General features: G+C 42.9%; 5 protein-coding genes across 9 annotated transcripts; 3 read left to right on the top strand and 2 right to left on the bottom strand.

The window, feature by feature from the left end:
- The first annotated feature begins 30674 nt into the window (after positions 1–30674).
- Positions 30675–141421, top strand: GRM2 (glutamate metabotropic receptor 2). Of its 2 annotated transcripts, none has more exons than XM_048490814.1 (7): positions 30675–30811; positions 87604–88316; positions 117188–118025; positions 119342–120408; positions 129432–129600; positions 130834–130927; positions 136038–141421. In XM_048490814.1, exons 2-6 carry the CDS (start codon positions 87822–87824, stop codon positions 130905–130907), a joined length of 2643 nt encoding a protein of 880 aa, XP_048346771.1. In that variant the 5' UTR covers positions 30675–30811; positions 87604–87821; the 3' UTR covers positions 130908–130927; positions 136038–141421. The 2 variants fall into 2 exon arrangements, with proteins under 2 accessions (XP_048346771.1, XP_048346772.1); XM_048490815.1 differs by lacking the exon at positions 30675–30811 and adding an exon at positions 112960–113002 and having other exon boundaries at positions 88121–88316.
- Positions 141422–142006: 585 nt separating this feature from the next.
- RRP9 (ribosomal RNA processing 9, U3 small nucleolar RNA binding protein) lies at positions 142007–160071 on the bottom strand. The gene is made up of 15 exons (XM_048490819.1): positions 159903–160071; positions 159128–159210; positions 158507–158613; positions 157706–157773; positions 155525–155566; positions 153636–153762; positions 151605–151726; positions 151263–151355; positions 150183–150283; positions 149284–149418; positions 147553–147615; positions 147308–147453; positions 146328–146407; positions 145330–145403; positions 142007–144496 (listed from the first exon to the last, which is right to left on the bottom strand). The coding sequence occupies exons 1-15, from the start codon at positions 159990–159992 to the stop codon at positions 144391–144393; spliced, it is 1437 nt and encodes a 478-aa protein (XP_048346776.1). The 5' UTR covers positions 159993–160071; the 3' UTR covers positions 142007–144390.
- A 774-nt stretch (positions 160072–160845) lies between these two features.
- PARP3 (poly(ADP-ribose) polymerase family member 3) lies at positions 160846–187894 on the top strand. 2 transcript variants are annotated; one of them, XM_048490817.1, is made up of 12 exons: positions 160846–161031; positions 167220–167255; positions 168316–168527; positions 169706–169831; positions 178749–178940; positions 179534–179660; positions 180137–180363; positions 183574–183741; positions 184470–184556; positions 185361–185538; positions 186510–186656; positions 187139–187894. In XM_048490817.1, the coding sequence occupies exons 3-12, from the start codon at positions 168339–168341 to the stop codon at positions 187306–187308; spliced, it is 1611 nt and encodes a 536-aa protein (XP_048346774.1). In that variant the 5' UTR covers positions 160846–161031; positions 167220–167255; positions 168316–168338; the 3' UTR covers positions 187309–187894. The 2 variants fall into 2 exon arrangements, with proteins under 2 accessions (XP_048346774.1, XP_048346773.1); XM_048490816.1 differs by lacking the exon at positions 167220–167255 and having other exon boundaries at positions 160847–161031.
- Positions 187895–197270: 9376 nt separating this feature from the next.
- Positions 197271–209441, top strand: GPR62 (G protein-coupled receptor 62). 2 transcript variants are annotated; one of them, XM_048491767.1, is made up of 2 exons: positions 197271–198088; positions 205830–209441. In XM_048491767.1, the coding sequence occupies exon 2, from the start codon at positions 205941–205943 to the stop codon at positions 207165–207167; it is 1227 nt and encodes a 408-aa protein (XP_048347724.1). In that variant the 5' UTR covers positions 197271–198088; positions 205830–205940; the 3' UTR covers positions 207168–209441. The 2 variants fall into 2 exon arrangements, with proteins under 2 accessions (XP_048347724.1, XP_048347725.1); XM_048491768.1 differs by lacking the exon at positions 197271–198088 and adding an exon at positions 202381–202413.
- Positions 209442–216001: 6560 nt separating this feature from the next.
- On the bottom strand, positions 216002–257440 carry PCBP4 (poly(rC) binding protein 4). Of its 2 annotated transcripts, XM_048488243.1 has the most exons (14): positions 257290–257426; positions 256259–256352; positions 233370–233541; positions 232785–232808; positions 232660–232692; positions 231792–231908; positions 231270–231401; positions 230609–230737; positions 229630–229704; positions 228661–228705; positions 227639–227714; positions 223196–223248; positions 221066–221235; positions 216002–218758 (listed from the first exon to the last, which is right to left on the bottom strand). In XM_048488243.1, exons 3-14 carry the CDS (start codon positions 233478–233480, stop codon positions 218455–218457), a joined length of 1269 nt encoding a protein of 422 aa, XP_048344200.1. In that variant the 5' UTR covers positions 233481–233541; positions 256259–256352; positions 257290–257426; the 3' UTR covers positions 216002–218454. The 2 variants fall into 2 exon arrangements, with proteins under 2 accessions (XP_048344200.1, XP_048344199.1); XM_048488242.1 differs by lacking the exon at positions 256259–256352 and having other exon boundaries at positions 257290–257440.
- Between the last annotated feature and the right edge of the window lie 6493 nt (positions 257441–263933).

Genomic DNA, 263933 nt, shown 5'->3' with positions numbered 1-263933 from the left:
TTTAGACCTGAAATTGCTGCAGTTTGTGATGTTTCACTGAGGCATAATCCACATTGTAAGTAGTTCAAAACAGACTTCAGCTTTGGGTGAAGTGTTGGGCTTTTCCTCAACTTCCTGATATGAATAAGATAGCAGTCCAGGATTTCAGGATATCCTGACACATTCATAGAAGCAAGAGCAAAAGCAAAGGCAACACATGGTAACCTGTGATTGGAATCTCTTACTGATATTGGGATCTATACTGGAATTTAGGGGGAAATAGAACTTCAAAGAACAATCCTGAGCAGAGTTACACCCCTCTAAGAGCACTGAAATCAGTGGCCATAGAATGGCGTAAATCTGCTTAAGGTGCACTGTTAGAGAGCAAGTAACTTACCTACTCACAAACAGCAGTTGTGGACTATAAACAAGACTGATGGGTTTAGGTACAGGACAACCAGGATCTGAGCTACCACAGGACTTTTAAGCCAGTCACCACCACTCAGTCTGATGTACAGGATTTTGTGCTGGGAATAGAAATCATGTATACTACCGTAGAGTTCCTAGAAAGAACATATATAAGGAGAAAGAATATATATAAAAATATATATGTCTAATTGCATGCATCAGGACCACATCAATGATTAACAGATTTTTCTGCAAACTTGGGACACCCAAAGTTTGCAGAAAAATCTGAAATATTAAAATACATTGGTAAGTTAAATTCCTCGCCAAAATTTTAAAAGACTGTGTATGTGCAAACAACATGCTTACCAGAAGAGCTGGTTGCAGCCACCACAGGGAGCTACTCTAGGCCCTGCCATAGAAGATGCCATTGCATGTCTGGCTGCCATAGCAGCAAATGCCAGAAGCCACTCTGGGCCTGGCTGCTATGGCAGCAGATGCTGGAAGACACTCCGGGCCCAGCCACCTCAGCAGAGGACTCCAGGAGCTGCTCTAGGCCTGGCTGTGATGGCAGGGGAGACTCCAGAACCCACTTCAGAGTTGGAGCAGCTGGCAGATACCACCTGAGCTACCACCACACTCTAAGGTGGGTGGTGGCATCTGGAGCTGTGGCAGGCTTTGTGATGAGGAAGTAAGATGAGACACCCCCCCCCCCCCCATGAATCTCATGAGTACCCCACTTGTAAATATAATAATTCCCCAGCTACTTGGAGAAGGGGACATTTGGGGCCCTTTCTCACTTTAGATTCTACGCTATAGGATGCATTGCCCGTTGCAAAAATACATATATACCTCATGAAGTCTGAAGGGTATGTGTACATATTTTTTTGTTCTGATCCAAATAAAAGATTTAGGATGGGGTGTGAATCTGCTTGCCATTCATGTACATTTTAAAAAGGACTGCATATATCCACGTCAGAGGCGTAGCTAGGGGAAATGGAGCCCGGTAGTAAAATTGGAGTTTTGCTGTCGCCCCCCCCCCTCCCCCCCGGTTCGTTTGTGTTTTATGTATTTTTAGTGTTTCTTCAGTTTTCGGCCTGCAGGGGGGACATTTTAGGCTAGCAGCATCAAAATTTCAGGGTATCTTTAGGAGACTCTCCTGATGATACCTCCCAGATTTGGTGAAGTTTGGTTCAGGGGGTCCAAAGTTATGCACCCTCAAAAGAGTAGCCCCATCTACTATAAGCTCCCATTGGAAACAATGGGAGATGGGGACACCCCCTTTGGGGATCCATAACTTTGGACCCCCAGAACCAAACTTCACCAAACCTGGCTGGTATCATCAAGTGTGTTGCCTGACAATATCCTGAAATTTGGGTGCCGCTATCCTAAAAACTGCACCCCCTGCCAACTGACAAAGTAAAAACACTAAAAATTTCAAAAATACATTTTTGCTGCCCCCCCAGGTGCACGCCCGGTGCAATGTGCACCCCCCTGCCCCGTGGTAGCTATGCCACTGATCCACATATACCTTTCATGTCAGACAAGAGTGCCTGTGTGTGTCATCAGTGAATTTGTGTACCTTAGAACCAAATGAGTGATGGTTCTCTCAGTCCCCTGTTCAAAATGACTGCTTATTCTACCTTTGAACTTTTAAAAAAAATCAGTTTGAAAAGACCCATGTATTGATGGTAATCACAGAACTATTTAATCAAGCTGAAATATTCATCTATGTACAGTTTCAATTCTCTGGGCTGCCTCATAAGTAATCTGGCATGATGTGGATGCCTCCTCCCCCACGGTTGTTCCCATGGCAGTCCAGAGCATATAAAGCTTCTGCCCATGTGGTTTACATAACAGGCCAACAACAACCGTGGGCAATACCAGAATGTTATGTTACAAGTATAGCTGAACCATATGGGTGAAAACATTGCACATTTCCATAGCAGAGTGGGAGCAGCCAGCGGAGGAGATGGCAATCCTGCTGCTCCAGGTAACACGTCAAGTAAAGGTAGCAACCTGTGAACCATCGTTGTACTATTTATTCTGTGAATGATCTTAAAGAAAGGTATCTAATCCTGCATATTAGAAGGAACAACCTGCGAAAGTCTCAGGAGAATGGAAATGACTTTCACTTTTGTTTCCTTGAATATGAATCAACGAGTCAGAAATAACTTTGGGAGAAAGAAGCTTCAGCCTACATATTTGCAGCCAGCAGCTTGTCACAAACGTTCTGAAATTGACGGTACCAGGATTCATCCGGGACTGAAAATAGAATAACAAAACGATGTCACAAGCCTAAACCCATTTGCTTAGGAGTCAGTCCCCTTGAATTTAAATGGAAATTGCTTCTAAGCGTGTTATTGCCGGGGTACCAGCTCTTTTGCCTGTACAGGTCACTGATGGATTTATGCTGTTCTTCGTACCTGTACTGTGTGTGGCTGAGAGATGGAAATGGCTTTACAGGATTTGGCACTAGTGTGGGAGAGACATCCATTCCCAAAGCATGCACACATTTTGCTGGTGTGTAGCCTCTAATCAAACAGGCTTTTCAGGTTTTTGAAACACTATAATGGTCTGTAGAAACCTGCTTACAAGAGATGACAGTGGGATATGTCTACACACTGTGAGTCCAGTTTCATACAATACTAACTTCACTTCTTTCCATAAATCTATTGGTTACCTCTAGTCTTTGAAACTTTCAACCTGCTTTAAAATTTCTGGAGGAATAGTTGAAAAGCTGTGCACACTGCACAGGGAAACACAATAGCATGTACAAAAGAGGCAGAAATGAAATAAATATCCTGATATTTTTAAGAGAATGAAGAAGAAAGTAATTTTACGTAGATGGGAAAGAAATTGCCCAACCCCTGAAAAATACTGTCCTCCAAAAGAAAACTAGCAATACCACACGAATGCAAACATAAAAGAGCTACAAAACATCAGAATAAATTTTAGTTACCTAAGGAACTCAACTTATTTGGACTTTCTGTCTAAAAAGTAGAGGTGTTCCTCACAATCAGCAAGTTTGGTTTTGCAAGAGAGGCCCTGTGCAGATAAAACGCTTAACCCCAAAATCAACTATGCTGGAAGAAAGTGCCATTAGTCCACAGTCGACTTATGGTGACCCTGTAGGGTTTTCAAGATGAGATGTTCTGAGGTGTGTTGCATTGCCTGCTTCTGCATAGTGACCCTGGGCTCCCTTGGTGTCTGCCATCCAAATCAGGGTCAGCACTGCTTAGCTTACGAAATCTGATGAGATAAGGCTAGCCTGGGATATCAGGTCAGGGCTCCTTAGCTGTAGTTAAGTATTATCACCTATTAAGCCATGATTAAAAAGAATTAGTCACAAAACCAGGGTATGGAAAAATGGTTTGAAACCAATTTGCCAACTGTGATTTGTGTCAGTAAATGAACCCTACATCTCCACTGGATGTATCACAGTTAATAGTTTCCCTCAGCATCTCTGCTTGCAAGATCTTCCTGTGCTTTGTCCACAGACAATGCATCACTCAGCAAGGGGAGTCATGGATCCAATGTCCAGTAGAGATTTCAAATGGAATTTAAAGCACCAAACCATAGTGATGTATTACATCTGCACCACCCTGCTTGGTGAAGCTGATGGCTCTAATTTCTGATCAAAGCATATGGATTGGCTCATCGACCATAATCTGATGTGTTTATGGAGAATGTTGTACAAACCAGTTTCTAGTCTGCATTGACTATTCACTTACTTGTAATAGAAAAAAACAGGTTACTGGTATATTTTACTTTGTCTGAAGAAAATTCCTTAGATTTTACTTTCCTTGCTCAAAAATGTTGACAAGCAGCTGTATCTCTAAATATCAACTGATGGAATCAAACAACTGAATCCGACCTCTTCCTGACCTAAAGTAGTCCCATCATATATGCCTTATGGAAATCCACATGTTTCTTGAGACGCACATAGATTTTCCCTGCAAGGCCAAGGACTGTTTTCAGCTGGGGAAATGGCTGGCTGGGGAGAGGCTGAAGCTCCTTTGCCATGTGACCCTGTTCCTGATTCTAATTGGACACTACACACTCAGGAACTACAGTGATTCCACAAGTCATGTGTGATTCTGTTATGCCTGACACAGGGTGGGGACCCAAACCCTATCGGTATATACCATAATTTGTAAAGAGTCTGTCATGAGTCAGTTGGATGATGGCTTCTGGGTAAAGAATGCTGGATCTAAGGGACTTGTCTGATGTGACAAAACAAACCACTTGTTGTTACGCGATGGGCTAGATCACAACTAAGTTACACCACCAAAGTTAAGGGTTTGCAAAGAGTTTCTGAGACTTCTCCTTTGTTCCTGATGATATACAAGATACTGACCTGGTTGGTGGTCACTGTGGTTAACAAAATACCTCAAAATGGGAATGTTTGCCACAAAATTCTTTTTGCCAGAATAAAGAGTTCATGACTTTCTTAATGGGGAGAATCAAACATCTTCCATTTGGACTTTCCGAATTGCTAAATGGAACAAAATGAGCCATTGGGCGGGGGTGGGGGTGAAGTTACACAAAAGTTATAGCCTGCAAAAAATACGAAGCGCGAAAGAGGTGAAACAGGCAGGGACATCAAAGGGCAGCTCCAGCATTCAGATGAGAGGGTGTGGGAAGAGCCAGTGAACTACACAGCATGGCAGAATTAATGGGGACAGGAAACTAGCAAAAAAGAATGATTGCTAACTGGAAAATATGCAGTTAGGGATATATTTGGCAGAAGCCCGTTTTCAGAAAGGTTTGATCGCAGGCTCTTTTCATGTGTAAATAGACAGATTCATTAGTCTGTTTGGGATGTGGTGGCTTCTGCCCTAAGCATATATTGCAGCTGGACCAAATGAGCTCTGTAATCCTTTTCAAAATGACATTCTGGCAGCACAGTGATCAGCAGCACACTGCAGTCACAAGGATACACCTTACAGCTGGCTTCCTTGGCCTCACACCCCTGCAGTTTTAGCAGGATATCAACCCTATAAAAAGACAGCTTCAATGGAGAATTCTGGGTGCTTGATAGAGGATCCATTTCATTAAAAAGTTAGTAGACTTCATAATGAGGTGTATGGAGGTGAATGGTTTTGAGTGTAGAAAGGGAAAGGGGGTAGATGAGAAGATCACCTAAGGGCAGCCAATAAAAAAGAATGGAGAATGGATGTCCAGTCATTAACCAGTCAGGGGATGACAAACCAGCTCCAAGAGGGCTTTGCTTGCTATCTCATCCATTGTCTTAAATGTCTGGGAGACCCAGGTTTCAAACCCCACTCTGTTGTAGTAGCTTGCAGGCAGTGGCATTCCTGCCTAGGGACATGGGGTACCCTATGTCCCCGGGTGCCCCGCATTTGGTCACGTGGGGGGCGCCAATATTTCAGGGTCGTTTGTGCATTTTTAAATTTTTAAGTGTTTTTTCACGTTCTGGCCTGCAGGGGGCGCATTTTTAAGGCTAGTGGCACCAGAATTTCAGGGTACCATCCAGAGATTGTCCTGATGATACCACCCAAATTTGGTGATGTTTGGTTCAGGGGAAGCAAAGTTATGGACCCCCAAAGGGGGTGCCCCCATCCCCATTGTTTTCAATAGGAGCTAACCTGAGATGGGGGCTACCCATTTGAGGGACCATAACTTTGGTCCCCCTTTGAACATTTTCTTCTACCCCAAAACTTGGATGGCATCATAAGCTTAATAGTTAACAGGATGGGATACTCCTGAAAATTTTCAATCACTTAGCTTTAAAAAAATACACTCCCTTCCAGGCACCCCAAGACATTTGCCCAAGATTCTTTGTTTTGCGGTGACTTTGCTCCATTGTAGCCAATGGGGAATTTCTGAGTGTATAGGCAGGCTGCACATTTTTGAAGATAGAGGCACCAGACTTTCAGAGTGGCTCCAGGAGGGCCTCCTGGTAATAGCATCCAGGTTTGGAGACCTTTGCTTCTGGGGATTCAATTTTATGGGCCCCAAAAGGCTTATTTTGTTTCCCCACTCCTGCACATGAAAGCCTGTGGGCTGAGTTCTCTCAGTACTCTCTCAACCCCCCCCCCCCCACCTCCAGAAGCAAAGCTCACCAAGCTTGGATGCTATTACTCAAGGCCTCTTGGTGCTACCTTGAAAGTCTGGCGCCTCTATCTTCAAAAATGTGCAGCCTGCCTCAGAAATTCCTCATTAGCTACAATGGAGCAAAGTCACTGCAAAACAAAGAATCTTGGGCAAATGTCTTGGGGTGCCTGGAAGGGATGTATTTTTAAAGCTAGTGACACCAAAATTTCAGGGTATCATCTGTTAACTATTCTTATGATGCCACCCAAGTTTGGTGAAGTTATGTTCAGGGGGGCCAAAGTTATGGTCCCTCAAATGGGTAGCCCCCATCTCAGGTTAGCTCCCATTGAAAACAATGGGGATGGGGGCATTCCATTTGGGGGTCCATAACTTTGCAGCCCCTGAACCAAACATCGCCAAATTTAGGTGGTATCATCAGGGCAGTCTCTGGATGATGCCCTGAAATCATGGTGCCACTAGCTTTAAAAATGCACTTCCTGCAGGCTGAAAAAACACCAAAAATACCCCCAAAAAACCCAAATACCTTGCATTCACATTTGTTCATATTTGGGCAGGACATAATCGGACAATTTTTTGTCGAGATCGTGCCTAAATTTGCCCAAGATTCCATCTGAATCTGCTATTTGTTTTCCATTTGAATCTCCAATCCTCAAAGAGTGATGCTGTTTCAGGGTGGGGAGAATCCACCCCCCAATACAGCATCACTTTCAATTTTAGTTTTAACCGGGGACCCCAGATTCTCCCTTTTAAAAGGTGGATTTAAAGAAGAATCTGAGGCTCCCTCAGTTTAAAACACCATTGAAAGTGATGCTGTTTGAAGGTGGATTCCACTAGAGGTGTTTTGTGAGAGATGATGCTGACATTTGTTTGGTAAATGTTTTGCTGGGGGGGTGATTTGTGAGAGATTTACATGCTTAATACCCACTTGCACTGGCTTGGAGTTGTTTCTCAGGCTAACAACCTACCTCATAGGGTTGTTGAGATTAGGAAATTAGGAAAAGAGTTGGTGGGGAGAGAGCCATGTATGTTTTGCTGGGAGTGGGAGGTGTTTTGTGAGCTGGTACAAAAAATCATTGTTTGGTCATGGTGGGGGAGGGTGGCTGCCCATACGCTGGGCGGAGGGGGGGGCGCCAAACTCAGGTTTTGTCCCTGGGCACCAGTTTGCCTAGGTACGCCCCTGCTTGCAGGACAATCTTGGGCCAATCTTTCTTAGCCTAAACTACCTCACAGGATAGTTGTGGGAATAAAACGGAGAATGGGGATGCAGACAGAGAAGGAGGTTTTTTTAAATCAACCACATACAAGTGAGGAACATAGCAATGTGATAAGTGATAGTGTCTACAAAAGGCTAGAGGGCAAAACACATAAATCCCAGGTTAGGGACAGAGACAGAGACAGAGTATACAAGTGTCTCTATGCTAATAGTAGAAGCATTCGACCTAAAATGGGGGAGCTGGAGTACAGAGTTTTGAAGGAGGACATTGATATAGTGAGGCATCACAGAGACATGGTGGAATGAGGAGAACCAGTGGGATGCTGTTATCCCAGGTTACAGGCTCTATAGGAAGGATAGGACAGGGCGTATTGGGGGTGGGGTGGCCCTCTACATCAAAGAGAGCATAGTGTCACATGAAATAGACAATGCAGGGGGAGCTGATTCCTCTACAGAAGCACTGTGGATATCAATACCAGGGGTGAAGCATAGTTTAACATTAGGAATATATTATCGTTCCCCTGACCAAAGCGCACAAGAGGATTCTGAGATGGAAAAAGAAATTAGAGAGGCCAACAAAAAGCAAAAGTAATAATGTGGAGTGGTAATGAAGCGATTTTAACTATCCCCATATAAACTGGAAAAATGCATGTTCAGGTCATAGTAAGGAGAGAGCATTCCTGGATATGCTAATTGACACTGTGGTAACTAGAGCAGATGGTTGTAGAACCAACCAGGGGAGATGTGATCCTAGATCTAATTCTATGTGGGACCCAGGACTCTGAGATGCGGAAGTCAGTGTTGTTGTTGAGCCGATAGGGAACAGCGACCACAATGCTGTCAGATTCAGTAGCTCTGCATGCGAACAAGTGACAACTACTAATGTAGTTACATTCGCCTTCAGAAAGGGAAATTTCTCAAAGATGAGGGGATAGTGCGCAGGAAGCTGAAAGGGAAAATCAAGAGAGTCAAAAATGTCCAAGATGCTTGGAGGTTATTTAAAACACAGTCTTAAAAGCTCAACTGGAATGTGTTCCACAGGTTAGGAAAGGCAGCCCAGTCAAAAAAAGAAAGCCACCATGGTTAACAAGGGACGTTGAGAAATTATTAGGGAAAAAAAGATGTCTTTAGAAAATGGAAGTCCCAACAACTGATAAAGAATGCCAGAAGGAGAACACAAATGGTGGCAAAAGAGAAGCAAGATTAGCTGTAAGGGGAGGCAAAAAAGGATTATGAGGAACGACATGGCTGTGAACATCAAAACCAGCAACAAACAGTTCTTCAAAGTACATCAAAAGCAGGGAAGCCAGCAAGGGAAGCCGGTAGGCCCGTTAGATGACAAAGGAACAAAGGGTGTGCTAAAAGATGGCAGGGAGATTGCAGAGAAAAGCTGAATGAATTCTTTGGCATCTGTCTTCACCCAAGAGAAGGCAGGTGAGAAAATTCCTGCACCTGAACCAAAGCTTCTTAGGAAGGCCCGAATCCGAGGAACTAACGAAGATAGTGGTAGACAAGGAAGAAGTTCTGGCAGCCATTGATAAACTAAATGCTACCAAATCCCCTGGCCTAGGATTGCATTCACCCAAGAGTTCTTAAAGAGCTCAAGCATGGAATTGCTGATGTTCTCACTTTAATATGCAACTTATCCTTGAAATCAAGGCTCCATCCCTGAAGACTGGAAGATGGCCAATGTCACACCAATCTTTAAAGAAAAGGATCTAGGGGACCGAAATTACAGGCCAGTCAGTTTGACATCTGTTCCTGGTAAATTAGTAGAATCTGTCATTAAAGATAAAATTATAAAACATGTACAAATGCAAAACCTGCTGAGAAAGAGTCAGCATGGCTTTTTTGCAGAGGCAAATCCTGTCTTACAAACTTACTAAGGAGTTCTTTGAGGGATGTAAAATAGGCATGTGGATAAGGGGGAACCAGTGGACGTGTCTACTTGGATTTCCAAAAGGAAGACTTTGACAAAAGTTCCTCACCAGAGACTATTGAGAAACTTTCAGCTTAATGAAGGAATAAGAGGGAGGAAGTCCTCCTATATGGATTAAAAGCTGGTTGAGAAAACAGGAAGCAAAAGAGTGGGTGTAAATGGGAAATTCCTCACAATGGAGAGATGTGGGGGAGTGGTGGTCCCCCAAGGATCCGTCAGTGGGACCAGTGCTCTTTAACCTATTCATAAATGACCTGGAAGTAGGGGTGGAGTAAGCACGTGGTGGCCAAGTTTGCAAGATGATACAGGAGAATTATGTAAGGAGATTGGTGAGAACCACAAAAGGATTCTTGAGGCTCCAAGCGGACCTTGATAGAATTAGGTGAGTGGGCTAAGAGAAATGGCAAATGCAAGTTCAATGTAGCAAAATGCAAAGTGATGCACATAGGGGCAAAAAAATCCAAACTTCACATACTGCGCTACAGGGGTCAGTGCTATCAGTCACAGACCAGGAAAGGGATTTGAAGCGTCTTAGTTGATAGTTCCATGGGAATGTCCAACTCAATGTGTGGCAGCTGTTGAAAGAGGCCAAACTCTATGCTGGGGATAATCAGGAAAGAATTGATAATAAAACTGCAAAGATTGTCATGCCCACTTATATAAAGCAGCCGTGAGATGCGACCACACTTGAGTACTGTGTTGTTCAGTTCTGGTCACCACATCTCAAAAAAAGGATATTGAAGAGATAGAAAAAAAGTGCAGAGAAGGGCAAGCGAGGATGATTGGCGGGGACTGGAGCACCTTCCTTATGAGGAAAGGCTGCAGCGTTTGAGGACTCTTCAGTTTGGAGAGGAGGCGTCTGAGGGATATGATTGAAGTCTATAAAATTATGCATGGGGTAGAAAATGTTGACAGAGAGAAATTTTTCTCTCTTTCTCACAATACTAGAACCAGGGGGCATTCATTGAAAATGCTGGGGGGAAGAATTAGAACTAATAAAAGGAAACACTTCTTCACGCAGCGTGTGATTGGTGTTTGGAATATGCTGCCACAGGAGGTGGTGATGGCCACTAACCTGGATAGCTTTAAAAGGGGCTTGGACAGATTTATGGAGGAGAAGTCAATTTATGGCTACCAATCTTGATCCTCTTTGATCTGAGATTGCAAATGCCTTAACAGTCCAGGTGCTCGGGAGCAACAGCCGCAGAAGGCCATTGCTTTCACATCCTACATGTGAACTCCCAAAGGCACCTGGTGGGCCACTGCGAGTAGCAGAGAGCTGGACTAGATGGACTCTGGTCTGATCCAGCTGGCTTTTTCTTATGTTCTTATGTTCTTAATGATGATAGACTGATGATGAAACCCACTTTAGGTCTTCATTGGGGGAAAGCGTGGGGTATTAATATGTAAGGAAACTTGTCAGTAATGGGTAAGACCACCCAAGTCTTTCCTCAGTGTCTCTGATCAAGGTGCTTGCCACCAGTGGGGCATAATCGTGGAGGATGGGTACATGTATATAACAGCACAGTCATATTCCTTTGTCTGCTGCACGGATGATTTTCTGTTGGATGGACATTAATCACTAAAGAAGGAATGAAATGAATTTTCTGACCTCCAAATCACAGCAATCCAGTTCAGTTATAAAACTACTGAGGCCCTGTTTTCATGTGATTGCTTTGGGCCCACTCTTCAGTTGAATATATCTTTGTGAAAGGACAGTTAGAATACTATGCCTTTTGAGGCACCAATGCTGTTACATGCCAATGAAAGGAACCCCTTGAGGGACAGTAGACATGCTTCCAAATGATACTGAAACTATTTGAAGCAACCAGTAAACAGAACTGAGGTCTAGTATCACAAGGTGACAGCCATTATCGTCTTTGTTCCCCTGTCATAAACAAGGATTTGGTGTCTGTGGGGCTGTGAATACCAGTTTTCCCTAGAGAAATGTGAACATTCCAGGCACATTCCTGTGGGGATGTGATGGACAGTCAGTTTTGAAAAGGTCAGGATTAATCCTCAAACAACAATTGACATGTGATCATTCAGAAATATGTTGTGCTTTGACTAATAAAAATATTAAAATCCTCACAGCCTGGATGGGAAAATATTACTCTCCTTAAGTATTTATCTTTTGTCCTGGGTATTACTAAACAAAAACAGCAGCAAAACACCTGAAGTGTTTATTCCAGACTGTGTCTGTCATGAGGGCTGCTACCTGACCGTTTCTGAAAGGCACCTTGTCTTCTTCCCTTGTCCAGTGCCACCAAAGAGCAGCACAGAAAACAACTAGAAAGGAGATGCAGAATGGAAGCCTGTTCCAGGTTTGGGTCCCTCTTCTCTGGCAGATTTTTGCCTTGCTTAACGATACCTTGAAATGACTTTCCCCTACCATTTTCAAGTAATGAGCTTGCCTTCCAAATGTACCTTTGTATGGTGAGATCTGATGTACCAGACTTCTAGTTTTCAAGAGCCTCTTTGATATTTCTTTATTTAAGTCATTTTAGTCAACACTTCCATCCTGCATAGGATCCCCCAGGGTGACACACAGTAGATATTAAAGCTACATTTTACTACAAAAAGCAAGGGAAAAATAAAATTAGCAGATTCAAACAGCCAAAACAGCAGTATGAAAATTCAGTTTTCAAAAGCTGCATTAAAATCAGTCACTGATCAATAGTCAGTCAATAGTCAACATTAAAATGCAGCTTTATCTCCAATACTAGCGGGGCCCGGCCACGCGTTGCTGTGGTTTATTATGGTGCAATGGGAAAGGAACAGTAGCAGCAAATCAATTGCAGAGGCCAGCAGTATGTGCTCATGGAAACGCTCAGGCTGATACTGTGCGATGTCATTGATGTGTGTGACCGCATTCCTTGGGGGGGGAATGGAAAGGCACCCCTCCCACACATCTAGGTTGGCTGGTCACTTCCGTCTCCCTCTGCTAGGGTGGGTGGGTCATATCTAGATGATGGGCCCGCTCCCTCCCCTCCCTCGCATGCCACCCCCACTCTCTGTCCCCTCCCTCACTTCTCTTCCCTTGCATGCCTCCCCCTCCATCCCTTCCCTCTCCCTCCGCTGAATGTGTATGAGAGGAGGTGTGTTGTGTTGTGTGGTAGTAGTGGGTGAGGCACAGAGAGTGAAAGGTACCTGTGTGTGAGGGGGGAACCCCACCTGACGTCTCACACGGCAACTTGTGTATGTGCTTCACATCCATGAGAGTTATTGCCTATGTACTGTTTCCACTGCTCATATTTGGCCATCTGAGCGAACATTCTAAGAGCATGAACATTCTAAGGGTGACAGTTACACACAGGCAGCTTCATGGCCTGGTGCACCAGGAAAAAGATGTTTTACCTGGCTCAGGTGTGTTGTCTGACAGCGGGAGGTACGTAAGAACGCAGTCGGGGGAATGAGTAAGTGTCTGTGAAATTTTCAGAGCATTTGGGCCAGCAGGTGCAGGGTTATTCTTGAAGCAACAAACGCATGGTTCCATTTATATATATATAGTTTCTAAAGTCCATCAGCAAAGAACAGTTTTCTCCAGCAAGCAAAACACTGTCAAGGATGGGGTAAGATGGATTTCCATTGGGAGGATGTTATGTAGCCCTAGTAGTGACAGAAGGGACTATTTCTCTTGTGGACACTCACTGTAACTGTGAAAGTGAAGAGACACTCCGAGAAGTATCTACAATTATTACTTTAGTGTCTAGTTAAAGGCATAATGTAGCCCTTGAGGTTATGGTCCTAGACATTCTAGAACAGGGGTCTTCAAACGATGGCCCTCCAGATGTTCATGGACTACAATTCCCATCAGCCCCTGCCAGCATAGCCAAGTGGCAGGGTTGATGGGAATTGTAGTTCATGAACATCTGGGGGGGGCATCGTTTGAAGACCCCTGGTCTAGAGCTTTAAAGGCTGAGAATATCACCCTGAATTGGACCCAAAGCTAACTGGTAACCAGTGCCACTGGGATAAAATTGGAGATACAAACAACTGCCAACAGTCTGGCAGCCACATTCTGGACCAGTTACCATTTTTCAGAACTTGCATAGACAGCCCCATGCAGATCATCTTACAGTAAACTAATCTGTATGTCACTAAGGCATGAGTAACTGTGGCCAGTGCCACTACCTGGCCATCTAGAAGAAGGAATGGATGGAAAAGATAGACAATGACACACCACCTTTCCCCAGATCAGTCTCATTACTCACCAAAAGTGCCTGGGCTAAAATTGTTCACACCCCTCCAGTTTCACTGATCTCAGACATTTGTTCAGAACCTACTCAAAGATTTGATGGAAATGAGATTCAGTTGGTTGACATCTGCATTCTGCCCAACAGTCATTAGTCTCATTTTACCATGCTGTGGTAAGAATTTCTGTATTGGCGGACATGTCCTGTTTGTCACACAGTGTGGTGCTCTTTAGTATTTTTATTTGTTATTATTGGCATATTGTCTTCAAAGACAAAATTGTCAGAGGATTTCTCCCAGCTGTTTAATGTAGGTGTTAAATAGTGTAGGAGATAAGATAGGACCCTCCAGAATTATTTAAGTCAAACAATATGAATGCATCAGAAGTCACCTAACACTACTCTCTGAAACTGATCATCGAGGAAGCAGAGTACCCACTGCAAAATGGTCCAGAAAGATCCTACAGCCAATGATGCTGAAGGCCAATAGGATAAATAAAGTGTTCATCCTATAACATCTCCCAATGTAGGTTCATCCAACCACAGTTTCTGTATGAAAACCAGGTTGCAACCCAGGCTGGAAGAAGTCTAATCAGAGTCCTCCAGGAATTTCCAGAGGTGATTTGTCACCAGCTATTGGAGCACCATGGCTCAGCATGGAATACTAGAGATTATTGCCCAAATTGTCAAAGGTGGAAGGGTCAAGTAAGAGTTTCTTTAGCAGTGCTCTCACCACGTTCTCTTTTCACATGCTGGGGACCTTAAAGAGGCATTTATACATTTTTCCAACCAGCCAGACCCCCACCAGAAAGCACTAATGACCTAAGAAGGGTAGAGGCTGAATAAATGGATGATAGGTCTCACTCCTTCAAGGAACCTGTTCATATCCTTACACCAAAAAGTATCCAACAGAATGGACACACAAAAGCCAAACCAGATTACCCTCTGTAATTAATGCTTCGGAGCCCTTCGGGGATCGGGCGGTATACAAATTAAATAAATAATAAATAATAAATAATAATGTGGAATTATATGTCAAATGTCAAATCTCCTCATGAGAATACTGGTGAAGCCTGATGAAGGCATGGCATCATATCTATCGTGGTGGGTGTGCTTGGGGGCTCTTCCTCCACCATGCATATGGCCCTTTGCTTTAGATAGCAAATAGTCACCAGAGGATTTATTTGTACAGTGCAGCAATTCTGTGTTAAGCAACATATGATGTAAAGTGCAATGCCCTGTATCATATTTTATTAAAGTGGAGTTCAGAAGCTCGAGCATCACAAAGCGCAGGAGTCTGCTGTGCTCAGCAATGTGTATATACCCCACAATGAATATCTAGTCCATTGCCCTGGGCTCGCTAACTCTTACCACACAGAATGCCTTATTGACCCCAGAGAGTCTGTGTTTGAGACACAGGTGCTGTTGTCTCTGGAAAAAAAGCCATATGTGGCTACAGCAGGAAGAAGACCAGAAGAATGCTGAAACGGTACTAGACAACTGTGTGACAGGCAAAGGTCTCCACCCACCAGCTGCCTAACCTCTTTCAAGCTCTAGTCTCCTCCATACTCATAGAAGCTGACTTGGAAAGGAAATCAAGAGAACAGGGGCTGAGCTGGAAATCCCAAGAAGGGTCATTTTTGGTACAACGTCATTTGGAGGAAGCAGCTCTAAGCTGAGCTTGCATGTTTGAGGAGCAGGGGACCAGCAGAGTCTCAGCTCTCTGTTTACATAAACTTTTCATCTGCCCAGAGTCCTCATCTCTCCTCTCACAAGCATCAAATAAAAGCTGACAGAGTCTAAAATGGCAGATTTTGAATTCCCCACAACTATCAGAAATACAGTTGAAAATTACTCTAAGTGGACTTCTCTGCCAGAAAAATGCTACTTCTTTGAAAAATAAATCCTGAAAGTGACTTAAAGGGGGAGCCTGTGACCAACTCTCCTATTGATGATCAACCGATATCTTCCTTAGCCACCTTCCTACCCTTCCCATTCAGATTTTTTTCTCACCACTTTCACACCTAAGCTATTTCTCCTTTCTTTACCATATCTTTACCTCTCGTGAATTTAGCATCCATCATAATACGAACACTTCATGTTACCCCTACAAGTTGCTCAGTTATTACCTTTGTTACTTCCTCTTAGCCCAGCATTTTTTTCAATTACCATTCCCACTTCCCATTCTCCATCTATCACATAAATCCTTACTAGTTCTCCTATCTAATATTCCTCTCGTTTTGATCTTCTATGAACTCCCATCTAGTGATGCTGCCTATTGAAACTGGGCTGCAACAAGTCCTTTCTTTTTGCATTATTCTTAGGTCTGGTCCACATTTCTGTGCATTTTAGTTCCCCCTTTCCTGCAAATCATATGCCTAGTATAAGGCATAAACCAAGAACTCATGGATTTCAGCGGCCATAATTGGCTTATTCATTTGTTCATTCACTCATAGCATTTATATGCCACTTTTCGCCCCAAAGAGATCTCAAGTGACTTTCAGAAATATACCAAATTTGCTAAATAACAACTACAAACATGGGAAATGGGTCTTGGTCGGGTACTCGTTGATTAGTACAGGCCTTAGGCCGCTTTGACCTCTGGCCTTGCCTACAAGGACAGGGAGACAAGCTTAGCCATGCAGAACTCAGCTGCTGCTAGCTTGCTGCCAGCAATTCTTTCCTCCCTCCCCCCGCCAGCAGGAAAGGTCAACATTTATTTTATGTGTGTAAAGCTCACCCCATTTCCAAGACCTCAGGAAGCTTACTGAAGTCCTAAGCAGAGTTAAATCCTCCCAAGTCCATTGAAGCCACTAGGCTTAGAAGGTCATAACAATACAGTACATGAGCAGTGCAGTCAACCAGTTATTTTACTCTACCTTTTTCTATCTTTGGATGTCCAAATCCAGTCTGAATGAAAACATCTGTCCTTACTTCCAAAAGATACACAGCCTTGGGGCTTTGAAGATTCTCCATTGGAAGAGGATCCCAAAGTTAAGGAGCATTCAAGAAGTGCGCCTCATTGTCTGACACTAGTCCTGACTATGCTCATCATTTTCACTTATTCATTACATTTCTGTCCCACTTTTCCCATGGTGGTGATATCACAACTTCAGGTTCCTCAGGGATCTCGCATACAGGCTCTAGCCAGGCCTTGCCCTGCTTAGCTTCAGCATGGTTGCTGCATCATGTCTTCAGACTGTGCCCTGGCAAGAATATTTGTTGCTGGATTTAGCAGTTGTCCTGCTGGAACAGATGAATCAAGGTCATCTTTTATATGCTAGGCCCAAGACTGCATAAGTCAATGCAATATAAACTTGGTCCCTAGTTACTAAAATTCATGTCACTGGAGCCTTTTTTTAAAAAATTGTTCTGTCAAATGCTGGGTAAATTCTTCTTTCTCCCAGTGATAATTTCCTGCTGCACAATGCAATCAGTTTAGCCATGTGTGACCCAGGGTCCAGGGCAACTGCTCTGAGGCTCATACTGAGCTGGCCACAGCCACCAGGGATGGGTCTTCAGGAACCAGCAGTGATGTCAGCGTGGGGGGGTGGGGAGTACTGACATGCCACAGTTAACACAAGAAGAAACCATCCTGGCTGGGCCCACCATAACACAGGACCAAGCAGTTTGCATTTGCAGAGCCAGGGGCAGCAGGTCCAAACCATAAAAGACTGCTTAGGACTCAGAGGACAATCGACTTGCCAGAAGTCCTCACTCGGCACACCTAGTATTGAATATGCTCTTCTTGCACAGACATTGCATAATGTGAGACCACATGAGGAATTACACTGTGTAAGAATGAAAGTAATCTAGACTTCATTTGATATATTGCCGGTGATGATTTAATAACCTTAGCGGGGAGGAGCTTGGGTTCCCATCAAGCTGTTTGAGGCTAACAAGGAGCAGAGACCTTTGGAGTTCTTGCCTTGTGTAAATCCAGGCTCTTTGGATTACTATCGTCATTGTTTCAGTAAGGGAAATTGAGGAATAGATAGATTTCATGATTTAATCTGCAAAAATGGGATCAGGGAAACTTAGTTCAGATGCCTTTCTTTTGGCTTTCAAACATTCTTTATTCTTCAGTAGTTGTACCCTCTAGAATAAGACATGTCTGGGCATGCCTTACCCAGTGCTGTAAATAGAATAGGTTCTAGCACTGAGATTAATATCTCACTCACAGAACCATTTCTCACTTGTGGGAGGGCAAGGTTTAATTCTGCATCCCCAAGTGGAGATGCATATGGATATGAGCATCGCTTGCAGGTCTGTGTTTAATGAATTCCGAAGGGAGCTTGATGTAAGAAGCGCTTTCATACTGGGCTGAGTGGGTGGGTACAGAAGCAGGAATCCCTAGCAGGGAATGCTGACAGGCAGTCTGCATTGTGATCAAGCAGCCGCACGTACTAGGTTTCCTTTTAATTTAATTTTACACTGGATTAGTCATCACCAGAGTAAAAGGGGTAGTGATGTTGCAGGCTGGTGGTTCACATGTCCCTAGCAAACTGCCAGGGATATATACAGTGCTCAGCTGTTGCAGAGATTAGGGTAAAAACAGTCATAGCAGAATGAAACCAGTGCAATTAGTACCTTATGATTAGGCAGTCAAACTTTTCTGGCCTGTTGATGAACAAAGAAATGAGAAAACAGTGAAGCCAATTTAAGATGGAAGGTAGAGGACTCTCAAGATGGATATGCTCATTTCAGAAACAAAGCAAACGTTTTCTTCCAATCATCCAGAACGTCACTGAGCCCGTATTTCCTCCTCCTGCCCATCCCCCCCCCCACCTCTGGTGAACTGGAGAATAGCAATATGCTCATGGCAGGGGAAGTTGAGTCCCCTTTGCAATGGACCTGTTTGCCCTCAAGGATGGCTGCATTCCTTAGCCCAGATTCCTTCAGTACAAACAGTTGCCATCAGCAGGACCCTATTTTTGTTTCCCAGAAGGGGGCCAGCACACCTCTGGATAAAAAAGAGTAAGCGGGTGCCTTCTGGCAGAAAACGCCCCTCTCCCCAAGTAAATGAGGAAAAACTCCACTCTCCTTTTTATATACACATGGCCAAGATTGTGGATGGCTTGGGAAAGTGAAATGACTACTCACCTCACAATTTTTTTTTAATGTAACCAAAGTAGGCAAGTTTTACTGAGGCAGACATTCAATTTAGAAACTTTGTAACATATTCCCCCCTCAGGCAGAACCCATATAAATGTAATCAAAACACAAGAGAAACAAGCAATACAGAGCCATGGTCAGCAACTGCCAATGGTCAGAACTAACTGATGCCAGCCTCCCCATGGGTGTAAATCTGTCAGCTGTAAATCCATCACGCACACCCCTGACAACAGCCAGAGCTTTCCCTCTCAGAGAGCATGGAGTCTAAAGAGCAGCCATCTGACTTGAAGGTTCACATTGTGGCACCAGGTAATCACTGCAGACCTGCTTTCTGTCTCCACTAGGGATCCCTCGGAGAATGAATCACCTTTGAGGATGTGGGCTCAAATCAGACTTTGTTGCAGTCTGATATATTACTACCGCCCTCTGTCCTAATTCGAATGCATGAGGAACAGCATGAGGACAGAGCCCTTCAGGGGTGGGTGGTATAACAACTTGAATGAATGAATGAATGAATGAATGAATGAATGAATGAATGAATGAATGAATGAATGAATGAATGAATGAATGAATGAATGAATATAAAAAGGGAATAAGAAACATTGGTGAGCAGGGTTGGTGGGACTGGGGTCCAGCTGGACAGGTAAGAGCTGTAAAGGGTGCAAAGGTTTTCCAGGACCTACATTAATACACTCTACACAACATAAATGCAGGAACATCTATTATAATTGAGGGTCTAATTTTCCCCTCTCCCACTATTCTCTTTTCCCCTTCCCTGAAAGCTTCTGTAGCCTCATCTATTTCCTGCCTCTCTCTCTCCTTCCCACTCACTAGCCAACCTACCTTTATCAGCCCCCAGCCCCACATTCCTTTCCCTCCTTATATTCTCACGTCTCTCCTTCCCACCTACCAACCAACATATTTGACTTTCATTTACTTCATTTATACCCCACCTTCCCCCACAATTTGGACCCAAAGTAGCTAACATCTTTCTTCTTGCCTTGGTTTTATCCCTACAATGACCCTGTGAATTAAGTTAGGCTGAAAATGTGTAACTGCCCACAAGTCTCCCAGTGAGCTAAGTGATAATGTGAACCTGGATCTCTAAGATCATAGCCTGAAACTCTAACCACTATATCTGGCTTGGAGGGTGGGAGACTGCTCTTAATAGAAAGCTGTCAGTCCTAGGTGAGTTATGCAAGTTATGGGAAATCAAATAACCTAAAGGTTGCCGCCAGGCCTGGCTCCCTCCTCTTACATTTAACTCACAGAAACCAAGATTTGAAGACTGGAAATTCTGCTGCGCTTGCCTGCCAACAGTCACTGACAGCATGTGTTTCTTAGGGCTCAATCTGAGGCAGGGGAAATGTCCGAAGGTGGTGAGGGGCTGCACCAGTGGATTTGCCCTCTCTGGGACATTTACCCAATGGAGGGGGAAATCCGCTGATGGCCAGCTGCTGCAGCCCTCTGAGATGCTTTGACATGGTGCTCTGCACCATGTCAGTATTCCCGTGCCACTAGAGGCCCTGTCAGTGTAGTGGAGGCATTCTGGAGGTGTGACCAGGGGGTAGAGCTGACATTAGTCTGCTTCTACCCTGGCTTTCCCTCCAGATACACCATGGCCTGGACTTGTGACTTACGCTACCCATTTGTATGGCATAAGTCCATTGTGCCCAATGGGGGACTTGTTTTTTGCCTCCCTGCACCACTGAAAAGCCCTCTGGAGGTGGCAGGGTGGCACTGCAGTAGCACTGCTCCTGTCTGCTCCAAGACTCCAGGTTGGCTTGGCCAAGGAACTGGTTTTAAAACCCACTCACCCTCATGTTTTGGTGTGTTTTTTTAAGATTTCATTTTTTTCTGCAAACCTGGGGCTTTTCCCAGTTTTAGGAAGATCTGTCTGTTCATGACCCAAGCCTCTGGATTTAAGTATCCTCAGATTTGGCCATGTTGCAAATTAGATATACCGACAGCATTACTGAGCAACAGGCTGCATTCCATGACCATTTTGCACATTATGCAGTGGCAAAATCAAATTAGCTACAGAGCCTCCTCTCACAGCTCATCCTATTCCTCTTTCTTGGTTTCATAACAATCCACCTGGCCAAAGGAACAGACTAGCAAGATCCAATCCTTCATATTTAGATGAGAGTCTAACAGGAATTCCTAGATAAATATATGGGGGGGGGGGTTAACTGTCATGTGAGTGGCTGAAAGAGGATGGAAATGCCTCCTTCACAGCTATCATCTTTGCACTTCATAGTAGTTGCTATCTCTTTACTTGGTAAAGAAATGTTTTCTTGCTCTGTATATTGGGGATCTGCTCAGGCAGCTAGGCCATTGACTCTTGAATGAGTACAAGATATGACTTATAGAACTGACTGAGAAAAGGTGGAGAGCTCACACCTTTAATACCATCTAGCTGCAGCCAGGGTGAGCCAGGTGAGCAGATATCTATTCAGCAAAGATCCTCCCCATCCTTTAAATGCAACACTGATTGGCACTGGCCTACCGGAGCCCTTAATAGCATTCAAAGACCTAGTGGTAAAGAGAGCGAACAGCGAGGAAGAAGGTCTGGCTGTCCACCAAAACCAGCAACTCTGCCATTTGGACTGAGTGCTCCTAAATGTTTATTTGGGCATTGGGAGAAAAGTGGTAAAACTTCTTATATCTATCTTCTTTCCCTTTCCTGGAGAGAGTGTGCCTGCTAGTCATTCTTCTTTCTGTTTCTCATCCTGAGTTCTATTAGGGCTATAATCTTTTGATCCATCGTGATTTGTAAACACAGAGCTAACTGTCAGAAAGGGCTTGGTCCTGTTGAATGAATAATCATCCAAATCACTACAGTTCTGGCTTCCAAATGTCTATCCTGCTGCTCTCTGTGCTTCAGAATCCTCCAGTTATTTGATGGATACTATAGCAAATTGGCCACAATTGTCAGCTAGTGCTGAATAGTTCTGGTTTACAAGTAAACATTAGCGCTAATGTTAACTCTGCTGGGTCTATTAGCTCAATTAAAGTGCAGAAAATAATTTGGATCCAGAGGTTCTTAATCCTTTAATTGCCAATAATCCATTTTATGTGCTTTAAGATATAAAATGAGCCTAAATACTCAGGATTTCACTGCTTTAAAGATGCAATTTATATTGTCCAGCAGTTGCATAAGACAATTCTTGCCAGGAAATATTTCTATCTAGTAAACACAGATCACAAGGATGTATTAATTAAGATTCAGAGTTTACATTCTCCCTGTAGCAAGCTTGGTTTTTCTGTCAACTAAGTAGAAAGGATTGAACATGGCCGTCAAGTTGTTCAAAACTGCATGTTTCCATCATTCTGCATGCAGGGATAACCCTCACAAGCTGTAAAGAGGAAGGTCTGCTTTAGAAAAGCTTTGAAAGAACTTTCTGAGCAACCAAAAGTACAGTCTGTCAGAGCACTGTCTGATCAGCAAAATCTAAATGACAGTTGCCACATGACACAGCCTCTTTCTGGGACTAATTGGAAAGGAACTATGATTGGTTAGTGAACTATATATAAGGCAGCACTGTGCTTTGCATTGTGAGACACTTGTCTTCACACTGCCTGGCAAAGCACTTTGTCTGAGAGAGCAACATTTCTGTGAACTGAATAAAGTAGGACCGCTTCTGTGAATCTGAATTGCTGTATGCGTCTCAGTTCCTGCTACGTTCCAGTGTGTGTGTTGCACAACTCTGCTTTCCAGGGATTGAACCCCACTTCAGTACCACACCCCCTCAACAGGTTATGGGCTCAGACAGCCAGTATGCTTACTCATGAGTAAGGACTCTGTGGTACTGTGTGACCGTCCTGACAGCATGTTGGTGTTCCAGATGGCTTCATCCTCAGCCTACATGCCTGTGACAAGGCTGAATGAGAGGAATTATGCTACCTGGACTGTGCAAATGCAAGCTTATCTCTTGAAGGAAGATTTGTGGACACCTGTAAATGACCCTCCTGTGAATCCCACTCCTGAGGAGGTTCGGGCAGAGGAGAAGGCTTGTGGGTCCATTCTTCTGGCTGTGGAGGCATCTCAACTCCTGCATCTAAAGGATTTGCCATCTGCTCAAAGTTGCTGACAAGCTCTGAAGGCTCTATATCAGCGAGAGACCGTTGGGGTAAAAATAATGTTGACAAGGAAACTCTACAGAACTCTTCTGAAGCCAGGTGAGTCCTTATCAGCACATATTCAGTCTCTGCGTGTCATTTTTGCTGAGCTGGCAGATCGTGGTTTGACTTTTGAGGATACCCATAGGCATTTATCCTTCTTTCTTCTTTGGATGAGTCATATGAGAATGTTGTGACCAGTCTTCAGATGTTACCAGATACAACTCTCACTCTGGATTTTGTAATCTCTAAAGTGCTGGATGCTGACAAACAGAGGGAGTTTCTGGCAATTTTGTCTAAGCAGAAAACTTCTACAATGGTTGCTGCAGAACCGGTTTTTCCTGTTATCTGCTCAACAAGGAAATGCTTCAAGTGTGGAATGTCTGGGCATGTTGCCTAAAGCTGTAGGAGTAAACCTCAACTCCAAAAACCAGCAGCAGCACGGAGGAAGCAAAAGGCTAATGATCCTGAAGCACCTGCTTTTTTGGTTTCTTGTGGAGATAATAATTCAGCACCCATTTGGCTTATTGACTCAGAGTGTGCTGTGCATATACTGAATACTGAAAGTCTTATTACTGAGGATCATCGTACCCCAGCACTGTATGATGTCACTATGGGTAATGGAACTCTAGCCACAGTAAAGTCTCAAGGTACTGTGTTTGTTCCAACCTTGAATGGGACACTCAGCAGTGTGTTGTGTGTTCCTGCATTCAAATTCTGCTTAATGAGCATTCCAAAGCTCACAGAAGATGGATATAAAGTCTTATTTGATGGACAGGACTGTATAATAAAGAAAAATATTTCTGTATGTGCTAGAGGTAAAATGTTTAATAGCCTGTATTACCTTAAAAATGCTGTTTGTAATGCTGTGCATAGTGAGAAAAGCATAATGAAGCAAAGTGAGAAGGGGGAGAGATCGCAGAAATGTGTGGCTACTGTTACTAACAAGCCATTACACAAAAACTGCATTCATTTTCAACACAGTGTATTTTCTCATGCTAATTTCCGTGTTCTTGCTAAAATGAGGAACATGTGTAATTTAGATGTGAACAGTTGTGGATGTTATTTGGACTGTGCTGAGTGTGCTAAAGCAAAAGTAAAAGCTTGTCCCTCTACAACTAAAAGTGACAGAGTGTCAGAAAAACCTTTCAAAATTGTGTATATGGATATTGCTGGGCCTTTCCCTCAGAGTCAATCAGGAGCAAAGTATACGTTAGTTCTGTGTGATTATTTCCGTTATACATATACATTTCTGTTAAAGACCAAAGGGGAAACATTCTCCCAAATTAAAGCATGGGTTGAACAAATTGAAAGAGAATTTGAATATAAAGTGGTATGCTTTCAATCTGATAGAGGTGGAGAATGGTCCAATAATCAGTTCAGACTGTGGCTTCAGAACAAAGGTATTCAGCACAGGTTTACCTCCCCATTTTCTCCCTGGGAGAATGGCATCGCAGAACAAAGAATAGGATTGATAAAACAGTTAAAAACAAACATGCTTACTGATGCTGAGATGTCAGAGTATTTCTGGGGGGAAGCTGTACAAACTGCCACCTATGTGTTAAACAGGTCGTGGTCAGAAAGTTTAAAGCAAACCCCATATTTCCTGTTGTATGGAAAAAATCCCAAACTGCCTCGTATGGGAATCATTGGATCATATGCAAATGTATTGATCCCTCCTGCTCAAAGAAAGGCTGGAGAGCAGAAATGGAGAAGGTTAAAGTTTGTTGGCTATGATTCTTCTTCTAAAGCTTATTGCTTTGCTCTAACATTTGGTAAAGTATTGATATCCCATTCAGCAAACTTTGAAAACAATCTGCATTGGGAAAAGATACATGCCAATTCAGATGTGTTTCTGCCCCTAACCAAGCAACAAGGAGTTAAAGTGCAGCCTGCACTACCTAGCTCTGGTCAGGGACAGAGCAAGCTGCTTGAAGCAGATAAACAGCTGAAAGTTGAGTCATTCTCAGATGAAAACTGAGAAGGGGAGGAACAGGAGCAGACAGAAACTAAACGTGTTTCTCAGAGAGCAACAAAAGGCATACCTCCTACAAGATATGGATTAGATGTTCATGTGTATGCTTGTAATGTAATAACACAAGAACCTGCATCACATAAACAAATGTTACAATTGCTTGAGTCAGAGGTTATGAAATGGAAAGACGCTATGAAAAAAGAACATGATGTACTTGTGAAGCAAAATGTATTTGAGAAAGTATCATTACCAAAAGACCAATCTGTTATTGGGTCAAAATGGGTTTATAGACAGAAAATAATGCCTGATGGATCTGTTTTATACAGGGCAAGGATAGTGGCACAAGGCTATAATCAGAAAGATCTGTCTAATGATCAAACATATTCGTCAACTGCCCATTCTGAATCCTTAAGAACTGTCTTAACCATTGCAAGTAAGAGAGATATGATAGTGCATCACTGTGATTTTGAATGTGTTTCTCTTAATGCCCCATTGAAACAACAGATGTACATGACAGTACCACCAGGTTTTGAAGATGACAATGCACCTAATCAAGTGTATCGTTTAAAACGCTCTTTGTATGGTCTGAGACAGTCAGGAAAGAATTGGTACACATGTTTAGACACAAAACTTAAGGCTATAAACTTTAAGAGAACAATTGCTGATGCGTGTGTCTATATTAGGGGCCACAGCAATAATCTAGAAATCATTTATGTGGATGATGAGTGTATATGTGCAAACACAGAGAAACAAATCAAGATTATGAAGGAACAACTGGGTACTACGTTTGTAATAAAGGATTTAGGTAACCTCACCAATTATTTGGGTATTGAAGGACAGAGTATAGCTAAGAAAGGTTACATCCCGACCCAGAAAAAGAGAATTGCAAATCTAGTAAAAAGTGCTAGAATGGAAAATGCAAAATCCACACAAACACCAATGGTACCAGATTACCTAAAAATACAAGACCCAGAACTGTGTGACAAAACTGAGCTGTATAGGAGTCTTGTTGGATCTGTTCTCTATATTGCAAACTGCTCTGGCCTTTGCTGCCAGTGCTCTCAGTCATCATGTCCATAATCCAACTGTTTCTGATTGGAATGCATTAATGAGAGTGATGGATCTGTTTTATACAGGGCCATCATCATTTTATAGTTCTTTTGCAGACAGTGAAGACAGAAAGTCTTGCACTGGGTACATTGGAAAGTATGCTAACGTGCCAATAACTTGGTGTTCAAGAAAACAAACCAATGTTTGTCTATCAACAACTGAGGCAGAAATAGCTGCTATGTCAGAAACTGCTAATGAATTAGTATGGCTGAGGTCATTACTTACTGAACTGGGTGAAACAGTACAAGTTCCCATAAATGTATTTACTGATTCTCAAACTGCCATACAGCTGGTAGAAACTGAAAACTTAAAGGTGAGAAGTAAGTACATAGGAGTCAAATAAGACAATGTAAGGCAACAGGTACAAACTGGTGAGATCAATTTATTGTATGTTCCAACTGAAAGTAATGTTGCAGATATGCTTACAAAACCTTTAGTGAAACAAAAGTTTCTGAAATTACTGCAAATGTTGAATGTATGCAAAGGTGATGTAAATAACTGTAAAGAATATTGAATGTAAATAGTTGTGAAGATTGTCAACTGTAATAGATTTTGGAAGGGGTGTCAGAGCACTGTCTGATCAGCAAAATCTAAATGACAGTTGCCACATGACACAGCCTCATTCTGGGACTAATTGGAAAGGAACTATGATTGGTTAGTGAACTGTATATAAGACAGCACTGTGCTTTGCATTGTGAGACACTTGTCTTCACACTGCCTGGCGAAGCACTTTGTCTAAGAGAGCAACATTCCTGTGAACTGAATAAAGTAGGACCGCTTCTGTGAAGCTGAATTGCTATGTGCGTCTCAATTCCTTCTGCGTTCCAGTGTATGTGTTGCACAACTCTGCTATCCGGGGATTGAACCCCACTTCAGTACCACACCCCCCTCAACATAATGTGAATGCCTTGGATTTATTTGAGCCCAGAAAGGTGAACTGCCGCTCCCAAACCATATTCCTTAATAACAAAGCACCTTTACTATGAGGCTGTGTTCTTGTCATTATGTGTGTAATGGACATCCTCTTTTAGCAATCTCTCAGCTCCACCTGAGTTCCAATCCATTGCTCAGGATTGCCCAATGCAGTGTAAAATGCCCCCATCTAGTTTGAATCTACTGGTTGTAGGAAGGAGATATTCAATAGTTGAGCAGTGAGCTCCCTGAGGAAAACGTCTTTCATTCTCAAGCATACTTGGGGGATTTGGTTTAATATTTGCTGTTTCTGTGCAGTCACTAGGGGAGTGGTAGAAAGTGAACTGTAAAGGGGAAGTAGAAAAAGGGGAAGGTCCTTGGTAGTCTCTAGAGTCTTGCAATGGAAAGGCAGCCTCATGTTTGTTTGGGTACAAACAGTACTGGCTTATTTCATTAGGGATAACATGTACTTGGGAAATGGCACCACATTTGTGTTTCTGTGTTGTATATGTATCTAGAGAGGTGAAGTCTTGGTTTGTCCATATCTATGTCTTTCTTAGTAAAGAACGAGCAAAGACAGAGCACATTGGGTATGTGTACGTATGGAAGAAGAATGAAAATAGGTCATTATAAGCTTCAAAAGCTGTTCCTTGGAACTCTTCCTAAACATAAAAGCTTGATTGGAATGCTTTGTATTCTATGGACAGAGTCCCATTTAGAACTGTAATCCAGTCCAGAGAAATCCCAAGACTTCTGCATACCAGGAGTCCCAAAGCTCTAAGGCATTGGATGATGTGTGAGGACCCTCTTCCTAGTGTCTGTCTGTCATTCTTTTTTCTATGTGAGTAGATACATAATGGGTGCTTTGAGTAGAGCAAGAGGCTCTGTCATGCACTTGGCCACAAGCATGCTGTCCTTCATAATACTTGAAACCACCTTATGGAAAGAACAGCAGTTTTATGTCTCAAATATTCTTCAATAACAAGCAGCTTTGGACAGAAATTTTTTTGGAAGAATCGCTGAAAGAAGCTGATGTTCAGTGCTCTCCATTGTTATGGTAAATGAACCTTGTTCTCAACCTTAGATGAGATAAGGTAGTTTAAGAATAGATACCTGAATTAAGCATCCCATTGAATTCAGATCCACGTAGAATCAAGGGTGTTTTGGAAGAGCTTCTGACATTTGGGGCTCTTTTTAAAAACCATCATTCATTTTTCTGGCAGATCTTGTCATGTTCAGAAGAGCTCAACAGGCTTTGATTTATGCATATCCTGGTGCTAGGTGCAGTTGCAGATGGCATTAGTTCATTCAGAGGCAGTCTGTGTTGGCAGCACCACCTTCTGTTTATCGAAGAGTCTGTGTGAGAAAATACAGCAATGGTGGTAGTGGCAATAATGCAATAGAAGTTGGTGGCACATTGCATGAGACAAAAAAAAATACAATGTAGTGTACCATCCAGCATGCATTTAATAGAGAATGATGAAGATATGCAGCTGTTAATCAGAAAAAAGTTACAGCCAAAATGAGGACTTATTCAGCCAATTCTGAATTATTTAATTCTTCTAAAAATCTCTAGTCACCTTGTTTGCCACTAAACATTCCATGTACCCCTGCTTGTGGCATCTAACTACAGTACTGCAAATATCCTAAATCTCTATACAGTGGGCAAACAGAGAACATGCAAGGAGATTAATCCTGTCTTCGACATATCATTGATCTTGCTTTGTTTAATTACTATCCAACACTACACCCTATTCATTAGAGGATTTTTTCCGTATAAAGCACAATCTAGAGATAAAGGGTTGAAACTATGGCACTTTAGTGAATTGAAGATGCATGGTATAAGACACGGATCATGGCAAAAAAGCTCTTTCATCTAATATAGGCCTGTGGGCTCTGGTGGATCCAGGAACCCAAGACTATCAAATTCCAGCTGGTTGCTTTGAAGGGGAATTGTGTGAATTGTGTAACTCTACGCAAGAGCCTGGTTCTCATAATATTTCCCAAAGAGACTCTTTTGTGGGCTGGGAAATGTAGCTGGATCTTATGGTTTATGAGAAACCCATGCTCCTTTTCTGAGAGCACATCATAAATTATATTAAGAAGTGGAAGAATTTGGTCCATGTCCTGCAATAAGGATAAATCTAAAGGTATTTAAGCAAAACAAATTTGGATAAGAAAAGATGCTCTGTTGACTGAATTGCTTCCCCATAGCACATAATTAGTGGCTGATTAAAGAGGCTGTTAACATAAGGAAAGGAGAAAACATGTCAGCCCTGAACACAAACTATCCCTACATTGGGAGCAACTCAAGAGAATAATTTGCCTTTCCACACCATCAAGCTGATATGCCCATTTAGTGAATTAAATTCACTCCAAACCATAGTCTTATCCACAAGTGGGATGTGATTAAACCTTCAGCAATATATATATTTGCTCATGAATAAATCTGGGACAATTCACAACCTTTCAGCTTGGGATAGAGAGTGACTGCTATCGGTATATGATCCCTGCTGTGCATTATACTTTTAATGAAACCTTCTCTACCTGAAATCTGAACCCCAGTGCAGATCATTTAGGCACCAAGCAAGGGAGATCACAAATGCAGAAGGCTGCAAGCACAAATTCAGATGAATTTAGCTGGAGGCAATAAATACTTAAAATATGGAACCATTACATTTGCACACACCATTCAGGCAATTTTTTAAAGCTGGAGTTGTCACTTGAGGAGCCAGTAGAACCCAACATTTCTCTGACTCCTTATAGCTGCATGTGAAGATTAAAAGAAGATCCTGCTTTATGTTTTATCTTCTTGTATACTGCCATTTCCTCTTGTGTCTCTTGTAACCCCCTCTTATCTGTTTTATCACCCACAAAGCTTCAAAGATATTTAACAAGCTGTAGTTACAAATTTGCAATTCATGGCTTCAGGTTAATAGCTGTTAGTTGGAGGAATGTGAACAGGAATCCTGAACAGACCCCGAGACACTTCCATTTCCTGAGTCAGTCTGAGAAAACGAACCTTTAGACTGATCACTGCAGAGAGATCCACCTTCCGAATCAAAACAGAGAGACTTGTTCTTTCCCCCCATTGCTTCTAAGGTTCAATACAGATCCTGAGGACCTGAATGAAGGATTCCTACCACAGGAAGTGACAACCACTCTCTGTAGTCTTTATACGACTCAGTTCTTCCTCCTATCAGTTTAGTATCCTGGGGACAAAGTATTTGAACAGAGGGTGCTCCCGTGTAGCTCCCTGTGGGAAGTGTTTGATGTCGAACTCCCCCTGCCCTGGAGGCTTCAATTTGGTACCACATTGTGGGACAGCTCCCGCTCGGTGCATACTTTGTGCTGCCGTCCCCCGCGCGGGGAGTTTGATTTCAGCACCCAGCATCCGGACAGCTCCCCGCTGAGAAAATAAATGCTCGGGCAGCTGCTTGACATCCACGTCTTTGGAGGAGTTTCAAATGTGAATCAAATATGTGAGCATCGCGGCGAGCCAGAGACTCGTTTGTACGCTAAGCAAATCAAGAGCTTTCAACACCAGAGCTGTGGGCAGTTACTTATGCAAGAGAGGAGGCTTCGGAGGCGCAGCACCTCCACCACTTGACAGAGGCGGCATCTTGACAGCAAGGAGCAGGCATCCAGTCCTCCAGGAACAAGAAAGTCACAGGATCTTTGGCTGGCTCGCCTGGGAAACCTCAAAAGAAGCCAGGATTGGAGAGAGGCGGTTTCCTATCGCCTAACAGGTGCCTCAGCTTTGCAAGGTAAGATCTGTTATTCAGATAACGTGGACGACTAGTGAAATAACATCATTGCCTTCTATTATGTCATGTTCTTACTGTATGTTTTTACTGTGTACAGCCCATTTTTGGGGAGTGTGCTGAATGATCTACAATGTTATTCCTTGATCTTATTTCATATGATCAAACTGATATTGTTTTCAGTCTCTCCTTTCCTCCCCCCTCCCGTTTTTTTTGGCTGTGGTGGGATGAATTAGTCCAACGTGTTGCTTGATTAGAGCTTTTTAATCCTATAGATATCCCTGGCATCTAATCCTATTCTTCTCAACAGATTTAGAAGCTAATAGAAGATTGCCTCAGAGCTCGGTTGAGCCTCTGCCAGACACCCACTACCATTTCTGGTAATTAATTGTATTTTAAAGTTTAATTTGGAAGACATCAATCTATTTCAGAGCTCACTGTAGGAGGTTGAGCTAAAATCTGAGAACCACTCAGTGAGATCCCACAGGTAGGAAGAATATTAAGTTTTGCAGCTGATTATCAAACTAATAATTAAAAAAATACTATCAGCAGCAAAGCAGTGGGTGATCCGTTTGATAAGGTTTGTTAGCATTCAAATTATTTGTTATTTTAGAAGCAAGCCATTTAAAAAGCATAAGTTATGGAAAACACATTACAAGGCTACCTTGTGTATGTTATGTGTGTGTTTCAAATAAATTAATACCTAAATAAATGAATAAGCTGAATACAGAAATTAAGAGATACAAATTGGTGACAGGCATGGGATGTGCTTCTAGTATCCCAGAACCTAATGGCTGTCTAGGGATGCTTTGCTTCTTCACACGTCTAACCTATCACTTTTACTGTTCCCAGTTTATGCCTTGTCCAGTATGTAGAGTCTGCACAGGGAAAAGTCAATAGATCATGCTAATTTATTTTACTTTCTTCCCATTTTTCCACCCTTTCTGATCAGTCAGTCAAAAAAAGACATGGAAAACTAATAACCCTGCAAAAATCAGCACTGGGATCAAGAATAATAAGAATGTCTTTCTTTCTTTCATCCCAACAGTGATATATTTCCCAATCTAGAGCCAAAGCTAGAACATTCAACCAACTCCCAGGGGAGAAGATGTGTGGTGGATTGCCTTGGTTCAAAAGAATTAGCCAGATGAAGCCCACATTTTAATAAGTTCAACAAAGAGCATTATTTATCATACAAAGAGAAAAAGTCCAAGTGCCTTTCCAAAAAGTTAGTTTTATAAATGAGCAATGGTATAACTTATTCTTCTACTCCAAAGCCTTTAAAATATGTAAACCCTAAACTGGAAGGAAGGATTAGAAAGTCAGATCAGTGTGTCCATATTCCCACTGGTGTCTTTCAAATGTTCTGTTTGACCAGTTACTCTGGAAAGCAGTCTGAATTAATTTGTGTGCATTTAAAATCACCCTGGACTGCTATCCATCAGGCAACCACTGACAGGTCATCTTCCACTAAGAAAGCTGCCCCTACAGAACATCTCATTTGAGGTGATGCACTGGAGTGACTGATGGTGTCAATTAAACAAGAAGCCAAAGGAGCATGGCCCTTTTGCCTGCAGAATCACCTTGTATATTTTAGAGTGCAGATGACAGTTGAATTCAGAGCCTGGAGCTGTGGATGTTTAGTTCTTGAAAGATAACAAAGCGGAGCAACAGGAGATTCAAATATTGTGGCAGCTTGCATATTGCTTTGGTTTCCACATGTAAATCACACTGTCTGCTGCCCTCAAATTGGTTTGCAGCTGATGCCTGGTGTAGACACTTGTAGACCTCGGAAGGCATTTTTCAAAATGTCTTTGCAGAACTTTCTGGCCACAAGTGAAAAGAAACAATTGCCTGCTTGCCCTTTGGGAACAGTATTGCCAATGGTTGCATTTTCTTCCAGTATTTTCTTGGTCCAGTGTGTTATTTTAACCTTAAATTTAAGTAAAGCAAATACGTAAACAATTTTCGGAAAGCCAGTGTCATGGGGTAGGTAAAATTGGGTGTGAATTCCCACTAAGACATGAATGACATTTATGAGTGACACTGGGCCAGCCAACATCTCTCAGCCTGACCTTTCCAAATTGTGATAACATGGGATAATCCCATTTTTGCTGCTCTGAACACGTCAGAGAAAAAGTTAGATATAAAGAAATTTTAAAAATTGGTGTGTATTCCTACTAACATTTCTTTTCATGTGCATCAGGGCAGATGTACTGATGACTATACCAATTTGTATCACTGAGGATGACAAAGTTTTGGCAATTTATACCAAGCCCACTCGGAACTGATAAATAATAAAATTATTGATGCGAGGTAATTCAATTTTGAAACACTTATAACTAATGATAGACAGACCTTTAGAAGCTTTGGAGGGGGACGATCTAATGTAAAAATATAACTATACAAAACTATTGTTAAGAAGAATACATTCTAGAAGCTGGCATGTGTGGGATCAGAGGTATCTCATCAGCCTATTATATATCCAGTTAATTAAGACCATGGCACTAATTGAACTGTTCCCTAGTAGGCTGCCTCAGCAGTAGGACCTTAGACAGCCTCTCATGTGAATTCCACTGCTGTTATGTGCACATTTATTTATTTGGTTTACATCCCACTCTGTCCCATGGACTCAAAACAGTTTATACCACTTGTTCCAGATGCAAATATTTCTATCCCCAAAAGGCTCACAAAAATAATATCTAGATAAAAGAGGCTAACTGAAACACAAATATGACATTTTAGAGATGTAAAATCTATTTAGAGTTAAGGGGGAGATTCAAAACACCCTTTAAAAGGACATTATCTTCTGCAGGCAGCCACCTGTTAAATGACTGCTAGCAGAGGAAGAGGAATGGAATCAATTGGATGAGGACCAGAGCTCATTCCTAGATGGGAGGGCAATGATATTTCTGAAACTCTCCCCAGGAAATGGAAAGATCTTCACTCCCAGATCCTACAATTCTCCTCCTCTCCAGCAATAGCACCTATGAAAAGATACTGCAGAGGGTACTAGTAATATGGCACTCCGTTAATTCTTCAAAACTAGTTGGCTGCTCTAATGACCGCACCACAATGGCTCTCTGAATTCCGAATGGCCTGCACAAAAAGGAACTGTATGTTTCCCATCCACGACATTCAAGATACAGAGGGCACCGGTGATATCAACAGGATAAAAATAAAATAAATCAAAATAAAATAAATAAAATATTTTCCACCCCATGTTGATTTTTAGAATTCAATAGGATGGAATGTGGTAATGGCCCAGAATGTAAGTTTATCAGTGAGGGGAATAGTGACAGTATCTATTAGTAAGATAGTTAAGACATACACATTTGCTAAAGGAGCCGGCTTGGTGTAGTGGTTAAGAGCAGGTGCACTCTAATCTGGAGAACCGGGTATGATTCCCCCCTCTGCCACTTGAGCTGCGAAGGTTTATCTGGAGAACGAGATTAGCTTGTGCACTCCAACACATGCCAGCTGGGTGACCTTGGGCTAGTCACAGATCTTCAGAGCTCTCTCAGCCCCACCCACCTCACAGGGTGATTATTGGGGAGGGGGGAAGGGAAAGGAGATTGTAAGCCTCTTTGGGTCTCCTTACAGGAGAGAAAGGGGGGATATAAATCCAACCCCCCCCCCCTTCTTCTTCTAAATACAGGAATGCTGGAAGCTGCAAGTGATTGATAGTAAATGAAAGTCTCTGATAGTCTTTGCCCTTCCGTTAGACATTTCATTTAAATCATGCCAAACTGGCCTTTATTAAGAACGGACTTAATACACCATTGATCTTATCCAATTACAACTTTTATATTCTGGAAAATTGCTTCAATAATCCTTCCTTGCCTTACAGAGGTCTGTATAGTGGAGTGTTGGTAATTTATTCAGAACCTCTAGGGCTACCCGTGAATGAAGTCATCATTATGACCGTTGTCCTTGCAGAAATTGATATTATAACTGGAAATTAAATTAAATGCATGTTTGACAAAGGCAAAAGGTTGAATTTTTATCACTGGGTTATGAAGAAAAGAAAACAGCCTTCAAAAAAGAATAGCCTTTTCAAGCTCTAGCTCAGGGGTAGGGAACCTGCGGCTCTCCAGATGTTCAGGAACTACAATTCCCATCAGCCTCTGTCAGCATGGCCAATTGGCCATGCTGGTAGGGGCTGATGGGAATTGTAGTTCCTGAACATCTGGAGAGCCGCAGGTTCCCTACCCCTGCTCTAGCTCTTTCATTCCTACCAAGAGAGCATACAGCCACATGTCTTCCATAAGGCAAAGGAGAATCTTCCCAGGCTGAAGAGCATGTCAAAAGGTTTTGGATCCAAGTTTATTGCTTAGAGGAACTAAAAAGATTATCTCAATTTGTCAACAGTCTCATTTATGTTGACTGTTGACTATCTTAGACCTTAATGAAAAAGGAGGCTATCTTAACAAAATCCTGTTGCTATCAACACTTATTTGCAGAAGTGACCCTTTCTTGTGACCCTATTTTGTTTTGTGTGCAAAACACTTGTGGAACTCTCCTGCAAGACCCTGGTTACAACCTAATTCATCTTGCCTCTGAGGGCCCATCTATACATTACATTCAAATGTGTGCAATAAAAATAGGGTAGCTGCTGCTAGTTGACCAAGTGGATACAAGAAGAAGGCACAGAAATGGTATGGGGAGATGGGCTTAGTCTGCCCTCCTTTTGATACGTTGCTGCTTTAGTACTCTTCAGCCTGGTAGTGTCCAAATGTATATTTATATTTCAAACCTTGCAGACATGTTTTGAGGGTGCTGGGGACAGGGGAAACATAATTTAATGGGGGAAAGGAATTGTAGTGGACCAGTATAGGTTGGGGGAGGATTAATTTCCCTCTTCATTTTCCCCTGAAAATCTCACTCTTCCAGACTACTTCACCTAGAAGAAGCAGTGATGGGATCTATATTATGCTTGGCTAAAACTGTAATCAATAGTTGCCTTTAACTTTGGAATATGTTAACTCTGGCATGAATATCCATAATGACATCAAGGTTCGCTTTGGTTTATGTTTCCAGTGATGGTCTTCATTTACATACCTAACTTTTCAGTAAAATCCAAACTAGAGTTCCTCTACTTTGAACCCATTGAAATAAACGGGTTTAGACTGGCGTAATTCTGTTGAGGATTGCACTGTTTCATAATGAATGTATTAGCATGTTTTGTTTGTTGTCCCCATGCAATAAAGAGCTTTCCCTTCTGTTATATCCTGATCATGGGTTCCCCCACTCCCCTGTCGGACACTTGATTGGTTGGTAGGCTGTGTTGTTTGTAGTTTAGAAGCTGAGAGCTTCTTCCCTGCTGGAGAAAGGCAGGGAACAGAAGTGTTATCTGGGGAAAGGGGGTGAAATTGCTAAGTGGCAGAAGGCACATTCTTCATTCAGAATATCCCAAGTTTGAACCCCAGCATCTGCAGTTCAGCAATAACAGGGGTCAGGGCTAAGAAAGAGACAGTGCTATCCTGAACAGAGTTGCACTCTTCCAAGCCTCAGATGTATGCCTTTAGGAAGGTGTAACTCTACACAGGATTACACTGAGACCCTATGCCATTTAAAATTGGGCCAGAAAGACCAGCTGTGAACCAATCGTCCAGTGCAAGATATGTATGTTCATAGTTATTGTATGCTTTCCTCTTATTTTACCTGATGGTTCTTTTTTTATTTTCCAGGTAGATCTGGTGTTTTGTATTATACCAAATTCACACAAATGTGTGCAAATATTGCCAACCTGTTGCAGACCAAGTGATACAAATATAAAATGCAGAACATGATGTGAGCCATCTGCTAGGTATAACAAGGCACAGAGAACTATATGCCACCTGCCCAGGAAGAGCCAGGTGCTGTGATGGGGACCTGAATTCTTTCTGTGCACATGCTAGAGAACAGAGATTAAAATCCAGTCTGATTCAAAGCATTTAATAAACATGTGAATATCAGGGTTATCCATCAGACTATGGTTTCAAAACTGAATTGCTAAATATAATTAATAACCTAATAAAATTCATATCTGATGTTGGATTGCAACATAAAATTAAGATGATCTTTGAAATTGTATAAGATAAACCATTTTTAATGACGTCAATATCCCCAATATCAGGATTTGTGGCCAGGTAGATAAACTACTGTTTTATAGAGTAGTGTGTTATCTTGGATTGGGGGAACCAGAGTTCAGATCCATGCTCCGACATGAAGCTCATTGGAGCTCATCGGATGACCAGTGTCCAACTGCTGAATCTTTGCCCAGACTACTCAAAAATACCTCACAAGCATAAAATGCTTTGATTTGGACCTCCCTCAGTCACTTGGAGGAAAGGCAGGACACAAATGAAACAATGACAGTCCACATGTCCTTGAAATATGCTGACCTGATTTGACATGTATTTGCCTTTCTCAACTGTTATGCCCCACATGGACATCCAATTACATCCCAAGTAGGGGAGGCGTACTGGATAGCTGGGAAGGAAAGTGCATTTTTGCTTGCCCCCCACCCCACCCATGTATAGTCTGTCAAACTGTATTTTACATGGATGACAGCTTGGATTGCTTTGATTTTACAGCATGAATTTCATTACTAACTTGAGCATCTCTGGAAAAAGAGATGAGAAGGAATGTGGATCAGATCTTGGGTTGTGTAAGGGCAGGGCATGGAGAAGTGGGCCCTGCCAGTATGAAAGGGGCGGGGGGAGCAGCTCTTGTAGAAAATTGTGTGATTGATTCATTGTGGATCAGGGGTGTAACGAGGCAGCCCTGGGCAAACTGTAGCCCTGGGCAACACCTGAGTTGGATGCCCCCCCCCCCCCGCCATGGGCGGCCACTCCACCATGACCAAATTTTTTTTTGCACCAGGACATTGGTGCCTGCAGGGGGTGCATTTTTAGACATATCAGCACCACAATTTCAACATATCATCAGGAGACTGTCCTTATGCTACTCCCCAAGTTTGGTGAGGTTTGGTTCAAGGAGTCCAAAGTTATGGACTCCCAAAGGGGGTGCCCCATCCCCCATTGTTTCCAATGGGAGCTAATAAGAGATGGGGGCTACAGTTTTGAGGGTCCATAACTTTGGCCCCCCTGAACCAAACTGCACCAAACTTGGGGGGTGCCATCATCTCCAGATGATACCCTGAAATTTTGGTGCCGATACATCCAAAAATGCACACCCCGCAGGAACATCCTAGAAATTTGCTCAAGAATCTTTGTTCTGCATTGAGTTTTCTGCATTGCTGTCATTGGGGGTTGCAGGCTTTGGGGGGCACATTTATGAAGGCACAGTCTCAAAACTTTCAGGGTCTCATCAGGAGACTGCCCTAATGATACCCACCAAGTTTGGTGCAGTTTGGTTCAGGGGGGCCAAAGTTATGGACCCTCAAAACTGTAGCCCCCATCTCCTATTAGCTCCCATTGGAAACAATGGGGGATAGGGGCACCCCCTTTGGGAGTCCATAACTTTGGACCCCCTGAACTAAACCTCACCAAACTTGGGGGGTAGCATAAGGACAGTCTCCTGATGATACGCTGAAATTTTGGTGCCGCTAGCCTAAAAACTGCGCCCCCCTGCAGGCCAAAATTGGAAAACCACTAAAATATCCAAAAACGAACCCAGCATTTTGATGCCCCCCACAAGGTGATGCCCTGGGCAGCTGCCCACCTTGCCCAATGGGCATTACGCCAGTGTTGTGGATGGTCCTGTCAAAACTTCTATTGGCAGTGGGGAGAGGGTTCTATAGACTCAATGGAGCCAAGATCCATTCCCCTTGTTCTCACCCTGTATTTTGACTGTCAGGCATAATACCTGGATACCCCCCAGGAATCATTCACTGTGCAATGGCGTTGGCATTTCCTCCATTTGACAATGAGCATATGCAGAGGACTGGGTCAAGTTGGGGTTTTTATTTGAAGAGTAGACTGGGGTTCTTAATATGCACATCATCTTTCATTTCAGCATCTGTGTATTGCATTATGTTGGATTTCACGTATTTCCTGACACCCTTGAAAGCAAATCTGAGACTTAAATGGTGGGGGGGGGGGTGTCATCCATGAAACACAGAGTATGAATATCAATGCTCATTCTAATGTCTTACCATTCTAATGGAAGATATTGTTTCACATTTTCCTCCAACTATTTGAAACAAGATCCCATATCTGCCCTCACCCATTCTTGCTCTGATACATAGTGGTAATATTATGACCTGTTAAGTGTAGCCTCAAGGCACAATTCTTCAAGAAAGGATATGGATGTAAAATGACAGGGCAAAGAGAGAGAGATTAGTGTTGTAGACTGTGGGACAGTTTGTACTTTGGTTTGGGAGAGGTACAGTTTCCCATTTTAATGGTGAAAATTCTGTGTGGTTTCAAATCACAGGAAATGGATCTCCTCATAGTTCAGCTTTGTACTTTTGAACAGTATGTTCGTTCTGCCAATCTAACACCCCCTTACCTTGATAAGTATCTATCAATTGCCACATGGTTATGAAGCAATCTGGTCATGCAGTAGTTTGAGTTGACACAAAGCACAGTCATGAGAGCTATCCAGTGGGACGTCATCTACTACTACTTGGAGGATAAATTCTCAAGTAACACAGCAAGGTGGTAGTACTTCGCCTGTGTTCCAGAGACTATGGAATCTTTCCTTACTGGATATTTTCTGTCCCTTGAGAGCTGCATGGCATCTTAGCTCTCCATCCTTGGAATGGCCATATTGCCGACTGATGCTTTCTGGGACTCAGCTGCACATCCCTAGCCTTCATGCACATCCCTAGCCTTCTCAGGACACACTTCTTCTGGCTTGAAAACTGACCAGACTATGTTTCATTTGCAATAAAATGAGCATAGGGTGAATCTTTCCCACTGTGCTTGTGCAGGTGGTAGAGCAGCTCAAAAGAAGGGATATTGCTTTCTCAATGCCATTAAGAAATTAGTGCATAGCAAACCTGCTGTAGTTAGAAGACAAACAACCGGGGTTGCAAGCTTTATTTGACTTAATAGGTACATTACTCAACGAAAGCTTCCATTGATTACTGAGAGGAGGGGATAACCACTGGGGGCAAACTTTAATTGGAGACTCTGAGGCTCAAGGACACCCTTGTTTATTTTTGAAGGCTTTCATTTTTTTAAAAAAAAGATATATTATAATAATAAGAATAAAAATATTAAATGTTGGCTCTTCCTTCAAGCACAGTGGCAGCTTTCCTTTAAAAAAAAAAAACCCAATTGCAAGTTATTTCCTATGTTCTTCAATATCCTTCAAAAGGCACCTATCCCGAGACCTTTGTGATGTGAAAATTTATTAAAGTTTCATAAGGCAGATGTTTACAAGACAGATGGTTAATCAATTCACTAAACTATTGAATTAATAGAAAGCCTAGTAAATAACAAGAAAAAAAGTTTCACCAATGAAAATGAATGCAACTGTCTTCCTCCATCTGCACAATCTACTGATTGTGGGAATGAGCTGGTCCCTCGCTTCATCCTCCCCACTTCTTTCCACGTATATTTTATACAAGTATTTATTTTGCTCAGAGCATTTTTATGCCATTTCTCCCGCTGACATCCCCCTACAGCCCATTTCACTCTTTTCGATCCTCATCTGTACATTTCCACAGCCTTCATTCAGGTGTCATGAAAAACTTCAGTTATAGAAACAGCTAGTTGCTGTGCTTGGGCACCTGCCCCTTTATGCACAGAACTTGATGTGAACCTTCCCAATTCATCATATTGTCCAAATGCAGGTACCCCAGCAAAGTGGCTTTTGTTTCCTCCCTCTTCCCAAGCCAGGATTGTAAACCTCAATCCAATTATATAATCCTAATTCATGTGGACTAAACAAGTTCCGCTCACCAAGATGCCTGAACAAGGACATCAAAGAGAACTGGAGTTTGGCCCAACCTGGGAAGTGTTCGATCAAACAGTCATGGTAGGTCGAGGGAGGGAGGGCTGCAGGCAAGCATGGCAATAGCTTGACTTAGTGCCTGACTGGAGGTCAGCTGCAGCCTGGTGACGTTTGAACCCAGCCTAAACATTTTGTTCAATAAGGAAATTCACATAATCTTCATCTACAGATAATGACCCAATAAAATCTAACCTTTCACTGAATGTGCAGCTCTTCAGGGCAAAGGATTTGGAAGGGGGGGGGGGCTGCAGGAAAAGAATACTCAATGCTAATATTTCTGCTCTGCCTGCCTACTGTTGGGAATGGATACATCACAATATTTAAAGACATAGGGGCACATTTATTGTAAGTCTCTATTAAACACCTACTCAAAATATAAAGGTTAAACCACATAATTTCTGGGAATTCATCTAGTTCTTCCCATCCTCTGTTCTCTGTTACTTCGCATTTCCCTCTGAAGTCTGTTACAACTGGGCCTCAGGTTTAGCACCCAATATACTGAGCAACATACACAAACTGGTCCTCAGACTGCACACGGCCTCACTCTCTTTACCTCACTATCAGTTGCTGCAAGCAAGTGGGATCTCCATTTGGCTCCAGTCAGGGAGCTATTTGGACCCTCTGCATGGACCACTTCCTGGCACCGGTCCTATCTGGCTCCTTCTCTGCAGTGTCACTGGGTGGAATCCAGCATTTCTGCACATTGGTCTATATATACTCAAGGAAACACACATTGATTTATTCCAGCACTTCGCTTTTTGAGAATGTAAGTATATTTATAAGTCTCTGAGACATAGAGGTAAGTATCATACTGTGATAAAAGAATGTCATAAAATTTCTGTATATAAAATGAAACTAAGGAGAACAATTTCTTTCTCAAAACTCATACTTCTGAACATCTTGAGATTTTTAGAAGCAGCCACACCAGTGCTAACTATGCACATAGCTCTCACAACTGGCTAGATTGCATGGCTGGCAAAAAAGACTCCCCCTTTTTTGGAGGGGGGTTGCTTTCCAGAGATTCTTTCCTGAACCTGATGTGCTGCCCAATGTATAGAATCCATAATATTTGGTTTCTTTTCCAACACGTACGAAATGCCACAAAATATTCAGCCAAAACTTGGCATCCGCATTCCATGCTGGTTAAATTAATTATGTGTAAATTAAACATGCAAATTGTCTGGCAGCCTGAAATTCAGGGTATGTTTCCAAGAGTCTCCTTAGAGCTAGACAGCATCCATTTTTAGAATTTGGCTGAAAGCATCTTCACAGGGATCCTGGTAAGCCTTCTGCTGGCCAACCTGGCCTCAGAGATCAAAACACTGATGTCCAGTTTCTCTTGCTGCCTTGAGGAGTTTGAGACATCCCTCCAGCTCCCACTTTACCAACTCCAACAGGTCTCCAACTGGCATAATAATCATCACTCAGCTACCTTGCAGCACTATATGAGACCTGCTTTGATTCTGAAAAGTATAAACAAAGATGTATTCTTGGCAGACTGGCTGACTAAATTCTCTGAGATGTCAAAAGGAGATGTAGCTCTCTAAATACAGGCAACATGCAGTCCCTGTCACCTGCTATTTAAGTCTATTTCCAGTGTGGCAACTGATGGTGGCTGTAGGGACAGAAGCTACTGCTGTGAGCCTAATCAGGGGCTGGTAGAAGCCAGGACTCCCTGCAATGAGCACAGCAATAATCTCCACACTCAATTATTATGTCTCTCGGCCCCAAAGAACCCTGCACAGGCCTGAATTGAAATTTTGAACCACTTTGCATGCATCTCTCCCCAACCCTCCCCGTTTGCTGTTGTCTTGGCTATTAGAGCTCATCAGATTCTGCCTCCTGTTCCTTAAGCAGCTCTGCTCAGCCGTCTTTATAAAATGCAATAGTTTAACAATTCTGGATGGATAGCTAGGACATGCCTGATTGCACTATCGTCCCACTAACAAGGGAAAGGTCAGGGGGTGTTCAGCAAATATTTAGTTCAAGGAAGCTGCCGCTGTCCTATTTATATCTCATTCAGCCTTCTCATCCATGACAGCTGTGGGATAGCTTGCTATAGATGCCAATTCTTCATGGGAAAAGCAGGTATTGATCACTATAACACGAGGAATGATCAGAACCGGGCCTAAAAACCCTTGGCTAAGAAAGGGCCACTCAATAAATAACACGTCTTAAAGCCAGCACCATAGTTGGCCAAATTAAAGATTGGAGACTGAACTGGCTTTTGGATAAGTGGCGAACAGAGCAGAGCAGTGTACAGAGTAAGTTTGACTTTACAAGCTGCAGCCTCCTCAAGCTGCAAATTGCAGACTTGTTTTTCCATGGCTGACACCACCACCACTACCACACGCACCCTCATGGCTGGGATCCTCAACGAGAACTGCTGGTTTAAAGTCAACAGAGTCAATAGAGTCAAATATTAATGCGAACGCATACCATAGAGAGAGGTTAGTGTGAAGAGGTTGGTGAAGTGGTCAGTTGAGTGGCTCTGGATGGCTCCCACGTTGGATTGGATTGGGACCTAGGCTGATGTCTGGGCCACCAACTGTTGCACTGGACTGGTGGCTCTTGTCAGCTCTAGCTGGGTTTGATATCCATTGGATCTGAGCAGCCTCAGATAAAGCCCAACAGATTTTGATGAACCTCAGAGGTCCTTGGATGCCATTGGGCAGTTTCAGGGACTCCAAGTTCATTATGTACAAACATTGACTGTCATCAGCCTTGCTTAGAGATTGCAGCTAGTGGGAAGCTACTGCAGTTCTGGAGGGCAGTCTGGGGGTGGCTCAAAGAACAGGCAGTCTACCTTGAGGACCATGAGGTCAGTACTCCAGCAGTGCGAGCCTGATTTCTGAGGGTCCAAAAGAGCTTATGGTCCAGATGTCAATAGAAGACCTGGGTGTGGATTCCTTAGGACACTTAGGACATCCCTGAATAATATAATAGTGTTGTGGAATATTCATGAGAATTTTGTCTGCTCCATTATTAATTTTAACCTTTACTCATGTGCTGGAATAGAAATCTAATAAAAAGTATATTAATCTTTACTTCCCCTTTATATTTTAGAACAGTCTAGCTTGACTAGTTTGATGAAAGGTGCTTACTTTTTTTAGATTCTCCAAGACATCTCGGTGATTATAGTGTGGTACAGCAACGTTGTGCAGCTGGGGAAGTGAAGGGTGATATAGAGTCTTTGGTAGTCATGGTTTCTCAGTCCTCCATCAATCTGTGTGAAGGGTCAGAAGGTAGCTCAGAGCTCATTTGAAAGTTTTTCTCCTTCAGAGTACTCCTCATCCCAAAGATTCCAGTTGTTGACTATGTTCATCTTGTGTGGGATACTGAAGGGAGTTTGGCTATCTGGCTGGTATATCAACTGCCTAAAGCATCTGCCAATACCCTGCTGAGCCTGTTAGAGGTGGTGTTGGGTTGGACCTTGGAATTCTTCAGACTGATAGTTCTAGGGCACTTCAATGTTCATGCTGATCCAGCCACATACATACAGGCTGTGGACCTGGTATCTTTCATGCAGCACTCAGACTCTCTCAATTTGTATCAGATCCCACACACAGGCAGGCCACGCACTGGATCTGATCTTAGGCATAAGGGTGGATATGGGTCTGATCTCTATTGACAGAGTTCTGTGGTCAGGTCCATTTGCACATCCTATCCTCAATATAGGTAGCAAGCTGATTTATGCCTGTCTGTGGAGAATTATGGATCCAAGTAGTTTTCAGAATGCTGTGTGGGATCCAGTGTTTCCTGGAGACTCATTAAGTGTGCTGGTAGAAGACTAACAGAAATGTCTTTCTGAAGCCACTGACAAAATTGCTTCCAACAGCCTCTTTAGATCACTAGAACAGGTTTGGCAAAGTACTCATGACAAAAGGGCAAGAATAACCTAAAGGACTTTCATGACATCCACTAGAAAAGAATACTTATGCAACCTTCATCACATCTGCCTCCTCTCACCCAGCACAATTGTTTAGGGTGATTAGGTTTTCAACTGCCCTCACTGTTAGGAATTTGACAATAATCTGTGAGGCATTTGCAAGCTGCTTTTTGAATAAAATCTTTTACCGTTGCCAGAACTTCCTTTGCAGTGTTGATACAATGAGCAAGCTGGAGGCCCCTTGGCAGTCTTCAGGTCCTATGTTGGACCAGTTTAGCCCTCTCACCTGGTCTGATAGCAACAGGCTCTTGGAAGCTGTGAAGTCTACCACTTGCCCTTTAGTCCGATGTCTATCATCACTGGTGAAAGCCAGTGGTGAGAGTGTGTGGGCCCCCTGATGGATATTATCAGTCTGCCTTTAATTCTGGGTTTTTTCTCAAGAGGTTGAAAGAGGCAGTGGTAAGACAACTCCTGAAGAAGCCATCTGATCCATCCAACTACTGCCCAGTGACATATCTTCCATTCCTGGGTAAGGTAGTTGAGAAAGCGGCCGTGGAACAGCTCCAGGCATTCCTGGAGGATACATCGGCTCCATATCTGTTTCAGTCCAACTTCTCACCTGGTTGTGGGGCACAGATGGCTCTGGTTGCCCTTACTGATGACCTCCAGAGGCAGCTGGACCAGGGTGGATCAGCACTGCTGTTATTACCCAATCTGACAGCAGAATTTGACACAGTTGACTATGATCTTTTGACTCACCACCTAGCTGACACTGGTACATGTAGGACAGCCTTACAGTGACTGATTCCCTGGGGTAGTGTAGTCAAAGGGTAGCACAAGGGGAAAGGACATCACTATTGGACTCACTGGTGTGTAGAGTCCCTCAGGGGGAGATCTTCTCCCCAATGTTATTTAATATCTACATGCACCTTCTTGCTCAGTTGGTTTGGAGATTCAGGCTGGGTTCTCATTAGTATGCTGCTGACACCCAGCTGTATCTGTTTATGGGCAGACAATTGTATGCCAATGGATGCCACCCTGGGTCTACTGTCCTGTTGTTCAGAGGCCGTGGTGAAATGGCTGAAATAGAGTTGACTTAAATTAAACCCATTGAAGATGGAGGTCCTGTGGATGGGTCGGGAAGACTTAGGAATGAGATGCCAGCTGCCAGCTCCAGACAGTGTACAATTAACACCTATATCCACCATCAGGGTTTTGGGTGGGGTGCTGGATGCCTCCCTTTTCATGGAGACAGAGGTCACAAATGTAGCCAAACTGGAGTTTTTCCATCTTCTCCAAGTAAAAATTAATTCTCACAAAATTAATTAATTCTCACAATAACTTCCTCATTGACATCCCCATAGCTCTGTGCTTGCAGAAATGAGGTGGGTAGTGACCAGTGGTAGTATCTCATATGTAGAATGCCCACCTGGCACCCCACCCTACACTCTTCATGGCACCAGGTGGAATTATTTCTTTTTACCCAGGCTTTTAATTAAAGTTACTTTTAGAGTCTGCATCTTGCCGGAATATTGTTTTATGACACTCAGCATAGGCTACTAAATGATTTATGCTGTTTTTATGCTCTGATTGGGTTTTTAGTAGCTTGCTATTTTTAACAGTTGTATGCTGTTTTATGGTTTTATTGTGTTTTGTGATAAGCCGCCTTGAGCAGTTCTGTGGAGAGGCAACATATCAGTTTTTATGCATGAATGAAGCAGATTTATATGAAAGAAAGAGAAAGCAAGGTCATCCAGTGAGCTTTGGTGGGGATTAGAACTCAGGCATTCCAGATCCTAATTATTCTTGACACTACACTACCGTGGGTTCTCCTTGAGCAGAAAAGGAACAATCCACCTTTGTCTGTTAATATTTTGCTTTATATTTCTATTTCTCTTCTACACCATCTGAGTTAATTAATTTTTTTATCCAGCCTTTGCTCTCCCCTTCTCCTCTGTTTCACCCTCTCAATATCACTGTGAGGTAGGCTAGGCTGAGAGAGAGAGAGAGAGAGAGAGAGAGAGAGAGAGAGAGAGAGAGAGAAGCACTGGCGTAATGCCCATTGGGCAAGGTGGGCAGCTGCCCAGGGCATCACCTTGTGGGGGGCATCAAAATGCTGGGTTCGTTTTTGGGTATTTTAGTGGTTTTCCATTTTCGGCCTGCAGGGGGCTCAGTTTTTGGGCTAGCGGCACCAAATGTTCAGCGTATCATCAGGAGACTGTCCTTATGCTACCCCCCAGTTTTGGTGAGGTTTGGTTCAGGGAGTCCAAAGTTATGGACTCCCAAAGGGGGTGCCCCTATCCCCCATTGTTTCCAAAGGGAGCTAATAGGAGATGGGGGCTACAGTTTTGAGGGTCCATAACTTTGGCCCCCCTGAACCAAACTGCACGAAACCTGGGGGGTATCATCAGGGCAATCTCCTGATGAGACCCTGAAGGTTTTGAGACTGTGCCTTCAGAAATGCCCCCCCCCCCCTCAGCCTGCAAACCCCATTGACAGCAATACAGAAAGCTCAATGCAGAACAAAGATTCTTGGGCAAATTTCTGGGATGTTCCTGCAGGGGGCGCATTTTTGGATGTATCGGCACCAAAATTTCAGGGTATCATCTGGAAACTGTCCTGATGAGACCCCCCCCCAGTTTGGTGCAGTTTGGTTTAGGGGGTCCAAAGTTATGGACCCTCAAAGGGAGTACCCCATCCCACATTCTTTGCTAAGGAGATGGGGGCTACCCTTTTGAGGGTCCATAACTTTGGACCCCCTGAACCAAACTGCACCAAACCTTGGGGGTGCCATCATGACAGTCTCCAGATGATACCCTAAATTTTGGTGATGATAATCGCTCCAAGAATGCTCCTCCCCTAGCAAGAACATCCCGAAATTCTGCCCAAGAATCTTTTGTTCTCCTGCATTGAGTTTTCTGGAATTGCTGTCAATGGGGATTGCAGGCTGTGGGGGGCACATTTCTGAAGGCACAGTCTCAAAACTTTCAGGGTCTCATCAGGAGACTGCTCCTGATGGATACTCTTCAAGCTTATGGTGCATTTTGTTCAGGGGGGCCAAAGTTATGGACCCTCAAAACTGTAGCCCCCATCTCCTATTAGCTCCCATTGGAAACAATGGGGGATAGGGGCACCCCCTTTGGGAGTCCATAACCTTGGACCCCCTGAACCAAACTGCACCAAACTTGGGGGGTAGCATAAGGACAGTCTCCTGATGATATGCTGAAATTGTGGTGCTGATATGTCTAAAAATGCACTCCCTGCAGGCATTAATGTCCTGGTGCAAAAAAAATTTGGTCGTGGTGGAGTGGCCGCCTATGGGGGGAGGCATCCAACTCACGTTTTGCCCAGGGCTACAGTTTGCCCAGGGCTGCCTCATTACACCCCTGGAGCCAAGCTCACCACACAGGGTGGGTTTGAGTCTGATCTTTCTGATGCTCCACCAGCCACAACACCAAGCTAGCTTAAAGAGCTCTCATTTTCCATCAGAGAGAAAGCAGAAATTTACCAAAAGTGTTTTCTTCCTTTCTTCCCCTTCTGGAAGGGATGGAGAGTGAGAGATTGGCCTAGAGAGAAAGCTTTTCTTGAAGTGGGCTCCTGCAGGGATCCAGGCTGCTTGGCTGACTCTAGGCTTAATCTGGCTCTAGCTTGATCTGTTGAAACCCCTGAGTCACAGAAAGCAGGAGAGAGCCCTATGACTTCTGTTGTGTCCAGGGTTGTTTAACTCTTCAGAGACAGGCAGGGCAAATGACACATTGGAAAAACTCTGTCTGATCCCAACTCTCTGGTTGGTTACATCCTGCAGGGTGGGTTCTGGCTCATTAAAAGGTACATGCAATAAAGTTATTAGCCCTTACAGTGTCACAAGATTCTTTCTTGCTTAAGTGATAAAATGAAGAATGCTAGAAGATGTATTTGAAAGCTTGGAAATTTAATCTCAATGAGACCTCAGTGTTCAACTTTATGTGAGGTGACAGACTGCGATCCTGGGTGTCGCACTTGACAAGGCAGAATAATCAGCAAAATCAGAGAGACAAACAGGTTTACTGACTGGGAGCACTTGTTTATGAAACTCTCAGAGTAAATGTACTGACACAGTACCTGGCTTTTGCGGTCATCAGCGCATGTCAGAGGTGATCTACTGATTCGTTCTTTGCTGACATTGTAATCTCTACACATGAGGAACATGGTCATATTAGGATGGATAGTTGAGATAAACATTCCCTAAAAATCAAAGGTTTATGGAAGCAAACGGCTCTAGATGGGCATCTCGAAAACTCAAATGTATTTTCTGTTTGCTATCTTCATTTCACAGTTGAACACCACAGGCTCTGAGAAGCATACAGGCTAGTTATGTCAAAGTAATTAGATTTTAGGCTGCTCAGGTTGCAATATTAAGCAGATTTGGCATCCCATTGAACTCAGCACAGCTTACTTCTGAGTAAACATGTTTAAGATTAAGCAGGTCTTGCTAGATATTCTCCTAGGCTTTTAGTGGTTTGTTTTTATGTGTAATTGGTTCCCACATTTTAATATTGATCTTACTGCTGCTGAATAGATTTCATGATTTTTTGTGCAGTGACGTTACTTGATTGTGTTACTGTTCCTACACTGTTGGTTTTATTGCTACTAAATGAATTTTACTCTGTGCTGAGCAGAATTGTTTGAAAAGTTTTCAGACTGCTGCCATTTGTTATTTATTATGATCTTCCTGTGGGCTTTATGGGTCTTTTTATTTGTGTTTTAAATAGTTTTCAGTTTTATTTTTGTTTATCACCTCAAGAATATTACAAGGCAACATGAACAAATTAAATAAATATTGCTCCTCTCTTTAATCTGAAATGAGTTGTATAATTTTTGAACATTTTGTTCTTGCAACACTCTTGCAAAGTAGTCACTGCTATGTGTTTGTAGTTAGTGGAACTGAAACAGAGAAACAGTGGCTTGCTCAGGACTCTCCAACAAATGAAAACACAACTTGGATCTAACCCTGCTCTGTTCATGAAATATCATAGTTGAAGCCAATGGAGAGAAATCAAATTAGGAACATGTTTATTTCCCAGAAGTACTTGGTTTGGATTCTCTAGGGTCTAGATTAAAAGATACTGAGTTGGATCCAGGCAGTTTTGGTTTCCTCAATTACTACAGCCCCATCCAACATGTCTTTTATCCATTCAGTTCCCATGATTTCCAGCATAGCCATTTTGGGTGGTCCAGAGAGTTCCCCTTCCCTTTTTCACCAATGGGAAAGCTTGTTTGATCAAACCCATTTTGATTACATATTAATTTTCTTCCATTTATTACAGTGGAAAACATTTCTAGTTGTAACTATTTTGGCTTTTTATCCAACTGCGATGGCATCCTCAGAGATTAGGGGAGGGATAGGGTGGGATATGCATTTGAATAAATCAATAATTAAACCATCACCCAAGGGGCCTTCCCTGACAAACAAGAGAAAGCACATCCATTTTATAGGCAATTACACTTTTTGCTGGAAGGCATCTATCCTCCACTGTGTGTGTGTATGTGTGTGGGGAGCAGAATTGTTTTAAAGCTGGAGCACACAGTTGAAGGGTACAAAATCCTCCCCCCCTCCACCTAACTTTGATGAGCTTGATTGGTTTCACTGTTTGTCTCCTGGTCCAGCATACTTCCATGATCAAAGTGGCACTAGAAGAAATAGACAGTTCAAATACCAGCGTAAGATGTGAGAGGGAAGATGATTTACTTCCTTCACTCACACCTGGATGTTCCACTTTCATGTATTTCCCCCACCCTCACTTTATTTACTCCATCCCAATGTTTATGGACATGGCACCTTTTCTCCCCTTAGCAGAGCTAATAGTGGAGGGCGTGGAGACCAAGTTGCATCAGAAAAGTGGTGCAGCTGTTCATGGTGCAAGTAAAATATTTACCCCATCCCCTGCAGGCATGCTGTCTATTATAGGTAAGAGGGGCTGTAGCTTCTCCCTCTGCTTCCATCCCTTTCTGTCTATAACTACTGACTTCAGAGAGTACTTGCAAAATATGGGTGCCATGCAGTGGCATAGGTGCAGCAACTAAGTGGAGAAGACAATGGAATGGCAAGGAAATGGGATCCCATTCAGAGATTATGCAGTGACTGGCAAAAACACTGTGCACAGAAATGCCTGAGAGGACAATCACCCCCAGCGGGACCATCTGCTAACTTTTCTGGCTGGAAAACGCTGTTAGATGGGTAATTCTCTGCCCTTGCTGTCCCTTCTACATCCACCTCAAGTAACTGTGAAAATCAGCAAGCCTAGGCACCAGGAATCATAACAAGTTTCCACTGATTTCAAGAGGCTACCAGTATTTGTGATCAGATAAATATATTAAGAAAATGGGGATTTGGTTTGGATTTTTCTTAATTCCCAAGCTCCCATCCAAGTCCCACAATTTATCAACTGAGCGGTGGATTAGGCGGAGAATGATTTGCTCATTACTTGTGAGTTAGTACTAAAACCCCAAATCAAAATAATCCCTGTAAATATTAATCAAAGTGAGGCCTTCCAACTCCATAAAATTAGAAGAATTGAACCAAAACAGATTCCTCACCCTTTCATGCTATAGCAGAAAGATGTTTTCCTAATGCGTTCTCAGTCAAAAGCTTTCTCTTCAAAAGCTGGGGTTACTATTCACAGTTTATATATTCATTTGCAAGGAAACCCCACAAGCATAGATCTCAGCAGAAGATTCTATAGCTGGAATAGAAGGAGATACACACACAACAATCCTCCTTCAGACAGGAGGGAATTTAGCCTATGCTTTCTTTTTATCATAGTCATCACTTAGTATTGGTAAATGTCAGTATTTTTGTATGCCTCCCACCCAGCCAATACTTTCAAACAAAGTATTGTACTGTGAACCGCACCAGGCAGAAATTAAGGCAATTTTCCTCTTATGTTGCAAGTCACAAGGGGTGATCTAACAGCTGTTGGGCTCACTTTGGCTACGTAACCTGCTGAAGTATGGGATAATCACTGGGATTTTAATATGCTTAAACTGCTGCTCCAGTACTCTTGCCATCATAAATCACAACATAACTAAACAGTGCAACTGTAGGACTTCAGTGAAGCCCTATTTTCTGATCCTCCACGACCTCTGTGGGTATTAGGAGGCTGCTGTTGACTTCACTGTCCCACAGTGCTGTATTCACTAGACATTTGCGCAAACGTCTAAAATGGTTGCTTTGAATGCCTAGGTCACACAATCTGTCTAGTCATCACTCAATTTAAAGAGCAGTTGACAACTCAGTTGTAAAAGCCAATCACAGCAGAGGTAATCTCTGCGTCCTGTTTGGAAATAGCAAGCTGGTTACTGCTGGAAACAGGCTGCTGGAACTAGACAGCTCCTTAGTTTGATCCAATTTGCATTTTAAGTTCACAGTGATGTTACCCAGGATGGAGACACAGTCTCTCAATAATGTGGGGGAAATTAGCTCAGAGTAGATTGCGTATTAATATTGCAAGAGTCTGGGTAGGGAATCTTTAATACCAATGTATACGAAGATCAGCACTTGGAAGAAAATCCACAGAGAGGAATACAATGCAGATTTGACAGTCTTTATTGTAGGGATAAGAGGTTCACAAGCACATGATTCAATGTAATAAACACACATACGCAGAGTTCCAGTGGTGGGATCCAAACATTTTAGTAACAGGTTCCCATGGTGGTGGGATTCAAACTGTGGCGTAGCGCCAATGGGGCTGGGTGGGGCATGACGGGGGCCATACACGCACGGTGCACCTCCTGCTAGACTGCTTCAAGTTCTGCGCGCTACTGCTGAGAGGAGGGGGCGTAACTAAGGCAAAAATCACGTGGCAAAATCACCAATTAGTAACCCCCTGTCATTCTTCCTTGGTTGTGGAGCTGAAAATGTGCTGCTATGGCCAGCAAGCTGAGAGCATGAGAACAGAGAGGGAAAAAAATCCTGGAATTTCCTTGTAAGCAGACCTGGCTATTGCCAGAGAATGGGCTCCCTGTCTCTGCAACACCAGCATCACCCTTTAGGTTGGCACGCGGGCCGGGATACCTGTGAATTAGCACTTCCCCCGCTATGCCAGGGTGGTATGGTAACAGTGAGCTGCTGCAAGTGTGATTTCACTTCTGCTGAACAAATAACAGAGCTTAAGAAGGGACTGAGAAGGAAGTGGAATTAAAATGAACTTTCTGATAAAGGCAATGTAATATTATTTTACAGCATTCTGCACAAGGGTGTGAATTGATGCCTTCAGCTTAATCTCATTCTTTCCATTACCTTTTATTTCTGTCAGGATTCTGCCTGCCCAGGCTTTTGTCTAAAAGTTAAAGTCCAGCTATTGTAATGTAATGTTGGGAGTGAACTGTAAAACGTGAAGAACTGTTTTCTTGGCTGGGCATTAGATAAGATTCAGACTGTTTCATATGTGATGGGCAGCTCCATTTACAAAGTTGTCCAGGTCATAGTGTTGGTTGGTTAATTTAGCAGAATTTGCCCAGTCGTGGAAATGTGATATTGAGTATGGTAAAATCAGTCCTCCCAAGAAGTAAATTGCAAAAGGTAAGACTTACATTTATTCAAGTCAATTCTGTTCATATTCTTGTTACAGTTGAAAGAAAGATAGAAATCCTACTCTAAATAATAAATTTCCATATGCAAGTGGCCAGCTAAACTGGTGTCATGTGAGTGCAAGTATGGAATATGTGCATCTACAGGAGAGGCCTGCACGACTCCATGCAGGTCCATGTGGAAAGTGATACAAAGAGCAATAGCTACTGAGAGAGAAGGTGAAAGAGAGGGCAGCTCCCAGGTACAGACAAAGAGAGGAATATCCCACCAAGAGATAGCACTTATACACTTAGAGAGATTTAGCACCCCCACCCTCAGTGTTCAGGCATGCTGAGTCACTCTCACTCCAACAGGTACAACCTCTTGATTGATAGGGAATTCAAATAGAATTCTGAGGCAGTTGGAGAGTTGACTGAGAGAGAAATTAACAGACAGAGCTTGAAGACCACCTATCTGGTGGAGGATTCTCCTCTGAAGTGAAAAGAAACACATTTGGATTTGGGATCAGAAATTATCCATAACCAGTGGTCTATGGACATAGCTCTGAGGTTGATAGAGTGATCCCTAAATGTTTAACAGGAGATAGCTCTGGTGAAATGAATGGTCCCAGGCCAGTTGAAAGGAGAAACTGGGGTAATATGTTAATGCTTCTAGCTCTTTCAACTAAATAATCACTTTGTAAAAGACACTTAAATTTAAGAAACAAACTAGTGCATGCCAAAACTAGTGACTATCAGTAGAAAAATAAACATCAGTAGAAAATAAATATTTAAACACCTGTATATGAACCATGTTGATACATTTGGAATTATATCAATTGAACATACCCATCTCAAGTTCCCCTATTCTGGTACAAACCACATTATTGTTATGAAGCTTTGCTAATCTGACTTTTAAATACCTCTAAAAGAGATCAAATAAAACCATTTTAAAGTTGTGCTTCAAAAGGCCCCTCAAGTATATTTCTGACCTTTTATAGGAAATGAGGGATCCATCCTAATTAACGGTAATGGTGCCATAACAAATTATAAGTCTCAACGGAAGTAGTTAGGGTTGGTGTATGCGAAAAAAACATTTAAAACTATTAAAGCAAGAAGAGTTCTGTGACAATGACCGAGTGAGTGATTGACCAAAAGGCAGACCAAAAGGTTCAGACAAGTAGAACTGAGCATTCTCCTGAAGTTCAACAAGACAACAGGTTAAGTCCTTTGTGCCCTCCTTCCACTATACCAAGGTGGTTCCAGTCAGAGTTAGGACCCCGTGGAGCAGTTTAAAGAACCTCCCAGTTGGGAATGCACTGCTTCAAAATTGCAAGTATCCCTCGTGTATCCACAGAGTGCCTCTAGCATCTCATTTTGCCCTGAATGGTTTGAGGCAGGGGAGAAGAAACACCTCAGCTCCCCTCACCTATACATCATTTTTCATGAACAAATAAACCCCTACAATCAACTGCAGGGCAGACACATGGGCAAATACATACAGCTGCCCCATTTTGTATAGTTTTGCACATAGACTAGCCAAGAAATAGCCAGCCAGGCCAAAGTTATATAATTTTAGCATACAAAGGAAGAAGCACAAGAAGAGTTAGTTTTTATGCTCTGCTTTTCTCTACTTTAAGGAGTCTCAAAGCAGCTTACAATCACCTTTTCCACTTCACCCACCACCAGGACCTTGTGGGGTAAATGAGGCTGAGAGAGTTCTGAGAGAACTGTGACTAGACCAAGATCACCCATACCATCTTTAGAGAAAAGATCATCCATCTACCCATATCAAGGTTTTGAAACAATGGCAAAAATGTTGAGGCCTATCTTCTCAGGACCAATATGATGGATGCCATCAAGTACATTCCGTTAGTAACACACTGACCTGGTTATTGCTTACTGCCATGCAAGTATTGGTCTAACATTCTTCTAGATCAAAAGCTGTTATTTCAGGAAATTGCTGTGATATTTTGTTCAGTTTTTAGCTACAAAATGTCAGTTGCATTTAGAAAAGTTCTATTTATTTTCTATTTTACAGTTACAGAAAATATCTGGTAACAAAAATATATGGCCATTGCTTATTTTTCAGCTTGAAAGCAACTGTGAACTGTAAAATGTGAATCAGAATTTTGAAAAACAATGGCCTTTTGTGCATGTTGAGTCTCCTCAGGTCAAGTGTACATTACATTTAGGTCAGATTCTCAAGTGTTCACGTTTTCCCCTCTTCAGAACTCACAGCACTGCAGATGAGAGAAGCCCGGTGGTTTCAGAGAGCAGGCAAAGTGCTATTTCCCCCCCCCCCCCCGCCGCCTGTGCAGAGATGGATACGTTCTGCTTTATTTGGTTTTTCCAGTCCTCCCCTCCTTCCCCCACCCATGCAAAGCAGTTCTGCTGACATTTCTGGGGGATCAATGGGGCTCCTTTAAAAAAAATACACTTCTGATCTATCCCAGGACCGACAGATTATAGAAACAACCTTTTTTAAAAGCCAGAAACAGATGGCAAACCTCCACCCAAACCTGGAAGTAGGGGAGCAGGCAAAGTGGCACCTAGGCTTGAGGGAAGCAGTGAGGCACCTCCTTGCGTGTAAATGAGAAAATATGAGATCCCACTGAGAAGCACACAGCCATGTCGAGAACTGTAAGTGCACAAAGGGCAAATGTTTATTCTGATTGGAAGCAAAATTTACCTTAGAAAAGGCTAGCATAATCTGATTATACCCTGCTAGCCACTCTTCACACATTACAGGGGGTAAGGGATGGCATTTTTTCATTTTTAAAGAACTTGCATGTTCATATTTTGACATTTTTTGGAGTTTTGTTCAGGTTCTTTTAAAATATATGTTTAAGAACTTCTAAGCTTATACTTGCAAATGTAAATCTCCTGGAGGTTTTCCACAGGTGGAGGGATTCGTGCTGCTGAAACACAATTGTCTAGCTTTCCCCATCCCACAGCAGCCTGAAATGATGCTCTCCAATCTCACTCCTGAGGGTCAGGGGACTTCCAGGAACAAGATTGGGAGGGGGCATTTGAGGCTGCTGCTGGTGAGGGAAGGGGGCCAATTCTTCACGCTGCTTATAAAATGCCTCCAAGTAGGGTTGCCAACCTCCAGCTGTGACCTGGAGATCACCCAAAATTACAACTGACCTCCAGATAACCGAGATCAGTTTCCCTGGAGGAAATTACTCCTTTGGAGGATGAACTCTATGGCATTATACTACACTGAGGTTTCACCTTCCCCAAACTCAGCCCTCCCTGGCTCCATCCCCATCTCTGTAGAAATCTCTCCACCCAGAGCTGGCAAGTCTACCTCCAAGGGATCTAAGACATTATATCAGCAAGCGACGCCTCCTTCAGAAGAATAGAAATGTACACAGAATTTATTGGTGAGTGAATATTCAGAACCAAATCCAGGTTTGCTACTGAATAATGTGTAAGATGGTCCTGATATCCACGTACACATCAGCAAAGCTTGGTAAACAGCATTCCAAAAATATCTAATACATTCACTTTAATATTAAAAAATGCGACATTGTGTGCATGTGTTAGACCTTGCATTTTTATTCATAAAAATGCTGAAAATAGAAATCAACAGTTCTGTGCCCAGCTCCTCATAATTTGGGGGGGAATTTGCTAAGAAACTTAAGTAATCCCCCAACCCATAAGATACCAGTTTCCCTGGAATGGTTTGCAACGGATGGTTCAGGGCACTGATATTAGGGGATGTTATTAGTGTTCCTTAACCCACTTCATTTTGCAGGCTGGCTGAGCTGTGAAGTGTTTGTCAACAGCCAGAGAGCTGCCTGTTTGCAAGTTGTATGCATTTATAATTCATAAAAGGAGCATAAGAAAATGTGTAAACTGTGAGCCGTGTGAGGAAGGGTTGTGAAACAGGGCAGGTGTTTGCCATGGAGAGGGCACATAAACAAGCAGCACAACAAATGTGAAAGTGTGAATCTCCAAGAAGGCAGATGCTCCAGTCCCATCTGAATAGGGCCCTTTCTAGGAATATTCACATACGGAGAATATTATGGTATGTGCGTACGTGCATCCATACACATGGATGCACTTATGAAAGGAACGTTTTTGCTGTGGTTTTTTTTTCAACAGCTGTGTTGATCTGCATGTATTTAAGACAAGACAAAACAGACAAGGGGCAGGAAGAAACAAGAGACTTTGTGAAATAGTAAAACTAGGGTTGTCAACTCTGGGCAGAGATTTGGGAGCCCCGCCTGGGGATGGTGGGGTTTGGGGAAAGGAGGGACATCAGCAGGGTGTCATGTCATCGATTCTACCCACAGCGTGGGCATTTTTCTCCAGCAGGACTGGTCTCTGTCACTTGGAGATCAGTAGCAATTCTGGGAGATCTCCAGGCCCCACCTAGAAGTTGGCAAGCCTAAACTAGGGCAGCTCTACATATTTGCATGCCAATGTATAAGTAGCTTCTTTGGAAGGTTGAAAAGTTCCCAGGACTTTATGCATACATACAAACAACCCCTCTCTCCCTTTCACTGCTGTCTGAAACCAGTTCAGTGCTTGATCTGTAGCTACTTTGGAACTATTTTCAGAGGGGAAGGGGAGAGTCATTCCTCCCAGCTATGTGAACTCTACCAATCAGAAGCCACATAATTCTCATGGCAACAAAGCCAGTTTAGAGTGAGGTCGATACTATTGCTCCTTTTGCTGCAGCACCTACAAAAACAACCCCATGGTTTTCAGAGCTGATAGATGCAAATGCAGCTTGCCTAGAGAATCCCACTCCTAGACAAAAGTAGACAGCAACAATGTGAACGTTTACCTACAGCAGGAAGAGAGGCAGAGACAGAGGACAGAGTCACATGCTGCAAAAGATGAATAATGCATGGGATGAATTTAGCCTCTTTTTCCACTCCAGGAATCCCCGTGAGCAAATCAGCATTTCATTGCATTTATTCATTATTGAGAATTATTCAGTGACTCCCCCACCAAGCTTTCTCTGACTCTGGAAGCTTTTATGACATCTCTTGTGTGTCCTTAGACTGATATTCTTGGGTCTAATTTCCTGTTTCTTCTTGGAAGTTCTCCCCTCCCTATCCTTAGCCCGTTGGACAGCCAGAGTTCTTAGCTTTCCTATCTATAATGCAGTTCCCTAATAAACATTTACTTTTCTCTTTTATCAGTGTACCTGCCACGTCTGCATATTCACACTTTGCCAACAGGATCAGCTCACTGAAGGTTATCTTTCCCAGTGCCTCCTTCACCTTCACCTGCCTCTGACCTTTGCCCCTTCTTAAGATCCTATGCATAATGATATGAGCAACTATTGGACCTCCTGTGATGACACACTGAGTATTGCTTTTCAGGCTTTGTTATTTCATATTTTTCATGAATGCTCAAGTAACCTTTGTAAAAAAGTGGTAAAGATGACGTGCAAGGCTTCTCTCCTCTCTAAGAATGTTTTGTTTCTTTTCCCCCTTTTGAAGGATAGGCAGTCCTCTCTCCAGCAATGGAACATATATTTTCTCTACCCATTTTTGTAAACAGAAAACAATTAACAGACTTTTCTCCCCCAGGAAAGTTAGCTTCCTCATATAGCAAGTTTCCCTCCCTTCCATTTGTGCCACTGATTAGGGCCTGAGGGTGCATCACTTCATAAGTGCAGTTGCTCCCATTGCTTTTAAAAAAAGTCATTTGTACAAGCCCTAATGAAGCACAGATGAAAGATCTTTCTGTTTATTGCCACCCAAATTATGCCTTCTTCAAGGTAGTTCCATCTGCAAAGGCTTGAGGTATTGGGATTAGATAATTGTCACCAATTTCCGCTGGCAGCCTTCCAGACAGCATTTAACTGTATCAATTGCTGGATGTATGGTATGGGCTTCAGGCCCCTTGAGGAGAAACAATTAAAAACCCACTAATTGATGAGGCCCATCACTTTTCATCCCTCCCTCCTTCCTTCTCATCTGTGTTTGCTCCTGATATCAGATGTCTGGCTGTTATTATGGGAGAAGGTTAGGCAATTTTACCAAAAAATAAAACAAAGCAACCCCCCCCCCCCCCCGAGCCTTCTTTACTCACATGAAGGCAGCCACCGTTGGCACTTGAGTTGCAGGGAAGCTCTTCCTAGAACAGCTTCAAAGTCTAGATTTGTAGACTCTTAAAAATCAAGGTAAAAAAGAGAGTGCACAGATACATGGTTAGTAAAAGGAACATTCACTATGAGTGGTTGCGTTATGGGCTCTGAATGAATGATGTATACAGTCATAAAGTTAGAAGGGGTGAAAAATTTATAATATATTTATGCCTCTCTAGTGCTTTAGAATATTCACTGTTGTCCACAATCTTTACATTGCCCCTGTTATGTAGGCCACTTTTATCATTCCTGTATTAAAGACTGAGGGAAGGGAAGCTGAAAGAGACCTGCTTGCTTAAGGCTACCTACTGTTAGTGGAATCTTAAAGTTATACCTTTCTGTGTATACTGAAATCAATGGGCTCATAGAGTATAATTGTGCTTACGATTCCACTGTCAGGCTGTGATATAAATCTACGAATCTAAATCTACGAATCTCACTTCCAGTTGGGCTATGGAGATTAGGGCCCCTTCCGGACACGCAAAATAATGTGTTTTCAAACCACTTTCACAACTAGTAGATTGGAATTCCTCTGAAGATGCCAGCCACAGATGCAGGCGAAACGTCAGGAGAGAATGCTGCTAGAACACGGCCATACAGCCCGGAAACCACACAGCACCCACTTTCACAACTGTTTGCAAGTGGATTTTGCTATTCCACACAGCTTCAAAGAGCACTGAAAGCAGTTTGAAAGTGCATTATTCTGCATGTGCGGAATGAGCCTAGGAGAACTCTCCCCATCTTCACAGGAACCCTGCTGGCTCCCTCCCACCCTTGCTGAAGCTTGGATCCAGCTTTGCAAAGGGTGGGAGGTGCCTATGGAAGATAGCGGGATAGAGAGTAACAGGCAGAGAGAAGGGAAAGAACAGACAAAAAAGGTGGTCAAGGGGGAGGAAAGGCAAGAGGGGTTGATGCCCTTGGTGGGCGCTGTTAACCCACCAACAGCTGTCTAGAGCCTATTGTATAATTCAGCACAATGAGCATTACTGCTAGTTAAAGTATAAATATAGATGCCCAGACTGTTTCTGTACATAGGTTTTAAGGTTTTGATTTCTACCTTTGAAGTTTTGGCTTGTGTATAATTTAGGTATAGGGTTGCTAATGGCCTGGAGAAAAAAAATCTCCAGTTCCTTTAATAAGAGGCTTAATGGTATGTTATTTACCAGGTGATATTATTTATTTACCTCAATGCCATGAAAAGCGTCAGTAGCCCATTTTCACACATTAAGCCTCAATTAATGGGACAGACAATTTCTTCCTCTAGGTTGTTGGCAACCCTATGTAGGGATTATCCCCATGCCTATGAATATATCATTTTCTTCAGACAGCTGGAGCAGATATATTCAAAATGATACCAAAAACAGAAGCAGCAGTAGAATAGACAGAATCTTTCCTATGGAACACCCTCCCCATTTAGCTCTGTCAGCTATGTAAATATTTCAGGCAGAACTACAATGACTAGGCAAATGCAGGTTTCTGTCTTTATAACTCTTCTGTAGTGGTTCTTGCTTCCTTCTTTTTTTTCCCACCCTCTGTCTTCCACTCCCCTTGGCAGCCTCTCCATTGAAAAGACTGCATGATTTTGTCACCAGGCTGGGCCAGGTCTGGATGCACAATAGGTAACCCACAAGGACTTATGAGGGTCTCCTCACTTTCTCCTCTCCATGCTATTTCTTAATTTTCTTCTCTGGGCAGTTCCCATATCCCTATTTTCTTTTCTTCTTCCCACCTACCAGCCAATATTTTATCTCCCACCCTGCCCCACAGTCAGCCATATTAATTTGCTTTATTTGCACCCTGCCTGTCTCCACAACAGGGATTCAAAGCAGTTTACATCTCCTCTCCTCCATTTTATCCTCACAACAACCCTGTGAAGTAGGTTAGTCTGAATATGTGTGATTGGCCACAAGTCACCCAGAAAGCACCATGGGAGAGTAGGGATTCAAACCTGGATCTTCCAGTTCCTACTCTGAAACTGGCTTTTGTGTAGTAATTGCTGTTGAGTACTGGTAGTAGTGGTTGCTGCCCCAATTATTTTTTCTTCATGGGCCAGAATAGCCCTGGAAAAGGCCCAGCCTTCTCCCTGCACTTTTTACTGAAGAAACTAAGGCCTGAAGGCTGCCAATATTATTGTGTTTGCCTAGCAACCCCACCATGGCCATTGCAGAGGGCAATCAGGTCTTAAAGGTACAGGTGTTATTTCTATTTGGTGTTTTTTAAACTCTCAAATATGTGTGTGCATTTCAGATTTTTCTGGAAATCTATGGCTTTTTCAGGTTCATAGAAAGATCTGCCTGTCTATTCATAGTTCCAGTCCTTGGATTTAAGCATCCACAGATGAGTTCATGTGAAGAATTACATAGATTAATATTTGCCAATGTTATATATAATTAGACAACTGTAATTTTTTAAAATTTACACTGGTCTTTCAAATTATGTTTCAGTTTGAAGGATGACTTTTTTAAAAAAATTAAATGTTTATTTACTTTAGCACACTATTAGATTTATATTTAACCTTGTGAGGCTGACTGGACATAGTCAAGCTTTTCCTTCATTGTGGGTCTTTTTGACAATGCTAGCTACCATTATGGTGAAGCTCCTTTATTAAAATCATAGATTGAAACCCTTACAGGTTGTGTTATTGAATTATATAGAAGGGGATACTGGTTGCAAGTGCTTAATTTGAATTTTGAGCCAAGTTATTTCTCTGAAACAAAGACTACAGAGAAGAACTATATGAATAGGATGGACTCTGAAGTCTCATCGTATATTTTGTCCCAATAGGTACTTGTATAAGGGCAGAAAATGAATGGACAAAACAAACACACAAACAAAAATCTCAGTAAAACCAAGGACAGAGAGTTTTTAATGTGATTGCTCTAATAAGATGGAAAGTTGTTGCCACATTAAAAGCCAATGGAGAGAGATGCACCCTTCATTTTACAAATATTCCAGTTAGGACCACTTGTCTAGAATGATTTTGACACAGCTTTTTTCCCATAGTCTAATTAGACACAAACATATAAGCATTGTTAACAGAAATGTCCAAAGCTGTTACTCTCAATGACACCTTGGGCATCTAGAGGTCAGGAACTTACCAAAATGACTTACATTTTAGCCTAATGTAAGTGGCCAAAGCAAGAAGATTCTTTCCTGCAATCTGATCCATTATGGCAAAGACTAATTTTCGGATTATGGAAATTAGCGGAACAAGCACTAGGTCAGCGAGAGTCAATTAATGAAGGGAATGGTTCTCATATGACCAGGGACCTGGCAATCATTGAATATATAAGTTGCAGGAAGTTTTTACAAAATATATTGCTATAGCAATGATCAGTGGAAGAAGCCTCTGAGCTAAGAAGGTTAATCAGTAAGGGGCTGAGGTGCTCATTTATAAACAAAAGATGGAGCATGTAAGCAATGGGAGCTAAACCCTGACTGCCCTAGCCTGCCCTGCTCCTGACGCTCCATGAACAGGATCTCAGATCAGTGATTAAGTACATAGCTGGGATTCCTTCTCTGATCTCCCAAAAGGGTTATGTGTACTTGTTATTTTATTTCTCAATTTGGCCTCTACCAACATTTGGAATAGTAGATTGGAATGCATTTCTCTAATCATGCAGCAGAAAAGAAACACTGCACAGCAAATTACACCCCTTCAAAGAGAGGCGGTAATGCTATTACCACCATGCTTCTGAAAAGGTAAATGGGAGTGAGCTCACTGCCCCACCCCCAAATCAAAGGTATTAACAATGTCTCAATTAATTACATTCAGCATTCCACAGACACTAACAAGATCTGTCCATCAGGTAGGAATGACACATCACATGAACTCCTCATCAGTCTCTGATTTTGATATATTTATTTCCTTCACTATATTTCTCCAGCAATTCAGTCCAAACAAATGGTGACAATGTGATCAAAGCTTATGGCCCATTTGGGCCATAAACTTAATCAGTCATCAGTATCCTCAGTTTCCCTCTCCTTGTTATCTTACTGATTCCCAATGCAATTTGAAACTTTTGCTCCAGTCCAATCAGTTTTGAGCAGCACCTTATTTTCCACTGTATCTTCACACTTTTGGGGCATATAATTAGCCCCAAGAATCTGAGCTATTCCATTGGTGCCAGTCACATTACTGGGTTCCAATCACTGGCTCCAAATACCCCATGTGGGGAATGTGCACAGGAGTTTGCATGGGCCCTGCTGTTCCAGTGCAGGCATCCTCCACCTCCCTCACTTAGCTCCTCATTCCACTTCCTTCTTCATCTGACCTCTGCTGTATCAATCTCCCCTCTGCCCCCCCCCCCCCAAAATTTCTCTTTGGACTCTTTTAAAATACATATTATTTATTTAGGTCAGGATTTAGAATTTAGGATTTGAAGAGCATTTCTTTATTGTGTTTTTGTCTCTGTGTGTTTGTTTCAGACTTTATATTCAGTTTGATAATTTCCTTTTCCTTAATAAATCATTAACTTTAAACCAAAGCCTGTGGGGTTTTTTTTAAGAATCTCCCCACCTTTTTGAGGCATTACCTCAAATCCTGGATTGCATTAAGTATCAGGCAAGAAGGTCTCAGTAATATTTGCCCTAAGCACAGCTGTGTATAGGAAGTGTATGGAAGATGGGTCAGAGTTTTGTTCCCTGACCTGTTTGTTCTTCTTTTATCTAACAATAGCCTCAGCCACAGTTTCTCCTCCCTGAATGGGAGGTGTTATTTGATTTTCCCCCTTGCCACAATGGGCTAATGGGGGATGGGGGGAGGAAAGAATTGTTACTGGGGAAAAGGTACAGTTGCTTGATCCTATTACATTAAAGTACAGATGTTGAGAGATCTTGTTTCCTGAATCAGATGCTCTTTGACAAGGATGTTGGATTGTTCTTCATGACTGTTCTGCCACATCTCATGAGATCTGGCATGTGTGTTTGTGTGTTACTATCTAAGGACAGAGCTTTAGCCTTGGCCACTGCCCCATATTTGCCAACATAGTGGGCAAACTGCCTATCACTGGTGGCAGTAGCCTGAGCCTCTGCCTCTATCCCTCCTTGGTAATTGGAATCCTGCCTGCCTGCCAGATAGGTCAAGCAAAACATTTTCATGCATCTCTTGCAGAATGTGAGGCCTGGGTGACACTGCCTACTATGTGTGGGAGAAAGTCATGGTTTCTGCTTCATTCCCCTGCCCAGCCAAAAAAGCAAACTAGCCACCTATCATGAGGGTGGTGAGGCAATCCATAGCCATCTTTTCTGCCTGCCTGCCTCGCTTCCAGTAGAAATGAACAGAGACTTTTGGCTTGTCTGCTTAGCATGAACAGCTACAGATAATGCAGTAGCTGACACAAATGAAGCATGCTTACATGTGTGTAAAGGGCAGTCAAGTCACAGCCAACTTATGGCTACCCCATAGAGTTTTCAAGGCAAGTTAGAAGTAGAGACCGTCTGCCTGAGCTGCCTCTGCAAAGTCTTCCTTAGTGGTCTCCCATCTAAGTACTGAACCAGCTGAGTTTCCAAAATCTGACAAGATCAGGCTATATCATAACATTTTTCATGCACTAACATTATGTTGAACCTGGAAGCCCTCTCAAAACCAATGAAATAATTGGAGAAAACTGGAATTTGACAAAAATACCAATTAGGACAGTTCTCTTAGGTGGGAAGTCTTCTGGTGGGACACAACCCCTGTCAGTCATATCTCTCCAGATGCTGAATTACTAATTTTTTAGCCTCCCTTAGCCACTCCCACCATCTACTTCTCAGGAAAATGAAGCCAATGAGGTGTCAGAAAAAAGGTTTGTTTGGAAGGTTTCTGTCCCCTTCCAAATGTCAGAAATAATTTTATTCACATTTGGAGCATATTTCTGAACTCTAAGTCAAATCACAATTAGTAAATATTTTGTCAGACTTCCTTTTTTCCATCCAGTCTTTTCTTTAAATCACTAGAATAGCATTTATATTGTGCTGAACAGTCGAAATTCATTATCTCCATTTCTGCGTTGTGGGCCAGTATTATTATTCATATTAGTATATGTCTTGAGAAGGGCTGAAGCTGAGTTCACATCTAAGAAGAGCCTTGAACTGGGGATATCCCAGCCGACATTGTTCACACTGAGTAGCCAGGTCAACATGCTGGCTCCAGTTATGCACATGCCTGATGGAGACATGCTTCAGCATAGAACAGAGGCACAGCTACTCTGTCAAGGTCAGTTTTATGCAATCCTTGGCTCCATTTTGGTTTAAGAAAGAAATGGGAAGAGGTGGGTGGTCTTCTCACATGGTCCACACACCTGGGCAGAAAGGCTGTTTAATATACAGGGCTGTTAGACGTTGTTTACTTTGAAGGGCTCTCTCGTTTCTTGTCTGCCAAGAACAAACACCACTCATCCTCAAAATGTCCCTTTTTCTTTGGAAAATATTGATATGGAAACCCCATGTGGCACACTGCAGCAAGACAAGAGAAACTAGTATATCCGCACGCATACAGCAAAATAGGGCAAACTAGGCCACGAGCAGCAAGTTAACAATAGCTTTTCACTATAAGATTGTGACAGTCAGAGCGACACACCAGGGAGCTGTAATTAGGCAGCTTTGCTAGAGAGAAGAAAGGTCAGAGTTCCTCCCTATATGAGGTTTTATCATCCTGTCTCCTCTCTACATCTTTGTACATTCATGTGTTTTATAAGGAAATAATAGGAGTCATAGAAATTCAATAAAATTGAGAGGCTGACGTCAGCTATTCTCATGATCCAAAAAAAAGAGATTAAATCATAACTGTATCTTTTTAAATGCCTACAAAGCTGAACTTTCTGAGGGTCAAACTCCATGTGATGCTGGAGATCCATCACTGGGTTGGCTAATGTGTAATTTAGGTGCAAAAAGCAGCCATAGGGGCATGATCGGGGTCAGGGCTGCACCGCTGCAGCACTGGCAAAAGAGGGGATAACTCTTCTCCTTCAGGCTGTTTGCCTACTTGAAATGTCCCCTGGATGCATTTAGCCTTGCTGGGAAAAAGACAGGCAATCATATCAAGTATGCATTTTTCCCTTTCAGGGCTTTAAGTAGTCTGGAGGGCTCATTTTCCACCAGGGAAATGGCAGGAAGGAAAGAATTAAATTTGGCAATACTGCAGCCCCTTACAGGCCTGTCTGCAGCTACTTTTGTAGTTACATTACATATTAGCAGATCCATTCTAAATCTCCAACATCATGGGCAGGTTGGCTTTGACTGCCTTGCAGCCTGTCTTTGTAACTCATGATCTGCTGCACTGTTGGCTTTTATCAAACTTTAGCTTGAAAATTTCCCATCAAGCACACTTTGTTTCATTCCCATCAGCAACATCTTGTTATACACTAAGATCAGCAAAACCATGTTCCTTTGTTCAAACCTTTATGTGTATTCTACTTTCTGTGTCCCCAGTAAACAGGTGCCCTCCCTGTCTACACTAGGTCTCCATACAGGCATGTACATCAATTTGTCACTCAAGATTTGATGAATGCAAAAATGCATTCTTTTGAAAAGCATTGTATCTTCCGGCCACACAGCCCGGAAAACCCTCCAGAACCAACCATTGTGTCTTTGATCACAGAAAGTGATATGAAAGCCCTGAATGCCATATTCCAGTTCAGGCCTTACTAGTGCTAAGGAGAACAGCACTAAGGAGAACAGCACTATTCATTCCTGTGACATATATACATACATATGCAGAAGATCTCTACCAATGTCCATCTAGAACAGTCTTAGAAGTCCCTTCCCGGACTTCTGATTGGATGCTGAGCAGGCTAAGAAATTTTTTTGGGTTTTGGGCTCCTAAGAGCCTACTGAGGGACACAGTGCAAATATCTATCCTCCCTTTGGTGTCTGCATTGTTAACAGGAGTCCAGTTCTCAATCAGTTCTTCCTCATTAATCAATGTAGTCAGTGCCAAAGCCTCAGAAACAAGTATTGCAATGTTGTCGGAGAGCCTGTCTGGTTGGGGCCAGTCAAATTTTCCTACTGAATTACATGTTGTTTACTTAATGAAAAATCACTTTGAATATTTTATTACTCAGTAAGTTGTATCAGTTAAAAGATACCTAACATCACCACTGAGATCTATGACTGTAGAAAGGTATAACTGCTTAAGATGGGCTTGTAAATGATAAAAAAGTAGTTTTCAGAAAATAATTTGTGAAACCCACAATTTAAATGAATATGAGTCATTTACAGTATTGGTTTGTAAGAACTTCTGGAACAGAAATTGTAAACAATCTGCAAGGAAGTTCTTCTGTGTAGGTCCCATTGAATGAATGGGAGCCATGCAAGAACAGTCCAAACTGGACTTGTGTCAGAAGATTTCCCTACATTGTCTGCAAACAATAGAGGAATATTATCACCTGCATGAGCTCCAGAAACATTTGGGTGTTATTCTGCTCTAAACTGCTTTAGCAATTCACTTTCTATGTCAATTACCTTCAGACATCTAGACCCAGTCACCTCTGAGAAAGTCAAATTCAGCTGAGATTTCTGTGCAGTGTTATTTGAAAGGACAGGGTATAATCTCATAATTTCGTTTCTCCTTCACTCCATCTGTCCATCTTTTCTGTTTATGCTAATGAGGACTAGAACCCCCCCCCCCCCCATGCATTAGAAAATATCTATTGCATTTATTCTAAAGGGAGAAAGAAAAAAAATAGTACAGTTGTTTTGAGAGGAAATTTTTATTTCAAAGGCAGCTTTAAATGAACAACAAAACATTTCTTTTGTTTGGGAAAAGGACAACCAATCTCTAAGGAAAATTTATTGCCACTTAAAAAAAAGATCTAGTGTGTTGCAAAAGATGTTGATTCCCCTAGCCCCTGCACTCATTTGTAAAGAAGTAGTGTGTTTGTTGTGTGTTCAATCTGATATAATTTAATTTGGAAGAAATTGGTGTTTAAAAATTTAAAAAGGAATCAAAGCATAATCTGGGCAACCCATGGGATCGATGAAAGGGAAAGAAATGATAAGCAACAAAATCTACCATGAAAATCAGAATTTGAAAAAAACCTTCCCACTTTTGTTATTCTGAAATAATTATGTTTTAAACAAAGAATTAATTAACTGACTTGAATGCCTAACTTGTCTCATCATGCAAAAAGCTTACAATATTTTGCTTTGTGTTGTCATCCTGGCTTTTCCTTTTTGCCCAGAAAGTGCATAGCTCTAGGGTAGCTTCTGACATTACTTTAAAAAAAAACACGTGCTACTAAAAATGTAAAATACACATGTGACAAACAGGTGTTTAAGAAATGGGTGAAATACCAAAAAAATCATCCATCAATCAGCATGAGTTATGGTTCCATGGAATATATGTTTGTGAGCAAACCTCACTTGGATAGTGTGCAACATAAGAAATGGTCACAAAAACCGATACTATCCATGCTGTTTTGTAACAATAAAATAACATACAAATAAAAATAACAACCTGGTGGGCTACAGTGGCCACAGGCTTAGGTTGGGGGTGATTTCACTTTTTTCTTATTTACAAGCCTTTCATATTGCAAGATCCTAAGACAGGGTACACAAACATGGTGCCTGTGGGTGCCATGGCACCAGGGAAGACTTCCTGACACCACCAAGCGATTTCAGAAATAGAACTGGTCCTGGTGGGGCTTTTGCCCAGAAAAGACTTCTATTGGTTTGATTGGCTATGCAGACTTTTAAGACGTTGCTTTAGGTCAGGACTTGGAGTAACTGATATCATAACACAAAGTTCTTCAGTTTATCCTGAAGATAAAGTTGTGTATTTGCAAAACAGTTTTTTAAAGCAATATGTTAATTTTAAAAGGCATCCCTGTTAAGCAATGCTTCTGACTGAAATGTTGAAGAGATACTATTAGACCACATTCACTGACATTTTGTGGTTGGCTCCGCCTCTTGTGGCAGTCATTTTGTGCTTACACCCATCCAGTTATCATTTCATTACTTGAGGTGATGCTGTATATTAAATGAAAGATCTAAATTCTGGCTTTAACTGAGTCTGTTTTACAGATATATTGCTGCATAGAGTGATTTTTGTGGGTGATAGAGTACAAGTTGCATGCCATTAGAAGAATATGAGCATACATCCGTTTTTTATCACTCCCTCCCTGTAGAAATGTCATTTAGAGCTAGCCACTAAGATATTTCATGCATGTTGGATTGCGCTATTTGCTTTGAGGTAACCAACTCAAGGAAGGTATACATGAGCGTTCCTGACACCTGACCATATTCTGTTCCCATCACACCTTTGCCACACATTGTAGCTGCATAAAGCTATTGGAAACACTTTTTGCACAGCCAGTATACACACACCTGCACAATATACAGCGTTACATGTCCACCGTTTGCCCCATAACTCAATAACAGAGTAAATTGATTTTCTTGCAAAAAAAATCCCAGTTTGTGTTATCTCCATTTTGAAGCACCCCAGGAAATCAGAGCTGGGAAGCTTCGGACTCAGACCTTGGGGAGCTGCAGCCAGTTAGGGGAATCAGTACTAGATGAACCAATGGTTGGACTCATTACAAGATTCCTAAGGTGATGTGTAGTAACCCTTGTTTCCTGATCATCAGGAAACAAACTGCCAAAGAAACCACAGAATCACCTTGAGCTAAGAGGAAAAAGTGTAGTTTAAATATTGTAATAATAATAACAACAATAAAAGAAAGGGTCCTTTTGGGGTGGGGCAACTTGGCAGACTTGGCCTTGTGATTTTGCCATTCAACTTGCTTTTCGACATCTGCTTCAAGCAGAAGCCTGTTGAGGCTGGATTTCATTTGATTTCACTTTACAAGTTAAGAGTTATACTTTATGCATTGAATGTGTCAGCCGAGCCCCGTATTTCACAATGCCTTGGTGTGAAATTGACTGGGAGCAGCAAGCAAAGTTGTTCCTGCTTGAAGAGCCTCTTCCCTTTCAGCTTGTTTTACATTTCTCCCTGCAGGCCTGGTGGCTTCTTTGTTCTCCTTCGAGACAGAGGGTCAGGCAAATTGAGGCTGATCGTTATTGTATTCACTCCACCGCCAAAAACAGAAGTGCTTTCTTCTTAATAGAGATTTAATTATAGAATTAAACAATTATTATATCATTTTCTTGTACTGATCTCATTAGCAGCGAGGAGACAAAACAGTTCAATCTTACCGGCAGTAAGAAATGCACTAGCCTACGCATCTGATTCAGGCGAAGCCACAGGAATACATTCGCCCCCTCACCACAAAGGCACAGAAGTCTGAATGCAGAAACAGCCTTACTATGAACAGACCTATTGTGTAGGTGACTATGCATATGTACCCAAACTCATGCATGCAGCATCATGAAAACTAGTAATAGTTTGCTGTAAATGCACTCAGTGTGCATGAATCCCCTTTGGAAAAAAATCTGTGCTATGATGAGAAACACACATATACATTCCTTTAGATACATTTTGTTTGTTTATTTGGGCTATTACCCCAACTACCTCAGAATGGGCCACATATTGCAATGAATGCAACTCACATAGCATCACATAAACCACTACAATTTTTGGCTAAGGAAAGATGTTGTTTTTTTAATGACCACCTCTAGAATCATTTTTTCCCTTGATCATAATACCAGCCCTTCAAAGGAAAACCTCACATCGCTTCTCTCTTCTGGGCACATTTCAAGCATTAAAGTGGAGGGGAGCTTCTCAAAGGCAGAGTGCTGCTTCATGCATTATCCCTCTACTGCCTTGAAGGTGCTTTCTCGTGAGTAAATGGTCCAGATCCAGCCACACATATCAAAGATCCTATTGCTATGTAAGGTTTCTTAAGAGAGACAGAAATTTCCACAGGACTTCCCCTCCCCCTGCAGACGGCCAGGTTGCTTCTTGTGCTGTTGCTGTGGGTCTGCTGATCCCCAGCAACAACATTTTGGGATGCTCTGTGGGCCGCAGTGAGAGAGGTGAGTCATTAGAAATTTCTGTCTTCTCTCAGGAAAACTTACCCACATGTCTTAGAAACTGTGTGTTTGGGTACAGACCAGCACACATCCTAAGATGGTGCTTAATGCATGCACATGACTACCCAATGGTACGTACCTACAGAAAAATAAGCATAAGTGTGATTATCATATGCAACTGTCTACCTACTGATTTCACGCTGTTTCATGCACAGAAGTGCTTTCTGCTTAGGAAATGCAGAATGTCTGAGACAGTCCTTAGAATGCCTTTGTCTGTGTCCTCGCCAGTCACAGGTGGGATAAAGAGGCAAGGCACTGCAAGGAGATCACTCTCTGCAGAGCTCACTAGGGCGGAAGGGTGCAACCTTTTCATCTGAACAGGTGCTCTGAACTGTCATCGCCATGTGACACTGCAAGTGATTTCCAGTCTAGGAGGGCTTAAAACCAGAACTCCCAAGGCAGGCTGACATCTCTCTCAGAAGAGAGAACCAAACCAGTGCTCATTTTGCATAATGTCTTAGTACATTAAAAATGCAAGTGTTTGGCTTTTCCCCCTCCTAAATGAATTTGTGGAGAGAAATAGCTAGGATAGGAATCTCAAATTGCCCCAGACAGCAGAGGGACACTAAACTCCAGTGCTTGCTTGAAGGCACACTGCAGGGCAGCGTCTCCATTGGGAAAGTGTAATAGTGATATTGCAACAATTTATGAGACATTAATCTTAAATCTGATTTTTTGATGGTCAGGGTCTGCCGCAGTGAAACAGGAAAAGAGGGGGAATGTAAGGATAATGTGCAGATGTTTAAGGTTATCTGGGAATTCCTCAATCAGCCTGTCACATTGAAACTGGCAGTGCTTCCCCCTGCTTTGTGTCCCCGGCTGGCTGAAAGCTGAGGAAATCCAAGGATGTTTCCCTTAATAGTCAAGCAGATTTGTTTCATCTCTTCCCACCACCCCACATGACAGGATTTGTCAAGCTATGAAAGACACCCTGGCAGCAGGTGGGTGAGAGCAGGTAAGCCATCCACGATAGCTTGGACATGACGTGAGAACTCTCACAATGCCATGAGACAGGATTGGATAGGCTTGTCATGATAATTCAGAATTTTTTAAAAAAAACAACCCCTTGCACTCAGCAACAAAAGGAGAAGAAAGGCGAGCAATCTTTCTTATCCCCACAAGATAAAAAAGGAGCAATCTTCCCTCCTTGAGCACTTACAGTTTGCAAAGTGCTTTATTCTCCTCTGCTTGTTTTCTCAAGCTACACTCACTCTGAAAATGGAAATGTAAAAAGGCTTTAGACCTGTGCCCAGTGTTTGCTAACCAGAGCTCAAGGCTTGCCTGGAGAACAGACCTGATATCTCAAACTACATGGAGGGATTTTTAGGGGAATCCACGGTAGTATTTATTTATTGAGAACATTTCTATGCCATCTTTCAACCCAAATAGGGTCCCCAAGTCAGCAAGCATTAAAATATTTCAGCGTTAAAACCTCAGTATATTGAAACATCCTTTACAATAGAATATATATAACATATTTAAACAATTCAATAAAAACACATAAACACAGAGCACAGATACCACAACCAAAGAGGAGGACCGATAACAATTACTAGAGATGGTCCAATCAAAACAAAACAAATCTTCACCCACTGGTGGAAAACTATGTTAGAGAGAAACAGATAAATCTCCCTGGAGGGAGTTCCAAAGTTTTAGCACCACAACCAAGAAGGCCCTTTTGTGAGATGCCACCTATCTAGCCTCATCAGTGGGAGCACAAAAAGCAGGACATCCAAAGAGCCTCTTTAGAGTAGATGTGTAAGTTTAGATGGGAGAAAGTGAACAATCCTCAAAAGTATGTTGGTCCCAAACCATGGAGGGCTTTACCAGCCATTGATTTGGGCCCAGATACAAATTGGAAGCCTGCATAGATTAAATAAGACTGGAGACTCTGCAACCTACTCCATTCCACAGTCTGGCTGCAGCAGTCTGTATCAACTGCAGCCTCTGGACAATCTTCAAGGGCAACCCCTCACAGATCACACTGCAGTCATTTAATCTAGATGTATCCAGGGCATGCACCACAGTGGCGAGATGGGTTAAAGCTGGCTCACCAGCCAAAGGTGACAAAAAGCACCCCTAACCACTGCTGATCCAACAGGAGGCCCAGGAGCACCCCCAAGTGATATACCTACCAACAGAAGCCTTTTCTTCTCTTTTCCATCTCTGGAAAACCACTGCCCTGTTTTGGCAATCTGGAAAGGTTTTAGTCACACCTTTGTAAAATGCTGCTAGAGTATACACTTTCTCCTTTCAGCCTCCCCTTCCCAGGACTCCAGATGTTAACATGAATTTTGTGCACATCCCTGCATGTGCATACGGGTACGCTCACATATACAAAATACTAGTGTGTTGCTTCTGTCTTGTTCCCAGTAAGACACCATATAGTCTGGCCCAGCCAGTCACCATAACTGGCAGATGAGGTTTGACAGCTAGAGCCTGGATCAACATAAGAGCTGTCCAAGAGAAAAACAAATTGGGTTTCACCACATAATGTAGTCGACCCACGCGGTCAGCGTAAGAACGAGATGAGACGCGGAGATAACATCTGGTGGAGATCGCCAGCAGCGGGAGACCGGAGGTCCGTGTTCCTAGCGTAACTCTCCGCCTGTCGGGTTCCTGGCACCTTTATTGTTACTCTATCGGGGCTGTAGGAGGGAGGACTGGGGAGTTCCGAGAGCCGGGGAGGTCGGAGATCATCCAGGTGATGCATGATCTCAATCTGGCTACCGTCGGCGGAGGAAGAGCGCATTGCCTGACGTCTACCAGCCTAATCTCACCTGGGGGCAAGATCATTGTCCCTGCGCCCGGTGATTGAACTTCGTAGACAGTTCGACCACTCCAGACTCATGGGGGATGAGGTGAGTAGGGGTGCTGGCGTAACCGCAGCACGCGAGGTCCGCTGGCGTACAACGTTCTACTTTGCGTATTCGCTGCTAATACGCACTGCCGGTCGGCAGTGCACTACTACATCTCCTCCTTACATTTTAGAAAACGGGGGGGGCTGAAATGCTATATGAGGCGTTAAAGGGACGGCCTTTGTCTCCTCCGGTCGTAGATGGTCAAAGCTTCGACCTCAAGCTGCTTTTCTGGTGCAACATTAGAACTTGGTTCGGCGGGTAAGCGAAATGCGAGGGGTTTCCCACACGTTGCGCAGGCAATATTAGAACCACGACGAACGTAAACAAGATCCCGATAACAACAAGGCATACAACTAAACCAATGCAGAGCTGTACAATAAGCACTCAACCATCCTCCCGCAGCCAGCTCCAGAGGGCTGACCACCAATGGGGCAACAAAACATCATACTTCAGATTAGATACAACTTCTTGCAGCTCCGCTCACGACTACTTCATGTGGATCAACTGGGAATTATCAGGAAAGATTAAAACAACACAATATTATGTACACATTCTCACAACCTTGGTGATGCAACAACAACAACAAATAATCAATAGCTGACATCGCATTGTCTAGGGTCGCTTGACGAAGTTCCTGCTGCTCGGGAGGCCAGGGCATCCAGAAGCTGTGGAGGTAGAGCTGATGGATCTCGAAGGGGCACAGGCCAGCCCGCCAATAGTCTTAGCATTGTAGGAAGCTTTGAAGTCCGGGACCCCACTAGGAAGCGCTACAGGAGTACTTTAACTCCGGGCTGGAGAGGGCGCACCCAGCGTCGCTCCGACTTAGGAGGGTCGGCGGGCGATGGGCGGGCGATGGGCGGGCGTCACGGGCTCCCGGCAGGAGCCTGGGGAGTAGGACAATGTAGTGAGGCTGTAATTGAGGCGAGCAAAAGAGTTCCTGCAGGGGAGGTCGAAGAGGGATGCTGTTAAACGCCCCCTCTCCCCGCAGGCTTCAGAACCAGCCGCCCCCTGGGGGGAGCAGGATGTTTCCCAACACGGGGAATGTCCTCCATGCGTGCGTAGTTCCAACTGGCCGAAGCCGCACTTAAGCGGCCCTCGGTACGGTTCCCGTTCTGCTCGGCTACCGTGATGTGGCGCAGAGGTGTTGGACTCCGGGTGGGTTAGCCAATCGGACCTCGATGACAAGTGAAAAAAAGAGCGCCAGCCGGAGGGTTTTGGACGACCGGTCCCCAGTCGGGCGCCTTCATAGAGTACCTGATAAGGATGAGGGCATTCCGCTGAAAAGGGTTGCTCCAGCCTCCAGGAACTCCGCCAGGGAAGTCTCCGGCGCTTACAGACAGGGAAGCAGGCAGGAGCTTTAGCAGGCTCTCCGACTCCGGTAGGTACCGGCTCCAGGCAGAAAAGATGAGACGTTGGCAGCGGCAGCAAAACTGCTCCCAGATGCTGGTCTGGTGAAAGCTTCGTCTGGGTGGCCCGATTTCGCCATCGGCAGGGAGGCAGCAGGAGCAGGCAAAAGGATGGTGGGTGCCGAGTTGGGGGTGAGGTTCGGAAAGAGAGCTGCACAGAGGTTCTCGGCAGTCTCCGGGTGGTCTTGCTGAGCGCAGCAGCAGCTGGGAGGCCTGGCTGGTGAGTCGCTGACGCCTCCCCAGGTCAATAACCGGTCTTTGGGCGCTTTGGCGACGCTATGCGTTCCTGTCGGCGAAGATCGCTAAGCGGGATCCTCTAGAGAGATCGCGTGCCCATCTCTGGGATGGGGTTGGTTTCCTCCTGGCGTCATTCCATGGAGTGCGAGCCTGTCGTAACGGCTTAATCGGAGTCCACGGGAACCTGTAGGAAGAGGGACACTGAAACATACTCCCCCCTTTCCCAGGTTACTGGGGGGGCGAGTCCCGCCAGGCTCAGCTTCTAGAGCCGATGGCGTGGAGATTGGGATCGAAGTTAGATGTTTATATTTAGTACATGGGAAGGAAGAAGGCTTGTTTTGGCAGCCTGTGAAGGTTGCTTTTTAATGCAATCCCTCCTGGGGGAGCCGCCTACAATTCTCTTTCTTCTTTAGCGTTGTTTGCTTGACAGGGAGGAGGGCAGGAGGTAGGCGTCCTGTGGGAATTCGGGCTTCAGAAGCGTCGCCAATATCAGAGCGCTGCTGCTGCAGGGTCCGAGGTGCCCTCGGTAGGGGAGGGAATTAACAGGCGTAGTCCTGGGGGGGATTGTGGGTATGCATGCTTTAATCAGCAACACAAGCGGGGCTTTGGAAGCACCTTTCGGGATGGGTGCATCCGGGAGATGGTAGCTGGGCAATCAGGCCGATTAGGAGGCAAAATTTCTTGCAGTACACACACAAAGGAGAAAGGAAGGGGGGGGTTTCTTGCAAGGGAGTTGCACTTTACCGCGTGGACCTTGGTGGCATAATGCAGGAGGCTGGATGGTGCTAAATCTTTGTGATCGTGAATTATCTCAGGAAGGCGTGTCGTCACGAGACCGCCCTTCCTATACATGGCTCGGCCAAGGGGCCGGAATAAGCCGTCAGAAACCGGAGAGCAACCTGTTGGGGTGCCTTCCAAACCGTTTATGGGTGAATTTAAAAGCGACAGCACTCCTAACAGCTTAGGGTCCTGTCCTGACAGTGCTCCATGGGACGGTATCAGGATGGGCCCAGATTTTAATCCAGGGAGGGCCAGTCAGCCACCTGGCCTCCCCGCCTCTTTTACTGGCTCTAAAAAAACAGAAGGAAAAGAGGGGGAGTGGGGAGGGGGGAACAGATTTCCTGTGGAAATTAGGAGGCAATTTCGAAGGCACACGATTGCCAATCAATGATCCGCGGACGTTTTACCCATCCCAGACCAGAGTCGCTTAACCTGACTCAAGGAGGTCTCTTCCCAGAGATTGACATGGGATGTCTGTAGAACGATGGGGCGGACTCGTGAGCTGCCGCCGAAGTCCTCAAGGTGCTGATCAGAGCGCGGATGCTCCGCTCACGGGGTTTGTCTCCCCCCCACCACCCCCCCAGATGCGCGGCAGCCTCGTCGCCACTGGTCGGGCCACTGCTCTGATGACGGTAATATCAGCCGTGTCCACCAGGCCCCTTGGAACTTACATCCTTCTATGGCGAGCCCAGATATGGATGCAGCTCCCGAGTAGCGCCTCCCACCGCCGCGACGTGCATGATGGCTGGCGCCATGTTGGCTGCCAGCTCGTAGCCTTTATTGGGTCGCAGCGGCAGCGATGGGCAAGAGAATCAGCTGAGCGCAGCTGGCTCCTCAGCGGCAGCTCCTGTGGGATGTTTGTCCAGACCTGGAGGTGGATGGGTCCTTAAAGCGTGGAGTCGCATCAACCCGGGACTATGAACAGCGTCCTCCTGCTCAGCTGCAGAGGCTTCCTTGGCAAGCATCTAGCCCAATTCGTCCCGGTAGGGATGGCCTCGCCATACTGGCCAGCGACAAGAACCCTCGCGGGGGAATCTTAAAGGAGACGGGGCTGAGCCGCGATGTGAGCCGGTAGATGCCACGCCGAGAGGGGGGTGGCCTTTGGCAGGGCCTCCTGGCATTTGAGCTCTGGCTCCCTAGTACTCTCCTCCTTGGTCTCCTGGCTGGGAGACGCCTGGCGTGGAGTTTCCCGATCGGCAGTCGCCTCTCCAGTGGGAAGCCCTTCTGGCAACGTGTTCCATCGGTTTTGGTGGCCTTCTCTCTCCTGGGGAGTGACCTCCTCCATCGGGCCAGGCCCCCCCGCCGGCTGCCTACACTCCCTCTCGAAGTGCTGTCCCGGTCTGGGTCCGCGAAAGTTAAAGCAGTCATCCTGAGACCGCCTCCGGCTCAATGCGGGTGAGAGTGCTGCGAGGAGGCTGGGGCTTGGTGGGCGGAGGACCTTCAATGTGTCCTGGCAAGCTTTTAAGCATGCCGTGCCAGTTCAGGATTTTGCCCAGGCCCGTGATTGCCCTGGCGGCACTCTTACATGGAAGCGTTCTCCTTATGCGAGGGCTATGCGATGAGGAGCTCGCTTTGGGCCTTCCTCGCCATCTTACACTCTGCCCTCTGAGCGCTTCCTGGAGCCTGTTCACAAATTCAGCATAGGGCTCTGGGGTTTCTGCCGGATGGAGGAGAAACTCTGAGTTGGCTGGCCGGGCATTGGGGACTTCTGGATAAATGCCTTATAGAAGCACTCAGAGGCGCATCGTAGCGGGTACTCCCCAGGCAGGACACAATCTGATCGCTGGGGTTGGCAAGGCAAAAGCATCAAAACGGGCTTCAGAAAGCTGAGCTGAGCGGCGGGTGTAGGTCAGCCAGAGGGTGGCGGCTCTGTTGAAGACATTGCTGGCGAACTCACTCTTCCCAGACCACACAAATTCGCGCAGGGCTCAGGAGCATGCTTAAAGGTGGTTTTCCAGGTCATCTGGAAACCATTAGGTGGTTCCCTTGCTACGGCTTCCCAGCATGCCTCTCACGAAGCTTAGTGATCTCCTAACGCCGCCCCGCATTGCTTTGGCGGAGCTCAGGTAAGGATATTATAGCTCAGGGCTGTGTACTCGGACAACCTCGCCGCCGTAACTATGCCATCCTCTTCGGTATCTGTGAAGCGGATGGGGCACAATGCAAGAATATCGGGTATCGCTCTCTCCGCCATTGTGGTTTCCTTCTTCTGCAGATCGCGGGCTAATTGACGCTCAAGGCGAGTATGAAGAAACCCGCCGGCCATTACGCTGGCGCTGACGGAGGTGTGCAGTGGCTTCGGAAAAATGAAGTGGGCGGAGCAGAGGGGGGGCGCTGAGCCGGAGAGTTTGAATTCAGTGAAGCGAGCCAGGGGCAGAAGGAGTGACAGTCTGGCAATTTAGCGGATAGAGAAAAATTCGGGTTGAAATTGAAGGTGAAAGTGATCGAAGAGGGATGCAGCTCTACAGCAAGGGAGTCAGAGGGTTCGCGTAGGTCTACAAGGCTGATGGCGGGCAAAACATTGTTCTCCATCGGCCAGTAAGGCGGAGCGCACATCGGGCGCTTTCGCTGAGGCTCTGAAGCGGGAGTGCGCCTCGACGTTTTTCCTCTAAAGGCCCTTAAGATTCAATGTCCCCTCTGGGCACCATTAGCGGACACTCGAGCCTCAATCTCCTCAACCAATTTTGGCGCGAGTCTCCTTCTCTTTATCGGGGACTCTTGCCGTCGATTTCGCTAACGCCTTCAGCGCTCGCTTTCAACTTGCTTTGTCAGTAAGCCCTGCTTTTGCAAAGCTCCCATACTCACCAGGTGTTCATCGCTTCCGGATCGCAGAGAGTGCGTCCTAGGACGCGTCTTCTGGATGCGCCGCATCCAGAGGACAGGGCGACACCGGTCAAACGGGGGTCCCTGGATGCGCCGACATCCAGAAGCGCCGGACTTCGCTGGGTATCACCGCTGCCCTTCCCCATATTAAGGCTTTACGGTGAGCAGGGGTGGAGGTTCGAGGATCTCCCGGTTTCGCGTAACCAGCTATTTGTGGAAGGTCTTCCATTCCACGCCGCCGTCAGCGAAGAACTTAGTGACGGTGACGCCGTGAGATAACATCTGGTGGAGTATCGCCAGCAGCGTGGAGACCGGGAGGTCCGCGGTTCCTAGCGGTACTTCCGGCCTGGCCGGGTTCCTGGCACCTTCCTTTTATTGTTACTTCCATCGGGGCAGGAGGGAGGACTGGGGAGTCTCTGAGAGCCGGATGGTGATCGGGAGATCATCAGGTGATGCATGATCTCATCTGGCTACGTAAGCGGAGTAGAAGAGCGTGACGCATTCGCCTGAGCTCTAATTCCTCACCTTGGGGCAAGATCATTGTCCTCCTAAGCGCCCGTGATTGGTATTTCAGACAGTTCACTCTACCTGGTGACTCCGGCGGGGGATGAGGGAGTGGGGTGCGATGTGCAACCGGGTAAGGTCGTTAGGTCCGCTATGCGTTAATGCCGTTCTACTACGGCACTGCCGGGTCGGCAGTGCACTACTACACATAATCAGGACCTGAGCACTAGACAGCACAGGAGCAGTCTGGACAGGTCTTCTAAAATCAAAGTCTACTCTGAAAACATGTTGCCTCCGTCTTGTGCCAGTAAAGGCACAATTGAAACTCTTCATAGTTTGCCCGGCTGTTGCACCCTTCCTGCTGTACTGACTAGGATCCTGATTCTGCCAAGACCTGGTGGTTAGCCTTTCCCTCCTGTGCAAGGCTGCCAGGTGGGGTTAAAAAGGCAGTGAATCACAAAAGGTCTATTTATTCAGACTATGGCATTTCAATGCAAAGCTCAGCTGTTCACAAGGTAAGCACAATAGCAATAATAGGTAGGGAGTCACAAAATCAAACTAGACTTTTCTCTCCTCCACCCATTTGAGTTTGATACCCCTGGCTTAAGGAGTGTTCCTTTCAAGGAACAAACATATACACAAATCAGGCCAGTAGATGCAGAAGTAGATGGTTACTTCCAGAGTAGGTTGGACGATGTTATTTTTACACTGTGCAATTTTACTTTTCAAAAGCAGGAAACTGCAATTGTGGGAACATTAACACTGATTTGGCTCAAGCTGGGAATTGTTCGTTAATGTCTGTACCATAAATCAACATTTTTAATTGCAGGCTATCAGCTGGTATGTTAAGAAGAGTATGACAGCAGTTATTTAAACTTCCCAGCACACACCTGGTATCGAACAGGTGTTTGGGCGCCTTTTAATGGGGGTATATGTTAATTTTTTAAAAAAAGAATTCTCCTTGCATTTAAAATTCAGTTCAAAGATATATCTAATTATATTGTCCTTATTTCATTTTTGGTAAGAAAACGCACCCCATTGCATTTTGCTTTTGTTGTGCTCACGGGACTTTACTTGATTCAATGCTCAGTCATAAATCTTATTTTCAGTACTCCTAAACGTGATGCAATAATGGAGAACAGCACATCTGAGTGTGGACATAGTACATTTTACCCTTGGCAGTGACTGAACTTACTAGTCTTCTTTTCACACATGTATTGTGAGACCAGTATTGATAACACCCTAAAGAACGTTTCTTGGAACCTAGTGTCATGGTCTTTTAAATATAAAGTTGTAGGTACCAAACCTGACATTTGTCTTCTTCGCTGCAGGGATCTCTTGCATTTATTATTGAGCATGCAGAATTTGATGTACTTGATGTGTGCTACCCTGAGTCTTTGATGGTTAGCAGGAAAGCTGCAAATTTTGCCACAAATATGTTTGAACTTACTGTGTTCAAATATGTCAGTCAGGTGGGAACTGATCACCCAGCTTACTCTATTCACGCTAAACAGCTACAAATGCCTGCCAAACAGGCTTTTATGGATTATTGCAAAACTGGGCAAGCACAAAGATGCTGCCATTACAGTTGCTGTGAACTACTTAAGCAAACGTCAAAGGGCAGAATTTTATTTATGACTGATTGGTATGAGTTTTGACATCAAATTGTTTACAAATTGTGTACTGCGTGGAATAGTTACAAAGCAAGAAAGAGGCATGGTGGAACTCAATTGGGTTGTGAGAGAACACGTGTGTGCAAAAATCCAGTTGCCCTGTAATGCATTGTCAGGAAGGGATACACTGAAGCAACCTGCTGAACATATACAAGGGAGTTAATACCAGCGTAAACAGTAGAATTCACCAGCAAACATCAGTTCCTTGTTCATGACTAGAGAACAAAATGTAAGTGGAACCAACAGGTCTTTAAGTATCCTTAATGGTTAGAAGTAACTGTAAGGGGTGCTGGGCAAACTAGTATCAATCTCCACATATGTGGTTGCAAGCTCCCATGTAGTAGATACACACAGCTGAATTAGGCCTGTATAATTCATTACTATTCTATGTAAGCCCAACTAGGGGATTAAGAAGGTGCTCAGCATAATTGTTAATCCAGTTCAATTGTAAAGGACTGGTCATACTTTGAGGATCATGCTTTAAAACAGTGCCTATTTTTGATTGAAAATGCTCAACCCACGCTTTTCCACACATTTTGAACATGTCATTATCCATTTAAAAATAATTGTGGTGGCAGCATTTTAAAACTAATTGTAAGCTGACTTTGCTTTCCAACATCTGCAAGTTTGATTGACTGATTAAAGCAAGAATGAAAACACACAGAAACATTCTCTGCTATTTACCACTCATGCCATGCGCCTTAAGGCAGAAGTCTTTAGCAATGTCCTTAGGAGGGAGCTGTATTGTTTAGTTTTGCATGGAGATGGGTTCTTACTCTGACGAGCAGAAGTTATGAATGTTTAATCAAAACATTTATGAAAAACACTTTTATGCAGCATGAGAAAAAAAACTGAAGACTAATTTTGAAGACTAATTGTGCTGTGCTTGGGTTCACATCAGTTCTGCATGTAACTGATTTCAGTGGAAGGTTATGGATTTCCAAGCATGCAGAGCTGTGGCTAATGACATAAGCTAAGTACCACAATCAGATATATTGCAGACATAAATACAGGGATTATATAAATGTGTACATCTGGTCATCCGCAGAGGCCCCATTCCAGATTACAGTAAGGGACAGGCTGCAGACAAAGAAATCCCAGTCTCTGTGGTATATGTGAGGCACGTAGTGAGAGGATTCACAACAAAGTTCAAAATCCGCCTCTTGCATATATATATTGTTGTCGTCCCCAAGTGCATTTTAAGAACAAGCTTATTTTTAACATTTACTCAATTCAGATTAAGTGACCAAAAAAAACCCAACTGTTAAAGAGGTGCCCCTGATGAATCAGGCAACAGATTTGTAAAAATTGATTTATTGGACACGTACTTGTACTCACAAAAGTATCTTAGAAGAGACAGTCCTCCTAATATGATGACTGCAATACATCTGAAACTATGTTTTTTCTACAAAAACAGTCTCATTCATATGTAAATTTAAATCAGTCAAATAAAACCATCAATGATGATCTTTATTTGGGTGACAGCTCTAGTTACTTTTTTCCTGTGGTGGGCACTATCCAGCAGCTGCTGAGGCCTGGGGACCAAAGCTGATGGCCCAATACTGACCAGGCTCCATCCACTGTCAACCCATGACTCCTCCTTCACCCACTGCTTCCTTTCTCACTTTACTCAGGACAAGAGTCATGGCAACACTAATGGTTGGAAGCAAGCAATCGTTCTCTAATGGAGGCACATTCCCAAACAGGAAAAGCATGCACCTGCAATTCACCACCTCTGTAGTCAGTGACACACAGGCATGCACACTGGACAGTGGCCATCACCACCAATGGCAGCTGCATGTATTTCCCTGTATTTTGCTCCTGTTGAGGCCAAGCATTGACTCTGACTAGTCCCCTATCTTAAAGACAGGGAGTGGGTGAATAGTGGCAACCATTGTTGCTGTCCACTGAGTCACTGATGAACTAGCATAGGCTCACTCACCCACATTCAGGGCAGCATGATTTTGTGCCTGCTTTCAAGTGGGTTGGGGAAGCTGGTTGGCCTACCAAGGATCCCCAATACCATAGGCCTGGCCTGGCTCTGCCGTTGTTCCCAGTTTTCCCAAAATGGCGTCCTTGATTGCTTGTTCTGTCTTTCTCCTCACACCTCTCTGAACACTGAGGTAATAAACCAAAAGCAAGCTTGTTATTTCATTCTGATCAGGTTATTATTCCAGGAGTGCTCTTCTGGGTACTTGCTGTGTCCTTGTAGCTTTAGCTAATTTCCTTGTTATATGTTTAGAGTGTGTCCCTCTAGAGCTTCAGTGGTTTGGTCCTCAGGACTTGATTTCACACTGTGCTTGGGGAGACAGGAGAAGTGAAACAAAAGAGAAAAGACAGAGGAAGGGGAAGGGGAAGGGCAGAAAAAGACAACATAATATATGAAGTTTTTTTTCTGCTTAATCAAGAATAAATAATCAAGAATAAACCTCATAAACCTTCAGGGATGTTTGCTTACAAACGGTGGAGGCGTAGAATGTGGTATGAATTTGACAGGCACCCGTCTTCCCCACCACCACACACACAATACCCAGCCACCCTTATTTTTTCTTTATCAGGAGGATCACTCAAAAGCAAACAGCAGGTACATTAATAGCGGACAAGTGAGTGAAATTCTGTCCAGACTGCCTTAGAGTTAAAGCCCCATGGGATATCATGAGGCATTAAGCTTGGCAACTTTGATACAACTCATAGTTCAAAACACAAGGAAAGGGGATGGGCAGACTAACAGGCTGGTAGACTTTCCTAGGGGAAATTCTCAAGATTTTGATATATTATATATATATTTGGAGCCCTGGGTGGAAAGTTAAAATTGAAATTCCCATACTGTACAGATATTTGAAGTAGAAATTTGTAAATAATACAGAACAATTCAACAATAGTAGAGAAATTCTGTGTCACCCTTCATACCTCCTGCAAAGTACCTCTTGCAAATCTTGCAAAGAAAGTATTACCCACTGAAATGTGTTGCCCTAGGAAGCCACCTACAGTTGCCTAATGAAAGAGCTGGGCCTGCACTCGTATACCTACACAAGTATTTCCCTCCCTATCTGTCTCACAGTTTCTATGGTGACAAGGAATTCTAGAAAGCTGCAACCCAGAAATATCTTCATTTGAAGCAAGGGTGACAAGATCAACATCCTTAAAAATACGGAGTAATGTAAAGATGGGGACTTGGGAAATTCTGAAATAGGCCATCCATTATGGGTGAGAGGAGGTAGAGCTGCTTGCCTAAAACCCCTGGTTAAGTTTGTTAGCGAGATGATATTGGAACTTGTGACTTCTAAATCTGAACTCGTTTTCTGTCACCCCAGTTCTTGTCAGAATATCATGTACTGCATTAAGTTAGTCCTACTTAATTCTTCAAGATGACTTGTGCAAGATGTGCACATTTTCAGCACTTTTTTTTCATGACAGAATAAATTTCTTATCACAGTATCACAGAATCTGGCCATGGGTCATAGGCCAGGAGCCTGCAATCTTGTTTTCTGGTATACCTTCAATTGGATTTATAGGTACCAGAGGACTAGAAAAGAAGGATGTAATTTAAAAGACAGATGGGGAGAAGGGAGAAATTATTTTGCCAGCAAGAGAGAAAGGGGAGGCATAGGCTTTTGGGAGGGGGGGTGCTGAGTTGGTGCCAAATATCCTGAAAAGTGGGTGCTCATTTTAAAATCTTCTGCAGTTGGGGTTATTAGTTTCCACTCCTCCCTGTTTCTTCCATAGTTATGCCTGAAAAGAAAGCAGGGACGTAGGTATAGATTTTTTATGGGGGGGTTCAGGGGTTGGCCCACACCCCCACCTGTCCCTAGGGCATGGCCACACCTCTCCAAGCCCTGCCCCAGCCTAGCACTTATAAAAGCAGCTCTCCGAGGCCAGGACAGCAGACTCTCCTGGCCTGCCCTCCCCCGCCCCCCGCCACCTGGGCTCCCAGCTGGCAGTTCCTTCTGCCCTCCCCTCTGGGCAGAGGCTTAGAGGGGGAAATGGAGCCCGGTGCAAAATCTAAGTTTTGTGCCCCCCCCCATGGGCGGCCACAGTGATGCTGGAATCCACCCCCAAACAGCATCACTTTCAATGGTATTTAAACTAGAGAACCCAAATTCTCCTTTTAAATCCATCTTAAAGGGAGAATCTGAGGTCCCCAGTTAAAACAACATTGGAAGTGATGCTGTTTTGGGGTGGATTATCCCCCCACCCTGAAACAGCATCACTTTCAATGTGGCATAGTGGTTAAGAGCAGGTGCATTCTAATCTGGAGGAACTGGGTTTGATTCCCCGCTCTGCCGCTTGAGCTGCAGAGGCTTCTGGGGAATTCAGATTAGCCTGTGCACTCCCACACAGGGCAGCTGAGTGACCTTGGGCTAGTTTTCAGAGCTTTCTCAGCCCCACCCACTACACAGGGTGTTTATTGTGAGGGGGGAAGGGCAAGGAGATTGTAAGCCCCTTTGAGTCTCCTACAGGAGAGAAAGGGGGGCTATAAATCCAAAGTTGTTGTTGTCGTCTTCGTCTTCTTCTTCGTCTTGTTGTTGTTGTTGTTGTTGTTATTAAACTGGGGACCTCAGATTTAAATCCATGCCGAAGCGGGTGGATTTAAAAGGAGAATCTGGGGAAATTTGGGGGGTGCCTGCTGTCAGGGGTGCAATTTTTAAGGTAGTAGCACCAAACGTTCAGGGTACCTTTAGGAGACTCTTCTAATGATACTACCCAGTTTTGGTGAAGTTTGGTTCAGGGGGTCCAAGGTTATGGACCCTCAAAGGTGTAGCCCCCATCTCCTATTAGCTCCCATTGGAAACAATGGGGGATGGGGCACCCCTTTGGGGAGTCCATAGCTTTGAAGCCCCTGGACCAAACTTCGCAAAACCTGGGTGGTATCAGTAAGAGACTCTCTTGATGATACCTCCCAGGTTTGGTGAAGTTTGGTTCTGGGGGTCCAAACTTATGGACCCTCAAAAGTGTAGACCCCATCTTCTATTAGCTCCCATTGGAAACAATGGGGGATGGGGCACCTCCTTTAGGAGTCCATAGCTTTGGACCTCCTGGACCAAACTTCACAAAGCCTGGGTGGTATCAGTAAGAGACTCTCCTGATGATACCTCCCAGGTTTGGTGAAGTTTGGTTCAGGGGGTCCAAAGTTATGGACCCTCAAAAATGTAGACCCCAAACCTCACCAAACCTGGGTGATATCATTAGGAGTCTCCCAAACAATCCCTGAAAGTTTGGTGCTGCTAGTCTAAACAATACGCCCCCTGCAGGCTGAAAACCGAAAAAACACTAAATATGTTTTTAAAACCCACAAACGGGGGGGGGGGGGGGGGCTTCAGACATGAATGGGGGGTTGAACCCGAGAACCCCCCCTTACCTACATCCTTGAAAGAAAGGCAGGGGGTTGATTCCAGGTGTGCAGATAAGAGAAGGTACAAATGACAAAGCTGGGGAGAGGCAGGGACTGGAGAAACAACAACTAGAATGTCTCATGCTGAGGTATGTGTTTGGACTTCTGGCTGTCAAGCCTATTTTAATACTCCTTTGGGTTTCTTTTTCTTTCACACAATGGTAACTTTCCAGCAGCTTTGGGGTATTAGATCAAAATCTGAAAACTAAGGGAAAACTTGAACTAACTGTGACATCTTTTGAGCTCTGTGAAACCGCAGGCTTCTGAAGTATGCCCATTAAATTCCATGCCACAATACACTCTGAAACAAATGACAATACTTTGGAAAAAAACCATGAAAATAAGGGACATCTGGTATCCTCCTCTACCAGCCCAAAGGAATGGAATGCAAATGACTCAGATACTCACTGCCTGCATTCTAGTTGTACCTGTGAGGCATATTCCCTGAGGCTATCCTATGCATATCAGAAAGCCTATCCTAAACGAATACCATTTTCTGTTTTGTAGACAGTGATTTTAACATCTAAGTGTTAGAGTGTGACTGATTAGGGATTACCCAGTAGGAGTGATATCTGGAGAATCAGTGTTCATCACTGATTCAGAGCATAAAGACATCTTTTGTTTATACTGTACCAAACTAACAAACTGTCTCTCTCTTTCTCCCCCTCCCCCACTTATTCTCACAGGTGCTGTAAATTTAAGTGCAGCCACCATTCATATCAATGACTGCTTTCACTTGGATACATCAGAGAATGAACATTCCTCAGGCATCCACGAAGCCAAAGCTGTTATTTCCACAAGGTGCCAACTAGAACTGTCTCTCTGGCTCAAGAGCCCACAGCAAATGGTAGGCCAACAGAGACCTTTGCTCTGACAAGGGTGAGCCGGTGGTTCAGAGAATCTTATGTTGCCCCCTTTAGGCAACACCATGGCATTCTCTGCCACCATATGGATTCTGCTGTTTTACCCTGTAGCCTGCCTCACAAACAGCCAGAATCCCAACTACAATGTGGCAGCCAAGAAGGAGATCAGCTTGGAAGGTGACCTGGTTATTGGGGGCCTCTTTCCAGTTCATGAGAAAGGTAACCCCACAGAGGAGTGCGGCAAGATCAATGAACATCGTGGCATCCAACGTCTCGAGGCTATGCTGTTTGCCCTAGATGAGATCAACAAAGACCAACGCCTTCTTCCAGGCATCACACTGGGGGCCCACATCCTAGACACCTGTTCCAAGGACACCTATGCCCTAGAACAGTCGCTAGATTTCGTCCGTGCCTCCCTCACCAGAGTGGATGGCTCTGAACACATCTGTCCCGACGGATCCTACGCCATCCATGATGATGTACCCACGGCTATCACAGGGGTTATTGGGGGCTCCTACAGTGATGTCTCCATTCAGGTATTGTAAACAAGAGCTAGCAGAGAGTTATGTTTAAAACCAGAAGGCACTATGGTCAATGTCTTATGATATTTATGATCTCACCCTTCTTCCATCATTAATGTTAAGGCAGAACACATAACATTTCCTGGAGGTCTCCAGTCCAGGCCCTCATCAGACCCAGAGCTATTAGCTTCACTGAGTCTGCCACATCACGTGCCTTCCAACCACATCCTGGGGCCATCCATTTTGGGGATCTCAAAGAACTGTACTCAGCCTATGGACCTGGCAGGGGGATATGAGAATGCAACATGAGACCAAAGAGAAAGCATTACATTATTTCTGTTCAATGGACTGTAAACAAATTCAAATCTGTGTTCATCTGTGAAATTACTAGGTGGCATTAGGCAAGCTATTATCTCTCTCTTAGCCACCCAGTCAATATAACGGCGATAAAACTCTGGCATGCTTACAGGGATGTTCTGAGGTTTTCTTAGGTGGTAGATGGAAAAATTGTTGCAAATTTCAATGCATGACAGCTTCTGTAAAATGTAATAGAGTCCCCTCTTTCAGACTTTACATCTCTAGCATATTGCTAATCTTGGAATGACCAAAGGTCATCTTGACACTGTGTAGTCTTCCCATGAGAATTTGGATCCTGCCGATTTCAAAGGATTTCAAGCTTTCTCGCTCTATTAAGCAGAGGAGATTTATAGCAAGATGAGAGATTAAGTCAAAGAAATGGGGGTTATACCTGAAACATATTCATGAGAAGGGGCTGTGGGCAGGTGAACACCTTTGACAGTTATAACTTGAGGTGAAGGTGTATTTGTGGAAATAAAGTAGACAGTTATTGAGGATGGTAGCATTAGACTTAGAATATACTGGGAACAAGTGCCTTTTTTGTGCCTACAGTCTGTGGGTATTTCTTAATGACCTGATTTAGCTTTGCTAACATTTCTTGAGATGTGGTGAAAATGATAATGATAGCCTGAGTCACGTACCTGTGGAACAGCTGAGAGCCCTTTTTATAGCCTTCTCTGACCGCCACCTCTGCCTTCTAGTCCGTCCTTCCCAACAAAAGCTTGGTGGAATTTGAGGCAGGCTAACACAGGGACCATGTCCCAGAACATCCATATGACAGAGTAATTAGCTGCTGCTCTGGAGAAGCCCCAAGGATGTATTAATGCTATAATTAATGCAAATTAAGATATCATTATCATGTACAAAGCGCATTGCTGAGAGAAAGGATGGAAAGTCGCTGTCTCATTTGCAAAACAAGACAGTGCCGGTTTCCAGGACTTTGCTGTTAGATCTCTAGTCCACTTCACCAAAGCACAGCATGATAGCACAGCTATTTTTTTTCACATACGACCTTTAACCTTTCAGGGAAACTAATTTGTTCAAGAGAGAGGCTGTGTGAGGGAGGCCTGCCTCAGCAATGACAATCTTTAAAAAAAGATGTCACCTTGTGCTGTTCAGGCCATTTAGTTCTGTCTCCGTGAGTTATGTTTGCTTCACTCTCAGATTTGATCTGGATTCCTTGGCATGAAGGTCACAGGATCCCTTTGAGGGCACCTGAGTCCAGAGCCATCTGCCACTTCATTTTTGACAGATTCGCTAGGTCAAACTTCTCCTTTTCCCTTCCCCTGCTTCCATTACTGTGCTCAAAATACAGGCTGCTGGAGCCAGCCTTTTGTGACTGGAACAGACAAGTCAGGAACAGACGAGAAGAAAGAAAGCTTCCATTTTGAGGATGATGCTGTCTCTCAAAGCAAGTCCTCACAAGTCTTTGTCAGGTAGTTTGTGTAGTGGCTTTATACACCATGTGCTTTTGAGGAGAGGCTCCAGCTGGTGGAAGAGCGTGAATGAAGCTACACTAGGCTGGGCTCTGCAAGGCAAGAGGGCCAGGGTCTGCAACTGCACAGCTGGGCCATGATATGAAAGCAGCATCAGCAGACCCAGTTCTCCTTCTCCCCCTCCCTCTCAAACGCAAAGTTGTGCATGACTCTTCTCACTGCTAGCTACTTAGAGCCAAACTGCATGTGATGAAGTCTCTGCACATTAGGTCCCCTTTTCTGGTGGGTTATTTAACTGGAAAGCAGCTGAGGAAAGGGAGTGGGTAATTAAACATCCCTGACTGAAAATGCTCCCTCCAGGCTGCTTTAAGTCTCAGGTGTGAAAAGGGCTTGTAGCTGTCTGTGGCATCATTGCCCTCTGTCACAGTGCCACAACCCCAGTCAGTTGGGCAGCGAAATTACAGACTGGAGAATCTAATGATGGATCTCCAGCATCAAATGCCTCCAGAAGTGGTAAGAGAGACATGAGTAGGTTCAGGGCTGACATACTTCCTTGGCCCTCCTATGGAACTCCACCCAGTAACTTTTCCCTTCAAATGTTTATCCTCAGGGCCTATTTGTCCCATTCTGAATTCCATAATCAGAGAACTGGGGCAGGGTTCCCCCCTCCCTTTAAAAACTGTGTCCCACTGACCTATGAAGAGAAACCCAGGAAAACGCACCTCTCTTTAAAGAGGTTACAGGTTAGGCAAGAGAATGTTTATGGGAAATGAACAAAGCAAAGAAGAGGGATGATTTCGAACACCAGAGGGAAAAGAATATAGAGGCAAAATGTGGACGAATGCTTAAAACAAGGGTGAGTTAACTAGGAACAAGAGCAAGAAATGGAAGGGTAAAGGAGAGACAGGAGAGGAAATGTGAAGAGAAGGACTGGAACTGATTATCAGCAGTAAAATCTGTTTGAAATATCCATGGTGAAAACAAAAAGGTCACCTTGTTTTTCCACTTGGATGGTGCTTGTGGGCAGATGAAGTGAAGCAAACAAGGCGCCAACCCAGAGGGGTAGAAAGCCCAACAGAGAGCTGTTTAAATCAAGGAATTATAAGCTAAATTAACAGCCCAAAAGGTGGGTAAATACAAAGCAGTGCCTGGAGTCATACAAAGTGAAAGGGGGGTTAGACTGGCAAGATAATTAGGCAGCTTATTAAAAAGATAAGCAGATAAATTGGCTGCAGTGGCAGTCCCTCTCCACAGTCCTCTGCAGAGGTGGCAATAACACAAAGACATTTATTAATAAATCTGGGCTCCTCTCCCTCACTGCTGTCCCCTGTGCTGTGCACCCCCTCCAGGCTGGAAGAAACCAGAGTGCTCTCTCTGTCTCTGGTTCTCTCCTGCAGTCCCCCTGGGGCTGGCAGAGACAGCTACAGATTTGATCCAGCTGAGACATTACATTTCTAAACAGTGCAGTGGATTAACACCTTCCTGTTTCCCTCTCAGTTCCCCCAAGAACGGTTCAGCAGAGGATGTCTGAGAAGGTGAGGCTGCATAAATGTATAAGCCCACACGTTTGTGGCATCCTCTCTTCCCTTTGCCCGGTGGAGCTAATTAAACTAACGAGGTGACTCCAAACCTTCCTTTCAAGCAAGCTGCAATTCTTCAGGGTTGCAAAAGGAGCAGAGTTCAGGGTCGCAGGAGGACACAGATCATGATTTGTCATGCTCTGTCTGGCTTTTTTTTTTATTCCCATCAATGTTTGTATGTTTAAAAGTTTTGGGAGAATCATTTATCCACACAGTGAAAATCAGAGTTATCCAATCTCAACTCCAGAGATTTCCTGTATATATATACAGTATGTGCATGACCCATTTAAACAATTTCACACATCTTGGCTCAGGGAAGCATTCCAAGAGCTGCTCAAGGGGAGCAAAGTAGCATCATAGTTACATAATGAGATACCTTGCTCTTGTAAGCAGTCACTTGCTCGTTCAGCTGCAGTGAGTGAGAATCAGCCTCCAGGCTACTAAGCGGGGGAAACCTTTAAGATGCTGTTGGTTCTTTTGTTTTTAGCCACAAATTGTTAACATAGCCAGGCAAACGAGTACAAATTGTTGTGGGGTTGATAACTTATATGGATACTTTCAAGGTTGAACTATTTTAGGTAGGATAATTTTGAGGTGGTGAGATGCAGTTTGATCTTTTATTCTCAGGGGAACATAGTGGAATATCGTTGTTCTGTATGTTTCATACTATGGCTCTTCAGTGTTTTAGTTCCAGCCGCTACTAGTAAATGATATATTTGCTAATCAATTAATATCCCTGTGCTGCCTTCATCATTCACCAATGAAGCTAGAAGTCAGGTGATTACTTCGGTTCGAGCCTAGATCCTAATTTTTATCCTTCTGCTGGAAGCCCTTTGCTAGCCCCAGCTAGCAACACACTCTACTCCCTGACAGAGACAGAGGCCCAGCAGGGGGAAGTGTATAGGGGCTCAGTTGATAGCTGGTGTTAGCCTAGGCCCGTGGTGGCGAACCTTTGGCGCTCCAGATGTTATGGACTGCAATTCCCATCAGCCCCTTCCAGCATGGCCAATTGGCCATGCTGGAAGGGGCTGATGGGAATTGTAGTCCATAACATCTGGAGTGCCAAAGGTTCGCCACCACGGGCCTAGGCACACCCCACTCACGCACACACAAGCTTTTAGGCAAAAATCCTGTCAGAATACATAAGTTGCCACCCATTCTGAGGGAAAAATGGTACTCTGAGAGGCTTTTTAACAGCAAAACAAAACTAGAATTTATTTTCATGCTTTACTTCTCAGTTTGATGTTACAGCGAGGTTTTTAAGCATTTCTTGTTCTTTAGGCAGATTTTACTTAGATGTTAACAACACAATGCAGTTTCAGTTAAATGGCCTTTTCAGTTTCAAGTTATAGCTTGAAACAGGTATCTCTTTTAAGGGTAAATCTTTCCAACATGGTCCTGAACACTCTCCTAAAACACCCACCCTTAACTCCAAAGGGTTTCACACTGGCTTGGAACAGAGCAAGCTCTGGGGTTTCCCAAAACCCTCACTTAACTCTGCCAGTTATGCTAACACACCCTCATGAACTCTCCGGTCCCAGTATCTAGGTGTGGACTCCTAATGAGACAATAGCCAAGTCCTCTGTGTGGTCTTAGAAGTGTTCCTGTGAAATAAGTTTCCCTCTTATCTTCCATCAACAACTGGCCATCTAGCCTCTGGTGAAAACAAGGATCTTTCCTCTCAGTTCTGAGATTTCTTAGAGAACACTGGCCACCTAGCCGTTCTTCTTCTGTCTCTGGGCTCTCTCTGCCTCTAAACCAGTGGTTCTCAACCTTCCTAATGCCGAGACCCTTTAATACAGTTCCTCATGTTGTGGTGACCCCCAACCATAAAATTGGTATATATAAAATATAAAAAGACCATTTTCCGATGGTCTTAGGCGACCCCTGGGGAAGGATCGTTCGACCCCCAAAGGGGTCACGACCCACAGGTTGAGAACCGCTGCTCTAGACTGGATCTGAGGACTGACATGATCTGTGTCTCACACTCTTTGTGTTAGGCTCGACCTCTGTGTCACCCAATCCCCCAATCTGTAAAGCTGTTATCTAACAGGCTCTCTCTGCTTTTTATATAAGTCGAGCACACCCTCTCTGTGGCTCCTGGCTACTGCTTCTCCGCCAATCAGGTGGAGCCCTGATTAACTCTTGGTGCTCCTGCTCTGACTGAACTGCACCTTTTTAAATTAACCATTTTAAACACTAATCCGTCACATGGGGATACTGTTTAACCCAGATCCAGAGCAGAAAAATGTTTAGCTGTATTTGGTCAACTCACAAGTTTAAGTGTGAATCGCTCCTTTGTGATGCACAAGTATCAAGGACTGACTCAGAGCAATCTCAGTTGACTCTTATTTCACCTATTGCTTTGAGCTGTTGCCTGACCCCCATGTGTTAACTGGAAGCCACATTTGAGAAAGAGGAATGAAATTATAAAATGTGTTTATTTTATTGACTGGGGCAGCCTTTTTTACCTTTAGCATGAAGTCTCTTTTACCCAACAATAATTTCAATGTTCAAGTTCACACCCTCACAGGCTGGGTTTTTGCTCGAAAAGTTTCTGGCTTCTCTCAGGTAGGCGTAGTACCGCCATTTGTTTTGGATGATTAGGGCTGCCTTCTGATACTTCTTGTACTGGGTTTGTCTGAGCCACATCTTAAATACTGACTGCAGGAGGACAGCAGACTTCTGAGGCCAAATGTACATCACCAATGCCCTTATCCTTCGCTTTTCCTGAAGCTGGCGGAAAACACGGGCCCACCACTTCTGGATGCACCACACACAGATGACAGCATGCCTCAAAGTCCGCCGGACTAGCTGACCACGCCACCAGGCTTGGATAGTGACAGCAGCCTAGAAGAGAAGTTAAGGGGGGGGGGGGGATGTCACTTTTAGCTATAAAATGGGAAACAATAAACTGCTTATCACTATCACATAAGCCAAAGAGCAAACAGTGTTTTCCTGATAGATCAAAGAACCAGTGATGTATCAATAAAGGTCAAGGTAATGAATGCACACCAGTGGGGCATTAAAAATAGGAGTGATCTAGTCTTGCCATATGAGATGAACAATTAGGTTACAGCCTTACATTTTAATTAATAAATAATATTTCTTTGCCTTCGTTGCAACCACACAGTGTAGACCTGCAGAACTCTTTGAGATGGTCAGGGGCCTATTGGATTCTGGCCTGGGGGAGGAGGTAGACTGCTTGGTGGTTTGCTGTGCTGACTTTGCTCCACACTTTGCAGATAAAATCTTCCACATCTGTTCCACCCTGGACTCTACTCTAGCAGTAAAAGGATTGGATGGTCCCAGGGTGCTGACTTGTATAGTTGTATGGGATACCTTTCATCTTATTCAGTCTGAGGATGTGAACAGGATTCTTGGAGGTCTGAGGCATACCTCCTGCTTGGATGACCTCCCCGGCCCCAGCTAGGGAGAGGCTGGTAGACTGGGTCCAGGAGAAAAGAAGACGAGTTGGTTTTGTACCCTACTTTTCTCTACCTTTCAGAAGTTTCAAAGTGGCCTTCCCTTCCCCTCACCACAACAGACACCTTGTGAGGTAGGTGGAGCTAAGAGAGTTCTGAGAAAACTGTGACTAGCCTAAGGTCACCTAGCAGGTTTCATGTGTAGGAGAGGGGAAAGAAACTTGGTGCACCAGATTAGAGTCCACTGCTTATGTGGAGGAGTTGGGAAACAAACCTGGTTCACTATATTAAGGTTCACTATGTGGAGGAATGTAGAATCAACTAGTTTTCCAGATTAGAGTCCACTGCTCTTAACTGGTACATCACACTGTAAATCCCTCCTTGAGAGAGGGGGTAGTTACCCCTGTCTTGAAGTGAGCAATCCAGGAGAGCTGGATAAGCCCTGTGCAGTCTCAAATGCACCATTCTCAAGCAAGGTGATTGAACAAGGGGGAGCGTCACTCAGAGATCCCAGAATGAAGCAGATTGTTTGGATCCTGGGGCTTCAGTCTGGCTTCAGACCTGGTTTGGGGACTGAAACAGCACTGGTCATCCTGGCAGTTGAACTACTCCAGCAAATGGACAAGGGAAGTGCAATCCTATTAATTCTTCTCGACCTCTCAGGAGCTTTTGATATGATTGATCATAGTATCCTTTGGGACTGCCTTATGGGATTGGGACCACTTTAAGGTGGCTTTGGCCTACCCCAAAGATAAGTTCCTGAGTGAATTGCTGGAGAAGTGCTGCTTGGCTCCCTGGCCTCTGGTGTTGCTACAAGTATGTAGATAGCCCTCATCTCTACCTTGTATTTCCACCAGATCCCAGGGGGACTGTGGAAACTGTAAACAGGTGCTTGAAGAAATGAGGTTTAACAAGGTTGCCCTGTACAAAATGGTTCACAAATTTACATGAATCTTAACATGATAGTGATGTCGTCATCATTCCTTTATTGGCATAACCAGCAAATAAAACAGAACATCAAGAGAAGGAATCAAATCAGACAAAACAAGCAAAATTTACATAGATAAATTATTAGGGCTGTGGTCATTACTATTCCACATAGCTTATTTTAACTAGGATCCTATAGTGATTTTGGCCTGTTTTATGTGTTAAGGTAATAGTTATGCTATGTTTCTCCTCTTTCTGATATTTCCAGACTTCTGAAATCCTAATGCATTGGTTATTGAATGTCCCATTCTGTTGAATGTGAACTTTGTGTCGTCCACCTTGAGTACCTGTGAGAAAGGTGGGCTGTAAATAACTTAAAATAAACAAATATATTAAAACTAATCCAGCCAAACCAAGGATAAACAAGTGGAATGAGTGGCCAGGAGCACCTTTCAACAGGTTTTGTTGGTGAGCCAGCTATGGCCCTTTCCTATGGTCTGGTAGTTTTTGCTCCTCATGTTTTGATGTTATGATGTTTCATGTTATGAAACAGAACATCCTGCATGGAGGTAGATTCCTGCTTTTGCCTTGTTTGCTATTTCGATGTCTTCAACAACCGTAACATGTAGTGACTGATTTATTGGCATTTTGATTGCTGACCTATTTCAGCTATTAAAGCCAGTCAAACATGAATAACCCTACACTTTCCTGATTAGAGGGTTTCAGTAGAATCCCTGTCTGGATGCTCATATCCTGACTCTCATTCGTCATGTTCCTGAGGTGGAAACATAGTGACCAGAGCTTGCTTGTCTTTTTTTTAAAGTGAACCATGAGATATAGTATGGATCTACTCTACGTTTGATTAAATGAATGCATCATCAATAATCACCCATGATAGCTGAGGGAATGTATTCCTAAATACCTTGTGTGTCTGGGGGTACTGAGTGTATTTGTCACTACTGTTGACACAATTGAGAAGGAGAAACATGATCACCTCTCATTCTGCACAGGTTAATTCATTTGTGTGTGAAACAGTTTAAAGTCATTGCCTGACAAAGAGATGAATGTTACAGAATGTTCAAAGGACAGTGAGAACGACGTATAACTGAGTTCGATCACCTTACTGCTGGCTGCATACAAGCCTGGTATGTACCTTAATTGCTTCGTACAGAGGTGGTACAGGTTCAGGGTAAGCAAATGGCTCATCAGAATAACTTCTTCGATACTTGACACCCATTGCAAAGGAAAAGAGGAAAAAATGGTAAGTACAGAGCTTAGGGTTAAAATGTCCCAAATGGTACCTGAGCCTATGCTACAAGAACTCTCAAGCCGTTAACAAATAACAAGACTTTCCCTGTGATTCTGTCATATACATAATTAGGCTAGTAAGAGTTGGAAGAGCAATTGACCACCCTATACGACGCTATTAGGTATACTCCGTTCTTGCAGTCTAAAAAATGCTCCAGCATTTCAGACTGGCTTAGGCCCTTTCCGCATGGGCCAAAAACGACGGCCTGGGGGCGGTAAAAACGCCGCCCCCAGGCCGCCGTTCGCAGCAGCGCCAACCTGACTGCGCTTCCCCCCCCCCAGGGCGGCGTCAGGCCGCCCTAAACAACAACCCTTTAAAGGGTTGTTGTTGGGGGGAAAGCGTCTTCAACTGACAGGTTCGCGAGCCAGCGCCGCCGGGAACACGCTGTCTCCCTGGCCCGTCCCACTCACCTTGTCCCAGTAAATTACGCCTGCTGGCCGTCGAAGCCCCGCCCACACTGTCCTCCGACCCCTGGAGGTCGGAGGGCAGCGTGGGCGGGGCTTCGACGGCCAGCAGGCGACGACGGGGACAAGGTGAGTGGGACGGGCCAGGGAGAAGAGCCATTTGCCGGCCTCTGCTGCGGCCGCTCGCATGCGTGCATGCGAACGACCTTCGCCTCCACGCCGGCGGAATTCTCGCCGGCGTGGAGGCGACAGGGAGGCCGTGCGGAAACGGCCTTAGAAAGCACAGCCTTAATTCAAACCTCCCAATTCCAGATATATGTGAGAAGGCTTTGGCTACTCAGTGAAGGCTGAAATGTATTCTGTATAGGCTAAGACATTTCCCATGATTAATTCATGTGTTCTGGTTGGAGCTGAGCTCCGGCATTCCAACATTCTTTAACTAGACTTCTGTGAGCTCCAACTCTAATTACACTGTGGCTATACCCAGATTAGCCAAAAGAATCACTCAAAAGAAGGATGCAGAGGTAGTGACAGCAATTGACAAAGAGCATCTCATATACATTTAGGTAGATGCAAGATAATAGCTGATGTTCCCAGAAGTGCACAAAAACCAAACTGGGCTTTCCAATGTACTTTACATCTGATTGCCACAAAACAGTTATGCATTAAAAGTGGATGTAGCATAATATGGATGGTAACATACCTCAATATATATATATGACAAACCCAATGCAATGTATATATTGTTAGATTTTGTTTAGAATTATGGATCTGCCCAGTAGTGTGTGTGAGTGCAGTTTATAGAAACTTCTCAAGAGATAAAATGTAAAAGGTAAAACTTACATTTATTCAAGCATCTCCAGTTCACAGCTTTGTTCCAGGAAAAAGGTAGATAGATAGAAAGAACCCCTAGTCTAAGGAATACTTTTCCTATGAACAAGTGGGCACTCTACCATGCCATCACGTGGGTGCAAGTGAGAGATTGCTTCAATGGGAAAGCCCCACTATGGCAGGCAGCCATTGACCATGCACTCAGGTTGAAGGCTAGGACAGAAGTGAAACCAGCATGGGGAAGAAAGGAAGTTAGTGGGCGGTCTCCTGGCCCAGACAAGGAGGGCAAACAAGAGAGGCAACAACACAGAGTGAGATACACAGCACCCTCCAGTGTCCAGGCATGCAGAAGTCGCTTATTCCAACATATATGACAAACTTTACCCCAGAATGCCCTCTGCAATCCTAACAGTAAACTATTTGGTAAGATCTAATGTGTAAATTCATCACCTATGTCCAGTGCACTGATTCTGATTTTTATGAAGCCATTATTCCATTTATATTAGGTATAAAGTTGATTACAGTTCATGTTGACATACTTAGAAATTCTGCAGTTAGAATACAAGAATACTTGACCATATAAGAAGCCCATCAGCTTATAATTTTCATTTCTGTCTGTCTCTGGTGGGAAACATTCAGGGATTTGTCAGAAGCAAGACACACTGAATAATAATTAATAACTAGCACAAGTGATTATTATTTTTGTTGCCTGAAAAGGCACACGTGTTTCTAGAACAATTGAAGTTGGGGGAAGAACACAGTAGAGAACAGCCATTGTTGTCTTTTCAACCTCTCAGTAAGTTCTATAAGAGATATTTCCTAGTGGAAATAAATTCAAAGCAAAACCTGCCAGCAATTCAGTGCTTGACTTTTCCCTTAGCCATGTTCAGGGCAATGCTGTTCCATCTCTGGTCTGATTTTTTTTTCTTGAAAAAAATGTGCCATGGGTTCTTTGTGCTTGTTACTGTAGTTCCTTCAAAATTCCCATGATTTTTTCCTAAGTAGTTCTAGCTCTTTTCAGACAATATGAAGATGTGGAACTGAACATGCTGGGAGGCGTGTTTGTATTCACCACCCCCAAATCCAAGCTTTTATATCTTGACCAAATCTGTATGCACAGAGCCTACATATGGACAAATTCTATGCTGGGCTTATACCCCACATTTTACAGGACACCAAATCACGTGGATAGAGTGTACCTGCCTATATATGTACATAAGTTCTGGGGACAAAGAGCCAACCAAAGTATGGGGATCAGGGTGGGGTTTGCTGCCACAATCCTGACCCTCTTTCCATCTGTTCTTTCTTCAGAAAAATCTTCTGCCTGCCCTCTTTTGACAACTAAGCAGAATAGGGTCTATTTTTAAGTATGTAATTTCCACAATGAACTGCTATCATACTACTATACAATCTGCAAATAAGTTTGATATGCTGCATTAATCAGTGGGTTTAGATTGGGGTAACTCTTCTTAAAAGTGTAAATTTTACTTACACAACATGAGCATAACCCCATAGTGGACTTTCATTCAGGAAAGGCACATATTTTAAGGAAAGGTGATGTTTGACTTCCTGCTGCTGAAGTGCTCTTAGGACAGAAGCGCTGACTGTGGTTGTATGCTCTGATGTCATAATGAATTTGCTGACACCTCCATTCAGATGCTGACCACCATTAACACTGGTCTAGTTAAGGATGTGTCTGTTCTTTGTTGTTGCTAATTGGCTGGACTGGAGAGGAGTCACTGCTGTGTGTGCATGTGCCATGGAAATGGACTGAGGTTTATTCCTTCTGGAGTAGGCTTCCTAATCAATGGTGAGGCAGCAGAGGCAGAGTAGGGAGGCAAGATGCAAGCAAAACCTTAATAGCTTTGGACAGATGTTCATCCAAACAAGTGATTGCATCTGCCAGTAGCATGTAAGCCATTCCTTTCTTCTTCATGCCTTAATGGCACACATGGCTGAATATTGTTCTCTAACAAATTCATGGCAAACTTCTCCTGTGATTTACAGTATACAAAGACACTACATGTGTTTCTTAAGGAGCAGCAGTGGCATAGTGGTTAAGAGCAGGTGCATTCTAATCTGGGGGAAACAGGTTTGATTCCCTGCTCTGCCGCTTGAGCTGTGGAGGCTTATCTGAGGAATTCAGATTAGCCTGTGCACTCCCACGCATGCCAGCTGGGTGACCTTGGGCTAGTCACAGCTTTTCGGAGCTCTCTCAGCCCCACCCACCTCACAGGGTGTTTGTTGTGAGTGGGGAAGGGCAAGGAGGTTGTAAGCCCCTTTGAGTCTCCTACAGGAGAGAAAGGGGGGGATATAAATCCAAACTCTTCTTCTTCTTAAATAGCAACACTATGGCACATAAAACTGCAGGAGCAGGACCATTATTGACCTATGGGGTGACATCACATCAGAATGTTTACTAGGCAGACTTCTTCCCCAATCATCTATACCAGTGGTGGCGAACCTTTGGCACTCCAGATGGTATGGACTACAATCCCCATGGACTACAAAACCCTTTGGAGTGCCAAAGGTTCGCCACCACGGATCTATACTTTCCCCTCAGCAAGCTGGGTACTCATTTTACCAATCTCGGAAGGATGGAATACTGAGTCAACCTTCAGCTGGCTACCTGAAACCAACTTCTGTTAGGTTTGAACTGAGGCCATGGTAGAGCTTTGACTGCAGTAGTGCAGCTTAGCACTCTGTGCCATGGGGCTGAAGAGTGGGCTGGTGGGTAGGAATGGACAGGACAAAGGAAGCCAACAGAAATATTACTCATGAAGGAAAAGATGGTTCAAATCAGCTTCCAGAAAACATTGGGGTAAAAGTGGTCTCACAAAATCAGGGATGGGGATAGGATGGGATGGATAAAAAAACTCAAAGTGAAAACTAAAGACACAAAAATGCATGAGGAAATCAGGGGATAAACTGGAGCATTGTGGGGGCAGAACCAACAAGAAAACCCTATGCAGAAAAGTCCTAAGTAGAGAAGATTTGGGATGAAATGCAATCATCTGGAGCCAAAAAGATCATTTGTGGGAATTACAGCCCACTTGAGCCTATCATATAAAATTATATCTCAAAACTGCACTATCCAGTTCTGCCACTGGCCACAGGAATTTCTAGTGACTAGAACACTTTGGCTGATTATGCATAAGGTATCTGTTGCGCTGCTGGGGCAAATATTCATCACGGCAAGATTTCTTGTACAGATGAATTTCCTTGAGTCCCACTTTCACTTTCTGTTCTCTCCGTAGCAAGCAACACCATTTCTAGCATAACTTTAATTTGCTTCATCATAAGAGTGAGGCAGACTTGCCAGTGAGCACAGCTTTGCCCTGGACATCTTCCCTCCACTCACAGCCAGTCTACCTAGCTTCACTCTTCCCACACACTTCCACTACTGTCCACACCTTCCCCCTCACCCTCTCTTCCATGTTGCCAACTTCTTCCTGCTTCCTACTCTTCTTGCTGGTATCTTTGGGTAGCCTGCAAATGGAAGTCAAAGAAAAGAAACTCAGCTACATGCCATGTAGTCAAAATACACCTCTAAATTCTCATATCGATATATTGAATCAATACCTTGATGTAATGATAACAGATAGTGCTTGGTCTCTCCATGCATCCAATGTTCCTGTGTACTCAGCCCCCTCTCTTTTCCAGGGATGGTGTGAATCCCCTTGCCCATCCACTACAGGGATATCAGGGTGCAGATGTGAGAATAGATCAAATATAGGAATATAAAAATAATGAGGAATATTGAGATGACAAGCCTCTCTCTCCTCCCATGGCAGCAGAAGCAGGAAATATGTTTGTGTGGTAGGGGGGAGTGGGAGAGAGAGAGAGATAATAACAGTTATAGGACAGTTTCCCCTTCTTCAGTAGGGCACTGGCGTAATGCCCATTGGGCAAGGTGGGCAGCTGCCCAGGGCATCACCTTGTGGGGGGCATCAAAATGCTGGGTTCGTTTTTGGGTATTTTAGTGGTTTTCCATTTTTGGCCTGCAGGAGGCGCAGTTTTTAGGCTAGCGGCACCAAAATTTCAGCGTATCATCAGGAGACTGTCCTTATGCTACCCCCCATGTTTGGTGAGGTTTGGTTCAGGGAGTCCAAAGTTATGGACTCCCAAAGGGGGTTCCCCTATCTCCCATTGTTTCCAATGGGAGCTAATAGGAGATGGGGGCTACAGTTTGAGGGTCCATAACTTTGGCCCCCCTGAACCAAACTGCACCAAACTTGGGGGGTATCATTAGGGAAGTCTCCTGATGAGACCCTGAAAGTTTTGAGATTGTGACTTCAGAAATGTGCCCCCCACAACCTGCAACCCCCATTGACAGCAATGCAGAAAACTCAAAGCAGAACAAAGATTCTTGGGCAAATTTCTAGGATGTTCCTGCAGGGGGTGCATTTTTGGATGTACTGGCACCAAAATTTCAGGACATCATCTGGAGATTATGGCACCCCCAAGGTTTGGTGCAGTTTGGTTCAGGGGGGCCAAAGTTATGGACCCTCAAAACTGTAGCCCCCATCTCCTATTAGCTCCCATTGGAAACAATGGGGGATGGGGCACCCCCTTTGGGAGTCCATAACTTTGGACTCCTTGAACCAAACCTCACCAAACCTGGGGAGTAGCATAAGGACAGTCTCTTGATGATATGCTGAAATTGTGGTGCTGATATGTCTAAAAATGCACCCCCTGCAGGCACCAATGTCCTGGAGCAAAAAAAATTTTTGGTCATGGTGGAGTGACCGCCCATGGGGGGGCATCCAACTCAGGTTTTGCCCAGGGCTACAGTTTGCCCAGGGCTGCCTCGTTACACCCCTGCAGTAGGGTGTGAGCCAGGGAATTGCTTTGCCTCTTTCATTGGGGGAGGGGGAGTTATTTTTGGAAAGGGGCTACAATATCAATATAACAGCAATTTGAAGGGCTTTAACAAATCCAGAGTGAGTTGATAGGCCAAGTTAAGAGAACCAGGAAAAGCTGCAGAGGCCATGGAGACTTCAGCAAGCAAGCTGCGCATTAGCAGTGGAGTGCTTCCTCAGGTGTAAACAAAGAAACACAAGGAGATCCCACAACAACTCCACTGCACAGCAAAGACCCAGAGGCAGGTATTCCATGCAGAACAGGCCTTTGAGGACAAATGCACAGAAAATGGCTTTTCCGACTAACAAAATTCCTATGCTGCAGTTACTTTGCATTATGAGAATATGTCACAGTCAAATCCCATGATGCATTTACTTCAAGTTCTGATGTTCTGTAGGTGAGCAGTGTGATATGGAGACATTACAGCAGAGATAACTGTCTGGTTTTTAATACATATCAGAAATGGAACACTTAGCCTTTAGGTCTCATAAACACACCAAAATTGCTGTCAGTAAAGAAAGTTATCTCTGAGGAGCCTGGTTAGATTTGAAAGCTATTTTTTTGAATAGGAAGCATGTCTGAACTTCAAAGTGGTAGATTAAAACAATGACTTTGGAAGATCCATGAACAGATTTCCACAGTGGGTTTTAAATGGAAATAGGAGACATATTGTCAATGTATATACAGAACATATCATAAGGAAAACTGAATTAGTTTTAGATGAAGGTGGAGTAAAAATTGGTGAAAGGAACATTGACAGTTTGAGATATGCTGATGACACCTTATTATGACTGAAAACAATGAAGACTTGAAGCAACCACTGCTGAAGGTTAAAGCAGAAAGTGCCAAAGCAGGGTTATTATAACTGAACATCAAGAAGACAAAGATTACTGGAGAATTACTCAACTTTAAGGCTGACAATCAGGAAATTGAAATTGGTGAAGATTTCTATTCTTTGGCTTGATCATCAACCAAAAGGGAGACTACAACCATAAAATCAGAAGAATACTGAGAAAGGCAGCCATGAAGAACCTGGAAAAGATCATTAAGTATAGGGATATGTCACTGGAGACCAAGACCAAGATAATTCATGCAACAGTATTTCTTATTACTATGTATGGATGTGAAACTTCGACAGGAAGAAAGTTGATTTGTTTGAACTGTAGGCCCTTCAGCACACGCAAAATAATGTGTTTTCAAACCACTTTCACAACTGTTTGCAAGTGGATTTTGCTATTCCGCACAGCTCCAAAGAGCACTGAAAGCAGGTTGAAAGTGCATTATTCTGCATGTGCGGAATGAGCCGTAGTGTTGGAGGAGAATTTTATGGATACCATCAACCAGTAGCGAAGCTTAAAAAGACAAATCAGTAGGTTCTAGATCAAATCAAGCATTAACTTTCTCTAGAAACTAAAATGAGTAATCTGAGGCTGCCATGGTTTGGTCACATCATGAAAGGACAACAATTATTGGAAAAGATAATAATGCTTGGAAAAGTTGAAGGCAGCAGGAAAAGGAGAAGACCCAACACAAGATGGCTTGATTTTGTCAAGGAAGCCCCAGCCTTCAGTCTGCAAAACCTCAGTAAGGCAGTTAATGATAGGATATTTGGAGGTTATTCATTCACATGGTTTCTGTAAGTCAGAACTGACTTGGTGGCACTTACCACACATACACACACACAAAACCATATTGGGCTCTAATTCAGATTAGAGCTGCAGTAGGCGGGAAAGAATTGAACTTCCTCCTCATGCAATTTAACCATTAAATTGATCTCCATTGTGCTGTTATTAGACTTGGAAGGGGGAAAAGATGAACAAAGAGTGAGATCCTATCATTTTTCCTTCTTGGTCTACTACCAGCCAAAGACAGAAGGATTGGTATTGATCCACAAAACCATGCCGGGGAAGCGAAGCCATTTCTCCCTGTGATGTCACAGCCCCAAATTACTACTGCCCTTTAAAGAACACTGGGGAGATCCATTAATAGATCTTCCAGAATCTTAGTGCCCACAAGACTGAAACAAGAATTAGTTTAATTATCATAAATAATCTCAAAGTACAGGCCTCTGTTTTCCAAAAAGTGCCCCCTGGTGTGATGTGACTGGTGGCCTCTGCCTCCTGCCAAGGTACTCAGTCATCTGATTAGAGCTTTGCCCAAAATAATAGCTGCTAATGATGAAAAGAGAGAAAATTCTTCTTGCTAAACAAATCCTATTTCATAACTTGCTTTACCTGAACAGATCATTTTACATTTGAACAAAAGAGTTCACTTTGTTCTACCAGCTGTTACTGAAACTATCTACCTCAATTGTAATTACGGTGGTTAAACAAACAATGGTCCTTTAACAATATAAGCATAGTTGCATTATTACCATGGAATTAAAATGGCGTTGAGTTTTATTTGGATTTTTTAAAAACTGCCCTGTGTGGGCTTTTTAACTGACAACATCGCACTAATAATTCAGAGATAAGGCCTGACAGGTGCGAAAGATTGTTCCCATTTCCCACTACACGTGTGGTTAAACATGAGACTTAAGGTCAAATGCCCTTGACATGGCCTGTGGGGAGCCATTGAAAAGTAATTTGCAGTCCCTGGTGCCTTATTGCTGTTATGGAATGTAATTTTCTGCTTAAAATGTTTTTGTGCATGTTAATTATGCAGCAAGGTTTTGACACATCCTGAGCTGTGAAGTGTGTTCTGGCTCTCTACTTGGAAGAGCCTATTGGATTGCAGGGCCTTTCTCTAGCCTGCCTCTTTTGTAGTCTTTATTTTTAACAAGCTCATTAGTGAGGATTTTTCTCCTTTGAAGATAATGAGCATTACTGCAGAGCATCTGGAATGAGTGGACAATCGGAGCTGTGGATTGCAGTGGTACCATCCGTTTCTCTTCACATTTTAACTGCTGGCCATTCTTTTAACGTCTGTGCTAATCAGTTCTTCCTTTCTGGCAGGACTTCTGTGCCCTTAACAGCTGTCCAGCAGACAGAAAGGCAACAGGTGAAGCTTCCCCCCTCATGGCATCTGTATTTGGGGAAACTTGTGAGGATCTGTGAAAAGCACAAAGGTTGTTGTCGAGAAAATGGCAACAATCCCCTTCATGCTGCTTCTGATATGAATGTGGCTCTGTTTCTAAATGCAACAAACTGCTGCCTTGTTTATAAACAAACAAGCATAGTTTGCCCTACTCTCAATCAAATAGATTTACGTACTGTGATTTTACATATTAATGCGATATGCTAAACCAGGGCATGCTGGCAGGGGCTGATGGGAATTGTAGTCCATGAACATCTGGAGAGCCGCAGATTGCAGACCCCTGTGCTAAACTTTTTTTAAAATGCCCACTGGCAATTAGTTTGCAGAGGGAAGGACTTGCTTTTGCCAGTACCTTCTGGCAGCATTTCACAAATTCACATTATTTCTATCATGCTTTATATCGTTGAACAGAATAATTTGTGGAGTGATATGTAGCTGGTAACATGTTGATACAAAGAGGTGGCTGACAGTCTAAATCTTATCAGTATTTTGTTTAAAAAAACTTTACTATGGACACATGATTGCTGGACTGCAGAGTGAGCTAAAGATGCAGACAAAACACAGCGGCAAACCAAAGAGCCAAAGCCAAACAGAGAAACATCAGAGTTTTCTAAAACACTTGGGGTGATATGTGACATACATTAGGCTGTGGCTGGATCTGTTCTATGCAGATAATGAAATTTTCCCTAGAACACTTTTGTAAGCTAATGCATGACTCCTTCCACTGACACAACAGTGGTTGGTTGCATTAGGATCATGTAGGTTACATTACAGGGAGTGGCTGGGAAGTCAAAATGATAAACTGAGCTCCAGTGGCAGTAGGAGCAGCCAGGGGGCTGATTCACTCATGCCCATCCAACAGCAATGTCGGAGGAGCAAATGCCCAGTGCCACACCCACTGGGGTTCTAGAGAGGCTTGGCTCAGCTTGCTTTTTGTCAACAGTGACCAGAGATGTAGGGGTGTAAAATGGGGGCCGAGGCAAAATGGCACATGGCCTGGCCCCCATGGCAACCCCCATGGCCCCACCCCCCACCCCTTCCCACTTACCTTAGTTCCTCTCTCCTGCAGCCTGGTGAGAACTACGCTTCCCAGGAGCAAGGTCTCCTGGGAAGCGTAGTTCGTACCAGGCTGCAGGAGAAAGGAATTTCCTGGTGGGAAGAGAGAAAAACAAAGGGGCAGGAGAGAGGAACTAAAAGGGGGTGGGGCCGGGGGCAATTTTCCACCCCCACCAGCGCGCGCCCAGTGCACTGCATCCCCCCCGCCCCCTTATACCTCTGCCACTGTCAGTGACCCTCCAATAAATTTTATAGTAGGCTGATCCACTAGGATTGCCAACCTCCTGATGAGGCCTGGAACTCTCCCACCATTACAACTGATCTCCAGACTACAAAGTTCAGTTTCCCTGAAGAAAATAGCTGCTTTGGAGGCTGGACTGCATGGCATTATACCCTGCTGAGGTCATACTCCCAAGACTCCATCCCGAAAATCTCCGGGTATTTCCCAACCCACAGCTGGCAGACCTACAATATTGCATTTAGGATTCACAACAAACCCAGCTAAGTTGGGACACTGCAATGAACGCAAGGTGTTACTGTGCCTGTGCCGACTCCTCCATCCTTCACTCTCCCTTCAATCAAGAATTCCTGCTTTGAAACAAACTCTGGTTCCCCATGATGTACAAATGCCGGTGCCTGGGTGAACCGGAGTTTGTTTAGTACTCACGAGATGGAACTCTAATCCGCAGCTCAGTCTCAGTGCTTTTACTCAGCAAATGCCTTCTGTAAACAAGATATAGCCCCCCCTTTCTACCAGGATTATTGGAAGGAGCTCAAACAGAGCAAAGAACATACAGAGGTTCAGTCATGTAAATCCACTCAGCAAGAGAGAGTTTGTAGTTTTAAAGCTTCTCCATCACCAGAAGCCTAGCAGGATCTGGCCTTTAAATGCCTCAAAGACTGGTCAGGGAATTCTTCATACTGGCCATGCTTCAGCACAGCCAAGCATTCCTTCTCACATCATTCGCTGCAGTGGAAGGACATGTGTTGTTACACTGCACCCCTGTGAGGCAAGGGTTTATTTCCACATAGTTTCTAAAGAATAAAAGCACACCATTAATCTATAAAATATAGCTTCATAACAACCAGGAGAATGATTTTAGACCACAAGGGAAATAATGACACGGAAAAATTATGACCAAGATCAACCTATTTCAGGCATTGGTCATTAATGCTCTAGAGAGAGAACCCCGGCCTTGTCATTACAGCTTGTTTTGAACAATCTTTACTGTACTAGAGCTGATGGCTTTGCGTTTCTTTGCACCAAGTTTTTTTTAACCAGTAATTTTATTGATTTGTTAAAAACATATAATGAAAATGACAATCTGCAGAAAAATAGACACCTAAAAGTTTGAATAGAAAAGCAAAGTATAATAAGTGGTTCACATGTTCACTGGATTGTGCGGGGGGGGGGGTCGGGGTAAAAATGGCAGGTAACTGAAAGTGTATTTATTATGTGCTTTCGTGCTTTTTCTACATCAAGGACATTAATTACAAGGCAGGGTTGAAAATAACCCTAGTGCCCTTCTATATTATTAGAAGAGCTACCATAAAAATTGTGTGGAAAGGATTCCTCTGTTCCCTGAAAGTTTGAAAACACTGAGATGGTTGTGGGAGAATGCCAGTGAGAAAATAACTTTGAGTAACATTAAACTGTGTTTTGACCTTCATGTTTCTGGTTTTACGAAGAGACTAATTAGATCTAATTTACAAGAGTAGAAATAATCCGCCACTTAATTTTGGCAAGATTAATGACTAACCTGAATTAAGTCTGAAGACGAGAAATCTCAAAATATTGTGGAGACATATTCAGGCAGGTTGCTAACACTGGACATCTCTTTTGTTTTACGTTTTTCAATTAGAGATGATATTTTCAAGGATACAAACAGTGTTTTTTTTTAAAAAAAAGAAGTTATATCTTTACTGGGATTACAAAATATTTTATTTCATGATTTAAGATTTGAGATGTTTTAAAGAAGAATAAGCAAATAAATATTGACAGACTTTTCTCTATTCATCTCAATAGTTTGTTTAAAACTAAACATATTTTTGGGCTTTATAAACATCTTTGGAACTTGTATAAATATCATTGATAACTTAATGAAGAAGAAAGAAGTTAGAAGAGTGGTTTATTTACTTTCAAAAATTGGATGTTTTTCAAAAAGGGTTCCATTTTTTTAAAAAATTGCTTTTTAAAGTCCAACAGTGCAATCGGGGGTGGGGCAAAAATCTGTGGAAGTGGTTTTACTCCAGTGCTGATGTTAATGCCACTTGCACCAGCATAAGGACATTTATGCCAGCACCAGGGTACTTGCGCCAGAACTGGAGAACAGCACAGGAATACAGTGGAGGGCCACTGGCACAGCCATGCTGTGGTACATCCCCAGTGCAGATCTTTGGCCCGGGCAAAGGCCTCTGAGCTGGCACCAAAGGGGGCTTGGCCAGAGTCAGGGGTGATATTAGTCAGCTCCTTGAGTCCTTTCAACTGCACAGAAAAGTTGTCAGTCTGCGGAGGGCAGGTCCACCCAGTGCTTCTCAATGGGAGGTAGACAAGTCTTCAGAGCAGCTAAGATTCTCATATTTGTGTCTGTGTAGCTATGGAGATAGTTCATGGAATTTTATTTTTGAAAATAGGAATAGTGTATATGGTTGGAATTGGCAGGACCAGCTGAGTGAAACTATGTACTTTTGGGGTTGAAAAGGCACCCAGGATCAGAGCCTGCAGAACAAATGTCCTGGGACAACCTTCAGCAAATGGCAGCAGGGAGAATCCTTTTCAGCTGCACACAAAATGTCAGGCGCAAATTGAGGGAGAAACTGGCCAGAGAGCAAAACGGTCAGTCAGGAAACAGCCTTTTCCCCCCTCTGATGCCTTTGCTGTTGGGAAGGCACATTAGAGACTGCCTCTTTCTAAAACATTCCCTGGATGTCTTATTTTGGATGTGCGGAGTGAAAAGAGGCAGTCACCTCTTTTTAAGATGTCTCACAGATGTCCTTTTTGTCCTGTGCAAAATGGACCAATATGTCAACTTCTCAGTAAGGTTGGGTAGCTGCTAGGAGAGTGGAAGGGTAGCACTGGAAATCCAGTGCCAACACTCAGGGAGGAGCCCTTACCATTGGGGTAGCCACCCTCCATCCCTAGTGATGGTCACAACAGTCACTGGCTGGCCGCTGTGGGCCTGGCTCCACTTTTGGAGTTGCAGGGGCAGAGTCAGGGACCTGGGTGGACTAGTACATGGGGAAGGAGGAAACCCCCAGGAAGAGAATGGTGATGCTCTGATGTCCCGCCCCTGAACCCACCCCATAAAAAATCTATACCTGTGTCCCTGGTCAGCTCTGCCCCCCCCCCCCGAACCAGATAGCAAAGCTGGTCCCCACCCAGCCTATCCCACTGATGGTATCATTCATGTGAGCAGCCAATGAGTGGGAGTGCCTGGAGAGGCAGCTTTCGTGATAGCGCAACTACCTGCTTAGGAAGTGGCTCAGCTGTGCCATTGCAGTACTGTCCCTAATGGTATGTTTGTTTATGTTTGTTTTGTATACTGAAATAAAACTTTAAAAACTTTTTAATAATGTACACTGGATAGGTGGGAGTTCTTCAAATCAAGTAAGTTATATAAGACCAGTTTTGTGGGGGGAGGAATAGATGGGAGAGTCAATAGATCATCTGCTTAGTAGACTGAATATTAGATACCTGAACTGAAACATCAAGCCTCAATTTTCAGGGGGATACAGATTTTTTTCCAATTATATTTACATTAAAGATTGTCACTACTGCACTGAAAACTTTCACAACAGGCACCAGATTGCAAGGGAAACATGAAAAGCCCAACATCCTGAACGTTAAAGTGTTCCCATCTTCTTTTCCCCCGGGAAAGACTCCTGTACCTGCCTTCATATTCTGCATTTTCATGCAATGAAAAACTTTATGGCAGATTCCTGCAGATCAAGCTGTTGTTAAATCATGAGGATTATACATCGCCATTTCCTCTGATCTCCGGCAACTCTAATCATCCCTGCCTTTCCAGATTTGCTTTGACATGTTTATGGCTTTCTGTTTGCTCTTTCTTTCTGGGAAGCCTTCCTTTCCCCTCCCTGTTCTACAGGGACCCCCAATCCTCATTATGCTACACTTCTTTCTTCTTCATCTCTCTCAGTTCATGTTGTGTTAAGTTGCAGTTCCTTTATACTTATGGTCTGAACTTTTTAAAAAACTTTGGGATTAAGTTATTCCTTACAAAGCAGTTCAATTGGGAAGTGTTCTTGCTCAAATTAGCAAACTGTAAACTGAATAGACATCTGAGGGCCTTATCTTAAAAAAAAATAGAGGGGTAAACAGCCTTGCTCTTTGCTTGTCTGGGAACTTACCTCAAAGTTAAACAAAAACAAAACCCAAAATAAAACGCTGTTTCCTGCCCAGTTGACAACAATGGGTAGGGGTCTGACTCTTTGCAGGTTAATGGAAGTTCAGAACTTGACTCTAATGAAACCTTTCCCCATTTAAGATCAAATACCTACTTACACCTACTTTTCTAGAAAATGAAAGTGTTCTGAATGTAAACAACAATCAGGCAGAACCTTTGCAGCAGGAATCTGTAACGTGTCATTCAGTATCTTAAAGGTACAGCAAACTATGGTCTGCTCATATCCAACAGTGATAACAGCAATGAACTCACTGTATGGGTAGATAGTCCATTTGCTGAGGAAGCAGATAGAAAATCTGTTAGTGGTTATCTGATCAAATACAGTGACAACCCCATCTGTTGGCACTCCAGAAAGCAAAACACAATTGCTACCTCCACAGCAGAGGCCGAATACGGAGCTTTATCACTTTGCCACTTTGGGGTCAGGAAGTCATTTTCCTCCAGGCCAGAATGGCCAGGGATCCTTGAGGGTTTTTGCCTTCCTCTGGGCACAGAACAGGGGTCATTTGGGGAGAGGGGGGAGGGGAGGTACTTGTGAATTTCATGCATTGTGCAGGGGGTTGGTTGGACTAGACGCAGTGGTGGCGAACCTTTGGCACTCCAGATGTTATGGACTACAATTCCCATCAGCCCCTGCCAGCATGGCCAATTGGCCATGCTGGAAGGGGCTGATGGGAATTGTAGTCCATAACATCTGGAGTGCCAAAGGTTCGCCACAACGGGACTAGAGGATCCTTCAGGTCCCTTCCTGCTTTGTGTTTCTATTCTGTGTCTCTACATGCTATGTATTCTGGTTGGAAGACATTCCTGTCAATTAAATGATCTGCTGAGACACAATTGACTAAAGATAAGAGCAGATTCAGTTCAGATTTTCATTTGTTAATTTCTGAATCACATATCCAATCTGGAATGAGATGAGAATGTACCATCAGTCAAAATTATTCATAAATACTGTAGCTTTAGCTGGTGCTCATACATGGTATTCATGCCTGATCACTTATATATTACAGGACCATCCGACTTAATTCCTTCATCAGTGCAACCCAGCTTGAGGTACGGAGCCGAGCTGGACACAGCCCACTAAATGGTGCCCACTAAATGGTGGATAACCCCTTGCCAGTTTTGCGTCCCATCTCTGCCATCAAAATGGGGAGGGTATTAAGTACCTAGAAACCTGCAGTTCACATTGTTGATATGCTGCATGTAGCCTGGAATTGGAGTGGTGGGTGTGAATTTGCTAGGCATTTTTATAGAATTCCTTAGATCATGGGCTATATTTCAGGTATCATTAAAGGATATGAGAAGATTTTTCTGGATGAGAATGAGTCACAGCAAAGTTTGAAAGCCTGTTCTTAGCTGAATTCATGATTAAATGTGAAAGAAGATTTCACAATAAATATGCATATTTGTGCTTCTGAGGAATAACTGAAAAACAATTGGGGATGGGAGAGGGAAAAGCCTCCCTTTGTGTCCTTGCCATAATGAAAATTCAAACTGACTACTTAACTGGCATTCTAATTGGGTTGTCAGATTTCTATCAATATTTGGTTTGTTTTAGACAACATGCTTTCTTTGGACAATTCCTGCAAATGTTAAGGACATTTGTGCCAATTATGTGTGCAAATAGCCAGGAAGATAGCCCACGGGATGCCTCATGCATACATTTACATTTATGCATGTGCAGTTGGGATTAGAAATGTGACTGTTTATGCCAATCAGTCTTGAGGCTCGTCTATTTACCAAGCAAGAGGATTTTACAAACCTAGACAGAAAAACCGAGAATTGCTTCCACTGGCAAAGAGTCTGTAACTTGAAACAAGTGCCCAATGTGGCCCAGAGAGTTCAACACAAAATAAATCTTGGTTTGTTTGTCCATGACAGAAGTTTAGTATAATTTAGTCTAGCTAAATACTTGAGGATCCTTTGCAGTTATAAAATCAGATATAGGTCAAAAGATACATTGGCATAATGTCAGAATTTTTATGAGGTAACTAGCTTTTGTCTGCCATTTTGAAAGTGCAATCTCCCTCCAACAGAGGTCAGCAGCAAAGGGCCTGTTCGTTTGACTTGGGTTAAACCCCAGGATTTAAGGTGTTAGAAAAGCAGCAAAAATGTCCCAAAATGCCATCCAAGTGCCTGAGTTCATAGCTGTTTGAATGAGACTGCAAGAAGCCTGTAATAATAGCCTCCATTAAATACCTTGTTCATCTCTGTGTGGGGTTAATTTGGTTGGCCTGTGAAGATAATGTAGGTCATTCACACCTCAGGCAATAGCCTGTTGTATCTTGCTTAGATTTATGGTGTCTAAATCAGCTGCTTTGTAGACGCCTACATATCAAGGGCATTTTCTTTACTGCCCGTGTGTCATATGTTAAAGGAAAGGATTGTTCATAATTCCAAGATGGTACCTTAATTGCCTTTCACACAATCAGCCTTTCATATTTTTAATGCATACCAAGAGTTGAATTACTGTTCAACTATATAATGTCAAGCACTGCAGCTTTGCATCAATCCACCCCATCCTTCAATTTTTTTTAAAAAACACATTTTTTTAAATGAGCCAATTTAAGGACACAAAACTGACTCCACTGAATGTTAATACCACAAAGGATTTTTATCTGCACTTTTAGTGCATAGCAAGTTGAAATAGGAAAGCATGCTCCTCTTCAAAACAAAATTCATTTTTGCACAGTGACAACCCACCCAAAATGTCCAGATATTTTCTTTCAGACAATACGATGTATATCACTGGAACTTCAGCGTTGCATTAATGTGCTGTGTAAACCATTCACTCAGGCAAGGCCAATTGATGCCAGCCGTGCTATTTGTTAACCTAATTTCCTTTATGAGAAAGTGAAATGGATTACACATCCAATTAAGAATTCACTTTCAACAGCAAAGGACCTCAATCATATGTTTTTAATATTAGATTGCCAGAATGCCACTCAATGTGTGCTTTTAAAACTTGACAACTGCATCTCAGAGCACTGGGTATTCTTCTAAACTGGACAGCTTAAATTTTTTCTCTAGTTCTTAAATCACAATATCTTTTTGAAAAGTGTCTGCTGACGGTTCAGTTGACAGTTTACTCAAAGCCAGTAGGGAGTAAAGCTCCGTCCTATGTCTTTCTCAGTTTTTCTCCAATTTCTCATTAAGCAAGATATGTTTAAAGACTTGTGGTCGGTGAGTTTTTGTTTAGAATTTAGGCTCAATTCTGACCATGATTTGTGCTAACTGTAGTTCAGAGTCCAAGCCATTGTCTAAGTTTCTAGGTGCACAACAGGAAAACCATAAGTTTATTCTTTCATTTACTTTATTTATAACCCACCTTCCCGACTGAGACTGAAGGTGGATTACACAGTGTAAGACAATGCAATGTAAGACAGGATATGTCATTAATAGGGCAGAAATGGAATTACAAAAAGTAGAAAAATACTGTAAGGAAAATACATACAATAAACAGTGAAATAGATTCCAGTCTTTGTCTGTGTTCATTTCCCAGCCTCTCAGCCCTTAGCTTTGTAAATTCATGGTGCAGTTCCATGGTGCAGCTGCCTCTAAAGACAGAGCAATAGCCCTAATACTGGCACGTCCATTAAGATATTTATAAATGAAGATTTCCCCGACTGCTTAAACCATGATTTCTAATTCCAATTAATCACTGCAAACTAAGGATTGTCAAAGCAAAACTATAGTGAAGTTTCCTAACCATGGTTTAATCTGAATCAAACCTTAAAACAGAATTGTGTCAGTTAGGATTTAGAGAAGGGCAGTTTCATTACTGGCACTCTTCATTCTTAATGTGAGATGAACAAGAGGAGGAGGAAGGCAACCAAAATGGTAAAAGGTCTGGAATTCATGCCCTACAAAGAGAGACTTAGGGAGCTGGGGATGTTTAGCCTGGGGAAGCAAAGGTTAATGAGGAATATGATAGCCATGGCCCCTTCCGCACACGCAAAATAATGTGTTTTCAAACCACTTTCACAACTGTTTGCAAGTGGATTTTGCTATTACGCACAGCTTCAAAGAGCACTGAAAGCAGTTTGAAAGTGCATTACTCTGCATGTGCGGAATGAGCCCATGTTTAAATATCTGAAGGGCCATAATGTTGAAGAGGGAGCAAGCTTGTTTTCTGCTGCCTCAAAGACGAGGACACGGAATAATGGATTCAAGGTGCAAGTGTACTGGAGCCAAATGGTGTCCCAGAAACAAAAAAACCCCTCTGGGTGCCCCCCCCTGCAGGGCCCCACTTACTCGCGAGTTGTGCCCCAGCCCCTCTTCATTGCCTAGAAGCCAGGCATGAGGGAAACTCACGTCCCGCTTGTAGGCAGGAGAGAGGGGCTGCCCAGTTTCCCTCCTTTCTGAGCTGCTCGGAGGGAAGAGCAACTCAGAACGGAGGGAAACGGCTGCTGCTGGAGCTCCAGCAGCCCCCTTGCCATCTCCCTCTGCTCCGAGCAGCTCGGAAAGGAGCGAAATGACAGCTGCTGGAGGCGCCGTGGTGGCGGCGGCAGTGGCATGAGCGGAGGGCACGGTTGGAAGCACCGGGGAAATACTCACTGGTCACAGGGGGGCAAATTTTGTGCCCCCCACGTGACCAGATGGCATGCGCCTAGGGACATTGGGTACCCCATGTCATGTCACCGGGTCAATACGTCACTGGGTAAAGAAATTCCCCCTAAATATTTGGGAGAGCTTTCTGAGTGTCAGGGCTGTTCGACAGTGGAATTCACTGCCCCGGAGTGTGGTGGGTTCTCCTTCTTTGGAGGTTTTTAAACAGAGGCTGGATGATCATATGTCAGGAGTGCTTTGATTGTGTGTTCCTGCATTGCAGGGGGCTGAACTTGATAGTCCTTACGATCTCTTCCAATGCTATGATTCTAAGAAGTTTTCCTAGGATATTGCATTTAAATGATAACATTCCCAACTTCATGGTAGTCAGAACAGAGAGCCAGTGTAGTTCAGTGCATGGAACAGGGGAGCGATGGATTACAATATCCACACTCATGAAACCCATTGAGTGAATTTAGCTTGTCACTCACACTTGGATTAATCTACCTCACAGATTTGATGTGAGGATAAAATGGAGGGGAGGAGAACAACAGTGTTGCCCTGAGGCACTTGGAAGAAAAGTTGGGGTGGGGGAATAATACACAAGACAGAACAGTCTCCCTTACCTCTTCTTCTCTGTACCATGTTGCTGCTGCTCTGTTGCTGATCCAGTGTCTTTTCTTTCCTCAGGTGGCTAACCTCTTGCGGCTATTCCAGATCCCCCAGATCAGCTATGCCTCCACCAGTGCCAAACTCAGTGACAAATCTCGCTACGATTACTTCGCTCGCACGGTACCCCCAGACTTCTTCCAGGCCAAGGCTATGTCTGAGATCCTACGCTTCTTCAACTGGACCTATGTTTCCACAGTAGCCTCAGAAGGTGACTACGGTGAAACAGGCATTGAAGCTTTTGAGCAACAAGCTCGAGCCCGCAACATTTGCATTGCCACCTCAGAGAAAGTGGGACGCTCCATGCACAAGAACACTTTTGATGGAGTGATCAAGGCGCTGCTGCAGAAGCCCAGTGCTAGGGTGGTGGTATTGTTCACCCGAAGTGAAGATGCGCGGGAGCTGTTGGCAGCTGCCCATAGGATCAATGTGTCCTTTACATGGGTGGCTAGTGATGGCTGGGGTGCCCTGGAGAGTGTGGTGGCTGGGAGCGAGTCCATAGCTGAAGGAGCAATCACTATTGAACTGGCATCCTACCCAGTACAGGAATTTGCTGTGTACTTTCGGAACCTTGACCCTTACAACAACAGTAGGAATCCCTGGTTCCGGGAGTTCTGGGAACATAAATTCCAATGCAGCTTTCACAACCAAAACTGCAGTCACCATTCCCTGAAGACCAGCAAATTTGAGCAGGAATCCAAGATCATGTTTGTAGTCAATGCAGTCTATGCTATGGCCCATGCTCTTCATAACATGTACCAGGCACTATGTCCTAATGCCACCAAGCTCTGTGATTCCATGAAGCCAGTGAATGGCAAAAAGTTCTACAAGGAATTCATGCTCAATGTTACATTTGATGGTAAGCCAATTTTTGCTGTGGAAAACAAGGACTTGGTATATAGGAAAGTAACAGCAGGGGAAAGCAAAATTGAGCCTAATTCCATAGCAGGCAGTGAGGTCATAATTTGCTTTCCACTTGTAAAGATTATGCAGTTGTAAGAAGGACCCATTTGAAGCAGGAAAGGGGTTTTATGGCCTCTAACCTGAACACATCTAAATCTCATCCCAGCTATATACTATGGATGAGGATTTTCAGGCACATTTACTCTGGAGCCCAAGGTGATATTCAGGTCCCAGTTTCAGAGGTGATTTCATATCTTTTTACCTCCAACCTGTTATTTATCAGCCCAATATTTTAAATGATTAAGTTTTATTCATCAGCCCACTACTTAAAATAATTAAGAGTGCAATTCTGAACCCAGTTTCATCCTTTTAAGTCTACTGAAGTCAATGAGCATTAGTAGGGTCTGAGGATTGTCTAGGATTATGCTGCAAATGTTATAGTGTTTCACTGGGAAGGTTAAATTGTCCTCTGGGTAAGCCAAATGTGAATGTGTGCCTGTGCAGGACAGAATCTAGGTTCTGGATGTCACCATTAGTGCTATCATGACTTTTCATGGATTGACCCCAGCCTTTAAGACCAGAAGGACCAGTTCCTGGAGAAATACAACAATCTTGGGTGCTGTGTGGTTTCCGGGCTGTATGGCCGTGTTCTAGCAGCATTCTCTCCTGACGTTTCGCCTGCATCTGTGGCTGGCATCTTCAGAGGATCAACAATAGTTTTCCCATCTCATATATTTCTTATATAATCGTTTTCCCATCTCATATAATTTCGCCTGCATATGTGGCTGGCATCTTCAGAGGATCAACAATAGTTTTCCCATCTCATATAATTCCTTTGCACGTTAGACATTGCTACATCCAACATGTAGCTGGGCCAGACATGAAATTTTCATCTTTTCCTGTAGTTAATTTCAAAAAGGAGAGAAAGAATTAGGCACTTTCATGTCTGTCTCATTTGCCTTTCATTCATTTTTACAAATGTTGACCTAATATTTATTTTGAATTTTTAAAAAATCAAATATTGGTTTTTTAAAAATGCATTCTACCGAAACCACATTTTCGGCTGGAATATTTGTGTTAGTGAAACATTTTGGTCAGTGCTAACAAAAGCAGATAAATTTTAAAGTCTCTGTGTAGTTAATTCTTTGCAGACATTCCCTAAGAAGAAGAGTGACAGGTGCATGCAGAGTAGGATTCAATTAAATGTGGAAAGCCAGTTTTGTAACAATTTAGTTTGTTCTATAATTTGCATTAGATTTTCCTATTCCACAGCTCCATTCCGACCACCATTAGACACCAAAAGCACTGTTCGATTTGACCACTGCGGGGACGGGATTGGCCGTTACAACATCTTCAACTACCACAAAGTTAATGGGAGGTATCGCTATCAGAAAGTGGGTTACTGGGCAGAAGGGCTCACCCTAAACACCTCCCTCATCCCATGGGTAAAGACCTCAATTCCTGTTTCCCAGTGCAGTGACCCCTGCAAGAAGAATGAAATGAAGAGCATGCAACCAGGGGACATGTGCTGCTGGATATGCATTCCTTGCCAGCCTTATGAATATCTTCTGGATGAATTATCTTGCAGGGACTGTGGTCTTGGGTACTGGCCTAATGAGACATTAAATGGATGTTATGAGCTACCCCAAGAATACATCCGCTGGAAAGATGTCTGGGCTATTGGACCAGTCACCATTTCTTGCCTAGGTTTCATCTCCACACTGTTTGTTTTTGGGGTCTTTGTTAAAAATAATGACACTCCCATTGTGAAAGCCTCTGGTCGTGAACTTTGCTACATCCTTCTCTCGGGAGTGTTAATGTGCTACAGCATGACGTTCATCTTCATTGCCAAGCCCTCCACTGTGGTCTGCACCTTGCGGCGGTTGGGCCTCGGTACCTCTTTTGCTGTCTGCTACTCTGCTCTGTTGACCAAGACAAACCGCATTGCTCGGATCTTCAGTGGGGTGAAGGAGGGTGTGCAGCGCCCACGGTTTATAAGTCCCACATCACAAGTGGTTATCTGCCTGGCTCTTATTTCCTGCCAGTTAATCATTGTCATCATTTGGCTAATGGTGGAAACTCCAGGAACACGGAAGGAGACAGAATCTGACAAAAGGTACATTGTCATCCTCAGGTGCAACAACCGAGACTCAAGTATGCTAATTTCACTCACCTACAATGTCCTCTTGATCGTCTTGTGTACAGTCTATGCCTTCAAAACCAGGAAATGTCCTGAAAATTTTAATGAGGCTAAGTTCATTGGGTTCACCATGTATACCACATGTATCATCTGGTTGGCATTCTTGCCCATCTTCTACGTCACTTCCAGTGATTACCGGGTAAGTTATCCTACTGTGTGAATGAATGGAACCAAAACTTAGTGGTCTGCTAGAAGACCAAAATCTTACAGTTTTCATAGGATGATTAAAGTGCAGGCATCAGGAACCTATAAAGTTTAATATGTTTAAGTGTTGTTTTGGAAATAGCTATTGTGGCTTGCAGTGAGTAAAGAATATAAAAGTCACAGAATGATAGCACAAATATGTCCTCAATTTCTGCTGTTGTAGCATCACTTAGCTACGTTAATTATTCTTTCATCCTGATTAGAAGTCCCACCTCCTTATTTGGTATGTGAAGGAGGAAATCCTATGCACATTCACCTGTGAAAAAGCTTCATTGAATACTGTATGACTTTACTTTTAGGCAAATACGCACAAAATGTTCTCTGTCACTGGCAGGGACATATGAATCTGACAAGTGGCTATTCTATACTGGTCAGTTTTCAGATGTGAGTCACCTTTCCGCAGGTCTAATATTAGGGTTGGCACAGATGGCACAGGCAGGGAAACAGAACTGCATTATCCTTCATAAGTGACCAGATGGACATTATTCATTGCACAGAAAACAACAACAATTAGGGTTGCCATCCTCCAGGTGGTGATGGTGGAGATCACCTGGAATTACAACTGATCTCCAGATGATCAGTCACCTGGAGATCAGTTACCTGGATCAGTTACCTGGAGAAAATGGTCACACTGGATTCTATATCCCATTTAAGTCCCTCCATTGCCAAAACCCCACCCTCCACAGGCACCATCCCCAACATCTCTGGGTATTTCCCAGCCCAGAGCTGGTAACCCTAATAATAGTTATCATGCTGTTAGATTAACAAATCAGTAGTGTTGAGATCCAAAAAGTCTAGAACAAAGGTTCATTTTTGGAAGCACATTATCATTGCAATGAAGGTGCAATAAATCAGTTTTTGGTGTCCATGGGCCCATATTTTTTTTCTTCTTGGCTATATAGCTTTTTATGTAAGATAGCATAGATTGGGTCAAAAATAGGGGGGAAAAAGCTAATTGTTTTCTAGCATCAGGGGGGAATGTATTTTGCTGGCAGCAGCACAAAAGACAATCTGCAACTGAGTAATTAGGAACTAGGAAATAATTACTTCCTGGACCTTCAGGCAATCTCAAAAATAAGCATGCATATAGTTCCCCCCTTCTACTACCTCAGCCACAGTAGGCCTGACCGCAGCCATCCTGCCCGTGTATTCTTTCTCAAGGTAAACAGTGTCACCTGGTGGCCATTACCAAGCTGTTAAACTCTTACAGGTATTTCATTCTGAAGCACAAAATACAAATAATGCAAGAATGTTAAGTTATTAATGATATATGAGAAAGAATGTGATGCTAGGATTTGATCCCAGATTCATTCTAGTGAATATCCATTAGTGGACTATTTTTGATGATTTCCCCCCTCCAGTTACAACCCCCTGTTTTACGTCTAAGCTGCTGAATTTCCCCTGCATTCCCAGGAACAGAACAAGAAGGGGGTTTGGCTGCAGCTTGGAGCATGAGGAGGCAGAAAAGTCCTGTTCTATGAGCTTCATTCTACTCACAGGACTTTGAATCTAACCTCTAGAATTTACAACCTGATGGTGAGGCCAAAAGAATCTGGTTGTCTCAGTAAATGCCTCTGGGGTATACACTAATGCATGTAACAGGACATGTTTTTTCATCTACTGGGTAAGCATAGAGGCAGCTTATATGGCTCTATTGCAACTTTCCACCCCTATCCCCACCCTGTTTGATGCTGCAACACTATAGTTGGAAACTACAAAATATGGTACTGAAAATATTGTGGGGGTATGCTGTGACTGTAGCTGATCCCACTGCACTGATCCCACTAGTCCCGTGGTAGTGAACCTATGGCCATGCTGGCAGGGGCTGATGGGAATTGTAGTCCATGAACATCTGGAAGGTTCACTACCACTGCACTAGTCCATTCGGCTTGTGGGTAATGGATATATTGAATTAATGTGACTGACAAACCTATATCTGAGCACCACAAAGTTTCTGGTAGTTTAACAGACCCTGTACGCTTGGAGGATTTCTCCCCTTCTATAGATAAGGGCCCTGGTCTCTGGATAGATACTTTGACTAGGGCTGAGGCAACACTTTCATGCAGGCCACCAATGAGTGGTCACTGTCAATTTAGGGAGGATTGGAATGGCTTTGATGGGCTCTGAGGAGCTTGTTCATAGGGTTCTGTGAGAGACTTTGGAAATACAACTATGAGAAACTTTGCACAAGGGAAGCTTTGTTAGTGCTTTTTTTGTTTCTGTAAGAAAGCTGAGTGTGTGGTATTTAGGGAATATGCTGCAAAGCTCCCATTAAAGTCACCTGGAAGCACCAAATTCCTCCACGAGATGTAGGAGCCAGAGCAGTAATTTGATTTAGCTAATGGAAAAATCCTGCTAGGCTGTTTCCTCTGAAGTGCTGAGTGACAGGGTCCTCTGTGCACTCAGCTCCCAGGATGCCAGAGCTAAATACACTACAAAGCTGTTTAAACATGGTTGGTTTTTCCCCCCTCCTTAATTTCTGGTGAGAGCCCAGCTCAGCCTCCAAGCATAAGATCAGCAGTCTGTATAAGTACCATGGGACTACTACAAAGCTGGCATGCTGTAGGCTTTTCCATTTTGAAAACCTCAATCTGTATCACTGCACAAATATCACATGAAAAATTGCCATGATTTTTGCTGACCTCCAGCTGTCCCCTTAGTATTTTCTGGGGGTCCCCTGTGGTCCCTGGAGTAGCATTTCAAGCACAGTTGGGGCTACAGCAGGAGGAAGGAGGTTTAAAAAGTCCTGTACCACTTACAGGAATCTCTTCTGTCAGCAGAGGTTTATCACACATCCAAGACTTTTGATGCAAATATTATTTTGATCACTCCTGATGATGAAGAATCTTTTAAAAAATCTATATTGTGTACAAAATTATGACACTCTATATATTGTGCCAATTTCCATCCAAAATTTTAAAACTAGAATAATGCAAAGAGCACAAAAAAGGAGTTCCTAAATATTTATGGCCAAAGGCATTTTATGTGGTAAGGGGAATGTCACAGGCTGACAGGCAATTGTTGGCTGCAATCCAGTTTTGTTGGTGGGAAATGTGAGGTATAAATATTTTAAGAACTAAAGGGGAGAATCAGTAATAAAAATAATAGTACTACACTATGCACAAATAACATTTCTTCCCTGCTTCTGGATAAGTAAAATGTCTATAAAATGCAGATTTGATAGTAGGGAATTTGGGGGTGGGGTGGGGTGTCATACTGAAGAAAGAACCCCATTTCAAAAGCTTCAGCCAGTTTTAAATGGGATCTCAGCCTGACTGAAATTGTGGTATATATCTGCTGCCTCCACTCCACTGCAATCCAGCCTTCTCTATCACTCTTCCCTCCCTCCACAGCTTTTAAAGTAACCCAACCTTACCTTTTTGAGAGGGGTGGGAGATGGTGAGGAGGGCTCTCTTTATTGCAGTTACAAACCCTATCTTTCTTTAATCTTGAAAGTCTATCATATTTTAAAGCATTAAGAATTCTGCGATCAACTGAAATCTTAACCATCAGCCAAACACCGTCTGTGCTGAACTTTGGAAACCATTCCTGTATATAAAACTGCTTCTTTCCTTATTGCCAATATTGCCTCCTATCCAATCCCCCCGAAGTGTTGACTAAAATTCTACTATTTACTTGTTAACTGTGAAAAAGATTTTTGCATGGTTATCTGAGGTAAAACAGAGGGGGTGGGGTGGGGGGGGATCACCTCAGTTCCCTAAGCTGCCCGTTCAGTTAAACATTTATTTAAACATGTATTTTTAAAGGACAATAAAGGTGGGACAATAGAAGAAAACTCCCAGAAAGTTATATACATATAGAGTAAATCAAAGATCAGAAGAAAAGAAGATCTTAGAAGAATTAGGGAACATTCCTTGTCTTTAGTATTAGAGAAGTAGAAGTTTTACCTCTTGTGATCTCCTGCCTTCACAGAAGCTCAAGTAAATTCACAGTTAACCCATCCACCAGTAGTAACTGTTTTAAGGTAGAAACCACCTGTCAATCACAAACTGTACCAGGCAAGAACTATGCACACTTTCCTGATATATGGGGTAGGTGCCACACTGGGGAACAGCCACAAATAGCATATCAAAGAACTACATGTGGCTCCAAGTTCCTGAGTGGGTATCAGTATTCTATGGTATATACTGCAGAGTCCAGGAAAAACTAACGTTCTTGAGTGGCTGCAAAGAGTGGATATACTGAAATCGCTGCTTTTTCCTATAATGCACCATGATAAATGTTGCAGTTTTGCAAAATTAAAATGAGTCCAGGATAAAGATCCTTTCAAGAAGTAAAACTTTACTAAATTTCCAAACACACAGGAAGGATAACAAAATAGGTACAGCACAGAGATTGTTCTGAGTTTGTAGTTGATCCAGCAAAGATAAAAGGAATGAAAGGGCAAAATAGAAACTAGAAGAAGTTCTAGGCTCCAACTAGTTACTATACCCTGTTCCACATAAAGACCTAAGTAAACTTGTAACTACATCTGCTATTTCCTCCTGCCCTCCCACTCCATGTTCTCCATCCCACCTACCCCGTTGCAGGCTGGTCCAGACTAAATGACAAGTGGAGAAGGGGGGGGGGGCGTAGCGGAGGAAATGGTGGATGAAGTTACAATTTTTACTTAGGTCTTCATGTGGAATAGGGTATAGGCAACATCACACCACCTTTCTGTTGAATAACTTGCAATTGAAACCTTTAATTACCTCTCCACTTCCATAGTGTGTGATCCACTATTATCACTATCATAATACACAATACAGCAGGGGTTCCCAACAAGGCATCTGTGGGTATTATAGCACCCACACACCACCACTTTTCCTGTCACCTTAAATGTTTTTTAAAAGTGGTGGGGCTCTCACCCAGCAGGCTTCTGACATATGATTAGCTGTGCAAATGAAAATAGAACTATTTCATCAGCAGCTGCCACCTCTGCATTTCTTATATTCATTGTTTATTTTGTTTCACAAAATTTATATCCTGATTTTCTGCTCTCACAGGGGACATCTAGGTAACTAATAATTTAAAACAAAGATGATAAAATCACATTTTAAAGTCATTAAAATTAATCTTCCAAAAACACATGCATCATTAAAACAATAAAACACAGTATTAAAATCCAGACATAAAAACGACTAAAACTTTTGTTAGGACAGAGGGAGTATTGACGAAATGCCCAACAAAACAAAACAAAAAAGTCTTCACCCACTGGCAGACGACTGGCAACAGAATAATCTTCCTGGAGAAAGAGTTCCCAAGCATTCGTACCGTGACAAGCAAGGCCCTTTCCCAGGTTGCCACCTGACTAATCTGAGAACATGGGACACCTGAAGCAGGATCACCAAAAATAACCACAGTTGTTGGGCAGGTTAACAATGCAGTAGGTGGTCCTTCAAGTATATTAGTCCCAAACTAGATAGGTCTTTTATTCTTTTTCTCATTCCCAGCATATATATTTTAATGTACTCCTTTTCCTCTGCACTTGAGCGTCTTTGTGTATGTGTGTGTGTGCAAGCATCACTCTGCTTCCTGTGACAGCCATTTTGTGGTTGTGCCCACCACCCTACGTCAGAATTCCAAAGGTGCCCACAGGCTCAAAAACGATGGGGGGTCCCTGCCACAGAAAATAGTAGAAACCGATTGATTATTGCCTGTACAGGACAGTGGCTGTTTGGAAACACAGAGAGTGGTAAGTCTGCTATTGGCTGGCATACTCCTGTGGGTTTTCAGAGTAGTATTTTTGCCTTGGCACTGAGAAAAACCAGCAGATGATTTTGAGAGGATTCTTAGGTTAAGTTAAAAATGTTAAATGGAAGAAAAAGGCAGGGAATTGTATGAAGGCAGGGAGTTGTATGAAGCAGAAAACTTGAACCATTTCCTGCCTGGCTGATGAGCAGTTGATCCTCAATCTTTGCTTTGCAGCATTGTGTGTAGGCTTCCTTAAGTCAGAGGTAAGTTGTAGAAGGGGGTGAAAGGGAGATGAGAGAATTAGGTGATTGGTGATTAATACTTGAGAGTGGGAGGGAAAAGTTTTTATTTAGAGAGGAAAAGTCAGCCTGTCATAAACTGAGAATGAGAGGGGGTTGAAGTAAATACTATTATGTTAATATCTATGCCTTTAAACACTTGTTTTGATTACCCAGCTGTTATTTTTAAGTATTTATTAATTAGTTGGTCTCTAACACCATTACTTTTAGGGGCGAGTACAAAAACATTTTTCCATTCAGTTTTGGTCCATGGCAATTTTATTTTTTTAATATTTAATATTTATATTTTTAATATTTTTAATATTTTTAATATTTTTAATATTTTTAATATTTTTAATATTTTTAATATTTAATATTTATATTTTTAATATTTATTATAGCTATTATAATCAATTGTCGTTATATTATTTCCTTATTTCCACTGTTTCCCCTTTCAAAGTTGAAATCCTGTGCACTTCACACAAGCAATCCTCACGGTCAAAATCTAAGCAGATACGAGAAAGTTCCCCATTTTATAGGCAATTAACATTAGCAGGGATTGTAACATAAATAAAAATGGAGTGCTTGGATAATAACACCCCCCTGCCCCCATCTTATTTGGTTTGCTTGTTGCAGATGAGAGAAAATTTCCAAAAACTGCAGCCACTCTGAAGATTGGGGGGTGGGGCACTGGGTCAGGTTTCTATGTCTCCTCCCCATCATGTTTAGCTGTTGCTTACAAATAAATGCCCTATCCCAGCCTGAGAATCTCATGCAAGAAAACTAACATGATTGGATGGGGAGCAGCATGGGTAAGGTTCTTTATCTGTCGCTTTGTTTTCCCACTCCTGCTTGAAGCTCCTGGAAAACAAGACAAACTCACTCACGCACGTGCCATTATTAGCAAATCTCCCTAATTGCCTATTAACTAAGATTTGGTGACTAATGTACATACTATGCCAAGTGTGATGCACGATGGATCAAGTACCACACATTACTCTTGGTCCTAATCTCTGGAGCAGCAGAAAACAAGCTTGCTCCCTCACTAACATGACAACTTTTTCATATAATGCTACTCCTTCTTTCTTATTTGATCTGTTTCTCTGAAATAGGTTATACCCTTCAATTCTTATGTTCCAATCATGAGACTTATCCCACCAGGTTTCAGTGATACCTATTATATCATATTTGTTTTTCTGTGTTAAGAGTTTGAGTTCATCTTGTTTATTTCCCATGCTCTGTGCATTGGTATAGTGCATTGGTGTATTGAAGGCCATGGTGCATTTCCTCTGGCTGCTTTTTTAAGGTTTTTTCCCTCCTGCTGTTGGCTTCTTGACCTATTCGCTCAGTTCTCTCTATTACCTTTGGACTATCATCATTATCACTTGATGAACTCTTGTCTGCTTGAATACTGACTCCCTCCCCCGCATAACTCAGTTTAAAGCCCTTCTGATCAAGTTTGTGAGCCTACTGGCAAAAATGTTTCTACCTACAGGCATGAGGTGCATGCAACCCATCCTTTGCCAGCAGGAAAGGGGTTGAAAACAAATTAGCCAGTATTGTAATAGTCTTGTAGAGAATGGGTGACACCTAGCTTGACAACACTACATGCAAAAGGGATCTGGGAGTTTTAATAGACCACAAACTGAACATGAGTCAGCGGTGTGATGTGGCGACCAAGAAAGCTATTGTGATTCTGGGCTGTATCAATAGGAGGATAGTGTCTAGAACAGGGGTAGGGAACCTGCGGCTCTCCAGATGTTCAGGAACTACAATTCCCATCAGCCCCTACCAGCATGGCCAATTGGCCATGCTGACAGAGGCTGATGGGAATTGTAGTTCCTGAACATCTGGAGAGCCGCAGGTTCCCTACCCCTGGTCTAGAACAAGGGATGTAATTGTACCTCTCTATTCTGCATTGGTTAGACCTCACCAGGAATATTGTGTACAGTTCTGGGCATCACTATTCAAGAAGGATATTGACAAGCTGGAACGTGTCCAGAGGAGGGCAATCAAAATGGTAAAAGGTCTGGAATCCATGCCCTATGAGGAGAGGGAGCTGGGTATGTTTAGTTTGGTGAAGAGAAGGTTAAGAGGTGACATGACAGCCATGTTTAGATATTTGAAGGAATATCAAGTTGGTGAGGGAGCAAGCTTGTTTTCTGTTGCTCCAGAGACTAGGACCAGGAGTAATGGGTTCAAGGTGAAGGAAAAGAGATTCCACCTAAATATCAGAAAAAACTTCCTGAAAGTAAGGGGTGTTCAACAGTGGAATGCACTACCTCAGAGAGTGGTGGAGTCTCCTTCTGTGGCAGTTTTTAAAGAGAGGCTGGATGGCCATCTGTCAGGAGTGCTTTGATTATGTGTTCCTGCATTGCAAGATGTTGTACTTGATGGCCCTTGGGGTCTCTTCCAACTCTATGATTCTATGATCACTAGTGCAGAATTTATAATTTTTGCTAGGCTGAACACTGAGCTGACATTTTCATTGAACTTTCCACAACAGCCCCATGATCTTTTTAATGGTTAGTCACCATCAGTTCAGGCTGCTGCACCTCTGTATAGTGCAGTGCACATTAAAATGTGGTGCAACTAAGGTTGTTACATTAAATAAGAAAACAGCTAAAGTTCTCAACAATAATTTAGTAATATATGACTTTTACCTCCAAGTCAGAAAACTCTTTTTCAGATGTACATATATACATGTAAAACCAAGGAAACAGAAAATTTTGTGGCAATTGCAGGGAGGAAGCGAAAGGTGCTAGGAATTCTTAATTTTTTAAGTTCCTGGGATGCATAACTTGTAAGCCTACATTGTTCTGAAGAATGTACTCATACAAGAAGCTTATCCTTCTTTTTGTCCTAGACTGACATGCTCATGCCTTTTCCTAGCAATGTAGCCTGTGCCAGCATCGTTGTTAGTATGTGTGTGGACATATATACATTTCCATTCCTGCAGCATTGACCTTCTTATCCCTGACCTCAGGTCCAGACTACCACTATGTGCATCTCAGTGAGTCTGAGCGGCACTGTGGTCCTTGGCTGCCTCTTTACTCCCAAGCTTCATATCATCCTCTTCCAGCCCCAGAAGAACGTAGTCAGTCATCGGGTCTCCACCAATCGTTTCAGTGTGACTGCTGCAAGCTCATCACATGGTGAGTTAATTGAGGGGCCTCTTACTGCACTGTGTTCATTCTCCTTGTGATTGACGGGAACTGAAATGTCCAGTTGTTGCACTTCTAGCAATCTAACCACGCATTAGAAGAAATAACACATGCACAATCCTCTTGATGCACGTGACCACCACTCTGTGTGAATGGGGCAGCACACATATTTCTAGCTTTGATACACATGGCTGGAAACCCAGATTTTTGAGGATACATATTTGTACGTATCAAAGTTGGAAAATACATGTGTAAACTATTAACACAAATGGCAACTGTGTACATTGAGAATATTGCTCATAGCACAATCTCCCACATGTGTGCAGTTGGGCAGCCTAAATCATATCCACTGAACATGACTTAAGTTTCTTAATCATCTGACTACCATAGCAAGGCCATGTTCATTTCTTCTAGTGCCATTCCCTCTGCTGCCTTGACCATTTTGCAAAAGGCACAAAACATTATCCGACTTTTAAACATAAGACCCTCACTGGCTCCAGACCAAGTCCAGTAGTGGTTCACCAAATGCCATGATAAAAGTACAGTGCCATCCTAAGCCAGGTTGTACCCTTCTAAGCCCATTGAGTTCAATGGTTTTAGAAGGATGTTAGAAGCATGACATCTGGCCACCTTAAGTAAAGGCAGAGCTATGTCCATTTTGTGATTATAAAAGGTGGTGTGGAAGATGTAGAAGTTAAGACAAATATAGAATGTGTGGTAGAATGGTTTGCAACATTTCAGATTGCAGGGGAGGAATCACATTTTTCATTGGTTTCTGATGTCAAACTCCTTGCAAATAGAAAACAAGTGCAACAGAGAAGTGACTTGAGTAGAACCTTCGGCCCTGATGTGCTAGTTCTCTATTTGGAAGGAATATTTTGAATACCTATAAATGCATTCATAGTAGTAACCCTCGGTCTGCAGTCTGAAGTACGACTGTCCACTTAGTGTTCTATTACCTCATCCTGCTGCCCTTTGTCAGTATACAGTAGGTACAATTTTGAAAACTATGGCATTGTTAACCATAAATGGTGACTCATGGTGTAATCCTAAATGGAGCTGCTCCCTTCTAGGTCCATTGAAGCCAACAGACTTAGATATTGATGGCACTATTCATCTCACCAAGTGTGTTAGGATTGTAGATAGTGATGTTTGTGGCATGTAAGCATGGGATTCTCAACAGCTACTGTTCTTTTAAACCTCCCCTATTTCTCTGTCCCACAGGATCTTCTTCTCAGTATGTCCCAACAGTGTGCAATGGCCGTGAAGTGGTGGACTCCACAACATCCTCCCTGTGAATGTCCTGTGTTTTCTGCCAGTGAGTGTATGCTGCCTTTGTGCAGACTTCCTATGAACACATGCCTTTTTCTTTCCTAATAGGCCTTTCAAATTCCTTCCACTTTAAACAAAACAAAACTGCATCTGATCATTGGACAATCTTCTCCTGAGAAAAGCGATACAGACATATGAGAACTGAATAATCCTATACTCCCAAAGTCCACAATCACCTCAGAGATGCAGGAAAATTTTAGGATGCTTGAATGTGTGCCTGTAAAAAGTTTCCTTTCTAAAACAGAGATACTGCTGAACAAGATGGATTCATGGGAGACATGACAGCTTTCTATGAAGAATGGATATTCGTATTCATCTTCCTCTCTCACACAGAGGCTATTGTACTACTGTACTGTCCCACCCTTAAAACTTTCCTTTAGAAAAAGTACAATACTTCTGCTATTAGTAGAAGAGAAAAGGAAAACAACTGCCAAACTTGGCATGAGTACTAGGTGCTACCAGTTGAAGAGATGGGATACAATCTCATTACACACCATGTACAAAGAACTAGGGAGACACACAGGCTTTGGGGTAAATAGCCCCAAGTTTGACTAGTTGTGATCTTATGTCTCCATGTTGATTTACAAAAGGTAATTTCTTAGCAAAGAGAGAAGCTTTCTGAAAGCAATGAATAAGATGCTCCTAGTGTCTGAGAAGGAAATTTAGGGATTAGAGGAAGAAGAGCCCTTGTTGATCAACATAAACATCCATCTAATCCATCAGGCTGTTTCCCGCAGATGTCCATAGATGGCCCACAGCCAGAAAGGAAGGCAGTCATTTCTCCTGCTGTGCTCTCCAGCAAATAATATTCAGTGGCACTCAGCCTCAAAAATGTGAAGGTTCCATTTCACCACCATGGAACAGAACCAGCCCAAATTGACCATAGGCTGATATATACTCCTCTAAACAAAACTAGTGGGGCCAGTAAGAAAAAGTAATCAGAAGACCTGAGTGTTAAGTCTAGTAATGCCAGCAGGAAGTGATAGAGAATCGTTGGCAATGATAGCAAACTGAAAAAAAGAGCCCATAATTTGGCCAACAAGATGTCCGCGTTCCTCCATGAGTAAGAACATAAGAACATAAGAACAAGCCAGCTGGATCAGACCAGAGACCATCTAGTCCAGCTCTCTGCTACTCGCAGTGGCCCACCAGGTGCCTTTGGGAGCTCACATGCAGGAGGTGAACGTAATGGCCTTCTGCGGCTGTTGCTCCCGAGCACCTGGTCTGTTAAGGCATTTGCAATCTCAGATCAAAGAGGATCAAGATTGGTAGCCATAAATCGACTTCTCTTCCATAAATCTGTCCAAGCCCCTTTTAAAGCTATCCAGGTTAGTGGCCATCACCACCTCCTGTGGCAGCATATTTCAAACACCAATTACACGTTGCGTGAAGAAGTGTTTCCTTTTATTAGTCCTAATTCTTCCCCCCAGCATTTTCAATGTATGCCCCCTGGTTCTAGTATTGTGAGAAAGAGAGAAAAAATTCTCTCTGTCAACATTTTCTACCCCATGCATAATTTTATAGACTTCAATCATATCCCCCCTCAGACGTCTCCTCTCCAAACTAAAGAGTCCCAAACGCTGCAGCCTCTCCTCATAGGGAAGGTGCTCCAGTCCCTCAATCATCCTTGTTGCCCTTCTCTGCACTTTTTCCATCTCCTCAATATCCTTTTTGAGATGCGGCGACCAGAACTGGACACAGTACTCCAAGTGCGGTCGCACCACTGCTTTATATAAGGGCATGACAATCTTTGCAGTTTTATTCTCAATTCCTTTCCTAATTATCCCCAGCATAGAGTTTGCCTTTTTCACAGCTGCCATGCATTGAGTTGACATTCCCATGGAACTATCAACTAAGACGCCTAAATCCCTTTCCTGGTCTGTGACTGATAGCACTGACCCCTGTAGCGTGTATGTGAAGTTTGGATTTTTTGCCCCTATGTGCATCACTTTACATTTTGCTACATTGAACTGCATTTGCCATTTCTTAGCCCACGCACCTAATTTATCAAGGTCCACTTGGAGCTCTTCGCAATCCTTTGTGGTTCTCACCACCCTACATAATTTGGTATCATCTGCAAACTTGGCCACCACGCTACCCACCCCTACTTCCAGGTCATTTATGAATAGGTTAAAGAGCACTGGTCCCAAAACGGATCCTTGGGGGACACCCAAGTGTGCCGCATTTGGACCAAAGACCCACAAAGTCTTCGTATATCACCAAACTGTCTACGGTTTAGAAAGGGGAGGGAGAGCTCCAGTAAAACAGAAGGCAGTTTGGAATGAGAGCTCCTGAAGAAACCGACAAATGGAAATGGAGAGAGATGACTTAAGTTCAAGATAAGGCTAATAAATGTGAGAAGAAATATAGGCAATTTACACCCACCAGGTTAAGTACCTCTGCTTCTCTTCATTTCAGCAGGGCTCATTTTAAATCTGTGCAGGAGATTAGATCCTTGTTCTAGAGCCTGCATATGGGCTGCAGACAGAAAGAAAGGAGGACCATGTCTCTGTGCAGGTTGAGCGAGGGGGCTGCAGCTTGCTGCCTACACTGAAATTTTGTAAGGTTGCTGATGCTGACTGTCACTGTTCTCAGACCTGCACACTACATCAGAGCCCTGCCATTTCTAAACACTGAGGAAAGGGCCCTGCTTCTTTGCCCTTGAAAATGGCAGGTAAGTGTTTTGTGTCTGTGTGTGTCTCAATTCCCTAAGCAGGAAATATATCCTAAACTCCAAAGGTTGTTGGGTATATAAAGAAATTCCACCATAATGAGCAAAAGTGGTGGTAAACAACCACAAGGTAGTAAAGGACAAAATTGTACCACAAGGCTGCAGCTTAATGCTGACAAAATAAAGCCTCCAACTGGAGTGCAACAGACTTTTTACTTATATGTTTCATTGCAAACTTAAATGGAAATGTACACAAGTTTACCAGTATGTAACAAACCAGCCATCTGTACAACAACAAGGTAGCCAGAAATCTAGACTCAATGCCGACTTCATCATGAAACTTTAAGACTCATTCTGTAAAAATGATTTCAAAAATGCAAATAAATAGAAAAGTCCACAAGGAAACCCTCAGCCCCAAATATGAAAATTTTTATACTTACAAACTGAATGGAACTAAGAAACACAACCTGTTACAATGAAATGGGATAATCTACAAAAAAACAAACAATATATACGAATACCATCAATTTATAACCAAACCCAAACTGTAAACAAAAAATAATAAATTTTAAAAATATATAGAGAATACCAAATGGGACTGCACTCTGCTAGCTCGATTCCCGCATTTAAATTTGTAATGAATTATATAAGTAAAAAGTCTGTTGTTCTTGCACTCCAGTTGGAGGCTTTATTTTGTCAGCATTAAGTTGTAGCCTTGTGGTACAATTTTATCCTTTACTACCTTGGATATATAAAGAAAAACAGAACTGTTATAGAACCAATTAGCTTGGTGGTCTTGCAGGGAGACCCACCCCTTTCTCTGAAGACTCTGAGCTTTTGTTTATGTGTAATTTGGCCCTAAGCTGCTCTAGTCTGGCAGGGTTTTAAAACTTCCCATCTTCCTGCACAGACACACTGCTATTGTTAGAATTCACCTCACAGGAAACACCTGACCTGCCTCCCTGTTCCTCCTCCACCCCATCCCACTGCAGAAGCAGGGCTATCTTTTGAGGATTGGCGCTTAATCCAAGCGTGTGTAGAAGAGGTATTTGTTTTTTCTTGAACAGGGACTAATTCGTTAATTAAGATACACAAAGGTTGATTCCACATGGTCCAAATATCCCAGGTTGAGCAAGGAAAATACCCTGGTTTGGCCAAGAGGTTGACACGGTTTCCAATCTTAAAGTTGGTTTGTTTTCCTTCATCCCAGGTTTATTTCCCTCATCCCAGGTTTTTGAAAAACTGCTAAAATGTTGATCTTTTTCCAAAATCCCGCATTGAATCACTTCCGTGCAAGGGCCACGGGAGCAAAACCAGTTTATTTTTCCTATCCCGCCACCTGATCTCTCTGCCTTATATCATGTCAGTTTCATTTTTGCTGAATTGCAACCCACCCTTTCCAGAACATTCCCCAAGCAAGCTTTCTGCCCTTTAACTGCTCTTCCAGGAGCCAGGCAAGTGAGCCCATGCAAGAAAGCATGAGCACTTGCCCTGTTCCTGCTCGCTCTCACCAAGCGCTGCTCACTAGCCGAGCTGCAGCCAGCCCAGTCCTGCAGCTCCCAGCTCACATTCCCAAAATGATCCTGGAAGGAGAGGGGTAGGAAAGCACCTGCCTGGCAGGATGCTATCACCCCATGACAGCCGCTGAGATCAGTAAAATGTTATTTGGTATATCGGGGGGGGGGGGGGGGGGGTGTCTCATGCAGTGGTTTCTTGCACACCTTTAAATGTGAATTGGACATAGTGCTCTGCCCAGTATTGGTCAAAAGTTTCCACTTTGTATAGCACAACGTGCTTGCTGTGTGACTCACTGCACCAGCCTTTTTCCAAAGCTAGAGAAAAGAAGTGTGTGTGTCCCAGGGGCAAAGCGAGGGGGAACTGCGCCCAGGGCATGCGTGCACCCTGCACCTCTGCCATTTCCCCACCATGCCCCAGAACTCCTCCAGAACGCCCTCGCCACACCCTCGCAGGGGCGTGCGCCTTGTGTGTCACACACCCCGCCTCACCCTTGGCGCTACACCACTGGTGTGTCCTGCTTGGTTTTCCTATGGTTGCTGTGGATCCGTCAATCAGAAGCATTGTCTTTGGGATGGGGGAAGAGCCAACCAGAATGCAGCACACCAGAAATGTTCGAGCATGCGTGCTGCATCTATGTTGTAAAAACATAGAGTATTTCCTCCCGGTCTTAGAGTATTAGATTATTTCCTCCCGGTCTTAACAAAAACAGGCACCCATGCGAAGGGAGAAACCGGGATAAAATAGATCCAGATTTTTAAATACCAAGTGTAACCCGGTATAATTATGCTGTGCAGAATTGACCAAAAGCTTTTTTTAAAAGGCACTCTTCCACAGTACCACAAACATTTGTTGCAAGGGGAAGATTTTTGTCACTGAATGATTATATTTGTCAATCCCATTCATACAGCACCTGTATTAAAGCTGCTGATTTATTATGGATGTGTTGCTCCATGAAGGCCCATCAGGATTTCTGAGAACGAGGACAAGGTATCATAGATGCTGCTGGACTTCAGTGGAAATCTCCGTGCTTAAAAGCTGAAAATGGTGCTGAACATTTTGGTACAAACTCACGTTGTCCATTGCTGTTAATAATGCTGCCGCCAGTTATTGTCTGGTATAAGCAACTATACTAAGCTGTGTAGCCTACATGCCAACTGCACTATAATTTCCAATTTGGGGGCCTAAACTCAGTGTCATTTTTGAAATGTTACTCAGCCTCATTGTGTTGTCAATCAAATTCACTTCTATCCTTTTGAAACAAGGAGGGCAAGATTTCCAATTAACAGTCCCCAGAAGATTGTCATAAGGGAAACAGTAGGAAGTGATAAATAGGACTTTGGCTGGAGTAAGACAAACAAGATGAGCACAGCTTACGAGAGGCAGAGACCAGCTGTGGGGCAGAAGTGAGGAATGAATGCTAACCCACAAAACCAGAGGTGGGATCTCACTACTTCTCTAGAAGTGGTTACTAATTTTGTCTGAGTGCCGAGAAGGGGTTACTAAAGCAACCTCCCTGCCCAATAGGGACTGGAGGTGCACTTGTGCGGCGGCGCCACTGTTTGAATCCCATCACCATCGGAACCTGTTATTAAAATTTTTGGATCCCACCACTGCACAAAACCCCTGCAATAAAATATTTTTTCCACTATATTAACAGCACAGGAAAGGGTCCTGTGTGTGCCCATTCTTAGATCATGAAAGTTAAGAATGAGGGAGAAGTTCTTTTCAAGGCCATGTCTAGATTTTTGAGGATCTTTGGGGATCTTTGGACTTCTTGGCATAGGAGAGCCCTATAAACCCATGAAAGTTGGAAAGTAGCTATCTGGCCAGTGAGCATTGTCCCTGAGCTCCCTGCACCATCACAGGGAAAGTCTGTGCACCATTCTTTTCCAAGAACTTGGTAAAGTTTAGAGGCAATACTTAGGATTACTGACCTGGTTTGGCCTTGTGGTGTCACAGCCTCAGGGTGTGTGTGTGGGGGAGGGGGGAGTGGAGTTCTCCCAGTATTACAACTGATCTCCAGATGATAAAAACCTTTCTAATTGGGAAAAAATGGCAGTTTTGGAAGGTGGACTATAGGACATCACATCCCTCATGAGTTGCTTCTCCTCCTGAAATTTTGCTCTCAAATCTCTAGAACTCCCCCAATTGAGAGCTGGTAGCTCTAACTGTGCAAGATCCAAAAAGCTAGTTGGGTGGACCCCATTGACAGTTGGCAGATCTTGAGCTGTTCAATCTCAACAACCCCTGGAACCACCATGGGTGCCCTTATTTTACTTCTTTCCAAGGTTTAAAGAAGCCCAGTGTCTTGAATATCACAAATATTCCGTTACAGGTGGAAATAGTGGTGCATGCCCTTGTTTGCTGGAGGGTTGCAAAGCTTGGGTAATAATTCGGATGAAACTGTTTTTAATAGAGCTCTTTCATACATGGATGTTCTTGTTAAACACCTTTCTTTGATTCTGATGCCTGATAATCACTCTGAAGGAATCTTCTCTTTGTGAATGGTTTAACACCTGTGTCTTAGCAGATGAGAATAATCAACCTCCCATATACATCTCATGGAAATAGGCACACCATGATTGCTATTGCGGTAACTCTAACTGCCTGATCCAGAGAGGGGGAGCACCATGGCATCTGGGGATGGTGCAACGGAAGCAGTGTTGTACTGTCTCCAAAGAGGCTTCAGCAGTGCAAGAGACATACACCAACACACACACGCCTCCCCCCCCCCCAAAAAAAACTCGGTCACTCTAAAAAATCTCATTGGGAAAAATGACTTCTACCACAATTTCCTGTGGCATAAGTCTGCAGCCAGCGAGGAGACATTGCTGATGGGCTGAGACTCCAGCTGACTTAAGTGGGCACCACCCCCAGGAACACCACCCTCAGGCCTGTCCCCGGCTGCAGCTGTATGCTCAGCCATGCTGGTGTAGTTCCCGGGCAGCAGACACTTCCATGTTTGGGTGCCAGTGCCTGCACCCCAGCATGTTTGTTTTCTCCACTGGCGAAGGGTGGGCAAGCACACTGGTGCAGGCCTGCACTACCTCTGGATTGGGCAGTAAACCATCAAATATGTTCAGAAAAAAGCACAGCAGATACGGTTATGAAGGAGAATACTTCAAGGCCTTAGTTATTCATGATAAAAGAAAGCTAAAACCAGTGTTAGAAGCACAATTTTACTGCTATAAAGCAGTTCAGTAATAAAACAATTCTGTATAGTTTTGCTATGTGGCTTCTAAAACCAGTACCAAGCATGACGCTTAGGGAACAATACTTTTTCCCAGCATGCAGACAGCCACCTCTTGCCTCTGAATGAATAATTCTCCTCCCCGCTTTTGGAGAGGGAAGGTGGAGCTACCTCACAATCCCTAGAAGACCATTGTTTCCAGAGGCAGGATTTTTTGAGGGAGGGGTCCCAGTTGATGCTCATGAACCCAAGATGCATTGCAAAACTTACTCAGAGGCTGATCCATCATGCCCACCTCTCCAAGATGGTTGCCAGCCTGAACTTCCTTCTGAGAGCTGTCAACAAAATGGCAACCACAGTATTAAATGGTGACTTGGGTGTGTCTAAAAAGTGTTTACAAATTGCAGTATTTTCTATGTAATCATATAAGTGTTTGAAACTGACAATGTATTATAATGTGTTGTGGAAGGTTTTTTGTTTGTTTAAAGGCAAGACTTAATGAATACCATTAAAATATTGTGTCAGTGCCACTTTTTTTTTGCAGTAGACCTGTGGGCTGTATTAGATTTTTATCACAAGTTAGAGGTTATTTGAGGCATCTACCATATAATATGCATCTGCCTCACATGCATCATCCATATTGAATACATATGTGAAACGGTGCAGGTGCCTCCTTGCCTGGGCACAGCATGTAGCAGCATGTTGAAGACAGCCAATCCTTCCCTACCCTGAAACAAGTATCTGCATTGTTTCAGAGGGCAGCCTGCTGGTCTGAGTCCAGTTGTGCCTTAAAGACCAACATTTTGGGGGAATGAGTCTTCCAGAGTCAAAGCATCTGATGAAGGGAGCGTTGACTTGCAAAAGCTCCTACTCCAAAAATCTTGGTGGTTCAAAGGTGTTACTGGACTTGAATTTAGGTATACCCCATTACTATAGCATCCATGCTTTTTTAAAAAAAAAATCCCAGTGGTGGTATTCAAATAATTTAACAACTGATTGTTTACAAGCACCATTTTAACAACTGGTTCTGCCGAAGTGGTACGAACCTGCTGAATCCCACCGCTGCCCCCGCCTTTAAGATGAGGATTTTGCACACAAATTCAGCACTATAAGCTTGATATGACAAGACATTTAAGGACACAGAAACAGACAGAATTAAATTTTAGGACATAAAACTTTTCCTAATGGAAAATGCAGCCCAACACTCAGGAGAAAGGAAACAGAATGAACAGCTAGGCATCCCCAATGTCCCCTAGTCCCAGGATAAATTTCAGTTTTGAAACATTCAGATTAATATCTGAGTAGCATTTAGGCTACTGTGGACTAAATACTGTTTGAATATCAGTAAGGTAACTGGGTGTATTACTGTGTCTTGGGGCAACAGCTTGCAAATCAAGGTGCCTCTGCCAATTTCTTAACTGCTGATCTGGTACTTAGCATTAGTACCCTCTTCTAATATGGCCCCTTCTTGTTATCTTGAAGCACAGAAATTCATTTCTACTTAATACACTCATTATCACTTCCTGCATTCTCATAATGTACATAATAATGCTGAAGGGGCCTGTAACAAACTACTGATGTCAGGGGAGTCTTTTAAGTGACTGAGGAAGACTCTCAGCAAGCATGCACTATTAGTTACCTTGACAAAAAAAATTACTGTAAATGTTCAGTAATATTTATGACAGGCAGTGTGGTGCAGTGGCTAAGGTGTTGGACTAGAACCAGAATCTTCTCTCGTGCTATGGAAACTTACTGGGTGACTTTGGGTCAGTCACACACACTCAGCCCCGACTTTGGCTAGTATTTGGAAGGGAGACCTCCCAGGAGGCAGGCAACGGCAATCCACCTCCAGCTTGTCTGGGTTATTCGGGCTGTTTGGTAATATTTATATTATCTAAATTAGTAATATTTACAGTTCAATAGAATGTAGAATTGTTGGGCCACACACAAAATCTAACTCCAGAGCCTTTAACAGCAGGCTGCCAGGTACAACTTTAATCCATTAAGCTTTTTCCACACTTCTGGTTGTGCCAAGAAAAGTTTAATCTTTTACTTTTACAACATTGTTGTTACAAAGACTTCAAGGGGGGCCAGTAAACCCAAGTTCTAAATCCAGACCTGAACAGAGCCAATCCAGCTCTTGTCACTATTCGCTATAAGACAGATATGAATGCCTTACACCAGGTACAAGAAAGGATTACAACTTATGTCCCCTGATGGAAGTGTGATCCACCTTAGCTCGGTTGCAGTTAAAAGGAGGAGACTATTATTTAGCCTGCAACTTTTTTTTAAGAGCAGCACATGTTAAAATCAGAACTTCTGTTTACAATTACAGCTGTTCTACCTCCAAACCACCCAATCCAGAGGCTAGCCCTGGACTTTTTCTTCTAAATGTCACAATTTCCAGTCCTCCGAGAAACCCTGAAAAAAGATTTGTCAAGATATTTCTAGTCTGTTCTCTGAGATATGAGACAGCAGGGTGAATTGCAGGGGTGGGTGGGTTGTGTATGTGTGTTAGTGTATTAGTAGGAATGTACTTCAAAACATGAATTGTAGATCAACCATATTAGAAAATCAGAAAAGTATTTAGAGCTTTGTTGCACAACTGAAATATGACTGTTGTAGTTCCTCATAGGAAAGGACATATGGGGTACAGAAAAGTTCTTCCTAATTCATTTTTTGTGAGCACATTTTTGCCAGACTAAGCTCTTAGACTGCCTATCACACTTTGTGTAAAAATGACTACTTAACCATTCAGGGTTTCTTTGGCTCCTACAATGGCAACATTGCCAGCAACCGTGTAAAAACATGAAAGATTTTTTTGGGACCAAATGAAAGAGAGGTCTAACTATTGTATCTTTTGGTATTTTAAAATTTTATGAAGTACTTACAGAGCAAGGGAATTGGGTGGGAATGGGTGGGGCAAGGGGTGGGGGGGAAAGACTGCTGCTACAAAAAATAATGGCTCCAAAACAGAATGTGAATTTTGTTTGAACTAAAAAGTGTTATTGTGATACATGTTATTTTAAAAGAGTGATTTTTTTCTGTGAACAAGTTTGTGATTTTTTTGTAATTCATATAAATAAAGTGCTTTTTTATTATTTGAGTCTTTATAGCATCTGAAAAGCATCTCATCTGACTTAGAGGCCAGTTGGACCCCTGTGAAATGAAGGAGGCTGAGCAGGCCTGTCACCCCAAGAAGACAGGACATTCATTCTCTCCTCAGATCCTAGCTAGGTACACAGAGTATGCAGTGGTGGGATTCAAATAATTTAACAACTGGTTGCCTACAAGCATCATTTTAAGAACCGGTTCTGCGAACCTGCTGAATCCTACCACTGAGAGTATGCCATTAACAAGGCCCCTGCCACTTAAACTTAGTGGCACAAAAAGAAGCTCTTACATGGAAAGGAATACTAACAAGCATATTCCAGCTTTACTGCCTCCAGTAGGAGGCAGCTCTGAACATCCACATGCAGAGTACTACCTTTTGAATACCTGTGCAGATGCTGCCATTGTAAGCATTCTGTTTCAAACAGAAACCAATACAGCCTATTTGGCTGCACAGGAGCAAAGGTATTTGTAAAGCAAACAATGTTGACACAAAACTTGTTAGTGATATCTCTTCCTAGGTTAGCTAGTCACCTGCCTTTCAATCCAGCTTAAAGGAGCACTCTAAGGCCTGCTTCATAATGCAACTGTTATTTAATAGAAGGTCTTAGCCAAACAACTGCCAGCACAAGGCCCCGACATAGCATTTCTCCCTTGTTCAGCTGGCCCATTTGAATCCCAGAGAGATACCTGAGAATCATAGAATTCACCCAAATGGACACATTTTTTCTGACAAAGAGCTAGTGCCTCCAGGCATCATTACTGTAGAAGAAAGGGAAGGAAGAAATTTGCACATTTTTCCGAGCAAGTGGATACAACCCACTATTATTAAAACCTTAAATAAGCAATTCAAATTACAAATGAGAAGTCTGCAAAAAGCACGCCAAAGTGACCTTGAGACTGGACTCTCTGAAGACCATAGTCAGAAGTCAATAGAAGTAGAATAAATGAGGGGAAGAGATACAATAAAAAAAACACACACATACTCCCAGGATTTGATCTCTGTTAAAAGATCGTGGGTAGTGGGTCCTCTTATCCAAGAACTTGTAAAAGATAGAATTTGAGTATTCACTTTGACTTCTTAAAATTAGAACTGAATAAAAGTGAAAATAGTCTTGGAGATGGGGGTAGCTTCCCCGTTGCTGTTACAGGGGCCAATACAGCACAGCAGCAGGGATGATTTCACATGGCAGGCTTCTTTGCCGTTTTCCTGTTCCAGTCTTGCAGCAGCCAAGCCATACAGAGCTTTTTCAGCTTAAAAAAATAACAGCAATCCAATGCCATGTCAGTATCATGTTATAACAAAGTGTGTATCAGGTTCTCAGAATTCTGTGTAAAAAAAAAAGTCTGTAGCACTACAGACTTGTTTTAAAAACATGAAAGCTGGGGATTCAAATACACACATCGTTAGAGTGGCATTTACTTGCCAATGTCTAGAAGAGATGCTGCCCAGTAGGGAGAAAATGGCTATTGCCGGGCTAGGGAAAATGGATGCCACAAGGACAGGGAAAATCCAAGCTTTTACCACCCACATGGCAGCCATCCAGGTTTTGCTATGATCTTCCCCAAATTTTGCAGCGCAGCAGGTTTGAGAAAGTTCAAAGAAGAGCTGGGGGAAACATGAATGTGTTTGAATGCACCACAGGACTGTTGGGTAGCTGGGGGGAAAAAACTGCTTCCCAACAGCACTAAACACAAGGCACATAACCTATTTGTAAACAGCTATTAATATAGGATTGTCTCGCACATCTTTGATATCTGAATTAATAAACAAGACACCAGTAGCTGCTAGTTCATCAGAACAGCCTCCTATATGCCTAACGGATAAGTGAAATTTTCACCACCCACTGTAGCAGGGGTTTCATACTGATGTGAAAAAGACACCATTTTATTACTACCTCCACATGGGAGCCTCCTTCCTGAGGGGAGCAATATTGACCTGCTCCAACAAGAACAAGCAGTCCTGTGTCTTCGGAGAAACCAGTGGTTTTACTGTGACTTAAGAGCAAGATACATGAGTAACATAACAGAAGCCATTGGGAGAGCATGCTCACCACCTCATCATGCAGCTGACCTTAAAGTCACTTTTCTCCAACAAAAAGACTTCCAAGGCGTGGATGATCTGGCATAAAGTCTCTCAGCAAATGTAATGGTAGTCATTGCAGGCTTGGTGATTGGAGGGATCTTTCTTGTTATAGAAAGAATTATCTCATTATAGAAATAATTCTTTACATCTTAAATTAATGTAGCAAAAAACAAACAAAAAAGAAGTAACATTTGTAGTGATTGCTCCAAGCCATGCTCCCATGAGTACAGAGTTTTTACCACCATTATTATTTTAGACCATGAAGGAAAGATTATGGCTGGTTGGCACCAATGACTAAAATCCTATAAGCAGGAATATGGCTGGTTGGCACCAATGACTAAAATCCTATAAGCAAGTGTCTGACTTGCACTCCTCACAATGGGTATGACAAAAGGATAGGGAGAGGAAGTGTGAAAGATGAACTTATTTTTTATATACAATTACACACTGGCCCCAAAAGAGAACAAGAAGACCAGGCTGATTGATGGCTCTTGTTTGGCTCAGGTAATATACCTGAAGTACCAGCTATTCAATTTCTGAAACTAACAAGATCTGAGTCCAGTTTCTACTAGACTTAAGCATCACCTCACTTTGACATTTTGTGGTTGGCTATGCCTCCTGTGGCAGCATTTTCCTGGCTGCACTCACCACCCTATGGCAGAATTCCAACGGTGCTCACAGGCTCAAAAATGCTAGGGCTCTCTGCCATAGAACATAATGGTTTTTTTTTTAATTTCAGGAAGCACAGCTCCCCTGTTGATATTCTAATCAATATCTGAGAGGATAACAAATTTCCAAGGCTATTTTACAAAAAAAGAAAGTTTTAATATACAGGTTAATTTACGAGGGTCCTTCAAAGGAAAAAGAAGAACATTAGGAGCCTTCCACAGGCATCTCTGTGTTGCCCGCTGCTGTCTTCTTCAGTGGAATAATGCAGATGCTATTCTTAGCCTCTTTGATCCTCCACCAACGACCCAATCTGTAAGACAAATGCAAAGCAGAGATGCTACTCACCGTTGGAGCTAAATCATTAAGTGTGATCTACTGAACCTTTCTGGCCCTTTCTATGGTTTGACAAATAATTCACAACTCCCACACACAGCAAGAATGTTGTCAGCAATGCAGATTAATAAAACCAAGAGAACAATGGACTTGCAACAGACCATAATGCTTGGCAACAGTAAAGCAAGCGTTAGACTGAGAAGACTTTGATACTAACGTGCTTTGTTCAGCCAACCAAGAAAGAAAACCATTAGCTTCAAAACTTAAGGCTGTCCAAGTGTCTTGGCTCTTCATACCTCATCCGCATGCTATTCCTTGTTCCTCAGCATGTTCCCCCCATCCCATTCCCCAATAGCCTAAAAACATTAACAGAACAATTCTAAGAGCAGTTAGGCGCTTTTATGTCCACTGAAATCATGGGCTTTGAAGGATGTAACTCTGTTTAGAATTACAGTCACACAGGATTTAATGGCAATTTGTTTCTGCTGTTGCACAGCGAGGTCTCCAGTGATATAAATGAACACTGCCCATAATCACTTTAGTGTGCTAAACATGGAATGATCTTCATGTAGCTGGGGATGGGAGACAGAAGTGATCGCTTAATCATATCTATGGGCACATGAATGCTAAAGACTTTTGATAGGAATCACTATCTGGAGTTCTACTAAGATGATACGAATTTTGTGACAGAATCCAAATGTTTTCATCAAACCCAAGACCGTTTCAATCATTTAAGGTTGGTAGCTCATATACACCATAAGCTGCCACCTCAGAAACCAGGTACATGGCATAATAAAATGGAAAAGATACCTATGTTCTTGTCCAATTCCAGCAACTAGAAAATGTCCAGTGTTTGAGAATTTCAAACTATTAACAAAGCCAACCTGGGGAGAGGAAAAAACCAGACAAAGTCAGTCACTAGAAACTGTTCAGCAATTTAGCCACCAACACATGACACCACTGGAGTCCTTAGTCATCTGCATTTCCTTTGTCACTCTTAAGTTGCAAAAGCCGCACAACAGCATGGTGCCAGCTGAACCAGACCCTGAATGCCATCCAATTCAAAGTGTAAAAGTAATCCAACTGCTGATTGGATTTAAGGTGCATCTGAGATGCATGGAAATTCTTAACATATTCTAGGCTCCTTCATTTTTTTTTGTCCGAATGAGGTAATTACCTTTACTGCAGCTTTACATACATTCAAACTTCATCCTACCCTAGATTCCCCACAGACATTGTAAGCCATCATTTCTTTCCTCAAGATGGCCAAGCTACTGGTTTTCTACATTTTTCTACCGATGCAACCATTGCTACTGTCTGAAAACTGGTCTCACATTTGAAATTCTGATCAGTTTGATCTACTCCTGATGCATCTAGATAAGGACAGTTAGGGAACCAGTATTCAACAAACATAAAGAGGTGACATTTTTATTGCAGATTAGAAGTCCTGAGATTTTGGAAATTTTACCAGGAGACTGGTATAGTACAGAGTAGAATGACCATATTTTGGGTATCTGTAAAAACTAATCAGGAGAGGTGTGACTTACTTAACACAACAGCTAACATAGTTTTAATGCACTGCTTTGAGGAAAATGCACCTGCACAAAAATAAGCATTTATATTGTATGTTACAGCAGTGAAAGGGTCAGGGTAGAGTCTGGAACATGCAGGTTGAAATCCCCATTCTGCCATGGGTGCTGGGTGAGTGATGTTGGGTCAAGTCACTCACTCTCAGCCTAATCTATCTATGTCCATGAAAAAGACATATTTCCATAAGGTGCCAATCTCCACCCATGTGCTTTTCTTACCAAGGGAATATCAAACAGTGGTTCCAGCTTCCGGAATCCCTCTCTACATTTCCACAACTTCACACTGGCACTGTGAGAACCTGGTTAAGAAAAAGTATATGAATGCTTGGTTTCCTATTTTGGACCCAAGCAGATTAAAGAAAAGAAACTTTCCTCTTAGGTGAGATGTAAGTTCTAGGTTGCAAATTAAACTTGTAATATGTCAGCCTGCTCACTTGAGGCAATGAAAAATGTGTTCCTAGATACAGCCTCACCCTGGTTTGGCATGTCTCATTTATTCCTGTGATCTGCTAGGTCACCTAGATATAATATGGTCAAGTCTGTCAGCTGTAGACTATAACGGGAAGTCTGAATCAGAATCTAATCCTAATTAAAATGCTATAATTTGGTCATCTCACACACAAAAAAAACCCTTGCCATAGATACAGCAACATTTGCTATTTACTTTAGCAAGACTTGCCCACAGACATCAGGATTTAAAGCCTACGGTTTTTCCAAAGCAACCAATTGCATCCACAGCCATTGCAAGCTGCAATATCAAACCATCTGCTGAGTGGCAGCCAAAAAGGTGAGAGACTTGCTGATTCATTAAAAAGTGTAACAAAGTCCCCCCCCACCCCGCCCCGCATCAGAACACCAATACAGCTAATTGGTGTGGTAACAGTAAAAGCATGAGGTAGATATTGCAGAACTTTTGGAGAATGTTTGCTGCTTAACAAGAATAAATAAATAAAATAAATAAATTCTGAAAACTTGTGAATATATCTCCAAATCAGCATCTGTTAGGTCAGCATTACCTCACAGACAAATCAGTGCAGAAGACAGTTTTACACAAATCTTATTTGCACAACCATGTGTTCCACAAGGATAGAATCATCCATGCCTAATTCCCATGACATGCCTAAAATAAAGGCCCATCCACCTCCCCTCCAGACTTCAACAGTAAAAGGACAAGACAAGAGTTTCACAGCATGAGGCACCTGTGGCTACAATGTCACTGTTGAGCAAGGCAGCAACAGAAGTGATCCAATATGGCTGATCCAGGCCTTGTGAACCGTGGAAACCGTGGGCCTTCTTCACTGTGCTTAATGGTTTCTTTTTTGAGAGCCCCCAGAGGGCTATTGACCTACAATAAAAGAAGAAAACAGGCGATTATAGCATACAAAAGAGCCAGTAAGCAAAAATATGGTGACAGAACCGGTTCAACTTTCCAGGCGCTACTCACCCATCATCTGCCCCAGACACCATATGCTCCTCATTGATCAGCTGAATACAGTCAATGGAACCCCTAATACAAAACAGCAGACCCACCACTGTTATTTATTTGCTTTCAAAAGAAGCAACCAGAATAATTTTGTAGCCAGTAGAAGATACTGGATAAATCATGGTTAATACATGCAAAGTTTAGGTAAATAACTTTAACCTAGTTTCAGAGGATAACCGCACCAGTCTGCAGTATAACAGCTAGGTTTGAGTTCAGTAGCACCTTAGATACCAACAATATTTTGGGGGTAGGAACTTTCAATACCATGTATAGATAAAGTGCTGACTAGCCACCTCTCAAACACGGGTCAGGATTTGGGGTGCACACAAAAACTCAGAGGTTAAAAAATTGGGTAAAATATTTTTAATGTTTATTGTGTACAGCACCTGCTCAATAAACAAAATAACAAAAAAATAGCTAAGGATTAAAATAATGATATAAAACATTGGTAGCGTAGCTTCGAAACAAAAAACGAGCAAAGAGAGACGAAAAGTATTGCTGATAAGAACTGGCCGGCAGCGTCTAACAGCTTCAAAATGCGTTCAGATAGCAGGTTGAAAAACAAAAGGTTATACTCAGACGCATGGAGAGAGTAATAAGAATGAGAGTAGAAGTGCTTCTTTGAATGTTGAAGGGCAATACAAAACTGCTGGTCTGGTGGCACAAACAGACCAATCACACTCTAACCCTAATTAATTGGTGCAAAGTCATTGTTGCTATCAGGTGCAAATACTTGAAAGGTGTTGTTGAAATCCTAACTACGAAGAAAATAATCCACAGCTGGGGTGTGACCTTTCGCTAAAACGGTTACAAAAAAGTTGGGAGAAAATTAAAGTAAAAAAGACAATTTCTCCACACTGGGTATCTGACACAGGGAGATTTGATTCTCAAAAGTTCATGCCCCAGAAACCTTGCCAGTCTCTAGCTTTAATTTAGTGTACATAAACATAGGACAAGAACAGATGTACATCTCACAACCATTTTTGCTGAAACAAGAGATTTCTTTACCTAAATTATTATGTGAAGAGTCACAAGAACACAAGTTTCATTGATCATCTTGATGGGAAGATCTGCCCATGAAGAAGTCCCAACTTATTAAGTGCCATCATCCGTGAGAACTAGACTAAGAACATCATTCTCTGCCACCACTGAGTTACACCACCCAGTTAACATGCACTGGATGCTATTTTGTTGTTGGGGATTTAAAGCGTACTCCTAAACAGTGATAACCTTCTTCTAAGCCTAACTGACGTAGAAGGTTATAATCCTGTTTAGGATGTAACTGTGTTGTTCAAAACCAGAAAACTCATGGAAGTCAGATGCCTCAGATGATGCCTTCATTTAAACCTTAGCATCAGAGCTCCAATTTAACAATCCAATCACTAAATTGTGGATAAAAATCACTGCTCCTGCCTCTAGGTTTATAGGGATTAGAAGAAGATGCAAGATCAAAGGATGACTTCTAAAGAAAATTTAAACAGTTAAATGACGTGGCTTCCTTCTCCAGCACAGAATCTAGTCTCCAAGAGCCAACAGCAAATATATTTAGCAAATGATTGCAGAGCAGCAGCAAAAAATGTGGCAGAGGCTGGTAAGATAAGCTTGTTGTGCTGCAAGTATACAGTCTCACTTCCTATTCTGTACAGCCTCTGTGTAAAGAAATTCCTGGGCAGAGATTGCTCTTGTACTTACTGGTGCCCATAGAACACAAGTTGGGATTCCTCAGGGATCTTCCAGACTCTGACAGTGTTATCCCTTCCCCCTGACGTGACACAGCACTCCCGGCTCAGGCTGTCCAGACCTGTGATCACATCCTGATGGCCAAACCTGAAAAGTAACAGAGTAGAGGAGATTCCATGTTGAGCTGCATGCATTCAAAAGACCAGCATTTCTTCTGGAAACATTTTGAGCATTTCCTGGCTTAGAGCTTGACACCCACAAATCCTCAGTTGTAAGAACGAAGATAGTTTGCTTTATTTGGCCAAATTAGTAACTGGCCCTCAGAAAACAAAAGGTTTGCCTGAGGGCTTGCACATTCAATAGCAGTCCAGGCTTCAACACTTTTCACATTTCTGAAAGAAAACAGTACCAATGCACCCACCACAAAATAGAGTGAGATAAAAGCATCCAAGGATCTTTGTGCATCCCTTACAAGTTTGCTTCTGAGAGACAATGATCTCCATCAGGAGAAAAGGCCAGTAGTTGAGGACAGGCTGGTTGTATTAACACATTTTTGTCTTGGTATAGATAATTACAGCTGATGAAATCAACGGTCTTCAAAACCAATCAAGCAGATTCTTTGCTTCCCATTCAGTCTTTGCATCTCAATAAGCAAAGGTCACACTATAAAATCATTAGGAAGAGAATTCTAATGCAAGCACTTTATATAATTGTGCACAGTGCAATAGCCAAACAAACATACTTTGGCACAGGAGCCGTAAAGAACAACATGGATTATGGAGGTCTACCTACCGCGTCCTCAGGAGCATTACCATATCCTGCAGAGGGATATGTGACATTTACAGTTCCAAGATATGCCAAGTACGTTCCTTAGTGTTGCAATGTACATACCCAGAATGCATGCAACTTACAAAGTTTCCACATAGGCATTCTCTGCCACATTCCACACTTTGACTGATCGATCATGTGAGGCGCTGTACAATTGGTGTGTCCCTTTTCGGAAAGACAGGCCCTGAATAAAGAACAGAAACAGACTTAGGATAGAAAGAAGACTGTGGAATGAAGAATCTTTAGCGGAAGAGGCAGACTTGTGGACTGTGGCTTGGTGCTCTGCCACAACCTCTGAACTATCTCTGTGTTTGGCCTACGCCACATTCACATCCATACTACTGCTATCAGAGCAACACAGATAAATCACAGGAGGAGGGGGGAGCTTATGGTCCTTCAAGAATCCTATGGCATTTAATTATACAAGAAAGGCTGAAGAATATTGTTTTGCATTAGAAGTGCTTTACAATACTTTTTAAAATTAATCTTTGATTTCTTCCTCTGTATCTACTACCATCTTTGATTCTTATGGCCATTTCTGTTTGGCAATTCCTAGTTCTGGTAATAATACTTTGCTTTTTGGTGTCAACCCAAAACATCTCTTTCCCCGCAGGATTTTATTTAAGGTTTTTATCTTAACAGCTTTTTATTGATCTGCTTCTACTTTATGAACCATTTTTAGGCTGTCCAATGGCTTGTTTTTTTAATACTGTGACACTGGATTAATTTCTTTAATTGAACAAGACACTGAAGAGGGGGCACAGAAAAATCCTAAATAAAGAAATCAATACATTCTCAGGAAAAACCTCAGATGCTAACAACTCTGCACAGATGTAACAAATATCCATTCCCATATTTTGATCTGGCCTTCCAGAATAGAATGAGGTAATTCACACCAAAAACATTTTACCTATCAAATCAGTACAACTGCAATAGCCCTGATTTTATTAACCAGAGTGGAGTCTAGTGAAGATTACAGACGACTGAGCAGACCAGGATATTTCTACCAGGATATTTCCAGGTTTATGTGAAATTGTTCATATAATACTTCCTTCATATCAGGAAATAGCATTCAATGGTCCTTTAAAAAGCCACGCTGCTGTCAAAAGCTGCAAGCACCAGATCTACAATATAACTCTTTCTGCCAAGCTCAAATCACTCACCGACACAGCATCACGATGACCCGTGAACTTATACAGGTGCTGGCAGGTTGCTGCTTCCCAGATCATAATGAGTTTGTTCTTATCTCCTGTAGCCTAGACAAGAGAAGTCACTTGTCAAACACCCACAGTAGCAAAATCATCAGGAGATTCGGTCAAGGACAGTTCATGCAGAGGAATGGACGGTCTTTTCCACCATCACTTAGTGCCTTCCAATCGAGAGACTGTTGGTACCCAGCTATGCGGCAACCCAGGGCAGTGGCAGAAGCTCTGCTTTGTGTTCTGTTATTAGGATGTGGCGAGGCGGCTTGTTTCTCAGAATGGGAGAAGGGCAGGCTCTCTTACCAGATATTTACCGTCCGAGGAGATAGCCATGGACATGATGTGTGCTGTATGGCCATGACTTTCTTCGGTCACCTTCTTCCCTCCATGGATCACATGCAGCTTCCTCCCGTTCTCCACGTCCCCTAAGATGCAAGGTTCTACTTAACTCTTAGCTGGACAAAGCCCCAAATCACATCGGTTTTCAACCACTTCCATAGGTGCTTGGGAATCTCTCCTTGCTCCATCAACCCAGAGCTTTCTGCAAACCAGACTTGCTGCACCAGAAGCCATGGCACGTGGGAGCCTAGTCTCTCTCTCCTAATGTGATCTGTATCCCAGATAAAAAGGGGGGGGTGGGATGGGGGCCTAGGTTTGCCCATCTGAGTTCCTTAGAGAGAATGGTGTGGGATAAAACTGCAGTAGGAAAGCACATGTGTGGTGTTCCTTTTAGCAGAGATCAAAGAGCAACTTCCAGGCTGAGATTAAAGCTTAAAACATAAAAAACACATCCCCCAATGTTGACAGCTATACAGGAAAAAAAATTTGGGCAGAGGTCAAAATGTCCTTTAGACAGATCACAACTGTTCACAGGTAACACAAAAACTTCAGTGAACATGGTAATCCTGAACAGAATTACACCAGCCTAAGCCCAATAAAGTAAAAAGACTTACACCGGTGCCACTCTGCAAAGGACTGCAACAGGCACCTAGCAATGCAACGAAACTATCTGTCAGATTAATTGGTCAGGACTTAGCAGAACGAGCACAATTTCCAGGGCTGAGAATACAAAATGCACCATAAAGGTGAAGCATAACTGTTGTGTGTGTATTTCTTTAATTGAGAGGTAAGTCACGTAAGAAGAGAGAGAAAGATGATTGGTTGGCAATTAGAGAGAATAGAGGGGTGGAGCTTGGGTAAAGACAACTCTCAAGCAGCGGGAGTCTGAAAGTTAGCGGGAGAAAAATGGTTGAGGGAGAAAAGAAGTGGCCTGACAGCAATATGAAGTTAATAGTTTAGACAATCTGGAGAGTAGATTTCTGTTTGAGCCCTACCCCACATTACATAAAGCCTAAAACCATCCAAAGGGAAAGTAGCATACATGTAGAAGACTTCGGGGAACAAAAAAGGGAGCGTCAAATACCTATTTGGTCATCGTAGTATAAGAATGAAATAAAGTGGCCCCTTCTGCACACACAAAATAATGCGTTTTCAAACCACTTTCACAACTGTTTGCAAGTGGATTTTGCCATTCTGCACAGCTTCAAAGAGAACTGAAAGCAGTTTGAAAGTGCATTATTCTGCATGTGCGGAATGAGCCAAAGTGAGGCTGACAGAAACCTTAGTTGAAGGAGACAGTGGGAGAATAGAGATAAGTAAAGTGAAAGGGGATTACCTCAACCGGAAGTAACAGACAAACATTGTTCTATTCGCTTTAGAAATAAGAACTATAACCTCATGTGATCATTACTTGTTTTAAAGGAAAAAAATAAAATTTTAATTGATGGAAGTTAACTTGGAAACATGTGATAGAGAAACTTACAAGTGGTTTCGCCTCAGGGCCACATAGACTTACGAAGGTGCTTTAGAGTTCAGACACTTTATTTTGGTAGAAGTTATAAGTAAAATGTTTGGAATTAAATTCCTGGTGGTAGCATTAAATTCCTTGAAAGGTAAAAAGGGAAAAAGTGTTCTCTCTCCAACCATGACCACAAAGGAAGAAGAGAGGATTTGTCACACCAAGGCAGAAAGTGCTCAGAATAAAAGAACTAGATAAAAAAGAGAGTGGGGAGAGAACAGAACTGAGAAAGTGTAAAGATAGATAAGGTGACCAAGTTAGGCTATATTTTGCTGATGTTACTAAGTGTGCACCCTTCACTTCCCCATACAGACAAAAAGCAGTATCTTAGTATCAGGTATGTTTTTATTAGCTGAGCCTATCACCCCCAAGGGTGGGACCAAAAGAATGTGTTTTCTCTCTCTGGCCTCTTCTTCCACTCAGCTAATACTATCCTTAGAAAGAAGTTGTCCCCTTTTGTAGAAGACAAGACTCACATTTGATGATGGAGCAGTCTTTGGCAGCAGAAAAGATGTATTTATCATCTGGTGATATGACTAGACAAGTGATGGGCAGGCGGTGTCCTTGCAGAACCTGGATGTCAGCTTGGTTTGGAAGCTGCAGCTGTTCAGAGAACCAATTAAATCAGCATTCATACCCAAGCATCAGTGGTAACTCTGCAATGAGAGCCTGCCATGTTCACAGCAGCGCTGAATATTACAATTACCAGACTTCTAGTAATAGTGGCTCTTGTGGATACAGCATCCTAGTTAATAATGTTGTAACTGCCTCAGTAAAAACACAATTAACTAGGTATAGCGCCCCCCCCCCCCCCGTGAAAGCCCCAGGCCATACTACCCCATGGGTGACCTCATCATGACATTTACCAGGCAGACTGTTTATGGGGTGGTTTGCCATTGCCTTCCCCATGGGGTGACATCACATATCATCCACATCGCTATCAATAAAAGGCTTGTCAAAGTAGCCAAGTCTTCCAAGCCTTTCTAAAGGCTGAAAGAGTCAGGATTTTTTTGTGGGGGGACATGTTTTTTCATAACTTTAGGACAAACACATATACACCCAAACATGCTGCCTGATGAAAGAAATTGATAAAAGGCATTATTGAGCAGACTCAATACTGAAAAAAGTGGTTCTTCAGAATTGTGGCTCCAGCTTGTGAATGTTTGAAAGATAATAAGCAACATCTTGTACTGAGCCTAGAAACAAACTGAAAGCCAATCAAGTTCAAATGGTTCAGATTTGGTACTATATATAGTAACTTGCAGCATCTAATGATTCTGCAAGATGAGTACGGGTAATTCACCCCTTGGAATCAATAACAAATAATTCAAACACCACCAAAATAATTCATTATTCTGCATGATATAACCCAAAAAATATATATGTTATGTTGGATGGTTTGAAGTTCTGCCCACCAGGAGCCTCAGCCAATCATTTTTAAAAAGGGAAGTGGGATGTTGAAAGGAGGGGGGAAAGGAGAAGTTTGGCAGTTTAACTGCTGGCCAATTGACAGAATTGGAGCTTATTGGATTTTGGTGGGAGAGAGGTTAGGAGCTCTGATGGTTAGGAGTCCATTAGGGGCTTTGGTTATTTTCAAGAGAGGTAGGGCTTTGATGCCATTCCTGTCAGTTAAATGTCTTTCTGTTCCATGCTATAAGTATGAATCAGGCAACCTGCATTTAACTATTGCGTATGCACAGGCCCCAGTTCTCCAGTAACATTGTTACTGTAATACTCAGAGGGCTAGAGAAAATGAAAACAAACAACTGAGTCACTCCAACCACTGAAATAAGCCTGTTTCTTAGTTGTTTTCATCCAGTCCACAGTGTGCTTCCTTCAAGCCTATAATCTCCTCATAATAGGCCAAATGTGGCACTTTCATTTACAGACTATGCAGCACCAAAGCCTCAATTGTAAAAAATAAATGATTAATACAAACAAAAATGATTGTAGGGTGTGAAATTCATGCACGTAGTTACTAGTTAGGAGATGGGGTGTTGTCACACTCTCTAGTATCAAGTCACATGACTTTTTCCATTCCCATACTATAATGGACTAAAAAGGAAATACAGACAGCTACGAATACACAGACCAGGCCAGAAATGTTAACATGGAACATCAACCTTCCCAACTATTCAAATTATTGGAAATATAAGCATTTAAGATTTTGTTACTAAACAAAAGCCACGTCTTTTCCATCAAACCAGATTTTTTAAATGCCCAGTAAGAAGGGAGAACAAAGAGGATAAAACCAAGTTTAAGAAATCTCAAGCAGAAAAACACAGCTATTTTCTCCATCAATCTTCTGCTTCAAGAAAAAGCAAGAACTTCTCTCTAGTACTGCAGGGAAGTGACTTCTACTTACACTTTTGGCTATTTGTCGCTGTAATTTCCCTTTCTGCTCAAGCTGCAGGAGAAAGATGAAATAAAAATTAATGTGACCAAAGCATAGGGAAAATACCTTCACAGAACTAATCACTTATAGACTGCTAAGGGTGATCAAAATCTTTCTCATCTGTTACAAAGCAAAGACTTAATTTGTTAGATCTCATGATAATTTTTTTTGCCAAGGTGCAAAGAAGTAAGGCATCCAATGAACCCTGCAGCTACACTGAATACTGGAAGCTCAAAACTTTGGAATATTGAAAACTGAAGAACTTGCATATTTTTATTAGCACTGATTTTCTAATGCCTAGAACTGTACCTGGAAATGCTACAAAGCAGAAGACATTGCGCAATTTAGCCATTAAGAAATATGCTATGATTTAACAGATCCCTCAGTTCAATTCTCATTTCGATCAAACACGGTCAGTGGCCTTAGCCAAGTCATCTCCTCTCCATTTCAGGCCTTAAACTCAGCCCTCATCTGCAATATGGAGATAACACTGGCTTACCTTGCAGAGTAAATTAAGCTCTGAACACTGAAAGCATTATATAAATTCAATCTATGTACTAATGGTGAAGATGGATGCATAAATCTGAGAACACTTAAATCTGGTGACTGAAACTGTGAATAGGCAAGACAGATCTTTCTATAAACTTGAAAAGGGCCCCAGGTTTGCAGAAAAATCTGAAATTATAAATCTGTATTATAATGGAGACAATGGAAATCAGAAGGTTGAAATCATGTAATAATGTCTGACCACATGCTTTGCATCCAGAAAATTCATCTGATCCCTTCAGTTTCTAAAAGGATATCTGCTATGTGCACTGGCATTCTTTTCTACCTGCAATCTCAAAGAACTATTTTCAGTCACAGTAGACCATACTGAGCAAGATGCATCTATGTTCTGATTTGGGTAAGGATAGCTTCACGTGTTCAACAAATATTCAGACTAGATAAAAATGCTATGCATTCACAAGCCTTTGGCTAGGATAGCATTCTTAAATCTTGTTGAGTCTGTGGACTGCAGGAAACCATGGCACTCAGAGATGCCATGATGAAGATTACTGGGCTAGAATGTTGTCCTTGCCTGTACGTAAGTCAGGAGCACTTCTGTGATTCGTTTACAGCAATGGTGGCGAACCTATGGCACGGGTGCCAGAGGTGAAACTCAGAGCCCTCTCTGTGGACACGTGCAAACAGTCTCCCCACCCCCCCACCCCCACATCTAGTCTGGCCTAGGCTGCTGGGCTCGATTATTAGCATTAAACCTAAGACCTAGTTTTGGGGAAGCAGTGTAGGTAACCCTGTTAAGCACTGCTAAACGCCACTGATTTTCATACGAAGAACTAAAGTGTGATCCTTTACCTGGGAGTAAGCTCGGTTGCTGGCAATGGGGCTTGCTTCTGAATAAACCCTCCTAGGGTCGTGATTCACCCGTTGGAAGAGTTGTACAGTTGCTTCAAAGCAAAGCCACTGACTACCACCAAGCTTACTCCCGAGTAACGCACACCTCTGAGCCAACCGTTTTTCCTAAACAAAAACCTCAATATTCAGGTTAAATTGCCGTGTTGGCACTTTGTGATAAATAAGCGGGTTTTGGGTTGCAATTTGGGCACTCGGTCTCGAAAAGGTTCGCCATCACTGGTTTACAGGAATACCACAACAGAATAGGAAGGTACACTTGGTGCTTCAGGTTTGTCAGAATGCTCAGATCTCAAGGTGAATCTGAATTCTATTCAAGGATCCAGATGCTATCACTTCACACACTCATGTGATTAAAATAACAATGGAATGCTTAACTCAAGCAAGGATCTCTTAGCTATACAATGCAAGGAGAATAATGTCCTGCTTTCACTTGCACTTTGTTCCTGGAAACTAAGTCTGGCCAGGCAAAAAGAACTGCTTGTTCTGTCTATTTACAAAGAGCCCCTTGGTCCTACATGTTTAAGACTTGCTTTTCTCATAAGCCTTGTTCATACAGCAACAAAAGCTGAGCTCACTTAGTCCTTGTACGGTAGGAATTTCTGTTTATCCCACTAATGAGATTTATTATCCTTTTAAAGGAAAAATCAGAAGATTGGTCCTCTGCTTGCTGATGCCCCCATCATGAGTGAGAAGTTCAGGGCAGTTCTTCAATCCCTCCCCAAGTATCCTACTCACCACATCTTCCTTCAGTCGACCAGCAACCAGATCCCTTTCTAAGGCCTCTTCTTCTGCTTTTTCCTCTTCTGCCCAAGCCAAAAAATGATCATACATGAGGAACATGGCTCAGGAAGGGAGGTTGGGGCAGTGATGGATGCATAAATGCAGATTCTGCTAGTCACATACCCGACTACTCTCCCCCACATACACACAGATACTCAGTCACCAAGATACATCAGTTAACACACTAGTAGTCAATTTACACATTACAAATATTGGTTTGTCATTTGAAGATGTTGCGTATGTCAGTTTCTTGCTCATGTCCATGTTAGTGCATGTAGGCACAAAACAACTGCTTTTAGATTTGTTTGTGCAAGCTTGTGAGCTTAATTTCAACATTTATGAAATGTTCAGGAAAGTTTCATAAGAAACAATATTTAGGAGCTGTTTCCTTTTCCAGTACATATTATGAGCATTCCTAAAAAGTACTTTTCTACCTGTATACTTGAGAGTTTGGTGTTTAATACCAGTATCAGGTATAGCTCATCTGTACATAATATGCTTTCAACATACAAAATCCCAGGTTCATTCTAGCTGAAAACATAGGCTGAAAAGGACCCATCTCTAACTAACTTTGAAAAGTCACTATCAATCAGTGTTGACAATACTGAGCTAGATATAGCAGTGGTCTAACTTGGTACAAGCAAATGTCCATACATGCTTATTCATATTCAAGGGCTTGATTTCCAGTCAATTAAGCGGCTATTTTTAAAAATTGTCTGGCTGCCCAATCATATTAAGCTGAAGCCCACCCTTCACCTTGCTGTCGAAGTTGCTCCAGGTATAATTTTGCTAATCTCAATTTCTTCTCTTGTGGTGTCTCTTCAATCTCCTCTTCTGCTTCATTGTTCTTTTTCTTTGCAGGGCTATGAGAGGACAGCACAGAGAAGGAGACAATAATCTACATGGAAGAATCTCACCCCCCTCCCCCGTTGATAACTATCCATCAGCATCACAGAACATGAAACAAAATGTATCTGGAATGAAAGCACAGTTGTATGCCTTCTTAAAAATACCCTTACGCATAATATGGGAGCTTAGAATAATAGAAATCACACATCTTTATATGACAGGTAAGAACTAACGGAACACTCTTCTTTGCTAAATAAAAATGTAGCAAAAATATAAGGACTCAGAAAGAACCTCAGCTGCTTTTCTGAAATAGAGGGGAGCAGAATATCTCTATATGTTGTTATAGCTACTTGAAGTGGCCTACGTATCTATTACGTAGGTCTACGTATCTAATACACAGATTGCATACATATTACTGCCCAAACTCTTTCACATATATACCAACAGGAAAGTCATATAAGATTTTGTTTTTCTGAAGTTACAACTCTGTTTAAGAACATATAACAACTGTCCTGGGCACACCATTACCTATCTGGCTCAGAGTCACTGGAGATCTCCTCATTCAGTTTGGAGCCACCTTTCTGCCAGGATTTCTCCTCCGCCACTAGAAACTGAAAATAAGAATTGCTTTCAAAACATAGCTGTAATTCTGATAGATAAAATTATTACTCAAGACCATAATATTCTTCCTGTAGTACTACAGAAAAGTAGGGAAATAGCAAATAATAAATCAATTGAAAACTTGGGAACTCCTGCAGTCAAAACTATTTTTACCCAAAGAAGAATCTTTGTCAACAATTCTCCCAAACAGACCATGTCCAACTATTTATGCAGACGGCACAAACTACAACATTGTAACTCATATCAATTTGCCTTTCTAAGGTTCTCAGATGATCTGAAATTATCCTTACTCCTTCCTTAAGCAATCACTGAAGTCGACAAGACCGACATCATTCTACATACAAGCAAGATAACTTCCCAAGGCTACCCTGCTAAGCATGTTAATCAAGGAATAGGTCAGCACACCAAGCTTCTGGCCAACAATTTATCACGCCACCCACACAATACGTCGATTACATTTTTAACCCACTCTTCTATCAGTGCGTCTGAAATACACAGATCTCCCTTTACTGCCCGCTGCCATCCAGATTAGACAGAACTACTTGTTGGATTAAATGACCCCAACTAAATCACCAGGACCGCGGACCCTTCCTTCGCGTAGTCCTGCATGGCCAGATCAACCCCAGAGGACCACGATCCCAGCCGCCTCTCCTTTCCTTTCCCCACTATCTCCCTTGCTAACCTTTCGCCTCTTGCCGCCGGCCCCTCCAGCAGCTGCAGAAGAAACATCTCGCAGCCTTTGCTTTTTTCTGTTCATGCCCGCAGCCGCCATGCTACCGGAGGGACACTTCCTGCACGTGGCTCTCTGAACCTATTCCCCAGGCCTTTCCCAAAAGACAGAAGCAACGCCAGCCTCCTCCCATTGGCTGAAAATCTTCTGAGAAACCCCGCCTCCTTCGGAAGTGGGGGGGTGTTCTTCTGGAGAAGTCGCGACTTTATTCTCCTTGGTCTATAGTTGGATAAACTCCTCCTCTTCCATTCTCTCATTGGTCCTCTCAAGGCTTAGGCCCACCAATATTGGGCATGCGCATTGTATTGGGGGAAACCGAGAAGCGAAGCAGGCGCTCCTGTAGTGTGGTTTGCATACCAGTTGGGGGCAGCCTCGAGTAGGAGCTGCAATCGGCTCAACTTCCCTGCGGAGCGCCGTGTTTAAAGCTGTTAAGGAGTCGAGGGGAGGGACTGGTGGTTGCTGTTGAGTCACTCCGCTAAATGCAGAATGAGTGAAGGGAAGGGATGCCCGGCTTCGGGCGAGGGCGCGGCCTTGGAGACTCGCCGGCTGGCTTTCTAGTTTGCTTTCCTATCAAACTTGGAAACGCCTTTTTCGCTTCTCTTTATTCCCCCCCCCCCCCCCCCCCCGTTTTAAACTGAATCTGCTGAAGAGTTCTGAGGATCCTTCAGATTTGTGCGGGCTTTTTGTTACCGCAATAAAAACACGCTTTTATTTATACATATACACACGTTTACAAGAGTTTTTCATGGCGGGTTGGTTCGGCTCTGTGCCGTAAACCGCCATGCACGGGATGAGCCCAGTTGCATTCACTGAGCCCGAGGGCTCCTCCCGCTGGCATTGCCGGGATCCCTTGGGAGGATCTCTGGCTGTTCCAGCGGCGATCCGAGCTGCCCGTTGGTTGCCTGTGGGCCGCGCTATAGAGGCGTGTTGTTGCTGCACTGTTATGTAGGCAGGCTGAGGTCACCAGCAGGCAGGGGAAAGAGAAAGCACTGATTGCAGCAAAGGCTGACTTGCCCAAACTTGCCCGGCTGCCGACCTTTCCGCTGCCAATACCGACGGCGGACCCCCCCACCCTTCCCCGGTAAGTTTGGTACCCCAGGGCAGGAGGGGGTAAGGAATAGGGCGGGTGGTGGCTTCTCTAGGGATGCATTGCTGCTAAAGTGATGAGCAAGGGAAGATATCCTGGAACTGATTTCTAAGACAGAGAAAAGTCAGGGACGGTCCCAAGGGTAGAAGGGTTGGCGGCTGGTTCACTTCTTCCAGGCCACTGCAGCTGGAGTAAGTAAATGCATGCCTTACTGGGCGACAGAACCCCAAATAGAAATACTTTCGTTTCAGAGGCCACCGATTGCTGAAGGCTTGTAAATAGATCGCCCAAGGCAAGCAATCAAACCCGGAAGTTTTGTAAACAACAAAAGAGGTGCTCTGGCTTGGCTGGTTGAGGCTGGTGGTTAAATTAAGTATATATGGGCAAGTAGGCTAGTCACAATTCTCATGATCTAGTAACATTTGTTTGCTGTAGATCTTCACTACTGGATAAGCAATGCATCCAGTAAAAGAGCAAGATTCAAGTCCTATGGAACCTTCAAGGTCAATACTATTTTCCTGGTATAAGTTTTTATGGTCAGATAACACTATGAATGGCAATCACTGAGCCCATTTATCACAGTTAGATTGTTGGAGGGGTATTGCAAAGAAGGGAGTCAAGATGTAAAGGTACAAATTCAAAGTGTAATCAGCTTGATTAAAGCAAGGTAGAAATGTTTAGGGGCAAAAAATTAGCATCTGTAATGGGATAAGCATCCTGTGTTCCTATCATTCTCTTCAGATACAGACCAACATCTGAAAGGCACTTTCTGTGGCTGAACTCCTCATTTGGAAGTACAAGGAGCTATTGGAAACTATAACCAGCATAGTAACATTATTTGCCATGCACAGATTATATCCATTCCATTCTTGGAGGGAGAGAGAGTGGTTTAGCTTATTTTATGTGAATCATCTGAAAAATATTTGCAAACAGCTTTCTGAAGCAAATCTGCTAAATTGTCTGTCACAGTACTATTTAGACTGGAAGCTGGTTAACAATGGCTAACAAAATGATCTGTAAGATCTTGGTCTTCTCTGTGCCACTAGGGAGCCTTAGACAATGGTTTGCTGCTAGTATATTGTCCACCTCGTTGCCGGGCAGCTTCCCTATCTGAGCTGACGGAGGTGGGCTCAGATGTGGGGTTGGAGTCCCCTGCCATGGCGGTGCTGGGGAATTTCAACATTCACACACAGACTAGACTCACTGGACCAGCTCAACTTTTTATGACCTCTATAACGACGATACATCTGTCTCAGTTTGTGACTGGCCCAACTCATACAGCAGGACATATCCTTGTTTTAGCCTTTGCCACAGACTGTAGTAGTGGAGACTACCCATTAATACAATGGCTGATAATAAGGCCATTATCATGGATCAAAAATTTCCTGGTAAGATTTGGAACTGCAGTGACAATTCTCTCCCGCCCCCAAGAGGAGGGAGATAGTCCGCCCTTGGAGTCTTATGGAACCCGAATGGTTCCTGAATGCTCTGGGGGATTTTCTGGATGGACTGTCGAGGCTCTTGTCTCTCTCTGGAATGTAGAGATGAACAGGGCCAGTGACATGATTGCTCCCAAGTGCCTTCGCCTTACCAGTAGAACCCATAAAACTCTGTGGTATTCTATGGAGCTCCAGGCTATGAAACAGGAAGGTTGACGGCTAGTGCACAGGTGCCTTAAATCCCACTGTGAGGCTGGCTGAACCCGAGTTAGAGCACATTAGTGTGCCTATCAGGTGGCAGTGGTGAGGGTAAAAAGGAGTTCTTTTTTTCTACCACGATTGAATCCTCAAGTATTTGTCCAGCAAAACTTTTCTGTATATTGAATGGCCTTGTAAGATCAAGGCCTAGGATCCAAGGGCAGTAGACAATAAGGTTTGTTGTGAAAACTTTGCAAGATACTTTTAGGGCAAAGTTGCTCCGATCCACAAGGAATTGGATACCACAACTGAGAATGGTCATGAGGCATTCAGAGAACCATCTGGTCCAGTTATTTTGTATCAGTTTCACTTAACGAGACCTGACGATATGGACAAGTTGCTTGCTGGGGTCTGGCCAACTACATTCTTTTTAGACACTTGTCCTCTTTGGCTTACAAAAACTAGCCACTGGATATTATTGATTGAATACAGGATATGCCAGCAGTAAATACCTCCTTGAGAGAGGTGGTGGTTACACTGGCTCTCAACAAGGCGGTGGTGCACCCCCTTCTTAAGAGATCGCCTTTAGACCCTGAAGATCTAAACAAGTATCGCCTGGTGGCTACCATACCCCTTTTAGCCAAGATATTAGAGAGGATGTGTCCATTCAACCACAGGTATGCTTGGAAGAAGCTGATTATCTAGACCAGGGGTAGGGAACCTGCAGCTCTCCAGATGTTCAGGAACTACAATTCCCATCAGCCTCTGTCAGCATGGCCAATTGGGCATGCTGGTAGGGGCTGATGGGAATTGTAGTTCCTGAACATCTGGAGAGCCGCAGGTTCCCTACCCCTGATCTAGACCCACTTCGATCTGGACTCAGGCCTGCTTGTGGAACTGAAGCAGCCTTGATCTGGGAGGGAGATGGGGGCAGTATGGCTTTGTTGGTCCTCCTGCATCTCTCTTTTGATACTGTTGATCATAGTATCCTCATGGGAAGCCTACGGAGCTTGGGAGTTGAAGGCACCACTTTGCAATGGTTCCATTCCTACATCCACGGCGGAACCAGAGAGTAGTCATGGGAGACTCTTCTCGACACTGTGAGTCCTCTCTTGTGAGGTCCCTCAGGGTTCAATTTTGTTTCTCTTGCTTTTTAACATCTATATGAAACCACTGGGGAGGTTATCAGGATGTTTGGCATAAGATGCCATCAATATGCTTATGACACTCAGCTCTAATTCTTGGTTCCATCCGAATCAGAAGAGGTGGTCGACATTTTTGACAGGTGCTTGGAGGCAGTAATGAGCTGGATGAAGACCAGTAAATTGAGGCTGAATCCAGGCAACACGAGGATACTGTGTGTCAGTGGGACTCGGGTCTGTGAAGTGTGAAGAAATCATGTACTTGATGGGGCTGTATTGCCCTGAAAGGGACAAGTGTGAAATCTGGGGGTGTTCCTGAACTCTGCTATGATACTTGAAGTTCAGGTGGAGGCCAGGAGTACCTGTTCCCAGCTCTGACTGGTTCATCAGCTATGGCGCCTTCTGGACAGAGATGATCTGGCTACAGTAATCCATGGGCTGGTATCCACCAGATTGGACTTATTGTAATGTGCTTTACATGGGCTGCCCTTGAAGATGGTTCAGAAGCTGCAGCTAGTGTAGAACATGGCAGCAAGACTGCTAACAGACTTTGCTGGCCACATGCACATCATGCCAATCTTAGAAGAACTGCACTGACTGCCAGTTCACCACTGAGCCCAGTGTAAGATGTTATTGTTGGCTTATACAGTCATAAATGGCTTGGACCCCAGATATTTTCCCTGAGCGACCTGCCTGTGCCCTAAGATCAGCAGATGAAGCCCTTCTGGTACTACTTTCACTTACAATAATAAAAGAGGTGGAGACCTGAGAAAGGGGTTTTTCAGTAGTGGCCTCAAGACTGTGGAACCCAAGGTGTGTCAAGCATCCTCTTTTAATGCATTCAGAAAACTTGTAAAGGCTCACCTATTTTCCCTGGCCTTGGGATGAAGAGATGGTTTCCTCCTTCTGGTAACAGGAATTTTTAAATAGGTTTTATGAATTTTAAACGGATGTTATGAATTTTAATGTTTTTATAAATTTTGATAGGTTTTTTGGATTTTAAATGGTATTGGTATAGGGTTAAATATTGCATTTGAGTTTTTTTGTTGTACATGTACCCTACCCATTCCTGACCACAGTCAAGAATCGGTTATTGGTTTTATATAATTTTTATCTTGGGTTATAGCCCACCTTGAGACTTTCGGGTAGAGGGTGGGCTAGAAATACATAAAAATAAATAATGTATTAATTCTCCCCTACAACCTCTCCCCTACAACGTGAAGATAACACTGACTGTTCTTATAGGAATTGAAGGAATTGCTAAGGTAATAAACGTGAAGTATAAAAGTGCCATAGGTTATAAATTGGATTAATGCTACTAGGAGGCTATTAGTATCTCGTATTAAGGGTTGATTTGGAGTTCCATTTATTTATTTACTTCATTTATGCCCTACCTGTTTTTTCCAGTGGGTATACAAATCAGCTTGCATTGTTCTGTTCTCCGTTTTATTCTTACAACTACCCTAGCTAGACTGAGAGAGAGAGAGCGCAACTGGGTCACAGTCACCCAGCAAGCTTCCATGGTACAGTGATAATTTGAACCCATGACTCCCAGATCCTAGTCAAACACTCTAACCATTACATAATACTACCTTTTAGTTTTGTGAGGCTAAGTAGCGTTGCTCAATGGCCAGAGCAAACAGTTCAAAGTGAAAATAACATTCTTCAGTTGAGGCAAACTTCAGGGAGATGGCAAGTTACCCATTCTTGATTTGGTGTGGTGAACAGAGTAAGGGAACAAAGTGTTTGTTTTCTGTTGGGTTGTTGGAGTTTTACTGAATTTGAGTCTCTGCCCTAACATAAAGACCAAACATTTAGTAGACATATGTCAAAGTCCTAAGAGTCTCCGCCGTAGCACAGAGAAACGTGCTATGTGGGTGGGTAGAGTTAGGGTCCTGCAGAAACGGAACGGTCCTTTCCTTGGTCTGATTTTGTGCAGAATCTGAAAGCTGCTGTATGTCTTTATGCAGCTTGTGTTGGATGTGCACTTTTTACTCATCTGGTTTTGTTTTTGTGTCATCTGTGTACAGATGCGACTAGGCCTTGTGTTATGTTCCTGTATGAACTATGTGGAAGAGAGTGAAATGTTTATACAGGAAGTTCAGGCATTTTCTGTTCACCATTTTCAAAACCTTGCAGTAAAGCATAAATTTAGAAATTTATTTCCCTTTTGGGCCTAAATTACTCGCATTATACAAAGGAAACTAGAAGTATCCTTTGGTCAGTATTTCCTTTTGCTTTGACACCATTTGATATCATGTTGTTTTGAGATGACACATGCCAGTAAAGTTAAATGAAAACCACTTTCACTGTTATGTACTTTGAGATCAATTCCCAAGTACTACATGAACATATATAATATTGTTTATTATACACATACATTTATGCTTCTGATTTGGCGGTAAACTCTGTGCCACGGTTTGCCCTGAAAAGGATTGGATTGCAGTGTGGACAAAAGCTGTAATTTATGCATGCACCAACCATTAATAAATAATAGTAACACAGTTCAAGAACATTCTGTTCCCATAGGAAACAGAAGTTGAAATTTTGCCATTATCTGTCCTACAGATATAGCATAAATCACGAATTTGACAACAGTGGAGTTGTGTGGAATTCAGACTGTTTGGATCAATCTTTGGGACTTCCTTACATAACCAGTTGCTTGCAACTTTGATATGATTAATTCTGATGGACTCTTGGAATTATTTTGCTCCAGTTGTGTAGAAAAAAACTTTTTCCCTAAGGAGAAAAGCTTTAAGTTTACGTCCCCACCCGGCCTCTGTGTTCTGCAGAGGCCAATCTACTGGTGGTCCCGAGCCCCTCCATGATACGGCTAGCCTCCACCCGGGCCAGGGCCTTCAGTTCCCTGGCCCCTGCCTGGTGGAACTCTTTGCCACCATCTGTCCGTGCCCTATGGGACCTTGAACAGTTATTCAGGACTTGCAAAACGAAATTATTCCACCGGGTCTTGGGGGGGAGGGGGTTAGCCGTTGAAGTGGCATCCCCTACATTCCATCTGTTGGGCGAATTTGTGAAATCTGATGCTGTTCCACCTTGTCTTCCCTCTTTGACACAAATAAGATTGTCACCTTACCATATTGCCATCTAATTTTTATACTGGTTTGTGCTGTGTTTCTTAACTTATTAATTTTAAGTGGTTTTATATTGTACTGGGTTTTATTTTGTTGTAAACCTCCCAGAGCCCTTCGGGGGTGGGCGGTATAAAAAGTCCAACTAATTAATTGATTGATTGATTGATTGATTGATTGATTGATTGATTGATTGATTGATTGATTGATTGATTGATTGATTGATTAATAATAAATGGTGAGGCTGAGCACCAAATGGTATGCTGCCAGGTCTATGACTAGGTGTCCTAATGTTGTCTGTCTTAATTAAACAGGAGTCTAGTGACACATCACAGACCAGTCAATCTTATGTGAGTCAGAGCTTGCTTTATCATCTATCTCATCTAATGTATTAGTTCTAATTCATTAGTATCATCTAACTCATCTAATTTATTAGTTCTGGGTTGAAGTAAGCTGTGATCCACAAAAACTTCCACTGGAATAAATTTTGTAAGGCCTTAAGGTGCTGCTGGACTCCTGTTCCATTTTGCTCCAACAGAAGAACATGGTTACACCACTGAGGTTTTAAAAATGAAATTAGATAGGGACTGGGAGATGCCAGCTTGATCAGATCATGGGATAGTAGATAACTAATCCACCCATGATGGTTTTCTGACTGAATTCCCTCCCTGCTGCTGCTTCTTGGGGTGGGGGGAGATATCATTACTGGCATGGTTTCCCTTAATGGGCCAGCAGCAGTTCAGGGGAAAGATATTTCTATGAGGAAATATTTTTAGTGATTGGCAGTTCCCTGCAGCTGCATTTCATTTTACAAAGGAGAGGTATCAAGACTCCCTGTTTTAAAAAGCCCATGCTTAATATAGAGTTTGGTCCTGAGTTGGCTAGGAACCAGATGTTTTAGGAGCTTGTGTAATGGCGGGGGGGGGGGTGTTGTTAGTGAGAGTGGAACCTAAAAGTGGTCTTTGACTGTGAGTGCTGCAGTAGTTTTTGCTGTTTGCCTAAGGCGTAGGTTTCAGCCTCTGGCTTAGGGTCATGCTACTGGCAGCATGTTTGAAGAAAGAAGCAGCGGAACTGGTTCCATTTGGGACTTGTCAAGCTGTTTTAGAGTGATGTCTAAACAGAAAAACCTTGGACTAACTGAAACCAAATAACTTAGCAAGAAAATGTGAATCAGCTAGCACTGAAACAATGCAAGGGAGTCGGTTCCCAACATGATCCCATGGCAGACACTTTTTCTTTTCCGCTTTGGGTGGAGAGGAGGGACTGAGTTCTCTTCAGGAATATTAGTTGTTTGCAACAGGTCCCCAGGAATTCACACCCAGGACTGAGTCAGTCTCTCTCCTTGCAGTACCAAGTGATTTTAATTAGCTCTTCTGATGTTGTTTGTGTCTGTGTGTGTGGTGGAAATAGGTTGAGACTCTCCTCTGGATATCATGCCCCCGAAGCGCAAGGCCCCTGCCCAAACCCAGACAGCAGTCAAGGGCAAGAAGGTAAAAAAGGAGCCTGAGCCAGAAGAAGACAGCTTCCGTTCCACCGTGGAAGCACTGAAGGCAGCTCCCAAGGAGAAGCTGAAAGCTAAAATCGATGTTTCCTGCTACCTATGTAAAGCCAGTGACGCCAAGGTAAGGTTAACACTTTGACAGAAGTTCTACTTGTGCTCTGTCTGCATTGGGCACAGTGGAGGGAAGAAAGCACTTACTATTTTTCCTAACTTTGGAACAGGATGGCACAATGTAAAAGGAGGCTACTGTCTCCTGATCATCTGTGGCTGGAATTATTATTAATTTGATTTTGACATTGTTGAAGGCTTTCACGGCTGGAATCACTGGGGTGCTGTGTGGTTTCCGGGCTGTATGGCCGTGTTCTAGCAGCATTCTCTCCTGACATTTTGCCTGCATCTGTGGCTGGCATCTTCAGAGGATCCTCTGAAGATGCCAGCCACAGATGCAGGCAAAACATCAGGAGAGAATGCTGCTAGAACACGGCCATACAGCCTGGAAACCACACAGCACCCCAATTTGATCTTGAGCTTTCTTTCATCTTGAAGCTCTTTCTGCTGAGTCTCTGTTGTTTTGGTTAAGTGACCTGTTCACCCAGTTATAAGTCACATTTCATCTGTATGTAGAAGGAAAATTAACTGAGTTGGGAGCATGTTTTTCCTGCCAGCTCATTAGCTAATAATTTCCTGGTACAGATGTGGAAAACATTCTTTCTTCAGGATTCCAACACAGATAGGAATTATGATAATAGAATCACAGAGTTGGGAGGAGCCACACAGGCTTTCTAGTGATCTCTCTCCAATGCAGAATCAGCCTGAAGCATCCCTGACAAGTATCTATCCAACCACTTCTTAGAGACTGCCAGTAAGAGGGAGCTTACCACCATCACAGGCAGCCAATTCCACTGCTGAGCAGCTCTTACTGTAAAAAAATTATAGTATCATAGAGTTGGAATTCATCAGTCTCTAACATGAACTACATTAGTAGCCTGAGATAATATTGATATAATGCTGGGGATTCCTGGCAAGGTATTTAATAGTAATATTTTTATGGTGCTTGCCTTGTTTGTTCTTGCAGTACTCCTGCATCATAATAGTATTCTCCTTTTTAGAAATGCCAAACTAAGACTGAGATATAGGGGTTGACTGAGCGCCATTCTGTCAGTCTATGGATGAACAGGTCAAAGTGCAGGGTTCCACTGATATGCACTGATTTATCTCTTTCTGGCATAAATGCAACATGGTTGTGAGTGTCTAAGAAGAGGTGTTCTCATATTTCCTGTTTAATGTTTATTCTTGTAGGTCTATGAGGACTATGATTGCATGCTGAACCAAACCAACATAGGCCACAACAACAACAAATTTTACATTATCCAACTCATAGAGCATAATGGGAGTTACAGCTGTTGGAACCGTTGGGGTCGGGTGGTAAGTATCTTTTGCACACTGTGACTGCTGGGGCTCAAGCATGCTTCTCCTTTGATCCAGGTGGTGGGTCACAAACTCTGAAAATGTAATAGCTGTTTCTTTAAACATGCTTCTGAGAGCTATCCTGAGACAATTTTAGCCATTATTCAGATTTCTTATGTATCCTCCTATAATGTTTCCTAAACTGTAGTTTCCAGATAGGCCCCAAGGACCTGCTTGCAAGCAGCATTCCCTGAACGTGTTCCTTGCTGGTTCTGTACAGTATGCATCTCTGTTTCCCCACCCCCTAGTTAGATAGGATCTAGTATTGTTTATGTGGCCAGGAAGACCTACAAGTATTAGACATCCATCTGAGTGAATGTGACACACTTTCTTGTTTGGTCTAAATTCAAACTGGGAAAACCAAGTGTGCTCCTATTCATAGAAGGCTGAGTTTTACATCCAGTGTGTAACAGATGACAATCACATAAATACTATGGGATCACTTTGGTTAAGTAAGCTTGAAAAGGAGCATGGGCAGCTCAATCAGTGTATGTGTGTTTGTGTGGACCGCTCTGTGGAGTCGGTGCAGCTCTGCGCCAGCATGGGTACCCACCCTGCCAGCGTGAGGGGGAATTACTTACCGTGGTGCCTGAGTGTTACATGGCTCAACAGTGCCCAACCTGGAAGCTGCTGCCCTCGCCTAGGCTTGACAGCACAAAAAACATTGCCACTGCAGCTGGGGGTGTTTGAGGGGTAGGCTGGAGCAGAACCGTCATTAGTCAGCTTCCTCTCAGCCTTTGTCTGTCAGAACACCAGCACTAGAGATTTGGGCTTACGCCACTCTTTTGGATGGCATAAGCCCATGGTGCCCAATGGAGGGCTTCTCAGCAGTGGGGAAACTTTTTTTTTAGCCTCCCTGCACTACCAAGAAGTCCTCCTGAACGTGGCGAGGCAGTGGCAAAGTGGTGCTGTGACCCACTGCCACAGGCTCTGGATTGTTCTGTAGAACCTGAATATGCTGAGCAGCAGGACAGTTTTTATTGAGAAGAAGAACACTTGTGCAATCAGATTAATATAGCACATAGAGCATAATATAACACCCAATACTACAATGAGCATTTTGAAAAGAAGAGTTCCAAATAGTCACCTGTCCTTTTGTGTGATGTGTACTACTCAAGGAAGGGAAGTAGGAAATACAAGAGAGAGCAGGAGGGGAAAGTAGAAGTATGTATTGGGATCTGTCTTGTTTCTCGTGTGGTGTGATCAGCCTGTTAGTACTCTGGCCATGCCCCCTTTCTGCCTGTATTCAAGCTTTGTTCTACAAATAGCCAACCACGTGTTTTGTTGGTTTCATGTGGGTGTAACACTAGCTGGTCTGGGACCAAGAGGGGAAAAGGGGAGAGGCTGACAAAATTGAGGTTTGATGGCAACACTGGAAGGTGAAAGCTATAAAACTGGGCTGCTCACGAAGTAGGGCTATCTGCATGTTTGGTGGGTTCTCTTGGGTATGCAGAAAGATAAATTAGTAAGAAGGGGGAAACTTAAAATGGCTGGAGGATGAAAAATGCTCCAAAAGCAGTGGAATTTTAAGAGCAATTGAGCAACATTGAAAGAATAAGGAGAAGCAAAAGGAAAAATGGCCTGCTCAGGTCCCTGGAAGGGGAGGTTTGGGGTGGGCGTGGGATTGTCCCTCCCCCAGCTTATTGTAAAACTGCCCACAAGACTGTAAACACTTTAAAGTCAATCATGCTTGCAAATACGTTCATGAACTCTCTGTGTATTTATCTGCAGCTGTGTATCCAGCACAGGTGTTATCAGAGGCACAGTCTTGTAGGTTCCCATGATAGTCATTATTCAAAGTAGTTGCTCCAGACATGTACGCTTGCTTCAGGTCAACAGGTTTATAGTCACAGTATGCAAATCTCTCACTTTGACTTCTGAGATATGTGATGTGAAGCAGTTTGACTCAGGTGATTAGGTATGTAAAGCAATACATTTCTCCTTTCTGCTGGCCAAGGATTCTGTTAATAAAAATCTATGCAATGAATCTTTAAGGATCTATTGCCACTATCTGCTATGTGGCTAAACTACACACTCCACAATGTGTTTCTCATACATAGCCTGTATTTAGCTGCCTGAGTACAGTTCACTTTATCATGCTGTGCTTCTTCTGCTGTACTCTTCTCACCCCCCCCCCCCGCCACACACACACACACACTTTTCCTGATTTGTTGTTCTATAGGAGACAGTTTTGACAGAGTAGCAAGCGCACACTTGAACACATGGCCAGTTCTGTGGAGACCACATACATGTGATGTTGTGGTAGAAAAGTTTACATCATAATAGTCCTAGTTAGCTTTATCAGTAGCAGCTCCTGTGTTCTGAGACTTTCCAGGAAATAGATCAGTATTTTGTTAAGTAATTTTACCATCTATAGCCAGAACAGCAGGGTTCCTGGGGGGGAAAGATGTGATTCCTTTGGAAAATCTATGAAAAAAGTTAAAATATTGAATTTGGGATACATTCAATTCCCCAAGCTCAGTTCAAAATTCTAATTGTGACCCAGCAAGTCAGTGTGTATGGCAGCAGAATTCAGTGTTTCACAGTACCAGATTTTGAACTCAAGATGTTTGAAAGCCCACATATACGTCTATCATCTGTTGCTAATGTTGTTAAGTGTTTTGCTTTGCATTAAGGTAAATGGTCTATTGTGAAAGTCTGTTGCTTGTGCTGCTATAATACTTGACTTCAGTTCTTCCTTGGATCAATTGTCCTTTGCAAAAATACAAGGAACTTTTACATCCAAATACATTATATCGGCTGGGGTTTTTAAAAAAGCACCTCAATGATGAAGTCTACAATAGATTTCTGGGGTTGTTTTATTTGCCACCTCCACATTAATAAACAATGCCTTGGTTGCTCATGAGCAGATGACAGTGTTCTTAAAGTACACATTTGTTGGGCTACCTCCCAGTGAACTGGTTCATTTCTTAAACCATGGCATGTGCTAGGTACAGCAGTATCAAGTACATAGTGCGCTTTTCTTCCATCCAAAAACTTTCATTCTTGATTCTCCGTAAACCATTTGCATTAAACACTTCTGCAATTGTACAGTATTCCAGACAAGGTTGGATTTGGACCTTTTGTTTGCCTGACTGTGTGCTTTTGTGCCAGGGTTTTCTTCATGAGCCATGTTGCTTGGTTGTTTTTCACTGTATTTTGAAGTTTGAGGAAATGGAAAATTTCAATACTGGCTTATGTTCTGGCTTCTTTTTTCCAGATGGTTTCGTTTATCACCTTGGATTTCCTTTATACTTAGTTGCAAAGAGAACTCTCAACTTAGGATAGTTGTGCTCTGCTCAGTCAGTACTGGCTTAGGAGGAACTTTTTGAAGCATTGCCTGTGGCACCGCTGCAGATCTAACCTCATCCTGTCCTCTTGTGATGACCTGGGTTCACCTCAGGTTAGTCTGGGATGACAGCTAGTGTCTGCCAGTTGTCTTCCTCCCTTTTTCCCTCAGTTCAAGTTTCATAAGGTGTTTGTTTCCTGGAATACTTTGTCATGCACTGGCAGGACTTTTACATTTGAGAAAGTTGAATATGAACTCCTTTCTTCCCTTTCACCGATAGACATCCTGTGTAGCTCCTGTCCTTGTTTTACCTAATGGACACACTCATGCTCCACTCCTATTCCTATGCATTTTTTCTTGGGGAATGCGGGTGGGAGTTTCAAGATCTTCTCGTCTCCACAGGCCAGGCACAGAGCTGAAGTTTCCAGGTAGCTTTCTCTTTCTACAACCAAAAGGCTGCTGACAGTTCTAGTATGTAGTTCATTCATTCAGTGTCATTCATTGTGGGAGGAGCTCTAATGAGAATCCAGAGATTGTTCTGAGTTTGAGCAGTATATTTCGATATTTAGCATACAGTTGAACAAGTTCTGTGCATTTTATTTCACGTGACATTTCCTCAAATTCTAGAATATTTAAAAAATTTCAACTAATCAACTCATGTTTAAAATGCAAGGAAGCAAGCTTTTGGGTTATACAGAATGCTTCTCTGGGCATCCAGTCCTAAAGCAAAATTGAAAGGTAATTGATGTTCAGGTTGCTATTAACCAGGCAGTAATTACTTCTCTCTAAATCAAAGAAGCAGTAGATTACATATAGGCTGTGCTAAGAACATTATATTTTGGCATTCTGGAGGAGACAGTCTGATTACACAATCCCATCACTTTCTGGAAAACTGGGCTCCCACTAAAGAAGTGATTCCCTTTCCTGTTGGATTTCTTGATTTGCTGGTCAGCAGCTAGTTGAGCTGAAGAGCTTCTTTTTGTGTTGTCTCCATGCAGAGTTTTCTTGTCTGTACTTTCTCAGATCAACTTTAAAAAGAACCACTTTCTCACTTGATGTGCCTTGTTATGCTTTACTAATACAGCTGCATATGTTCCTTTTTGAAAAACTGTGCATCAGATTTATTTGGCTAAACACGTATATGAGCGTTGAATTATCTTGGATAGGTTACTGGTGGACTGGGCAAAGAAACACTGGGTATGAGGGAATGACATAAAGGCCCCATTGGTTTCACTGCTTGTGACAGTTATGGCAGTGGCTACATTAATCAGTGACTGTCCACATAGATTTTGTTAAGAGGAAGCAGAACTCACATTCTACTAGTCAATAAATTGTGTCCCAGTTCAGTCCAGAAGGCCAAGCATCAGTGTTGCATTCCAGAAGGCCTGTCTTAACTTGTTGAAGTCTTGGTAGTTGGAGGACCTTTGGAGAAAGCTTCACTTCCCAGCATGCAATTTGCCACTTAAAGAAGACATCTGGCTCTCTTGAGTGCTGACAGGGACCACAATTTCTAAGTAGGAAGCATATCCTCATTAACCTCTGGGCTGCTTTTGGAGGCATCATCATGTAACTCATAGGCTGGAGACTCAGACTGAAAGTTACCAGTCAACCAGCTCCATCCAACAGGCCTGGTGCCCAACCATGTGCCATGGCTGTGTCTATCTGCCGCTCCCAAGGAGGCTTCCTGATGGCATGGGGAGGCTGAAAATGCAAAGAAGTCTCCCCACTGCCAGGAAGCCTCCATTGGGCTTAATAGACACATGCCACCGAAAAGGTGGTATAAATCCTAAGCCCTGGCTGCTGGTGCAACTGGGGCAATGGCCAACGTCTACACCCCTGAACTGCCCCCGCTATACTGGTGGGGGCACAGGGACAGCATTCATCTTCATATCCCACCACCGTGGAGGGCTGTGGCAGCCAATGGCATGGCCTCACACCACTCCCAATGGCGGATCCCCCTCCCTTTGGATGGGGCAGCAAATATTACAGATCAATGTAGATATCTAACAGCCAACCCTTATTCATAAAAACATATGCCAAGTCATGCCAATTTGTCCAAGTAACTCAGTATAGTTGTCTCTGACTAGAAGCAGTCTTCCAAGGTCTCAGGAGAGAAGGGCATTTCTTCACACACTTGCCATATGAGATCATTTAAAGAGAAATACCAATGTAACTTAGAACCATATGAACTTAAACCCGGGACACTGTCACTGACCCATAGCATGGTGTCTCCTGAACAGGCTGTCTAATATTCCAGTGTTCAACCTACATCTGAATGAGAGTGTACTGTTGTGGTTACCACTCATCAGGCAGCCTTCCCAACTTCATCTGACTTACTCAAATCATTGCTATTAGACCTGCTATTCCAACAATGACCTCTGTTGAATTTTAGGAGTGTCATCTCCCACCCACCACCCCCACCCCCCCACCCCCACGCTACTGTTTTTAGAATTCTGTTCTTCTATGGATTTTCTTGCTCTTGTTCCTAAATTATCTGAGGGGGAGGCACACTTGTCCATGTTATAAATAAAATAAATATGAATGCATCATCGCTCTTGAATGGAGATTATCTGTCCCTCACCCGCCCACTGACCCACCCACCCAATGTTTGAATGCAGCCAAAGATCTAAAGTTCTCTTTCATTTTAGAAGCATTAACTTTCAGAACTCCACATCAACTTACATCTTATCAATCAGTCATATCTCAAAGGCCTGTCACAAGGCCCTCTTAGAAGCTGCACAAATAACATAAACCAACAGAGGGTCTCCATCTGTTGCTTTGAATGAAAGTTATGCTGCCACCACCAAAGCTTCTCTATGTGTTCAGGCACTCCAAAGTCCTGGCAAAAGGCACAGCCTATGACTGAACCTCTAAACACTCCAATGTTCTTTTCATTTCAGAGCACTTCAGACTACCAGCTGTCAATCCCAAGCATGAAACAGACTCAAATCAAGAAGTGGGGGTGTTCTCTGGAATCCTAGAACAAAGCATGCTTAAACATGGAAAACGGTGTAGTAAAAAACAAATGGGCACCACAGAACTTAACAGATAGAAGAAAGTCACCTATATATGCACTTGAGTAGGGTAGATCCTGCCTTAGAATTCAGGGTTTTTATATGAAAATGCATAGTTCTGGATCACAAGCATCTTCTCGAACAATCATATACCCTGCAAATCTCTCACACAAACCATAATGCCAGGCAAAGCCCTCCTTGAGGTAATGGCTCTTGACTTTGAAGGTGAAGTAAAATTCCCTTGCAACCTACTGGCCCTTAATTTGATTTCTATCTCCCTCCGTTTTGGGGAATTAAAACCTATACTTCCTTACCAGTTTATCTCCTGAAACAACTAAAATTCAGTAAGTTAACGATTACGCATGAATGGGTTCTCTTGATGTTTGAGCAAATATTAAATAAAAAATGCAAAGTGCTTGTGGACAGGAAACATAATTTAGATCCTTGGCAACAGGGTTCTGGACTATACATATTTATTGCACAGATGTCTCAGAAAGGGTTTTACAGGAAAAAAAAGTATTTCAAAGGAGCATTGCAAATACCTCAGACTCAGTGGTTGCATCCTGTGCCCCAATAGCATACCCTTCACATTGTTGGTCTGAAAATGCTACAGATGATTGCCTAGATCCAGCAGTACATCAGAGAAAATCCATCTCAGCTGCAATCTTCCTGCTTTCTCTTCCCAAAAACAGTTCCTTTTGTCCCCAGGAAAGTTTACTCCCAGGATGTGAAGAAATGGCTATGCAGAATAGTGGTTTCAGTCACAAGAGACCAGAAGCAAAACTGCAACTTTGATAATTCTGTTGCTCAACATAGCTCTCTAACGTATGTGGCTATTACTCCATGTGGATCCTACCGACCTAGGAATCAACTTTTTCAGGGACTGCTTGGGTAAGGGAGTAGTGGGGAAGACCCACAATCACTGCACAAAAGGATCAATGAATCCTGCCTAGCAATCCTGCATTTGTTTCCTATTACATTTCTCACCATTAGATTCTTTATCTTCTTTGACAAAGCAGTGTCATACTGGGGGTAAAAATATCCCATTGATTTACAGTGTTCCGCCAGCTTACCCCTATTGGCGTTGATGTTTTTAGCCTGTGAACATGTTTCAGCATGTATCTTTTGTCATTCTTCAACTTTTTGGTATGATATTTGTTTTGCTCTGACTGTTCAGTTAATTTTGTGACTTAAAGCTTGTGGTGAACTTCTATGGGACAGTTGTCTTTTTCAGTTTGAAGACACTCACTGCACTCCGAAGCAAAATTAAACTCTTCCAAGTCCACTGAAGTCAATTATGCATAAACTAGCAGCAAAGCAGTGGACCCTAGCAAAGGGTGTGGGAGCAAGCATTTCCCCTTGCAATGGGCTTTACTGGGGCCATAGCACCCCCTCCCACTCCCAGCACAATGCTTTCCATCTACCTGTTCCCCACTTATAGGCAAGCTGGACTTTGTGAGTCCTGCTCACCCATTGGTGGAGGTTTTGTCATCACAACAGTCTATCATTTAGCCATTTATTGGTTAGGATCTTCTTGAAGTGGATATTTCTGAACACCCATTTTTCCTTCTGATAATCACTTCAACAACTGTTAACTTCCTATTCTACTCAAAACTCCATCCTGTTCATGCATTGTCTTATAGTAGTCCTTCTCAGATAGAAAGGCAGTTTCTAATAAGAAGAGAGATGAAGGATGGTGTGATGCCCACTCTGATTTCTTCACAAATGAATATATATAGGTGTAAAATAATGTTTATTTCTTTCTCTCCCTATATTTCGCTGCCACCAGAAATTTAATTCCAAACCCTTTTATTCTTTCCCTGAAGTAGTGTATCCGAGCTTTAAAGCAGTTTTGAGGGGCTATGTGGACCCAAGGAAATTATTAGTGTGGGATTCCAGGTTACTTTTTAACAAAATTTTATTTATATATGTTATGTAGCTTAATGTTTTAGGAAATAATTCATAACAAAATAAACTAGGCAACAACTTCTGCTGAGATGACTTTCACTTTACAACAATTCATTCTCTCACCCCTTTACATCTCACATCAAGATTTGACTCCTTTTCTAATCTCTCACTCTCAGTACAGCACAGACTGACTCTCTTCTCAGCCTTCAGTACAGAATACTTTAGCACATAATATTTTTTCTCTTTCTGTCATTCTGCACACATTTTGACTCTCTCTCAGTTCAGCACACTCTCTACTCAGTCACTCTCCAGTGTTAACCAATCATCTTGCTCTCTCATCCCCTTTTCACACACCCCTTCCTTCTCCAACTTACCTCTCAATTTAAACACACACATCACAATTAAAAACTTTACAGACGGGGTCATCAGGATCTCCCAATTTAGACGAAGCTCTCCTCTTGAAGACTGAAAAGTCATTCTGTAGACCTCTCTACTGTGGCAGGCAAGAATAGCCTTATTCGTAAGAAAAAATCAAAGAGAGGTGCCAATCTGGGTGCTTGCTTCTTTACTGTTGATAAAGCTGAAGGAGTGAGACACACAAAAGATTGGAATGAGTTACAACATGCTTAGTGATCTGTGTTTTATTTTCTATTGCTGGTTTTAGGGTGAGTCAGGACAGTCAAAACTCAGCAGCTTTCCTTCCTTGGAAGCTGCCAAGAAGGACTTTGAGAAGAAATTTCGAGATAAGACGAAGAATGGTTGGGCTGACAGAGAGAACTTTGTAGCCCACCCTGGCAAGTACACCTTGATCGAAGTACAACAAGGAGAGGAAGAGGAACAAGAGGTGACAGTGAAGGTAAATGACCAAGGAACACATTTGGGACAAAATTCTGCTAAGGAAGCAAGGGCATTCCAAGGCAAACTAGCAAAAACCTAAATGTATGTAATCTAATGGGTATAAATCTCAATTTCTTAATATATTGTATAATTTCAATAAAAGAGAAGGGGTAACTCCTGGTGAGTTATCCTGGTGCCTTGGCAGTGACCAGAATGCTTTGAGCCAGGAAATTTAACTCTTAATTAACAATTGGGAAAAGCACATTTTTCCATGAATCTTGTAAATATGCTGTAACCTTTAAAAAAAAAATTTAAGGGAGTGCAAGGGACCTGAAACATCCCATGGTCATTGTAGTAAGCTTTAAGAGGTCTCCTGCTGGTTTCTGAACTCCACATGATTCTGAATGCATTGATATAAACTGAGCCATGATTTGTGAAATGGATGGGAGACAGGATATATAGTCCTATGCTTATGTACTTATGCTCTCAGAACTGTTTGGCAGGGGTTGTTCCCAGATAAGTTTGCATCTGAGGTGGCAGTCCTGCCCTAGTTGGGAGCGGTGACGCTGTTTGTGAAGTCAAGCTCAAATCAGCTGTTCTTTTGTCTCCTAGGTGGATGCTGTAGATGGACTGAAGCAAAAGGTACAACCCTGCAGGCTAAACAAGGCTACCCAGGAACTGGTCTCACTCATCTTCAGCAATGACATGTTTAAAGAAGCCATGCAGACCATGAATTTAGGTAAAGGGTGGAGGGGGCTTTGTCTGGTTATGCAAAAGAAACACCATGTCTCTGCATCACTTGGTCTTGGAATCAGTCTAAGGCCACCTGGTCATTCAGGGGTATCTGCTTTGTGGAATTCTACCTTCTTGCTAACCATAGGGCTGTGGCTGGATTGTGGCCTATACAGTTCCAGTGAGGTCAAGCCAAAGTAACTGGCAGCAGGGAAGTTCAGGAGATCAGTGGTCCAAGCCACTAGCAGTGGTGAATTTGGTTCTTTAATCCTCTGTTGCAAATACAGTCAATCTGCTTAGGCCTGGGAGTCGCAAGGGTTGCTTCAGCTGGAGGGCGAAAGGCTGCAATAGACCCCTAACTAGGAATCCTTTCCAGTCCAAGTGGCCCACAGCCACTTGAAGGCCCACTTGAAGTCCATTAAAACCAAAGCAGTCAGAGCAATCCATTCCATATTCCTGGTGTTTCATTTTGCTTCCTGTCAGATGTGAAGAAGATGCCCCTGGGGAAGCTGAGCAAGCAGCAGATTGCCAAAGGCTTTGAAGCCCTGGAGGCCCTTGAGGCAGCCATGCAGAAGCAGCCGCCATCTCGGAAGGAGCTGGAGGAGTGTTCCTCTCGTTTCTACACCATCATCCCACACAACTTTGGCCGTTCTCGGCCTCCATCCATCACCACCCCGGAGGTTATCCAAGCCAAGAAGGACATGCTGCTGGTAAGCGATCTTGAGAACTGGCTCAAGTTTGATTTAAACTCATCTGGGGCACTTTGAACTCATTGCATTGTGTCTCATGCAAAGAGTTATGCATGCTTAATTTGGATGCCGATACAATTGTCCACAAGGGCTGTGGATCTCTGGCATGCTAAAGAAGCACACACCACTGCTTTGCATGGCTGAATGAGATGCTGACCACAAGACCACAAGGGGAAGTTGCTTGGCTTGCCAACCTGACACTGAACTTAAATTGAGCCTCCATTCACCATCTAAGTACATGGAACCTCAGTGTCGAGAAACACGGTGACTGGAAATTTGATTTAGGAGGAATGCTTCAAAGATGATCCTAAAGTCTGGACTCCAGAGCTATTAAGAATAAGCCTTGATCAAGTTTCTTCAGCTGATTGGATGAAGCCTTCCAGAGAAGGCAGAGAAATGGTAGTTGAGGGCAGTAGGGAAAGAGGTAGCAGAGAAGCAGTTTGAAGGTGATTAGATCTTCAGGAAGAAATTTGCCCTCCAAAGCCTTCTGAGGGCTGGGTGAGAGAGAGTCTTTTTTTCGACTTGTGCTGTAAAAGCTATCACAAGCTGGACAGTAACTGCACCATGAGAGGGAAGGAAGGCAGGCCTAAACAGCTTTTGAAATCCCTTGGACTCCTCACCCCCATTGGTCTTTAGTACTGCCACGAGGTGGATGTGCATCCCCCCTAGCTCAGCTTCCTGCACTGGGTAGCCTTTTCTGTATAACTTTGAATGTTTCTTGTAGTACCCAACCTATTCACAGCTGCCAGGTACAATGGGGTGGCTTTAAATGTGGACGTGGGGGCAAACAAAGTTTCACAGGCCAAAGTGCTTAAGCAGCAAAGATTTTTTAAGAATATCAATAACATATATTTTAAAAGCTGTTGAGTGGTATTGGTATGTAATATTTATTACACATACTGTATACTGCTTAACAACGTGTGTGTGTGTGTGTGTATGCACCCGTGCATTTGGGGTTAGAGAAAAAGAAGGGAAAATAATCTAGCTAAAGCTAATTTGACTGTTCTCTGACCTGGCAGATCCTAAAAGAAAGCAATTTTTTTCAGCTCAGCCCCATTCTTCAACTGGCCAGTTCCTTGTCTTCAAATTCTCCAGCAAAGATTTTTTTCCTTTGCCCCCACCCCCCCCACCCCCCCCACCCCACCCCACTCCCCACCCCCCCGGTGGAGTTCTGAAGTCCTTATTTTAGTAATTTTCCTAGACTTGTTTATATCATTTCAGTCTGGTATTTTTCTCCCAGACAGACCTGTGAGGGCATCTGTAGATTTCCCCCTAGCTTTTCAAAACTGTGCTGCCCACCAGCGGATTGTACCCTCAGATTAGGGTATAGTTAGAAACAGGGTAAGGAACCTCGCGGCTCTCAGATGACAAATTCAGGAACTAGTCCATGTATTGCTCAACAGCCCCTTTGGCAATTGGCCAATGCACTGAAAAGGCTGATGGGAATTGTAGTTCCTGAACATCTGGAGAGCCGCAGGTTCCCTACCCCTGGGTTAGAGAGACTGGAGTCCAGGCAGGCAGCAAACAAGGCTTGGTCAAGACAGGCTGGAATCAGGGCAGGCAGCAGGCAAAGGTGTAATCCAAAACAGTCCAGAGTCAGAGCAGGCAAAGGTGTGGTCAGGGCAGTCCAGAGTCAAGGCACAGGCAGGAGATCAGACAGGCTGAGAGCTGGAGGTCAGAGAAAGACAGGAATTTGGCACTTGCCAGGAAGTTCACTCGTTCCACCCAGGCAGAGGCTAGCCCAAGGCAGGGTTTATATAGGAGATTCTGACTAATGAGGCTCGGATCCTGCAAAGACTCAGTCCTCCTCAGATGCAGATGCTTCTGTTTCGCCGAGCTTTCTGCCATAGCTATCAGCAATGTGAGCTCTTCTCCTTTTACTGTGTAATTGCAGTCTCTGCCTTTGTCTTGTTCATGCAGCTGGCTCATTACTTGGCTCTTTTGAGATTCCTGATGGCTCTCCCAACTGCAAAGCATCAAGCTTTGCCTTGGAGCTGGCTCTGCTTTCTGCGTGTTATTGCAAGGAGTCACCTCTGGCTCCACAGTCTCTTCAGGCTCTACATTAGAGTCCTCAGTGTCCATGGATTTTCTCATGACAAAAACTTTCATTTCACCAACTCCACAAGAGGCATTATATTTTGGTTTCCGTTTCTTATTCCGATGTCTCCAAGCTTTTTGAACCTGCCCAAACCTTCAGAATTCTGACACAGGATGGTGGGCACAACCAGAAAATGGCTACTGCAGGAAGCGGAACCTTCCAGAAAATGACCAGAGAATGGGGTCATGAATAATTGTAATAGTAACTTCAACATTTTTGATCTTCTGACAGGATTCCCTTAAAATGAAGATATTGCTTAGAAATATTTTCTTACATGCACAAAGCTTACCTTCAGTCCCTCTGTGAAGATCCTGTTGTGGCAACTTTTTCAAAATTGTTCTGCCAATCAGATCCCCAATGGTCAATGTGAAGCCCTGCTGAGCAAAAGCTCCACCTGACCCCACCTGTTTTCTAAAAACTCTTGGGCAACAGAAAAGGTGTCAGAACAGCAGAATGTTGGGGACTCTTGTCCTAGACTGACCTTATGTACTTTCTGACTGAAACAGATCAAAATCACTTTCCTTCCGCAAAAGGCAAACACGGAAGGAACCAAACAAAAATGATTGAAGCTGTTCTGTGCCTTTACAGTAGCGTGCCAAGTGGAATTTAATCAGCAATTGTGCGGCTTGCACTATTAGGAACTGTGGGAATGAGTGAACCTGTTAGGTTTGTAATGAAACTGCTACAGAGAAGAAAATCAGTCTGACAGAGATTTAATGACTTGAGAGCCATGCCATTTCTAGGACAAAAAAACAGCTTAATACAAATGAATCTTCAATTAAGACATGGCGGCAGCCTTAAGTAATCCAGTAGAATGCTTGGCCAAATGCAGCCTGTGCAGCAATAATGCTATCTATTTTTGAGCACCAGACAGGATCTTTCTTCCTCATCTAAAACATGCTTTAAAGCTTCCTTCGGCTTTCAGGCCAAAGGGTCAATGAACCTTTCCCAGTGTGAGTGGGTCAGTGGGCAAGACGGTTAATAGGTAAGAAACTAGAGTGGCAGATAACTGCCTCCTTCGACTTCTTCCATTTTCTTCTGTACAGGTAATGCAGGTTCTCATTTCTTTCTAGGTGCTGGCAGATATTGAACTGGCCCAGAGCTTACAGGCCCAGAAGAAGAAGGATGATGAAAAGGAAGAGGAGATGAAGGTGGAGGAAGTGCCCCATCCGCTGGACAAGGACTATGGACTGTTGAAGTGTGAGCTCTCCCTGGTGGATCCATCAGCAGAGGATTATAAGGTCTGACATTCCTTCAAAAGGCTTCTCTCATTGCTATTAAGGGCCACTTCACATTATCCCCGTGTCCCTTGTGTGGGCACCCATGGTTCTGTTGATCTTGGAGCTCTGGGCTTGGAAGTTAATTTCCAGGTGCACATGGGAGCAGTTCAGATCAGATCTGGTGTGGGAAGGGTGCGGGGAGAGGGAAAGTGAGCTTAAGCCTCTCTTCAGCCCTGTGTCATTTTCCTTACATGAAATAACTGTGAAGCTGTTATCTGTTGTTATGGGGAAGCTTATGTATATTAACATTAATTTTTATCCTGTTTTTTTATTTGTTTGAAAAAAAACCAAGTGACATACCAATTTCTAAAAACATGCTACATAAAAATTGCATATTGATGAGACAATCAAACAACCCATAATAAATAGCCAATAGAACTAGTGTTTTAAATAAAAATTGGAATTCCCACAAAACAGCTAAATGACATTCTAACCACCCTGTGGAATACCTACAGAGAAGCAACCAGGTAGATTACCCCATAGGTGTTTTGAAGCTCAGGAGTAGCTACTGAAGAAGCCACGTTCCTCATGGAAGCTAGTTTTACCTCAGAATAAGCTGGTACATGGAGCTGGGCATCCTTGGCTGATTTTAAATTAGAGGGAACAGATGCTTCTTGAGATCTGTAGAACTCACCCTTGGCATGGAGATGTTTGCTGTCCCTCTGAATCTTCTTTTTGCTCCCCATTAGCTGATTGTAACCTATGTACAGAATACTGGTTGCACATACCGGAAACTCAAGGTCCTAAATATCTGGAAAGTTAACAGAGATGGTGAGGTAAGGTTAACTGGCATTGCCATTCTCTTTGTTCTTTGGTCACTGATTGTATGCAGCTGTTTTGTCTTGGGGATAGACAGTTCAAAGCTTGTCCTTCTGTGGCACTAGATAAAATTTGTCCTGGGGACTGAAACCTGTTCCTGCCCTGCATTGCGGCTCATAGCTTCTTCTAGTTTGGTCCCAGCAGATCCAGGAACCCTTAATAGGTAGGCAGCCAAGTATGAACTATGCATGTGGCAACAGGGTTCCCAGCAAGCCTAGCAGCCACGCTATATCAGGTTTATGGCCCTGCTGCATTGTCCCAAATGGTAGTTAAGTATAATGAGTAGTTCTGCCTGTACCAATCAGTGCTGAGAGATGTCTCAGAAATTCTGCAACTGGCCCCGAGTTCAGGTTGGTTTCATGAAGATGGAAAAGACTGCACAGTCTGTTAGTTCCACTGGAACATAAAAGCAGGACTATTTGCTTCTCAGCCCCCCCCCCCCCCGGCCCCAATTTTTGCCATATGTCACTCTGTGATTGAAATCATAATCTGCAAAGAAATTCCAGAATATCCCTTAGATGAATAAAAGCAGTGGCAGAGTCTGAAGGAGAAAGCTTCCTCTCCAGATGAGATGAGAGGAGGGCATGTGGTTTGTCTGCATGATCCATAAGTGCCCATCCAGATTAGACTGCAGTCTACACTGTGGTATGCAGAAGTCATGCTCAGTTCCCCACAGAAAGCTTTTTCTGCTTGTGGGTCAGTTTTGCCAGTTGAATGGGCTCTGTCCACTAACTCTTCCCTGTTTTCCTCAACACTGACAGGCCAGTCGTTTTGTGACTCACAACCAGTTGGAGAACCGGCGCTTGCTGTGGCATGGCACCAATGTGGCTGTCATTGCTGCCATCCTGAAGAGTGGCTTGCGTATCATGCCACACTCTGGTGGACGTGTGGGAAAGGGCCTGTACTTCGCTTCTGAAAATAGCAAATCAGCATGTTATGGTGAGATAACTTTCTGTACCCTTCGGAAGAGCATTCTGCCCTCATTGTGCCTTTCTCTGCGATGGTTTGTCTTTGTTATGGGAAAAGGGTTCGTGGGAGGTCTTTGCCCTCTTTTCCAGCTGTAGGTGCAGCCAACCTATATAAAAATACTCTGATGAAACACTGGCCAAACTACTTTTTCTATATTTCATGAAGGAATATGAAAAAGACATGCATTAACTGTATCCCTATTACCCTGTGCTGGCTTTGGATCTTTCATAGTTCTTCCCACCAGCCCTTAAGTCCCTGAAAGCTTAGACTGGAAAGGGAGTCATGGACTTTTTAGGAAACAGAAAGCTTTTGATAGGTATACACCAAGACTACATTTTAAACTGCAATTGTGACTCTATTAAGGTTTTCAAGATGGAAGTTGAATGATTAGGCTAGGAATAAAAGATATTAAATGTTTAGTTTACTATTATATGATCTAATAGAGTCCTGATATAAACCAAAAGCATTCTAAAACCATACAGCCCTGCAGATAACAGTGAGGTTCTTTGCACTTACCAGTTTCATTTGTCTTGTGTTCCTTTAGTGCATTACCTCATAGCTAGGTTTGGAACTCACCAGCAAAGGCAAAATTGGCTAGCCATAATGTGGTGGAGGAGCCATACACAAGTGCTTAGTTTTCTTGAATTATCCAGGACACAAATAAAGCAGAAGGTCCTTTATAGACAAAGACTTAAGTATCCCATTGGTCAGCTGTAGTTCCTTTCACTACGCACTGTGTGGGCCTTCAGTACTTGAAGTAATGCCTCTGGCTTGCCAGATCCCACTTGATTGGATCCCAGTGTGCAGCAGAATGTGAGAAAGAATAAGGCACAGTATGGGTAAGGGACTTGGACACAGGGCTATCAAGGTCTAGATGTTAGGGTAGTAGGATGCCAACTGCCCATCATTTTAATCACTGGGGCCTGCCTTCTTTTCTACAGTGGGCACCACCTCCAAGCAGGTGGGGATAATGTTTCTGAATGAGGTGGCCCTGGGTAAGGAGCATCGCATCACCCGTGATGATTGTTCACTTTGCAAGCCCCCGAATGGCTATGACAGTGTCTTGGCCTGTGGAGTGACTGAGCCAGGTAAGTCTGAGAACTGGATGGTGGCTTCCAGCACATTGATATATTTTAACAGCCAAATGGTCCCATTGCAAAACTTAATCTACAGATTGGAGCCAGATGGAGAGAAGGGCGATTTTCTTCCAAACTTGAGAACCCCTCCTCGCACTTTGCAGAAAAATCACAAACCTCAAAATTTGGATGGGAGTTTAGAAAACATCCCAAAACAGAGAACACCACAGTGGGGACTGAGGAGGAGGAGTGGAAGCCTCTGTTGCCCCTTCTGGCACTGATGCACTGAACTGAGCAGAGTAGCTGCCGCCACCACAACATGAGCCCAGTCAGTGGACATAGCGGGGGGGGGGGGGGGGTATCAGGCAGGGAGAGCGCAGATACTGGAGTTGACAAGGGTGGGCCAGCTAAGTTCCCTCCTCCAGAATTCTTGTGGGCCTCCTCTTGGGTAACCTCTTGTTTCCTTCAACCCTCTCTTGCTTTGTCTTCCCCAGACCCTGCCTATGATAAAGAGATTATTCTGGATGGGAAAAGCGTCAAGGTAGCACAAGGAAAACCTATTGCTCTGACTGAGTATCAGAGCTCTAGCTTCAGCCAAAGTGAATATCTGATCTACCAGGAGAGTCAGTGCCGCATCCGCTACCTCATCCAGCTCCAGTTCTGAGATGCATTCTAAAGCTGCTGACATCTGAGAACTACCTATATACACTGAGGAAAACCTCCCCTTTCTAGCACCAAAGAGGGGTGTGAGATCAACTGCAACTGTGCTCTGAGAGTCTTGGCAGTATTTCCCTGCTCTCAGTAATCCTGGGTCACCACTGGCCTGCAGGGAGAGAAGCAGAGAAAGAGAAAAACTGCTGTCCATCTTTTGAGTCTGTGCAGAACCGCATAACACAGACGACTTGCATTTTGGCAATTTGCTGCTTCATGCTTGCTGGCAAGGAGGAAACTATATTGGCCAGAATCTTAGCCCTTAAAATACCATGGCAACGGGTCCTTGGGCATACCCTATTTCTTGAGGCACTTTGGTCCTGTCAGTACTTTAAATAAACAAATGAATGTATGTTAAGCCCACCCAGATTATTCCTTTTTCCTCTTGGTTTCTGCACATGATCATGTTTTGCAATATTAAATATAGATTACACTTGACGTTACAGTGGTCCTCTTTGTAAGGTATAAAGAGACTAATTGCCTGAGGAAAGATTTTGCCCAAAAGGTGCAGATTCTCATGAATAAATACATGTAAAATATCCTCAGCCTCTGACTTTTTGTCCTTGCCTAAAGAGACAAGCAGCACTGTGTTATGTGCTGTCCACACACACTATTAACTTCCTGTTGCTTTACCTGTTCTCATTCACCGAGGCGGAGAACATGCAAGTGTTGCTATATAAGGGTTTTCACTAGCAGTGGGAGGGGTTGTGTGAAAATGTTTTGGGAGGGTGTTCCTTCACCTCATGTACGCACTCAAGGAACTGCCTCTGCACGGACAATGAAGAGGGAAAGCAGAATGCTATATACCTGTCTAGAGGAAAGAGATTAGTGGTAGGCATCAATAAAAGTAGATGCTGAGAAGTGGTAGCCATTTGGAACAGTACACTACATTAGTGGCTCAATGATTACCACACATTTAGTGGGAAGGCGCCACTGACTCTTTCTGTGTCCTGCGAGTATTTGCTTTCTTCCCCTTCTTTGTAGCTTGAATGCGTCTGTTTGGGTTCATTTTATTTTTAATAAATGCATATGTCCTTGAATATTGTATACAAAGGTGCCTGCATTGTGGCTTTGTCCCTGAGGTCTATGTTACAAAAACACACCCTGTGAACTTCAGGGAAAAATCTTTTGCAGATGTTTTGTTTCTTCTGGAGGGACTGCAGAATGGTGAGACTGGAGCAGCCAGGCAGCATTCGTCCTGTGTGGTAGAGCGGTCCAATAGCAATCCTGCCTTCCCTCACATAAGGGCACTACAGTGCCCTTTCTCCTCAGAATCAGTCTTCAGCAAATACATACATTTTTTGTTTCCTTTGTATAGTCTGATCTCACCTAGTGGATTTGGACATACAGGGAAACATGAAGGTTCCTTATATTGAATCAGACCTTCTGTCCATCAAAGTTGATATTGTCTGCTTAGACTGGCAGTGGCGCTCTAGGGTTACAGGCAGAGGCCTCTCACAACACTTGCTGATACTTTGTTAAACTGCATGAATTTAAAAGCTGCTTTGTAGTTGAGTGGGTTGGTCAAGAATTGTTGGGTGAGAGTTCAATATTTTCTTACGTTCTTCTTATGTTCTTATGAGATGCTAGGGATTGAACATGGGACCTTCTACTTGGCAAGCAGATGCTCTAGCATGAAGCCACACCCCTTTCAGAATCCTTCACTGGAAGAATTTTCTTTCTTGTGCAGCATTTGGCTCACATTTCTACCCATGTTACTTGTTTTCGGGGGTGGGGGGATCTATTAGACCTAGAATGGCTTGCTGTTCTCCTGCCTAAGAGAAATGAGCATGAACATCAGGTGAACATCTGCCAGGTGTCACTTGCCTTCTGTGGATCTACAGAGCTGCATCTTTGTGCCTACCCATTGGTTGAATTTCTTTAACAGGAAGTCATGGAGGAGAGTGGGGCAAAGGTGTAGCTAAGTCAGTGTAAACTAAGGTGTGATGAACTTTAAGTGACTCCACGGTTCACCTAGTTGGGACTGTGGTTTATTGTTTTGCAAGTGTGATAAACTCACAATCTCTGCTTATCTAATCTGTGTATTTATAGATCCCATCACCATAGCGTCAGTGGGCTGCTCACGTATTTACAGAAGGAAATGACAAAAACGGTTGTCTTTTTTTAAAAAAACTCCTTTGTATGTTCTCAGCCTTCAGGAATAGCTGCATGAGTTTAAAAGCTACTTTTAATGTAGTTGAGTGGGTTGGTCAAGAATTGTTGGGTGAGAGTTCAATATCAAACCTGGCTATTTCACTATGGTCAACAAAGTCTGCATTCTAAGCTCATTACAGGGAGCAATCTAGGAATATAGAAAACTATTCCTTAGACAAGTTAGACGATTGGGCAGTATCGTCCATTCTAACCAGCAGCTGCTCTCCAAGACCTTGGGTCTTTCTTGGTCCTGTTCTTTGAGAACTTTTTTAATGGGAAGATGTCAGGCTGCTTTTATACTGAGGATTTTCCACATTTCAGCCACCTGGCTTGTGTAGGGTTTTTCCTCCCTTTCCACATGATGTCACCTTCTGTGCCTGCTCAAAAGGCCCTGCTTTATTGTGAACTGGTAAAAAAAAAACCCTCTGATGTTTTTACAGCAGCCTGCATGTCCTTTTCTTATTGTCTGAAAAGGAAGGTGTGCCTTATGCTTGAATTAAAGCAAATGCCTTCTTTGTTCATTTTGTTCATCTGCATTTTGTCTGTGAACTGCCCCAGAGTTACTGGTACCAATAAGACCTAAAAAAAAATGTTTTAGGTCAGAACTGCATTGTAGTGTGTACTTCCAACTTCACTGCTTCCCATTTGGGGGCTTCTGTTCCTGAAGTGAAAAGAGCCCAGTCCCAAGTGCCTAGCTGATCAGTCTCCTCCTCGTTTTGGGTTTCATTTCAACATCAAAAAGCCCCCCCACACACACACACACACATACACACAAATACACACCAGCTGCTGTATATCATTTCAAATTATGATTTCTTCCTTCATTTACTGATGACATTTTTCTACCCAAAAATGCCATGGAAGTTTGGGAAACAGCTCCAGATTGGTGACTCTGGCCAGAAGACTGGCTGCTAGAAGAGGAAGAAGGAATCAATCCTTCCTCTCCCGTACAAAAGTTCAGGGAATGGAAGAGGTTGGTCCTGTGACAAAACAGCGGAAAGTATTATGGCCAGCAGTGTGGGGATTCTGGCAGGCAAAAGATGAGAAGACAGTGGAATAATGCTGCTTTACCTAGCACTGTACATGCACCTCAAAATGTAAAAGGATGTGTAGAAGACAGTGATCACATGACAGCACAGCAAAAGGTGGCTTCAGTGGTTGAGAGAAATACTCTCCCCTTCCAATGTCAACAAACAGGGTAACAATGCTGCTGTCTGTCCTTTTACAACAACAAGTAGTGTCTGACAGCAAACAGCCTCTTGCTGTTAATTGTTTTGTTCCCTGAGAAACATGACATCATTTGTGAGTCAAAGCATCATTCTAATGAGCCTGAATAAATGTGGTGCTCGGTCAGGCCAAGGAGGTATGAGCATCTCTCTTCTGCTACCCAAACCACATACATGGCTGCCCTTCTACTGCTGTAAATATGGTAAGGGGAGATCTTTCGTTTTATACCTGGGCATACAGGAATGTTTGCTGTAGAAAAGCCATTTCAACACCCTATTTCCTGTTGCTGACTTGTCTCATGTAAGTACCAGTTGGTGCCAAGGGCCAAATTAACCATGTCTACTGCAGCAAAGTGGAATCCATATGCCCACCTCTATGTGTCTGCCTCTCTGTTTTGTCTCCTTCAAAAGCAGATGCATTCCCTAGTTTACATGTAAATGATCATGGCATGAAACAGGTGGATTCTTCCCCCTGCCCCCCTCCCCTGCCGTCTAGACTGCGCACTTTCTCTTATCTGTACATACAAAGACCAATGAGTACAGAAAACACTGTACTAGATGGTATATTTGTAGAATTTGCTATAAAAGAAAACAAACTGCCGTGGTAAATGCTATGATAGGATGGAGGATATGTTCTCTGTCTTTACCTAGCAAACCAATCTGAAGAGCCACCAAAGTGTGTTTATTTATAACAAGATACAGCTGTGATTTTTCAGTATAAAAGCAGATCTAAACAACAAACTAAATGGTCTAAAACAAAACTCTAATGGACCACTATGACCTCTTATGAAGAAGAAGCTAAAAACAGCAGCTATCATAGACATAAAACAGCCCAAAATAAATATTGTACAGGAGTAAAAGCTGGAAAGTAGCAATTATGAATAATTTAAGTAGACAGGCAATAAGATTAAGTTGGTACTAAAATATTCATCAGCAAGGTAAGGTAGAGAAACATGAAAAGCTTTCTGAAACAAAAAAAAAATCTGTCATGAGGCTGGCAGTATGATGGCCTGACACTACAGTTGTCAACTGTGGGTTGGGAAATTCCTGGATATTTTTTGTTTGTGTGTAGGGATAGAGTGTAGAGAAGATGGAAGAGGGACTTTGGTGTAGTATAATACCATAGAGGTAACACTACAAAGCAGTCATTTCCTCCAAGGAAACTGATATTGGTTGTCATCCTGGGAGATCTCTAGGTCCCACATGGAAGGTAGTAACCCTACCTGACAAACTTCCTTGACTTGGACCCACAGAGGTGGGGCAACAGCAGAAAAGGCCCTGCCCCTCATCTCCACTTAACTGGAGAAGACACTTGAATCTACCCTCAGAGCCTCAGCAAACTATATATGCCATCCTCCATGTGGGACTTGAGAATGTCCTGGAATCTCAGCTTATCCCTAGACTACAGAAACCGGTTCCCTTGGAGAAAAGGAATACTTTGGAGGAACTCTATAGCTTTTTACCTCATTGAACTCTATAGCTTTTTACCTCATTGAGGTCCCTGCCCTCCCTTGGCTCCATCCATTAATCTCCAAGAGTTTCCCAACCTGGATCTGACAACACTACTACCCACCACCAAAGGGAAAACCTGGCAATCCTACAGTAGGCCCATATGGGTGGAGGCACTCTTGATGCTCATTCGAACCCAGCATTCTGAATTAAACCCAGAAAGAAATAGGCAAGAATTCTTCTGGAATGACCACAACTGAAAAACCAGTCAAAACTGGTTCAATTAGACACCTAGGCGTTGTTGCTACCACCATCACCTGCTTGCTTCTCAAGATAGACAGCTGGATTCAGAAGTAATCAGACTGGTTCCTTCATGGGGATTTTCACAGAAATGTCTCACATGTTTTTTCAATAACATGGAGCATTGCACTCCCAAAGGCCAAGGAATGTGTACCATTAGCTTCCCAGCAGCACCTTCTAGAATCCGCCATCCCAGAAAGTTGACTACAAAACACTGCCTGCAGTCCCATCTTTGCCAGACAGGACAGTCCACAAGGATACCCTATAATAGTTGGGGGGGGGGGGGGCACATCCAGGAGAACTAATTGACTTTCTCCCTTTGTCAGCTGGGCAACCAATTTATTTTAAACATTGCTACCATGCTTACAATAATACTAAGTGGGTTACAACAGTAAGAAAAAATACGATATAAATAATCCAAACTGCAAAACAACACAATGTGTCTTGGGCTGTTCCTGGATTAATCAACTGCCTCATTTAAAGCCACAGGTCAAGAGCAGTTTTATGTTTTCTAACCACGTTAGAAGTCAGAATGAGCAGGCTCAAATAATTAGTTCCACCCCAGAACTGCTGTTACACGTACATGAACAAGAATGGGCCTAGAGTTTGCATGTTGCTTTTGCTTGTGCATTTTTTTTACCACCCACACCCACAGATCTAGGCCCAGGACTCTTCTGCAGTGAGAGCTTTTCCAGCAGAACTGGCAAGCCAAGCTGTGGCAGTTCATTGGGTTTTCTCTCTGAGTCACACATATGGCTTCTGTCAGCTACATAGTTTATTTTGCTTTCCTCTGAGGTAATAGGTACCACAGAGTTCCAAGAGAAAGCAACACCTGTGGAATAAAAGTAGCAATTAAAGTATTTTGGTTGTGTAAATGCTTCCTGTGAGCCTTGAGGGATGTGACATGTCTCTGGATCATTGAGCAGCCCTTCTTGAAGAGGGTCTGCTGACATTTTACAGAGCTAATTTCAACAGCCATAGTTGTTTTTTTCAGGCTGAGCAATCATACAAAATTAGGAACTGCTAAGCTCAGAGGCAGGGTACCTTGTACTGAATCCTCCATAGCAGAAGAATATCTAACCCCCTCTTGTACATTGTAGTAATCATTTCCCTCAAATGATGGGAACTGATACTCCACTGTAGAAATGGATGTTTAACTGTTAATCAGCCTTTTAATGGCTGTTCAGAAGATTGACTGGCTGAATTCCACGGCAACTGGTTTTTTGCGCATGCACATTCTCACCTGGCCATATTGAGTTCCACCATCCCTGATCCTTGCTGCATAACTATTCCACTCAGCAGCCAATTGTTTAAATAGTCAATTAAATAGCCTCAAATCATATAAATCAGTCAGAAATTAACGTTGTGTCTTAATAAAATCCTACCACTTGGCATTTGTCTCAATAGTCCGTCATGATACAAATGGCTAATGATTGGTTTGAATCAACAACATCTGTTTGGCAAACATTCCTGGCTATTTGGCATGAACCAAATAGGTTGGGCAATTGATGCACCTCTGGTCAATATCTTCAGGCACAGTAAGTTTGACTGTCAAACATTTTTGTGGCAATAATTTCAGGACCCCTATTAAATAAGTGATCTTTAAAAAGTAACCTTCCCTGAATCACTGAGAAAGTACTGGGCTGATCAGAATTTGAACTCAGCTCTATCATTTTCCAAGCTGAAAATCATCTAATGAAATTGATTCTAAGATACTACCCATAATGTGTACATACAGAACTGTAATGAAGATGACTACAATAGCATATGCAAAACAGTTTGAACTCTCTACCATGATGTATAAATGTTAAGACTGATATGCTGTTGGCCAGTGAAGAAGCTGCTTGGAGTCTGAGGAGTCCACCTGTCCTAGAGGAGGTTACACTTCCTAAAGGAGCAGGTTTGTAGCATGGGGATGCTGCTGGATCCTGGCCTACAGTTGGAGGTTCAAGTCTCTTTATATGACCTGTAGACCCACAGCCTTCTTTCATTAGATCTCTCTTAACGCTGTTGAGAGGGAAGCAGCGGTGGGATTCAGCAGGTTCGCACCACTTCGGCAGAACTGTTCGTTAAAATAGTGCTTGTAAACAACCAGTTGTTAAATTATTTGAATCCCATCACTAGAGTGAGTACGCTTTCCCATTATCAGGCTTTGGCCCAGAAACTTAGATAATCTCAGCGTGGTCTTCAAGTCCACACTTTTCATGACTTTCCTTCAGGCTTCAGTACTTGCCATCTCATGGTAACTAATGCACACATAGATTGGGATGAGAGGCAATGACCTGGCACTAGCAGCTCAAATACATTTTATGTTTAGCGAATAGCTAATTTCCACATTAACTTTTCATGTGTTCGTTCGTTTTAATGTGGTGAACAGTCCTGCTCTTCAAAAACGGCTCAGGTTCCTAGATAACACTGGATACCATCCCAAGCAGTATGTGGAAGTACTACAATCAGTCCTGCTGTTCAATGTGACATCACCAGACTTTTGCCCCATTAGTCTTTGGGTCTGGCAAGGGGGATCTGGTGACTTTAGGAGTGGGTGTCATGTGCTTTCTTTTGAAGGCTCTTCATCGTTGGAAACATTTCATTAACTGGACAAACGGAAAGATCTGGAGGAAAACTGTTTCTTACATGTAATAAGTGACAGTGAAAATTGGAAGAGTCAAATGTAGGCAAATGCTCGTGGAAAAAGCTCTGCCCCCAAGGGTGGGTTGGGAGGCAAAAACCCCAGCAGAGAGGGCAAGGAAGAAATAGCAAGGAACTTTCTTTTGGCAGCCTTATGTTGGCAATGCAGCAGTGCACTAGTACAACAGAAAGGGAATTGCTGTTCAGGGGAGGAGCTGGAGCTCAGTGGTAGAGCATCTTCTTGCATGCAAAAGATCCCAGGTTTGATTCCCAGCATTTCCAGTGGAAACAGCTAAAGTCTATGTCCTTGATAGACAACTGATGAGGCGTTCTGTATGAGGCAGCTCTGTGTGTTTGCCCCAAGCTCCATGCAGCTTGGGCTTTAAAGAGTCAGCATGTGGGAAACAACCAGATTGGGAAGAGAGCTCCATTTGAGGATTCCCTGTCATGGACCTTGGCCTCATATGAAAAACTTGTTTGACAACATTGGCCGCTTTAATGGAAGATACTTATAATGATCACAGGTATACTGCACAGACAATCAAACACAGACAAAATATTATGCCCAGGCTTCATACAATGCCAACAGTGAAAAATTTAACACAGTATCTTGGAACAGAGTAAAAAATCAGCCAGAATATCTAGGATAATAATATACTCCACAATTATGCAATGAATCCAACTATGAGGATGAGCTTGCCACTGTTGCCTGCTTTGTGGTAAAATTATTCCTCTTCCTCAGCAATAGTCTCTAATCTTGCCTGTATATTCTGAAGTCACTGTCATAAGATGTGCTATATATTGTGATGAACTCATAGATGTGACAATTTTCATTAGGCTAAGACAGATCATGCCAGATATTATCTTAGATATTCTGGCTGGTTTTTTTACTCTGTTCCAAGATTTTTGTACTTATTGTATTAAATTTTTCACTTTGGGCATTGTATGTAGCCTGGATACAGTATTTTGTCTAACTTTAATGGAAGACCAGCAATGATATCATCTGCTGATGGGGGTTTGCACATGAACAAGATCTGCACCACTATAAGCATAGCTAATGCCTAATGAAGCTGTCTTGGGAGGTCTAGTGAAAGGTGGAACATAAATGTCTTAATAGATAAATAATGCTTCCAAATTACAGCATAGGAGATCCAGTCACACCATTTAAATGTCTTAGTTCATATCCAGAAATTTGAATGTGTGAGTCTTGAGTCCCATTAAAGACAGTCATCATAATTCAGTGAAAAATAAATGAAGTGGTACTTCTGAACAATTGACATGCACAGCTCACAGCTGATTAAATTTCTACAAGCAATTTCATTAAACTGTACCATACCTCCACCATGTTGCTTTGATAACATGTTCCTGCATTGCAGGGGTGGTGGTGGACTTGATGGCCCTTGTGGTCTTTTCTATGATTCTATGTTATGCATCGTTTATTGGGGTGACCAGTGGGGTATCTGTGAGCCACCCTGTAGCTATGGACATGTTTAAATTCCATCTAGTCCAGATTTCCATTCCCTTCCCAACTCAAGTCAGTCAAATACCTCTCAAAGCTCATAAGCAGGGCTCATACCCCGCTTTTTGTCCACTGTAACTGTAATTATATATTGTAAAAGAGAGATATTGCCTCTGTACAAGGATGGCCAAATTAATTCTTATGACTGATGACCATTACTAGAAAGCTGCTACTATACCAGTGTTTAAACTGGATATGCGTCTTGTAAGGCAACATGCTCACAGCTTGGGTCATTGGTGGTGGAACCTTTATACTATGGATCATGTGATTCTCCTCAGAAATATACACATGAAGAATGGGTGTGTGTGAATCCTCTTGAACTTGTACCTGTGCCTTATTGACTGGGGTAGTTATGTTACACCAGGGATTCCTCATGCTCAAAAAGTGAACTCTCCACTTACCACCAAAAGAGAGATCCTATACCAGCTCCCTGATTTGTAGAAAGAGCCCCTTATGATAACGGGGTTTTACTATAAGCCAAAGACTATAATACATTGCTGAGAAATAGCCGGCACACATTTTGCTGCGTTAATTCATGCAAATGTATTCTCATTTGTAATTGCCAACTTCCAGCTTTGAAGCTCAGCAAGCGATTCGGTATCATTGACTAGAAATGTTTGGATTGAAACTGGCCCGTCTCCTTTAAATTGGCCAGGTGGAAAGACTGCATTTAGCATCGCAGGCCTTGGTGAGCTGACAGGGAGCTGCCTTAGCTCTGCATACACTGCAAGAGAGAGAAAAAAGACCTCTGCATCTTGCATCTTTTTCTCTCCCAAGGTAATGCTTGCTCCATCTGAACAGGCCAGCCTTTTCCCCAGTACAGAAGAATCCTTGCAGGGCCCCCTGCCGGGCTCGATTGCAGAGTGACCCAGGGTCATCTGGTGTGCATCATGACAGGAGTGTCTTAGGACCCAGTAGAATTTTCTCCGTGAATGACAGACAATGCTTTAAAAGGCCGGGTAGAGACCAGATGTGACAGCCTGTGCCATCCACAGTGAAGAAACCAGCCCACAATTGCTGCAGCAGCAGCCTCCATTCCAGGTGTGGAGAATCTAACAGTACCATCAGGACAGGCAATGCCTTCCCTGGGATTTTATGCATCTCAGCATCCTCTCAATTTTGAATGAGCTTCAGGATGCGATGGCTGCCTAGGCTCTCTTCTCTGTACAGCAGGAAAAGGACTTTGATTCCACAAACAAAGCAGGTCATTGTAAATAGGACAATAGTCTCTGCTATTTCTGGAGCTGGTACAAAAGCAAGAGGGTATCACTGGCTTGCTCTCCAGGGGAAAAAGAGGCACATCGAAGCATGGAGCACTGCTAAGGCTATCTTGGTTAGCATGAAGGGGCAAATCTGCCCATGCAGGGAAGTTATGACGAACTTGCTGACCAGAAGGAGAAAACAGTTGGGGCAGCAGCTGTCGGCCACGGAAGAACCCCCTGGTGCTCTTGAGTTGGGTGAGTGACTCATTTGCGGGTGTTTCAGGGGAGGGTTGCTGATATGAACGGGATGGTGTTGCAGGTCAAAGGAAGAGTAGCACAGCCTCTTTCTGTTGAATGGACCCAAATTGTTCACGCAAAGTCATGTCCTTCTTGTTTCAGTTCTTGGACATATCAGGGTGTGGCATTCCAGAAAGGGCAGGAAATGAGAAATGTAACTCTTGTTTAAAAGGCACCAGTGCACCTTTGGTTGAAATGCTGGGCTGAGATTTGGTTGCCTCGTTCAGGAAGAGACAGCTTACACTAAACTGAATGCCAAGAAGGGAGTGAACTCTGTGATGGAGAATTTGACTCATGAAGGCAAACTGAGGAGGACAGGCTGGGACTGTTCAGCTTGGTTAAAAAAAAGAGTTTGCATTCTAAAAACACAGTAATTTCAATTAGCTGAAAATTATGAAGCTTTAATTTAGCTTAACCTGAACCTTTCTGTCAAGTAAAAGGACACAATGAAGAATGAAGAATAGCACTTGGGGGCCAATCATCTCTTTTAGATGAAGGTCTGTCTGACCAGGAGACTACGGTCATGGTTGCTGCTGGCCACTGTAAACACCTCCCAGGGCAGCTGTTTTGTTTTAGACAGTTTTAGACTCTGGACAGGACTGTAGCAAACAATGTTGGAAAAGGCTGTTTCGGGGGCAGCCAACACCTGACTTGTCTGCCAAAACAGGGACGTGACAAACTATTTTGCTAAACTGTCAGAACAATTTCTCTCACCAGGCCACCAAGATGAGCCTCAAGGCCATGGGGGCATTGCCAAGGCCAAGGGCATGGGAGAAGAAGATGGCAGACAAGGCTCATGTCCCATGCTTGTGTAGCCACCAGTAGGGTCTGTGGTGAGCCTCTAAGGCATTGGCAGTACTATTAGTCCCAAGTATGTCTGGTCAATTATAACCCTCTTTTCTTCCCCCAACATGTACAAGCAGATTCAGATGTTCTTTTAACATTTGGACCTTCCTCTGGGCGGTATGTTTTAATGCTCAGCTTCGGAGCTTCCTAAAAGTATCAAGCCGGATATTGTGGGGAGCGGAATGATGGATTAGGCAGGCTTTGGTTGGATTCAGCAAAGTTCTTCTGATATAAAAGGTGATACTGGCACAAAATTATTTACTAGAAATAGGCTATGAAAAGTGCTAGAAGTTGCAAAATTTTGCAAACACCCGCCTTGAACAGCTGCAAGAAGAAAAGAGCCTTACTGATTTCAAGATTACACACTCACATACCCCCCCCCCCCACACACACACACATGTATGAAAGCAGTTTTATTATTAGTTGGCTTACTTCAAGTTTGCTGGAGTTATGTTTTTCCTGCTTCCTCAATACTCCTTACATTCTCTCCGTTGAGTAGTTCTGCTTTCTTTGTCCCAAAATGATTTGGAGAGTTATTTTACTTTAGCTGGTTATGTGAGTTTGCTTGCCCCATTTTCTTACCTTATAACCACCAGTCGGGAGAAAGCTTAAAAGATGTCTGAATTTAAATTCACATTGGTCCACCAAGGCTGCAGTTCACCAAAGCTTCGTGAATATTAGAGAGAACTGTATACACAACCATGGTAGTTTCTATTACATCTGCTTATATTATTGAAGAGACCTTTAAGGAGAGGACTTGATGCCAGATCCACCTCTGCTGGTGTTCCACAAAGGGCGGGAGAGGAAGGCCTGGTAGGGAAAAGGCTCAATGCAAACTAGTTGCCTGCCACATGCTGTAGGAGATGGCCTAGTTGTGAGGTCACGGAAGAGGTGAGTTAGCAGGAGGCCGGCAGCAGCGGGTGGGTGAGCAGCACTGGCAAGCAGTGAGCAAGTGAACGGCAGCAGTAGGTGGCCAAATGTGCCTTCCATGTGACCCAGGTGAGTGGTGCCTGGGTCACGAGCCCCTTCATACCCCCCCCCTCCAGGTATGCCACCGATGTCAACAAAAGCTCTTGTTCTTCACTATTTCATTCTGTTATTTGTTGGAGGACTCGTACCAGGTAATGTGGTTCCAAGGCCTCCTTTGTATGCATAGTCAGCAACACAGGAGACACTTTAAAGTGTGGCAATCCCATGCTGCATGTGAGCATGTGTAAGCAATGGAACCTTGTGAGTAACTCCAGCTGCATGAGTTGTTCCATATGACTCCTTTATAGAAGCAGAGGGAAGGGAAATGTGCTTGGCCCAGTTATTCTCTCTCTTTACCTTAACTACTTCACAAGAGGGGGGGGGGTTTGATACAGTGGGAGGTATTTTGTTAACTGAGTTCAGCTCTTTGGATAAAGGGTGGAATATAACTGTGATGGAAGGACAATTGGATCAAGAGTATGGACAAGGACTTAGGTATGCTTTTGAGAGGCCTAGAAATAGATGTGGCGGAGAGAAAGAGGAATATATGGGGATGGTGGTCTGACAGAAGCACTTGAGCTATGGAAGTGTTGACATCGAAAAGATGCTCAATGTTATGTAAAAATGTTGATAAGCAATTCTCTTCTGAACTGTACCAAATTTCCCCATATAGCAAAGTACTAAACTTTTTTGTATAGCAAGGTAAGCCCCAAGTGTTACAAGGATCTGCATTAAGGAAAAATCCAGTTCTAAAATAACAAAGATGATCTCAGGCCAGTTCCTCCACAGATTTTACCATTCTCCCTTTATTCTGTGCCTGGCATTGGCTGGTGTTGTGGTGACATGGGATCAGTGGAGGTCACACACTGGGAGCTAGGCACAAGGAAGAAAGCTTTCCAAAACTGTTTCTTCTTCTCCAGACAACCCTACAGTTTATCCTGCCTTCCCAAGTGGTTGGGAGCCTTTGGATTTAGAGATGCCAATTTCTATGTATAGTAACATAGAAATTCCTGATCCTGTAATACATTTCAAATACATGGGTAAACAGCTACTGTTCTACAGATGCACAAGAAAAAGAATTATCTTTCATTTTTACATCAGAACCCTTGGAAGACCTCAAGTATGAAATGGGCCCTTTGAAACATACCACTACCTGTGACTGTGGCCCTTTCTCCACTTACCCTTTCCCGAGGGTTGCTGCATGCAATCTCCAGCACGCGGCATCCCTGGTGCACGCCCAGGCGTCCCCACGACCCCGCGCTCTGCACGGGGTCATCAAAAGGCACCCTTTGAAAGAGCGCCAGGAATGCCTCGCGCTGAGGGGCGCGACAGCAGCAGCGTCAGGGCAGCTGCGCTGTCGCCGCCCCTCTCAGTGGGGAGTGCCGAGGGACCCCACGCTACTCTCCTTGAGTAGCGCGGGGCTTAAGGTAAGTGGGGAAAGGGCCTGTGACCATCAAAGCATTATGTTTTAAAGCAAGAGTGGTTAACCTTGGTCCTTCCACTTCCATCTGCCTTCTGCAGTTCTGCCCCATCATAATGCTGCCCCTCTTCCTCATTTCCCTTTCCCTTTGAGCCCAAGTCCCATGTCCATGGAGTATCAACCAGGGATTGGGAATAACTTTCTAAGGGGCAGGTGCTCATTCTAGGGGGATTCCCAGGGAAGATGCAGAACTGTATAGTGGGCCTAGCTATTAAAGTACAAGCAGAGGCTGCTGGACTGTTTTGTTGCTGGGGTGCAGTTCCTATATAATCCAGAGTCCTTTGCAACAACTGTGGGGTTGCCCAGGCAACTCAATCTAAGGAGGAATCTATTGCTGTTACTAGGGAAGGGAGGAGGACAATGACAGGCAGTGTCCCCCTGCTTTTAATAAGAATTATCCTGTAGATCAGACCATCCACCATTTCATGCCTCTTCTGCACAGCAGAAAGTGTTTTTTCCTGTGAACCTGTGTTTAAAAGGGAAGCATGCTGATGATTTTAGATGGGGAAAGAGAACATGCGTATAACTGTAGGTAAGCAAGCATGCTTCCATGCATGTCTAAAAACCTGTGCGTTGACTATTAGACAGTAGTGGAGCACATGCTTTGCACATAGAGGGCACCAGGTTCAGGCTCTCCCAGTTGCCTCCAGTTAGTGTTGCAAAAGACCTCTTGAGTGCTGCTCAGTAAAATATGCTAGGTAGATGGTCTGACGGTGGTTTGGATGCTGTACAGAATTTCTGTGGTGGTGATTTTAACCACTGCTTTCCACAGGCTATTGCTGCAAAGTCCTCAATCTTCCAGGAACAGCATTTCAGGAGGCTTGAAAGCTGCTGCAAGAGGAGGAATCGGCAAAACTCATTTCCCTCGCTTTTTGCCCATTGCAGTCTATCCAGGATCTGAGCCACTCTAAAGGAGAATTTCTTTATCTATTTCTATCTGGCCTTTCTTCCATCATGAGACTTCAAGGCAGCACACCCTACTTCTCAGGTAATGTGCCTTCCAGGCACTGATTGGATGCAGCTCTCCTTTAGCTTCAGCAAGGAGGCTGAATCATGCTCCCTCCAATCCTGCTGTATCTACGTCCAGATACTTGTACCTGTCTGTATATTTTGGTGCAATCCCCTATTAATATTAAGTTGGCAAAATGTTCATCATGCCATAATCAATGAATCTGAAGCATACATTAGAAACGTGCTTTCAGACTGCAGCTAATCAAAAACAAACTGACCATGACCTTGTTCATTAATTTCAGAAGGATAACTAATCTGAATAACACTTCTGTACTGACTAGCCTAGATCTGGCTGTTTCCTGGCAGCGCTGTTGCCCTCAAGCATTCTGTTTCTGCTTCCCTAAACCTTAATCTAACATCCTCCCAAGGAGTACAGGGATAGACTTAGCAGATGTGCCCCTGACAGACACACTGACCAAGCAGACACCCAGCTCATCTTCATATAATACAGCATCATTTGTTCCTGACTGAAGTTTCCATGCACAGCACTTCCCCCAATCACACTGTTGGCTCGCTAGCGTATCCTGTAAAAGCTGGGGAACGCTGCTTGGCCAGGGCATTCCAGAAGTTGGGTGTTAGTCAGAGGATAGCAACAAATCTTTTCCTTGCACTTCCTTGGGGTTGGGCTGGAGTGCGACATAGGATTCTACATCCTTCCCCAATACCCTCCCCCAAGCCTGTCACCCTCAGACAACAGCAAAGACCTTACTCACATAGTCTGCAAGGCAATAATAGCTGCCTTACTGCTTGGGATGGGGAGCTGGTCCTTTTGTATGCTGTTCTTGTCCATTTCAAATTGATTGGCTACCAACTTTGCTTTGCAGAGCAAAGGCTTTTTTTTTTTACCATCAAGTCATAGGTGACACCTGGTGGACTAAGGCAAAAGACTTCAGATGTGGTTTGCCATTGCCTGCCTCAACATTGTGACCCTGGTGTTCCTTGGTGGTTTCCCATCCAAATACTGACCAAGGGCAACTGTGCTGAGCTTCTGAGATCTGACAAGATTGGGCTAGCCTGGGCTATCCATGTAAGGGTAGAAACTAACATTTCCCCTTATAGTGCGGAAAGGAAGGCACAGACAACATAGACAACAAGGGGAAATGGATCAGATTTATCTGAGTGAGATGATCTCACAGCTTGTCCACTCATTTCTGTGCAAAGTAGAGGAGTCAACATTAGAAAGGTACAGTTTTGGAGTATTTCAACTCAATTTGTTGGGAAACAAAAAACCAAGAAAGTTTCATATGAGAATATGCTTCAAGCAAATGGAAACTGAGCTTTATTCAAATACTGTTAACCATTCTGGAAATAATACTAAAGTATCCAAGCAACATCTGTAATGAACTCAATGAGCCGCTGCCACCCCCCAAATTCGGTGCATGTCCCTAGAATTCAGCCTGGGGAAGTAAAATCTGTAGTGACCAATGAGGAAGTCATTTTCCTTACCGGATGTTACTGTGCAGAATGAATAGAACCCCTTCTGCTCCCAGGATACTGGACCCCGAGAAGGTCCCTCTCTTCTCTTGGAGGACAAGGTCAGTCCAGGGTGATTCACTTAGTATCTCCTGGATTAATTTCTGCTATTGCATAAGCAGTGATTTCATAATGCAGGCCTGTTAGGTTTCATTTTCTTTCTTCTGCACTTAAAGGGGCTGGCCCAGCAACTGTGAAAATCAATGACAAATCTCTCCTTCCCATCACAGAGTAAGAGGCTTAAGGTGGGATCAAAATGTGGAAGGAGCAGCTATCTTTCATTGCCTTTAGTAAGGGTTAACCACAGACTTCTGTGCTTTATGTTTGCACATTTTCCAAGTTGTTTGGCTTATCTTGCCGCCTTTCAATGATGTCGGGTGAACTGTGGTTCCAAATTCCGCCCAATTTGACAAGTCTGCTTCTTCCACAAATGCCAGGGTTGATGATTACTGGATCCCCCATGCAACCACCCAAAGAGGACCGGAAAACTGGTTCTTTCTTTGACTCAGCTGTCAAAAAGTTAATGCAGATTAGTAACCTCAAAAGGGAACTTGAGACAAGCTGAAAAGCTTTACCTCAAAAATTAATGGAACTTATATCTACAAAGAGTAGTGATAGCTACTGTGGAGAACAATCATGGGGAGTTTGGGAACTCAAAGGTTTTGTTCAAGGGACTGTATTGCCTAGGGGAAGTAGAATGTCAGTATTTGTGTTGTATGTACTGATACAGATATGCTTAATCTAATGCCTTTAATACCTGCATTTTGCGCCCAGCAGTCTGATGTTTGTGCCTGTCTTGTCTGAGCTCCTGACAGGGCTGACAACAGAGCAAAGTCCACTTTCCGCATCATCCCTGGTGTTCTCGATGTGGAAGGTTTGCCACGCATACCACACTGTGCCCTACCATTTTGAGGTCTTCTACCCTACAGATTTAATTTAGTGCTAACGGGCCAAACAAGGACATTGGGAGTTTCCCATACACATTAATACCCCTTATGTAATGATGCTGTGCTTTTCAATTTGGTCATTTAACAGACAAAGGTAGAACGCAAAGGTTGAATGGCAAGCCTGTCTTCAAGATAAAATCTTTCTCATGATTCTTGAGCATGTGTTAGCTGTCCTCTGAAACCAAAGAATAACATCCATCACATTCTGGCCATTTATTTGCTTTAAAACTGGGCTTTTGCAGTCATAAGTTAGTATAGTGCTTATGACTGGGGAGACCTGGGTTTACATCCCCACTGATCTCCAGGCCTGTTGGAAAAACTTGCGTCTGAATATGTACCAATGGGCTACATGTACGTTTCCACAACAGGGCAAGGATCAGATCCCCTGGACCATTTCAGGTCGGGAAAATGGTGTGGAGGGAAATTGTAAGCCCTTTTCATTGTTTGTGAAAGTCCCAGCCCAAACAAACTCCCATACACCAGATAATTTAAATTTCATTTGGGAACTCACAGAACACACCTGCCTGACAGGATCCAGGATAGATTTAGAGACATACCCAGAAGAACTGTATTGTGTATTTAGCATCCGATCTACCATGAAAGTTACTGTGTGATCTTTAGCTAGCAGTCTCTTTCAGTGTAACCTACCTCATAGACTTGTTTTGAGGATGGAATGGGGGAGGGGAGGATGCCACTATTTAGAAAGCTATGCAATGTGCGCTTTCAAAAATAAAACTTACTTCTGTATGAAAATAGCCCAAAATTCAGTGCCAAGGAAAACTGGATTTTGCAACATTGATTTGTCAGGTTGAAATGTTTCCCAACACAACCTATGTATTCCCAGTGACCATTTCCAGATTTCTGTTAACTTTGAATCACATGCATTGTGGGCACCTTGTCTGTTTGCTCCTAGCACATTCTATCCATGCATTTCTTACTTTCTAAGTTTTACTGATGTTTTTCCCCTCTGCAGGGAGAAAGAATGACCAAAGAAGATGGTGGCTGTGACAAATAGTATAAGTATCCACTGGCAGTTCACACTGCCAAGAAGGCACTGATTGCTTTGAAGTAGACCTCAGGGACAATGCTCAACAGAACTCAGATTAATTCTAGCCAGGGACATGATATATTCTTTTCAATGGAGGTGTCCCAGTTCCAGGAGGCCATTGGCATTTTCTTCATGGTCATGCTAAGTGTCATTGCTTTGGTTGCCAACACAGCCGTCATGGTTGTCATCCTCAAGACACCTTTGCTGAGGAAGTTCATCTTTGTCTGCCATCTCTGCCTAGTTGATCTGTTGTCAGCCATTTTTGTCATGCCACTGGGGATCATCTCCAGCTCCACCTGCTTCAACAGAGTGTTGTATAGCATTGCCGAGTGCCAAACATTAATCTTCCTGAATGTCTGTTTCATCAGTGCCTCCATCCTCACTATCTCCGTCATCAGTGTAGAGAGGTATTACTACATTGTTCATCCCATGCGGTATGAAGTCAAGATGACGACTGGACTGGGACTCACGGTTGTGGCATTCATTTGGATCAAGTCTATCTTGGTTGCTGCTTTGGCACTGGTGGGCTGGCCTCAAGACAATGGTGCCAGCAGTGCCAGCAAATGTACTGTCTATTGGAGCCCAGGAATCCACAAGAAGATATTTGTGATAATCTTCAGCACTCTGTGCTTCATACTGCCCACCTTAATCCTCTTCACAGTCTATGGCAGCATCTACAAAGTTGCCCGGATTGCTTCCTTGCAGAATGTTCCTGCCCCATCCTGGACTGCCACACCCAGACAAAGATCAGCCTCCATTCACAGCCAAGTCACTATCATCACAACCAGAAATGTGCCTCCCAGGCTGTCACCTGAACGTTTATTTGGGGGGAATAAAGCTGCCCTCACACTGGTCTTGATTGTAGGACAGTTCCTTTGTTGCTGGCTGCCATTCTTCTCCTTCCACCTACATTGTTCCATCAACTCTCCTTCTGTGAACCCTGGCTATGGTGAGATTATTGTGAACTGGCTTGCCTTTTCTTCTTTTGCTATCAACCCTTTTTTCTATGGGCTACTGAACCGCCAGATCAGGGAAGAGTTAGCCAAACTAGGACGACATTGCCTCAGTAAGCCACTGAGTCAAGAGCTGTGTGTCTCCAGCCCAGAGGGATCCATCCATGAGAACTTTCTTCAATTCCTGCAGAGGACCAGTTGCACAGTGGAGACCCGTTCCAGTTTTATTAATTCCAGCCCCAGGAACACTTTGGACCACACTGCAATGGGTTTCAGAATTCCAGGCCAAATCCCAGAAGAAACCAACTGAGGGAAGAAAACATTCCACATCTTTTTAGAACAATCCACATCTTTTCCTACCTGGCTCTAAGTTATGAGGAAGGAGAAGATGTTCCATGCATTGAAAGAACTGTCCGCACCTCTTTCACTGGAGAAGTTGGTAGTTTCTTTTCATATGTGTACGGAAGTAAATGTAACAAAAATGCATTGTCCTTCTGTGATTAACTGATTGTCCATCTGCTGAGATCAAAGCTAGTTTTAGGCAGCCATAGCCAAACATCTGGAGCAGTGCTGTATACAGCAGCACTTTTAAAAAGATTTGCAGACTGTACTTTGGAAGAAAGAGGATTATGAATAAGGACCTTTCTAGACAACCCCCAGAGTGCTTGCTACTATAAACACTCCAGTACTGTTAGTCCCAAGCCAGCACCATGTGTGTTATGCCTTTTTCCACTGTGTAATAGAATAGCCAGGTTTCCCCCCTACATGTTTTTTTGGGAAAAAGATATACTCTAGTGCCAGAAAGGAATGCTCAAACTCTTGAAATGACTTAGCACTGTAAACCCATCAGAGCAGTACAGACAGGGGAATAGAGATTTGTGGCATTCATCCAGGTGCTTATGGTGAACATCTACAACCTCCACAATTAACTGCTAAGGTGTGATTGAAAGAAGAAATTGGATTTTCCCAACAAGTCAACACTGCTATTTGAGTGCAAGGAAAGTTTGATTCCTCCAGCAACTTAGGGGTGAGGTGAGGTAATGTTCTCTGAAGCTTGGATGTTACCTACATATGCCCCAGGCAAGAATAGTTTTGTCTGGAAGGAGCCTAGCTGGGTCTGTACTGCAGAAAGAGGGTTTTTTTCCCGAATTTAGCTGCAAGTGCTAAGTTGGGTTCCATACAGCACAAATATTCTTCATAATAATATGCTCTCATGGGCAAGATTCTGTTGTATGTCATTTGGAAGAAAGTTTCTTTAAGTAAAGGTTGCGTTTCTCTTCCTTTATGTTCAGCCAAATTTAATTACTTCCTAGTCTCAGGGCAAGAAAATGATGGGGTTTTTTAGCAGAAAAAAGGAGTGGCTTTTACTTTCTACAAATTGAAAAATAGTATTTAAGTCTCCCTTCTAAGATTTGACATTTACAACTGATTTATAACTGCGAAATATAAACATTCAGCTTATGAGAAAATCAGGAAGTAATGAATTAAGATGGAAGGAGAAGCTAGGGAAAAATTAAATGGACAATAGTCCTAAGAAAAGTCACTGATGCTTTTGCTGTTGACATAGGCATCATCTGTTTTCAAAGGTTTTCTTAACCATTACATAGTATGTATTTGGTTGAAATATTTATATCTCTTATCCTATTTAACCCAAGGCAGCTTACATACGTTATCATCAGGCCAAACAGCACAAGTTAGAAACATGATTCAAAAATATAATATAAAGCCCCAAGCCCTAGACACAGGAACAAACAATGCACTGATTGTCCACCAGAAAAAAAGTAGTTCATGCCTATGTGGGTGTTCTTTTGAAGGGTATGTCACCTATTTAAAAAGAACAATCTTGAGAACTTCAGAAAAGACTGTTTAAAAGGTAGCCATGTTGGTCTTCAGTACAAGAGCTAGATTAGAGTCCAATAGCACCTTAAGAGACCAACAAAGAAGGGAAGAGTTTCAATTTATACCCTACTTTTTGCTTCCATGAGTCTCAAAACGGTGTACAAACTCCTTCACTTCCTCTACCTACAACAGGCATCTTGTGAGGAAGCTGAAGCAGAGAGAGTTCTGAGAGAACTGAGGGAACTGCAACTAGCCCAAGGTCACCCAGCAGGCTTCATGTGTAGGACCAGGGCAACAAATCCAGTTCACTGATAAGAGTCGGCATATCATGTGGAATAGTGGGGAATCAAACCTGGTTCTCCAGATTAGAGTCCACTGCTCTTAACCATTGCACCATGCTGGCTCTCTTTGGGGGCATAACCTTTAAAGAGTCAAGCCTCCCTTCATCAGATTTGTTATAAGAGAGCATCGGAGATAGTTCCTTTTTAGAGTGCCTTTGGAAGTCCATTTCGCAATACAAAAATCATGATTGAAAAAGCACAAGATGCCGAGATATAGGGCATGCCACACAAGAAGAGCAGATTGACAGGAGACACTGCTGTGAGGAATGCATGAAGAAAGAGGTGGTCCTTTTTATGTGACAAAAATGTTTTTAAAATACAGAGAGTACTAGAATGTAACAGGTAGCCAATGACATTATCTGAACTAACTGTTAAAACTGAGCAAATAAAGTATGGTAACTACAGACTAATTGGCTGATAATAATATAGCATTTTTATATTATCAAGGGACATTAAAGATCAGAATGTGTGACATCTTTGTGTATACATTAAAACTTCTCAAGAGACATATAAGGAAAGTTCATTATCATCTTTCATCTAAGAATAATTTTGAATGAGGGCAGCGGTGAGGAGAATTGAATGCTCACAGTAAAGGAGAAAGATTACAAATGACCCCATTCAAAGGAGGGGCACGGATCTGCCCTTGGGAGCGGCACAGGGTCACTCTGGCAGATTTGACTTCCCCAGAGCGCTTACCCTGGCAGAGGGGCAAAAACACTGACATGCCGCCCTCCACAGTGGTGGGACATGGTGCAGGATGCTGCGACAGCATCCCTACGCCTCTGCAGCAGTGGGGGCAGTCTTGGGGTGTGGCAGGGAGAGGAGTCAAAGGCGGCTCTCCCCTGGCCTTTTGCCATCTTTTGCTGGCAGTGGTTGGTTTGGAATAGGTGTCATAAATCTAGGTCCATAGAGCAAGAAGACTTTTTCTCTGCAAGCCTTCCCACTCCACTGGGAAGCCTCTTTGGGAGTAGTGCAGTCGCTGGTCCCCTGGCTATTTGGATGAGGCTGAAAGACATTTTACAGTCGATGCTGCTTTTCTCATAGGGTTTTTGTTAAGAATACAAGAAAAGTACTGCTGGATCATCCCAGTAATCCATCTGGTCTAAGCATTCTTTTTCACACAGTGGCCAACCACTTGCCCTGGACAGCCAATGGACAGAGCATACAGAAACAGCCTTTCCCTGCTGTTACCTCCTCACAGTGGTATTGGGAGGCTCTGAATATAAAGGTTCCCTTTAGACACCATGGCTAGTAGTGATTGATAAAATCTATCTAACACCCCTTTCAAAGACTTCAGGGCTTGTGCCATCACTATGTCTACTGGTGATGAATGCCACAATTACTTGTTAAGTGAACAAGTACTTGCTTTTGGAATCTTTTGTTCATCAACTGCCTGGGGTCCCTGAGTTTTAATACTGTGGCACAGCGAGTAAAAGTTCTTTCCATTCACTTTCTCCACCCCATATTTTGTTTACAAAATATAAATATAACATAATGCAAGCTTTCAATGGAATCCATGCTGGCCTGCTAGCTAACTGAGTGGGACCATAAATTGAATAGCAGATTAGACTACACTTCATCTGGATGAAGGGTAGAGAAAAGCTCCCTTTTTGGCACACTGCACACTTTTCGTCACATTCTGCACATTGGCAGAATTTGTGACTGTGACTATAACACAAATGGATATGGTTATATATTGTTACAGATTGCCCCAAAGAACTATGGGAAGTGACGTTTGTTTAAAAATTGGGCCGCTTGACAAGGAGTGCTGCCTGAGGTTTCTGCCTTCTCTGAGTTAAACAAGTTACAATCCTTCCTTCCTCATTCCCCAGGCAACTTTAAATACAGAACATTAAGCTATATATGCCCAAACTCTTCAGATTTCTCTCATAAGAATTTGGGAAACCATACTGGCCTGCACTATGTTTAAAGGCGCCTGAAAGAGAGAGAAGAAAAGAAGCGTTAGCTGCTCTGGCATAGGGACAGGTACAGTGAGGGAGAGGCAAGGGTAGCAGTGAATCCACCTTCCATGACCTTGCCATCAGAGGCCATGCCTCACTCTGCCTCGTTATACAGCCAGACCTGTGAGGGCTTAAGAATTTTTTTTGCCTCCTTCAGAACTACAGTTCCCAGGATTCTCTGGAAAGAGAGAATGCTTTCAAAACCAGGTTGAGCATGTGGTGTTAATAGGCCCAGACCTGGCTCTGATGTGGCTTAGAGTCAGGCAATTGCATAGATAGAGGTTTGTCCGTATTCTTAATAGTGGGTGAGTGGCAGGTTGTCACTGATGGTTTCTGTGAGGAAGAGTGTTTCCTTTATTGTTGAGTATAATCCTGGGACGAGGCCATTAAAAGTGGGGAGAGTAATAAAGAAGTCATTTTGCAAGTCTTGTTTTCCCACTGAGGCAGAAAGAGAACCAATTAATTCCAACCGAGCAGAGCTATTGGTCCTCTGAAGCTATATTACTTGGCGTGTTGTGACCTCAGTGTATCTGCAGATGAAATAGCTGGGCAAAGCTGTGATTGCGGAGCCAACTCACAGCAGTAGGCAGCGGTGGACGGTACCTGCCTGCCTAAAGGCTATTCCGGGGACTCAGCCTTAATCTAAAGTGAAAGTGACCTTTTGATTGGCTTGATGTGACAAATGCAGGCTGTCAGAGTAAGATGGAGAATTGTTGTGCCAGAGCATTACTTGGAACTTACTCAGCTGGAAGGGGCAAGTCAATTTATTTCAGGGGCATGCTGAAGAGTCCAGCAAAATATAAGCTGTAATAAAAATAGCAGAATGGTATGGCTTGGTCGAGTTCTGCTGAGTTTCAAACCAGCAATTAATTTTGGGATCCTGTCTCAGTCAGTGGCTAAGATTGTATTTGTTGCCCAGCTGGCTTCTGAGTAAACATGAATAGGATTCAGCTCTAGGCACACTACTGTGACATAAAGAAGAAATGGTTCTTCATGAAAAGAATCCATGCTGAATATGAACTGTGATTCGGCAATGGGTTTCTCCATGTGTAATTCAAAAAAGAACAAAAGATCCCAGCAATTTTTCAAATTCTGATGATTTTGACAGCATTCTGTTAATAGAAGGGAAGAGTAGAAATGCTCTAAGCACTGTATTGTTGAGGGTTTTCATGGCCGGAATCACTGGGGTGCTGCATGGTTTCCGGGCTCTAGCATTCTAGAGAATGCTGCTAGAACACAGCCATACAGCCCGGAAACCACACAGCACCCCAGCTCTAAGCACTGTTGGGGATTTCTTTATTTAAGAAGCATAGTTGTACCAATCCAGCTGGAAGACCTATGTGTAGAAGGCGGCTTATGCATGCATCCTCACTGACATGACAGCATTAACCCTTATCTTGTTGACCTGTTTAGTTGCTTCACTGGGTATTCATTTCTATTAAGAAGGATATTGTGTGTAACTAATTGCTCATAAACAGAGCTGAATTGGTTCTAAAGTTCCCATGTGATGGTTCCCTTTGGCTTTCCTCCAATTGCTAGAGTGAAGATTGAGGTTATGGGAGAGAAATATTAGGTCATCCTCTGTCTCAGTTTGAGAAGACCTGTTAACCAGCCTTGTCAGGGGCTTTGGAAACACTGGAAATAGTTACAGCCTCTTGGCCATTCTAATGACAGAGCAGCTCCTGATGGGATTTTGTTTGGGGGCTCTTGGGTTGGCCTTAAGAGAAGCAAATAAGTAAAATTGTGTTTTATATCATATACCACTGTAGATTCCCCCCTGTTTAATAGGCCCCTTTATCCCCGCACAGTACTTTCCTCTGAACCTTTAAAACAAGAACTCTAACATCTGTAAGAAGCATTTGACAGAAGAAAAAACAAGCAAAAATTAACTTCCAACTTTTTAACATTAAGCTCAAAATATTGACTGAATTATTTTTTTAGTTGAACCCTGACCCCATTCTTTGACTGTGAAAGTTAGGTAACAAAGGACAGGGTACTCAGTTGGGAATGTACACTATGTTTAAATCACAGTGATTTCAGTCCTTCCTTTATTAACATAAAAAAGAGGTTAGACAACACAGTCCTTTATATCTCTGATCTATTAGACATCTTATCAGAACTGTGCAGAAGAAACTAAAATGACAGCTGCTGGTGCCCTTACATTGAGGATCCTCACAGCCAAGGAAAAAACTAGGTGTAAAGAGAATTCTGCCAGAGAACTACAGCTTGCTGAAGGCACAGGATATAATTTAAAAAATAACACTCTGTCCCTTTCTACTCACTGTCCCTAGAAGGTTCTGTGTGACTGGGCATGTATGCATTTTCATTCCTATCTTTGCAATTTGTTGTATTCATTTGCAATTTATATCCTGCCTGTTTGTCCTCCCAAGGCCACCAAGGTTTTATTTTAAATTCTCCCAAGCCATTTAAAATATACATGATAAAAGCACATTCTAAAACCATTAAAAACCAGCCCCCCCCCCCCAAATACACATATCATTAAAACAATTTAAAAGACATTGACAGCAATTAAAACACTGGTTAGGAAGGAGAATTACAGAGGGAATGCCAAATGGAAAAAAAGTCTTCACCCACTGCAGAACAGAACAGCAACAGATAGGGACAAGCAAATTTCCCTTGGGTAAATTCAATACTCGTTTCCACTTCCCGACAAGTATAAAGTCTACCTACCAGACCAGTGCTTGGACCAGCTTTTGCTTTTTTGCTTTTTATTTTTTTTAGATTTATGCCATAATGGAAGTAAAAGTAAACAGTTATTAGAATGATTGCCATATTGCAGATTCCTTTTATCCCAACATAAACTTCAGAGGCATGCAATGATGTCTCATACTCTCTCCTCAGTTTACGCTTTTACATGATGTACTACCGTTTGGAGATCCCATGTTGGAAGGAGCAGGTTGTTCCCCCACCCCACCTCCCTGCTGCCTTTGATTGTAAACAAGCAAAACTGCATCCTCTGTCCTGCCCCTGAAGGCTTTTTGTTCCATGGGATTCAGGCAACATAAGTGGTTTGATCAAAGGAGTGCCTGTCTTTCATTGTCTCTGTGTCTGCTGGTACATTTATCAAAGAAGAGTGCCCAAGCTTATGTTAAAAGCTTGCAAAGTGAACTCTCCCCAAAACAAATGTTGCAGAATTTCTAGGCTAGAACAGAATTACTGTGTATTAGGGTACAATTTTTACAAAAGATAGTTGTAATTCAAACTGCTCTGCACACATCTTTCCTGTGAAAGATCTAACTGACCAGGCAGCATCTACAAATCAAAAACTCCTCAAAAACTCCTCACTGGAAACCTCTACACTAGGGGTATCCCATCCCCATCTGTGGACTTTGGGACTTCCCTGCTTCCATTCCTGCTGCAGTCCACAGAGACACACCCTCAGATTTTTTTCTTGGGAGTCAATGGACCCTAGGGGGCAAAGTGAAGGGTGGAATTAATGGAAATTGCTTCCCATTATTCTGTAAACAGAAAGGCTGCTCCATTAGATACAGGCTGTTACATTTTTACCCAAACAGGACCACACATTTTGTGATATATAATGGCCATGCATGGACAATTTCCCTCAGTTTAGAATACTGGAAGATAGCACCACAAGAAATTATCTGGTTCAGTATTACCTATACATAATTACGCTTTCACATACCACTATAATTATTATCAAGCAGTGCTTAACAATAACTAAATGGCTAAGATACAAGAGAGATTGTTTTGACACCAAAAGCACTTTTGTAGTGTAACTTGGTGGTGAATATTTGTACTGTCGATGAAATTCTACCTTCACCAGCATGAATTTCATCGACAGTACAAATAGTAACAAATAATTTATCCCAAATAGCTTCAGCAGGCACCAGTATGTCCACATCATATTGGCCTAGATTTGAATGGGAGAAAGGACAAAGTGTCCCACAAGAGACTTTAATCTGGATGTAGATAGGTGTATTTGTACAGGCAAATGCAGCATTCTTCTGTGGTGGTTCTGGCTATGATTGTTTCACTTTTCAGCTAGACGTCTGCTGCTGGCCCTGTGAGCACAGCGTGCTGGCAAGTAAATACCCCTTTTGCAGTTGCTGTGGAAACCAGGAGCTCCCATGTTTCCCATTCACTTAGCAACAAGCTGTGCTTTTTAAGCATGGGTTGGCTTAGGGCACATCAGCTTACTGCCTGATAGGCCAACTTTGCTCCTTCTGTATTTCCTTGCCTCTTCCTTGCTGCCTGCCTCATCTTCTCATCTTTTGCACACTGATAGGCATGTTATCATGGTACTCTGCTGAAATTCAATGGCCTCTGGCCAGTGATTCCAGGATTAACCTCTTACTTTCTGGCTTTAATCACCAGCAACTTTGAGCCAAATGACATCTACACTGCTGGGGATCCATGATTGCCATGAGCAATCCAGTCTGAGCTGAGGTTAGTCACAGGAGTCAACTGCTCTCTCCCTGCCACTGCTTTTGTAATAAAAAATGGGATGCTCTAGGATGCTTTCAGCTACAGTAGTAGAAGAGTTTGGATTTATAACCCGCTTTTCTCAACCATGAGTCTCAACGTGGCTTATAAACTCCTTCCCTTCCTCTCTCCACTACAGACACCTTGTGAGGTAGGTGGGGCTGAGAGAGTTCTGAGAGAACTGTGACTAGCTCAAGGTCATCCAGCAGGCTTCATGTGGAGGAGCAGGGAAACAAATCCCCAGATCAGAGTCTACCACTTAGGTGGATTCTGCATGGGCCACTACAGCGGCTTCCCACCAGCATATATGATGCTGGTGGAGCCCTGGGGCCGTTTGCACACAGTGAATGAATCTGGTGATTTTCTGCCTGATGTGCAGCCATTTAAAATCCAGTAGCCCTGCCAGTAAACAAAAATTGGCAACTCCAGCTTCCCTCGATTCTTTTGGTAAAACATTACAAAAGTCTCCCACCTTCCCTTGTAATAATATCATAAACAACCTGATTCAGATATACAAAAAAATTTAATCACAATACTGCTGACTTGACAAAGTTTACATTTTTATTAAATCAGTGATAAGTTACAAAGGAGAAAAAATATAGAATTATATGTACAGCATTTTCAAAGACAAGCCAAAAGGGGAATCATGGGGAGGGAAATTCTTCAGTAGCAAAAAGAGAAAAAAAAAACACCAGGGGAGGGGGGGAAAGGAACATTTTGCTAGAGAGTGATGGAGGGAAACAGATACATTGGCAACAGCCTGAGCTGAAAGCTAGGTGATTGGACTTGCATGCCAAAGGAGGAATTCCTGTTGCCACATTTTCCTTGTGGAATAAAAAATGTTGGGACGCATCAAGTGATGATTTGTGCCATATGAATGGATGTTCCATAAATTCGACCTGTCTATAGCATTGCCTCACTTACTGGGCTCAATTCTTTAATTACAGGTGATCAGTGCCTAAAGGGGCATGGATGATCGGTACTTACGGGCAAATTAGAAATTAAGATGACATTGCTTTTGAACCTCTAAGTACAGCTGTTATTAAGCTCAATATTTCAGCAACATTTGACCCTTCAACCTGAATTAACTTTCTTTTCCAACTTCTATATGATAGCCAAGAGTGGTGCATGTGCTGCGATTCCACAGCAGCCCCAAAAAGTGTAGGATGGGATATAGCGGATGGTGAGCTCGGCTTCCTGAAAATATTAGCTTTCATTTTAAAAGACAAATTATGCATCTTGCCCTTAGAGATATAAAGACATGCTTGAAAGTGTGTCCCCTATACCGGCAAAACCTCAGAAACTAGACAGATAGCTGAATTTAGATTTTCATTGGTTGAAGGCTTCAGTGTCCTCAACTCCCCTCCACTAGCAAACCTGAATATATTATGGAAAATAAAAAAGGAAGGATAAAGTATGCAAAATATGATAAAGCAGGTGCATTTACTCTTGTGTCATTTAGAAGTTTCTGCATGTTTCCCAGGCTTGGTACTACACAAATATATACCCTCAAAACTCTGGATTTCCAGTTGTTCATACTAATTCCAGGTGGGAGGGGGATCCCACAAAATAGCAAAAAGGTCTTGTATAGTATGATCTCCCCTTATGAGTCGTGGCAGCACCAAAATCTTGACAACAGATGTCAGAAGTGGAAGTGTCAGACATGCAGTGGCTTCAATTAGAAGTCATTAAGATGGGCATCGGTCTCAGTCTGAAGTTTCAAGGCATCCTCTTTTCACTCCTATGTGCTCATTTCATCTAGATGGGCCTTTATGGTCATAGGGACATTTTCAAGAACAAAATATGGCAGAATTTACTAAGCGGAGTCACAAAAGTTATAGGAACAAAAATTGTTATAGACACCAGACCATGAAAGCAGAAAATAATTCAAAGATGCTTTATTGGCATGACAGATATGACTGCCAAAATGTATGAGAAGAATAGAGTTCCTGAGATACAGCAGAAAGCAAAATATCTGGGTTGTCAAAACCTGGCAGAACAGGTCACTCTCCTATGAGATCACCAGCTGACTGGTAGCCAGTGCTGGAAATTTTATTCCAAGTATGGGCCAGGAATATTTATGAGTAGTCAGTGTTTAATTTTGCAACTCAGAAAGTCAAAAGAATGACCCAAATGTATCTTTGTGTTTGCAGAGCTAGTCCCAGTCTGCTAGGGAGGAACAAGGTGAAAGTGAATTCTTTCACTGCTGGTAGGAGGAAGCATAACTCTAAATCCTTCACTGTGTTGAGGGCTCATGCACAGTTATAAAAGCTTCCCATTTATGTTTTTATCCAACTGTAAGACCTGGCTGGCTTCATATTCATTCCTCTCCTGTCTTTGTTCCATCATGGCATTTCTCTTCATATTAGAACGTCCTGTCATTTCTAGGTTCTACATAGTTTTCAGTTCTATACAATCAACCCCCTTTCCCAGTTCTGACTAAAAAATGCAACGCAGGAGAGAGAGCAGCATGGCAGATCCTCCAGAGTGCTCTCCAAAAGTCTAACAAGCTCCATCTCCTGCCATAATGGAAGAGAAATTCACAAGATCACCAGCTCCTTCAGTATAGCACAAAGAACTGGGAGGGAGGGTAACTTTTCTTTAGGTAACTGGAAATAAGGTGGAGTGAAATTCTTCCTGGAGGACATGAGATTGGTTTAGGGGAAAGGAAGATAATACCTTCTAGTGTGGGGCAACAACTGCTCAGCAGAGGTAAAAGCATGAGACTGAGATGGCCTCACCTACCACAAACATCTCTTTAGCCAGTGTCAGGTACAATCTATGGAGAAGAACTAGTTTCCTGTCCACCTGTTGACTATCACTGCCCTAAACAGTTGTCCAGGCTGCTCTTTCTCCCATCTTCCTGCTTTCCTACACATGGCTTTTCTCCTCTTGCATTAGTCTTTCCCCAGGTAGTTTCTCTTTTGGGTGAACCAATGCTGATGGGTCCCTAGAGGTTTTTTCTCTCTGCCCCAAAGCCCACATTCCTGTTTCAATACGGGGAGAACTTTTGTCTCTCAGCTTTCTTTGTGGCATTGGCTGTGGAGATCTTGGTCGTGTAGGTGGCAAGGCTGCCATTGTGCCCCGTGGCTGAGGAAGGGGGCAGAGTCAAGAAGGGGACTGGTTTCAGGCCGATGAAGTTGGAGAGGGAGATAGCATAGGGGGCACCAAGCAAGGCTGGGGGAGGTGCAGCCACTGCTGCCAGTGCTGGGGCTGGTGAAGGAGTGAGGGGTTGGGAGAAGGTCATGTCGAGGTCAACGGGGGGCGTCTGGGAGGTAGATTTGGCCGTCTCTAAACTGAAGAACAAGAAGGGAGAGAGAATAAGATCTGGGCATGCACACACATTTATGCAAATGCAGACACGTATGGACATATACTTGGGTGTATATGCACTTGCATATACAAGCTTGCGAACAGAAAAATAGGGTTAGGGTGATAGAGACAATTTGCATAATAATTATACATATGCACACATGTGGATATGTGTTTACACTGTCATGCATGTGCAAAACAATGTGCATAACAATAGGAACACAGAAAGACTTGAGTTGGTAGTATAGACAATTTCTGCATTCAGCAAATGGAGTCCCCACCCTTTTGGACCATGTACTTCAAAGTGTTTTGGAGAACATCTGTCATGTTGTACTGAGTGCACTGTGCTCAGGATATATTTAAAGAAGAAGAGAAGAAGAGTCTGGATTTATACCCACTTTTCTTAACTATAAGGAGTCTCAGAGCAACTTACAAACTCCTTCGCTTCCTCTCCCCACAACAGGCACTTGTGAGATAGATGAGGCTGAGAGAGTTCTGAGACTAAAGAGAACTGTGACTAGCCCAAAAACACCCAGCAGGCTTCATGTGTAGGAATGGGGAAACAAACCTGGTTCTCCAGGTTAGTCTACCTGTTCTAACCATGATACCATGCTGGCTCTCTGAATCAAGATTCAGTTGTGGCAGGGTTCTGTAAGGTTAATCCATACATGATGCTGAAGATCTGCATTTGGATCCCACAACATGTAACTGAGCAGTCATGAGATGACATGCACCAGGGCTGGCCTTTTTTCTCCACTGGGCTTCAAGTGGGAGGTTCCAATCAGTGAAATGGCATGAGCGGGAGACTCAGCCCCATATCCTTCCAGTTGTGCCTGCTTCTTGCTACTCAATTATATCAATGGGAATCTGAACACAGATTTCCCAACATCATGTTTGGGTTGGCCCTCAAAGTTACCTGTGTTTACACAGTCATAGTTTTACAAGGCATTTGGGCCACACATGCCTCTTGGGTCATTTGCTATACTTTTCTGTGCAGACATTTGAGCTGCACTTTCTGAAAAGAACATCCACACTATTGTTCATCTGTTCACTAATCCCAGGAGAAAATAAAGGATTTTTCCATTTTATTCTTATTCAGGAGCTTTGTTCCCACTTTGAGTTCAGCAACTCAAAAATGGACTTATTACTTGTAGGTTTCCTCCTGATTTGAGTAGGAACATGAAAAAGTGGAAAGGGTTGAGATGGTCCTCTCTTCCTACAACCCTCTTTGAAGTCTAAAGAGCACAATCCAGAGCAGGTGGGCAGGTGGGGACAACACAAGCGCCACTCCACCCGCTCCAAATGGCTTTCCGTGTCTCTACTGGTGACAACCAAGCTCTGGAGGGCGACTAAAATCAGCCCTGTCCCCCAGAATGCCCCTGGAATGCCCTCAGCACAGCATTTCACGCTGGCAGAACTGGGCGACTGAGGATACTTCTGGGTCGGGCTCTGTGGAGCCACATGGCACCCAAGTAAGTTGCTCCTCCCCCAGCACATTTGCCCCTTGCACCGGCAGAATGGGCACTCACACTGGCACAGGGGTGCGCTGGCTCCAGAGGGGGATTCTACACCCCACACCCGGATTGGGCTGCCCTTATGCAATTCTGCCCTAAAAAGGTCTTCTAGTCACAGTACATCTTTGAATAATGGTCTATGCTTGGAGCTTTCTCCCTGTAATGTTGTCCTATCTAAATAAGCATCATGAAATTGGCAGCTTATAGCAATCAAGCATTTCTGACGATGTATGACGTATGATGATCTCTTAAGTTACATAAAAAGATTCCACATGCTCAGAGGGCCAACCCAAACATGATGTTGGGAAATCTGTGTTCAGATTCCCATTGATATAATTGAGTAGCAAGAAGCAGGCACAACTGGAAGGATATGGGGCTCCACAGAATTAGGACATGTGGTATCTCTGTGGCTTTCAGCTGCAAAGGAAATTTAGGCTGGATTCTGCCTGGAATATTGTAACTAATGATATTATCATGGTGTGTGCTCATAAGAGCAACAAGCTTTGAGGTTTTCATCTGAGTCAAAGACAGATAGTGTGAAAGGCTGGAAAGGGAGCAACAAAAATGCTGCATGATTACCCTTTCGCTATGAAGCAATAGGCAGAGTGTTTGCAAACCAATGAGTCTTCCCACATGGCCAGGTATCCCCATGATTCTCAGGGAATTGTCCATCTAAGAGCCCCATGGCTTGAGCATTAGCACAAAGGAGCTACCTTCCATTTGTCCAGATAAGTGCTGAGTTATTCCCCTGCCCCAGGCGGTCATAATGGCTCTTACCAGGCTGTGATGAGGTACTGAGCCAAAGTAATGCTGACTGGGGTGCCTGTGATGGTCACGTGACGTTCAGCAGAGCCTTCGGTCTGATTCCCAATCTTGATGTGTGCTCCAGACATTTGCCGGATCTCACTGATCTTGCTGCCCTGGCGGCCAATTATGCAGCCTATAAGCTGGAGAGGAGACCAGAAACATAAACCTTGGGGAAAGAATGCCACTAGGCATGTTGTAGCCTAGGACCTGAACACAGGCTGGCCACATGTTCTTCCTTCCAATAGAAATACTGATAGAAAATCATCCTCAATGCAAAAAGAATTGTCATGTATTAAACTATTGTTGAGAAACAGGTGAGTAATTAAATACAATATAATACAACATTGTCAATTAAATTAATTATGCAAGGCCTAATTCTTGTCAAGGCTGAACCAAGGATCTTTCTGTCTGAAAAAGGCACTAAATACTCCAAACAGCAATAATAATATGGGATCAATCATGTTAGCATGTGGTAGCGTCCAGGGATGGCCCCTTGAATCACAGGTTAAGCCCCAGATTTGGATAAGGCCATAAGCGTCTTTGTTTTGAATTTGTCTCTGAGGCTTGAGAGTCAGCCAGTGTGTGAAAAAGCATTAATTGGGTCGTGCAGTTCCATGTTTCCACCACCCTGTGGAGCCAGGAACTGGCCTTTGGTAATAAAAGTTGAGTTAGTTTTGTAAGAGTTTTTCTTCAAAGACCTTGAGAACGGCTCAAGCTTTCATCTGGAGCTGGAGAGAAGAATAAAGGTCAGTGCCGCTGTCTGCCCACTTGTTTCCTGCCTTCTGAGATTACATAATAGAGTCTGCTGTGCGCCTGGCTGCATGTTGGCAGCTGGGCTGACTGTGCGGGGGCACAAGAAACTCTGGAACATTCCTCTTGAGCGGTGGCACTCACCCTTTCTGGACTGCAGCTCATAGAGGTAGAGGGCAAAGGATAGCTTATGTGTGTGTGTGTGTGTGTGTGTGTGTGTGTGTGAGAGTGAGAGAGAGAGAGAGAGAGAGAGAGAGAGAGAGAGAGAGAGAGAGAGAGAAGCCTTTTCTGTTCCCTGCTGATCCTCTATCTTGGAGGGCTGCCCATTACAGCCCACTCTTTTTCAGTAGACTTGTTTTCCCTTTCATTTATAGGATACAAAATGTTTTGTCTTTTTAATATCTTCATGTTAAAAGCCCAGGAAAGGGGTCTATATAAAAGTTAGAACTTTCAGTTTAACAAAGGGCTGTGTGTGGCTCAGTTGTTGATCATCTGCTTTGCATGTAGACGGTCCCAGGGTTCAATCACCAACACTACCAGCTAAAAGATCATGTAATAAGTGTCATGGGGAAGGGAAGGCAGAATGGTATAGCCTGATCTCATCCCAGAAGCTAAGCTGGGTCGGTACTTGGAAAGGAGACCACCAGAGAAGACTCTGCAGAAAAGGGCAATGGCAAACCACTTCTGCTTCTCACTTGCCTTGAAAACCCCTTGCTGGGGTCATCATGATTCAGCTGTGTCTTGACAGCACTTTACGCATACACACAATAAGTGTCATGAAATAACTCTTCATAAGCCTTCTGGAGAGCCACTACTGGTCAGGGCGACATTACTGATCTTGGTAGACCAACACTCTGACTCATTACAAAGAAGATTCATGTGATTTCATGGGAACCCTATTGCCAAATTATAATTATGTAGTTATGTAAAAAAACAGACATCTCTCCTATCTGGATTGAAGACAGTGAGCCTATCATCTAGAATTTTTCAAGGATGAGTGAAAGCAACTTGAAGTTTTGCTAACCTGCATCCCTGCCAAATCAAGAGTTTATGTTACGTACAAATAGCTATATGCCCTGACTTGGTGGTGTTAATTTCCTCCACAAGAACAGATATTGGCTATTTAATAGGTGCCTACATCAAATAGTTAAGAGATTTGGATTTTGTGTGAATGAAGCCATCCACCGTAATATTTGTGAACATGGACAGTGGAACAGTGTGGGTCTGTGATGAATACATGTGGATCAGACTTTCACCACAGAAAGTTTCCACACTGAAGTCTAGGCAGCTGTAATGTACCATTCAAAAATCACAGCAAACTAATGTCTCTTGCACCAACGTTTGACTTACATCATTGGGAATCAGAAACTCCTGAGAGCTGTTCTGAGAATTTGTGTCCAACCCTGAAAAGGCAGAGAAGAAGAAAACACAGTGTGATGGGCTCTTCTGTTGTCTCCTGCCTGCCTGCTTCCTGAGCTGTCCTTTTGAAATCCAGCCTTTCCAAGAGGAGGAGGTCTAGACTGAGGAATCCACAGGGCACAGCAGCAAACAAGACCTCCAGACTCCACAGACTTCTTTCCAAGTACAAAAACATGGAAAGAATAGGGAGAACTCTGCAGGGATTGGATGGATTCCCAGCTACTGCAAAGTTATCGGCAGCTCCAAGAAGGAGCTTTTGTTTTGTCATTTAGCTGAGGTCATGTTACACTGGACTAATTTTAGACAGTCCCTGTATAATTCCAGACAGAGGGAACCCATCGCACCCTCCTCTAGCTGGATGAGGACTCCCACTGGCTAACGGTGCTCTTCTAATAGGGAATAATCCTAGGGTTTTTCTAGATGATCAATAAGCATGCAGTCAATTACTTTTCTATCACAAAAATCCAGTTTTACAAGGAACATCCACTTTTTGTAAAATGTCCCCTTCTCATGCAACAAAGTGTTCCAATATTTTACACTAAGCATCACAGCTGAAAGAATTGTTGCTTGATTGCGCATTAAAAAGTAGTACAACCTTCTGCAATAGGTTACATTTGATCTGTGGCAAATACTTTGACAAATGAATCAATTCATTAATCTATTTTCGCCCACCTCAGATCTTGTAAATGTGTAATTCTAGGAAATACTGAAAAGGAATTTTATGTCAGTTTTTTTTAACCAGCATTTATCTCTCTTTATTCCTAGAATAATATCCTTTTTTAGCTCTTTGAGCTAAACATTTGGTAAACCTTGGGCTTTTCCACATGGATTTTTTTCATCTGTTCTGGCCTCATACTACTTTGGTTTATTTCCTGATTTCCCCATGCAATTTTGTTTTTGTTTTTGGGGGGTATTCACTGGGTTTGTTTTTATTATGATCTTTTCTGGAAGCTGTCATGGTCCAGCCTGGCTTAGCTGTGCCGGGGACACTGAGGACTCCTCAGATGAGGAATTAGACACTGGCATCCCATCCTTTCCTCAGCCATCAGCAGAGGCACCAGAGGAAGATGCAGATCCATGCAGGACCACAGCCTCAGCCAGGTACAAGAACAGAAGACCCTTAGCCTGCTGAGCTCCAGACCAGATGCAGGGGACCCCAGACTGGCATGCCTTCCCCCCGCTTCTTCTGAGCCCCGCAAGCAATGCCAGAGAAAAATGACTTACATGAGAGAAGATGCAGTGCTCGTTTAGTTGCTCAGCATCGGCCAGGCTTCAGCTATGACAGAGAGTGTTTGCAGGAGCCGGTCTGATGTATGAGCCAGGTGCATAGCATCTCCAGCTGCCAGGTAAGCATCTGGCTTAAAAGAGGCCAAGGGAAGAGCTGCCGTGTGGTAGCAGTGGCTCTCCTCTGTCCCTGCACCACTGACATTGCTACATTCTGGCTCCTGCTTGCTTGTTTGCTTGCGTCCCATTCTGATTTCGGCTTGTGCTCTAGTTTCAGTTCGCTGTCTCCCTCCCAGATGGTAGTTTAAGCAGGTTTTCTGTTACCAGCATTCTTTTTCTTTTTTAAAAAAAGTCTCTAAGCTCCTTCCCTAGCCAAGACGAAAGGGGAAAGGCATATTTATACAAAGTGAGGGGATAGAAATTTACCGGTACTTTAAAAAAAAGCTGGGTATTCATGGAACCTGTTTAAACTATCATTGCAAAACTACATCGATATATCAATATTTTAGTGCTTTTTTAAAAAACAGAGTTGTGGTGCTGTGATATTACTGGTAAGGTGCCTGATGACTTCAGTACCCTCCCGTGAAAATCCTGATTAAGGCACATGTGGAAGCAAATAAACTGATTCCACAACTGTGAAAATGCACAGGGAGGGCAGACACGTGGAACAACTGTGCCCAAACCAATTCCAATGCTTGTGGATTGGCTGCCAAGAAAACCAGAAGTATGTTGAGTGTGCAGAAATGATCCTTGGTATCCGGGACGTAGGTATAGATTTTTTAGGGGAGGGGTTTGGGGTGGCCCTAGGGCATGGCCACGCCTCCCCAAGCCCCGCCCCTGGCCCAGCGCTTATAAAAGCAGCTCTCCAAGGCCGGGGACGGCAGACTCCCCTGCCCTGCCCTCCCCTGCCCACCACCAGCTGGGCTCCCAGCCGGCAGCCGGGTTCCTTCTGCCCTCCCCTCTGGGCAGAGGCATAGAGGGAAAATGGAGCCCGGTGCAAAATCTGAGTTTTGCGACCCCACCCCCACCCCCGGCAGCTGCTGTGATGCTGGAATCCACCCCAAAACTGCATCACTTTCAATGGTGTTTAAACTAGAGAGCCCAAATTCTCCTTTTAAATCCACCTTAAAGGGAGAATCTGGGGTCTCAGTTAAACAACATTGAAAGTGATGCTGTTTTGGGGTGGATTATCACCCACCATGAAACAGCATCACTTTCAATGTGGCGTAGTGGTTAAGAGCAGGTGCATTCTAATCTGGAGGAACTGGGTTTGATTCCCTGCTCTGCCACTTGAGCTGTGGAGGCTTATCTGGGGAATTCAGATTAGCCTGTGCACTCCCACACACGCCACGTGGGTGACCTTGGGCTAGTCACAGCTTTTCGGAGCTCTCTCAGCCCCACCCACCTCACAGGGTGTTTGTTGTGAGCGGGGAAGGTCAAGGAGATTGTAAGCTCCTTTGAGTCTCCTACAGGAGAGAAAGGGAGGATATAAATCCAAACTCTTCTTCTTCTAAACTGAGGACCTCAGATTCTCCCTTGAAATCCATGCCAAAGGGGGTGGATTTAAAAGGAGAATCTGGGGAAATTTGGAGGGTGCCTGCTGTCAGGGGTGCAATTGTTAAGCTGGCAGCACCAAACTTTTAGGGTATCTGTAGGAGACTCTCCTGATGATACCTGCCAGGTTTGGTGAAGTTTGGTTCAGGGGGTCCAAAGTTATGGACCCTCAAGGACCATAGTTTTGGACCCCCTGGACCAAACTTCACAAAACCTGGGTGGTAGCCCCCTGATGTAGCCCCCATCTTCTATTAGCTCCCATTGGAAACAATGGAGGATGGGGGCACCCCCTTTGGGAGTCCATAACTTTGGACCCCCTGAACCAAACCTCACCAAACCTGGGTAGTATCATCAGGAGAGTCCCCAAACAATCCCTGAAAGTTTCATGCTGCTAGCTAAACAATGCGCCCCCTGCAGGCCAAAAACTGAAAAACACTAAAAATGTTTTAAAAACCCACAAACAAGTGGGCGGAGATTCGGACATGAATGGGGGGGTTGAACCCCCCCTTACCTACGTCCTTGCTTGGTATAATAGAAAAGCCTGACTTCTGCTTCTTTTATTTCCAATAATTTAAATTTTTCTTTAGTCATATACTTTCATGTAGCCATCTTTATGCTCTTCTTTCACAGTTTGGATTTTTTACAGATTACATTAGCCTTGAATGAATTCTTATAGGATTTAGTCCATTGAAAAAAGGTTTTCCAAGTTTCACAAGCAACAGTTTTTGTTTACCTGTTGTTACATTAATTCTCAAACAAGTGTTCAGCTCACCATTAACCCTAGAGATCATGTATTTGTTGGCCAACAACGAATTATCCAATCTTCATATTTTGTTTTGAAGCTGACCACAGTACCACAGGGGCATGGAAGGGCTTGTAGTTTAATATCCTCCCTACTTAGATCCCTTTCAATAAATGGAGGGGGGAGGGAAATCAAATCTTGGAAAAACTTCAAGAACAATGTGGGGAGGAGGCAAAGACTTTTCCTTCAGCATGTTGAACAAATCTCCCTTTAATGTCTCATAATTTTACCGTTGGATATTCTTGAATTACTTTTGGTAATGAAGTTAATAAGCACTATTAAATATTTGGTGTACAAATTGATGGTGGTCTTTTTTTCTTTTGCACTACACACACACACTGTTTTAGTAACAGAGGAAACAGACATGCCCTCTGTCCTGGTGGAGAAGTAGCTAGATTGCCCACTCCCAATTTAGTCTTTTCTGAGTATTTCTTCAGTGGCTTAATATTTTTTTAAAGGTAAATGCAAGCAAAGCTAACCCTACCTCCCACTTAAAGAACTGTCATTTTATTTAGTTCTGAACTCTCTTTTGCAACACTGGGGTGCCCATCTATTCTGATTTTTTTCAAGACCAGCATGCCAAAAATAATACAATTATCTAAAGCAGCAACTCCACCCTTCTCCATCCCACTTCATAACTTTTACATGTCTTTGAGCTGAGATTTTTGGGACTATCTGCACATATTCACCAGTCTTTTGGATAAACCCTGAGTTGATTTTTTTCCTCACATGGGATTCTGATAGCTTAAGTAGTTTTATTGATCCAGGTTGAAGGTCTGCAGTAGGTTTCTCACCTGCTACTATAGACGGAGTTTGCCCCAAAGAAGAAAATGAGAAAGGATGCCCAGAAAGCTGCTGCAATTTCGTCACCTGCACAAGAGGGAGAAGTTAGCAAAATGAGAGGAAGCTCTTCTCTACCATCTCCCTGCTGAAGCTTAATGTTAGGAAGGCGATGAGTCACCTAACCTTAGCTGGCAAGCGAGCAAGAGCAAAGGAAACTTAAGCTTTGCCTAAATTAGGAAGGAGGAGATAACATCCGGCAATGAGGCACGATCCTTCAAAGTCAGCCCTGTTTAGGATTCAGAGGATTGTGAGAAAAACTACATAAACTGATGCACTCTAGCTGTCACAATACAACAAAATCACGTTTCGACATTCATAAACATATATTTTTAGTCATCCTATATATCTTATTAATCATAATCACAGCATTACATGTGCTGAACTCATGTGAATAATTTTCTCAAATACATACATATCACAGAAGAAACTTTTCAACTTTATATACGGAGTTCAATATGGAAAATAAATCTTCAACATCCAAAAGGTAGGTGTCCAATCAGTAAATCCAAAGTCCTCAATATCTATACAGGTAAGTATTTAGTTCATACTCTTCCATATGTGCAATTACATAAACATCCATGCAGGTAAGTGTCCGACCAATAACTTTTTTCTTAAAGCGAAATCGTCAATATCTGCACTGGTAAGCATTTAGTCCATACTAATTCATAAAACTAATTTCATTAACATCCATATAGGTAAGTCTAATCAATAGCAAGTAATAAATCCAGAATTGTATATAAGAGAAATTTTCTGATATGACTGCCTTTTATCATGAACTTTGCCATGCTCTGTGACCTTGATAACAGGAGGAACAAAGAAAAGGCAACATGGCAAATCAGAACAGAAAACAGGTAGGAGAAATGAGTGGTGGTAAAGACCTGAAAGAGCTACTAGCAGAGACCTAACTATGGATCCACTTACAAATGTAAATTCAAAATGGAAATATTCATTTGGACAGAAATATTGGACTTACTTCAGCTTGAGACAAGCCACTGTACTGTCCTTGGATGGAGAATCCCTGCAAGAGAAAAATAGGTTTTCAAATATGCATACCAGAGAATCTCCCAGGAAAGGGGAGAAAGGACTATCTCCTTCATCAAGCTCATAATATGAAAGCAGACACTGTGGGTTTACCTATTTACTACATTTTTATCATGCCTCCATACATAACTCCATACATTGGTCTCCCCGCCTCCTTTTTATCCTCTCATCAATTACCCTCTGAGGTAGGTTAGCTGAGAGAAGGTAAATGGCCCAAGGTCACCCAGCAAGAAGCACAGATGACTGGGGATCTGAACCTCCCAGATCCTTTTACAGGTATACCATACTTTCTTCCATTTCTTTATTGATAACATTTGCTATAAAATACATTCTATACACAGAAAACATATAGCTGTAATTTAATTTCGTTCAGCCACTTAGTACTGAATGGTTTTTCTAAGTGTGCATCAACTCATAATATCTTTAGCCATATGGTACATAAGCTTTAATTTTAACAACTGTAAACTAATTACGCTTGTGTAGCAATATTCATTCCGCCTGATTCTGCATGCATCATGGATGATGGGGTAGAATTCTGCAAGAAAGGCAACTTGAAGAAAGTAGCATTTTTTTTTCTCCAAACAGATCTCCCTTTCGAAAAGCCTCTAGTGAAGCAGCTAAACAGAGGATACATATTCTCTAGCACAGACTCTCCATAATAAATACAGATGCAGTTTTTGCTCTGTAAAGATTGAGTCAATTGTTTTTCTGCCCGAGGAAGAATAAAAAGGAGAAGCATGAATAGGGAGACAAAAGTGATGTTAATGTTTCAGGTACATTCTAATCGGGACTGGTATTTTACATGTAAGGTTTTGGAGGTAAAACAGAACCAAAGGACATGGGTTCATTGTCCTTTTAGCTGAAGATGAAAATTCTCTCCTGAGATTTATGTGTCTCTTACCTGATTGGCTGACAGGAGAACCGGTCCCAAGGAGAGGCCAGGATGATAGGGAATAGTGGCTCCTTTGGGTGGTGACTAAAGGAAATCCAAGAAGAGTCATTGTGCTTTTCAAAAAAGGCCATCCATCTCCATACCCATTTTTCATTCGTTTGTTTGTTCCTTCATTCTTAATGTATTTTATCATGCCCTTCCTCCAGTGAGCTTAGAGTGGCATACATCATTCTCCCTTCTGCCATTTTATCCTCACACAACCTTGTGAGATCAGGTAGGCTGACAAGGTAGGCAACTGGGCATTTGAACTCACGTTTCCACGGTCCTAGTCCAGCATTCTATCCACTATACAATACTGGACTCATTTGTACTCACTATATCCTAAATATTTTAGCACTCATAATTTATAGGATACAATGAATAATGCCTGGAGATGTATACTGTGTTTATGAAATGCCAAATCCAGAGTCTGATAAATTTCAGTTATTAACAGTTATGGGAAGAAATGGATAAAATACAGATGCTCCTAAGGAAAGGGATGGAATTTAGAGACAGGGACTGGAAGAATGGCTGCTCTGGTCACAAAGACACTGCTTTTCCTGTGGTTTTGCATTTTAGCATGTGCACCAGGAGGGGGCTACAGTTAACTGGGACCTAAAAGGGAGATGGAAAGGATAAAGGAAGAGTGAAAAAAGTAGAAAGAAAAAATGGAAGTGCTGATTGAGAATGAACAACATCAGTTCTTACATAATTCTGGTACTGGGGATGGGTATTCTACTAACTTTTATATGAAATACAAACCCTAAATTATGTCAGTGGAAATTTGAAAGAAAATGTAGGCCAGACTATTCCAAACACAAATAACTACTCAGCCACTGGGTACCACTTCTTCATGGTAGCCTAAAAGGAGGGCGCATCATTAAGTCCTGTTTCTGCCTGACAACGATAGGAGAGCAATTAAGTGGAAGGAAAGGGATAAGAACCAAACCTCTAGGATAACAGCACAGATCTGTCGCACGCACTGGATGATGGCATCTGGCACTCCTGAAACTGTCACAGCTCTCTCAGTGGAGTTGGGGAGGAGGTCTCCAGCCACCTGGACTTGTGCTCCTGTTGTCTGCAATAAGAACAGGAGCTAGAAACAAACCCTCAATTTTTACTGGCAAAGTCTGTCTACATGGAGATCTGGCCAGTCAAAAATACCACTAAAGATTTCCACCATTGAGCTCTGTGAACTATTTCACTCTAGTATCCTGTCTTCACTGTATCAAGGGCTTTATAAAAGCCTATCCATTTAGTAAGAGAATCTAAAGGCTCCTTCTTGTGTCACAAGCCCCTGTACAAGAATTACTATAAACACAAATTAACATTTTCTTTAAAAATTCTGAAAACTTGTAGTTCAGCCACATTCCTGCTGAAGAAGAAAGGATGTTGTAGTGAAATAGTTCACAGAGCTTCATGGTAGAAAGAAGCTTTTTGAGTATTTTAAAAGAAGAAAATCTGCTAAAGTGGAACTGACAGCAACTATGGAAAAGTATCACTATAACAAAAACAACATAAATGAAACTGGTGTCCTTGACCATATAAGTAAATTACACAGAGGGATGTAGTAACAAGAATCATTCATAAATGGTGCACAAAGTCCTCACCTCTCGAATTTCCTTTATTTTGGCTCCTGCTTTGCCAATAAGGGAGCCACACTGGCTGGCTGGGATGACTAGCCTAAGCGTTACAGGTGGCTTCGATATAGTGCTCCCATTGGTAGGTCCTGTGCCCAGGTCCTAAAATGAAGCAAAATCAGTAGATGAGCCACAAAACAAAACAAAACGAACTGCATTAAAACCATCCTTAAAAACTGACAAATGTATAACTTCTATGTTGTACCCTCCATTCCAGGTACCTGATAAAGTTCCCTTGAGATGGCCTAGTTCCTCTCTTGCAGATCTCCAAGATACTTTTGTTTGATTAATTTTTAGACTCAGACAAGCAGTTACGAATATTCAGGATCAGATATTACTCTGCTAGAAATTCAGATAGTTATAGGAGTATTCACTGAGTACATGATGCAATTCCATCCTTTTTTTCCTCCAGCAGTAGAGAAAGGAGAAATTTCCCACAATTAACCTTAGCAGGTTGTGTTGCATAGAAGCTGAGGCTGGTGGTTTCCTTACCTCTTCCAGCTTGAATGCAATCATGGAAACAGCTCTAAAAACAGCATCAGTGGATCCTGTAATAGTGGTGATCCGCTCTGGACAGGATCCCTCTGAAATAGTTATCCGGGCAGTACTCTAGGAGTCAAAACCAGGAAAAAATAATAAAAGTAGCTGGAAGATATACAGAGCTGAAAGATTTATAACACTTTCATTATATGTCATAAGAAAAAGAGAAGAGTTAAAAATCTTACACTGAATTTGTCATCAGAGAGGAAATTAAACTTTCACCAATATTTATATGATAGTTCATGCTGACTATAATAATTTGTACTTTCAAATGCTATTTTCTGTTTTTGTGTGATGAGTTTATCACAAATCAGTGCTTAGCTGAAATTAACAAATCCAGCAGCAGCTAACCTGCCACCTCTAAACTGAAAATACCTGTGTAAAAAGTTGTGTTTTATACAGACCAAGCTCTAAAAAGTACTCAATGTTCTCAGAAAAATGTGAGCACATTCTTCAGTGAGAGAGATGGTTTTTATCCATTAAACATTATCATGATCTTTAAGTTTACTATACAGCAGTGGAGAAGCTAGAAGTATATGTATTTATTATTTAAAAGTGACATGAAATTATGGAGAGCAATGATCTAACTTTAAAGAAATGCTGGCAAACAGTGCTGCCCCAGCTTTCTGTCTGTCTAAATTCTCTCTCTGGATCCTCATTTCCTCCACAAAAGCTTCCTACATACAAAATTACCAGAATGCCATACGCATTCCATACCACACCACATCTGAAAACCACTCAGTAGGCAATTGTATGATTGGCATCCCACCCAGCCCCACTGTGATTAAGAGTGGGTCTACTTTTTCTCCATTGCACTTACTTGCTCTCGTATCTTCTTCACTGTCTCTCCCTTCTGCAAGACAACAAAATTTGGTTAGACTCATACAACTTTAACAGATATAACAAAGAAACAGTCATAATATACAGCAACTACATTAGCCTTACCTTGCCTATGATACTGCCAACTTCCTGAAAAACACAAAAGAAATGAAAGCTGAATTAGGGAAAATTTACACACCAGCACCTGTTCTGCAGTGCCTGAAAATGAGTAACTTGAAACTATTTTATCTCCAAAACAAAAGCATAGCTCATTCTGAATTTGGAAACTTGAATGAGAAGATTGTAATTGTTTCTTGCCATTGGCCCATTCATTTTAATTCATAGAACCTTTTCCTATTTTTTAAGAAGAGACATCACTATGGTGCACTTGCGCCTTTTAACTGAAACATCTTGATAATTTCTCCGCATGTTTATTTTTACAAGAGTTAAAATGTCTGATTCACAAATCCATGGTAAGACTCCCATATTCTGCAACATCATATTATTTGTGTGGGAGATGTTTATGTGTGGGAGGAGTATTCGTGGCTCCTCTTCTGATTAGCCAGCAGGACAGAGCTCATTAGGTTTTGGAGCTGGGTAGAAAATAACGCTTGTTACCCAGGCATTATAGTCGTTGTGGCAGTGGAGGTTTGCTATTGACTATAATGGAATCAGGATTACAGCCTAATATGGCAGTCTCAGTGTATTTACCTTTCCATGCATAAGCATCCGGAGAGTGAGAGTGATACTGAGTTCTGTTTCATCAAGTCCATTATCTGAGCCACTCATTCTATCTAGTGATGCCATAGTATAGGAATGCATGGATCGGCTTCTAAGGAAACCAACACCCCGTGGCGTTTAGGAACTGTTGAAGCAGCCAAATCTGTAAATAGAGAGACACAGAGAGAAAAACTAAAAGAACTCATAGGAAACATCTCTTATAAATCAGCCCAATTGGATGGCGGGATGACAATAGTGGTAGAGTTTCACTTGACATCCTTTGATACTTCCTGTCCCAGAGCACTCCAGAGAGTAACGATTGTGATGAGCCCTTTGGGGGTAGGGCGGTCTAATAAATCGAATAAATAATAATAATAATGATGATAATTGTGATGATGATGATGATAATAATGATAAAAGGAAGTATCACATGAAAACACAACTTTTCCAGATGTAATTTTCAGAAACAAAAACAAACAACCTCCCCCTTCCTTTAGAAACTCTGTGACACATGGTAATATGGGTAACATTTAAATCTAATTTCTGTCTCAATCAGGCTTGGTTATAGGTCATACTTTCAGGGATGTTGGGGTTGATATTATGAGGATCAGAACCTCAGCATCCTTTCCAGCTGGACAAATGCTCTGCGATTCATTTAATTTTAATGGATTTATGGAAACAGATGTATAACAGCTCCTGTTATGGGACCTGCTACTGCAGGATAATATCTCACTTCCAGCCATTCTATGTGAGAAAGGTGGATGAGAAGGCGGAGTGATGGCTGCAGTCTGTACTGAATGCCCAAAGACTGTTCCTTCTTGGCTCTTAAGCCACTTGTACATTGCAGTGGGTCTCTCATCGCAGCTACAAATGCAGATGTATTTGTAGTGAGAAAAGAGTATCCACACATCAGGCTTCCCTGAGTTTTTCCCGCCCCTGTCCCCTGCAGCAGCCTTTCTGCACCCTTCTCTCCACACTACCAGAGGTGTTTTTTAATTTATTTTTAAATCAGTAATTTTCATATTGATGTAGTATCACTCTATAGTGATATGCCAATTACTGATTAAAAATAATAATAACAAGCCCTGTGATGGCACTGGTGTGGGGGGAGGGAGGAATGGCATCTATGCAGCACTGAGCATGGATGATGGTAACAATATGCCCATGACAAGAGAGCCAGAGTGGTGGAACGGTTACAGTGTCAGACTAGGATGTGGGAAACCCAGGTTTGAATCCCCACTTGGTCATGGAAACTTGCGGGGTGACCTTAGGTCAGTCACATATTCTCAGCCTCGACCCAGGTAAGTATTTGGATGGAAGACCTCCAAGGAATGCCAGAGTTGTGATGCAGAGGCATGCAATGGCAAACCACCTCTAAATGTTTCTTGCCTTGAAAACCCTATTGGGTCGTCATACATCAGCTGTGACTTGATGGCAAAAAAGAGAACAAGAAATGGACTAGAAAAGCTCAGGACTTGTCCAGCCACACAGTAGCAATCTGACTTGGCTGCAACCTGACAAAAAATGAAGAAAGAAGGTTTAGGAAAGATCACAGCAAGGCCTAGGGAAAGCTGGAAGATGCTTGAAAACACCACCATGCTAAGAGGAAGCAGGAAAAAACTCAGTTCTGGAAGTTACCTAAGGCTGCCTGGTACCCACTATGTCCAAACCCATGGTAGATAGGTGGACATAGAACCAGTAGCTACTTGTATCAGTTTTGTGGTAGACCCACACATGTGCATTGGTATTACTATTTTGACTAATCATATCCAGATGGTAATATTATAGAAGCCCAAGTTTTGTTTTAAAGAGTTCATAATAGATTCCAAGTTTTTAATTTGGTTATCTAACCGGTCTTTGTGATTTATTATGATTTTTCATTCTACGGATAGAGTATGACTGTATTGATCAGGTTTATAGTTTACAGTGCAAGCCACTGATGAAGACTGTTTTTCAAAACATGTATGGCATTTGTTTTGTCTCAATGTCTGTATGTAGTATGATTTTGATTAGTTATTACATTAAACTATCTGTGTCAAATTAAACTTTGTGCACACAATTGAATTGGTATATATTATTTGTATAATGCAATATATATTTTACCCTTTAATGGCTAACAAGACTCAAAGAAGGGTGGATGTGACCCATCTGTCAGCAAAAGAACCATCAAGCTCTTTAGATATGTAGAGAACTTAGCCAGAAAAACAGAAGGGTAGTGAAAGTAATACCTGAGCCTACAGAGGCTTAAAATGACCAAGAGTTATTGTCTCCTGAAAACTGGAAAGGCAGCAGATTTACCATTATAGAGGAGGAAGAAGGAAAGATTACACAATGACCACAAAGAGAACTGGGTTTTCTTTCCTTTTTATTCTCCATCCAGTCTTGGACTGGGAGTTATCACAGAATAGCTGAATCGAAATGGTCCCCATGAGCATAAATAAATAAATAATGCTAAGCAAAGGAAATGTAGTCCTGTACTTGAAACATTGGCCTCTTCTGCACCTGCAGAATAATGCACTTTCAATGCACTTTGCAGTTGGCTTTCACTGTACAAAATAGCAAAATCCATGTGCAAACAATTGTGAAAGTGGACTGAAAGTGCATTATTCTGCATGTGTGGGCCAGAGGTATGAACTAATTCTGAATTATTATAGCTTCAAGTCAAAGAACCTATCCTTACTTTAACATCTTAAGGATGCATGAGAACAGGGTCAGAGGATTTGCAGTTAAACGGCTTTTCATTTGCATCCTTGCTTGGATGTGCTATGTAAATAGATTTGCATGTGCTTCTATTACTTTATTAAACCCTATTACAAATTGGAGGCTGCTAGTCTGATCTCTGTGATCATTCCAGTCCCAATTCGGACATGCTTACCAGGGAGAAGGGGGAGGGGCAGAGTGTGATCCCTCCATTCCTGGAGTGTGTATGAGCATATGTTAGTCCCTGCAGCAGCTAGAGAGAAAGCAATCACACTGAAATGGCAAAGCAGTAGAGTGCTAAAGTCTCTCTGCTTTAGCAGTAGGACTTCTAAGGCTAGGAGGCAGCAATGACCAAGAGAGAATGGTAAAAGGGAACAGAGAAAGGGAAGATGGGAATGATGATGTCACAAAAGAGGCGACATTGAAACATCCAATGCGGTGGGGTCTAGCTCTCAGTTCCTTGCTGGTAAGAACCCTATTGGTCAATTGAATGGCAGCAAGGGGACCCCTTTCCATCCCCAGCAGGGGTATGGCAACACCAGTTATTTGCCCTTGATTCAAGGTTGTTGGGAAGCAGCTTATCTCCTGCTTTCATCAGCAGCATGGCACACAAACACAAATACCTTCCATGTACCCCCTGGATTTTCTCCAATATTTTCCTAATGTGCTTTTCTGTGATGGTTTGGCAAAGATCATAACAAAATTATGATGGGTGCTATGTGGGCAGAAAAATCTGGATTTTCCTAGTCCTGCCTACACAGCAGCCATGTTCCAATTTTCCTTTCCCCAGTTTTTGTATCAGCCATTCCCCTGTCCCCTCCAACTGCAGGGCTTTGGGGTTTTTTTTCCTGTAGGATGGAAGCTGACTACTGTGATATAATGGTATATTGCTATGTGCCTCATTGAAAAAGCCCCCTGGTGATGCAAGGTGGGGAATGGCTACTGTAGGGACTGGGAAAGGGAAAATGTGGAGAAACTCAACACATGGAAGTTGGCTTCCAAAGGAAAGTGTTGGCCATAGAACAGCCCAGCCAGGCCTGGGTTTATGCACAAGCTAAGTAAACTATAGTTTAGGACTTCAGATTATGAGAGGCTTCTAAATATTTTTTTAAAAACTAAATTCTAATTTTTAGGATAATGTTAAATTTGACAGCTTAGGACCTAGGTACATCTGTAGCTTTTACAGGGCTTCAAGTGGACAGCACTTGGTTCAGAGGAGCTGATGCTAGTTTTTATGCCCACTCTACCTGACTGATCCTCTCTTCCCAATGTGCAAATAAATAGATATCAGAAGGTCATAACACTCGGTGTTCTCTCATTCAAGGAAAATGAAATCCTGCACCTGGAAATTCTCACCCTTCAGGAAAGGAGGTTGTGTGCAACAACATTATTATTTAAGATCACTTCCTTTAGAGTGCTGCATAACATGAGGACAAAGCAGAACACAGCTGAAGGGTAAATGGATTTAGAACTAGGAAATCCTTCTTTTGCTGGCATGTGTGCTCTACCAGCACAACAAAACCAATCCAGGTGTTAAAAATAGGACTGGGTACAAGATAAAAGACTATTTTGAAACTCCCGACAATCTGACTTGATGTTGCAGGGTAGCCCAAAAGATCATGTTTGTCTCTTTCAAAGAAACCAGTTACAGGATATTCAAAGAACTAATCCCCTCTGGAACCAGTTCTCATTCAGCAGATACCCAGTTTGTACAAATAAGTGCTACTGGGTTAAACAGGGTAAGCAGCCATCTCTTTTAAGGGAATGGCAAACATTGTGACAGTACCCAAACTAACCTGGGAAGTACTTATGCTGGTGGATCATTATTGTTTTACACCCTGATCCTTCAATCAATCCAGGTTCATCAGAATAAAATAAAATTGATTGATTTATCAATCAAATGCAAATACTTCAAGCTGAGTAATTCTATACTTTACCTATCAGCCTGAGGTTGCCTCTAACCAGTACTCTTGTCATATTTCTTTTAGCTTTTCCTTAAGACTTTACACTGGCAATTCCATGTCAACAAACCTGAGAAGGGCATTAATGTAAGATTTTTCAGACCTTTAGCCATGTAGAATCCATCTAACGGATGGGAGAACAGCATTAGGTCTTCTTCAAGCCCTACTGTGTTCATCCAAAGGCCTGTCAAGATCCTAAGTGAAGACAAATACACATGGAGGAAGCCCCAGAATCTATGCAGACCTCCACAAGAACTTGGGGTGGAGGCCAAGTCTTCCATCCCCATCCCCAACAAAACCATAGTATACAAAATAGGAGTCTAAATTTATTCACATAGGCCTGAAAAGCAAGAGTTGGGGCTATATTAGGTTTCCCCAGAGTGACAGTGATTAATTTTTTAAAACAAAATTTGGGGATTCAAGAGATTTAATAGTTATAACAGTATGTTGATATAACAGCATTCTAGTTTTGCTAATCAAAAAGAATGCAAAAATCCTGGCCACCGCTGGGGGATTGGAGAAGGGAAATGGTGGAGAAACCTGCCATGCGGAAGCCACACACCTTATTTGAAGCTGTACCAGCAATGGGCAAAATTGCAACATCCCTTCCCTGTGTAGAAGACATCAGAAGCTCAAATACTACAATGATAACTTAAAAGTAAAAATAATTGTGTGTGTGCTTTTACTCAATGGATAGATAAGATTGAAAACAGCAAGCACAGAGAATAGCCAACAAACTAGTAAAAAAACTGCTTGAAAGACAAAGAGTATGATAACACTCCAAAATATCTAAATAGAGGCATATAGCCCGTGTTTTCATAATAAAAGTCGAAGGAAGAAATTTTGCAGATTTATCTGCAAATAGAAATTATGATGACCACAACATCAGTATAAACATATATGCCCCAAGCTCTTTGGAATACAATTATTCTAATGGTTTGAAACAATTACAAAACTTCCTCTCAACTAAGTCTAGCAATTTTCCAGTCTAGCCTAGCCTAGATCAAAGACCATTTTAAAGCATGCAGTTATGATGCATATCCTTTGGGGTGGGGTGAGAGGGGGTGGGTTCCCAAGTGCCACTCACCTGGGTTATGTGGGGGAGCATTTGGCTGTCCACCCTCTCCCTAACCCCCATAAGGCAGGCAGGCGGCCGGAGTGTGCCCTTATGTTGGAGAGGTGAGAAGGTGGGAGGGTAACTTGACTTGAGAGTAGGCAGGGGCAGATGGGCAAGAGAACAAGCAGGCAGGTGGGTGACTTATGAGTAGGTGGGCGTGTGAGAAGACAGAAAGATCCAAAAGTTGAGGTGCAGAGAGGCAGATCCAGAAGCTGGCACGCACGCACGCACACACAATTTGACAACTTACCTGTACACCATTTTGTGTAGATACACCCTTGTTCCACAGTTAACCCTAAATAAATGTGATGAGCATTTCATGTCCTTCCATTTGTAACAAAACAACCAACCTTTTCCAGGAGTGTAAAGCACCACACAAGTATGAAACATTCAAATATTACAATAAATCACTTTGCCAAAGAAGATACAGCAATCGTCTGTTAAGTCCCTCTGTACTCCATTTCTACAGAATACAGAAGAAAAATATTCAAGTAGTTGGAGGCTCTCAAGGTAAATCATAACCCTGACCTGGATAGGCCACCTAATAGCCCAGCTAACCTGTTCTTAGCAGATCTCAGAAGCTAAGCATGGTCAACCTTGGCAAGTATTTGAATGGGAGACCGCTAGAGTTGTGACCTCAAGGCAGGTAATGGCACACCACCTCAGAAGTCTTTTGCCTTGAAAATCCCGTAAGTCAAGCGTGACTTGATTGCAAAAAATATAAATGATATGAGATGTAAGGAGATCATCAGCCATATAATAACTGTACTGAGAAACAAGCTGCTGTTAGAATTTAAAGAATGTGATCAACTAAGCATCCTCTTAGATAATCCCTCAAATAAGGCAACTACAGAGGAGCTATTAATGTGAGACATCTATGTTACAAGACCAGGAATGGGGGGATCCACACCTGTCCTATAAATCCTGGGTTCTTTTCTCTAGATACTCAAACCACCGAGTTTTCCAAAGGTTTTATTGAAAAAACAAAAAATAAGAAATGTTTCTAATACAGATATTTCTCAGCTAATAGAATAGCTCCATGCAGGCTTTGTTTCAGACCTGGGCTCAGGAGGTGCTTTCTCCTGCCCAGCTTGGATTAGACTACCCTTTGTTCCCTCTCTTCAGTAAACTCCATTTCCTGGCCATGCTGTAACCCAGCTTCTTTGTTCTACCACCTTTTGGCTACTAGCTTCCTTTTGGGTAATTTATTCAAAGCCTTTTGGTTTCCTGTCCGAAGATCAAAGGCCCTTGTCAGGCTAGTGTGAATTTGCCTGATACTGTAACAGAATAACCTCTTCACAATCTAAAAGAAGGAAATTTAAGGAACTGTATTTGTCTCTATTTCTCCTATAACAGCATACTGCTTGGGATTAGTACATGGCAAGGTTAGATCTAGACTGCCTAACTAGATAAGGGAAGTCATGTTTGATTCAGAAAGTGGACTGAATACAAAACACAGAAGAACAGATGGGCCAATATCCCATGAATTGTACCAGACACTTTTAAAAAAGTTGTAAACATTAAACACCTATTGGAAGTAGATATGATTTGAGAAAACTATACAAATTTTACAGTCATGCAGTCCAAAGATTAGGAGAAATGACCACAATTTATGAAACACTGGAAACAAAAAATCAAGAAATCTCAGTATGTGCATCAAGGGGGGGGGGGGTTCGAAAGTTTGGTGCATAGGAAACATTAGCAACTCAAAAACTGTTGTTTTGTACAAAGACATTTTTAAATGAATAGGAGCAGACAAGGATGTTGTGAAACAACTACTGAAATTATTGAAATCATCCATTTCAGTCAATTTCTTGACTGACGTCCTTGGATTTTTTAAAAGTAGTATCTTCTGGTGTTCAAAGAGAAAAGAACATAAGAACATAAGAACAAGCCAGCTGGATCAGACCAAAGTCCATCTAGTCCAGCTCTCTGCTACTCGCAGTGGCCCACCAGGTGCCTTTGGGAGCTCACATGTAGGATGTGAACGCAATGGCCTTCTGCGGCTGTTGCTCCCGAGCACCTGGTATGTTAAGGCATTTGCAATCTCAGATCAAGGAGGATCAAGATTGGTAGCCATAGAAAATCAGTGGATCCGATGCCATGCAATGCATACTTCTGAAGAACAAGCACTTCTGATGCAGAACATAACTTTCTTGGTTTCCCCCTTCCGTGGCCGCCAAAATGGGGAAGTCCGTGGAGACTGTGCGCGGTGCCCAGCCCAGCCTGGCAGTGAAGGGAGGCAGGGATCTGCATTCACAAAAGGGAAAACTGGGGGGGGGGGCAAAAAGGACATTTGGGAGGGTCCCTTAGCTTCTCCACCCCACCATTTATTTTTTTTTAGGAGCAAAAGTCACGCACTTTTGTTTTGGGTCTTTCCCAACCCCCCAACCGGGGGGAGGGAGATTCTTCCTCCCCCAATCCCCTCCCCCCAGAATGTTGTGTTCTGATATGCAGCAGACATGCCTTTCCAAGAGGCATGCAGGTTTGCACCACTTCGGCAGAACCAGTTGTTAAAATGGTGCTTGTAAACAACCAGTTGTTAAATTATTTGAATCCCACCACCAGAACCGGTTGTTAAATTATTTAAATCCCACCACTGGAAGCACACACCCCCCAGGTGGCTTTGGCACGTGACTCCCCCACCCGCTCTTCTCTTGGCCATGGGCCAGCCCAAGACATGGATCATGGCTTAGTAACGGACTGTGCAGACATGTGTTGGCAGTCAGCGGGGTTGGGTGGAAAAGCCGTGCACTGTTTGGGGTATTGGCGCTTAGGATTGCGCTTGGCAGGTGCAAAAGCTGTTGCGCACAATACAGAACCTGGATCCAGGGGAGGGGGGAGATATGCTATGGCATGAATCCAGATTGGGAGGGCAGATGGAGGGGGCTGCTGCCAATTGCATCAGAATGGCACAGCCCCCCTGTGTTCTAATGGGAGCTTTTGCAGAAGGGATCTTGCAGCGCCCATTCATTCTAATGAGTATTTGCGCCCAGCTTGCCTCTTCCCCTCCTCTTCCTCACACTGCAATGGTAGTGTGGACAAAAGACTCCAGATCCCCCCCCAAAAGCAACCCACTCCCCCCTGAAAAAAGGCCCCCCAGCTGGTCTCCATTCCTTCCTCCCACTTTTGAAACAAGGAAATCGCATGGCAGAGGCGTATCTAGGGAAAATGGAGCCCATCAGGTTCTAAGATTTCAAAGTTTTCTCCCTTCCTCCATTTTATCCTCAAGCTATGCTGATAGGTAGGCTTGGCTGAGAGAAAGAGACCTGCCCAAAACCCGCTAAGAAAGCTTTGTGGCTGAGAAGGTCTTGAACCTCCCTCTTCCTAGTCTGAAACATAAACTGTAATACAACAAAATCATACTAAATTTGGGCAGTACAATAGCCAAAACTAAAATGTCAGAAGACTTTCCTGCGCGCTTCCAAGTTGTACCTCTTTAATGAGTGTTTTGACTTTGTTGATGAATGTGTGTGTGCGTGCGTGCATGCGTGTGTAATTCAGAATGTGGCATACGCACAAGAACTAATCAAAGGATATAGAACCTATACTAGTTCATAAATTAAATTATACTCGTTCATCATTTAAAAAACTGTCAATTTGGATGCAACTTAAAGTGTATTAATGGCAAGTTTCCAGTGACATGAGAGACAACAGCTGATATCTGCTTTTGTGCCATGAATATGTCAGTTTTCTCAGTGGTTGCACACAGAACCCTGCATAGACGTCACCTTTTACCCTTTCCTCCTGATGAAGCATCAATGAGCACAGCTGCTGTGAAGGGCTTTTTCCCTTTCTTTATGCAGCAAGCCAACTTTATCTTGCAGAGAGCTAATATCAAACCAAAGCAATTAAGAATAACAAGTACAAATTGGAGGGTAAGCTAAAACATACTTCATATTAAAAATATTTACAGACAGTTCCTGATGAAGCAATTATTATACAGCAAGAAAACCAACAGACAAAACCTAAACTCTTACCACACAGCCCAATCCAGATAAGGGACCACAGAGAGTGGCGGAGGGCCGTGCCAACGCGTTTACCCCCTCTGCCAGCACAAGCGGCACTGCCTCTGGTGTAAGGGGCACCTGGACACCCCTCAGCTCCACAGCAATACTTCCCCCCATGGTTTACCCTATCTGAAGAAGCCACGCGGAAGTCTTTGGTCCAATATGGGACTTGAACATGCATTAGTGCACAGGCAGTACCCAAAGGAACAAAGAACCTGCCACCATTTTGGGTCAGGACAATAGACAGGAAACAGGCTGAAGCCCCTTCTTCCACCACACAAAGGTCCCAATCCAAATCATGGCCCCAGGCAGTTAAAAAACTAGTGTTCCCTTTGCTGGCATCTGATAGTGGGCATTGAAGTCAGCTTGGGGGAACTCTAATCCAACACATTAAAAATTGAAACACGTAATTTGGGCCTATCTTTCCTCCTCTCCTCCTGCTCTATGCACATCTCTTACCCACAACACCTGCCTGATTATCAGTGATGAGAGTTGAGACCTAGAGTTCGGTATTTTATAGCCACAAATATCTTATTTCCTATACAAGCAATTTCCTATATACTGTAAGCAACTACCAAACTCTGCAAAAATGTCTGAACTCACATAATGCAGAAACTGAAAATAAAAAGCACTAGACTGCAGAGATTAAAAATTAGATGTGTTTGCTCCCAAGTAGATGGGGCTTTGCTTGCTCCTTTTGGCCTGTCTAGAACTGCTTCTTCCGCAAGAGATATGTGCCACTGGCCAGCTTAAGAGGACCCAAAATAACAGTGTTTCACTTTCCAGATAGCCTTCTCACCAGGAAAGAAAACATCACCCCAAAGACTTCAACATAATTCTGGAGGTTTAGGAACAATGTCTGCCAGCTGGGGGAGAAAAGGACTGTGAGGTTCTTCAAATTGAGGGACCAGAGTCTCACCAGTTAGGTTTGGGTAATAATGTTCTCACTCATGGTAGAGTCTCAGGTTCCTGAGTAACTTCTCTGGTGAGAATCCATCCCCAGATTGAATACGTTGACCATCCCTGCACTAAGTTATCAATACATTAAATTAGCACAGGACCTGTACCATTCAAAAAGACAGCTCTATCCAATAATCCCCTTCGAAGATGGGCAAGATAGAAATATAATAAATAAATAAAAATAATACCAATCATTGCTTATAAGTGATTGATTCTTTCATCGATCTGAGCTTTCTGCTTTGTTTTCCCCTCTTCTATTCTGAAAGGAACACCTTTCCCTCTCAAAAGAGGTTCAAATTCATGTTCCACATAATTATTTATTCATGTAGATTTATTCCTGGCCCTTTGCTTGCCCTGGAGTGGAGCCATGGCTGAGTGGTGAAGCATCTGCTTGCCATGCAAAAGGTCTCAGGTTCTATCCCTGGCATCTCTCTTTCTTAAGGATATGGCAGTACGTGGTGTGGAAGATCCCTGGAGAGCGTCTGTCAGTGTGAACAGACACTACTGACTTTGATGGACCAAGGGACTGATTCAGGATAAGGAAGCCTCATGTGTTCCTGTGTACCAAATCCATGTTTGCTCTAGCACAGCCCTCTGTGCAATTAATTCACTGTTAATTATCTGTAACTTTCTATTCAGGCACATCAGACACATCTGTGGAATGCAAACCACACAAGGATGCCAGCCAGGGTGCTCCCCTTCCTCCAACAGGGATCCTAGTCACTTGCTTCTAGTAGGGACGCAGAACAAACACAAGGGCTGTTTTATTATTTTGTTAATAACCTGAGCTAAACTGGTATTGAGTCCCTTCTGAAAATCCAAAAGAAAAACAGGCTGAAAATTCTAGTTAACTCAGTGATGAGGCGAGAAGTCAACAGCTGTGTAAATGCAGACACGGATACCCCCTCCTTTCTGATCTCTCTCAGCTGTCTCAGGCGGCAACTGTCCTATCAAAGAGTCTCAGGGGGCTTATTTAGACTCCCTCGTTTTTATTCTTGCCTGGGAGATTGAGTGTCAGGAAAACCTGGGGCTTTGTTTAGGAGAACAGCATGTTTTGGCAGGCAATACAACAGAAGAGAAGCCATCAAACCTCATCTGAGTCCCACTTACTACACCCTGAAAGAAACCTTGAGAACCTGAAGATCCTTAGACCTTGCTATTACCATAGCAATTACTACAGCCCAAGTTTGTTCCTGGCAGCATGGGCCTTGCTTTGTTTCTTTAATACACTATGACAAATAAAAAGTCTAAAATAGGACAAACTAATACTGTATTGATAAAAAATATCTTGATGCATTTCAAGTCTTGGTGATTTCCAATTGGTGATTTCCAATTAAATGACTTATGGCTATCAATCTTGATCCTTCTTGATCTGAGATTGCAAATGCCTTAGCAGACCAGGTGCTCAGGAGCAGCAGCAGCAGAAGGCCATTGCTTTCACATCCTGCATGTGAGCTCCCAAAGCCATCTGGTGGGCCACTGCGAGTAGCAGAGTTCTGGACTAGATGGACTCTGGTCTGATCCAGCAGGCTCTTTCTTATGTTCTTAACTTGCCAAAAATCCCATGTATTTTAAAACAACAATCACTCTCCAAAGAGCTTTCTTCCAGCCTCAGGAAACTGCCTCCAACTTAAGTAAGTCAAAGGCTGATTCCGCATGGGTGAAAAACAGTGGTGTGAAAACGGTATAAACCCTTTTACACCATTTTAAACCCTTTTACATCATTTTCACACCGTTTTCACACCACTGTTTTTGGCCAATGCGGAATGAGCCTAAGAGTCACTTCAGTTGGAGGAAGTTGCCTTAGATTGGTGGAGAAATTCAAGCTTTGCTCTGAAGAATGGTGGAATAGGGGAGGATCTACCCCAATAGATATCACGGGGAATTAACAATGATTAGAAATTAGCCACCAAATGAATATGGAAGTATTTAATATCCGTATGGCCCAGGCTAGCCCAATCTCATCAGATCTCAAAAGCAAAACAGGCTGGCCCTGGTTTGTAATTTGGATGGGAGACCACCAAGGACAGCAATACCATCAAGTCGCAGCAAATTTATGGAGACCCCATAGGGTTTTCAAGGCAAGAGACATTCAGAGGTAGTTTGCCATTGCCTGCCTCTGTGTAGGTGCCCTGGTCTTCCTTGGTGGTCTCCCATCGAAATCCTTGCCATGGTTGACCCTACTTAGCTTCTGAGATCTGATGAGATTGGGCTAGTGAATATACCAAGGAGTTTTAAGGCAGTGGTTCAACTAAGACTCTCTGCATCAGTGTTCTCCATCTGTAAAATGAATAAATGTTAAGCTTGGGGGTCACCACAACATGAAGAACTGCATTAAAGGGTCGCGACATTAGGAAGGTTGAGAACCATTGTTTTAGGGCATCCTCAAAATCTGTCCTAAAGCAAAATCAAGCCAAATATGGAAACTGACTTATCAGGTACACATATCATAAAATAGGAACTGTAATCTTTTAATTTGTAAGGGTTTTGATTTTTACTTGGAAAGCCCTTGTATCAAAAGAGAGCACATGCTTTATGTCATCTAGTTCTGTTTGTGCTAACCAGGTTTCTTTACCTCGATGTAGATTTGTGATATTATGATGACTGTTAACATAGTTAGTATCAGTGTGAAAGCTGATCAGTTTGCAGTTCAGTCTTATCCATACTTTTAGGGATATTCCACATATTCCCATCTGCTGGCTCAACTAAATCAGCTTCTTGTTTTTTAACAGATAGTAAATCATAGTGGCTAAAATTCATGACATTAGATCATGGTCAAGAAGTAGAAGTTACTGTTAATAATAGGTCAATAATCATCCTTTACTCCGATGAGAAAGGCAGGCTATAAGCAAACAAGACTGTTCTAGGTAATAATCACTAATCTAGTTGCTTATGTTTGTGGCAAAGGACACTGTGGTCCTCTCTAAAGGCACTATGAACAAGGCAGGGAAGATGGTTTTTGGATGTACCCAGTGAGCCATGAATTCTGTACACTGATTTGCTGCCTGTCAGCATACTGGCCAAGGCATGAAGATGGTGGAAATATAGGGATCTCCTATGCTATCTCACATTTTTATAAAAAGCTTCTCTAGAACTTAGGTGTTACAGCCTCACATTTTCCTAGGAGTAAATCCCACTGAATAGACTTTAGTATGATTCTGAGTAGACCTGGTCAGGATTGCTCCCTCTGACCAGTAATCTAATAAACAGCCCCTGAGAAGAAATCCATTATACCACTATAAATGTTAAATGTGTCCAGATAAGCAAGGTCTTTATCAGTCAATAATTTCACAAGCTGAAAACAAAATTGCATATTCTTGGAATATGAAATTAAAAATCAAGTAATACAATTTGTCAAAACATCTAACAAAAAAGACATTCCATTCAAATCAAACTGCCTTAGTTGTTTCTCTAAATTTCAATTTATTTTTACCCTTACAGTTTCCCAGAAGTTTATAAACATGTTCCATATTATAAATTCTCCCATGATTAATTTTCTATATTTATATCGATATTTAAAAATTAATAGGTTATTTTCCATGCTCTATTAGCCTACAAGCTAATTGGCAGTAGTGATGTCAGTTTCCAAAACGGCAATAAGTAATTTAGCTGTCAAAATAATTTCGTTATAATCTTTGTGTCAGATAAAGGTGATCTTAAATAATACATTCTGCTAACACTGGCATTCTTATTGCATCTATCACTTAAAGCAGAGGCCTCCACACCATTAAATATTTGCAGTTCTTCATGTCCAATGAGAGGTTTTCATGTCAAGACATTCCATCCACATTAGTAGGAAAACAGACCAAGAACACAAGAAATGATAGAGGAAAGGGAGCATATAAATTGTGAGACCCTTCCTTTCCATATGACCCTGTGTGTCAGCTACTGTTGTTAGACAGCCATCTGTTGGCCATCCAACCACTTAGGGTGACTCATCCAAAGTCCATCATGGCTCTGAGGAATGGATCCTTGGAGATTCAGAAGGCACTGCAAGGCCTGCCTTTTTGCCAGGACTTTGGAGGGGTTTGATTGGCAGGCATCTTTAGAGAAGTGGGCAGGTGGAAGGGATTTGGGATTTGCTGTTTTATTTTTGTTTTTTAACTAAAAACATTTTAACAATTTTTGTAAACAACCTTGAACAACGAGAAAAGGCAGGACAGAGATGTTTTAATAAAGAAAGAGCTAACTGTGGCTAAAATGTCTCCTATCTGCACTTGCATTAATACAAATTTTTCTTACAAAATAAATAATAGATAATGCTTTGCTTATTTCACATTTCTTAATCCCATCATTTTACCACACAGAGACATGCTTGAACTATGGCCTATTACATGGTCCACACTAACATGCTTTGAGGAGAAAATTCTTCCCTTCATTTCTGCAAAGCAGGTGATCAATATAACTCTGTGCATGTGACTGAGACACAACCTCATTAAGCATTTAATCCCATTTATACTCTGATCCTTTGTTGGTGACCACAGCGACTGGCCTCAGATCTGGCTTAGTTTGGAAGTTTCTGTAATGAAGTCCGTGATGTAACAGCAGTGAAAGTTGGTTTGGAATCTGGCCTGTTGTGACTAGAATCCCAGTGCAGGGGTTCTTTTGAAATGCCAGAGTATCCAGTGATGAAAAATACAGTGTGTCACAGATGGTTGTCCTTTTTATTTCTGTCATAATTCAGAACAGTTACATGTTTGAGGAGAAATGTGGCTCTGTGATTTGTGAATAAGGAAATTGAGGAATCATGGTTTCCCCTAGTACCCCTCCAAAACTGTTGGTTCGATTTTAAAAAAATAGAAAAAAATGAAAATGAGGAAACTGTGGTTGGAAGGCCACTGAGATAGAGGAGTGAGAAGGTCCTAAATAGTTTTTTTTAAAGAAAAGAAATTCCTTCAAAAGAAGGGGCACCTGGCAGTCTGAACCCCTATATCTTGAGAAATGAAAGAATGTGTGAATATCAAAAATACCAAACTTTGAACTAAACCATATGACACTATCCAAAGAACCAATACCACAATCCTAAACATATTCACTAGGAATTAAATCCCATTGACTTCATCAGGATTTACCACTGAGACAATCTGCTCAGAATTTGCTACACACATAAAAAGTAATTAGATTTAGCTTCTGTTTTGATATAGTTCTATATATTCTTGCAGTGAGAAGAAATTTCCTGTTTCCTGAAACTGAGGCAAAGTAGGCTCAACTAGATGAAAATGCTCTGGCTGATGCTGAGTTCCCAATGAGCAGAGAACAGGGAGAGCAAAGTTACTGCACATAGTATGAGCAACTGGCAGCTTGAAAAGAGAACAGATGGCACGAGTGACGAGATCTCCCAATGGAAGGGATCATCAGCCCACGTCTCTTATTAGAGACTGATCCGTTGGCAGCCCTTTGGCTCCCAGGGCTCAATGCAGCTCTCCATCAAAGCACTCAGCTTACTGTCAGAGGCTAGGCAGGCATGAGGAGAAAGTCATATTTTATACAGCTGAAGAGACAAACAGGCCACACTATGCATCCTCAAAGCCCTATAGAGACTGCTTAAGTACTAGGTCTGAAGCCTCAAGAACAGCATCTTATTTCACATCACAATATCACTGAATTCTTCTAGTCAATTTATTGCTAACGTACACATTATATATTTAGTACATATAGATTTTTATGAGTACATTGTGAATGCATGAGGAAACCAGTCTGCAGCTCCCAGTATACCACCATGTATAGCAAGTAGAAAAGGCACATAAACCTGGAAGAGATAGGCCATTTTCACACTTGTGGTCTCCTTCGTATTGAACATACATTCCCTTTGGGTTGAATTATCGATTATGCACACGATTCCCCTTCTTTGGAACTCACCATGCTTTCAGACCAGAAAATCTCTGCTGCTTCTGAAAGCTCTCAAAGTATGAGATTTCCTCTCACTTTGCAGGGAAAGCAAAGGGAATCAGCATGCATTAAGTTTTATTCAGGTTTTCTCACTTTTGCCTTCCTTCACCCACACCACAGCAGTTTCTCCTGCTTACCAACCAACACTTCAGAAGGGTCAAAAGGGTAGGGGGGGATGTTTCCCACAATGAGGGTCTATTACCAGAGCAACAGACCTTTTAAATTGACATACATTTCCATGGTCTAGTAATTTAATGGTAGAACACAGAAGGCACACAAAAAAGCAGCAGGTAAACTCCCCAGACAGGTTGCCCAGAAAGAGGAAAAGGAAGGGGGGGGCAGGCAAAATGGTGGCTTGGCTAGAACACTTCACGGCAAGAGAAGCCCTGTCTAAACCATGGGGACAACCCACTGTGAAGCAAACAGCCACAGGGTAAGCAGTGCATGCATAAATGGCCATAGTGTACGTATTTCTTTATTTAGATTACTGTATCCCCTTTTCCCTCCAACTGGGACTCAAAATCAGGTGTTCACCAATCAGGCTTACAACATCATTCCAAGGTCACTGAGAGAGCTTCTATGGTAGAGTGGAAATTGAAACCTGGGACTCCCAGATCCTAGTCCACACTCTACAGCATGCTGGCTACCACGACACATTAATTCTCAGTACTATATTTATGCAATGTTATTAGCACTGTTCTTTTAGACAACTTTCTTAGCTGGTTAAAGGGAAAGGGGTGGGTGAGAATTCTCACACTCTAATAAAGAACTTCTTTTATAATAAATGCATAAGTACCTTTCATCCATTTCCACAAAAATTAGTGAACTAAAATTAAGGGCTCAGTAAAATGGTTGCTCTTTATAATCAGAAAGAAAGAAGTTAACATCGAGGTTTTGAAGTGACTTTTATTTTTAGCTTCATTATGCAATGACCTCAGTAACCTCCCAGAAAGAGTGTGTATCTTTGCAGAAGGTACACTTGACTACTGGTCTGCAAGCAAAAATTTAAACAAATCCCAAACACCAAAGGGCAAGAAGTTTAGCTGCCCAGACATAAGCACCTGCAGAATGTCCCCAAAAGAGGGTCAAAGTGGAATCCAAACAGTTCTTGAAGTATCTCTATATTCTATGTGGATCAGCTGTTAACATAGTGGCAACATAATGGTACGGCAGCTATAGCAACTGAGGCCACCAGTACTAAATGTTATACAGCAAGTGTCTGTAAATCTCTATGACACTGAAGCATGGAGAGAATGTTGGGTGCAGATTCTGGTCACTGAGTATACTGCCCTTGCAGATGTTTAACAACAAATAAGCCCTTGAAGGGTAAACCTTGACAACCTCAATCTTCGGGGTTACAGCTACTGAGATGCATGGAGGGTTGGAACACCTGATGGGAAATTCCTTTTACTGTCATGTACTTAAAAAAAAAAGATCTCTAGCCGTTTTATTTTCAGAAGTATTTAAAAATGCAGGCAGTATTCTGCTAAATTGCATGCTTAATAAACAGTTAACTCACATATTGTAGAATTTTAGCCAGTGAGTGCCAAGAAATTCAGAGCATTGATAAGCAAAAGAGACAGTCAAGTCCTGATTAATTCCTTTCTATTGCTTGTGCTGACCATGGGAGAAGTGGGAAGGGTTTCTGATCTTCATTGGCAACTGCAGCAATTGTTTTCTCTAAAACAGTTTCATAATTTTCCTGGCTGACGTGGTGGTCAGTGATTTGTTTCCAACCTGTGAACAAATATGGTTGACATGTGGTGTTGGAACTCACTGATCTTTTCCACTAATGGTGATGCCTCCACTGGCACAAGGAGCCTTATTCTGACTCAAGCATCCCCTTGGCAGAACAGCCTCTGTCATAATAGGATGGCTCCTTGTGCTGGAGAAAAGCACCACCATCAGGAGTAGAATAGATCACCAGTACTGAACCTGTGATTCTTGCTTTTCTGACTTGGGAGGGTTTTATTGTCATTAAAATGAAAAAAGCTAAATTCTATAAGAAGTACCTAATTGTAAACATATTTGTATTTAGATTTTGATTTATGCTGTTACATGGACAGTTTGCCTATTGCCCAGCTCACTTTCTGGTAACAGGTCTATATGTGTGCTTCACCTATAAACTTGAAACCAACACTTCACTGCCGTTGTTCCCTTCCTTCTGTCACAAGGGAAGGAAACAAGAAGGCAGTTCAATTTATGGTTTCATAGGAAAGGGAGATACTTGTCTCTATAATTTTTTTAATTGCCAGGCCTCATCTACCCCACTCTGCCTATTTTCAATTCCTTGGACCTGAATCCCCACTATAGGAAAGTTACCCAGCAAAAAAAATAAGCAATAATTAAAACTATACTTGGCTGATGTTATTTTCTATCCTAGGAGGATTCTGCATGGGCCAAAAACAGAGGTGTGAAAATGGTGTAAAATAGTTTAAAACAGTGTAAAAGGCTTTACACCGTTTTCACACCGTTGTTTTTGGCCCATGTGGAATTCGCCCTAGTTCACAGAGAAACTCTTATTTGCATAATCACTTGCTTAACCATATTTGTATGCCATTTCTTAATACATTTCCAAAGTAGAGACAAAGTTTAAAATGTTTAAAAGCTCTATAGTAATAAAAGCAATCTCCCTGAAATGTTTTGACCTGAATATTTTAGCTGCATACTGTCCATCCCTAGTTCTTGTCTTCTAGGATGGATAATTATGAATGGAAAATTAATGCAATAGTAACATTTAAGAGAAGGAGTTAAGGAAGCAGACTAGGAAAGGGTCCTGATATGGTTTCTTAATAAAGTTTATGGAGTTTTGGCTTTTAATGGAGAATCTACATTGTGAACAAATCAGGAATTTGCAAGGAAAATCTGGTCTTCATTTAAGTAATTTATTGCTAGAGAAAAACAGGATGATACATTCTTTTCTGTGTGTATGCATAAAAGGCTTTTTGTTAGAATTTTTTCCATGGATTTTTAAAAGATTTGTTTTATGAACAAGTCCTTGATATTTCTCTCAGTATATTCCTAGAATTTTGGTTTTTTAATTTTTTAAAAAAGATTTCAGTTTTTTTTAAAGCCTCAACTCTTCCCTTCTCTTCATGAGAGGTTTGAATTCACAAAACTAACAGAAAAGTTCTATAAAGCATACCAACAAAGTAAAAAAATGCCTTTATTTGGCACTGTCAACAGTAGAAATGCATTCTAAAAATATTAATGTCGACATATTCACCTCTATCTAAACATATCAAAGCAGCAGCACTATGCAAAAAAAAATTTTAAACAACTTTGGGGAGTTACCTCTATGCAGTGTAACTACCTCTGAAGTCTATTAAGTCTTGTCCTCAAATAGCTGAATCCAATGCAATCAAGAGTCTTTTTGACAGGAAAAACCAATAAGATAGCTTTTTCTTCAAAAGCAAGGTAAGGGTTTTACTAGTGTTGTAAGCACAGGCAATACTTTCTTGTGCCTAAGGTCAAAAGTAAAACTGATTCCCAGTCCCTCTCTGCACTGCAACTCATTTTTAGTGACACAGAGGTAAATGTTAGTAGAAGGAAAATTAAATATGTTACTTCTGGAATTTGATACCTGAAACAAGAATTTCACATTATTTATGATAGAGGGTCCAAGAGGAGTCTTCCATTTTTACCCCAGAATTCTGCAACTCAATTATTTTACTCTTTTCCCCCACAAAAAACTCCACCCAGTTCATTATATCATCAATGTCATCACCATTTGACTAGTCTTCTGTGAATAATATCCTTTTATCTTACCCAATCTTATCTCATCCTTGTATCTAACCCAAATTTTAACTAATTCTTCTCCTCCATGGTACAAATGGAGAACCTGAGGCACAAAATTGGAATGGTTGGTAGTGTATTATTGCAGTGACAGGACCACAAGTAATCTTTGGTAGTTTCTAGCCTTCAGGTAATCATTGTTACTGCTAAACAATGGATTGTTTACAAATCATTCCAACGAGAATAGTTCTGAAGAGTGAATCAAACATAAATGCAAAAAATAACCAGTAAATGGAACCTTGGGGGGAAATGGCAGTTTATACCACTGGAAACAGCCATTAACAGTGAATCCATAGTAAACACTTACTGGACCTCCTCCCTGGTTGTTTGCATTTTGTTATTTGCACGTATATATGTTTCTGTCTATATATACATGTGTTGTTAAACGTGTGTGTGTGTTTATTCACACACACACACACACACACACACACACATATACATATATATACATATACATATACATATATATATAAACATTTTAAATGTTTTAAATATCTTAATGCCTTCATATTCACCACTTTGGGAACCTATTTGGATGGAAAGAAGGCATACAAATGTTTTAAATGAATAACTCTGAACTCAAAGACCCACACTCTGCTTATGGCTATTCCAAAGCACTTGCTGACTGCTTGCCTTCAAATAATATATGAATGCAAATACTTTATTTGAGAAATACTTTCTTCAATTCTTGCCTCATAACTTCACGCAAATATTCTAAGACCCGTTCTTTAGTTTCTTACAAACCAAGCCACAGCATACAAAGAATAACACAGTTTTAATAAGCTGCCAATGGAAGCTTGTGTGGGTAGTATTCTCATTAATCCTCCCCAGCTCACCCCCAGCTTTCGCATGAGAAGCCTCACTAACTGGAGAACAAGAACAATTCCTGGTGTGTTCCCTCCATGCTGAGGAGGAGAGTAGAAGCCCTTAGAAAGCTGACCTCGTAGCTGCTCTGAATATTGATATTTAGTGCTCAAAACGCCTGGACAGGCCAGAGTAGAGGGTGTGTGGCTTTAAAAGGACAAAGAACAAAAAAGGAATGTGGACAATTCATCCTTGGCTGAAAAAGCACCACAGCAGAAGATGATAAATCTGTTGGAACAGTGCTGTTACTGTACAGAATGCCCTGAAGACTTCCCCAAGAGACACCATGATGGAAGAGACTGCTGGTCACAAGCAAGACACTGTCTTAAAATGTTCTTTTTAATTAGGAGGGTTGATGAAGAAGGATGCCCACTGTGTTCCTAAGAGAAAGGAATCCTCACTAAACCTTTTGAATTGTTCATGGATTCTCTTTAAAAATCTTTGTATTCACACGCATCTGGAAAATTCTGCTTTTAAACAAAAAGGGCTCTCTTAGGAAGAGTATTATGGCTGAGAATAAGGTCTCACTTCAGAACCCTTCAGCACAGCACTGGAGTGGGAAGAACTGTTGTGTGCTTTCACTGTTGCCTCAGAAGTATCCACTTCAACCTGAAGGAAAACTGAGAAGGCTGCAATGAAACGACACTTCTTGAAGGTCTGAGAATAATATTTGGCCTCCACCCCTCCTTAGGAACCTTTAGGTGAATGACGGCAACAACAAAAGACTACCTGACCCAAACCTCTGATTCAGGATGTTGGATTCTCTTACTTTTGCTTGAAAGTCTCACACCCCGATCTTAAACGTATTCTCTTTACTTGTTTCCAAATAAAATGCCTAGAATTATAGCCTAAGACCTAGGGGGCTCTGGGAGGTTCTATAATACCCCCCACATCTTCCCACATCCCACATCTTTGGGCAGCCATAGGGACAGTAAAACTTACATCTCACACAATATCATGGAGTCGCCATTGAATTCACATAACACTATGAACCAATCCAAAGGAAAAAGGAAGAGTTATGTACAGCTAGCAAATGAAGCCTGGAATTCTATTTTAGCAAATGTTCCTAGATGTTCAGGATAGCATAAGTATACGTAGTTTTTCATTTTATCATCACATTTTCCATTTTATCATCACAACAACCCTGTGAGGTAAATTAGGCTAAAAGTGACTAATCCAAGGTCATCTAGAAAGCTTCATGGCCAAGTGGAGATTAAAACCCTGGTCCCCCCAGTACGCTTTGTCCACTGAACCACACTGATTCCAGAATTACTTTTGAGACTCTTACATGGCAGCATTTGTACTGTATTGTAAGGCTGGTGGAGGCCCTTGAGCCCACCATGCCACCCAATTGTTATTTTTGTACGTTGGACATACTGGGATCCTGTCAGCAGCAAAGTGGCCAGAAATGACTGGGAGGAGAATGGCATTTGGTAGCAGTTGGGAACAAAAGGATGCACGTGTGTTGAAAAGAATGAATGCAATCTACTGCCAAAGAGAAGCAGGTGCTGGAAACCAAGGCTATGTCACAAATGGAATGGGGCTGGGAAGATTCATCACCCAACCTGTCCCCAAGGACCTTACCACAATAGCAATCTGAGCTCAGAAGTAGGCCATGCCAGACAGGAGTCGGGGTAGGAAGATGAATGGAGCACAATAGTAGGGAACAGGCACAGACCTAGCAATGGAGGACAAGAGTTGAAAAAGCAGGTCATTCAGTGTGGGAGTACCAGTTTAGTGGTGCCATGACATGAAATACACAGGAAGCCAAACTTGGGGCGCAGAGAAACAGATTATCAAGGATTAGAAGAGCACAGGGTGTTGAAGGCTTAGACGGGCCACTCTGGGATTTGTAAGGGGATCCAGAAGTGAAACAAAAGGAAGGGGGGCAGATGGTGAAAGTCAGAAGATATTTGGGAATAGAGTGAGATGGGGGGGGTGGGGTGGGGGGAATAAACGGGACTACTCAGCTAAGGCCGATAGGAGAGGCAGCTGAAAAGGAGACGCCAATTGCCTACGCGGTGGCTGGATTCATCAAGAATCAATAGGACTGTTGTGGCCCCGGGAAGACTTCCAGCATTTTAATTCCGCATAAACTTTCGCCGGCTGAAGACAGAATCAGCGGGCACGAAACCCCGTTGGTCTTTCAAGGGTCCCAAACCGTGGCTGCCCGCAGGGAGTTACTGTCTCTAAAGGGGGCTCCTTCCTTCCCGGGATCCACTAGCTCCCCCAGTAGATTTGAGCGGGGGTCGTCCCCCCCCCCTCCGGGCAATGCCAAAAGTTTCGGGCGGGGATTAGTCGGGCGCCTCGAGGCCGCCAAATTTGCACTTCGCATCTGCAGCCTTTCCCAAGTTCCCTCCGCTTGGTCCAGGCGGAGCCGCAGCATCCCCAGCCTTTCCCGCCGCTCCTTAAGGAGCCTCCCCTCCCGACACACGGCTCAGGGCGACGAGAAGCAAAACTTCCCGCCGGCCTCGCCTTCCCTCCTCGACAGACTTCTCGCGGGCAGAAAGTTGCTTGGAGCTGGGGGGGGGGGGGAGCGACCTTTCCTCGGTCCCTTCGGGGCCCCCCAAAGTTTGAGGCAGGACCACACACATAACGCGCACTTTCGCTCTTACCTGCGGGCGGCGTCCGGAGGGCTCCTTTGTGCCTCCTAGTCCCACATTGTCACCCGGAGAGGCGTCTGTGACAACTGGGAGTGACATCAGCCCGGAACAATGAAATCAAATGCCTGACAGGAGAGGGAGGCGCAGGCCAAAGCCTCGGGACTATGTGACCCCCCGTGAGCAATCCCGCCCAGCCGGCCTCGGTCCCTCCTTTGCGCGCCGGCTCCCTCCAGGATCCAATTACAGCGGATAAAGCGGACACTAAAGGCACAATGCGCGCTGGGTAAGACCATCTGCCAAGGACAGGGATACTCCATCCCCCACCCGCCCTCCTCCCTTTGCAATGCGGAGTCCTCCTCTCCCCTTGTTGTATTTTGCATTCTTTCCCTGGAAGCCGATCGGCAGCCATGGCCGGCCTGCAGTCCATCCCCAAGGGCAGGAGGAGAGAAAAGGAGGCCAGACTTTGTCCCGGGCTGTGTGTATTTGTGCTTCCGTCTGTGGCTGCCTCATTTGATTTGTTTATCCCCAAATCCAGGTGGCTTAGGGTTGCTTGTGGCCTAACCAGAAAACTTGCACTGTTTGTTTACATAGAGCCTAGTGGGGGTGGGGGATCACCCTCGGGCCACCATGTGCTTGATGTGGATTATGAATTCCACGGAATTCCTCCAACAAGAATGAGGGCATCCGTTTCTTTCAAGGGGAAGAGACCTTGTTTATCCAAGGACTAGTCCCTATCTTTTTAACTGGGTTTGGCCTTACCCCATGATCAGGCGCATAGTTTTGAAGTCAAGGCCAAGTAAGGATCAGTTATACTACAGGGTATCATATATTGCTCTCAGAGATTTTGATAATGCCAGTAATCCTGTCTAACTTTAATGCACTGTGAAGTGCACATGCGCAGAGGTGTTGGGATTGTGCTTATTTATCTCATGTCCCAGTAGTCTTCTCCATCACAAAAGGGGTTCTGTCTATTATCAGTACTGGCTATTCCCTCTACATGAAGTTATTTCATGTATCTTCATGAAATGTATCTTCATGTATTTTCTAAGTAGAAAAACCTTGTGTATTTTAGAAAACCTCTGTGTGTCTTAGCTGTGAGATTGGTTATAGTATTCAATTAAAAGTTTTGTGAGGATGCATATATGAGGAATATTCCACAAATGCTCGATCACTACTTTTTTTCTGGAGCTCTACAATTGCCCATACGCTACTGAAAAAATGGTAAAAACACATAAAGAACAAAATTAAAAAGTGACAATGTGTTCCTCGGATGCTTGGTGCTTTGGAATTTCAGCAGGTGTCTTCACAATACACAAACACACAGGCCAAGCAAGGAACAACGGTGATCTAGCAGGAACTTCCAAGGCAAGTGGATGGTGGGTTACAAGGAGGAGTGCAGCCTCAGTGATAAGCGGCCAGTTACATAATTTGAACAAACACTGCCTTTAGCTCCAGAATGAGAGGAGGTTATTTATCATCCAGTTGCCTGCTGTTCCACATGTCTCTGTGTCATATGAATAAATCTCTTGTCATACAGAAATTGTGGAAAGTGCCATCAAGTTGTATTTAGCTAATTCAACCCTGTAGGATTTTCAAGGCAAGAGATGACAACAGAGGTGGTTTGCCATTGCCTGCCTCTGCATAACAACCCTGGATTTCTTTGATGATCTCCTATCCAATTACTAATTAGGGTGGACGCTGCTTAATTTCCAAAATCTGATGAGATCAGGCTAGCTTGGGCTATCAGTTCAAGGCTCAGATTTATTTATTTATCTATTTATCAGATTTAATATACCGCCCCATCCCCAAAGGGCTCTGGGCGGCATACAGCCAATAAAACCATCAACCTCCATCTTAAAATCAGATGCTAACATAAACAATGACAAACTCATCGGGCGCTCAGCACAATACGGACAAGCCCCCAAGGTGGAATATGGGGCGCAAGGGACGGCATTTTCAACGGCCGACCTCCCCAAAGGCCTGGCGGAACAGCTCCATCTTGCAGGCCCTGCAGAACTGATCTAGGTCCCGCAGGGCCTTGACGGCTGGTGGGAGAGTGTTCCACCAGGTTGGGGCCAGGGCACTAAAGGCCCTGGCCTGGGCAGAGGCCAGCCATATCATGGAGATAAATATTTATTTATTCATTCATTATATGTATGCCCCGCCTCATACTAGCATCTCTAGGGTGCTTACTGTGGCATGAACATGAATTTATTTTCCATCCTTAAAGTTCAGGGTGTTTCCTCTTTTATCTTACTTCTTGCTTCAGCACCAGTGAAGATAAGCCTGACAACATGTTATCAAATGTTGTCAAATACTATGCATGCTCTTCTTTACCTCTGTTCTATCTGCTAAATGACAATAAGAGCTCTTTCCATATCCTATAGAATAATTTGAGGCATTCACGTTTTAGAGCAACCCACACACATGTACATTACCACAAGCAGATTGGCTATTAAAGTTACTGGGGAAATTTTTGGTATGTTGTTACTTTGAAAAATTACAAGCACCCTGAGCCAAGTGTCCTGTGTTGCCAATAGTACCACAGGAACCTCTCAGCTCAGACCTGGACCGTGGTACCGATTGCCATTGCCTCAGTCTGAGCAGGTTGTGGGAGCAGAGGCATAGCTACAATGGGACCGGGGGGTGCGCGTTGCACCAGGCGCGCGCCTGGGGGCAGCAAAAATTTCAGGTTTGTTTTTTGTATTTTTAAGTGTTTTTCAGTTTTGGCCTGCAGGGGACACAGTTTTTAGGCTAGCAGCACCAAAATTTCATGAGGTTTTCAGGGGACTCTGTTTCCAATGGGAGTTAATAGGAGATGGGGACTACACCTTTGAGAATCCATACCTTTGGACCCCCTGAACCAAACTTCACCAAACCTGGCTGGTATCATCAGGATAGTCTCCTAAAGATACCCTGAATTTTTGATGCTGCTAGCCAAAAACTGTGCCCCCTGCAAGCTTAATACTGAAAAAACACTTAATACTGAAAAAACACTTAAAAAAAACCACAAAGAAACATGGGGGTGGGAGGGGGCAGCAAAACTCAGATTTTACACCAGGTTCCATATTCCCTAGCTACGCCTCTGTGTGGGAGCCACTTGGTTCAGCTTCATCTATCCCAATCTGCCCCTGCTGGAAAAATCTGGCCACTGTGCTAGAGCATGGTAAGAAACATAAATACGCTATGATAAAATTAGATGTATACAAAGCATTTGATACAGTAAGTCATGAGTTTCTTTTCCAAACATTACACAATTATGGATTTGGAGAAAGATTTATAGAAGTATTAAAAGAAGTATATAGGAATGCTAAGGCTAAGATAAGAGTAAATGAAGGACTAACAGGAATAGTAAATATTAGAAGAGGAGTAAAACAGGGTTGCCCGCTGTCTCCGTCCCTATTCGTAATGGCAATGGAGTTCCTAGCTAATAGAATTAGAAATAATGGAAGAATAAAAGGATATAAAATAAATAAGGAAGAAATCAGATTAAACATGTTTGCAGATGATGTTTTATTGATAACAACTAATCCTGAGGATACAATGAAAGAATTAAAAATAATTTTGGAAGATTTTAAGAAATATTCAGGGTTAACAGTAAACATGGAAAAAACAGAAATACTAGGAATGAATATAGAAAAGAAACAGTTTAACAAAGAGATATTAAAGAAGAAAATTAAATATCTAGGAATTATAATTTCTACTAGAAAAGATAGGATGTATAAATATAACTATGAAAATAGATGGAAAAAAATACAAAATCAGATGAAAAGTTGGGAAGTTAAAAGCCTATCTATAACGGGGAAAGTAAAAGCAGTAAAGATGTGTTTGCTACCCAAAATCTCTTATTTATTTAGAACATTACCAATGGAAATTAACAAAAAACAATTTGAAGAATGGGATAGGAAAATAAAAGCATGGATATTTAATAAGAAAAATGCTAGAGTGATGAATAAAATAGTGTATATGCCAAATGACCTCCTAGGATGGGGGATACCGAAAACCCAGGAATATTATGAGGCATTCCAGATAAAGAGTTTATTAGATATTAATGAAAACAATATCTCAAAGTGGTTAAAGTTTGAGAACGAAGTTAATCAAGGAGAAGGTAATTATGGAATTTATACTAATGATTATAAAACCAAGAAACATAGAATATTAGGCCCAAGAAAAGTGAATATGGATATATGGGAAAAATGGAGAAGCAAATGGATGCCTGGCATTCTGGATAGAGCCCCAGTGGTAAGCGTGACTGGAAAAGAAGGTTGGAAAATCATAAAGAATTTAGAAGAAAAAGGAATACATAAAGTATCGGATTTAGATAGGGAAGGAGAAATTATACCATTACAAAATTTAATAGAATTGGGAGGGAGAGAGAATTGGCTGGCAATAAGAGGCCTATGGGAAAAATTAAGGAAATTCAGAATTAAAGATGATTGTACAATAATTCAATGGTTGAAACTCCACGAAACATCACAAGGGAAAATTATAGGAGCAGTATACAAGCATATGGTAGAGGATAAAGAATTTATGCTTAGAACTTTGAATCAAAAATGGGAGAAAGAAAATATCCTAGATGTTGAAAAAATAGAAAGAATCATGGAGAGCATGAAGAAAGTAAAGATAGAAAAATATGTAGAACTAGAAAGAAAAGATTTTTACTTAAATGGTATAGAGACCCTGAAATACAAACTAGCCTATATGATAAAAGAATTAAGCCCAAAATGCTGGCATTATTATTGGGAGAAGAAAAGGAGACATATTATACTCTATGTATGTGGATAGAATGTAAATTGGTGAAAAAGTTTTGGGAAAACATAATGAAATATGTGTGAGAACTTGACATTTAAGTAAAAGTAAAAATTGACATAAATAATGAATTATTAATTGTGGGGATAATGGATGATAAAAAGAGAGTGAATAGGAAGTTTTTGAACCAATGTATAAAATAATGATAAGAGCAGCACACGCCTGTGTTGGCGTTGGGCTGGAGAAAGATGATAAAAAATGTGGACAGTGTCAAAATGGTTGGAATACATATGGGAACAAATACAGTTAGAGATTTTCGAGAAATTGACAAAAAATAAACTATGGGAAGAAAAGATGGAAGATATAATGAAACTATGGACAGTGTATGAAACTTGGATGGAAGAAGCCGGATTTAACAAAGAAATATGGAACAAGAGAATAAGAAGAATGAATCTCCTACTGCTTGCATAAAACAATTAATAGAAAGGGGGGGAGGGGGGGAAATGAAAAAATGTATAGACGAAATGGAGAGAATGATTGTAACAAATGCATAATTATTCTATACAATAAAAATCTATAAAAAAAAGAAAAAAGAAAAATCTGGCCACCGTAGGCTGCAGCTCCCATTGCCATCAGGCTAGGCATGGGCAAGTATAAAGAAGCATTGGAGTGACTGGCAAGGAGTCAAGGTCAAATGTATTGTGGGGGGCACAAGGGCAGGCATTGCTAGCCATGGCCCTCAACATGCTGGGGTTGCTTCTTTTGACTGGGACCTTTGGCAGGAATTGGCCATAGGAAGCTGTGGTCCCTGCTATCCTTGGGTTGGGTGCTATTGGACACAAATGAGGCAACTGGCAAGGAGCTATCCCTTGCACATTTTACTTGGGAGCAAATCAGGATGGTTTACTGTTGAGTAAATGTTCTTGCCACCTATAATTTTGGGCACATATTTTCTGGAGAGCAGCCTCCACTTTATTCCGTAGCTGGCCTGCATGAACATCTGTTAAACTTCAATTGATCTTTTTCTTGAAGCTTTGCTGAAGCAATCATCTCTCCCCCCCACCCCCATTTTTCTAAAACATTCAGATAAGTAAATGATTCTGGATATATGTGCTGGGAGTGATTAAAGCAACACAGAGTTTGAAGAAGATGAGATCTAAAATTGCAACACAAGGAACTTGTGTAGTTCTTGGTTGCGCAGGCAGGTTTTGGCAAGATTGGCAGGTGAACAGGGGAAAATTCACAAACAAGCCCTGTCTGCAAATGTATGATTATATAAGAGGCTTGATAATTTCCATACATTGAAAATGTGGTGTCATTGCCCAAATCAGTTGAAAAGGAGGGGCAGACCACAAGGACTACTACTATAGAATCCTCCTCTTCCAGCTCTGCAGGAACTCTTCCAATTGTGCTCATACAAACATTAATAGAACTTGCTATGATGTAAATAGGATTGCAGCCACACACATTGACACAAGCAAGGCTGCAAACCTGTGTAATGTCATTCAATAGTAAGTCACACTGAACTCAGTGAAGCTTACATATATCCAAATTTATGTTGTTTAAATTGATCAATCAGTTGAAACACATACATGTAATTAATTAAGATTTCTTTATTCAGGCAGCTGCCCTAGGTTGCACCTTTGAATTGTGACTCCAAGAAGCATTCCCAAAGAGGTCCATTCCTGGGCTTGAGAAAGGCAACTGCGTGCATCGTCTACCAAAGATTCTCTTTGTACAGGTACATATTTTTTTTCAAAGCCCTAACAGCTTTCACTTTCCTGAGAAATTCTCCCTGCGACAGAGTATGAGGAATAACCACTTCTAGCACAAATTTAACTTTGCTTCACAGCCAGAGGAAGATTTGCCAGTGGGTACAGCTTTGCCCTAAACCTCTTCCCTCCACC

This window comes from Sphaerodactylus townsendi, linkage group LG03 (genome assembly GCF_021028975.2).
Source record: "Sphaerodactylus townsendi isolate TG3544 linkage group LG03, MPM_Stown_v2.3, whole genome shotgun sequence".
NCBI lineage: Eukaryota > Metazoa > Chordata > Lepidosauria > Squamata > Sphaerodactylidae > Sphaerodactylus > Sphaerodactylus townsendi.
Note: the sequence above shows the minus strand (reverse complement) of the source record. Positions and strands in the feature narration are given on the sequence as shown.

Excerpts from the sequence above, each read along its gene's own strand:
- GRM2 (XM_048490814.1), top strand. The coding sequence starts at position 87,822 with ATGTTGCCCCCTTTAGGCAACACCATGGCATTCTCTGCCACCATATGG. Across the intron at positions 88,317-117,187 it reads ACAGTGATGTCTCCATTCAG|GTGGCTAACCTCTTGCGGCT; the intron begins GTATTGTAAACA and ends TTCTTTCCTCAG. Across the intron at positions 118,026-119,341 it reads GCTCAATGTTACATTTGATG|CTCCATTCCGACCACCATTA; the intron begins GTAAGCCAATTT and ends CCTATTCCACAG.
- RRP9 (XM_048490819.1), bottom strand. The coding sequence starts at position 159,992 with ATGGCGGCTGCGGGCATGAACAGAAAAAAGCAAAGGCTGCGAGATGTT. Across the intron at positions 157,774-158,506 it reads GGAGCAACTTCGACAGCAAG|AAGAGGAAAAAGCAGAAGAA; the intron begins GTGAAGGGTGGG and ends TGGCTTGGGCAG. Across the intron at positions 147,454-147,552 it reads GTGTCTGGGGCAGATGATGG|GTCAATAGCCCTCTGGGGGC; the intron begins GTGAGTAGCGCC and ends CTTTTATTGTAG.
- PARP3 (XM_048490817.1), top strand. The coding sequence starts at position 168,339 with ATGCCCCCGAAGCGCAAGGCCCCTGCCCAAACCCAGACAGCAGTCAAG. Across the intron at positions 184,557-185,360 it reads AAGTTAACAGAGATGGTGAG|GCCAGTCGTTTTGTGACTCA; the intron begins GTAAGGTTAACT and ends CAACACTGACAG. Across the intron at positions 185,539-186,509 it reads TAGCAAATCAGCATGTTATG|TGGGCACCACCTCCAAGCAG; the intron begins GTGAGATAACTT and ends TCTTTTCTACAG.
- GPR62 (XM_048491767.1), top strand. The coding sequence starts at position 205,941 with ATGCTCAACAGAACTCAGATTAATTCTAGCCAGGGACATGATATATTC.
- PCBP4 (XM_048488242.1), bottom strand. The coding sequence starts at position 233,480 with ATGCATTCCTATACTATGGCATCACTAGATAGAATGAGTGGCTCAGAT. Across the intron at positions 230,738-231,269 it reads AAATAAAGGAAATTCGAGAG|ACAACAGGAGCACAAGTCCA; the intron begins GTGAGGACTTTG and ends TTCTTATTGCAG. Across the intron at positions 229,705-230,608 it reads TCTGTGCTGTTATCCTAGAG|TCACCACCCAAAGGAGCCAC; the intron begins GTTTGGTTCTTA and ends GATTTCCTTTAG.